Below are 213,660 nucleotides of genomic sequence, written 5' to 3'. Positions count from 1 at the left end.
CTGCTTTAACTCTTCTGCCCTCTGCTCCTTCCACTCATTTGTTCAGATGATTTATCCATTTCTAGCCACTGAAATTCTTCAGCTCTTCCTTCTTTCTTCTCACAAAGGTTATGGCTCTCCTCCAGTCTCATACTTACCATGCAAGCTTCTAATAGCTTTTTTATTTTTGGAAAACAGGAATCAGATCACACTGAAATGTAATGGCAGCAGTGTTCATTGTATTAACATACATGCTGGGGGCTAGAGAAACTAGAAATCAGACTTTCTCCCTTTTCAGCTCAGCTTCAGTGTTGTTTATGTTAGTTCATGCTTCTCATCTTAACCTACTATTCCAATTCTTGGTTTTGGAAGGTGCTTTCAAGGAAGGTAATTCATACATTTTAGAGGCTTCCATTCAATGTAGATGCTTTTATCCCAGCAGATTCATTCTCATGCAACATAATAATTTGGTATTAATCCTCAATTTACTGATTTTAAGGTAGTAGATTGTAATGATTTTAAACCCACCTAGAGATGAAAGACCATGCAGCTGCTCCCTCAACCCGCTTTCTTCACCCCCACCCCAGTGGAATGTGGAGGAGAATCAAAGTAAAACTTGTATGTTGAGATAATAACAGTTTAATAATTGAAAATAAAGTAAAATACAGTAATAATGGTAAATAATAAAAAGGGAAAAACAAGTGATGCACAATGGAATTGCTCACCATTGGCTGAATGATGCCAGACCCCCTGCTTCCCAAATCTAGATAGGCCCTTCTGGGTACCTACCCCAGTTCATAGATTGGGAATGAAATTCTATGGTATGGAACATCCTTTTGGTCAGCTTCAGTCACCTGTCCCAGCTATGCTCCCTCCCAGTTTCCTTTGTGAACCTCCTCACTGGCAGAGCATGAGACAAGGAAAAAAAGAAGTCCTATTTGTGAGCTGTAAGCTTATTAGAACAGTATATGCACTTCAGCCAGCAGAAGCATGCAGTGTAGCCACTCCTGCCAGCCAAATTCCTGAATTCCTTACAGCCCAGGTCTGCAAAGTTTTAGGGCATTCTGCCACCGTCCCGTCACCCCCTTTATTGTCCTTTTTATTCATTGCAATTCAAGGCATCAAAACCAATTTTAGAACCAGCAGCTAGAACTTTTGACATAATTGGAAGGCTCCTTGTGATGTATTTGCAAGCACATAAAGAACATTTACATTTTTTACTGTCTACAGAAACCACAACAGACTTTACTGGAGAAGAGTTCTAATGCACACACACCAGAGACGAGCAACACACCCGTCACCTTTGGCTGGCACCTGTAAACAGATTCAGCAAAATCAGTCTAAATTTGTCTTTTTGACTTGTTTTATTTTTTAAGGCTGAGATCCACAGAATAAACCAAATTAAAAGCTTTCAACTTCGGCTATTTTTTAAAATAGATAACCTTACTTTTCATTATTTAATATTTCTTGATTATAACATTTAAAAAACAAATATTTCAGGCTTATGTAGCTTAAAGGTAGCTCAGTTTGCTCCAGCTCTCTCTTTAACTTTGAAAAAACATACTGAATTTGAAAAATTTAAACTAGAAGGAGTTTAAGAAATTTATGATCAATGAAAGTAGAAGGCTGAATTTAAATTTTAATATCAATCTTCATTTTAGTGACTGTTCTATTTCAGTACATGGCAATTGCATATTTTGCAACTAAAATTATACCTATTATATAAAACATTTTTATCATAACTTAAGAAAAGTCTTAATAATTCCTTTACATAACTATAATTTCTGAATTTCTCTACAGAAGTCAGGCCCAAATATAAAGAATACACTGTGTATAGAGAGGGGTTCAGAAACTTCATCCCTTGATACATGACTGTTGACTGTGGGATGCTATATCCGACTTTCTAATGTTGCCTGGCTCATGGAGCAATGAATTTGTTATGAAGTGACCATATTCAGAAACATACTATGTAAGCATCTACAAGCTGGAAAAATCATACTGTATGTACCCAATACCAACACAGTCTGCACTCTTTCCTGTTCCTTGTGCTGCCTCACCTGTACCTGACTCCAGCTGGGAACCCAGAGACTGGAGGAAGGGTGGGGAGTCTGATACCACTTTTTGTTACCATGGAATTATGTCCTTCGTATCTTCACAGCTTCTAGGTAGTCATGTCCCCCATGAAATACCAAATGAGGTTTTTATAAACTTATCTATTCTTTTTCTTTGAAACTTTTCCAGTAGATTAAAATATACCTCCTTGGCAGAAAAGAGCAGTGTTTCTGAGGGCAGCACAGCTGGCAGAGCTGGAACAAGCTGTAGGCATACAGCAACCTCTTGTGGCAAATCCAGTACACATGTAATAACTCATAACCTTTGAAACTGCATAAGCTTCCCTTTATATAAGTTATAAACCTCTACAAAATTGCTTTAACAAACAAGTGGAGAGTTGGAGAGTGCCTGTTAGCTGAACACTCAACAATACTCAGACTTCAGAGCTGTAGTAGTCCTCTTCAATTCTGGAATGAATTAAACATTGGTAGCCCATTATAAATGAAGTGTGAGACTGAAATTTCTGCTAATAATATAATCTAGAAGTTTTTCATTAAAATTGAGCAAGAGTGGCATAATGGCAATGAGTAGAATCTGTGGCCATGTATGACAAGAACCATAAACATACTATAAAAGTACACATTCCTCCAGCCACCTGACCAGCTGGCTGTCCTGTGCAGGCTGAGGAGGAAAGAGCAGCAAGAAGGTGCAAGGAGGGAAGAGGAGGAATGACAACATGTGAAAACAAGGGTATTCAACAACAGCAAGATTTTCCAAACCAAGAGGTGCCTTCCTGGGAACACAGTGTGGGAATTGCACATAATAGGAACAATACGAGTATGGCAGATGACACTGATTAGACCACTGAATTTGTTTTTGTTTTTTTTTTACATTGTAGAAATAAAGTCTTCTATCCTGGAATTAAAGGTGAATTCAGGAAATTATCTGGCTTACGTATGCACCACTTACCAGGACTTTTGGGGCTGCTATGGCAGGCAGAGGTTACTGTGCTTGAAATGATTTGCAGATTTATGCATACCACTTAGAGAGGAACAGGCTGAACAAGTACATCCTGGAACACACAAAGGCTTTAAACAACAGCTAATATTTGTTTATTAAAATTAAGTCTTGTGCTGTAGTTCTCTTTTATTGCAACTTCCCAGTCTCGCCATGTGTAATTTCTTTGCCATTTCATCTGCTGCAGTTTCACACAAAAGTCAGGAGTCCCTTTGTCTCAATTCAGGCCTTGGTCTGTGCGCTGAACAGCGTATCCTGTAGCTCCTGCTAGACCAGTGACAGGCTGCACAGTTCTGAATTCCCAAGCAGCTCTGTCCAGCATCACCCAACCTAGGAGCACCAAGTGCTTAAGGGTAGAGACTCTTCCTTGCCCCAGAGGAAACTCCTCCCTGCAGAGAAGTCCAACAGATCATGTGTGTCTCAGGCCATCAAAAAGCACATGTGGCATTACCAAGCTGACAAGGACATTGAACCAACCAATATGTACTGAGATCTCTTTTCACAGCTTTCATTGTCTCTTGGCTTCCCATCTCTGTAAGGTGTTTTGAGGGCTACAGCTAACAACAACTGCATATTAACCAACATTGTGTCCTCCAGGATGGTGAAATGAAGATCAGGAGCAGAAATACTTTCCTAAATCACGTCCTTCTCACTGACTGCCTGCATTGTTTGAAATAGTCCATGAAAAGCCTGAAAACAGTCTTCCTGCAGGGGTTTGATTTTTTGATTTTTCTAGCAAACCTACTGTATTTGTTCTTTGTGCTGAATTTGATGGCAATTGATATTTAAATAATGCTAATTATTATGGCTTGAACTAAATAAAACAAACTCCCTGCAACAGAAGGCACAACAGCCTCATCACAGTATCATCAATGATGGTGCAAACACAAACTGGACACAACCTGACCAAGCAGGATATGGAACAGAACACTTGCCAGGATTTCCTGCTCTGCAAGATTCATCTTACAGCAGAAGAGGAGATTGCACCTGCTCTACGTTTAGCAAACCCATGAAACAAAGTTTATCAAAACTAGACCTCCTAGGTTCTTGTCTGGACCTGTTTTTACATGTGAAAGTTTTACCCAGGTAGCAGTGGGAAGATCCTTTCCATTCCAGCCTGCTCTCTGGCAGGCCATTGGGCACTCCCAGAGCACCCTGCAGCAGTGTTCTGCATGCACGGGAGCCTGGGCACAGCTGCAGGGCACACCTGGATTTGTCGGGCTGGGCGGACTGATGCAGCTCAGATACGTGGCCTGAGCCCCTGCTGCAGAACTCCTGTCTGCCCACAGACATGGTCTTGCCAGAAACTCCAGTTACTGAATGTATTTAGTTCATCTCTGTGGGACTGCACTTCCAAGTGTGCACAGCACAGAGTAGTGCCTAGGGCTTTTTAACAGAACTGTTCCATCCTTAGCAATCCCTGTATGACTGCCTGATTTATGCCACAAAAGGGATGTACTACAGCTCCCTTCTACACCAAGCACATCCCTCCTCCCCAAACGTACTGCCTTAAACAGTTAAGTAACATTCAGCTTCATACAAAGTGATGTTCATAAAGGCCTGAAGAATCACATCCTACAACTTTTCCCTAGTTACTGATTTTCTTCAGAAACAAAAAACAAAGATTAGAATTCTAAAGATTTTACACATATTCTTTGTATAGGGAGCATGTATTGGCGATCAATACATTAGAGTGCACTGTGCTAATTTTGGCTTTGAGAGCATGGATAGTCATTTAACACGTGGACAGCTTCGACTCAAGTCCTGTTTGTTCACTGACATTCATAACAATATTCACTGCCATAGAGCCAGCCTGGGGAATAGAAGTGTGCTGTAAACAATACAAAACCAGACTGGTTTCCAAATCCCATACCTACAACTTCAACACCTATAAAGTATATTGCTGCTGTTGTCCAGGATAACACTGATAGCATTTCACAAGTGGCTATCAGTCAGTTATGTAACCAGAGATAAATAACAGTTGTCTTCAAAGGAGAAGCAGTATTTTAATTTTTTTTATTTATTCAAGGTGTAACCAAATTATTTATTGCATGTGCTATTAATCACCACCTCCTGTGATCATAATTTAATCTTTAATCAACACAAGGGTATTTACATTTGATGGATGAAAAGATGCAGACATTAGTGTTAAATGGCAACACTAACTCTGGGTAACCTTTTCAGGATCCCTTGATTTTAGAGGGAGTGTCTCATCTATTTGCAATAGCTTTCCACTGCAGTCATGTGGAAAGCACACTTTAAAAAGAATCCTCATTGACAGTATAACCATTTTTTTAGTATCACCTTGCACATTAAGCATGAATTTAAGTATAAAATTTTAGTGTACAATTTCACTACTCTGGTTATGCATGGAGCTGAAGTATATTTAGGATATATATATATAGGATAGATATAATTGGGTTCCTCTCTTGGAAGGAACAACACAAGAAAAAACTCAGATATGCTGCAAAATGATCAGTGGATCTACACATAGGAAAGCCACTCAGATTTCAGTGTTTTATAGTACAACAGAATCAAGGGCAAAAGACTCAAAATTTTGTGCCACCAAAAGGTGGGATTCTTGGTATAATGTTACCCTGGTTAAACCTGTTTTTGTTATGACCTTGGAACCACCATAATGTGGGACTAACATTTAAACTCAAGGTAGATATTACTGAAACCAAAACAATTACATGTGCCCCAGTCAAAAAGGATGAGAAAATTCAATTGCCATAAATTTTAGAAATTAGACCATGTGATCAAAAATGCAGATCAGCAACAAATGTTGTTTAATCCATCTTGGTTTCTTAAACAAATAGAACTAGTAATGCAGATATTTCTACACTTAAACCAATGTGGTCACCATCCTTAAGTGCTTCCCATGCAAGACAATTAGCTTGGCTACATGGGCAAACCCCCACAAGGAATAAGAATTGTGACTGGAACCACAGGGACTTGGGAGTATTGAATTGTACAGATGCTGAAGTACTTATAAATAACCTGAGCCACAACCACACGTGATTTAAGCAAATTGCAACACCCTCTGTGGTCTTCTCTACCAGCATTAGAAACTAATCAATGGCTCTTATCTGACACATTGCCTCAGTGGGAAAGAATCAATGAGCGAGCTCGTAGTTGGTCCCAGAGGCACCTGGTGCAAACCAAGGTGAAGGTTCTTTTTCTCTTAGCTATGTCTGAGCTCAGTTGTGGATACAATCAACAGCAGCAGCAATTTTAAGAGAAGGTGAAGAAGGCACCTTCACCCACTGAACTTCAAAAAGTAATTTGGAAAAATGACTGAATTTGCAAAGGAATTCCAGCCTTGGTTATAATACCATCAATAGCACAGTCCTGGTACTAATCCATATAGGAGCCTCGGTGTCCACCACTCAGTCACTGCTCTAAGCCTGAATCATAACCAAACCCTACCCTGGAGCATAGGACACGTGCCCATGGGGAATGGCAAACCATCCATGTTACCACATGCCATATATGGGAACAGGGACTCACTTGTCCACTAACACCAAAGCCCTGACATTTGTCTGGATCCAGAATAGTGTTTGTCATTTTGAAATCCACCCTGATGAACCTCATGAACCTGTAGTTTTATACACTGGAAACTGATGTGCTTACATGAGAACAATTTGTAGCTTCATATTTGTAGATAACCTTGTTGTAGATACAGATAATTACTCTAATGTTTGTGTTCTCAATTTCACCAAAATCAATGTGTGGGATTTCAATTATTCAGCTCCTGTCACGTTATATCAGCTATTGCAGTATAATTATATGCTGATTCAAGATCTGCTGGCATCCCTGTTGGGATGAATCTCACTTGAGTAAGGAAATTATTATAGCAGAATGATCTGCAATAACTGCCAAAACAAGCTCAGAAGAATGGATATAATAATTTGATTACTGTCCATCGTGATGTGGAAAGCACACAAGGATTGGAACAAGTAAAGTGAGACAGAGCACAGGGGTGGTAGGACACTTTTTTCAGATGGTCACTGACCATCACTACAGGGAGTTTAAACGAGATGTTTTACCTTGTTGTCTTCCTAACACTCACCCTATTATGTTTTGTCTTACTTGTAGCACTATGTATTTGCATTTGGGAAATCATGAAGCAATTGATTTACCTGTCAGCCACGTGATTCCTTTCAGGAAAATATGTGACAGTTCTAAAGTGAGACTTATGTATAAGAAGTATCATAAGTATGGAAGTGGGAAACTGATGAATAACAGGAAGAAAGTTCCAAATAATAAGACAGAGAACAAAGCAGTTAAGCAATGGGAATAACAGCCACAGGAATGGTGAAAACAGAAAACTGATGTCCTAGGTCCTTGAAGGGGAGGAAATAAAAAGATCACACCCTTCTTATTCAGGACCTTATATGATAGGCCAACAAACCCCTAGGTCTGACTGCTTCTGTGGTGAGAACTTGCCCTTGCCATAAAATTTCCTCATTATATTATAATAGTAAAAGCAACATCCCTAGTTCAGGCCCCTCTGCCCACCAAGAGCCCACTCCTCACTGAGCACATTCCATAACTTCTTGGGCACTATACCTTGAGACTGAAACAGAGAAGCTAAAAGCAGCTTAACCATGGAGTGAAGTAAGGTCTGCTCGGCCTGAGACTGTAACCTGTAAGTGTGCCTGCCTTCGTCTGTCTCCATGCTCACTCTGACAATTCACCACCCAGGACCCCTTTCTGCACACAACTGTAAACAAATCAAAAACCTCCACTCTGTGTGGGGATCAATTTCTTGCACACCAAAAGGGTGAAAGAGTCAGTTTTGGGATAATACTCTTCTGTAATCACTACTTAAAAAAAAAAAAAAGTCTATTAAATTCTGAGTCAGTGGAGCTCCATAACCAACTCCCAGCAGCAGGACAGTATTATCCCCTGGCTCCCTCTATTGTCCCTGCTGTCACTACAAGCAGGTCATGGCTCAAGGACATGGCCTGGATTGGGATTTACACTTGTTCCTCACCATTTTTAAGCGTGACCCTTCATGATGATACTACTGCCAGGCAGTGTTAAGTCTCATACCCCATTCTACCAAGTCCAAACTCCAGTCATAGCATTCTCTGCACCTTGGCTCCTCCCTGCTACCTGCCCTCCTATGCCAAGGGTTCAGCTCCAAGTCAGGTACTTCCTTCATTTATCCACCGCAGCCCCAAATAGGTTCAAACAGACTGTTTCCACTCAGTTCTTCCTGCTTGCTGGATCTCTGCAGAGAAGCTGGGTTTTCTTACAGAAAGAAATGCAAGCAAAAAATACTTTCATTGCACAGAAATCCTTCACAGGATTTTGCGACTTACTTACCGTGCAGTAAGCCTCAGGCCTGCAGTCAGCATGGGAAAGCTCAGGCTCAACTGAAAAAAGCCCCATGTCTTTCAGTCATGCTTTCTTAGAATCAAGTTCACACCAGCTTTGCTACCATTAAACTAAAAAAAACCCAAAACAATTAGGGCTGACAGTTCCCATTCCTTCACTCAAAACTCACACAGTAAGTGCAACTTAGACTTTTTGGCACCGAGTAATTGCTACATACCAGTGACACCAGGTCAGATAGAAGCCATGATATTGTAATAAATCCTGAGTACATTTAGTAACTCTTCTTATATTTTATTGTCAGTAACAGAAACAGAACAAGATACAAGGCACACAGCTTTTGAGCACTTCACCAGTGTGCTAAGTGCTATATAGAATAGAAACTCACTTTTAAGCAAACATAAATATTTTAATGATTATCTTAACATTTCCGTGGCTGTTGAATAATGTAAATTCTTTTAGGCAGTATGAACTTCTCCAAGGTAGGTTGTGGCTTTTGGTGAGCCACTTGTAATGCTGCTGCATGGATTTTGTGGCTCATCTGTAACATTAAAGTGGGGAGAAAAAAGTTGTGATAGAATACAGATTTTCAGCTATTCTCTTTCTAAATTTTATTCTATTAAAGTAGTTTAAAAGGAGCAGTAAAACCTAAACCCACAAAAAGTTCAAGTGATCAATACATAGAACTCATGGTAACTTGGTATATTTAGTTATAATTTCTGTTTTCAAAGTGATATTAGTCTGACTACCTTTAGGGAATTTTTGATTTTTTTTTTCTTCCCTTGTTTAGTAGCTCATAGAATGACCTTCCAAGATAAGGAAAACACAGCAAATAATTAGTATGCCAGAGTAAGTTGAACCAAATTCTTATTTTCTCAAAATCATCATTATTACAGTAGCTAGCTATCATATTCTAAAGTAGCAAAGAAGCTTCATATACAAGATTCTGGAAATGATGGGTCAGAACACAGGAGATGAGGACAGGTGGAAGAGAAAGAGGATGAGTTGTATCTGTTGTCTATTAAAAAGTCTAAACAAAAATGCATGATTTACAGGCTAAATCTATAAACACAAGTGTTGATACAAGGCTTGTGTTGAAATTATGCAGCTGATGTTTCACTGAGCTCTAGGGATGAGGAACTCTAGTATGCTTCAGAGTCTGAAGACTACAAGTGTGTAACAAAGAGATGACCACTGTCAGATCTTCAGATTACCAAGCAAACCAAAGAGCTACTTGTAAAATCAGCTCTTTGAAAGGGCAGGTGTAAGTCTGCACCAACACGCTAATAAGACACAGGACAGGAGCTGTAAGCATGTGATTAACAGAAGGGTCCATTAGCAGCTGTGGGGTACAAGATTTTACAGGAACCCATAGTATTCCTAAGGGAGAAGTCAAAAAGTGCTCGACTGAGTGATGTCAGGCCTCAGATAAAAAAGCAAGATATGGGGCAGCAGTAGGACATGCTGTGCCTGTTGTGTCAGGGATCATTCACAGAGCAGGACACTGGTGTCCCCTGCTCCTGCCAGGCATGCCACCCACCTCCCTCAAGCAGCTCTGTATTTTTGCTGGACCCTTATAGAAGTCAGAGTGATTTCCACGGTGGGATAAAGCACTGAACACAAGGTTTTGCTCTGCACTGTAATCCCAGTTTGGCCAGACACTTAGATGCCACTGGTGATTCTTCCCTATATTTCACTAAAGCCAATGCACCACGGCCCTTTACAAGCAGGACACACCTTGCTGCCTGGCTGGGCTTCTCTGCACAGGTGTGCACAACTACCCAGGGCATGTTGCAGTAACTAGGAGTGGAATCAGAGTGGGGAGAAAAGGCCAGGTACTTTTTAGCCATATAGCAGCTCAGCCACACAACACTACAGAAACAGGTTATTCCAAGAGCATTTAGTAGCAGATGAAACAACTGCAACTGCCAGATACCAGTTTAAGGAAATTTCACTTTTTAACATTTTTTCATGTTTAGATTTATAAAGAAACCCTGACTTTTCTTTCAGACTTACTTTGTTCAGTGCTTCTGCTACCAAGACACCCATGTTCTGAGGTTTTGCAAAACTGACAACAGCACTGTAAAGCAGAAGAAAAAAGTATTTAGCATTTCCATCTCACAGAAACACACGAGCATCTGTCACTTTCATTTTCCAGACTTAATACAAAACATTTTGCAATATAGATTTAGGGTTTGGAGCTAAATCTTTTCATCACGTTAAAAACTATGTAATATCAAAAAAGGCATGCTGTTTCCGAATGGAACAACAGAAAATCTATGACAGGCTGTTTTATTCAGATATACAAGAAACTGTACATGAAATATCCTTGAATATCTCAGAAAAGGAATTTTTTTTGTACACTGTGAAATAACTTCTCAGAAGCTGAGCAGTTATATCCTGATCTACAAAACATTTTCTTGATTCCAATCTAGACCCATGAAAAAAATTCACCCTCTGCTTTTGGAGAGTGTTTCCTTTCACAGCAACTATTGGTCAAGCAAGAACATTTTTCTCACAAGATTATCCTATTAACTTTTCCACATTCCAAAGAATAACACCATGTTACCAATATTACACAAATAAATAAATCTGTGGATATGAAATAATTGGCTTCAGCAACAGGAAGAACTTCAGATGGCACATTCTTCTGAGGATACCATTATATCCACTGACACATCTGTAGCTTAAAATGGAGTAGGGAATAATCATTATGAACCCCAAATACCATAAATGTGACTCTTGAAAAAGCAGATATTGCTTAAGTTAATGATTCTGTGGATTAGGCAAGACATTTCCTACTGACAGTTCAATTTACCAATTGACAGTTTGCTACACTGACAAATACGTTATTTAAGATCTGTTTATACCATTAGGTAACTATGACTGTGGAGAAGACAGCTGCAAAATTACACCCAGACAATTGGCAACAAGTGAAAATAAAAAGCTTCCAACCCCAGAAGAAAACAAAACAAAAAAATCAGGAACATCACAAGTCATTCAAATTTTACTGTCATATCCCTATACTGGTTAACTTAACTATTTGTTAAGTGACATTTAAGAGAAGTGCAGGTATTTAGGAAAAAATGTTCAGTCTTTTAAAAAACTGCAAGAAAATACTTGTTTTAATGACCACATCAACTGGTTGCTGTTACTTTATTCAAAATAGAAGTATGCCTTCATTTTTAGGGCAAAACAGCTTGGTTAACCTTATAAAGTACCACACAGCAAAAGCCAAATTAGATTTTAGACTGAAATAGGGGGTATAGCCTATACAGGAGACAAGACTCTTCCTTGGGGGTAGTTGATGTTGGTTTCATTTCCTTCAGAATATGGGCAGCCTAAAGTTTATTCCCACTTCACTGGAAATGATGTGAGCATTCCTTTATTATTATTCCTTTATACACAGGTATGTAATACATTGTTTTAATTTCTGTTCAGAAAGCATGACAATAGAGATGAGATTCAGCCTTTGCCTTTCATTGCAAGGCACTATCCTTGGGTTTTGAAGTAGTTGGGTTTTGGGGTTTTTTTAATCAATACTTATTTCAATATCAGTATTATTTTATCTACAAATTGCACAAGATAATTTAAGAATTAAAACTCTTGTAGAATAAGAGTTTTGTTTGTTTTCAAAGATCATTACCTATGAACTTGAACTACAGGGCAGGGGTGAACAGGCCCTGCATTGTAATACCTTGACTTTTCTTTTCCTGCAAGTTTAGCATTTTTCTCAACAGGTCCATTTTCTTGCTTTTTAGACACTCTCATACGTCCAGCTTTAACTGCAAGAAGAAAGTGAAATGTAAGTAAAAATACCTATAGAACTACATACCACATTACATACACAAGAAGAGAATACTTTTACCCTGGCTAACCATTAACCAGGAATCTTCTTTCAGTATTTAGCTCCACGCTTTACTTGTACAGACACATACACAGGAGTAGCCAAAGAGATGCAGCAAGGCTTCAAAATTCTGTGTCATGGCAGACTCAAATCAACTTCCCAATACCAGAAATCAAGAAATTAGAGTGGTTTCAGGCACCACTAACTATATTAAACCTTAACACCTTACTATGTTAATATGCATTCTTCCCCAGAAACCATTACATCTCCGATTTGTATTTTAAACACAAAAAAGAAAACCGAACCACCATCTGAACACGTTCCGTTTTTTTAACAATGTGACTAACAGCAATAAGGGTTTCATGATCAGTTCAGGATATCCCAGAATAAATTTAATAATGCAGATAAGAACCAGATGTATACTCATCTTATACTTGTGCCCCAACATGTTTAATTATATTTTATTAACATATCTGCCAATCACAAAACCAATTAGTACTAATTAAGCTACAGGCGACCTAACAACAACAATTTAAGTTCTGAGGCATGTCTGAAAACTGAATTCTGAACAAAGAACACAAAGTTATGTAAAACATTCTCTTGAAAGAAATACTTTCTCCTCTTCAGGAGAGCATTTTAAGTTTTAACACTGTAAGTAAGAAAGAACAACCTTAGTGTTCTTTTCTCATGCTATTGAGCAAGTTGCTTCACCTCTCAGCAAGACCCCTATTCTGATTGTGAACAATCAAGGCTAGAGTTTTAATTTGAGGGAGAGAGAGAATGGGGGAAGGTTTCTAGAATTACTCAACTAGCTAGCATGAAAAATGCATTTGTATCCATCTGTAACTAATGCCCATTTTCTACCAAATGTGACTCCTGACCTTGTATTTCCTGGTTGCAGGTTTAATTTTAGAAACAAAAATTCTCCCTCACTCGTGTCCAAAGCAGCACTATAAGATCAGAGTTATGCTATAGCTAGATTTGGCTTTTCTTTTTTTTTTTAAATAATGTACATACAGTTAATGATATTGATGCATAAGCAGCAAATTCTTTGCCCAGCCATCTTACAGCTGCAAATACACTGGAGACCTAGACTGAACCTAGTCCTTCTGGTAGTCTAACTGCAAAATTAAAAGTCTCTGAAATGAAAGTTTCAACAGTTTTTTTCCAAGTATCTACGAGTAAAGAGAATTAAGACTCTAAATACCCTCAGCTCACAAGGTGTGAAACTCTTGTCTTTGGGGCATCTTCAAACTAGAATAATAAAGCATGTAAAAAAAAACCCAAACAAAACCAAAAATCCACAAACCAAATATCAACAACAAACCAGACCACACAAAAAAGCCCTGGCATCTTTCAAGATCAGAGATCTTCTCGACATCATTTCTCTTTATGTAAGTTCATCCAGAACATCATCACAAGTTATCCCAGGTGTTTCTCCCACAGATTGATAGGCTCTTGTCTTTTTAGGAACCAGTCAAACTACAAACAGGAAAACCACTAAAATTTTGGAAATAGGAGAAAAAAAAAAGGTAACTGAACCTAGACCTGCAACTTTTGGTTTGGGACCTTCCCTCACATGCAGGATTGGCAATTTCTAGATACAAGCATTGGTTTTAGTTTTAATTTAGCAGGGCGAGGAGATCCAGACAGAGGCAGACATTTTAACACTATGAGGCTTTACACAAAGCATAAGGGGAGCTAGGCGAGGAGGAGAGAAATACCCAGCATGGGAAGAGATACTGAAACGTGGACAGTCTGGAATTGTGTCCATCACCAATAGGCCCACAAAACAATGTTATCTACAGTGATTAAAAACAACCCGTCTTCCTTTCCATCTCTGCACTGACTTGAAACTAGCCACGAGGAACAGCTGTTCCACCTGTCCACACGCATCCCTGGTGGGAGAAGAGTTAAACATAGATGCATCTGGGATGCACCACAAAGCTCTTTTGTAATTTGCTTTCCAAAGCAATAGAGAGGTATGTCAAACTTTTAATACAGAGTTCAATTTTTCATTTTTATAAGGGACCTGTTAGTCATGTAATCTAACAGTTAAGTGACAAAATCTTTACTAATTTCCATTTTTAAAACACCATGTGTTTTTAAAATAAAACAAGAAAGTGAGGAGGCACACTCCCCTCTCAAAAAAACCCCAAAGCAACAACAACAATAAAAGAAAAAAGGAAAACAAACAAAAAAAACAAAAGACAAACAAACAACAACAAAAAAAAAACAAACAACAAAAGAACATAAAAAAAAAACCTAAGTGAAAACAAAGATAGCTTGGCTGAATACTGGTCAGAATACTTACTCTGCTACCTCCACCCCTCGGCCAAGCTGGTCCCCACTGCAGTCACTCATAAGCTTCACCAAGACTTACTTGGAGACTTGCAAATCTACAAGTTGCAGTATACTATCATGCAAGTACCTGCTCCAGGTCACTGACTGCAGCTGCTAAAATGCCCTTTCAAGTACAGCTCAACTGTCCCTGCCACACACACACAAAAATCCAGGAATGGACTAGAGACAAGATGAAAAAAATTATTTACATCCCAAATTCATGTAAAAGTATGCTAAATAAAACAAACCTCCAAACAAAAAACATTTCCAAGAAAACAAGACCGCTCTAAGGGGTACAGAGAGACACACAAGTATGCGCTCCTCAGGCACTAACTGCTCCTAATAAACCGAGGGGAAGTCCCAACTGGTTTAAAGCCCTGTAGTGACGGTTCAAGTATCAAAGGCTGCGCCCGCAGTGGCTGTCCTTGCCGTGACTATGCCCCAGCTCCACGGGCTGGGCCTGCAGCATCTCTGCGTGTGCCCACACAGGCGGGACACAGCTCCGCACAGCTCCGGGCTCGGCCCAGGAACTGAGCACACTGTACGCATTTACCGCTCCTCTAACAAACACAGGCGCTACTACACCGCCACTACATGCTTAAAATCCCGGTACTACATCCTGAGAGCCGCCACACAGGCAGAGCGGCGGCTGGAGCAGCCGGCACGAAGGTTTCCTCACAGAGAGATCGATCTCTGTGAGGCCGGGGGGGGGCTTGGTGGAGGGGAAGAAAATTCTTCACCTTTCTACAGGAGGCGAGGGATACGGCTGTAACATTAAACACAGATACTGAACACGGACAGCCATTTCTCTCGCCATCCCTCAATAACGCCCGATCACCGAGCGGCGCCAGACGCACGCCCGCCGACCGAGCGCACCCGTGACGGGGCGGCTGCGGGACCTGTGCGGAGAGCGGGCCACAGAGCCGCCTCCACCATTCCCGGTCCCACACGGCCGCTCCTCTCCGCGGAGGAGCTGCATCTGTGTGGGACGGTGCGGCGGGAGAGCCCCTCACACCGCGCCCGGAGCGGCCCCGGCCCCGGCCCCTACCTGCGGGAGGGCGCCGGCCCGGCGGGACATTCTTCCTCAGCGCCATGGCAGAACCGGGAGCGCCGGGAACCAAACGGGGCAGGCCGGGGCAGGACCACGGAACCGCGCAGGGAACCGCGCACCGACCCGAGCGGCAGCGCCTTCTGCGGTTCGGAGGGGTTGGGGTGGGGCGGTCGTGAGCGCGGGGAGCGCTGTGAGGGGCGGGAAGCGCCGTGAGGGGAGGTGTGAGAGGCGGAGCGGTGCGAGGGGTGGAGAGCAGTGTAGAGCGGCGTGAGGGCAGGTGAGGGGCGGGGAGCGCCGTGAGACGCCGAGAGAGGTGTGAGGGACGGCGTGAGGGGCGGTGAGAGACGCGGAGAGAGGTGTGAGGGGCGGTGTGAGGGGCGGTGAGAGACGCGGAGAGAGGTGTGAGGGGCGGGGAGCGGTGTGAGGGAGGTATGAGGGAGGTGTGAGGGGTAGGGAGGGGTAGGGAGCGGCAGGGAGCGGCGTGAGGGCGGTGAGGGAGGCGGGGAGCGGCATGAGGGGCGGTGTGAGGGGTGGGGAGCGGTGTGAGGGAGGTATGAGGGAGGTGTGAGGGGTAGGGAGGGATAGGGAGCGGCAGGGAGCGGTGCGAGAGACAGTGAGAGAGGCGGGGAGCGGCGTGAGGGCGGTGTGAGGGGCGGTGTGAGGGGTAGGAGCGGCGTGAGGGCGGTGAGGGAGGCGGGGAGCGGTGTGACGGGCGGGGACTTTTAAAAACGTTGCTAAAGCTTCAAAGAACTTGATTTAGTGAGGTAAATCCTTACCCTCTTCAATCAGTAGCATCTGCTTGCGACAAGTAAAACATTGTCATTCATATGCCCTCTTTTAAAAAAATCCATGACCTTAACAAACATTGACGTTTTGCACAACATATTAGAAACACAAAAACCGAAAGTAGATACAGCTAATCTGGAATTATTTACTGCATAAACTCCTCAACATTTTCATTTTCGATATTTAAAATTTAAGAAAAAAAAGAGAGAAGGAATCGTCGTTTAATGTTTAAATTATACGGTGGATGAAGAATTCTTCCTCACAAAAGTTGTCATTTTCTCGAAGCTGTCCGTGGCTGTAACATTCTCCGTCACCATTCTGGTACCCCCAGTCTCCAGAAGGATGCGTGGCCCTGCCCGTACTGCCGTGGGCTGGCTTGGGCTGATCTGCTGGAAGCGCAATGCATAATGTCAAAAAGATTTTCCTGGGTTGCTGTAAACATGTTCTGCTCTGCTGTGCAAAAGCATTTCATCGCAAAAATTTGCTCTTTCAAGGATTCTGAATGCAAAACAAGAAAGAAGAAAGAAAATGTTAGTCTCGTGATTTATTTGGAATTGTCTTATTGGATCTCAATGATTAAAAAAAAAAGGAGAGAGGGAATGTAAAAATAGGATGTGATTAAGTGGAATCTGAAGAAGGGGGAAATGAAGTAAAAAAAAAATGGAAGAGAAAATAGACTAAGAAACCAGTTGGTAGTTATAGCACACCACCTTATGAGTGACTACTGTTGTCTTGGATCTTTAAAGCAGAAAAAATGAAAGGACATGCAGTCTAAACTAGATCTCTCTGATATTTAATTCCGTATGTATGAAGCAGGAAATAGTTTTGAAATGCAGCAATTTCCTCCCTAGAAAAGCAACTTACTTTGCAAATATTAAAGTCGATAGTGCTGCATGTCTCTGCCCATAAGCATTTAGCCTGAAGTGGATGATGGCAATTTTGATTGGGGAAATAAATTCTTTCAGGTAAAATGATCTGCAGGAGAGAGAACAAAAGAACCCTACTCAGCAGTACTTGGCCAATAGTAAGGGGGTTTGATATTCATGTTACTCTACCTCAGCAGAGAAATACTGATTTTTTCAGTTTGTTTACCTGAGGTGTTTGTTACTGCACAGATTGGAGAGGTGAAGTTTCATTACTTACCACATAAAGCAGCCATGGAGTACAGCTTTGGTGTGCTGCCTAAAGCATTAGTAATAAGGTTTACTGCCATTGTACATCTGTTCTAGGAATTCTTGGGACAGGCATGGGAACTTGGTTTACACAAGAAATTGTAAGTTCATATTGACTTCTTACCGTATTAAATATGGTAAATAATACCATTTCTTTTTTTCTTTTTTTCCAACCTCTTTACTTAATTTTCTTTGTTACTTGATATATCTTTAAACCAGAAGCTATTGTGGATTGAAACCATATTTTTATATATAAAAATATTTTTACTTTTGAAGCACCTTATTCTTGACAGGCAGCCCTTGGCACTACCTCAACAATGCCACTGTACTGGCTTAGATTTGTAAACCTGATTTTATGTAATGAATTCATTTATTTAGACCTTTTTTTCTCTTTTCATTTGGACTTTTTACCTTTTGGAAATTATTAGACTGGTTTGTCTGGGTGAGAAGAATCATCAAGAGAATAATCCTTCTGTGGCCATGGGATTGTGCAGTTGAAATCTCTTGCTTTTCCTGCCATTCTCAGTCCCATTGCCCCATCACATAAATGCCAAAACTTCAAAGATGTTCATCTGATGCTGGAGATAGATTTATTTTAATGATAGTAATTTAGGAATGACTAAATTAAAAATTATTTTATATTGTAATGGTTCTGTGTATTTTCAGAATGTGTTTTTTTCCCCATAACAGAGGCAGATGTGGGAAAGCCTGGGGACAGACACAGAATTTTAACTGTGATAAAGAGACAATAGTAATTTAATTTTTCCTGGGTGGTGCTCTCAGCATTCTGCAACTCTTCCAGTTTCCTGGAAATTTCTCTTTTATAATCCATGTTCTACAGGCAAGTTATTAGCTGACTGCAGAGTTTGAAAAGTCACTTGGCAGGAACAGAAATCACTAAGCTCCCAAGCAGACTGTCTGTTCTAATCCAGCTAACAGCTATTAGCATAATTATACACCAGTGTCCTGGGGTGACAACCAGACAGACATCACATCCAAAACAAGCAGTTAGCATGCAGACACATGGAATACCTTCCTCATGTGTCATATTTTAAATCACATCTCTCTGTTGTTAAGATCTGCTGCTCATGTCTCTGCACTATTTTCCCTTCTCTGTCTTATTTCCAGTGTTGCTTGTTTTCACGTCAGAATTACTAAATTGTGGCTACTGATACTGGTTCTATATCTGGCAACTGAATGGTGAAATACTACTGTTGCTTTCTTAAACTCAGTGAAAGGTAGGCAATACCTTTTTCAGGTGAGTCAATATAGCTGGTTTTAGATGCTCTCGGAGCCCAATGGAGACTACAAGCTATATACAGCTGGGGCAAGTATATAGCCTTTTTTTGGTGTGTTTGGGTATTTTTGGGTTTGGGTTGGTTTTTTTTGTTTTGTTTTAGGTTTTTTTTGGGGGGGGGTTGGGGTTTTTTTGGGGTTTTGTTGTTGTTGTTGTTGTTGTTGTTGTGGGGTTTTTTTTGTTTGTTTGTTTATCATGCTTTAATTTCCCCCACCCTTGGTTTTATTTTCTGTTTTATAGTAGTTCAGCACAACGTTAATAATGTTAGGGAGATCATTTGTGTTAAGTGTCTAGAGCAAGGAGAAGTGAAGGCAGACATGTTTTCAGTGGGGTTTGTATTGATATAATTGTTCACTAGTGCATATAGTATGTATTTGATAAAATCTGGATGATAAGTCTGGCTTCTGTAAAACTTGCCTGTTTCTTGTAGGACATCTGACGAGTTCAGGTCTTGGTTCTGATCTGGATGCTGGTTGTTTCTCAGACTACAGGAGAAAAAGAAGTCTCCAGGCTGGAAGGTGCTGGAAGGTAAAGGGCAACATCATCAAGCAGAGGAACCTTACTGGCTAATTTTAATTATAGATTTTTTTTTTCTTTTCCCCACAGAAGGACTAAAAAGAAATACCTTTGTCATCACATGTTTTATCCACCTAAGTGCCCATGTTTAAAAAGTATTACTGGGCAGTGGAATAAGTGAGTGAATTCTAAAGAATTAGGTTGCAACCTTTGGAATTTCATCTTGATGGGGATCAGTTTCTTCTCAGAGTGTGATTGCTTTTTGCCAATGAATAGGCAGGTAGTTAATTTCACAATCTTTCTGACTTTGAGAGCTAGCTGAAAATTAGCACATTACATATCCTGCTTCTTGTCTTATTCTTTTACACACGATTCGTATAACGTTGGACAGAGCAGAAGGTGATGTTTCATACAACAGAACATGTAGGTATGTATAATGGTGTTTACTGATGTCCGGGTGCCCTGAAGCAGGAAGGAGATGCGGTGCCTGCTATCATTGGCCTGCTCTGGGACTAGAGCTGGTCAGTGAACCAGCTGACCCTGACAAGCTGAGCCAGCCCTTTGGAGTCTGCAGAAACGCTACTGCTGCACTCTCCCCAGGGGACGCCTGCTGTGTTTTACACAGCACTGTCAGTTTCTGCTGGTGTGACAATGAGTGTACTATGGCTGCACACTGAATCTTCAGTGGCATGGCTCATACATACAATTAAGACAACAGTTATCCCTTGTTTGTGGAATGTAGTTAAAAAATAAGAGTGAAATTGAAAAATAAAATTGAGGAACTAATCACATTAAGACAAGCTCTGCAGGAGGATTGAGGACAAGTATCAGAACAGGAATACTTACTGGAGTTTTAAAAGGAGAATACCACAGTTTCTTCAGAGATATCATCACACATACCTGCCCAGTCCATTGTTGAACATGTGTTATACTGAGCTTTTGGTTCTCTTTCTATGTTCATAGTATTTCTTTCTGTTCAAACCATATGAAAACTTAATTCAACTCCTACACATTATTTAAAGATTCAGGGTCTGCTGACACAGAATGAGGGCAGCCAAGTTAATGTGGACAACTGGAATGTTGCTTGTATTCCTTTCAAACACAGCCCAGACTCAGCACGGCAGTGTTCCCTGGGCAGGTATGCTAGCAAAAGGCAAAAATGGAAACTTCTTTCTCCTGTATTTTGCCTATAAAGTGGGTATAAAAGAATGCAACTGGTGTGGCAGCAGAACAACCAGCAAGGCCAGGACAGCTGCCTGTCCAGCCACCCACAGGCCACAGGGCACCATCCACCCATGGGAAGAAACAAGCTCAACCTTCCTTTTTGTCTAGTTCTGATGTAATTACCAACTCTGCTCTGAAATAAAATTCCATTAACCAAGCCAAATAAATATTACATATTTTGTTTGATGGCGTAAAAACCTTAATAAGAGCAAAAAAGAAAACACAGTATTTTTTGAAAATGCGTGCAATTCAATACAAAATATTTAGAATCTCTAATAAAGTAGTGATGTCTTTGGATAACAGAACTCACGAATATCACTTGTGAGCAAATGAAGAACCTTTTTGCCGATTTCTGCCTTCCAGGCCGACGGTCACTTCCCCCCGTCCATGGCAGTGGAGAGGTTTCCAAGTGGGGCAGCCAGCTCTGAGTTCTTCCCTGACCTCTGCCTGATGGCCACAAATGAATCCCTGCACTCTGTGATGGGCAATGACCAACCTTCAGCACGCCTCAGTGACAGCTTTCCCCTTGTGCCTTGTAGCTACAAAGTCGTGTTTGCCTTGTTTTTCAAAAAGTTTATTCATGTTTGTGTTACCTTTTGTGAGTGTTAGTCTTTGATACAGTAACTCAAATGCAGAATGTATGCTTGAGTACTGTCCTTGGCTGAGATGTATTCTCTTCAATCTATTTACTGTGATAGGAAAACTCATTAGCCTTTTCCCAGTGTTCTCCCATCCTTCTTCAGGATACTGGAAACCCTGAAAATCCAAGGAAAATGCAGTGATGTGGAGCAATAATGGTGGTTACAGACAGGTTAGAGGTAACAGACTGTACAGCACAGGAGAGTTTGTGATTTAGTTACTTAAAATAATCAAACATATTTATTGGGAAGAAATCCAAGCAGACTGCAGTCAGAATGAAGACCATAATTTCTAGGACAGCAAGGTGACCTCAATTTCCTTGAGAGAGCAAAGGGAGGGGTAGAGGAGTGATGGAAAGAAAACAGGCTGCAGTTCTGAAGTATCTTGGATTACCAATACCAAAAGTAAAATCACAAGTCTGAGGAATCTTGGTAGGAAGGTGCTGGATTTAGCTCTTTGGGCCACCAGCCTGACACATTCAGGACATTTCCACTGGAGAGAGCTGGGAAAATGTCCCAGATGTTTTGATATGTTTAACCTGCTTAAGAACATGCATTTAGAATTAATTTTCATGGTATTTCTTTCTGATTATCACACAGAGAAAATAATAAGAAAAAAATGAACAGGGAACAGCTTTCCATGGATGAGACTTCCATATTTATTGTTATTCCATGTGCATAGAAAATGGCAGTGAAGTTCCTTATGAAATAGGCAGGGAATGGGAGAAATGTAGATATACTGGACTAGACTTGTGCTTCAAAATTACGCCATTCATTTTTTAAAATTTGGGGTCTTTTCCTCTTAGAATTCACAACACTTTCTTGGTTTTGGGTTTGTTTTTTTTGTGCATGATGTTTCAAATTCCTTTTCCAATGACACACTGCATTACAAATGGATGGCACTTGAGACCAATGTGGCATTTCCATATTTACACCAACAAAGAAATTTACATGACGCAGTAGCATACAATCCTGACATTCAGTAATAGCAATAAAACAAGGGCAGCCATTGGATTTTTTCTGTACAAACTATCAGAACAAGACTTTTATTCACATTTAAAAAATCAGCTTTAATTTGCTCTGACCTACACGCTTTCCAAATTCATCATACTCAATTCGCAAACCTTTCATCACATCGCCCACACCCTCACCAGACTACAGGAGCTACAAGTAATGATACCTAACACCTAAGCAGAGCAAAACCATCCCTGCCAGCTTTTTCTCCTGACAATTCCTCACTCAAAAAACCCCCCAAAAAACCAAAAACAAACAAAAAAAACAACCAACCCCAAAAGCAAAACCAAGCCCCCCTGCAAAAAAAAAAAAAAACCAAAAAAACAACAACCCATCCTTTTTCCTTCTTTTCTTTCACTTTCATATTTCTTAACCAAAACAACACGGGGCCATTCCAGTCCTTCTCAAGCCAGACAAGAAGCACGCTGGGTTTTTCTCTCTGGTGCTACACCCAGGAGTCAGGAGAGCCTGGGTACTGTTCTGCTCGGTAAGAAGATCGTCTGGTGGAATAAAAGTCTACATAATTGGTGGTTGATTTCAGTCCGTACTGTGTTGTGTAATCTGAAGTAGCAGGAAAGTGAACTCGATCGTCAAAGTAAGGGTCCTCGTAGCTGTGTGGGGACTGCAGGTACAACCGATAGGCATCGTAGTTTTTCCTGGTGCTATCTTCTTGGCTGTAGTACAATTGCTGATGCTGCTGGTCAAATGATATCAAAATGAACTTTCAAAAATATAATTAGCAGAGAAAATACTTTAGTATTTTCTAATACTAGAAAGTGCAAGTGCAACTCTATCCAAACCTTCATGAAATGCACCCAGGGAAATGGAGGAAATGCCCCTGAGTTTGCTGTCTGTCTCCTCCTACATCACTCAAAGCGAGTAACTCCCAAAGTGCACAATTTTAGAGCTCAAGCACAATAAGTACAGAACCTGGCCATACCTACCAAAACCAGCCCAAAGCCAGCTCAAATCACTGTAAGAAGGTGCTGAAACATGAGACTCGTATGGAAGCAGCCAGGCTGCAGCACCCTGAGGCGCTGCCAGCTCAGGGCACTGTGCCCAGGGCCCCAGGCTTGCCCCTCCTGCTGAGCCTGGGCAGCAGCGCTACCTGAACACGCCTCTGGGCTCACCTGCAGCCGCCGGTTCTGTTCTCTCGCTGGTGAGGAGTAGGAGCTGATGTAAATTGGTGAAGCTTTGCTAGAACCTGGGAGAAAAAACTTTAATGCAACTTCAGTCTTTATTCATTCAGCTGCAAGTCTATTGGTTTTTATCTTGCCTTTTATGTAGCACCCACACTATTAAATCTGCAGATTTCAGTACCTGCTAATGATACAGTGTAATATTAGAATGATGGCAAATGTCCCTCAGCAGCAGTTACAGCAAAGACAGGAGGCTTCTGTTGCTGTTTCTCATTTTACAGACTGAAAATCTTTAAAGCAAGGAGTTTCCTTCTCTTTAGTTACTGTTATCTATTGTTTTGCTACTTGTGTGACATAGTAAGAAGGAAAAGAGAGATCAGAGAAAATATGAAATCTTGATATAATTTAGTAATATAATAACATAAAACTGCATATTAAAACTTATAACATCATCATTATAAGATAATGTACATAATAACACATTTCTCTGTACTAGTATTTTAAATAAAAATAAGAACTCCAACGACCCCTCACCTCCCAGTGAAGGGATCTGTGTTTACTCTGGTACTGGGCAGTTTTACAGAGAACAGCAGACTGGTGACACCCTGCCCTGTGCCACCGCCAGGGAATACAAAGAACAGAAAGGGAAAGCAGCAGCTGGCAGCAACCAGCCCGCTACGCAGTTGTCTGTGTGTGACTGTGAACTCTTCCCACGAGGAAGATGCTCAGCTGGTCTCTTACCAGTGTAGATGTCTTTATGTGCAATGACATCGCCCTGGCTGCTGTAATACTGCATAGAAGGGTGCGTCCTGTCGTACTCGGAGCGAGGCTCTCTGATTCCCAACAAAGCCGGGGACGAGGACGTGCTGCCAACTGATGGGAAAGAGAGGTTCTCAAGATTGACAACAAAAGCCTTTTGCACAGCCAGCCTTCCTCACCACTCCCTGCTCCAAGTGTTCACAGCCAGGGGGTGGGTAAGGACAGAACAGCCGGAGCTATTCCTGGGTGAACACCCTAGAGCTGCCAGCAAGGTACCAGAGACTGCAAGGGGCAGTCACTGAGGTGCTCACAGGCAGACACGGGATTTTGTGACACTCACAGCCCAGGTATGGCACCTTACCATGCCCAGGACATCACCTGTGTGGAGGCAGAAGATGATCCTCTGCTAATGGTGATGGTTTATCTAAGTTAAACACAATACTTAAGGCCACGCTGTCACTTGCCCAACCTACCTGGCCTCAGTGACCCCTGTATACACAGGTGAGTCCTGGGCACGGTGTGCTCTGGGAAGCCAATGGCCATGGGGAGATCCCAGAAAGGGATCACTGTGTTCCTCAATAAGCAGCTAAATCTCAACTGCCATTGTAAGAAGTTTGTTCTGCTAAATCCTCCCTGGATTTAGCACACATCCCTTGGGCTTTGTTGGCTCAGAAAGACTCCAGCAATGGGAGTAAAATAGTTAAAAACAATTTCTATAAAATTTGCTTCAAAATATTAGTGCAATGATAATCTTCTTCCACTGATGTGTCCGTTACATCATAGCTCAGAATTCTGTGTTATTATGGATAATTTAATTACTGGTATTTTTCTGGCACATTCATGGCTAAATATGCCATGTTGTTAAAAGTCTGACATGGGTCAACATAATAATCTTGTTTTAATGGTGAAGTGATTGAAACAAGAACAACTGTTTCAGGCCAAGCGTATCTGCTCCAACAGGCATCTGCTGTGCTCAGCACGATGCTGCACAGCCCCTCTGGGGATGTGGGCCTTTCACCAGCTTCCACTGACTCCCCTGGGCTTGGCTGTGCTCTAGAGCAGAAAAGCAGACACTTCCTATTAGGAATTTTTACTAAACCCTCTTTCAAATACAACATCCTCTGAATATTAAATTAGAGCTGCTCATCTATTTCCTACTTGTCATTCAAAGAACTGGAGTAACACAATTGTTCTGCTGGTGTGTCCTGGGAGAGAAAGCGCCGAGATAGAAATTTGACAGTTGGTGTCAGAATATCCTTTTACACTTGGGTAGAATCCAGTCATTCCCTGAGTGTAAGCTGTACTTGCTTCCTTGGTGGGTGAGAGGAACTCTGGCACAAACACAACAACAGGTTTACTTCTTGTAGGAAAACAAATCCCTGGTGGAGTCCTTGTTTTTCAAGTCAACCATGTCATAAAGGAATGTGTGGGGGTTGCTACTTTTATGTAAAGAAGTAATTAAACAAGAGTGTTGTAGGAACTGGTCACCAATCTTAGCAGTCACAGTAGCTAGGTATTTCTCAGTGTTAACAGAGATCTGCTCTAGATAGTCTCTAGAAGAGTAAATTGGGTAAAATAAAATGCCATACAAAAACAAAATAGAAGGCTTCAGGTAGGTTTTGTATCAGCTGTCTTGAAGATCTAAATCCTAGCACTGAACACATTGAAGGAACAAAGGTGAGAAATAAACAAGGAGGAGTCAGAAAAGTAAGGTTTAGGGTTTGGTTGCTCATTCTTATGGAACATGACACAGCTGGGAATGAAAATGAGCTCCTCACTGTGGGTGTGTTGCTGTTTATGCTGCGAGGTCCCCATGTTCCATGAGGCCACTCCCCTATCCCCACACAGCACAGGAGGAGTGGCTCTGAACCGGGCAATGGTTGGTACCAACGTCCAGCTCTATTCATTGAGGATTTCACTTTGCAGGAACAGTTCAGGGAGCACTCAGAGCATGTGAAGTACTTTGCTCAAACACCAAACAGCAACAGCCTGACCTCTGTGTTTTAAATGGAATTAGTACGAAATAGAGAGGTGTTTGAGTTAAAAACATGGGACAGCAAGTCCCCTTCCTGACTGACCTGACTGCATGACAGGTGACATCTGCTGATTGGCTGTGGATAGAGAAGGATGGGATTTGAATCTCTCTCGTTCCAGTGTTGATACTGGTGTAATAAAGTGACTTTGATTCCATCCATCCTATGGAGTGGCAAAAAGAAAAACACATCAGAATAAATTGCAAGTTATAAGTAAATGAGGAGTTTTTGTGGCACTGTTTTCCAGTGTAAGCTAATTTTACAATTTACCTTTTTGTAAATGCTCCGGAGGTCGCGGTACTGCCACAGCGTGTTGAGTACCTGGGCCGCCGCCTTGACAACCTTCAGCGAGGACCTGAGGAGGTGAAGAATATGGCAGTGTTAGAAAGCCACTGAATTCCGCTTCAAAAGAACAGTGTTCCTGAGCTTTGTAACAGCCTGAACCTGCTGCTGTGGGGCAAACCAGGCTCTGCACCACCAGCGTGAGCACAGCCAAGCAGCAGCCTCACCACGAGATGGGGCTCCTGCTGCCCCATCCACCAGCCACAGGGGTCTCCTGTTGCTGCTGACCCACCACACGCTCACAGGTTTCATTTCCACTAGACAACCACGGTGCCAGCACAGAACTTGTCTCTTGGCCTCCCTGGAGCCCTGATAGAGTGGGAGGACCAGCTCCCCTCAGCCAGCACTTGCTTGGCAACGCTGTTCGAGGGCATTCCCCTGGCCACGTTCTCCTCCCACTGACCAAAGGGCTGCACTAGGTGCATTTCATAGCTGCTGGGATACATCCTGACAAAGGTGCCCACAGAGTCTGACTTGGAAAAGCTCCAAATATTTTCCTAATCTTGTAGGTGTTGAAGAGGTGACTGGCTAACTCATTGAATGTGAACAGGTCCCATGACCATGGTTACTGTGAGCAGCTGTAGAAGCCTCCAGAAGCCTGGGACAGAGAGCACTGCCCAAGACAGCGGTACCGGTGCCTCCTCCCTCCCAGTGAGACTCCAGCTGACAGCTTCTCAGACCCAGACTGCAAAGGCAGATCTTTTTTCACTCAAAAAAGCAGTTCCCACATTCTTAAGCATTTCAAATGGACACAAACAGCTCAGGTATGACCTTTGCTGCCTACTTGCCTGTCACCTCTTCCCTTTGTTATGTTGACCAGCTTCTCTATCCCACCGGTGTCGGCGAGGGCCTTGGCATTCTCCATGTTCTTGCTGGTGACCTCGTGCAGGGCGCAGCAGATGGCAGCCACCGTCTCGTCCGACAGGATGCTCGGCCCGTTGCCTCCCGGCAGCCGATTGACCAGGTCCCGCATCGCATATTTACCTGGAAACACACACCACAGAACCAGGTCAAAACCACACGTCCGTCCTTCATCATTGCAGGACTCAGCATAAAACTGCAGCTGAAGGCAGTGAGAAGCAGCACAGTACCAAAACCTGCAAGAATTCACATTTTACACAGAGCCAAGGGAGACCACATGACAATTTTTGAATTTTTTTTTCCTTTTAGCTTAAAAGTATGACAAGCTAATTTTGCACTAAAAAAGGAACAATTTAAAATGGTAATTATTTGGAGAAAGAAGAATTGTTAAAGAAAAAATATTAGGCCACTTATTATGATTGATAGTGCAATGCACATTGCTGGGCTTCGTCTATGGGAGGATTAAAGGAATCCTTACAGTAACTGGAAATTCTTTGTTCTGGATGTTCTGTTCAGCTTGTTTGCTACCTGTCAGCTCTCAGCTCTGTCAGGCTCCAGCTGCTGACTGATGCCAGAGATAAGCTGCACACAAGGGACAGTAACTAAGATAAGGTCAAGGTTTCTTCCTGTTTGGGCTGTACTGTTAATTGAATGATTAATTGATTTTATAGTAGACATGTATTTGCACATAACAGTGAATAATGAAGGAGCTTTGCACAAAGTCATTCAGTATCTATTTGCATAATATGCCTGAAAGGAAAAAAGGAAACAAAAAGGAATCAAAAAGGAATTCTACAGGCAAAAGGACACTCAGTGGGAAATTATCGCCACAACGGTGTCTGCAGCAATACCCTGCCATTGCAAACCCTTTAGCAAGCTCAGCCACATGCTGCACGTTCCAACATATGTTGTGATTTGCTGGAGTCCTCACCTCTCATTTTCTTCAGTGTGACTCTGAGAGCCCATTGTTCCTTTCCCATACCAGCAGAGAAGCTCTTAAAGATGATTTCTAGCATGGGGTAGTGCAGAACTTGCTTCACATCTGGCAATGTTTTATCCAATGGTCTGTTTCAGAGTGTCTGAGGCCAGAAATTCTCTCAGAGGTACAGCTTTGACAGGGAGAGGGAGCAGGTGGAAGACCATTCCTGAGCTGAAAAGTTTTGCCAGGAATGGAACAAACATCCTAACAAGAGAATATCACCTGAATCTGACCTGCACAGGGCTGGTGCTATGGAATAGGATTCTCTCTTTACACATATCTCATGTGTAACATTTGCACTGCAGGAAAACACACTCTGAATGTCCCAGATCAGAAGCTTCAGAAACAGATAACCAAGTTCTGTCCACCTGTATTTCTCTTTTTGAGAATAATGATCCTCCTATCTCTATGAACAGTTGTTATACACTTGACCCCACAATTCTAGACACAGAAAATGCTTTTGTATCAAAAATGAGACTTTTTATATCACATCATTTGTTAACAGGGTTCACTAAAGCCACAGCAGCCTGAGGCTGAAGCATGTTCAACACTAACAGACTGAGAAAACTCAGGGCAGGAAAGGCAGGAAAGCTGACTGTCATTTTGTTGGGTTTTTAAATGATAGATAAAAAAGGCACAGATGAATGCTTAAGGGGTTAAATATTAGAACTGAAAAGACAGTAAGTTTTTCTAGCGAGCACCTCTGTTGATGACTTAGTTCAGCACAGACACAGATGATGCTCTATATCTGTGTTTTGCTGGGGAAGATTTCTTCCCTCTCTTCCTGTTCAGGATTGTTAAAAAAGCATGGCTGTCATGGCAGCAGAGCCGTTGCATCCCCCAGGAACACAGGGGAGACCTGCACCCCCCAAGCAGGTGAGCACTGAGCTCCAAGGAAGCAGGGCTGTGTTTCCATCCCCCTTGGCACTGATGGTTTTCTGTCTGGTTTGGCTGGCTCCCATCCCAAGCTGACTCCCACCCATGAAAGGTAGCCAGCAGCACACTAATGTGGCAATATTGCTCTGGAAAGCTGCTGCTGTCAGGAGGACTCATTTACGTGACACAACTGATGTGACACAGAAACATCGAGTGTGCTGGTCCCATTAGTGCAATCTGACTGTGGATTTCCCACCCAAGGCCTGACATCCTGGTGCTGTTGATAAATATGGTCCACAGGAAAGAGTGTTTTTAGGAAAATGTTTTACTCAAACTACTCTCTCTGCCACTGTAAACCTGAACGAGGGAGATAATACTCATCAGGCAGTACAACCTAAGCTTTTTAGCAGAGAGGAATGCCACAAAACCAGCATAGTAGTCTACAGACTCCCAGTAAAGCCCTATCACTTGGGTTCTTGCAAAGTTCAGAGTATTTCCACAGTTACAAGGAGTTGGATTCTTACAACTGGATGCTCTTTTCTGGCTCTCTTGGGGCCAGTCTGTACGTACCAATGAGCTCCTTGTTCCGGACGTCTAAGGCCATGTTCCTTAAGGCAGTGGCCACAGATGACACCACTCTGTCGTTGTCCATCCTCAGCAGCTCCACGAGGATGGGCAGCCCCTTCTCCTTCCTCACGGCAGCGCGGATGTAGGCTGCGAACTGACACAGAACCTCGGTTACCCACCAGCCCTCCACAGCCCTGCCACTGAGACAGCCCCGGGCTGGACTGGGACTCTCAAGCATGTTTGGTCATTTCCAACAAAAGAGGACATGTTTGATGTGTGCTTTTCCTGTGATTACAAAGAGCTGGCTCTTTGCCATTTTTCACTCATTCCTCTTACAAAGAGAGAAAGTATCTGAATAGATGATGATTATTGAAAAGGGAGCAAGGGGGTTGGGTTTTGCTTGTATTTTTTTTTTTAATACCAATTACATAATGGTCAAACTGAAAAAGGCTTAGCTGGCTTGCTGCAAGCAAAGGAAGAAATTAATGCTTGCTGTGTTTTTTAATTTCTCCATAACAAATACATGACACAATATAGTGTTCTCATGTGCTGCTTTTGTAGCACATTATGTATGCAATGGACAGAATGTATAGAAATAAATAATGGAATATGGAAATAAGGTAAATTTATTTGTCCTGGTCTTATTTCAACAGCACCTCCCTACCAGAATTCATAGCTAGAAGAAGCCAGAAAATTGTTTTGTTCTGATAAGATCAAAAGATGAAGCTGGAAGAAGCTTTTTCTGTTTATTTAAAATAAAGGCCAGCTTCCATATGGCTCTTGTTGCCCCTGCTCTTGCCAAGGCTTTTCACTGTGGAAACATGACTGCAGCACATGAGCACTAATGCACAGACAAGAGGGGAATGCTCAGATGCACACGAGAAAATGGCATGTCCCCCCAAACACACTCCAGGGTCTTACTAGAAAAAACAGCTGGACTACAAAGAGGAGAAGGAGCGGAATTCCCATACCTTCCAATTGCCTGCAGAAAGGTTCTGGAGTGATCCTGCAGAGCCCTCCAGAGTGGCTGGGTTGGAGCTCTCTGCCAGGAGTGTCAGGTATGGTTTCACCACCGATGGGTGCCAGAGCATCTCCACCCCTTTAGGAGACTTGGAAAATCCTGGGATAGGGCCAACTCCATCCCACTGAGAAAGGAATGCAGATTTGTAACTGGACAAATCCTCTGTATTTTCATCCAATGTAGGGTTGTTTTTGTCAAGCTGTGTCCTCCCCCACCACGAGCCAAACCCATCTGAGGTATTTGCAGTACATTGAAAATACAAACCTGATCCTCCTGGGAAGTTTTTTTTTTCTTCTTCTTTTTCTTCCCCCAGCAGCTTGGCTCTGAGTCTTTGCTGGGTGACTCTTTTCCCAACAAGTCATCCAGTTCATTGATTCCCAGCAGCCGTGCCTGAGGTACCTCCAGTTCCAAACGATAGGAAAGGTTCCTCAAGGTGCACACACAATTCTCCACTGTCTGAACCAAACCAGAGAGACACAACGTCACCAGCTCTTCCTCACACAGACACAAACCAAATCAAACCAGTTCAGTAGAGAAGAAAAGGCACTGGGAGCACAAGTGCTAAACTCTGATGCTGAGCCTTGGGCTGTGTTGTGGCTGCTTCTTTGGGAAAATGCAATCTCTCTCAAATCTGACAGTATTTATAAGAGTGGTCTCTGCTATAGTGGCTTATTCTTTAGTATTCTGAAAATGAAAGGCATAAGAGCTTATTACTGTTTCATTAAGAAACAGATACAGTAGCACTGAAAACAAGAGGTGACCCTGTGCACACAGCTGAGTTTGGCTGTGCCTCAGTAACCTGGGTCTGGGAGTGAGGCCAGTTGAGCTGAGGACATCACCATGTTCTGCTGAGCTGTACAAAGCCCCAAGATCAGACACACAGTTTAGCACTAAAGTATCTGTAGATGAGACATGCACACACCTTGCTATCATAATCTGAGGTGTTCACACAGGTGTGGATCACATAGAGCAGCGAATCCACCAGTCCTTCGCAGGACCTCATCTGCTTTCGCGCCTCTTCCCCAGCGGAGCTCAGGTTCCTGAAAGTTGGAATGACAAAGGAGCACGGTGTATGTAAGGACTTACAGATAATCACTTATTAGACAGTCTGCAGAAGGTTTTTATGCAGCTGATTAGTAATTGGTTAGCAACTCTTAGTGACTAACTTGGTAATTTTAATATTTTTCTATTAGGAAAAAAGGACAATTGGAAAAGCTGTCTACATGATGGAACTCTGTAATTTATAAACTAAAACAATTCCTTTTGTCTTTAAAATTACAATACAAGAAAGACCTGCTGGATAACATGATTACTCTTTAAAAGGGAGTATTCTAGAAGAGCAAATACCTCAGGCATCCTGTTGTATTGCGCAGAACGAGGGAAGTCTGAAATTTAATTTTATGATCGTCATCAAAGGAGGAGCTGTTCCATCCCGAGTGGGGCACTATCACAGTGTTTGTCAGCGTGGACAGAGCATCTCTAATGATTGTCATCTTCACGGCATCACACGAAGACAAGTTCCAGAGAACCCCTTAGAAGACATTTCCAGAGCAGAAAAGTCAGCAGAGCCTTGGCAAACAAACATGAAGCAACACTGACAACTTAAAAGACATTACTTTAAATATGTGATGTGATTCTAGAGCAGGCAGAACGTGGAGAGCCAGCATCCAAAAAGGAGGAAAGCAAGGTGAACAAAGTGACCAGTGGAGAATGGCATGGCTTTGGTTTGGTTTTTTGCCAATGATAAGGTTTGCCCTGACATTCCTGCTACCTCACACCACATACCAGGGATATCAGGTACTAAGGAGCAGAGCTGAACATACAAGAAAGGATATAAAAATCCTACGGAAACTTTCTTCCTGGAAACAACAGCAACTAGTCCAGAGCATGTCCAATCCACCCATTAGCTGCATGGAACTGCTATCCATCTTTTATCCTCGGGCAGAGATCCCTAGTCCCCTGCCAGGGAAAGTCTCCATACATGACATTCAGATACAGAAGTATGAAACCTGACATAAATTACCAGTAGAACTGTATATACAAATAACATGCTCAACATAGCATTGAATCTTCTTTTTCATCATTAAACACTGCTTAAATAATTTTTCTGAAGAAGTCATCCTTGGTCATAATTCAGATTAAATGCCATACACATTTACGTAGTTTGGATCCATCTTATGAATTCTGCAAGATCTTATTTAAAACTGTTGTCAAGAAAAGATAAAAAAAGCCTGTAATAAAACGAATGTTCAGAATCAATAAAGAAATACCTGCTGTGTGTGCAGGAGACTCATATGAGGGAAAATGCATCCTAAGTGGAGCTTTAGTGCAACTACCTCAGCATTCACTTCTCCCAATGACTCTACACTCTGTGCTATTTTAACTGATCAAGATAAGTGTCCAGAAGAGTACCTTGCATTACAGCTCTCTGCTAATTTCCCTTCCAAGCTTACCTGTCACCAGCTCTTTGACCTCGCCATCGACTGACTTCCTCAGCAGCCGCAGAAGGGCAGGTATCCCTCCCACGTTCTTCATGGCTATTTTGTTCTCATCAGTGGACTTTCCGTAAACGAGGTTCCTCAATGCACCACAGGCATTCTTCTGAACCTCCAGGACTCTGTGATCCAGGAGATCCACCAGGTGCTTGATACCTCCTAGCCTACAGACCTGGAAAGTGGAATGTCAGGACCATCAGCACCCACTGATCTCACCCACCTCACTCTACAGATGTAAAAGGCTTTTGTTTTTATGAGAACAGTACTTCCCTTTCTACTTCCAGAAGAAGCAGCTGCTGAACCTTATTGACTTGATTGCTACAGGGGACTGAACCTCTCCCTCCACCCCACTGCAAAGGCTGAGGGTCTTTTTCAGACACTTGCTGTGTTCAGAGATCGTTATTGCATTTTGTTTCCAGTTTTAAAAGTAATTTCCTATGCACCAGAATATGTTTTTAGGGAATATTGGAAATAAGAGCTGATTATCACTGTGATCGTCACCAGATCATCAAAACTACCACCTCTTCATCTCCCAGCAACAGTGAATTATGTGGGCTATCTTCTTACAAAAGTTGCACCAACATTTTATTAACATAAATAAAATTTATACTGAAAATAACATCTAGCACACACACATAGATCATGCAAACAAAAAGGCAAATTCCCTCAAATTAACAGGTCACATCTGCTTTGCAAAAACAGCAGATCTTCGAATGCAAAGTTTCAAGAGATTTCAATAACAATCTGAATGTTCACCCAGATGTATTCTGCTGCCACATCACAGTGGCATAAACAGTTTCCTCCATGTTTCTCTAGGATTGGGCTCCTTTCCTTTGCCTGGCAGCTCACTCATTCCCTAGGATGCCTTAAAACATCTTGATAAAAACCAGTGAAAGCACTCCAGAGCTCCTGGTTGTTCTTGTCTCCAGTCACCAACAGGTTACACATAGCCAGGCTCTGGCAAATCTACTTTAGAGTTCTGCTGGATGACAACTTTAAGGTAAAAGATTTCCATAGAATTTCCATGCAGCTCTTATGACAGGAAGAATCTGAGTGTGCATAATTACAACCCCCAGGCACTTCAGTATTAGCATCCACCTGGTAGGCACAGGAACACAGGAGGGTCACAAATACGGTGTCATGATGAAGAAAAAGGGAAGAGGCAAGAGGCCTAGTTTTCCTGGTACCGCTGCCCTGGAGGAGCAGCCCCAGCAGCACCTACCTCTGTTTTCACTTTGTTATCCCCAAAGCAGAGGTGCTGCAGATAGGCAGCTGCGTTGGCCTGCACCGACGGGAACTGGTGCTGGAGCATGTGGATGACCTCCGGCAGCTCCGGATCTCGCCACGCAAACTCCCTTCAGTGGACAGCACACGGAGAGAAGGCATTACTCACAAAGGATGGGGGTTTACCAAGTACGAATACTGCAGCATCTTAATGGCTTTCCAACAATGTGCTTTTTTCTGGAGCAAGAGGGCTAGAAGGAAACCCAGGTATAATGGGATAGCAGTGGGTCACATCACCTTTTAGTTTTCCAACTGGAAAAGGAACACTATATCCATGTGCTTCAGTTGGCTTATGGACCACACAAATACAAATAATCACTAAAGTAACATCAACTCAAACATTTCAACCTATAAAAAATCTCCCAAAATCTCCCACCATGTCCCCAGGACAGTCCTGGAGGCACAGCTCAGCCCAGCTCCTCCAGGATGAGCTGGTTTCTCAGTGAACCAGCAATCCAAGGAGGGACTGAAATTCCTACTAATTCCAAATCCACACTGAATATGCACATAAGTCCTTCCAAGCTGTGCACGGCCAGGGCTTTGATACTCCCAAGTGAAATACAAGGTTTTAGCGCAGTGTCCAGAGTAAATAACAGTGACGATACTACGCTTGTCAGAGGCTCACAGTGTGCACAGATATCTGCAACATCAAACCAGTAACTATTGCAGAAATACGTGTGTTCACTTTCAAAACGGCACATTTATAAATAGTTTTAACACTTATTTTGTTTTGAAATCTAAGCAAGCTGTTCATAAAAAATTCATTCAAATAAATTAGGTCTGTACTTTTGAATTTTCAAGCCCCAATTCCCATTCATAGAAAAAGAAAACTCACTACAGTGTTAGAGGTTACTAAAAAATATTTTCAATAATCCAGTCAAATCTCATCAAAGTTGCGTTCCCTGTAATAATTTCTCCATAAAAACAAACATGAAAGAAAAATGCAATAACAAAACGTGTAACAGCTGTTTTTTCTCAGTGCAAGAAGCAGCCCGTGTTTGCTGTTTCGGCAATAAAGGCGGAGATGTGTTTACACGAGCCGGGCTGACTGGGAAGGACTTGCCTGGGGTCCTTGTGGATGCTGTCGATGGAGGGCGAGCGCGTGGTGCCGCCGTCGGGGTGCAGGCGGCCGTAGCCGGGCTCGGGCAGCCGGAAGGGCACCGCCCGCAGCGGCTCCGCCAGCGCGGCCGCCGTGGGCAGCCCGTAGGTGTTTCTTTGGTATGTGAGGGTGCTACGCTGGCTGGAGGATCGCTGCAGGTTACCCATGCCTAGGATAAAACAGTGTCAAGAACAACCAGGTAACAATGCCTGCTGAAGAGAAGGGGTGACACCTACTTAACAGTGCAAGCAAAAAAACCATCAGTCTTGAAAATGTGTACTGTGCTCCACGTTGCAAGTTGATGCCAGATTTCATGGAGCAATTTCTCAGTGTCCCATGGAAATGGAGAGGTTAGTTACAGAATGAAAGGTTTGGTGGGATCAGACTCGTGCCTCAGCTTCCCTCAAAAAATATTTAAAGTAGGAAATGCATCCCATGCCAACAAGCAGAAATCTGTGCGTAAAATGTTTTCAAAGTTCATATCAATTCTCCAACTGTACCAAAAAAAAAAAGTAAACAAAAATTCATATTATTTATATGATAGTTTGCTTTTCCTAACTACACGTATACTTCCCCTGACAAAAGGTAACATGTGGATCATTGCAAAGATGAAACTGAGAGGTTCAGGAACAAGAACGTGTGTCTTGCAGTTTGAACAGAGCTGTTGTGGTGGCTCTTGTTCTTCCAAGGAAAGTGGTATTAAGTGGACAAGTAAACAAAGAATTCCAGTTTCTAGTTATATTTTTTCATTGCCACATCCTGACAAACTCCATTTATTCTAGGTTGTGGAAAGCAGGAGAATTGCAAAAGCTGGTTGCTCCTTCAGCACTATTCTCTTAGTATTGCAGTTACATTAGCAAACATTAAAAAGGCATTTTCAAGTGTGTGAAAACATGGCATATGAATCGGACAGTTCTCTATAAATACTTCTGGAGAGTTACTTAACTAAATCACTCTAATATTTTAAGAGTTTTTGGAAACCACTATACAGATTATTAATCAACCTTAAAGAACAAACTGCATTGCAACATGCATTACATTTCTCTCTACAGAAAATAAATCCTAATACTAATCTAATGCCTATGCTCTTCATAATACATGAGTGGCACTTCTGTGAGATACTGGAGGAATATTTTGGTTTCAATAGACAATCCTCAGCTGTAGCATTTACCATTATGCTTTGTTGAGAAGTTGGGTAAAACAGTATTTTTACAGTGAAAGATGCAGTAGGTAATTTTAGAGGCAAGCTCTTGTTTTACTGTATTGATGAATAAAAAAACCCCATGAACCAACTCAGTTCTTAAGAGAGAGATGCACAGAGAATGCAAGAGAGGAAGCAATAAATTCTGTGTGTCATGAACACACTTATCTGGGATGTACCCGTGCATGTGCCATCAAACAGAAAACACTCTGACCCCAGCCTGACAGTGATGTATAGCCCCAAGCATTCCCTGCAAACATCGCAAGAGCCTTTTAATTCCTGCAGGTTTTTAAAGTCCTTCCATCCTAGCTTCTGTCTGCATTAATTGATACCCTGCAGTCCTTCCCCCTGCTCCCCGTGCCCCGGAACAGCGGGCTCGGAGGAGCCGAGGCCGTCACCCACCGGAGCCGGTGCGGAACAGGGCGGCCTGGGAGCCGTGGTGCAGCTCGATGGTGCCGTGGTTGGGGCTGCGGTACACGGGGCTGTAGAACGTCCTGCCCTCGTAGATGGGGGTGATGTGCATGTCCGGGGACACCGCCGAGCGCAGCTCCTGCCCCAGCTGGCTGTGCTGGCTCGCGTACGAACTCCTCAGGCCTGCAACCAAGCACAGGGACATGCCTGCGTGGCCCTTCTTCAGCAAAGCAACAGAGCTCCCAGGACTGAATCTTTCTTCCTTTAGCCAAGAAAAGGTGGTGTTTAAACCTACCAGTACATTAAATGGCCCATACTGAAAGGCTCGCTGACAAAGCAGCATTTCCTTCACCAAAAGTTTTGTCCATGCACTAACAACTTGAAATTTTCTGACTTAATTTTTTGGTATCATTTACAGTCTAAACCACAGAGAATAAAAGCTGAGTCAGCACGCATGGTGCACAGATTCAGCAATAACAGGGTAAGTATGGACCTGACAGAAATCCTGTCATGACAGAGGACACAGCCTAAAGGGGTTGTAATCCTGAGATTGAAACAGTCCGTAGCAGTAAGAGCTTGATAGTGGCAGCAGAAATGTAAGTACATGGAGAAAAATCACTATAAAGGTTTTAATAGTCCATGATGTGAGTATATATGCTGCTATGCTGCAGCTGGATTCATATTTTTCACCTTGCTATATAGTTAGTATTTCATACAAAATGTATAAAACTTTGTCAACTTTGGCATTACCACTGCAGACACTAAAGTTCTGGTAGTTATCAAAGCAGCAGAACATGTGAAATGAGCTAAGCAAGTATGATGAAATGATGGAGATTACAGAACAACTTCAAAAGTACATTGGAGTAGTGATGTGTAACAAAATGTATCCTTCATCTGTGTATTCTCCCCTCCCAAAATGCCAGACCTACTCTGCCACAGCGTCTGCAAGGAAAGCTTTGGGCCATCACTAAGAAAACACACCTACACGTGGTGAGAAGAGAGGACTTGAGCAGGCAAAGAGGGCAGCAGGGCCTTTCCCATCAAACTCATTCCAACCCCTTATCAAATTGGCATATTATTAAGTCTTGCGACAGAGGTGAGGGAGAAGACACATTTTATCTTTTACTGAGGATTAGAGCATTTTGGAGTTTCCTGCACTATAATGGTTCAAAAGAAAAACTAGAAATTGCCATCTGTTTCAAAGGGCACATGGTCTAATTGGAAAATCACCTTGTCTGTGCTCATTCAGATGAAGGTCAGAACAAAATCAGTAACACACAAAACTTCAAATGTAAAGCACGTTAACAAGAACTACCTCTCAGATGAATAGATTCTACCTTTTAGGGCTCTATTTTAAGCTAGTATTAAAATGGTTACCCTATATTTAACTTGCAGTATAAGATAGTCTAGAAATATCAGTGGAAAAAATCCCTAATATTCAGTGGTAATATGCTAGATATTTTAGGAACGAACTAGACATAAAATTAGTTCCAGGCTAGTATGCTTTACTATATGTTTAGCCTGCACACACATTTAAATGTACTTTATCTCTAAAAATGCTGACATGCCTTTGTAAGACTAAGAATTTCATTTAGCAACTTAAATAATAGGATTTAATTCAATGCATGTCTAGCAGTTAATAATCATAAAGCCAGTATTCATGAGGAACTTGCAACTGACACAATGTTTGACATCAGTGTTTTCAACTGACCTGACACCAGCACTGCCATTGTGCCCCAGTGCTACAACACCAGGACTGCATTCTGGGTTTTCTACAGCTGTGGTCTGTGCCCGTTACTCACCTGTGAGGCTATCTGGCCGTGGGGGGACCATCCTCTCATAGATATCGTACTGCTGGCCGTACTGTTCCATGTCATGAATTGTCCTCTGCAGCGTCGTCCCCAAGTGCTGTGGAACTGCCGTCATGCCAGAGCGCTTCGGGGAGGAGGATCCCAGCTGAGTTTGGGATGGAGAACCCACTCGGGTTTGCACATCAGTGAGGGCAAGCGGAGAGCCGACTCTGCCCGCGGTCTGGTAGGTGGCAGAGCCGCTGCTGGGGTTTGCCTGCCGCGAGGTGAGCGAGCCGACGCGGCGCACGGCCGAGGGGGAGGCAGGCCTGTGCGCGGCGTACGGGGAGCCCGCGCGCTGCACGGGCAGCGTGGTGGAGGAGTACGCGTGGGAAGGCAGCGACCTCTGCTCAGCAACGCCGGGCGAGCCGTACCCGCTCCCCAGAGACGTCCGCAGCGACCCCCGCGACGGGGACATGCTCGTGCTGACCACGTAGGAGGGAGACTGCGCTCTGGATGGCACCGAACTGACCCGTCTCATCACACGGTTGGTACTGGTATTTGCTGAAGGCTGCTGAAAATCAAAAACTTTTATGAGTTTTATAATTTAGAGTGGATATTGTTCTCCTGTAAGACAGAGAAGTCAGCAGGAAATGCACACAACTTAACGGTATATACAGGCAGCTGGAGTGTACCTTCTACCCTAAACTTAATTCCTTCAAGTTTCCATGTAACTTTTTTCTAACCAATGCTTCTTAGTATATAAAATGACAAATTAACATTAAAAACCCACCTGTTTCTCATTCTCATTTGGCTTGCTACATTAATCTTCACCTATGCTTTTCTTCCTCACTACTCAATGACTCTGGAAATTCAGGAACAGTAACAATGCAAAGAGTTCTGGTATAATCCAGAAATATTCTAACAATTACTGTCTTACTATCATTCCACTTACTGCAAAAGGAGGGAAAAGCTAGAAACCACAGAATGTACAGGAACACAAGTAGCATCTTCATTTAAGAACTATGCTTGCATACAGGCTAACTTCTAGGAAGGTTTTCCCCCATTTCACAATGAATTTTGAGTGAGTGATACTTTCTTGATATGATAATAGCAGCATACTGCGCAGTCAGGAGTGCTACTTCACTTCAGCTCCAGAGAATGACCCAGATCACAAGTGCTGATCCCAGCAAAGGAGTCTCTGCTGCAAGCCATTCCCGCTTTGTAACCAGTGAAAGCATTTAACAAAAACTAATTTTGTAACATTAACTCCAGCCCATACAAAGGGGGGCCCAGCTGAACAGCTACTGTCTCTAAACCCTGCTGGAGCCCGTGCACAGCCAGAGGTGCACCGTGCACTGGTCAGAGTACCTGGACTGACGTCTGCCCCTCGGCGCGTGAGCTCCTCACCACATCATGGTTGTTGAGGGGTCCACCAAGGGAATGCTGCTGTCTGATCTCTGCCTTGTTCAAGTTTTGGCTGTTATGGAAACTGCTTATTTCCTGGTAACCACTGTCAGAATAAGAATTCATTTGTGTTGAACTTCTTGAGTTACCTACAGACCCTGTAAATATGAAACCAGCATAAGAATAAAATCATCTGACAAGTTCACCAAGTATTATATAATTTTATTATTTGTTGCATTCATAACTGTATTACATTTTTATACTGTCAATACAGAAATATATTCTAATATTTAAAATGCACACAACAGACCCTCACTTTCATGGAGAGATGTCTGCTCTGGTGAGTAGAGAGTCCCTTGCTCTGCTTCTGTCCTAATATCATAGGCATTGGTGTGAACACCCTCTGACACCTGGGGTTTGCTTACACTGGTGGGCGGAGGATCTGAAAGAATAAATTATTTAGATAAATCCAGCGTCTCATATGCAAGTTTCCTGCAAACTCAATAATGATCATTTCCTCTTACATACTAATGGAGGACCAAACAATCAGTTTACTGGCAGACAGGTATCATCTCCCAAACACAATGAACAGAATGCTAATATAAATCTCTGAGAATTTTTTTACCTGAAAGTTTTGATGTAGCTCTACAACTCTAATTTTTCAAACATATGTTCCAACCTATTTTAATGAAAAATTACTTAATTATCTAGTACACTCTGAAGAATAGAAATACTGTGCCACTGTGCTGCAGTATCCAGTGGATAGCTACCCTTGCCTTAAGGGCCTGTAATCAATACAGATTAAAGATGTAAAAGGCTGAGCTGAATTTCATCCCTGTCTGTGTACTATGAACAGTAGTTGCTGCAAATTTCTATATTTTTTCTTAGTAAACTAATATCTAAATATTTGCCTCTTAAGCTAACTTCAGTTCCAAGAATGCCAGATGAACTGTAGAGACAAATGACAGTGTTATAAGGAAAGGCAAAGGAAGCACAGCAATGCTCCTAGAAAAGGAAAGGAAAAAGAGCCTGGAAGAAAAAGGACAAAGATGAGGACACTGAATCAACATTATTTTAACAGAAATATTAAGCATTCAGTTATCATCTTAAGCAAGCAGCAAAGATGCAATACAGAACCACAGATTGGTTTGGGTTGGAAGAGCCCTCTGAGACCACGGAGCCCAGCTGCTCCCCCAGCACAAGGCCAGCACTGCCCCACCATCCCAAAGTGACACATCCACACGGCTTTTAAACCCCTCCAGGGATGGGGACCCCACCCTGTCCTGGGCAGCTGTGCCAGGGCTGGACAGCCCTTCCATGAAGAACTTTCCCTAATATCCCAGCTAAACCTCTCTGAGGAAGCAGAGTGGGCAATGGAGGTTATGTTTAAAGGTAACACCTGAAAGGTAAATTCTTGCCACAGAAATCCATGAAAGAGCCTGGAGCAAATCCAGTGGGAACATGCCAAGGAGCACCAGCTCAGCCCCAAAGACTGGTTGGTGCCAGAAGCTGTGGGCCCTGGGCAGCGATGCCTGATGCACAAAAATACTCTGGCATTCACCAGTGGCTGCACACAAAATTCTGGTGTCTCACTACCTGCATAATGTGCCATAAAATCTTACTCAGCAATTGCTATTATGGAGAACGCTTGAACACTAGTCAGATTTTTTAAAAAATCAATAAATCCTAGAAATCCTAGGCAGTCAGCAGTTATTTACCAGTAGTACATTCTTAGATCAAAACTAGCTTGTAAAATTTGAGGCTAGTTATTTTACTAGGAGTATTATGACCAAATTTAATTAAGATTTAATAAGAAGTGTTACTACACTTCCATTAGTTTAATCATCAGTATGCCGAGAAATGATCCAGAGAACCAACACTGCCAGAACTGACTTCACAGCCTGTTACACCAGCTCAACACCAGATGGTAACAGCCACCAGTGGGTGTTGCTTGTTCTTTGGAATAAAACACTTGGAGGACTTGGACATTCACATTAGGATTACATCCAACTTCAATACTTTAATCTTCAATCTTTTTGTTTATCTAATACAAGGCCCTATTATCTCAGTTACTGGATATTACATGATACTAAATCAATGTCAAACTGACAATCAGTTTGGGGAGAGACACAGGAAGAATAAGGTCCAATTGTGCTGTTCAGTGCAGATGTTCCCAGGACAGAGGTTTGAGCCCAATCTCGCTCCCATCATACACTGCTCACCAGGCCAAAGCCTTCATAGGGCTAAAAAATAAAGATTGTTTAGGCTGTTTAACAAAGGCAAGAATGCACAATAAAATGAATTGTTGTCTTTCTATCTGACTCCGCTACCATAAAACAGGAGGAAAGCCCTGAATAAAAGAATACCCTTCTTATAAATGGCTGATCTAATATTCTATTTATAAGCATCTGCAAAACAACATCACTTTATATTTCTGTGAAAAATTCTGTATAATTCGACTGATGCAGAAAGCAATTATAGCTACAGTCACATCTTATCATCCACTGATGCTTTTGACATAAACCACTACCTACAGTAACAGAAAAGGTGATTTAAGACAGTGGTTTATTCCATCTTTATCTTCAGTATTTTCAGATTACAGTTCATAAAGCAACTAGTGACACTTCTACAAAACAAAGATTCATGGTGAATTGGGGAATAAAAGCTTATAATCAAACCACAATCACAGCATAAATGTAAACAGGAAATGAAATGTAGATCAGGAACTTCTAAGAAAGAAATAGGTTTTTTTTCCAACATGCCCACTTCTGAGCAATTACTTCAGGAATGGCTACTTTGAACATAGAGATGTGTGAAATACACATCTAGGTTTGCATTAACACATAGAGCATCGAACAGAAGTAGAATTTTTGGCCATATGTCAAGTGACTGCTTAGCAGGGAGATGCACATGAGATTTCTAAAGAAAAATACACAAATGTGAAGGGAGAGTTAAAGAAGAAAATAAACATGAGCTGGATGAAAGAAAGAGAGAAAGAGAGAGAGGAAAGAAAGAGAGAAAGAAAGAAAGAAACTAATATAAGGTCAAGGAAGAAAGTGAGTAAGTTATGGGAATATCAGAAGAGGAAATAAAACAGTGGAATGTAACTGGCTGAAATAAATAAGTAAAACAACACCTGAGAGCTCTCAGTAAAATTTGTACCAGTTGTGAAACATCATTGGGACATTATAAGCAAGGGGAAACAATGTGATTTTAAAAATTGTGAACAAACAAAACCCACAATCCCCACAAATCCAACATTCACATTGAAAAAATATGTAAGACTTGTTTCTCAGTTACTTGAAAAAACAAATTTGATTTTTGTTTAAAACCACTGCTGAAAGAATACCTGAAAAGCACCACCATGACTAGCAAAAGTTAAATGGCGGTGCAAGTAGGCTGTTGAGAATATTAGCTTTAAAATAAAGGAAAAAAGCTAATACGTGCCTCAACCCAGGTGCAGCAACAGAAACCATGAAAATACAATTATGCACAAGTTTAAGAGCTTAATTTCCAAATAATACAAAACCCAGGAATGTCGTATAAAGTAATGCCAATGATGGTAATTATGAATATGCTTGATTGAGCAAGCAGCAGCAGACAGGGTCCCTGAGCAGCAGCCGCTCAGCTGCAAGGGCAGACAGCACCCTGCACGAGCAGGACAGGAAGGCTGTGCAGAACAGGGTTCATGCAACTCTCACCCTACAATGCCAGCTGCACTGGGATTGCCCCATTTTGGCCAGCATGACAAGAGCACACGGTCACCCAGCACAAGTGAGCTGCAGGAGCCCCTGTCTGTGCCTGTCCTGCAGTGGCTCCTGCACATGCCCCCATCACTCCAGAGCCCACGGAGTTCAGAGAGCAACTCTGCAATGTCAAACATCAACTGATGCACACAACCTGTCAGAGCTCTGTGCTCTGCCTGTCAGGCCAGAAGGATTATTCCAACAGACCAGGGAATGCCACCTTGAAGATACACTCCTACCCTCTCCCCCAATATAACCAGGAGCTGACGTAGCAGTACAAGAAAAATGCTTATTTTGGAAAGAAAGTTCACACGACGTCAAGGTACAAAAGTAGAAAAAGCACTCTCAGAAAAACCTCCACTTATTAGAGTTTTTCTCAGTTAAGAAAGAACATCTGTAAAAAGAAAAACACACAAACAAACAAACGGTTTTCAAGCTTAAAACATGCAGTATTTTTTCATGCTCCTTACCTGACAAGGGGAAGACTCACAAGTAAATTTTAGTTAATTGCAAGGAAGACCCAGTACATGACAAGCCTTGTGTTAGAGTCACAGCTCACACAGAAATGCAAAGGCACAAAGATACAAGAAAAGTACTTGCAACTACCTATAAGCTCAAGCACCTTTTACAGTAACAGAGAACACATATGTCCCATATGTGACAAAGAAAACATTAATGTCATACTTTAGAAAGGACACTTGGGAAAGATATGTAGCATTGCTGCTTAATGTTCCATTTGTGTCAAAACAAGCAATGAATGCCAAGAAAATAAATCTACTTGGGCTTAAAGCAAATTGTACATAAAAGATAATACCTGAGGATCTCCAAGGAAATGACTTCTCAGTAGAGCTGCAGAAAGAAAAAAATTTATCACACAAATGAACCTTGTGGTTAGTTTGGACTTTTTATTTTGTTTTTAATTAATCATAGAAACCTTTACAAAACCCCCCAGCAGATAAAACTTAAATAGTCCATGTAAATATCACTCTTCAGTGCTTTATACCTGACAACCAAACCACTGTATATTAAGTTCAATTTCCTGTTAGTCTGTGAGAATTACTCACGGTAACTTCCTGTACATCACAGCACCAGGCAGTGCAACCTCTCTGCAGCAGGACAGGTGAGAGCACCACCTATGACTCAAACTGCTGTTTAAGGTGTTATGCTGTCAGTGACAGCCCACAGCAGTGTGTGCCACCAGCAGCACTGCACAACCAGCGTGCACAGCCTGCAGGCACCTGCGTACCACCAGCACCAAACGTTTTGTTCGGACAGCAGCAGACACTGCTCATGGCAGGGTCCAGCAAAGGAGGTTTGGGGATCACCACTCGAGAGCATCTGGCTTCTACATGTAAAGCAGTTCAAAAACCATAGGTCTGTTGCTGTTCATTTTTTCACTGTTTTTTCAGTTTCCAGTTTTCCAGAGAGATTTCTGATCCTTTGTACAGAACAAGTCAAACCACCTGACACACGCAGCTACAACTCAGAGTGAGGAGGTGACAGATGTCACACTGTCCAGGTTAGCAAGATGCCTTCAGAATCAACTACTGCACAGACCAAGCAGGTATCTGATATCAGTGTAAAACCCAACCTTCTCCTGCATTTTTCCAATACTGACTTTTTACCAAACTATCTTCATCCTTTTGTCCTTCCTCTGAGTCATGTGCTTTCCTGTGCTCACAGTAGTACTGATGCAGGCAAATGCAGAATTCATCCATGTGTTATTAACATCAGTCTAAATATTTTTATGGGAAAATGTATTTCCTCACTCTAAATATAAAATACCAAACTTTGAATAATACATCATTTTTCACAGTGATTACAAGCTACTGTTTTCCAAATAAAAAGCTCTTCAAAGGAAAAATAGGCAAGTCCATCAGATTTGACTGTGTCTAAATACCAGCATGAGACACTGATTTTGGGTAAAATGTAGCAATTTCTAAATGACCTTTTATTTTACTTCTTTCTAACACAGCTACCAATTACAAAAAAGTAGCTTGGCCACATGAACAGCATGAGATACTTCTTTTCTACAATGAAAACAAGCACTTAGGAGCCTTTTTGGAAACAAAATATTTGTACAAGAGTGCTAAAGACACATGCTAGCACAAACTGAACTAGAGTTCAATGAGACTTCAAACAAAAGGAGAACAATGAGACTTCAAGTAAAAGAGAATTCCAATGCAGACTTCAGGTGTCTGAAAGTCAACCTCTGGCCCCAGAACTCTCACGCTACCTGAATACCAAATTTTCCACTCTTTACCTTTTGCTCTGCTCTTGAGACTTGTTGGAAACTCAGTTCCTTACACTGAGGCAGCATGGCTCTGTGCTGCTGGCAATGGTAACACATTGAATACACGCATGTACTTTACAGTCACACACACAAGGCTAGAACCCAGAGCACATCCCTGCCCAACATACCTGACTACCTGAACTTCCTTTACAGGTACAGAACACAGGAATGAAAAGGGCTGCTCTGACCGTGGGTCACAGGAAGAAAGCTGTTTCATCAACACTTCAACTGGTTAAGCATTTAACTTGACTCTTATTAAATGATTTTGGAACAAGTCTAGCATACATCACCTACTGATATCATCACCTAGCAGGTGCCATGTTTAGAAAACCGCAAATCTGTCAGCTTGGAGCAGTAACTCCAGTGCATTTCATTTCAGTGTTTAAAGCCTCTGTGGTGACACACTGGAGAGCCCATGCCGAGCTGTTGCTGGAATTAGTCACACTGCTGTCTCTTCCTGACAGCAGCATGTAATATATCCAAAGAGAGCCCACACGTGGCAAGCTGAACTTTGGAAAATGTTAATTTAGCCCACTACTATCCTTGAAAAAGAATTAGGTTAGTAGAGTAGAAATACAGAAATATTCCTCTATCAGAAATATCATAACAGCTTGGTATGACATACATGACATTTCAATCAGAGAAGATATGACAGTAACACAAATATTTGGTAACTGGAGACACAGCATGCATACAAAATGTGCTCAAATCCATTTATGCCTTTTTATTTTTTATCCTTTTGATGGTTTTGCTCACGCGTATTTTTAAGCATTTGGATTGGTTTGTTTGGGTTTTTATTGTTTGAGGTTTTGATTAATTTGATTTTTTGTTGTTTGTTTGTTTTTGGTTTTGCCCCTTTCTTAATTTCACACCTTTTCCTTGCCATTTCACTGCTTTAGTTCAAAGCTATCTTAGATACAAAATTCAACCAGCTGCCAATCTGGAAAAGGGAAAAATCTGATAAACGGAAAAGGTTTTGCATGAAAACATTTAGAAACAAAACACACTAAGGGTCACCAGCACTGCTTTACTTTTTCATGTGGCAGCTCACAAACACTTTGCAGCTTTGAATTTCCAGGTTAGAACAGGGGCCAGCATCCCTCTCAGTGAAATGGCTCTGCCACTCTGCTAAGGCAGAAGGGGCTGGTGGAGGTCCCAGCTAGGTCTCAGCCCACACCTGTGCACAGCACAGCAGGCCTTCAGGAACAACACTGACACTTAGGGAAATTGCAGATTTTTGAATTTGTTAAGCAGTGTGCTATTTTATTAAAAATTATGTAAACACAATTATGACCTCCAGTTCCTAGACTGGACAGGTCAATTCCCAGTGTATCTTTTGCAGGTTTTGCATGACATGAAACAGTTTAAGCCTATTATCTCAGCAAGTACTCCACAAGGTGAAAAGTATTTCTGATTTAAACAGCACCACTTGAGAGAAAAGCAGTGATTTCCGTCGCCTGCTTTCCTGCTTGGCTATACTGCTGCTGTCATCAAGAAAAGGCAACAGATGAAAAAATTAAGTACTATTTATTAAATATTTATAAAATGGTGAAAAGCTGTAAAAAGCTAAAAATATAATTCTGTTAAAAATGTATGTAGTTCACACATATTCCTGTAGTAGTATCGCAGCTCCCTGCTACGCCTCCATGGTTGGAGTACATCTGTGCTGCGAGGCAGCAGCAAGGGGCTGTTCCCGGCCAGCCGGGCGCGCTGCCCGCAGAGCTGCCAGCCACGCTCCAGTACCCCACAGCCTGAATGAGCTGCTCCACTCGTCCTTTAGCTTCCCTTTCAAATATCTGCAGCAACAACACACTTACAACTATATACACTATATAGAAAACTTAGTGTAACCTAAAATTCTTAATATAGGGGGATTTCTTTAATAAAATGTCATGTACTAAACTCCATAAACTTGTATTACCCCTTACAAGCAACCACAAAAATCAGTGTTTTATTTCTCTTGTTGAGACAGGTAAGCAGACATTTACACAAGTATTTTAAGTAAATTAGCTAAGTTTCAGTCTTCAACTTTTCTAACATCTATCTTCTTGAATTCACCAATATAACAGATTCTTCTACCCACTCTGCCAGACCCTGTACCAGGAACCTAAGTACTCCTATGCTCCCCTGCAGAACAAATTAACCAGCACTGCCACCAAAAACAGGTAGTCCTGGGACGTGCTGGCTGTTTCCAGGCGACCCTGGAAATCACTAGTTCTCCAGTTGTGAATTCAGAAAGTGTCTGGAATAATACACGGTTATCATTAGAGAGGCCTCTTGAAACTGTCCCATAACTCTTTACAGCAAATCTGCATTTTTTTTAATCCTTCAGATATTAACAGAGGTGAATAGCTATCAGTGAAAATATATTGTATAGAGGACATAAGCACCACTAAAAAGCCTTTAATTTATGGGACAAATGAAAGTAAAGTCATCAGGACCTGTACCTTGTGCTGGCGATACTTGGTGACTCTGCTCCAAGCCTACATCTCTCTAGCTGATTAGCCACAATTTGCCTTTCCACTTCCAGTTCTCTGGTAAGTCTTTGAAATTGAAGCTCCTGAAATTTCAAAATAAAAAGAAAAGCATTCTTGATGTTAAAAAATGGGTGTGGATTAACTCTGAAACAATCACTGATTCATCACAGTTGTGTGTTGTGTTTTGACTCTTCCTTAGGTGAATAAACTATAAAAGTGGAAATTAAATGTGTCTTTAAATCAGTGATTCATGCAAATACTGATTTATCACCTGTTACAGAAAGAAAAACATTTAAGCATTCTTGGGTTTTATTACTCCTGCAATTAAAATTTTTGTGTCTTCTTACATTACCACAGTCTAACAAAATCAGTGCCTACAAAATCAGTCTTCAATTTAATCTATAAACAAGGAAACTGGAAAATATCCTAACCTTTCCAATTATAAACCTTCAAATCCTAAGCTATCCTACATTCTGACTGTAGTCGGAAACCTTAAGATTTATAACTTCAAACTGGCTGAGTGTAGAGATGTGCTATTTCATCTTTTCTGAGTTCAGCTTTTTTTATATTTCTTGGTCAAGGGTACCAAACTTCTTCAGCCTTTTTAAGAGGCTTTTGTAATGCAACACTGCAAGGGTCATGTGGGAAATACCAGTGCTGCACAGGACGGGTGTAACTGAAATCGGGAACCATTTTCTAAAGCTCTCTGAAATCCAGACTATGTCACATCAAAGGATATTGAGGGCATTTTTCTCCTCAGTTAGCTTTTATTGACCAGAGAAAAAGGTTCTATTGAGCAATTGCATTATTTTTCAAACTGATACTGTAAACCCTCTGAAGTTTAGATAAACCATCTAAAAATAGCTGAACACCAATATTTAGTAACCAGATGAAGCACCAAGCAAGTCTTATATAGAGGTCAAGTGCAACACAGAGCACTCGTTTGATGTGAAAGCTCAAATGACTGATGAGGTTTACTGCCCAGCAGCTGTATGGAGCCAGGGACATCAGCTCCTGCAAACTGCTCCTTCACATCCCACATCCCACGGAATGGGGTGGAACCACTTCCCTTCCACCAACCACTCTCCGCTCCTGCCCTTCCAGAGGATACATGTGATAGTGGATGTGTCCAAACATTTCTGAAAACTCCCTAACCAAACTGAATAAACACCTTAACATCCCCAATTTTGGCCGAAAAAGTGGGTTTGCATCCAGGACATGTTTCCTGTTCCTACTTATTAAACCAATATTTAAACAGCAATATCATGGATGCAAACTGCAAATCTGAAAACCTATTGTTATTTACTGATCTTTTAATTAGATGAATAAAATAAAACATGCTAGCCATTAATTGCTTCAATTCAACTAATCTGTATTAATTTCCCTTTCCATTACAGATAAAGGCATTAATGAACACATTATTCTAGAAAATGTCTTGCTGCATAACATCTCAAGTAATAAATTGTCCATTTAAATAAAAATCCTTGCTTTTTGCCCCACACTACAAAAATTCAAAGGCAATTAAAACAGAAGAACTATATTTCTATTCTTCTTGAGAGTAGAAGAGGTGAATGATGTAAGTGGACAACAGAGCAATACATTTTACTTCATTTATTTAAACTACATTTAAATACAAAACTTGCTTGTATTCTATCAGAAAAAACTGAGCTAAGGAGAAATAGGAGAAAAAGTCAACAAGCCTCATTTGGCCACTTCAGAGACACTTGCACTGCTGAGCTAGGAGCAATACCATCAGCTGTCTATTTACATTGTTCCTCACTTTATCTTGACCTTGACCAGAAAGCCACAAACTGCATAGTGCACTGAACAGCAGAGGGGTAAGAGGCCTGCAACCCATCTGCCAGTTTTAAATCACACTGATGCTTAGGAAGATCCAATGTGCTTTTGCAAGTGCAAGCATAAGTAAGAAAAAAAAATCCAGCTCTGTTTTCTAGTCTGACTACATTCTGGCATGCCCAGCCTGGGAGTCCAATGAAGCAGCAGTTTACAAACTTTGAAACCATGAGCGCTGACTTGTGTATGTGCCTTCTTAAATTTGAGATCTGCAGCAGGTGCTGTGTCTTACATACCTGCATAAATACACAAGATGGATAGTTTCAGAACTACCATCATTTTTACAGCTGGAATACCTCATGCTTTAAAACTTTTTTCTTTTACCTTAAATCATATTATTATTATTATTATAGGAAATGAAGTCCTAACCAGCTCTAAATTGATCACCTTTCTAGTTAATGCTTCCTTATAATGAAATTCTATACCACTCTGAGTGTACACTGGACATACCCCCACAATGGGTATCTATCAGACAGCACACTAGGCTGACAGGAATCTATCAGAATTTGTTTCCAGCTTCTCTGGGAGCAGTGGGAGAGCTCACTTCTTGAACAGGATGCTCCCTGCACAGGGCTCTGCCCTGGGCACAAATCACAACTCACTGACTCCTGCAGCAGTGGCTACTGATAAAATGGCATTGCAGGACTCAAATACAACTCTTAATAGGCTTATTAGCATTTTCAGCAGAACATGTATGTGTCAAGCACATAGTAAAATCAGACATAAAATTACAGAACACACTGCCATACTGCATCCCAAGGAGCAAACAAACCTTCTTAGACAGACACACTACACTGGCTCAACCAGAACTACATTTATTCAAAATTATTCAACATACATTGAGGGAAAAAAAAGCAACCTGTAATTCTATAAACCTCTTTAGAAGAAACTACTTAATCACCTGATCAAACTGCAGGTTTTATGTTCATAACCTAAAATTCCACTGCAAAGCCTCAGGACATCATTCTTAATACGAAACTACAATAAAAGCTTTAAGCACAATTTCAGGTCCGGATCAGGAAGCACACATACACAGGGCAAGAAAGCAGCTCGATTTGGAAAACAGTTGGTACCAGCTGCAGGCAGACAGGCTGCTGTGAGTGAAAACCAGAGCCCAGAACATTATAGAGCTGTCTAATCTCCTTTTGGAGGCTGTAGTTTTTTCGGAGGAGGGCCAAACCCTGTGTTGGTGTTGCAGTGTTCATACCAGGTGACCCACTGCTCTTCCTTGGCAAGCTCTGCCCAGCAGGAATCTCACTTGGGATGACATTTCACTGCATCAAGGTACAGGCAAGGCTAGTAACACCAATCTCAGCAGCTGAATCTTCTCTCTGGGTAAAAGCTCAGTGTCTCTGAGACACTGGTGGCTCCAGAGCAAGGGACAACAACCACTGTGCTGGACTCTTGCCAGCAAATATTTGAAAACAAGTAAGTAATGGGAATGCTGTTTGCACAACTGACCATGAAGACTGCCATTCTCCTGTTGCAGGCACTGGATAATAAAAGAGGGTTTAGGGGCAATTCTGTGCCTTCTATCTGCATCCTATCATGATACCATTGCAGATTCATCTTTTTAACTTATGTTAACGAGGAACATTTATCCCTCAGTAACACAGATGAAAATGAGGAATTTACATTCACCATACTGAAAAATAAAAATTACTTTCTTCCTGCCCTGTTGTGATTTGAGGACCTCTGGAAAAACACAGAGAACTTTAAACAAACAGTGGTCCAGGTGGCTAGTAAAAGGTTTTCTACTGACAGCTCTGCAAGAATCAGTAGCAATTGCACAAGCAATAAAGAGAAGTCACACATTCCTTTCGAATGGCTCATGCCTGGCTAGCCAGACACAGACTGGGCAGCTGGACATCAGGCTAAACAAAGGCATCTCTTCCAGCTTCTTAACTTGACCAGTTCTCAGTGGCTGCTGTGACAGAAGACTGGGCTAGGACGGGCTGGCACTCCCAGTTGCAGTAACAGTGGGATATGTTAAGTTGCTTCAAATGCCAAATGTCACTGTCAACAAAACATTATGAAGGTAATTGTAAGCTGAAATATAAAATGTTTTCCAATTGCAAAAGTGTTGTCTGTTGAACAATTGAGCTGAGCCTCTTTCAATAGCTCAAGTTACTCATCTAAGAAAGTGTAGCCTGCATTTGAAAGGAATATTTTTACCTTGTGTTTACTATTTCTTATTCAACTGTAAACACAGTGCAGAGCCACACAACTTCCATCACCAGTGAAAGTTCACACAGGGATACAGAAAAGGCTATTATATTTTAGATATTTTCATGATGCAAATGTGCAACAAAGAAGAGGACAAACAAAACAGAAGTTTATTTATATCTTCCTTTATGTTAACCTCTTGCACTCATCTGTGCAAAGTTCTCTGTTCCTACCTGCCATAATTCAGAGCTAGATCAAGCAACTAACTACTTAAACCCACACGGAATACTGTATTTTCCAAAATGGATGTCATACCGTAGTGACCCAATATTTAAATTCTCTACCAAAATCCATTGCAGAAAAAGCCTGTACTTCTAACTAACCATATTAGAGCAACTTTAATATTTTCTGTAAAAATTAAGTTTAATCACGCACACAACAGCATTTGCATGCTTTCAGTATCTCAGTATCTTCCAAAACAGAAGACAAAAGATAAAAAATTGGACAGTGTAGAGAGAATCACAGATTACAGGATGTGAGATGACACAGCTACAATTACTGGCTGATCACACTTACTCTGTATTCAACAGCAGCAGACCATTAAAGCCCTTAATACTTTTATGCATGCATTGTTCACTAGTCTGGTACAACAGTTTAGTGCTGCTCTAGCTGATGAGAGATCAAAATTTTAGCATTTTATAAAAAGCTTACTGTTGCCAGTGGCAGGAGGGAAGAATGGCACTGGAGGCATTCCCGGACTGCCTCTGACACATCCTCTCTGGAAGCTTTGTGACAACACTCGGGCAGCTCAAGTCAGTGCTGGAGCCGAGGGTACTGCTCTGCCAGCTGGGCACCAGGCTTCAGTCACTGCTGAGCAGACAGGCTGATAATCTAAACCAAGTGTGCTACACAAAGTGTCAGTACTCCAGCATATGTCAGAGGCCCCCACAGTTCCAGATAGGCTCTTTTTCAAGGGGAGTTTCTCCTCTGAAGCCTAACAGTGCAAAGGAGAAAGGAAAATTAACTTTGAGTCATCATATGGATAAAGGAGTACAGAGAATTTTGATTAAGGAAATGAGCTAGCTATTTCACCTGAGACAGCAATGGCATTAAATTTATTCTACAGTAAGACATTTAGGAAGTTGACATCTCAGACTTGACTCACTGAAACTAAAATGCTGGTAAACAGCAGAAACTCTAAACCTCAGAGTTCTAGGATTAAGTAGGCAAGAGTGACCTATGCAATTGAACGCAACACTAAGAGAGTTGGAAGAAAACCCCAGTTCTTCCAGCCATTCACAAAATGTTGACCAAGATTTTTGTTTCACTCGTGCCAAACTTGGGAGTGCATTCAATGAAAAGTACTGCTTTCAATTCAGAACTGCCACACATTTATCACCTAACTGATCATTAGATGCATGCAAATCAGAATTTCAAAGTTTGTGCCCAGTTACTGAAGTGCATTTAGTAAGTCTCTTTTCAGGTATCTCCATGAAGTGACATGCCTACACAGACTACTGAATGTACAGCACTACATATCTGAACTGTAAAGAAATCTCCAAGACTTAATATCAATAGTTCTCAGTCAAAAAGATGTTTTAACATGCAATAAAAAATTGGCAGAATGCATTCTTCCTTCAGTTTCCATCTGAAAAACATAGAGGTTTGCTCCCTGCTCCCAAACCCTATAAAAAGCATCTCAAAAATAATGTAAAAATTAGTACTTAAACAATAATGAATAAAAAAAGTGAGGTGCACATTCTCTATTTATACAATACAGTTCAATACACTTACACAAAAGGAAAAAATTTTGCTGAAGTCCTGAACAAACAGCACTTATAGAAAAACATGTAGAGAAACTCAAGTACTTTCCATCTGGAAGCATATCCAATCATTCTTACTCTGTCACCTATTTACTAAAGAAATGGTGAAAAGTTGCCCATCTCTAAGTGTCACAAACAGCTAAACCAAAGAACAAACTAAAAAACCAGCCACTGCTGCAAGTGCTTCTGTCTTAGCAAAGACATTAAAATCAGCACATTCCAGTTACTTTTGAAAACTGCATTGATGAGTGGCTTTTCCTGCAAGACCTTTTCTCAGCCCAACCACTGAAAACTAATGTGCCAAGCATGAAATTCACAATTCCAAATGATCCCTTTTAATCTTGTCAATTCAGCAGCAGTTCATTCCAAATCCAGCATTATACAGCTTGAACACAGAAAACAGCAATGATTCCACAAACCTACAAGGAGCAGTTGGCAATTAGCTGCCCTACATTCCAAGTCCCCCAAAATACCATGCTGCCCCTACAATTTCTAATAAATTGTTATTTTAGTATGAAAATACTCAATTTACTTTTAACTTGGATAAGAGATTCCCTACAGAACTCAACTAAATGCCTATGCAGGATTCAGAACACCCCAGGATTCAGAAGTATAGACATGTTTTACTTTTATCTAAAACTTGTTTCAGCAATTCCTAAGATACTTCTACCCATGATAGTATGGAAGCCTTGTAACATTTTAGAAGTGAAATTCATGTTTTAGGGAAAAAAAATTCCCAACCCTCCTCTAAAACAAACCCATAGAAAAGAATCCCCTCCCCAAACAAACAAAACAAAACAAAAAAACCCCAAAACAAACCAAAAAAGAACCACAACAAACCTAAAATACTCAAAATCCATCATCAAATTCACTTAAAGACAAAAATATGAAAATATGTTACAGCTTCATTACAATTAGTCTTGGGATTCTCTGCATCCAAAAAGGAATTCCTCTATGAGAATCACCGAATCCCTGAGGCTGGAAAAGCCCTCCCAGACCACCAAGTCCCAGCTGTGCTCATCCCCACCCTGTCCCCAGCCCAGAGCCCCGAGTGCCGTCTCCAGGAATTCCTGGGACACCTCCAGAGATGGGCACTCCAAACCTCTCTGAGCCCCCTTTCCATGGGGAAATTCCTGCTGTGCCCACCCTGAGCTGCCCTGGGCCAGCCTGAGGCCGTTCCCTCTGCTCCTGTCCCTGTTCCCTGGAGCACAGCCCGACCCCCGGCTGTGCCCTCCTGGCAGGAGCTGTGCAGAGCCTGAGCCTCCTCTCCTCCAAACTGAGCCCCTTCCCCGCTCCCTCAGGAATTCTCCAGGCCCGTTTCCTCCCCTGGACACACTCCAGCCCCTCAATGTCTTTCCTATATTGAGGCACCCAAAACTGCCCCCAGAACTGGAGATGTCTCAGCAGTGCCAGCACAGGGGAGGGCACTGCCCTAGTCCTGATGGGCACACAAGTTTTGACAAGGGCCAGGTGCCTTTGGCTTTCTTGCCCACCTGGGCTCATATTCACTTTAAAACAGATCTTGAGCTTTGTCAGAAAAGCACAAAGCTACAGTGATCTAAATTTCTTCACAGGTTACACCTCTTCTGCTTGTGTTATTTTATAACACTACAAGTGAACCGAAATGTTCCTTTCCTAAAACATGACCAAGGGAGATTGACCCAGCTGTCTGACACCTGACTCAACAAGAGACTGATCAGAGTTTTGAGAACACACTCCAATTTGGTAAAATAGTTGCTTCAAACTGATTTGCAGTCCTAGGGAAAGGAAACAAATGGAAACAAATGGGAACTTTATTTAGAAGCAACTTGTAGGGTTCAAAGGCTAATTAGTGCAACTTTTTGTATAATCAACTATTGTCTCATGGCTATGGCAGAAAGCTTGAAGTAATTGAATACATTTATCTATCTTAGAACTACTGCAGTAATTTTAAAAGTTTTTAGTAAATTAAAATCTTGCCCAATACAAGTAATAATAAAGGCTTTTCTTGATTGTGTTTCTGAAGTACTTGGGTCAGGGTGTGGCAGTTCTATTTTACAAACACTGACCTACTGCCCCTCGCAGCAATTCCTGTACCAAAGGAAACAGCAAACAGTGTAGCAGTTTTTGTTCAAGCTTAATAAAGTGAAGAACTTCACTGGAAAATATTCTGTTCTGGGCTTTCTGCCACACAGGAAGGGTGTTGAACATGTCAGTGTCCTCAATTATTATCAACAGAAAAAATACCAGAAAGCAGTAGTTCAGCTCTTAATTCTTCTATATTATCACTTCCAAGACTGAAGGACAATTTACACCTTCCTCCCCTCACACTCATTTTATGTGTCTGTACATTTCACAGTAAGGCTCCAGTTCTGAAGTTTGTGCAACGCTGATGATAAATTACTATTTAATTTTTTTTAGCTTTCATCACAATTTAGTTATGCAATAGCAACATATTTAATAGTCTTTTTACAAATGGAAAGAGGAAGAGGTTTTAACCTCCTTTTCAAAAGAAAAAAATATTCCATTATAATTTTTTCTCCAGGACTAATAAAAAGATACAAACATTGTTTGGGCAAAGAACACTAACAAAAGCCTTTAGTGCACACTCATGTCTGGAGCTGTTCCCGACAGCACTGCCCTGCCTGCTCACTCGATGGGATCCAGCACAGCTGGAGCACAGAGCTGTCCTGGGCAGGGCGTCCCTGCCTGCAGAGCCCAGCTCTGGCACTGCCACTGCAGCTCCTGGGTATAGGGCATCCCTGCCTGCAGAGCCCAGCTCTGACAGTGCCACTGCAGCTCCTGGGTATAGGGCGTCCCTGCCTGCAGAGCCCAGCTCTGACACTGCCACTGCAGCTCCCTGCCTGCAGAGCCCAGCTCTGACACTGCCACTGCAGCTCCCTGCCTGCAGAGCCCAGCTCTGACACTGCCACTGCAGCTCCCTGCCTGCAGAGCCCAGCTCTGACACTGCCACTGCAGCTCCTGGGTATAGGGCATCCCTGCCTGCAGAGCCCAGCTCTGACACTGCCACTGCAGCTCCTGGGTATAGGGCATCCCCGCCTGCAGAGCCCAGCTCTGACACTGCCACTGCAGCTCCCTGCCTGCAGAGCCCAGCTCTGCCACTGCCACTGCAGCTCCTGGGTATAGGGCATCCCTGCCTGCAGAGCCCAGCTCTGACAGTGCCACTGCAGCTCCTGGGTATAGGGCATCCCTGCCTGCAGAGCCCAGCTCTGACACTGCCACTGCAGATCCAGGGCACAGGACCCCTGCCTGGAGAAGATATAACCGAATTCTCACCTTTTAAAAAAATATTAATATGGGACAACATAAGAACTATTATATCGTTTGCATTCAGAGCTACCATCTTGAATCAAGTTGTGATTCAACTTCAAGGAAGTTCCAAAACAGAGAAAGCAAAGCAGATTTATTCTGAGGTTCAGATGTTACAGTTTATGTATAAAGGCAACAAAGATAATCATTATTTCTCAGTATGATACAATGAAAGCCAAAGTATTCCTTCTCCCTTTGTGTTCCTTAAATTTAAAAAAGAAAAAAAATTAAAACCTTAACTGGGGTGTTTCCTTGTAGAACTGCTATTTTTTCCATTGAATGATCTTTACAAATTAAGGCTGAATTTGATTGCAAATGCAATTTTATTTTTCCTGTAGAATTTATCACTTCAGATACACACCCATAAATGTGCTTCACGTGTATTAGTACCTTGGTATTGATAACTGAAAACAAACTCAAAGTTTAAAGACCATTTTCTAATAAAGCACAATTGATCATACCCAATCTGTATGTGCAGGACTTTTGTAGAACTTGAAAGGACTGATTCTAGTGTTGCATCAATTCTACACCAGTTTTTCTATTTCTTTGCCACTAAACCTGCATTTCCAGTCTGACTTATAACAGCAGTGCAGACATTCCAAGGGATACAGAACACCAGAATGATGCTTCTGTTTAATGCAGGTAACCGAGCCCCTTATGCTCAGATTCTAAAACCGATACCCACAACAGACTATGGTGGCACTGGGTGACATGTCACAGAAACAAACAGCAATGGTTGCTGCAGCAATGCAGTAAGAGACAGCGGTTAACTCCACACACACTCTGAACTGAGGAATTGCTGGAAACAAGGCAGATAGATACCTGTTCCTTTACAGAAGCTAAAATGGTCGTGGCAGTAGTCTCTGGTTCCATGCCTGGGCCTGTGGAAGTCTCCTGTGCTGTCTGCGGCAGCCCCTCCTCCACCATTGGGCTCTGCTCAGGGGCTGGCATTTTGCCTGCAATAACAAGATTTTAATATAGTTTACATTTTCAGCCAGTGATGTTTAATATCCAAGTTTTCAGGATTATAAATTATATTCATTTTTTTCTAGAAGCTTTTCAAGCTTAACTAAATTAGCAGAGAACTTTATTTCATTACTCAGTCTATGTTGTGTGACTGTGTTTCACCTTCACAAATGGAGACCAGAATCACCTACACAACTCAAGAGTTGGGCAGGAGCAAGCAACCTTCATGATGCTTCAAGATTATGTTTAAAAATACTATTTTGTGGTGGTCAATAAAACTAGCACAATTCAAGATGCATGAAAAATACTAGTGTTAACTATTAAGCACACCCAGGATCAGTACAAGTTTACCACATGCAGTTTTCAGCACAGAAGAATGACACATAACAGCAGAATGCTCTGCTGTCAGGAACAAACTATGGAAGAGACTAATTATGGTAATAAAAGCTTAATGGGAGCAATGCTTCTAATGCTCTTTTTGCAAAAGAGGAAATTAAAATGCTAAAGTTAAAGCAATTGCCCTGGGCTATGGATAGTGTGGAAAGGACTCACAGGATTAGCGTCCAATAATCCCAAGCTGTGTTATTGCAGAGGCAGCACACTGACAACTCCAATCCATAGAAAAGAGCAATTAATTTGTTCAATTATCAAAGTCACTATTAACCAATATTACAGAGATAGTTACAAAGTGTGTTTAATGCTTTGAAAACAGCAAGTAAGTGGCATTCACAAAGCTTCTACACAGATACCACGCTTTAATTTCCTTCAGAAAATAAGGCTTGTGAGGTCTAATGTTAGAAGTAATCTGTATTTCATTTTAGATTTTCAGAACACACTCACCCAATATTCCTAGGGCAGACAAAGAGGAACAGATTTGTTCTCCATTCCATTCATTACTCAAAGAGTGAGGAGATGCTTAGGCTGCAAATGGGCTCCAAGGCCAGGAATGGACCCATGAGACCCCTCAGTGTAGAGCTGTATCAGCCAGGAGCACCTGAATGAGCACAGGGCAATGCACAGGATCAGTGCACACCTGTGCTGCAGAGCTGCATGTTTTTGACAGGGTTGAAAGGGGACTTGAGCTGACCCTGGAGGGATCTCTCCTGGGATCACTGGCCTCTTGCGAGGTTTCTTCCTCACACTGTATGCAGAGCCCAGGCAAAGGCAAAGCCCTGTGCTGTCAGCAGAGTGCTGTGCTGCTAACAGAGAGGTGAGGTGATGGTGTAAGAAAAAGTGCTTTTGTTCTACTCTGTGCACAGCAGCATATGGGCTGTAAGAGGAATGGCTCCTCTTCAGGCCCATGAGCTCTTCTGGCACTAGCACGGGGTCTTTATTAACCACCCTGTTCTGGTTTGCTAAAAGAGCTCGTGACACGGTTCATGTGCAGTTTCACGTCAGCCACTGAGGGAAACAAAGAGTTTTTGGGGAAACTCAGGTGAGACAAGTGAGGAGAGGCAGTGGAGCAGTCATGGGGGCAACCTGTGGTGCAGAAGCCTGGTCACCCACCAGCATCCACCACTGCAAATGCAGAAAGAAAGCTGCTTCCCAAACACATCAGAGAAGGGACCCAACCCAGAAAGGCAGGACTCGTCCCGTCAGCACCTTGCAGGTGAAGCACAGGAAGGCTGCCCTGTACATACTCTGAAATGAGCCTGTATGAACAGCCCATTCTTACCATACATGTACACCACTTATTTTCTGGAACAAGGCAAAGGAAACTGCACAAAGGACACCTGAAAATGCTAGCCCAGCCACATCAACAGCCACTCTACTGCCTTCTCCCCTCCCCACAGACATGGCACTCCCCTTGTCTTCCCTCCCCACAGACATGGCGCTCCTCTGGCCTTCCCTTCTCACAGACATGGCACTCCCCTTGCCTTCCATCCACACAGACATGGCACTCCCCTTGCCTTCCATCCACACAGACATGGCGTTCCTCTTGCCTTCCTTCCCCACAGACATGGCACTCCCGTTGTCTTTTCTCCTCACAGACATGGCGCTCCCCTCGCCGTCTCTACCCACAGACATGGCGCTCCCCTTGTCTTCCCTCCCCACAGACATGGCACTCCCCTCACCGTCTCTCCCCACAGACACGGGTCTCCCCTCACGGTTTCTCCCCACAGACGCGGGTCTCCTCTCACCGTCTCTCCCCACAGATGCGCATCTCCCCTCACGGTTTCTCCCCACAGACGCGGGTCTCCTCTCACCGTCTCTCCCCACAGACACGGGTCTCCCCTCACGGTTTCTCCCCACAGACACAGGTCTCCCCTCACGGTTTCTCCCCACAGACACAGGTCTCCCCTCACGGTTTCTCCCCACAGACACAGGTCTCCCCTCACGGTTTCTCCCCACAGACGCGGGTCTCCCCTCACCACAGACATGGCGCTGTGACCACCCCGGCACGCTGTCCTCCTCATGGCCAAGCCCCGCGGCGCACGGCGAGCATTCCCTGTGCCCCGGCTCACCCACGGCCGCTCCCGCAGGGGTTCCCGTGCTCGGCCGAGCTCCAGGCCCGTGGGCTGCGGGGCTGTGGGAGACCTCCGTCAACTGCAACTGGAACAGAACTCACTCTCGACAAATAAAGCGTCATTAAATGCTCCTTGAGTTCCAAGGTGCCACAGATGAATACCCAGACATGTCTGGCTATTTTTGAAATGCTATTTTTATTGGTTTCAGCTTGCAAATACAAAGGTTGCCACACTGAGCCTATGTCAGGTGCAAGCTGCATGTCAGGTGAGCACACAACTAAAGCTTCAAGGACCATTTCTACAGAATCCATTAACAGCAATTAAGCAAGCAGAATAAAAAACTACCTCTAATAATTGTATAATAGGATTTTGAAGAGTCAAACGCACAACTTTAGGGTTTTAGAAAATAGAAATGGTTTCTTCAAAGTTTTATTTCTGAAAACAAACTCTTTAATCAAGCAGTAAGAACCCAAAGCACAGAATACATGCCACAATTCCATGTGTCATAACTGATTTTTTACATCGCTTACCATAGTTCTTTTATGACTACAACTCAGTGTTTCAGGTTTCTAAATGACCTGATAAATTTACAAGCATATCAAGTAATAAAATTACCCAATCAAGCCTTTCCTTCATTTAGAAACACCTGCTAAGCAATGTAAAGGACAAGTCTTCAAAACTCGCATGTTTCACATGCGCTTCTCTCAGAAGGGGGCTGCCTGCTGGTCCATGTATCCCACTGTGTCTCCACCTGCACGTAGTAGGGCAGTGCCTGCTTGGGCAGGGATCCTGTTTGGGATTTCCAGGAGAGAAGTACAAATACAGCACTGAAACAATCTCAATTTGGCTTTTCCATAGTTTTCCCTCTCTTCTTACCCCAACACTGTGAATAACTTCTCAATCCATCTGTAGTAGATTTCTGTAACAAACCAGTCCAGAAAACATCCCTCTGAGCTTGCTGGAAGGTGTGCTAATTCATTGGAACAGAAAATATACCCAGTATTGAGTATGTAATAAAAACATCCAGATAAAAACCAATCAAATTAATTATTAGTGAAGGTGTCAGTGCTAAATGTACATCTATCTCAGTGTTAAGAGATGTAATCACAGACCTACATCCTTTCACATAGGCAGTTGTTTCAACTGATGTTCCTTCAATTAACACATTTCTTGGCAAAGTTACTGATTTTCTAATCTTGATTCCAACATTAAATAACTGTTGGCTCTGATCCTACAAACACTTAGGTACAAACTTGAGCTAATAAACAAGTCTGCTCATCCCCTCCCTGCCCTCCTGCCAGGCCCGTGGGCTCGGGTGACAGCACAGGAGAGTCAGGGAGCAGGAGAAGCTCTCCAGGGCCAGTCCCCACCCCCACAGCTCTGTCTAGGGATGCTGCTTAAGGACAGCAACTCACAAAGTCAAGGCAGATTCTCATCTTCACCTTATAGGAACAGGCAATAGCAAGAGTAGGTTTTGTGAGAGCCTTGAAATCTGGTATGAGTGAGAAGCTGAGAGCAGCTACTACAAAACCCACTTTCTTACCTACACAAGACTAGGATTTATCCACTCAAAATACTCTCTGGACTTGTGCTCCCACTCATTTGGGGAGAGATAACTGATTCATTACTGTAAAACCAGCAGCCAGATTTCATACCATAAAAAATTAGGTTCACAGCTATTTTGCCTGTCCTGGCTGAGCAGTCAGACATCACCCAGCACAGGAGACTGCCCAGGCAGTCCAAACCCTCATTCCCCACAGCCCCATGCTGTAGTTCCCTAGCTCCTGCCCTGGGCTGCTCTCTGCAAGCCCTGGGCACGGAGGGATCAGCCAGTACACACAGGTACCATCAGAAAAGCACCTTAATGCTTTCTTGCATTCCAGTTCTTTTAATTCTCAAACTGCTCCTGCACACTGAAGATCTAGGATCTCTATAGCCACAATGAAAACTCAGAAAATGTATTTTACTGTTTATAGCTCTGTTCAGTGCATTTCAGCACACCTGACCACATCTTAACAACACTGAACATCAACGTTTACACACTAAATTCTCTGCTATTGCAAAGAATACACAAGAACTGGAAGCCTTAAATGTTCTAGAATGATCTGGTGGATGTTGCAGAACAAAGACTTGTGCATGGTGTAAATGGCTCTAATGGAGCTCAACAGTATAATATGAGAAGCTTGGAAACATGGAGGACAGTGAGAATTCGCTATGCATTTCAGTCTCTGGTAGAAAATAATGTCTTTCAGTCACTTAGACAATTTTTCAGGAAAATACTTAAATAGTTCATCGTGTAGCGTAAGTCCAAGGAAATTCTTAACATCTATTCTGGATTTTCAAATTCTCTATTTAGAAGTAAAGGCCAAAAGCAGTGATAACCTAGCTCAAGGCTGGCATGTCCAGATCAAGTGTGCAAGAGACAAATCTGCTCAATTTGAAACCTCCAGTTTGAAATACCCTAAAATAATTTTGAGAACAGTGGTCTTCCCAGCCTCTCTGCTGTAGAGACTCACTGAAATAGCTTTATGAAACCACACAGTAAATCAAAGCAGAGCAAACCAAGCCACCATAAAGAGTCAGCTTTCCATCCAGGGAGGGTTTGTCAGGGACCACCACACTGGACAATTGCAACAGCTCCATACCAGCCCCTTCAGAGGGCAGTGCTGCCTCCACTGTGCACCCCCTGCTCTGCTCATGTGGCTCATGCAGGCACCAGCTCCTAAAGCCTCCCAGCCCTTCTCCTCCCACAGAGCCGCACTGGGCTGGGCAGAGTCACCCGGTGCCTCCAGCAGCAGGCCAGTCCGAGTGTTTTCCTGCTTTCTTGCAGCCAAGTAATCACTGACACAAGGAAGCAAGAACACACTACTGAGAAACAGAAGAAATATGAGAAATCACCAAACCAAGTGTAGTAAACCATACTTTAAGTTTTCATTGTCATTAGTCTCTACTCCCCACTTTTCAGTGCTCCTCCTGTTATTTTCTTAGACATATCCAGACAGCTTTGCCAGTACTGAATAATCCCACTTCTTTTACTGCAGGCCCAAGAAAAAGCCAGAGCTTTTAAGGATTTTTGCCAGACAGAAGTGGTGTTTTTTCACAACGTCCTAATCCCTTCCCTTCGTATTCCTTCTGCCTTCCTTACATTGGTTATTCTTCCAAATTTGCTTCTTGCCTATGTTCCCTGTTTCTGAGCCTCCCACTGAGCCTGCTGACCTGCAGCCAGTAAGAACAGTCACCAGCATAATTTGTGCTGAAGAGGTAATACAATTCTTACAAACTCTGCCAGCTAGGACACAATAATACTGGATCAATAATAATAATAATGTATTTATTTCATGAGGGCAACATGAGAAAAACAATGGGCAACCTCTCATCACTGAAAATCCTCATATTTATCTAGCCGCAAGGGTAACTCAAGCAACAGTAGTAAATTACCAATGATATTAGATAAATACTGATTAGTACAGAGGGGAAAACCTCCTATAAGCTAAGATCAACTTGCTGGGACACTAACATTATTTGCTACATGACAAAGTTATTCTTGTATATCAATACTAAGAGCAACAAGGCAAATCTCAGCTCTTGGTCAAAGAATCTGGTCATCCTTTACAGTGTACATGAAAAGTCGAAAGCTGAACAAGACGTACTACATGTCTAGTTTTTACAGGATGATATGATTAAAATTTATCTGTTTCCAGGTTCCTGGACAGAGCTGTCAGAACGCTTCCAGGTAGGAGCAGTTCCCATTGGCTCCACCCTGCTGCCAGGCCAGAGTGCTGCTCACCTAAGAGCCAGGCAGAGATTCACATGCTCAAGCTTCCTGCACCAAGTGACTGAACCACGCTCTGCGTTCTGTCTGCCAGCCTGCAGAATGTCTTTGGAGGGAGAGGCAGCAGATGACAACTTACCCACTTGCAAAGATGATGCAAGCAACTAAAAATGGGTTCTGTGAAAGATGGCTCCAGTGTTTACATAAAAAACGGTTTGAAATTTCCAGATGCAGCAGGGGAAGATACTCCAAGCATCAAGTGCAGGCTAGCCAACGTGTTCAGAGACATGTTTCCTTTATGGACATTAGTAGTGCGCAAGTTCATGTGGACTTAAGGATGAAACCAAGAAAATAAACACATTACCTGATGAAAATATGGAAGAAAGTAACTTCAGTAATGGCAGAATAAAAACCACCTGCACAGTTGCACAGACTGAGTCCCATAGTCAAAAAAGAAACCTATACACACCTGACCCGTTGCCTGAGAAATGTGGGAGATGTGTTTAACTGATTTACTACTAAATTTAGCCTCTTCCTAATCTCTTTTTCTTTACAAGACATATTTTTTCCTCCTTTTTTTGGTGGTTTTTTTTTTTGGTGGCTTTTTTTGGGGTTTTTTTTGTTGTTTTTTTTAACTTAAATACATGCAGGTTCAAAAACCACTTGGTACTATGCTGCCCTGATTAAAATCTTAAAATGTACATTACCCTAGCTTTTTGATAAACATATTTTTGTTACAGTTCCTAGGAAAAGACAGTTTTTTGCTTTTTTTTGGCTGATGGCTACATGCTATAACTCCACTCCAGTGAGCAGGCAAGATTCTACATCCACAAATATCTAGTTGTAACATGCCCATGAGACTAATATCTTTTATAGCTTTCAAGCTAACCATTCACCAGAAGGTATCAGACATGTAAAGCAAGACAACCATTTTGAATAAAGACATATTTATAAGCATGTCCTTCAAGGCCTGAGGCACTGTCTGTAGCTCACCTGCAAAGAAGCCTCTTTGTCATCTGAAGGATGTCTGGAGAGCATTTACACTTGGCAAATGTATGAAGTACGAGAAGCTAAATGGTCATAGAGATTTCAGTAGTTTAAGTCAGCAAGGCTCCATGACTTATAAGAAAGAGACCCCAAATCTGAGCCTTCCTTTTGGGCCATCCCACATCTGTGTTGCTCTTTTCTGCTGAAGTATCCAAATCCGCTGCCACTGAACACAGCCTCATCAGAGCACAGTGCTCAAAGCCAGCTCTGCAGAATAGCAAACAGACAGCAGGTCTCGAGGGATGAAGTTCAGCCTCTCTTCTATTGCACACTGAGGGGGAGGAGGGACACGCAGCATCACAGAAGGATTTTAGGTTTTCCAAACAGACTGTCAGGTGGCTAGGGCATTCATCAATTACTCATTCAAGCATGCACAGAAGGATAAATTCTCACTTTGGTGTTGGAATAGATGCAATTAATGTAGGTATGAAGTCCTTCAGAATGAATTTCACAGAACAAAACTTGCAGACTGACAGCTGAGAACCTGCAGCACAGGCGTGCTGTGCTGACAGCAGTGCTGCCCTGTGCCCCAGCTCCACACCCATACCCGCTCCATCTCCCACCTGAAAACTACAAACAAGCAAATGGCAATTAAAATGAGAATGGCTGTAAGTACAGATATGACCACTACCAACCACAACAATGGCTGCAGCTGCTGATCAATTTCTACTTGTATTTTCTCCTAGCAAAATTATTACTGAAGTGTGACTATGTTATTGCTAGAGAGAATGGTCACTCCTGCAGGGAGACATGCCTCAGCTGGAAGTATTAGCAACCCAAACATATGTTATATGCCTTTATAAAAGTATGCTTCTCAATTGTGTCATATAGTATATTTGAAAAAAAATCATTATACAAAAAAAATTCTCAACTATAACAATTATCAGCTACAACCCCCATGACAAAAGACAGCTGGAGAGTTACAGACTTCCACAGCTCCCTGTTTGGACAATGGCAGTTTTTGAGCGATGTGGTGTCACATGTATCCCTGAGAAGGTCTGGAGCTGGACACTAGCAGCGCCGGCCATATCCAGCCTTTAGGAGCCAAGCAGCTGCGAGCAGCGCTGCCCCTGGCACAGCTGTGTGCTCACTGGCACCACAGCCTGCACATCTGCAGGGACAGCCGTGCTCAGCAGCGAGCTACGGAGCGGCAGCGGCTCGGCCGCGCTCGGCAGGGACACTAACCCGACTGTGCCCTGCAAAACTGAAAAACTGACCATGCTGAAACCCTGCTTTGACTCAGGATACATTTATGGGTTCTTCAGTACTACCGGTGGATGTTCCCGCCCAAATGGCTACTACAGAAATGTCAAATTCTTGCATACCATAAACATAAATTGAGGTATACCACTGTTTTCCAATAAACATGGCTTGATTAGCAAAAGATTTTACTAAAATGAAGTTTCATTAATTAATAAACTGCAGTTTACTCTTCCTTTTGCCCTGAAATAGAATTGCACAGCAAAACTCTGTTTGCTGCCAAGAACACTCTACCTGCAAACTTTTACATTTAAGCAAATGAAGCTCTTGCCTTTTCTGTTCTCCAAGCTAGAAGCTAAGAAAACCCCTTGAATGTAGAAGCAAAATATAAGAATTAGACAACAAGCATCTGGGTTTTCAGGCCACAATTACCAATACTTCCGTCGGTTCTCCAATATTCCAAAGGTGATATTTTCCGAGGTGTATTTAATTTTGTTCACCCCTCAAAATTGAAAGTACTGTAGTAGAATTACACAAAACTCTACTCTATAGATAATTTGGTATTTCTACTAATACTTTTTGAAGAGATGAAGAGACCAAAATTTACAAATGATACCACAATTCGAGGAGATCAAGGACAACTGACTAATTTGAGGAAAACCACAAAGAATGATGAATGAGCCAGTGTTGATAAACACAAAATCACGCAAACTGTTCCCATCCAAGTGACCCATATGCCTTCCTGTAGCAGGGGTAGGTGACAGAAACACAGCTACAAAGTTAGGCAGGCTCAGGTTAAAGTGTCTGGCTAGGCAGGGAAACCTTTTGCAGAAGTGCCAGAGGGGGGAAAAGCCAGGTCAATGGTACATTAAATAATGTCAATAATTGTAACCACACTCCGAAACAGACATCCACAGTGCAAGATGTAGGCAATCCAGCATACAGCAACAAAAAATTCAGAGAGACAGAAAACTATATATTGAAGGAATGAAGATTAAGTGTGGAAATGGTCAAGAAGCAAAACAAATATTGAACGAAGACATATGGTTCTTTGATGCTCAGTTAAAACAAGAAGAAACTTTAAGAACAGCATTCACAGGCTTCCTGCTGTGTGGCAGAACCGCATCCTTATGCAGCACTACAAAATTCTAAGATGCGATTTTCTTCTCACAGTGAAAAAGATTTCTTCCTGTAAAATCTGCTAAAGGCATGCAATTTTGTCATGAGATGACAACATTTTGCATCAAAGTTTACCAGTTGGAGATGCAATTTAGATAGCTTTCCTGCCTCAGTTCCTGAAAGACTGAAAGTATGACTCAAACGTATTTTAAATGTTAACATCAAAGGAATCTCAAATAGTTGTCACAACAACACCAACCTTATTTCTACCTTTTAATTCCCTGCCCTATATTCTAGTCACATGCTAATTCCTGAGCAGGGCAATTAAGTACACCAAAACCAGTAACAGGCACTAGAATTTCAAATGTTAGGAAAGAGCATGGGCTTGTTTTACCAAATCTACCAAATTTTGTCCAATGACAAGAGAACTAGAGAAACACATTTGGTGTAAAATCGTGACACTGCCATGTGGCTTTGTGAGATGCAACCAAGAAAGCCCGGGAGAGAGCACAGGGGAAAAGAGGGGTGACCAGGGCACCTCCTTAGGAAGCTGAAACCCAAGCAGCAGCTCACTTGCATGGAAAGGCAGCTGGGGAGTGGGCTCTGCACAGCTGTGCCCGGGCTCCCAGGGACAGCAGCAGAAGCTGGCACTCGTAGGCATTCCGTAGGGCATGGCTGGGGCAGGGGCACACAAAGCAGGGAGTGGTGGGCCAGCACACAGAGGTCAGGAACTACAGGAGAATCCAGCTTAAAACAAACAGCAAGCTCAAAACCAGCTGACCCCAACACACCAAACGCTGAAGTCTGCTCATGGACCCCAGCAATACCCAATTTCCTATCAGCTCCCAGAGCCCTGCCTCACCCACACTCCAGGTGATGCAGGTGACACAGAGAACCAAGTCCTGCATCAAAGCAGATACAGCAAAACAACAGCTCTGAGGAAAACACAAAGCTGGGATGCCTGTAATCAAAGTACCTTCCCCGGCAAAGAAAAGAGAGGGAAAAGAAAAAAAAAGGTATCTCACTGATCTCTCCTGCTTCTTTTCCATTTTGCACTGCATTGAAAATGCACCATCTTCCCAGACTGCTTCACTGAAGTTTTCTGCACCCAATTTCAAGCTGGATCAATTGAAAAGTCAGAAGAAAGCAACTGAAGCAAAGCAAATTTTATGAAGAAGTTGCCTGTGTTTGGATGTAAAACAGAGATTTTGGGAAAAGCAGTAACAGCCAAAATACTGAAGTCACTGCAGAAAGACAAAACAATAATCAAGGATAATATTTAAAAGAGCTACAGCTACCTTCTTGCCAGTATCAGACAATATAAATGACATTAATAATTTAAATGTCGCTGTCTTCTCTAAATGGAATACAGGGGTTCTTTTTTGCCCTTCCAAATTCAAATGAACACGATTTTTTAGAACACATCTACACGTAATAGAAAAAATTAAATGTTCACACTTAGGATTTATATATGCCTGACAATTAATACGGATATATTTAAATAAGCAAACCTGCCAACAGTGAAGATACAAACTCAAACAGTTATTTTTACAAATCTCAGAATGAAAGGTTTAGAAGCTTTGCTAAAAAGCAAAGCCTCTCAGTAACAAGGAGGGAGTTGGAAAACAACGCAATTTTAAGTCGTAAAAAAATACAACAATTAATTAGTGTTTTAGGGGATTTCCACTTTCAAACCTGAGAAAGCCTGCTCCTGCTTGCTCTCTGCAAGTCCAGGAGAATGTCAATACAACAACTCAGGAAATACACTCCTGGATGACACCAGCAGAAAAGAATGCACTTCCACCACTTGCGAGATTGCTCTTTATTGCTCTTTTATGTAAGCTTACGGGGTAATTGTAGTTAGAGGCAAATCTTTCCATTTTTAGAATGTCTTACTTCAGCTCCACAGGAATATCTACAGTTTCAGGAGCTGCTGTTGAAGCGTCCTTTCCGGGCGCTGCTGGGCAGGACCAGCACGGAACCCCGGCCCCTGCGGAAGGGAGGGACCCACCAACACCCCAATCACTGCACTGCAGAAGCTCAAAACACCGGGCACACAAACCATTTATGCCACCTAAAATGAACCATTTCAGAAAGGTGCTCCAAGGCAGCTGCTAGTTATCTTCTCAGACAGCAGGATACATTACAGATCGTAACACAATGCATATCTATCCAATAGCATTCTCCTGCCTATTTCTGAGAGCCCACTTCAAACCCAAAACACTTAAAATTGAGCTTTTCAGCAATAGCACAGGAGCCTACAGAGGTTCAAACTATTGGTTTTTATTCTTTAACTTAATATAATATAGGACATTCCCTATTACTTCAGTTCTCATGCGACCTGAGAGGTAAAGCTGCAAATACCAGAGCAAATGTGAACATGCCCAGCAAGGAGGGGCAAAAGTAGGCTCAAAAACCTACCTTACACATACTGTGTTTAAAAGAAATGTGTAACACCGCACTTTTGTCAAACTAAAACCCAATAAAAACCCGATGAAAAATGTCATGTATATAGAGAGAGAGAGAGAGAGAGAGAGTCTACACATTATTACTTCAAATAAGGTTTTCAAATAAATTGCTTCTTTAAAACAGCAAATATGTTTCATAAGTTGTTTATCTACAGTAATGCTGCTGGTTAATTCCAAATAACACTCAGCACACATCTTCTGATGAATACTGTCAAAATCTTTTTTTGTATGTTTTAGAAGTAGCCCTTGGCAAGGTTATTAATGCAGACTTCAGATCAGCACATTCCTGTACAGCAGGATAAACATGCACACACATTACCTTGTCCCATTTTTATCTGTTCTTAATACTGATGCTGCTGCTGCCCATCATCAGCCTCTTGGTGAGCTACAGAAAGGATATGCCCAGGAATAAGCAAGAAGCAAGATAAGGAATAAGCAAAAAGTCCCTTGTCATTTATGGTCACCTTTACAACTGAACTGACTGAGTACCCTGCCCATGTGTCTTGGGGTGACATCCTGGAGAGCTGCTGTCCTTGGGCCCCTGGGGACCTGAGCACAGCTCCCTTGAGGCAGGGCAGCCACCACCCAAACACAGCATGAGGGCTGAGCAGAACCATGCCAGGTTGATAATCCAGCCCAGAACAGCCCAGGCTTCCTCCCAGGAGTACTGTCCTGGCCACACACTGCTGCTGTGGCCCCGGCACCAGGAGCACTGTGGCACAGCTGGCACACCTGTGCCTCTGAGGCCAGAAGCACTGCCAGGGAGCCAGCCCTCTTCTTGGTGAGCCAGTCTGATACTCTTTCAAAACCAAGATCACTACCATCACCACCCCTGCCCTGCATAGGAATGAGAAATGAAAGAATTTAAAGAAAGGAAAAGGTGGTAGAGCTGGCACAGGACCAGCTCTGACACAAGGCTGGTTACTTGTTCCACACCTTACACCAACAAACACCATGCAGGGGTGGGACAAGTCTTTAGACTCCATTATCCTCAAGTAAGCCTTCATGAAAGTGAAACTGTTTACTGGAATGGCAATATGAACTGCAGGTTTCACAATGAATTCTAGAGAACTGATGACCCAACCTCATTAACAACCTCTAGCAAAAGACTGAAAAACCTGTGCTGGTACAAAGTACATCATGCTCAAAGCTACCAACTTCCAACATTAAAAAAGGGCTTCCTTAGTAAGCTATCAATTCACTGTCTTCACAATAGACTGCTGTCATATCTGTAATTTATTAGTTACAATCTTAATCCATCAGTGGATTGTAAGACCCACTGACCAAAGCAAAATTCAAAGAATAGGAACAGTCACGTCACCAAGAGAAGTCATAGAAAGTAATTACCTCTCTGAAGGCTGTTCAGTTTTGTAACTGGAGTTCCTTCCCATGACAAAGGATAGAGGTTACAGTATAGCCATTAATGCTGTTCAGTCAATCTCCAACAGCAGAGAAGAGACAGCTGCTACCAGTGGCCACTCACACTTTGGGGTGTGACCTCCATTAGAAACAGACACCACCAGAATCTTGGTCCTGTGAGACCCAGCTGCTCTAGACATCAATGGAGGCACGAAGAATCAGCACAGTGGTGGGGCATAGCTATTCATTTAATGGATATGGTGACAAAAAAATGCAGTTAAATAAAAAAGATTACTCAAAAAATTCAAGCCTAAAAGACAGAACAGAAAAAAAAAACCAGTTGCCAAAATTGCCATGAAGCACATCATTATGGACTGATTCAATTTCTAAATGGAAAGATAATTCAAGTACGCAGAACTGTAACTTAAGTGGTGGATTTGAGAAGAACCATTCTTACAAAATAGAAAACAATGGGGTGGTATGAACCAGCTGAACCCAGCAGAGCTGATCTCGTGCTCCCAAATAAATCCATAGCTATCCAAAGCAGTGGAAGGGATGACACACCCAGGCATGTAACTAAGCTAATAGAGGAATCCTTATCTGGGAAGCATACCTACTATTAAAAAGAGATACAAATGCAAAAGAAGGTTGAAGTTCCCTTCCTAGCCTAAGGGGAGAGGAGAAATCTACCTGTCTGCTGCTGTTTTCCAAGTAAAATAATAATGGAGTTATGAGAAAGCTAGAGACAAGCAACCTAAAGCAGCACAGCAACTAAGAATGACAGAAGCATCTGTCTGCAGAGAAAACAGAGCCAGGTAACAGCCCAGCAGGCACCTCAGACAAAGGTAAACACAGCCTCTGCTGTCAAATGGCCGTCATTATGTATGCAGCCTGCTGAAGGGAAGGAAGGCAAAGAACTAGAACCAACTTCTCCATCTGGAGACAAGATTCTCCACTGGGAATTCCCTTGTGATTGATCACACTTAACACCGGCAAAACAACGGGCCTTCATAACTTCCAGATTGGGGGGGTTGGCAGGCAAGAAGGACATGGGGCATTAATCTTGCCAATGCTCTTTACCCAAGCCACAGACAGTGACCAAAGAAAGTTTCTGTGACAGACAGCAAGGTCGTCACCAAGAGGAAACTGGAGAGAAGAACACAGCTGCTCCTGTGAGATGGCCGCAGTGATGGCACATGCTGTTGTAGAGTGCATCAAAACCACACTTCCAGCAGAGAATCTGAAGTGTTGCTCCTCTTAGAACAAAATGGAAGTTAACTCAGCACCTGGCACAGGCCTTGATTCTCACATTTGCAATTGTTTCTGCTGGTCTGCCTGAATTTAAAGGCTGTCATGATGATAAAGAAACCAAATCCTCCTTTTTCATCACCAGAATCCTTTCAAAATAGAAAGTGAGAAGATACTGTTTTCTATTAATATTTGGGTGTAAAAGTGAGGATAAGGAAACATTTGAGAAAAGACTAAACAGGTCTTAAATGACCATAAAGAAATTTATCACTGTAGCTACAAATTAGGAAATTTCCCAGTGAAATGAACATTTTGGAAAAGTAAAAAAGTATAGTGAATATACCATTTGAGAACAGAATTACTGGTGGCTATTTTCTCCACTGTTGTAATTGCACTGTTAGGATCCATAGAGAGGATTCCTATCATACCAGTACTTCTGACTTATTTTTTCTTATTTGTACAAATAAAATCACAAACGCCTTCAATCACAGTTAAACCAGCAGAAAGTAGCTGGCTCCTCTGGGATGTGTTTATAGGCAGCACTGTTTTGATTCACATTCTGCTGGCATCTCTGCAGCTGGAAAATGTTAAGGTCAAATCAAGGTGATTTGCTTGCTTTCCTCCTGTGGTAGGCCTGTTTCAGTTAGGACTTTAATAAAACATACACCTGTATCTTCATACAGGAGCTCAACTAACTAACAACCAAAGCTATTACTGCATTTAGCATCCACCCATAGCACTCCAGCAATGCCAGGAACATCTGCATGCCCACAAAATCACACGTTCAAGTTCCACCTCATTTAAAGTACAAGCTGGCATGTGAAAACCTTTAGTTCAAGTCACTTTGTCTCCCTCCTCTAGTACTGTGTTAAGACTTCACATCTTGGTTTAAGTTCACCTGGGATAAAGAGGGATCTGATCCTGTCAGTCCAGTGTAAGAGCAAGTCAAGGCCACAGCTGCTGTAACCCACCCAAATGAGTAACACAATTGTAGCTGTGCCAAGATAAACAATAACTTGGGGGACGTGCTGATTGTCCCCTGCCCAAGTCACTCTGCACACAAAAGTCACAATTCTCTTTGAATCTGCCGCATAAACCCACACAGATCCTACACTGAGGGAGTTTGACAGATGTGTTCTTTCATCTAGAAGAAGAAATGATCAATGTTGGCCAGGTGAGAGGCACAGTCACTTGCATCTCCCAACACACACCTCAGTCAGTTTCACAGGCCCACTGCCAGTATCCTGGACAAGATTAATCATATTGAACACCAGCTTTCGTTTCAAGGAGAACTGAGTGAAAAACTGATGCACACCTAAAACTGAAAGGTTGCCATTAGTGCTCATAAATCTATGGAGTTGTAAGTCTCACAAATTTAACACACCAAACTGATTCACATTCATATTGAAAAAGTCCATTGGCAAGAAGTCTGAACTTTGGAGCACACAAGGCTCCCATCAGTAAGAGCCTTTGAAAGGCAAAGTCCCCAGCACTACAGAACACAGAGCTGCTCACTCCCTGCACTGTGTGAGAGATCAGCCCATGCAGTAACAAGCACTGTATTCCAAAAAGCAGCATATCCTCAGTGACAAGCACTGTCTTGCCACTGAACTGTGCCATTTCAGAGACTGAAAAGGTGCAAATATCACAAGCACATGGTAAACCCAGCTATCCACAAACCCTTCAGAAGAGCTCCAGTGCAGCAGAGCAGAGATCCCTCTGGCTAATCCCCACAGACAGGGACCTGAGCAGTGGGTGTTCTGTACCCTGGGGCTCTCTCCCAGCCTCCACTAGGAAATGAGCTGGCTGCACAAACACCCCATCTTCCAGTCTGGAATTACTAGATTCAGCTAAATTGTGGGGATGTAATTGTAAAGGAGATAAATTCCAACTTACAATACCTTTCTAAAAGTTGTGTAAAATGGATAAATACTTTGAAAGAACACCAAATGTTAGCTGTTTCCGAGAAGTTTTTTCCCATAGTCTGTAAGGAATCTTTTAAAAGCTCCAAGTACAAGTGATTCTTGCAACAAAAGAAATTGCAGAACAGTGGTTATTCATCTGTTGTCTAGAACCAACCAAAACCTGGTTCTGCAATACAGGTCAAGCAAGCTTAACAGTTTTGAATTTCAACAGACTAACTCTTCTATAAGGATTTTCACCTCATACCTTGGTGTAAGAAATAATAAAATACACTGACAAGTGTAAATCCAAAAGACAGCAGTACAATGGAAGGGTTGATAAAATAAATGCTGTAAAAATTTAGAAAGTTAATAAGCCTGTGTAGACATCCCAAGTACACCCCAGGCTGTTGTAAGTTGCCAGAGCAGAGGCTCTGGGGCTGGTTGTTAATTAGTTCCTGGGCATTAGCAGCATGACATAGCAGAGCTTTCACACGTAGTATTTATGTTTGTACTAGGGAAAAGGACACACCACCCTTGAATTTCTGGACTTACAAGGCATTTTTGCTTCCAAGATAAAAATCCAAGATAAAAAATTTTCCAAGATAAAAATCTCTATTCTGGCTCTAACTCTGTGCAAGATGCACACCATTTCAGTCAGCTAGAGGATAGTTTAAAGTCCGGAGATCAAAGCTAAGGCAGCCTCGGTGAGATCCTGTGCAAGGGGGGAAACAGCTGAACGCAATCCATGCAGCAGCACAGCCTGTCTCCCCTTCCTCCAACATGTTTAAGTTTGCCCACTAAAGACTTGGAAGTGAGACAGACATGCCAAATATTTGGAAAGAAAACCCTCACAGGCAGGTGGCTATTTGCCATGCAGACAACAGTAACAAGTTCTTCCAAAGGCCTGCCTGTGTCAGGGAACCTGGGGGAAGGAAGAGCCAATTATCAGCTCCAAGAGAAGCAAGAGCAACTCTAGAAGCGATCTGCTCAGAGTTAGCAGTTCTTCATTTCGTGAGGACATTCCATACAAGCAGAAGGCAGCTGCTGGCCTGTGGAATGAGGCCTTCCTGAGTCCTGCACAGCTGAAGGAAGGGCTGTCTGAACTTTTCACAACAGGGTATTCCTCTAAAGCATGATCAATCAGCTTCCATTTTCCTTTTTCCAAGGAAAAAGGTCACGTGTATGCTTCAAAACACAGAAAGTGTCTGCGCAGCACAGTCCTTTGTTTTCACCATGCTCAATCACAACACCAAGTCGGAGAACAATCAGTTTAGAAAAACAGGATTCAGCAAACTCTGGGAAAACAGCCCCAACACTCAGTGAAGAGCTGAGGATCCCAGGTGTTTGTGCAGCAGCCCCAGCAGGCCAGCCTGGCGCAGGGGTTTGTTATTGGGATCGGTGCCGACTGGGTTTGGTGCAGTCACTGGTGCTCTGAGCTGGAACTTCCACAGCTGCCCTACCTGTGAGAGGAGCACACAGCTTCCAACACAGCCTTCACCACACCGTCACTTCTGACCACTTCTGGGAACACCCGACCAGGTGGTAACATCATCCCACAGTGTGCACTGCTGCACATAAAGCATATTCTTCAACTTTCTAAAAAAAAAAACAAAAAAAACCCACTAACAAAAAAAGCCTGGAACATTGCCATAGTAAAACATTTTTGTTCTGTTGAAATATGACTGCTGTGATGCATTGAGATGCAGAGAAAACAAATGAAAATTCTGGAAAAATTGCAATAACTTGAATTATCTTTGCTATCTAAAAACAGTAACTTCCTTTAATATTTCAAATTTCAGTCTGAAATATATTAATATTTATATTATAGGTTAAATCAATATACTAGGAATACAAAACAATTCAATATTACCATATTAACTAATACAATGAACTATATCACTAAAACAGCATTTGCTAATATTTTAACAAGGCAAGACTTCCTAAATCTAATGCACTTCATACCTCTTAAAAGCAGGAAGTTGTGGTTCAGGATATCTTCTTTTGTATCTATATTTACAACAGTAAATAAGATATTTTAAATCTACCCATTATGAACAGCAATAAATGCATTGTGTTTAATAAAAAATGTTATCCTCCTCCACTGTGTGACTGCATTTCCAGACTGGATCAATGCAGCAGCAGCTCCCAATGGACAGTGGGTGGTTCCTTTCAGAACACTCAAGTTAGCCAAAATAAAACTCAGTAGCTCATCAGACAAATTCAGTTCCTGGATTCAGTGTCCCTTGCTAATTCAACACTTTTTAACTGCATATCCTCAGAATTTTTTTTTTTGGGATTTGGGTCTTTTGTTGTTGCAGTTTTTTGATTTTGTCTCAGTGTCAGTACCTGACCTGGTGATTTTTTTTTCCTGCTTAAAAATAACCTGGGTTCGACAGCTAAATTAAAAAACTCTGAGTGTTGAAAGACTGACTACGTCAGCCTGAACAAAAAGCATCCCACAACAGGCAGTGTTCTCTACCAGAACTTCAGAACTTCCTTAAGAAGTGTCAAGTTATTGAACCACAGGAAGTTTTTCTGACAGTCTGCCTATTCTGTGAAAAACATTAAACTAGGAATTTTTTTAAGTATCTTCTGGAAAAGAACGTATTTAATGACAGTGAAATTTCCCAAATTTCAGTGTACGCTGTTGCTATGATTTATGCTGAGGAACAGTAGCAAAACTAAGAAAACTCAGAATTTTCTTTCTTTATGTGATAGTCCAAATAACACAGAGCAAACGGGCGCATCTCACAAGTCCACAAGCCAGTCTGAGATTTCTGGGTTCAATGTTTTTTTATCTCCCACCCAAAATATAAACATGCTCCCAGGAACAAGTGATGCATTGTATCAGTCATCTCACTGCCAACATTTTAAATTTCAGCTGCACTATGGAACTGGGTATTTTCATTGCATTAGTTTTGAGGACAAAGCTGGATATGAAGGCTATGGAACAGCAACAGGTGGCAAGCTCTGTCAGTGTATCTTTGATTAAGGCTGAATCAAATTACACAGCCCAGGTTTGGTACTGGCTCACAAGCACCCTGCAGAAGGCGTGTGGTACAGAAAGGCATGTTCTTGCTATCTTCTCCAGTTGCTTCATAAGTTTTGCCTTTCTGTCTGTAAGCTCTGTGGAGCACAGACTTCCCTCTACGTCACAGAGGGCCAGGTCTATTTGGAGTTTAGGCACAAGGGTGATACAAATTAAATCTCCTTTCATGATAGGCTATAATTTCAATACTACTGTGTTATTTCTCAACAAGAATATAGGTAAATTTGTTTTTAAACAAAAACATTATGAAAATACTAAGTCTTTCTGAGATCTGTTTCCCTGTGTACCTTTAGATACCACACAAGAGTTGAGCACGAATTATCAGAAGACAATTGTTGAACACCATGACATAGCAGTACACAGAATGTCTCCAATTAACAGTCCACTGCTCCACTTGTCCAGAAGCCACTGAAATCAGTTACATTACATACACTACCTAGGGTTCATTTTGTGAAATATACGAAATGCTTCAGCTTTAAGCCTGTCACATTGACATGGAAGTTAAAGAATTATCATTTGTCTGAAATCACTTCAGAGAGAGCTGAGTTTCTGTGGTTTTAGTTTTCACCAATCAGATTTACCAGTATGATAACAAATGTGCCAATACCTAATTCCCGGGCTACGCAACAGGAAGTTCTGCCAAGGCTAGACAGCGAAGAACATGGGTTTGGAATTGGTTTCCTTTGGGCTTGGAACTGAAGAGGTTTCCTCTTGGAGCACCTAGGATGCACTGCCTGCTGCTGCCTTCCTGGGGAAGAGGATAGAAATCCACCACAAGATGGAAATCTCCCATCCACATCAGATTTCTAGCACAGATACTTACAATAAGTAAGATCATATAGAGAAACCTAAGGGATAGATTAGATGCTTTCTATTTGGACACATGTAATGCAAATGCTTTTGAGTCCCTGTTAAAGCATAGCCCAGATGATAGTCTTTGGCTTGCCACACCACAGATAGAAGACAAGGAGCTTTTGATAAGAAGATAAAGACAGGAAAAGTTTTTGGCACTTACAGAAACAAACAAAAATCCAGAAAATTTTTAATGCTTCCTCCTTGTTCCTTACAGCTGAACCTCAAAGAACAAAAAGCAATATTTGGCATCACACCACAGCTCCTTCTTTTCCTCACTTGCTCCCAGACCTCTGCTACTCCTTGCCCTACCTGCACTAGGAAAACTGCCCCTACCTTCCTGCCTTCAACCCCTCCACCTCCTGCCGGGACATTCTCCCTCTTGCTCCTGCTGCCTCTGGAGGTGGCCCCAGTCAGTCCACGGGCATTTCTTGGACCAAGCTGATGCAGAGCTACCCCTACTGCCAGCCAGCACAGGTGCCCCAAGACCAGCAAACCCCACCAGGGCTCCCCCATGCAATGCTCTGAGGTGCACCTCCCTCATCAGGGAAGGGTGGTGGGTGCCCCAGGCTCCTCTGCACAAACTCCACGAACCCTGAAGGCCAGTTCATCCCACAGCCTGCACAGGGGCTGTGAACCACCTGCCTCACACATCCCATAGATCCCATAGCCACAGGGGGATTTCATTCACTGCCCACAACCACCAACCCATGCACAAACAGTAAATACATTAAAAATCCCCCCACTGAGCTGTGATGCAGAATGCAAGTTTCAACTTGTGCACCTTCAAAGAATTTACAATAGATTCCTTTCTGCTCTTTAATAATGAATTCAGCACAACACCAATCAAAACATTAGATCAACTATGATGTTAATTGTAGGTTCATAAAACCACACTACACTTCAGTTAGAACCCTACATGGGGGGGGTTCATTTTACTTATTTCTTGAAAAATGGTTTAAAGACTCTCAAATAAAGTAACAACTCCTGGTTTCATTTTCTCCACTAAAGGCATATTTTAAATTATTTTTTAAAGCAATTAAACAGGAAGTTGACTGGTGTTCAATTCCTAGTAAGGAAATTTCTTACCTACCTAGGTAAAATCTCTAAAATGCTGTGCAAAGTTAAAAAAAGTGGGGGGAAGATCTGTAAGAGATGGTCATGGAGACATTTTGGAAAAAAATAGCAAATTATTTTTCTTAATATAGTAAAATAACTTAAAATTAATGTAGGAAAACATACAACAAAAGCATGCCTTTTTATAAAAACTCTATTAAAATGGCACCTTATTTAAAGACACCATACTCAAAGAATGGATTTTTCCCAGCTTTCTGAGGTCATCTTTGTTTTCCTGTAAGAGTGGGATGCAAGGAAGAGGACCAGAAAGTTGAAGACAGCCCCAGACATTCTGCACGGATCCCGGCAGCCAAAGGCTCTGCCTTCCCGCTGGCAGGGAGGGAGGGCAAGGAGAGGCAGCAGGGAACTGGCCAGGCCGGTTCCCAGCAGACACCACTCGCTCCTCAGGAAGGAGAGCTGACTCACACAGCCCATCCTGAAAGGAGGACAAGCCTGTGCTGGAGTCACTTCCCTAGGCCTGGACACACGGCTGCTCCACGGCTGCCCTGGGCCTGGACACACGGCTGCTCCATGGCTGCCCTGGGCCTGGACACACGGCTGCTCCACGGCCTCCATGAGCCTGGACACACGGCTGCTCCACGGCCTCCATGAGCCTGGACACACGGCTGCTCCACGGCCTCCATGAGCCTGGACACACGGCTGCCCTGGGCCTGGACACACGGCTGTTCCACGGCCTCCATGAGCCTGGACACACGGCTGCCCTGGGCCTGGACACACGGCTGCCCTGGGCCTGGACACACGGCTGTTCCACGGCCTCCATGAGCCTGGACACACGGCTGTTCCACGGTCGCCCTGGGCCTGGACACACGGCTGTTCCACGGCCTCCATGAGCCTGGACACACGGCTGCCCTGGGCCTGGACACACGGCTGCTCCACGGCCTCCATGAGCCTGGACACACGGCTGCCCTGGACCTGGACACACGGCTGCTCCACGGCTGCCCTGGACCTGGACACACGGCTGTTCCACGGCCTCCATGAGCCTGGACACATGGCTGCTCCACGGCTGCCCTGGGCCTGGACACACGGCTGCTCCACGGCCTCCATGAGCCTGGACACACGGCTGCTCCACGGCCTCCATGAGCCTGGACACACGGCTGCCCTGGGCCTGGACACACGGCTGTTCCACGGCCTCCATGAGCCTGGACACACGGCTGCCCTGGGCCTGGACACACGGCTGCCCTGGGCCTGGACACACGGCTGTTCCACGGCCTCCATGAGCCTGGACACACGGCTGTTCCACGGCCTCCATGAGCCTGGACACACGGCTGTTCCACGGTCGCCCTGGGCCTGGACACACGGCTGTTCCACGGCCTCCATGAGCCTGAACACACGGCTGCCCTGGGCCTGGACACACGGCTGCTCCACGGCCTCCATGAGCCTGGACACACGGCTGCCCTGGACCTGGACACACGGCTGCTCCACGGCTGCCCTGGACCTGGACACACGGCTGTTCCACGGCCTCCATGAGCCTGGACACATGGCTGCTCCACGGCTGCCCTGGGCCTGGACACACGGCTGTTCCACGGCCTCCATGAGCCTGGACACACGGCTGCCCTGGGCCTGGACACACGGCTGTTCCACGGCCTCCATGAGCCTGGACACACGGCTGCCCTGGACCTGGACACACGGCTGCTCCACGGCTGCCCTGGACCTGGACACACGGCTGTTCCACGGCCTCCATGAGCCTGGACACATGGCTGCTCCACGGCTGCCCTGGGCCTGGACACACGGCTGCTCCACGGCCTCCATGAGCCTGGACACACGGCTGCTCCACGGCCTCCATGAGCCTGGACACACGGCTGCCCTGGGCCTGGACACACGGCTGTTCCACGGCCTCCATGAGCCTGGACACACGGCTGCCCTGGGCCTGGACACACGGCTGCCCTGGGCCTGGACACACGGCTGTTCCACGGCCTCCATGAGCCTGGACACACGGCTGTTCCACGGCCTCCATGAGCCTGGACACACGGCTGTTCCACGGTCGCCCTGGGCCTGGACACACGGCTGTTCCACGGCCTCCATGAGCCTGAACACACGGCTGCCCTGGGCCTGGACACACGGCTGCTCCACGGCCTCCATGAGCCTGGACACACGGCTGCCCTGGACCTGGACACACGGCTGCTCCACGGCTGCCCTGGACCTGGACACACGGCTGTTCCACGGCCTCCATGAGCCTGGACACATGGCTGCTCCACGGCTGCCCTGGGCCTGGACACACGGCTGTTCCACGGCCTCCATGAGCCTGGACACACGGCTGCCCTGGGCCTGGACACACGGCTGTTCCACGGCCTCCATGAGCCTGGACACACGGCTGCCCTGGGCCTGGACACACAGCCACCCTGGGCCTGGACACATGGCTGCTCCACAGCCTCCATGAGCCTGGACACACGGCTGCCCTGGGCCTGGACACACAGCCACCCTGGGCCTCAACACACGGCTGCTCCATGGCCTCCATGAGCCTGGACACACGACTGCCCCACGGCCAAGCATCAAGGCCTGCAGCCTCCCATGGCCCAACTGAGCTGCCGTGACACACCACTCCCAGACCCTTCTCCTTCAGTCTTGCCTTTCAATGACAGAGTCGGAGACTCCACTATCAGAAAAGAAAACAATTAATCTTGTATGAAAATGACGAACTGCTTCCTTCCTCCTGAAATCCAGGCCTCTCTTGTCTGCCTCAAAGGAGAGAGGTACTAAGGGCAGCAAGGCAGGGAGGAGCAAAGGTCTGAAAGCTGCTGCCAGCTGCAGAGATTTAACTGACAAGACACTGGATTTTCTTCCATGCAAGCAAAAGCTTTGGGAAGGTCACCAGAGGCAGTTTTTGGCTGTCTTTATGCACCTCTTCCCCTCCCTCCACAAACCTCCCCCTAGCAGAATAAATGAGTATTCTGTTTGGATAACAGAACATGAGAAGTTATCCAATGAACTAGGACATCTCACAGGCCTTAGGAAAAGCAGCTGAGAATCAGCACAGCTCCCAAGCATGCCCAGAGATCGCTCGGTGCCATCATCCCCTCCAGCTCCATTCCCAAGTTCTGCTGCAGGGCCAGCACAGCCTGCTCCTTGGGAAGGGCCATTTCCACAGGCCCGGGCTCTGGGCTTGGCTGTGGTTGTGTGTTTACTCCCCATCTTCACTAGCATTTGAGCTGCCTTGTTGTCAGCAATATTGCAATCAAGGCGGAGGCAAGTAGCAAGTGATAGTGACTGGCCATGCCCAACAGCCCTCTTTCACATCTGGTTTCTGGTCACTTGCACATAAAGCTATGCCAGGCCTTTCTCTTTTCCCACCTCACTGCTAAAGTTCAAACTAGTTTAACTCTGGACTGGCAGTATATACCATATTCATAAGGATTTAACATCTTATTTTTGCTTGAGAAAAAAAACAAACCTAACAAAAAATGCTGAAAATTCCAGAACTCTGACCCGTACCAGCACAGGCTCCCGGGTGATGTCCACATGCTTATACAAGGTAGAAGAACACGTTGTTCCTGTAGCAGCTCCTGCAGCGGGGTCCCACGCAGCCCTGGCACACGGAGCTGCTGTTCCCAGCAGGGCAGGCTCCGGACACGCGGCTGAGCGCTCCTGGAGCGGGGTCCCACCCACGGCAGCCTGCCAGGAATGCTCGGATCCTGGGCACTGCTGTGCCTCATCCTGGGCACTGCTCTGCTTCTGGGCACTGCTGTGCCTCCGGGCACTGCCCTGATCCTGGGCACTGCTGTGCCTCATCCTGGGCACTGCTCTGCTTCTGGGCACTGCTGTGCCTCCAGGCACTGCCCTGATCCCGGGCACTGCTGTGCCTCATCCTGGGCACTGCTCTGCCGCCAGGCACTGCTCTCATCCCAGGCACTGCTGTGCCTCTGGACACTGCCCTGCTCCCGGGCACTGCCCTGCTCCACCATGCCCGACAGGAGCACAGCTGCTCATCTGCAGCACCTCCACGTAACCCACCCAGACTCACTGACTGACTGAAGGTGGCAGAAAGTAACTGAGAGCAATACAGATGGTGGCCAACAACAGGCTCACCACTATGCCTTTCCAGACAAGTGTCACAAGTTCCGCTTGCTTTTTTAGGGGACTTTTCTGTACCACATTACACTAAGTACCAAACCTAGTACTAAAGCAAACTAGTCCACAGTTAAGCTCACTGAACTCCCTGAACTAGCCACTGCTTTCCTGCACCAAACAAATAACCAAATGTTGCAGGACTTGATTATTTTCAGCATCACAATTAAGAAAAAAAAACAAATATAGACATTACTCACACAGTCCCATAGTTCAGAACTGCTTTAGCTCTTCATCTGTACTAAATGTATTGAAATAATCTACATAAAGTGAAGCAGAAGTACAGGAAGTTCTTATTTATGTTTTCTGTTCATTTAAAATGCAGCTTTTCTCCAGTCTTCTCTCAGTGCATGCAGATTTCTACACTAAACAGCAAACACACATTACTAATTAAGATTACTATTATTTGTACATAGCATATGCTATCACTGAATATGAAAGTACCTCAAAATGCACTACAGACGCTGTTCTGCTATTGCAAGAAGCTTCTATAAAAAGGCAGTGTGTATCCTATAACTTTCCTTGTTTACATTGTGTGACTGAATTCAACTGTTCATTATAAAAGGATCCTGCATTACTATTGAAAAACGCAAGCTCCAAAAGGTGTTATCTTGTTGACATTGTAAGAAAAATTAGAACAAATTCTCCCCTCTCATAGAAGGCAATTCTTACAAAACTTTCTCCAACTGTGTTTCAAAGCAGAACTTCTGGTATCAGCACTGCTATTTGCGCTGAACATCTAACAGGATGAAAGGAAAAAAGACACAGTTTTTACTGGAAAGGGCCTATCAGCTTCTCTACCTTAATTAAAAGTATTAATAGCATCTTATTTCAGCAGCAACAGAGCACTTCACAAGCAATTTCAACAGAAGGAGAAAGTTACTGCAACCTACCTTTCCATAGTCAGGTTACATTTACTTGCATATAACATTGTAATGTTTAACAGAAACATTGCAGGATATAAATGCCAACAAAAAGCTTTTGCCCCCAACACACACTCCCCCCACTTTAAACAGGATGAACCTGACCGAATTACTGTCTCTTCATAAGCTACACAAGCACCTTTAGTAAGTTCCCATATCTTTATCACAATGAACAAAGTATTTGATGCTGACCTCAAAAATACAGTTATTAGTTAAGGGGAAAACACTATCATCCTTGTCATCTCCTAATCTCCAAACTCTAATTTATCAAAAATTGACAATGCTGAAAAAGCTGGAAAGCCAGCTCATGCAACACTAGTGCTCTCAGTCCAGCCACACCTTCTCCTTCAAACAGGCGAATCTGGAAGCAATGACTAATGTAAAATTAACAGGGAGCGGGAGGCTATTTCGAAAAAAAAAAAAAAAAAGTACAAAGGTCTACGGGGCAAACAGAGGCACTTCAGAAACACTCAGTTCTCTGCTGGTGAACTGGTGATGTCTCCTGAGCGTCAGCCGGGAGGAGAAATGGACCAGAGGGGGCTTGAGTCATCAACTCTGTTTTCTCTGTGCTGAAACAGCCTGGGTTCAGCATCAGCATTTATTTTATTGCGGCGAGACTTCATTTCCCAGCTCTCCCAGCCCGAGCCGCGGCAGTGGCACTCGGTAACCGGCACCTGCAGAGCACTTTCCGCTCCCGCACACGCTGCAGCGTGCCCGGGGCACGGCCAGCCGGCGGCACGGCCGCCTGTCCCCGCGGGCCGCGCCCGGCACGTGCTGCTCCGGCCGGCCCGGGATGCCAGCGGAACGGGCAGCAAACACCGCCAGAAGTTAGTACAGCCCCGGGAGCCGTGCTCCCGGCGCGCGGGCCGAGGATGCTCCGCGGCTCCCGGTACTGGGCGACGGGAGCGCGGCTCCTTCTGCGGTCACGCGAAGGGTGAAAAACCCATATTTAAATCCGGCGCAGGGAACGCCGCGACGGCAGCGGGGCCAGGCACGCCCGGGAACCCCGGGGCGGCAGCCGAAGCCTGGGACTCCGGGGCACACCGGGCGCGCAGGGCCCGGCGCTGCCGGCTCCCCCCGCCCGCTCCGCCATCCCCCGCAGCCCCCGCCGTGTACCCGCCCGGCCCCGCGGGCACGGCGAGGCCCGGTGCCCGGCCCGCTGCGGCTCCGCGGGCTCGCAGCCTCCGGCGCGGCGCCGCGCGCACCCCACGCACGCGGCGCGCCGCGGACACGGCGGGCCCTGGCTGCGCTCTCCCGCCCGGTGCCGCGCAGCGCCCGGGGCAGGGGCCGGGCGGCGGCGCCTCCGCCCGCGGGGCCGCTCCGGGCGGCTCCACCGGGCTCCGGGCGGCCCCGCGGGCACGGAGAGTGCGCGGCGCTCCGCCCGCGCGTCCGCCCGAGACGACGGCTCTTCGGCCCCGATGCCCCGGCGGGGTGCGGGGTCCGCCGCCTCGCCTCGCGCACCGCCGCGCGCCGCCGCCCCCTCGCCCCTCCCGCGCGGCGGCCCCAGCCCGCGGCGGCCCAGCCCGCGGCTCCCCGTGCCCGCACTCACCGCGCGGAGCGGCCCCGCGGCCCCGCCGGGCGCGCCCGCCCTACCCCGGGGTCTCCATGGTGGCGGCCCCGCCGCCCGCTCCGCCGGCCCCGCCCCGCCCGCGCGCCGCGTCACGCGCCGCCCGGCCCGGCGCCCACCCCCATTGGCCAAGCGCGGCCCGGGGGGGCTCCCCATTGGCTGCTGCTCCGCGTTAAACCCGCCAATGGCGACGCGACTTGAGGTTGCCGTGGTTACCGATGCCGTGTGGGGGAGACGGCGCGGACGGGACGGGACGGGCCCACCTCACCCCAACCCACCCAAACCCACCTCACCCCGAGCCGTGCCTGGGGCGGCTCCGCCGGGACAGCCCCCGGGGACGGCAGGCTGCTCCGGCGCCGCCCGCCGCAGCCGTGGCGGTGAGTGTCCGAGCGCGGCGGGCAGCGGTGTGTGGGTGGGTGGGTGCATGGCTGGAGCCGCCGGCCGCACGATGGCCGGCGCGGGCTGCCCGCGGTGGCCGGGCCTGCCGTGCCGCGGTGCCCGCCGCCGGGAGCACCCCGGAGCTCCGGGGGTTTGGCCGGGCCCCTGCCCGTCTCGCCGTGCCGCGGGCTCCGGATGCCCCCGTGGGCAGGAGCCTGGGGCGGCTGGCTGGCCGCGGTCCGCCCGGCCTGCCGCTCCGGGGAGCCGCGGAGCCGGCAGGGCGCACAGCCCGCGGCGCTGCTCAGACCCGACGGGTCAGTCCGGGTGCTTGGGAAAGATGGAGAAACGCTTTAGTGTTAGTAATGTTAGTGTTTTAACATCCTACCCTTTTAAGCTTCCAGTAGCAGCCGAACTCTCTTGACGGCGCGTGAGGAATCACAGACGTAGAAAAGAAAAGCCAGTATCCCTAAAATCGCCGTAAAACATTTCAATAACAGGCTTTGCGCGTGTTAAATGCTTGATCAACTTTTTGCATCCCATGCCTGTCCTGGACTCGCCATCTCGGTGTGTCTCGGGAATCTTCCCGCACAGACTGTCCCGGTGTGGCCCAGGGGTGACTGGTTTCCATTTACTTACAGTCTGCTCCCGCCCTGCAGGTCTGATAGCGATCGACACTCTGCTCTTCATTGAATGACGCTGTAAATGGCTCAGAGGAGCCAAACCAAATGGCCACTTGAATCAGCAGCTCTTGCTGTCTCGAGAGGTTGTTTCATTCACCCCCTTCCCCTGGTGCACAGATGGGATGGTGTAGAAAGCCTGCTGTAAAGGAACAAGAAAAACGTATCCACATTGTCACTTGTGTCTGTTTCCATCCAGCTCAGTTTTCCGGTTTCGTGTTTGATGGGGGGAACCATTGTTTTATTTTAGGCATAAGGACACATGAACTCGTGATGTGGTTTAATTGGTGCTGATGCTGCAGGTAGAATTATGTCCTTCGTTAGCCTCTGCTTGGGAGGGAGCTGCAGGTAAAAGCAGGAGGTAGCTGAACACAGAGAACTCATACAGTCCCTTCTCTGAATTTCCCACTGGAATGTAATCTGCTACATGGAAACCATCTAGGCTATTGATAAAATATTTAATCTCTGAGGAGTTTGTTGCTATTTGTATCATTATTTGTATGTTGAATAATGGAGTAGGAATACATTATGATGATATCCACATGGAAAATGTTTGGCAGCTGTAAACAGGAGTCTTGGGTCCTCACTGCTCTGAAAAATCTCATGACTTATACCATGTGAACTACATATACAATATTTCCAAACTAAAAGGGTGGTCTCTGTCTAGGAAATGGGAAACAGGAGCTGAGGGGAATAACAGTAGAAACTTAGTAAAATAAAGAATAGCAGGTGTGAAATAAAATAAGTGGTGGAAGGGTCAAATGAGAGTGGAGAGCTGGAGTAAAGGAAAGATAAAATGTGAACTAACTAGATCTAGAATAAAGGGAAGAGAAAGCGCAGGATGTGTGAGAACTGTGACCTTCCTTAGCTGCAAGGCTGCTTCTACCGAAGGTGTACTGAATTAGTTAAATTAGTTTCAAATCAGTCTCAACTGGTTTTCACCTGTGCTTTGGGTATTATTATGCTGGCTTGGCTTTCACAGATAACAGCTTTGGGAAAGGAGGACACTTACTTGCCCCTCAGTAAATGGGGCTGTTCCTGGTGTCGTTGTGGGGGCTGTGGAAGGCACAGCCTGCGGGCAGGATGGGCACAATGCCATCCCAGCCCTTCCCGGTCCGGGCTGGCTCCCGGGGATAGGAACGGGCTGCTCCAGGTGCCCTGCATCCCTGCGGAGCCGCGCATTGCACGGCCTGGCTGTGCCTTGGAGTTCCCGTGGGGTGAGATGGGGAAGGGTAAGAAATGCTGTGGGAAGGAGAAGGGGATCCTGAGCGGGTTTGTTTTGGCACAGAAGAAGTAGAAAGAATTGAGAGGTCCTGTCGGATTTGGAAATATGTTGGACGACTGTCAGTGGGGAAAAGCTGTTTCATTCTGCCTGGTGTTAGTCATACCCTCAGAGCTGGTTTATTTGTTTTGGCACCCTGAGCAGCCAATGCATTATCTAATTGACTGCTGCGTGTCCCAGTGCAGCAGTCCTGTCCAGCAGGGATGACATGGGCTATGGAAAGGAGCCCCATTTTAACTTGCCAATGCAATGTCACGGGGGGTGGCTCTTTGATTTCTTATCCTATTAGCTGAAAGTGCCCTTTGTCAAATATATCTTTAAATTCTTACATAATTTTTAAAATTGGACTTTAAACAAGTCGATTTTATTTTTATTCACCTTCTTCTGGATGCACCTTGCAAGTGGGATGGTCTGTATCATTCTCATTTGGAAAGCCATGATTCCACTGTGTTTGCAATTTGTAACAACCTAGTCTCATGTTTTCCTTTGGGACTGTACTGGTTTCTCTTGAGCCTTAAATCTGACCCCTTAAACTGACTGTGCTCATCTTGCAGTGGTTCAGATGACAATGTTGTTAACAGGTACTTGCGAGTTGTTTTGCTGCTGTTGTGCTTCTTCAGCATTTCCAGTCATTAATATGTTTTTCTGCTTTGTTTAATCTATTCTGAAATTAATCCATAATCGAGTCTTGCTTTATATATACAATATATTCCACAGGTGTTTACAGCCCTTGCAGAACATTGACATGCCTATTTTTAATTTTAGTGATAAATATCAGTCACAAAAACAGTGTTGTTTTGTTTCTTGGTGGATCTTTTGTTTTCCTCTTCTTTTCTGCTTTTTGTTTTGTTTTTGTGAATTTGGTTGGTTTGGTTTTGGGAGTTATTTGGGGGAGGCTGGGGGGCGTGGTTTGGTTTCTGCTGGAAGCTATTTAATGCTACCCACTTTAACTGTAATCTCTTCCAGATACTGAATTATGAAGGTTTGGGGAAAAAAAATACCTGGAGAAGAGAGTGATGCTCATGGCAGGCTAACACAACACATGAGCAGCTGTTTAGTGCTCACATGGGGAGTTATTTAGATATGTGGGTTTCTTTCCTCTCATTAAAACCTACAGTTTGATTTCAAAAGTTACTGCAAGTCATTGTGTTGATGTCACAGCAACTCAGTCAATCACAATACAATTGATTTGGGTAATTTTGAAACTGTAATTTCACTTGCTATAGAAAGCACTAAATGTTCTCCTGCTTTTTATTGTTTAACTGGGGAGGTAAGGCACCTAACAGGTGTATTTCTGAGGAAAGTGGTGGGCTGACATTTTGCTTTTTCAGTGGGGGCTTTTATAGAAATGTTCTGTTTCAGACAGTGCCATTCAAAATTACTGCTCTGCTGTGGATAGATATTACTCTTTCCCAGCGGTAAAACAAAATACTGAGGAAAAACTATTGGATGCTGACAGGTTGTTTGCACTTTTTTTTTCTTGCATGGCTTTGAAGCACCAAGTAGGAGTATTTGATTGCAGATGGTGCACAGTGCTCAGCATGACCACCAGCCTTCCTTGCAGAGCCCCGTGCTGTGGCTCAAGCCCAGCTGCCATGGGAAGGACAATAATGCCCTGTAATGATACTTCCCTCCAGCTTTCCCAGTGCCAGCAGCAGGATCCTGCAACTGTGCAGGGAGCTGCATTGCAGAATGGATCCAGCTTCCCCAGAACCCTCCCTGGCATAGGTGCCCTTATTTTTCCAGTTGGATCAGTTTTCCAGAGCACGCCGTTGCTGCCCGTAATGCCTGCACCAAGGGATGTGCAAGCAGCCCTGCGCAGCGGAGTGAGGGCTCCTCTTTGGCAGGAGTGGAAAGGGCTTGCCTGGATACCTGCTTCAGCAGAATGGAGGAGGTTTGGGGAGCAGCAGCTTGCTGACCTGTAGTGTGGCTCAGTAGCCTTTCCTTGGCAAGGGATCCCAGGGAAATTGGGAATCCTGTGAATTCCCAGTGCATCCTGCCCCAGTATATTGTTTCAGCTGGTCGCGTGGCCCCAGGAGTGAAGTGAGGGTGTTGTGGGTGGGGCAGCACGAGAAGGGATGTCCTCAAGTGAGCTGTGCTGCTGAAGCCAGCTGATGGTGAAATCACGTTTCACAGGTGTGCACCTGTAAGTCAGGGCTCCTCTAGGACATTGCAGCACCTGGAAATAAGCAGGCAGCGTGGCAACAGACAAGAAAATGATTTGGAGAAAAGATGGCAGGAAATGCTGAGTGAGATGTCCAGTAAAACAAGGTCATCAGCAATTGGTCTGTTCTGTGGGTTTTCAGGTCCTATGCTTGTGATTGTTGTGTAAAAAACCTTTAAAATAAAAAAATAAAAAGAAAAAACCCCCAACCACAGCCCACAACAACTCTCCCCAAAGCCCACAAAGAAATAAAAAATCCCTCACCACCCCAGCTCTGGGCAATGCAGGTGCTCCTATCTGCTCAAGGACAGGGGAAGGTCTGCTAAAATCCTTTGCAGTTTCTATCAACTGCTACAGTTGCTGGCTGAACAAAATATTATCTAGCTTCTTACTAGTTTGTATATGAGGCTAGAAAAAAAGCTGAGAAATTAACCAAATTGTAGTCTTTCTTACCAGACCAGGGATACAGAATGTCAGGCTGAAATCTAGGGATACTTCTGAATGAGGAGTCAACAAAGAAAATGTATATGCAGAAAGATTATTTGATTTATGTTTATGGTCTGCACATTTCTGATGGCTGTGACTGAGAGGCCCCAGACAAGGATGAGTTGCTTTTTGTAGTAAGATATCAGACAACATTATGCAATAATTTAAAGTGAAAATGTGCCAAATGCTTCCCTGCACATAACTCTGGGAATGTGGCCTAGCAGAACTGGCAAAAGCTGTACAAAATGATACTGATGCTCCTGACAAAATAAGCTGCAGTGTCTCCTAAATCACATGAATTATCTGTCCCTCTGGCTTGTCTCTCACAGGCTGCAGACAAACGTTCTGCTCTGACTCCCACTACGCTACTCCTAAAAAATCACCTGGGCTGGCTTACAGGACAGTGCCACAGAGGAGCTGGTTCCTGCTCCCGGGGTCCCTCAGGGTCCTCTCTGCCCCGCGGTGCTTGCCCTGGCTGTGTCCCACCTGCAGCTCGGGCAGCAGAGATGCAGAATTGCTCTCAAGTGTAAATGCTGCAGCTCCACACAGCCCCAGCTCCTCGTGGGGTAAACACGGAAAAGCGTCTTGGCTGAAGGAGAAGCTGGACTTATTCAGACAGAGTCATATGTTCTTGAAGCACTGTTAAACCGTTCTGCCAGCAACGTAAACTAAGCCAGCTGACTTCTGCCTGCAGCTCATTAGGAAATGCGTGCAGAAATTGGTCTGTCAGCAGGGCTGTGAGGAACAGGCCTCCAGCAGTGGGGCAGGGAACCCTTCCATACAGATTGAGGTTTGTTGAGTAAAAACCATCAGTAACAAGGCTAGCATGAAAATGGGGTGGGAGGAAATACTTTCATTAAAAATACTACACAGAAGGCAACAGTAAAGACAGAGGCAAGTGCAAAAGGTGAGGACAACTTAAAATTACCTTTTTAATTCCTTAAATAAGGAACCTGACTCCTGTTTTCCTTCTTGCTTTTGCAAAATCTGAGATCTAGCTAGATATAGAGAATAAAGCTATCATGACTCTCAAACTGTGTATTTCCAATTGTGCATTTTGCAACAATGAAAACAAAATCACATTGGCTGGTTTATCTGAAGAGCAATGGGGCTGTGACTGAACAACTGGAATCCAGATATGTTGCACAGATTTTTTTTAAATGCAGACTTCAGTATGTTTTTGTCCTTCTTTTTTTCCTTTTAAATTGACTCAATGACTTCAACCTGCTCTGAGCTTCTTTAAGTGTCTTCCATTGAACTTCTGCTACTACTTGGTATTGACCCTTTCAGTGTCTCGTGGTTTAGTACGTGTGCTGTTTCTTGCAGAACACACTGATCTGCTGCAGCTCCTTTTGAGGTCTAGCTCCTTAACTAACCCTGCCTCTAAAATTGGATCCTTATTCCACTGGCCAGTGGTGTTATACGTGGAATCTGTTTCTGCAATTTCTGTGGTGCAGTGTAAATCCTGCCTCTTGATGAGAAGTGCAAAGCCCAGGTACTTTGTTGTATTGCAGGGCATGTTGATTGTCTGCAGTTTTGTGGAACAGCATCTTTGCTCCTGTTGTGCTAAGTGAATTCTGTAGATTTAAGTGTTTTTTCTGAAGAATGCAGAGCAGCAGAGGGGTGAGTTGCTTGCTGCACCATTCCAAATAAGCCTTTGCACACAGCCTAGCCAATAGAATGTATGTTTATGGGCCAGGCAGTCACAGGTCAATTTAACTACACATTCATTATTTCTTAAGTAAGGGAGAAAATTGTAGGGTCCTATAATGGATAACTTGGCCTCACATCTTCCAATTATTCTTTCATATATTTGTGCATATTGTTTAATTTATAATTGTTTTAATAGCTTTTGTTGTACATGGAGGTAATAAATAGAAATCCAGACAGAACATTGATAAAAACCACATAAGACAAAATTCTGCAAATCTCTTGTGGTACAGAAGTCTATAAATGGTGCCTCAGAATGTTTGCCTTTAGCTCAGCAAAGCTGGACTTTGTCCAGGTCTGTCCAGCCACATGCCAGGAGTTGCCCAGAGCAGCTGTGGCTGCCCTGGATCCCTGGCAGTGCCCAAGGCCAGGCTGGATGGGGCTGGAGCAGCCTGGGGCAGGGGGAGGTGTCCCTGCCATGGCAGGGGGTAAAGCTGGATGAGATTTAAGATCCAGCCCCAAATGTTCCATGATTAACTACTCGAAGCACCAGAGCATTTTCTGATTTCATCCTCTTTCATTTAAACCTTGCCATGGCCAGGTGTGCTCACTGCAGCAGGCCAGCAGCTTTTGGTCCCTGAGAATGGACTGTGCACGTTTTGTTCAAAACAAATCGACATGAAATGCCGTCTGACTCACTTGATCCAAGGTGATGTGATGACTTCATTTCCTACCCTTTTTGTGTCAGCTTACTAACTTCTAAAGCATTTATTTCCTTTTTTTTATCTACTTGTTTCAACGTTTTTTCTAAGTGTTCCTAAAGCTTATTTTGTCTTGGATTTTCTAAGAATATTCCAAGAACAGAAGGGAAATAGAGTTCCCTTGTGATGTGCAGATCCTCAGAAAGCAGATGAGCTATTCCCTACCCCTGCAGTGTGACAGAGCAGTCCATGAAGCTGATTGTTTTAAGTGTTACTCAAATTGATCTTCCTAATTTGGATTAAGTTTTACTTAATGAGGAAGTAATGAGATTATCATAGACAAAAAGGACTGTGTCTCTTTTGGAAGCATACCATTTCTGAGACTTGACTTTATTTCAAAGAGAGCTATAATTCTTTCTTTAGGGGAATGTAAATTTAAATTGCAATCAAACAGTGGGATTTTTCTAGAAACTGTTTTGACACCGAATGATAGAAGTATTATACAGTGTATTTTCTTCCTGTGGAAAGGATTGACTGCTGCAAGATTAACACGTTCTGGATGGGTGCCATTTTCAGATAGTTAGTTCAACTAGAAGAGAAAGGATCTGATTAAGGGATCAAGCTCATTATTTGTTTGTTATTTGTACTCCACACCCTACAATGGGAATGAATCTTTGCCTCTTTTCCTTAACAATAATTAGGATCAGAGGGTTCAACAACTGTATATTAATATGCCTTTTTTAAAAATGAAAACATGAAGTAGCTAAGCAATTAACCTTTCCATTAAACTTTAAAATCTTTTAGAAAGCCTTCCACAAAATGTTCAAGGCATAGCCAGATACTCAAAAGAGAGCACTGAGAATAAGGGCCTTTGAGAGTGGGGATTTTTCCTGAGTTTATTTTCTAGGAACCTCTGCTGTAATGTATAATCCAAGTTCCTGTTGGTGCTGTTCTCAGTGTCTGAGGTTCAGCTCTGGTTTTTTGGTGGTGTAGCCCCAGCAGTACATCAGGTGAGCCACGGAGGGGACTGTGACACCTGTGACACCTGCTGTCACCGGGTTCTGTGTCCTTCCTTCACACCAACCTGTGGAGCCCCAGCCCTGCTGCCACTGGTGAGGCTACTAAACTGTGTTTTGTGAGAACTTGATTCATATTATTGATTTTTGCATTTAATAACGTGAGCGATTTAAAACGTGCACACGAAATTATGTTTCAAAAGGCATGTCTGGCTCATTGAGCACTGTGCCTCCCTGCCAGAAATCCATCTGTCCTTTGCTTGGTGAGCAGCACTTTAGCTGGGAGGGAAAATTGGCCCCAGTGACCCAGATCTGCAAAGGTTTATGTATGCAAACAACTTGTTGAATCCAGGCAGTGGAATTAGGCTCTTAAAATCACTGGTTAAACTCACTGGGAGCACTCACTTGTGGAACTGGGGCCTGGGCTGGACCTGACCCATCCCCAGGGGCAGTATGTGGCAGGCACCAGGCTTTGCTTCTTCCAGGAATGCTGACTGACACTGGGGAGTTTAATTTCTATTCAAATGACGTGAAGGAGAGTCTTGCCTCAATATTGGCTATTTCCATATATGAGAATAAACATAGGTCATATACCTCAGACACCAGCAAGGGCTTGCATTAAGAATGTAAGAAGAGTTTGTAAGAATGTACTGAAGAGTTTGGTTGAATTGGAGATGAAATATTTTAAGAGAACATGTTTTTGTTGCCTAAAAGAGTTCAGTGAATAGTGAAATACTAAATTGTCAAAGGAGCAGAAAAAGATTTGATAAAGCTTGTGTTTTTTACTGCTAAGAGATTTAGCTGTGGTTGGCTGTAGGCAGAGCTGACTTGGCATTCTTGGGGGACAGATCTCTATGTACAGGGACTTCTGCCTGGTGGCTGGTTGATCTTGTGCACTTTTGCTTTCTAAGATGCATCAAGACTCCCAGCCTAGAGCCTGCAATGAAGTTTGAGCAAAGCTTTGAGGCAGGGTATTGGAATTTGGGCTTAGATGGACTTTTATAGTATTGGAGAGGTTTCTAGATATAACTGCATTAAAGCAGAAATAAATATAACTGGCAGTGCTTTTATAATTTTGATTAGTATGTTTGCTAGTTACTGAAGATAAAGTGCAGATTTATATGGATCTTGTCCTTTTCCAGAACCATCTTAGCATTTACTTTCAGTGTTTTAGTGAGGTCATAACGTCAAATTACAGAAAATAATGCCTGTGAAAGGCTGAGATCAAATACAAATGTATGACATTATTGTGGAAGAGAGAAACAGGTTGGCTAGAAGTGAATAAGGACTCGGTTCATCAAATACAGCAGCCCTAAATATACAGAAATGCCCAGTAAATTATTCTGCCTCAGTTCTGTTCTCGAGGTCTATTCTCTTGGTTTCTTGTGAAAGGAGGCGGAGCTAAGGTTAAGTGTGAAGTTTTGGTCAAATGCTGACATTAAATCAGAAAGATGCCAGTAGAAAGAAGACATCAACAATTCGTCAAATGACCAAATAAATAAATAACCCAGAGGGGTAGCTCTGCCGCTGCTAATCTTTCTGGTATCCGTAGTTATTTTTCAAAAAGGACAGCGTGTCTTGTGTTAGAAGCTTGTCATTTAAAGCTGGCCAGATGGGCCCAGATTAGGATGATGGTTCCCCAAATGTGCAATACAGGAGAATGACGCTGATGCGGCAGCTGCGCAGGGAACTGTAATAAAAGGTTTTAATAGAGGGAAGTGCCTGTGATGGATCCAATCTTCTTAGAGCTTTTGAGTACTCCCAATTTTCCATCAGTGTTATTTTTGCCTTCACTATATGGTGCAGATGAGAGTCACTGTAGTACTCCCTTCCCAAGTTTATCAGCAGAAGCTGTGCTCAGATGATCAGAAACCCAAAAAAAGCAGGCAGGACTGACTGTCCATAGCAGAGGGCTGGATGCAGAGTGTCAGACAGCTCACAGCAAAGTACACTGCAAACTGTCTTCTGTTGCAGTCTCACCTTTTTACTTCACTGACATTAATAGCTCTCTGGCAGGGTAGTCCCATTTTCATTTCTTCTGCTGGTCTTCCTTCCCACCTTGTGGGATTGTGCCATCCTTGGAGTTCCTAGGGATAAACTAGTTCATCTCACTAGAGCAGTGAGGAAATAACTCCACAAATGAATAAATTTTGCTGCTCTACTCTTTGCTGTGTCACTGCTTGCTGTGGGACCAGGCAAACTCAAAGGTGTGACAAAGAGATGGAATTTTGTGTGTGTGAAATTTTGGCAGTGTGGCTGGGTTTGAGGGAGGGTTCATGGGGAGCCTCACTGGACATGGCCTTTCCTTTCTGGTGTGACTCAGCTGTTGATTCAGTTCAGCTGGAACACCTCAGGTGGATCTCTTGCTTTTATTTCTGTGCCAGACCTGGGATGACACCAATGCATGCTGAATTGAAAGTACGGGGTTTGACACATACAAGACATTTTTTTACTGTGTTGTGTAGCTCATTGCATCTGAAACAGCCTGTTTGACCCATGGTGATGTGGGTGCTTGATGCATGCTGCTCACCAAGGGCTGAGCCACTGCCGCCCAAACACTGACCTGGTTTCACAGGTGTTACTGCAGAGGGGGTTAAAGGCACCTAGGCAGTCTCCAAAGGAAGGAAACTGTGATCTTTTCAGGATTCATTTCTATAAAGCAAAGAACTCCTCAAAACCCGATGTTATATTTGGATAGAGGGACTCATATTTTGAAAAGCACAAAGCAAAGAATAGGTGAGCTATGTCACAGCATTACAGATTCATCAAGGAAATAGTATTTTGTTTTCTTGGCTGCTAAATGGTATGAGGCACATGAAATCTCTCCTAAAGTGAAAGATAAACTGGAGGAATTTCTGTCTAATTACATTTTTAGTGAGATGTACCTCTTCTCAAAAAACAATAGATTTTTTTGAAAGTATTTTTAGACTGCATCCACAATGTTGGTATTCTTTAAACATATGTTTGTTTCTCAACAGGTCTAAAAAATAAAAATGGGTGAACTGGACCACGGAACACTGTTTTCAGCTCATAGGATTAGTGGTGGAGGTATGTATATTATCATGTTTAATTGTTTTCTCAACTGTTCATGAAACACCGCAATAAATAGCCTCATGTAGGAACTGTTGTAGCACCCTGGTTATGGTTTGGGTTGGAAGGGACCTTAAAGCCCATCCAATTCCACTCTGTCATGGACAGGGACACCTTCCCCTGTCCCAGGCTGCTCCAGCCCCCCTGTCCACCTGTCCTTGGCACTGCCAGGGATCCAGGGGCAGCCCCGGTTGCTCTGGGCACCTGTGCCAGGGCCTGCCCACTCTCCTTTAGTTCCTGTCTGTATCCACCCTCCTTGCAGGCTGCAACTGGTGCCCCTCGTGCTGTCACTTACAGATCCTGGCAAAGAGCCTTTCTGTTCTCATATAAGCCCTCTTTACATATGAAGAGGATGCAATTAATTTTCCCTGGAGTCTCCTCTAGCCAAACATCCCCACCTCTCTCAGCCTGTCTTCACAGGAGAAATGCCCCAGCCCATTTCCACAGCCTCTGGGCCAGGTTTCTGTCCCCCTGTGCCAGGGCCTGGAGCTGGGGGTTGTTCTCTGCAGGTCCAGGTGCAGAGCAGAGGGGCAGAACACCCCCCTGGCACCATTCATAAAATGAACTAATGAACTCAATTCCAAGCTGCCTGTCCTGCAGGCCAGGTGCAGGCTGGCTTGCTGGGCTCCTTGCCAGTTCATACCCAATTTTTTTGCCCCCAGGATCCCCAGGTTGCTCTCCCCAGGGCTGCTCCCATCTATTCAGTGCCCAGTCTTTGCCTGTCCTGGGCACTGCCTGGCAGGAGGACTGGGAAAAACCCTTCCCTGGTGAGGCATCGCCTGGAGATGTGTTGTGAGGCTTTGTGTAGGCATGCAACAAATGAAAATCCTGGGGGAGGCTTGAAGGCGGATCGTGGGATGGCTCTGCAGGATTTATTTTACCTTTTACCCCTCTGTAAAGCCACATGTCAGGCACAGCACCTCCAGCCATGGGGCTTAGTAGGGAATGCAGAAACATAATGGCCAATTTCACTACTAAAGAAAACTGAAGCAGAGGTTGTGAGGAAATGCCCATTCCTTATCCCTGTAAGCCTCCCAGCTTATGTAGAATGACTGTCTGTGCACAAGGGCTTCACAGTGCTAGGGCAAGAGTTCAGGTAGCTCATTTACAATTGTAATTGTGCCTCAATTTTATACCGTCTAGAAAAAATCTACTCCTGTTGCTCAACCCATAGATTGCAAAAACATTGAGGCAGTTTTCCAATCAGTGCAAGAAGGATGCATTTATTGTATTAGAAGTTATTACAATGCCTGTAAATGCAGTTTAAAATGAATTGATTACTAAATTCATATGTAAACTAAAGACTTTTCAAATTAACTTTTCGTAAACAGATCACTGGTTACTGTTTCTTATATGATTTTTGTTAGTATATTGGCATGTTTCTTTCAAATATATTATGTCATTCAGCAACTAACAATATTGGTATGAAAACTTCTAGTGTTGAAAACATTGATTCTGCTTTCTATCTATAGAGCTTTCATTTTATGCCTTGCACTTTAGTTATTTCTCAAGAATTTGAAATGTCCTTATGTGTTTTATGTGATAACTAGACAATTTGGTGGTTCCTGCCAGAAATGCTCTTTGCAGCCAGAAGTACAGACCTGTTGACTACAAACATCTGTATGAACTTGCTGCAGAGGCAAAAATGGCCTCTGCACAAATTCAGTTAAAGGTATGATTTTTGTTTTATTTGTAATGTGACTACTTTTGAAATTCAGTGACCATATTTCTTTCAGCCAGAGGGGGTCAAATGTGAAAGTTCATCACAGCTATACTGTGATTTGGATGTGTTAATGTCAATGTGGGGACTTTCTTCAGATCAAGGATGCAAAGTATGTGTGGATTCTACTTTCCCAAAAGACAGGAAAAATTTGTATTTTACTGCCTTGAGGAAATTCACCCAAACTTATTGCATAATCCTGGGGGCAATGAAGAATTTGTGGGATTAAATGAGAAAGGAAGGCTGATCCAGAAAAAATGCCAAACAAAAAGATATTAAGTGAGGATTTCCAAAAGTCAAGCAGACTTTAAAGAAGATTAAAAATATTTAATAGCCATAAAATGTAAATGTGGAGCAGACAGAAAGGTATAAATTGGTTCAGAACATCTCAAGGGGTAAAGACAAAGGGAGCCTTGTTTAATGCTAGAGAAGGGTGAATGAGAGAAAAAACCTACATAGTTCCTTTATAATATTGCTTCTTTAGTGCATGTAGGTATCATATATCAACAATTCTGGCAGGTATTGCTTCATGGATTGGCAATGCCAAATTGTACTGAATTCATTCAAGCTTTATTTTTTCATCTTTCTTTTTTCACCTTCTCAAGTGTTTTCCCACTGAGTAGGTAGTGAAATATATATGGTGGAAGCTCCAGAGAGACTGGTATGTGTTCCACCTACTACTTTCTGTTGCTGATTCAAGCCATTCAGATTTTGAAAAGCTGGGTTCCTCTTCCTTTGAAGTAGAACCAAAGAAGTAAATGGTAAATCAGCTGCTGACTGCTTAAGAAATAAAAAGACAGCTCAACAGGGAAAAAAGGTAATATTACAGCAGTTATGAATAAATGGCAATGCTGTTGCTATAAAATAATTTCAAGAGCATGTTGACTTTACATACAAAAGTACTTAAACTTTTGTTTCTTAGTTTTTGTAAACTTGGTTTTAGAATTGGTTTGCAGATGTAACTATTTTCAAATTGCTTTCAATACAGTATTCTGTTTGCTTAAGTCTGATTTCATATAAGAGTTTTCATATTGTAACAAGAGAAAGAAGTAACAGTAACATGTTTTATGAAATAGAGGAAACTATAAGTAACTTTTCAAGTGTGAAAGTATGTAAGCAATAAAAGTGAGACATTATCTTTGGTGCAGAAGTGTGGCCACGTTTCTCTTCCCAGACAGAAGCAGGGCACAATTCTTCCCAAGGATTTCTGAATCTCAGAGAAAGGAGAAACACAATTCTTATTTCATTTGCTGTGTCTGTGTTGTGCTGACGTAGAATACAGTATGAGGACTGTTTATCCAAAGTGGTGGTGTTTTGTTCCCTACCAGGACCTACCAGGACCCAAGAGTGTGTGTGTGTTGTGTCAGACTGGGGGCCAAAAGTCACGAGAGAGTCACAAAATGAGTGTAGTTCTGTGCAGTGGTGAGCAGAGTGAGTGCTTGGCTGATTCAGTTTAGATGTAATGAAGTGATTAATTAGCCTTTAATAAAATGGAGTCATATGCATCATTGTCTCCCCTTTGCTGGGAGTTGCCTTTGATTCGGTACAAAACTATTGAACGCAGAGATTGAAAGCATGGAGCACGTGTGTTCCAGCTCCAGCACGGGCCCAGGTGCAGCTCCTGGGAACACCTGGTGGCACAGGCACAGGCACACGGTGTCCCCACAGCCCCTTTTGCAGCCTCTCCCCCAGTGGCAGCCCCGGGCAGGCGTGGTGCCAGCACGAAGGACCAGCCACCAGGAGCCAGGACATGCCCCCAGAGGCACTGGGTGAGACTCGGGCTCGCCTGATGTGTGCTCCCCGTGCCCAAAGCAGGATTCCAGCTCTGTCGTGGGCGGCTGAGGGACCGTGGCTGCAGAGTTCTCCAGCCCTTCCTTGTGTGTGTGAGTGCTGCGAGGAGCAGTCCTCCGCCTGTGCTGCTGGTGTCCCCAGCCCAGCCGGGGCAGCGGGGGGACACGCCGGGGGACGCTGCTGTCTCTGGGCGTGCGTGTGAACACGGAGGGGTCAGGGCGGGTCTGGGCAGCCTTGCCCCGGGCAGGAAAGGTGCACGTTGGTTCCACCCGAGCCAAGTGGAGTCCCAGCAGTTTCCACTCAAAACGTCATTCCTTTGCTGAACTAGATGGAGTGAGATCTTTATTCATTTCTCCCTGTTATGAGCTAACACAAGGGTTTCTCTTGTATTTTTTTGCCTTGCTGCTGTTTTGCCATAGGACATTGTATCTGTGTGAGGGGGAAGCTGAGGAGGGGAAAAAGGGTCAGTGCAGGAGCTGTGGGAGCTGCTGGGTGCAGATCTGGAGGAAAGGGATGGCAAGGGAGCACCGAGGCAGAGTGGAAAGGAGCTTTGCCCTCAGCACACACCGAGCTCAGACAGTCACAGTGGCAGCAGGGTGAGAGGAAACCACTTCTCTCAGGCTTCTGATCCTTTTTCCTTCGCTGCTGGCTGACCAGAGTCATCTGGTTCCCACTCAGCAGCCTTCCCCTGGCAGGCTTTCCTCTGGTTTAAGCAGGAACTCCATCTGTTTCAAAAGCAGGTATTCCTATTTTATCCAAAGTATGAAGCAATGTTTTTGTGAAGTCCTCAGTTTGAGAGCCTCTCTAATTGGATAGATTTTGTAAAAAAACCTCTTTTCTGGTAATATATTTTTGAAAATTTTTTTCTTGACATACTTTCAGTCTTTCATCTTCCCACCTGTAAGAAAGTATGTTTTTTGTTCTTCTGCTTATCCTTCTTCATCTTTGCTTCCAGAGACATAGGGATGGGACAGGAAAGAAGAAAATGGACTGATTTTTTTCCTCCCCCCCCCAACTTTCTCCTCTCATTAATTGTGATTTGAAATGCAACTTATTTAATTAAAATTGGTTACATTTGACCCCATTGTTCTTTGGAAAAACAGTTTTTAAAAAAGCTATTAAATTAATCATTCTGTATTTAAAAGTTTCCATGTGAAGGCGTTTGATAAAGCTGTTGAATATGTTCAAAACAACCTTTAATTTTCCCTGCAGATTAAAAAAGCAGAGCAACTTTCAAAAATTAGCAAAGAGCAAATGCTGCTGAAACAGCATCGCCAGGTGTGGTGGCAAGAGTATAAAAGACTGAGTGAGAGCAGGTAAGGGCTGAGGAATCTGAATGAGTGGTTACCAAAGAGACAAGCAGACAGAGTTTTGGGCTGGCATAATTGATTCAAGGGACACTGAGGAAAAAAGTTTATAATACCTGATCTGAAGGTGTTTTTGTGTGGGGAAGGAAGGTTTGTGATCCACAGGGAGAGGGGTCTGTGACATGAAGAGCTCACCCGGGGGCAGGGAGAGCAGGGAATGTCGCTCTCGCGGCCTCTGAGGCGTTCAGTTATCTGCAGCACCTGAAGACTGTGTCTTTGTAAGAGTATCAGAAGTTTTCAGATGCCTTTTAGTGCCTTTAGAGGCTGTCCCTAGGCTGTGTGGTGAGGTCACACAACGGGGGACATTTGCAGTGCTCTTGTCCATTACCCCGTGTACTCAACAAGAGCATTTGTGGCTTCTTTACCACCTTTGTGTCCAAGTCCTTCACTTCATACCTTCCCATGCAAAGAATCCCTTTTTTAATGTAATTATTGGAGTCTTTGAGGCTCATCAATCTTGCAAATGTAATGAATAAGAAATTAAATCTTCTGCAAAACACGTATTCATTTTCTTCAGGCAAAAAGCAGAAGAAGAAATGAAGACTTTTCTAGATGAAGAAAGCCATAAGAATAGCATTTTTTTTGATTTGAGGGAACTGGGTAAGAATTTTTTATTAATTCCTTAACTATTTTTTTTAATAGCTAACATTATCTTGATTGCTTGTTTGGGTTTTTTAATCCAATCCTTGACAGGTTTAGATTTACAGAGCACGGTGCTGTGTAACATTTTTTGTGTGTTTGAGAAAGCTTTATGTTCATGCAGAGCAGAAATTGTCCAAGGAGTGGGACACATATCAAACCAACGCTTTAGTTCCTGTCTGGCAGCTAAAGGAGGATTTGAAACTCAAGCTGTCTCAAGTGCAGCGTTACCTCTCAAAAGAATCTTGTCAGAAACCCAAGATCAATTCAGCTGAAGTGTTACAGCAGGTTGGTATTTTCACTTTATTTTTGCAATTTACTATCACCATATTTTTAGCATTATCTTTTCTTTTTGTTGTTGAATTTTGAGACTGTAATTTACATGCAGAGTTGTGCCATAAACCCCCTTTTTATCATGGTGTAAATCTGTAAAAGTGTAGCAGTGCAGGGCTGGAAATTGACTCTGTTTCTAAATAAGAGTTTTCATATTGTAGCAAGAGGAAGAGTAACAGTAACATGTTTCATGAAACAGATCAAATTTATGAAGAATCAACAGAAGGCAATTTTGGAAGGTCTCATCCTTGAAAGTCTGGCTTTGGAAAGAGAGCTCGAAGAGCACAAAGAAAATGTAAGGTTTCCTTACAGGCTCAAGTAGAAGTTCATTGAGGGGGTAGATATGATGCAGAGTAGTGTCCTGAGCAGCATTTCTTCATTGCAGGCATTAGTGCACCCTTCTGAAGAGAAAAACGGGCTTTTCCTTGAGGTTCCCCCCGAGCTGCAGTCTCTGGAATGCCCCTACCCCGAGCTGAAGGCCTTGGTGGTGCAGGAGTACCAGGAGCTGGCCAGCGGGCACCGGGTGAAGCTTCAGCAGGTGCAGCAGCAGCTGGAAGCTCTGTGCAGGTACTGCCCGTGTGAGCCGGCCCGTGCGGGGTGAGCCGTGCACCCGAGGGCTGGTTTGGGGCTCTGGGCTTGGCTGTGCCACTGGCCCTGCTCTGCTCTGTGCAGGCTCTGCCCAGCCAGGGGTGAAGGCAGTCCCTGCCAGAGGTATCAGCTGAAACAATAAGCAGTGTGTTTGGTGCATTGAGGAACCAACAGTCTGGGGTGCATCAAATGTCCTTTGCACACGCTCTTGCAGGAATGGAAATTGCTCCTTCCCTACGGTAATTACACTAGCAAGATTATGACAGACAAGTACAGTCTTTTTCCAAGGCACACCTCCTGGGCTTTTATCTATGGAGCAGATAAAAAGGGCCAATGTTTTCACAAATTTTGGATCACTGCAGTAATTGTCATCGTAGAGAAATGTAAAAGATGTATATAGCTCTGATTCAGATAACCAAAAAGAGGACAGATTTTTCTGTAAATGAAAATGTTTATTGAAAGAGCAGTATTCATAATGATCTAGAAATATAATAAAGCTGTGTATTAATAATATAAAGCTTAGCCTTTCTGCTGAGGCTGTCCAGAGCCCAGGAGGTACTGACCTGCAGACATTGCACGGCCTTTGACTTGTTTTTGCCATCTCCTGATATTCCTTTGGATGGCTTCAGGCTGTCAAAAGACTGAGGGGGAGGGCAGTGGAATGGTTTGAAGCCTGGGCAGGAGAAACTGGGGAGAACAGGCAGGTCCCTGAATTTGTTTGGTAAAACCATCACATGTTGCTTCCAAATTGGTTTCCTGTGTACACATACAGTGCAGTGTTTGCTCTGTCCCTGCTGCTGAATGAGTCTGGTGTGCTGAAACAGGCTGAAGATGCTGGCTGCCGTAGAAAGGGACGTTATAATGTGCTAATCTTTTGTACAGACTGTACAAACCTTCTTTGTGTTCAGGCGTGGCACCTGAAACATATATGTTATTACTGGAGCATCCTAGCTGTTAGAACATTTATGAAGCCACAAATGGCAAATTTAAGCAGTTCTTTTACAGTTCTCTGATATTGTTACAGTTTCTCTTACAGAAGTTTTAACAACCTGAATAAGAGAACCTGTGGCAAATGGTAAATCACTAAGTATGTACAAGGTCTTTCTTAGCAGTTTTAATAAAATTTGTGTCAAAGTTTATGATCAACACAATTTTGGTGAAAATTCATAAATTAAAATCCTTGACTTACACAGCATGTGTGCTAGTGAACAATAGGCAGACGTGGATATAGACAACATAATTTCTGAAATGGTTGAAAAATCTGCCATAGAAATGGAAGAGGAGCTTGGGTTTGTTTTCAAGCCTTATACAGGATTATAATATTTTATAATCTAAAAAGGCATGAGTTTAGGTCTGGAGCTAGCTAATTTTGCACCAATAATTAAATAATATTGGGACTTAAAGATAAAATGCCACATTTGCAATGGAAAGAAAATCAGTTGTAGCCTGAACACGAGCAGTGGCTCTTTGAAGGAAGGAGGGTGTGATCTCTAGATGGGAAACACACGGTGGATGGAGCTGGGGGACGTGGGCAGGAGTCTGCTGGGGCTGTAGGAGGCTGCAGGGCCACAGACCCAGTTCGGGACAGTGTGCCAGTCCTGGGAACTGCAAATGGAGGGAATCATAAATGAACCACCAGTAATCATCTCAGGCATTTGATTTAAAACTAGCCCTTGGGGACTTTTGTTTGTCTTCTGGTCTCTGAATCTCTAATGTGTTGCTCATTTATGTTCCAATAGTTTTATCCATAACAGGATTAAAAATGAGTTTTCAATTTTAAAAAAAGAAAGACTTTGTTCTTATAGCATTGCTTGCTTCCAAGGTATGGGTTTGTAAAACTCAACTCCTTACATTTATATTGGCTAATTTGCATGGAGATATCCTGTGAGTTTGCAAAGATGCAGCCTTGTGATTGAAGTATTCTATAATTCATCATGCTCACTGTGATCCAGCTGGCACAGATAATGCTGTCAGAAATGGAGTGACAGGTCCTCGACCTTGCTGTGTGTCCCCTGTGCTCTACTGGTTAATACAGCCTTAGCAAACCTTTGCAGTTACTGCCATTGCTCTGTGCCCAGAGAGACCACACAGCCCCCTGCAACACATTCTTTTCTTATTTTTGTGATTTGAGAAGTTGCTCAGTAGCATGTGATTCCATGATAACACAATGGCTTGGTCACTTCAGCTGGGTCACTTGGCCACTTCACTTCCTCTGTCATCATATGCTGCTTGTACAGTAAAGAAACCTTCAGTAAATACTACTCTGCCATTGCACATCCCATTTTTTTAACAGCTTAGACTGTCTGGAACAGAGAATTTGGAAAATGTACATAAAATGTTCAAAAAAGAAACTTTAGAATAAGATAGTGTTCTGGTCTGGTCTATTCTGTGTGACTTTCATTCACACTAGGATGCACATTGCAGTAGTCATTACTTTTAGAAAAGGAAGAAGAGCTTGTGTTTGTTTTCAAGCCTTATACAGGATTACAATGTTTTATAATCTAATTTTTTTTTTTTTTGATGTTGCTGAAACACAAATGTTTGTGTTTGGGAAATACCCAGGTTGTGAGCTATCCCACAAATGGTGGGCTTGGACTGATGTGTGTTAGAATGATTTTCTAAGCACTATTTTTTTTCCCCACAATTTCCAAGGATGCCTGAATAATTTAAATCACTGAAGGATGAATGGAGTCTCGCAGACTCGGCACTGCATCCTGTGCAGCATCCTTTCAAAGGAACGGCAGAGTAGGACAGAGCCAATTCAGCTCCTCTGCCAGGCCCCTGCTGGGCTGCTCCTGCTGCAATGGGCAGCGCCTTCAGCGGCACCAGGGCTTGGCTTCTCGCTTGGTGGCACCGTGTGTGGTGGCACGGTGGCACTGTGTGTGGTGGCATTGTGTCACTCTTTGTCACGGTGGCACTGTGTGGTGGCATTATGGCACTCTGACTCGGTGGCACTGTGTGTATGGTGTCATGGTGGCACTGTGTGTGTAGTGGCACTGTGTCACTCTGTGGTGGCACTGTGTCACTGTCACGGTGGCAGTCACTGTGTGGTGGCACTGTGTCACTCTGTGGCGGTGGCACTGTGTGTGGTGGCACTGTGTCACTGTCGCGGTGGCACTGTGTGTGTGGTGGCACTGTGTGTGTGTTGGCACTGTGTCACTCTGTGGCGGTGGCACTGTGTGTGTGGTGGCACTGTGTCACTGTCGCGGTGGCACTGTGTGTGTGGTGGCACTGTGTCACTGTGGCGGTGGCAGTCACTGTGTGTGGTGGCACTGTGTGTGTGGTGGCACTGTGTCACTGTGGCAGTGGCAGTCACTGTGTGTGGTGGCACTGTGTCACTGTGTGTGGTGGCACTGTGTGTGTGGTGGCACTGTGTCACTGTGGCAGTGGCAGTCACTGTGTGTGGTGGCACTGTGTCACTGTGTGTGGTGGCACTGTGTGTGTGGTGGCACTGTGTCACTGTGGCAGTGGCAGTCACTGTGTGTGGTGGCACTGTGTCACTGTGTGTGGTGGCACTGTGTGTGTGGTGGCACTGTGTCACTGTGGCAGTGGCAGTCACTGTGTGTGGTGGCACTGTGTCACTGTGTGTGGTGGCACTGTGTGTGTGGTGGCACTGTGTCACTGTGGCAGTGGCAGTCACTGTGTGTGGTGGCTCTGTGTCACTGTGTGTGGTGGCACTGTGTGTGTGGTGGCACTGTGTGTGTGGTGGCACTGTGTCACTGTGGCAGTGGCAGTCACTGTGTGTGGTGGCACTGTGTCACTGTGTGTGGTGGCACTGTGTGTGTGGTGGCACTGTGTCACTGTGGCGGTGGCAGTCACTGTGGCGGTGGCAGTCACTGTGTGTGGTGGCACTGTGTGTGTGGTGGCACTGTGTCACTGTGGCAGTGGCAGTCACTGTGTGTGGTGGCTCTGTGTCACTCTGTGGCGGTGGCAGTCACTCTGTGGTGGCTCTGTGTCACTGTGGCGGTGGCAGTCACTGTGTGGTGGCACTGTGTGTGTGGTGGCTCTGTGTCACTGTGGCGGTGGCAGTCACTCTGTGGTGGCACTGTGTCACTTGTCGCGGTGGCACTGTGTGTGTGGTGGCACTGTGTCACCGTGGCAGTGGCAGTCACTGTGTGTGGTGGCTCTGTGTCACTCTGTGGCGGTGGCAGTCACTCTGTGGTGGCTCTGTGTCACTGTGGCGGTGGCAGTCACTGTGTGTGGTGGCTCTGTGTCACTCTGTGGCGGTGGCAGTCACTCTGTGGTGGCTCTGTGTCACTGTGGCGGTGGCAGTCCCCGTGTGTGCCCGCAGACGGACGCAGCCGCGGTGCCGGTCCCCGCTGCCGCTCCCGCTGCTGCAGCGCGGGATCCGCGGGGTTCCAGCGGGGAGAGGGAGCTTCCCCTGGAGCTGTTTGTATTCCCTGGAGTGTGTGAGGCCGGGGATTAGCGCTGGGGAAATCTGTTTCAAAGGAAGCAGCTGCCTCGGGCTGTGCGTGTGAGACAATTGCTGTGTTTGAGCTCGGAAATGAAATAAAGATTGGGCTGTGCTCTGGTACAATGCTGCATACAAGAAAACCAAGCTCTACGTTTAAAATTTGGGTCAGGCATTCAATGTTTGTCAATATCTTGACAGTGCAGAAACTTGGTAATACCTTAAATATTCATGTCAAATGTGTTGGCACTTTTCAGAGTTGTTTTAGATGAGGTATTCCTTTCTGCAGTTTTACAGAAGTGTCAGTGAGGTGGCATCTCAGATTCACTCAGCAGGATATGTTGAAATTCTCCATGTGTTTGGTGGCTATGAATATGCTGGGCTGGGTCATGCTGTTTTGGTTTTTTTGGTTGGGTTGTTGTTTTTTCCCCCCCACTATTTTTCTATGAGCAGCTGACAAAACCTCAGCACAGCTGACAAATTTTGGCACAGCTGACAAACCAAGGCACTGGCAGTCAGCTTGTCCCTGCTTACAATAAAGTACTTGTAGCTCTCTCTCCAGCGGATTGCTCCCCCAAGGATGTCGCACAAGAATTCCTCCTTGTTCCGGGCAGTGCAGGGAGTCATGGCTCGCTGGCCATTAGAGGAACACGAATCAGTGGAGCTGGCCGGGCTGCAGCCTCTCCATGCTCCCTGCTCTCCAGGTCTGGGGAATGCCTGACCGGGGCAGATCCCACCCTGCCTCACTCCTCTCTGGAGGCAGAACACCTCTGCTTGCTCACCAGCCTGCACGGGCAGAAATAGCCAGGGTAAAAGGTTGCAAGACAGACTCTCAGCTCTTTGAACTCTCACTGCTGTCACTGAAGCGGCATGTTCAGGTGTCACCATACTGAGGTGTGTCAGGACCCACAGAGGAGGGTTACTGATTCTCTAGTGGTGGATCATGGAGTCTAGCCTAATGTTAATTACATGTGAGTTTCTCACTGAAATCCCTTTTTGGGATTTTTTCTTGCCTGCTCTTTCTGCCTGCATAAGGATAAGGCTGTTCCAACACCTCACTGGATGCAGTGCTGTGGAACACAGACAGGGCTGCTGGCTTGGGGAGTCCAGCAACTGCAGCAGCTGGAGGCAGCAGGAATTTGGGGGTGGGTAGAGTCCCATGATTGCCTTCCTTTAATTATCCCTGGGCTCTTAGTCACTTCTGAAACCAGGTCACTGGGCTAGAGAGACCTTTTGGTCTGACTCAGTGTTGCTGCTTGGATGTTAATGCTGACAATGACAGCCTGACATTAATCCCTTCAGGGCCAAGAGTTCAGACTGAGGCTAAAAATCTGCATCCCAGCCTGTGGTATTCTTTCAGATGGATGCTACTTCTTGCTGCTCTCATTTTCTGAGACAGAGGCATGCAAACTGATTACTACAGTTCCTACTCTGCAAAAAGATGACTCTCATGCCTTGCTGATGAGTTTATGGCTGTTAGGAGTTTGGTAAACTAGATCTCCATTTAGATGTGTGCAAGGATTGTCCATTCATTCCCTTCTGATTATTTATTTAGTGCTCAGTGGTGGAGTCTGATCATCTTGTTCTTTTTATACTGTATTTTCCCTGTGGGGTCACTGATTATCCAATCATGTGGCATATTTGAGAAACACAGTGACATTCCCCAGTAAAAAGCCAGATTAGAAAGAAAGAGAACAATTCACTCAAACGATGCCACGGTAAGTGTCACATCAGCAAAGCAATGTATGTTTGCTTTATTTCATTAATCTGATTTTGTCACCTCTAACCCAACATCAGTTTACACCATCAGGACTGTGAGCCCACTCAGGGCTGGGCTGTCCAGAACCAAACTCCTCCTTTGCAGTGGTTGAGTTGTACTGGGATGGATTGTTTTGTGTTCCTTAGGAACAGTGACTGGAAGGAAGAAGATCAGTGGGTCTTCCAGACTGTTATCAATCAGTACCCAAGTGATCTCCAGAGGAGGAGGACTTTGTACCTGGATATGCTGCAGAGGTATCTTCCCCACAAATCCAGGCAGGAGCTGGTCAGTGCTGGTTTACCTATTCATTCAAACATACAAATTCTTAAACTATGTAGTGAACAGTTGTATTAAAGAATGTATGTTTATTGAATTTTTTTAATTTAAGCATTTCTTAATTATAAATTTTATTCTGCACAGTAAAGAAGAAATGTCCCTGTTTTTGCAGGAATTTTAAAATATCATCTCTTCAAAACAACTCCTGGGCAGATTTTTTAGTTCCACATAGTCTTACAGCCACATTTACAAAAATAATTTGTTAGCATTGCTTCTGCTGTATAGTTTTATAGCTGTGTTATGCCACTGTGCTTCTCTTGGTGTTTTCATTTTTCATGAGGATGCACAGCCTTGTTGCACTGTCTTGGAATAGTTATTTTAATTGTTCTGTGGCACATATATAGCATGAAGAGTAGAAAGTTATCTCCCGCTCTAAGGGAGAGGCTATTTTTATATACATAATGCTTTCAAATTGATTGCTGATTCCTCTTGCACTCACAGTGAATAAGCACATAGCAGCTAATTGAGAAACCCATTTTGAGGCCAGAACACTTCAGGATGTCATAAGGAAAGTAGGAGGCTTTTCTTATCTCTGTCTGTATTTTTAGACCATCCACTTTCCTGTGTTTGAGGAGTGTCTAGTGCAAAGGAATGACAGTGAAGTGATACTGCTAATTAGCCAGGGTTTCACTAAATATAAAGTTCTTGTGGATTTCAGAAATTTTGCCCTGGACTGAATAGGGCTGAATAGTCACGTGCTTTGGAGAATGCAGGTATGTTTTAAGCACAACCACTATTGAAGGGTCTCCCTACACCTTGGAAGGTTCATTTAAAATTTAAAAATCCTAATTCTACAGTGAGCTGATGTGTCTTGGTATGTGTATTAGCATGATGACTATGGAAATGTTAAAACTCTGCTAAGAACCTGTCCTTAGAAGGTGTTTGTTTCACACTGGAGCAGCAGCCTAGAGCCTTCCTCACCTCCTTCCCCCCGTGCAGAGTGGTCAGGGGTCAGGCACTTGGAGGCTGATCCCAGAGCAGATCCATGGAGAGCTCTGTGTGTGGAGGAGCAAACCCCAGCCCTGCCTTGCTCAGGAGTGTCTTGGCCCCAGGAGCCTGGCAGTCTGGGGCAGCAGCCCTGGCCGTGGGAGCTGCTGGGGCACAGTGCTGTGGTTAGCCATGGGGAATCCGAGGTGCAGCTTCAGCCAGCCAGGAGCTGATAGGAATATCTGTGAGTCAGCATCCCTGCTCCCTGCCAGAGGCCTGGAATTAGCATCTGGAATGGTCCCCTTGGCACCTGAGAGCAGCCAGCCATCTCTAGAATCTCATTCATCCCTAAGTATTTTGGGGATATAAGACAGGTTCAAGACTCTACTGCCTCATTCTATGCAGCCTTACCTGATACTGCTTCCATCAGGGTCTTGAACCTTGGATATCCTCATGAACCTCACTGAATTAGGCCAAAGCAAGTGGATTTTGGATTAAACACTCCCTGTTTTTGCTAGGTGGTGACACTGGTGGTGGCACTGTGCTGCTTGGCGAGCTAAGATTTTATTTCCAAATTTCCTGCTAGGAAAGAAGTGAACCTGATTTCCCCCTGTACTGCTTTTGTACAAGTGCTGTTATTGGTGTCCTGTTTCTCTGCAGATCAGAATTTGCTAGGAAAAGCCTCATCTTGCTGGAAGTGCTCAGTATCTCTGGAGATATACTGAAGGACCTGCTTATATGTAATGTCCTTCAGGGCAGGGAGGGACCGTGGCATTTCATTTATTCCCATAGCAAAAGCACAGCTGAACAGAGAGCAGTGGGCCAGCAGGATGCTGTGCTGCTGGAGGGTGTCACTGCCCAGGTCACCAGGACATGGTGACATCCCTGGCACCTGGCAGAGTGCCCTGGGCCTGCGCTGCTGATTCCACGGGAATATTGGTGATACAAGAACTAAATCAGTTACAGCCAGGTTTGCAAAAATGTCTAGAATTTTAATTTTATTAATGAATAGTTTTTAAGCCTTTCTGAAATGCCTTCCTCTTGCAGGTTGCTCATGAGAAGGCTTTGGATCACTGCCATTCCATCAGGAACCAGCACAGAGTCCTGCTGTCAGCCTGGGCTCAGCTTAGGAAAGCCTTTGTCCTCAGGGCCCTGGCGACTGCTGCTGAGGCTGCTGCTGCTCATGAGGCAGAAGTGGTGCTGGCTGACTCCAGGCAAAAGCAGCTGGAGATCTGTGCTGACCTGAAAGCAAAGGTACGTTCGGTTATAAATCCATCACCAAATCTGTATAGAACAGATGCATCCAAAATGAAGTTTTTTACATTAGCACTAATCTGTTTTCAGGTAAGTAATGGATATCTGCCTGTCCTTCTGTTGTTTTTTTTTTAAGAATGCTTTTTAAGATGTGAAACAATGGATCCCATAACTTGTTTGGCTTTGTTATAGAAGGCTCACAATGTTCTGATTTACTGTGGTAAGAGGTGAAAAAAGATAAAAATACCTGTGTGGTTTTGGTGAGTGAATAGAGTAAAGTGGGAGGAGGCTGGACACAAGAGGAAGATGTTGTGATGTTCATGCCTAAGGTGTTTGTGGGAGGAATCCCATTTTTGGGCATGAGAGGCATGTTAAGATTTGCTTAAATTGCTCTCTGTGATTTTTGACTTGCACTGAAATGAACATCTGAGAGCATGCATGGTGTGTTATTCTCACTTTACCAATATTCTCTCTGCTGTGCCCTCACTTTTCAGTGAAATACTAAACACTTGATTCAGGTTTCCTACGAGAAGGAAAGCATGGTAAAACCTGTTCTGTGAGGCAGGATTTTGATGTTGATGCTAGCTTTTAGTTAGCAATAACACAAAAGCCCTTCTGTCTTGTTCTGGAGCTGTCTGGCGTAGGAAGGTTTGAATCTAAACACTTTAGGGTTAGAAACTGCCTGGGCATGACTAAGTGGGGAGCACCCTGCTCTGACTCCTGTGTCAGCCTTCCCTTGAGCCAGGGGCAGGAAGGAGTGGCTCTCTGCAGCTGAGGGGATGTTTGGTGGTTTTTACCTAGGCCTTCCTTTCTGGAATGCCTGTGTGTCTCTTACCTGCACAACCAGAGATGGAAGGGCCAATTATTCCAGAACTGTGAATTTGAGCCACTTTTCCTGCTTTGTTTCTTTTACTTTTCTTCTGCACAAGAAGTAACAAGCTGATTTTGGAGTACTTTGTTGTCTCCATATAAGATTTTCACAAATGCACTGAACATTGTCTGACAGATTTTTGGATTCTGACCTCCTGTTTCCAGGAGCTGTTTGAAACTTAAACCTATTAGGCCTACACTTTTCAAGGGTGACTTCAAAGGGATCTTCGTTAAAATGTCGAACGTTTGAACAAAACCAACTCACCTGTTTCCCAGAAAGGAGGAATGAAAAAGGAACATTTCTTTCATTAAAGGAGGATATCATTGTGACCTTGTTTTGATCAGCTCCACACCTGAAAGGGCTGCGGGGCGGAAGCTGAGCTTGGGCACAGAGCTCACTCATTTTAGAGAAATGGTTCTCAATGTATCCACGGGTTCTGTTTTGGTTTGATGGGGATATGCATTTGAAATCTCATCGTTTGCCCAGTTATAGTTCATTTTACAGACTTGTCTTTCTGCACTTCTGAACTTTACAGCTACAGAGGGCTGGAAAGCAGCTGCTGGCAGGTAAAAGGGAGCTCAGTCCAGTAGCAATTCACACAGGTAAAACCCATCCTGAGAGAGATCCACAAGATGGGTAAAAAGTGAGTGAGGGAAAGAGTGTGGAACTGGAAATCAGGGATTAGGGCTGTTCTTCCACCTTTTCTTTTTGGCCATTGATTGACTTAACATTTTGCATTTTGGGAAGTTTTGCATCAGGAAGCCTTCCTTGTCTCCCCTCCCAGAGGGGCAGTGTAGCTGCTGCAGTGATTTACCTGTGAGCAAGCTCTGGCTGTGCTCGTGAGGAGGCTGCAGCTGACTGAGAGGGACAGAGAACTCTCATTACAGCAGCAGGTTTCAGAGAGCCACAGCTTTTGTGTTGGCCCCATCTGTGAAAGGAAATGATGGCATACACACGGAAGGAGATGTAACATCTGACAGGCTGTGCACTGCTTTAGTTACTGCAATAACCACACAACACCACCCAGCTTTTATACAGTTCCCTTCCTCTGGCAACAGCAAACCAAAGGGGCAGCAGGCTGACTAAAGAACACATGATTTAAAGCTGTTTAAATGCACTAGAAGCACCTATGCCATTGGTGAGACTCTAGGTCTTGTGACTGACAGGGAGGGATAATTAAAAAATAAAGCAGCAGAGAAGTTAAATTAATATTTATAGCAGTTTTTACTTGGGGAAAGGACTTTCGAATTTTTATTCCAAGTTCCACCTCACAGAAGATCAGTGTGTGTCCTTAACAGAAATCATAGTCCCTAAGGAGGAAGTTTGGAACAACTGAATAAATCATGAGGGCCCTATGGTAGCCATCTGAAGGAAATGAAATGTGAAATGGGTAATGCTGGGGAGGTTACACTGTACATTCTTAAAGAGTAAATGTGCCTGGTACATACCTTTAACATCCCTGTTTGCCATGGGAAAACAAACAAAGCAAACCCTGAGGGGTCACACTCCGAGTGATCAAGAGTCTCTCTGCTCTGGTGTGCTTTGAGCTGTGGGATCTGATCCCCCCAGGGCTCTGGAGCAGACACTGTGTAAAACAAACTCCATCTCTGTAAAATTCCTTTTCCTGAACGACACAGAGAAGCAAATGTTTCCATGTTGCAAGGCAGGTAGGGCACGAAATGAGGAGTGATCTTTTCAGAGGATTAGGAGGTGCTGCCCCACAGCTGGGATTTGAAGTACTTGCTGTATTACATCACAAATTCAGCTGAGGTGTCTGCATGCATTCCAAACATTATTTTTATATTGAATCTATCTTACAATATTTGTAATCTGGTACTTTCCATCTTCATAGAAAATGGTTTTAAAGGAAGACTAGAGGGAAGACCTACAGCAGCAGATATTAGGGCAGTTGAATCCCCTGTGTGTGCTGCTTAGGGGGGTTTTTTTCTTCCTCAGCACAAAGCTGTGTGCCTGCTTGCCTTTAAATCTCTTCTTTCCCTCGTTTTGTGCTCCAGGATTAATCCCCACTCCAATGCTAAAATCTCTTGCAACACATTGTGAATTTTGGGAGAGCAGCTCTTGCATTTCTTATCCTGGCAGAAACGAAGATAAATTAATTTCAGAAAGAAAAGCATTAGGTGGAATTAACAGGGGTATTGCAAATTGTGTAAAGTGTCTTGCAGACTGCTTTCCTTCTCCTTTTCTGTATTGTAAGAAAGGATGTGGCAGTAAACTTCGGGAAAAAAAATTTCCCTGTTCAGCATGTAGCCAAGTCACTGGTTTAAATGCTGTGACTATCAGAGGAGATCAACATTGAAGTATTACAACTGAATGTTAAAAAAAAATCCACAGAGGTATCAGATCCAGTGCTTTGACTATAATCCAGTCATTTTGAAGGAAACTTTTTAAAATAATAAATATTTGAACAGTAAGGTACTTAAAAGAGTGGTTTTCTTTTCAGAATTATTGTCTATTCACTACTGAGTTGACCCATTAATTTGTTGGACATAAAAAATAGAAGGAAGTTATAATAACCTAAATTTTAAATATAGCTACTCATGTTTGTGGTGAACTGAAGAGCTGTAGGATGCTACAGTGTTTCTCCAAAATGTATGTGGGCAAGTGTCTAAGACTCTAACACTCATCAAAGATGAGCCAGCTCTGACTCAGTTTTCAATCCAGACCTAATAAACCTGGATTTAATGGTCTGAGGTCAGCAGTGCCATATTGTGTCTTTTGGGTCAGACAAAGCTCAGTGCATGTGGAGCACTTGCAGAGGCAGTCTCTGCACCTTTGCCTTGCTTGCCCTTCCAGCAGTCTTTTCCCCCTGTCCTGTACCTGTGTTCCATCACGTGAGGTTGTTGTTTCTGATCCATGTCCTGTTACTCTCCTCCCCCTGTGTTTGATGTTTGCCTGTGCTGCCCTGGGCAGGACGGGGTGCCCACGGAGCCCTGCACTCCCGGGAAGCTGCCGAGGGCAGTTTGCCAAGGCAGAGAGTGTGCTCCTTTGGATTCCTCCAAGGACAGGCTCACTGCTGCGTGCCTGATCCCCTGGGCTTGCACTGCAGGCTTTTGGGAGCAGGGTCCTGCATGGGAGGAGAGCATGGACTGATCTGAGAGCTCCGAGATCCACTGAAACCGCCCACAGCAGCCCAGAGCTCCAGCTGCTCACAGGAGCACGCAGAGCCTCAGCCTGGATGTAACCTGCTCAGCTGTCTCTCTGCAGGGGAGGTCTGCAGCAGGCTTGAGACAAGCACTTCTCTCTCAAATCCAGCTGAAATTGCCCAGTGACACCTGAAGTTGCTTGAGGATGGATAACTAGACAAGCTGACAGCTCTTGCCCACAGTGTTTTCTTAGAATGATCTTCAGTGAGGAAAGTGGCACCTCAGACAAGCAAAGCTGCACCAAAACTTTGCAGTTGTAAAGGATCAAAGGAGCTCTCATCCATATGATAGCAGATGGGTCTAGAAGAGAGAATTCTGCATCTAAAGGAAGTAATTTAGATAGGTGGTTGTAGATAGAAATGCAGCCTACTTAAGGTTATGCATGTGTGAATATTGAAGCCTATATAATATTTACATATGTTTATAAAATGTTGACATTCCCATTGTCAAGAACAGAAAGATGTTCCCAGTAATGCTGGATGAGGAAAGAGAGGACCTGCAAGGACAAGCTGTGAGAAATAAACTGTTCACACACTGCCCTGAGCAAAGCTTGATGTGCTGTCAGCCCCAGGGAACTGACACTGCTCCTCTTCTGGATCCTGACTTTTACCAGTGCTCATCCCAGCCCTCACTGAAACTGGTACGTGGTGTTCCTCCTCAGGTCATCACTGAGGGCTGTGCTCAAGTGCTTTTCTTTCATACCCCTTTTTCAGATTTAAACATTTAAATAACTGAAGACAATATTCTGTTAATGATCAAAATGGTTACTTTTAACTACTTTTCTGGTATTTATTTTTTTAACCTCTTAGAGGTAGCCTGTGGAGCACAAGATGCTCAAGAGTACCTATCAAAAATCTTTTAGGGATGTGAACCTCCATTTTTCTTCTAACCACAGCCAGAACAAGATTATCTTCTGAGATTAGCAAACTTGTAAATGTATTATTTCTTAATTATCCTAGAGCCAAATGCTCTAATGCTGCTCTAATTCTTCTGGTAGGTCTTGTGTAGGTCAGTCAGATGCAGAAATTGTTAGCTTTTACCATTTATTGCTCATCATTCAAGACCCTGTGGAGTCAGGATGTGATTCCAGGTGCCGTTCAGAAGTTTTCAGGGTTGAGGAATCTCCAGTTTAGAGAGAAAGGGGCAGATTTTTATAGCTGAAAGTTACTGGAAACCTCAGACCACCACCTGCTGACACCACAGGAGTTTGTTGTTGACACTGTGGATGTCTGTACCTGCTGGTGCCTGTGCGGTGCCAGGACCCTGTCCAGGAGCACAGGCGAGCTCTGTGCCAGGACAGGAGAGCAGGGCTGTGCTCCCAGGGACAGGGAGCACCCTTCTCTCTGCTGGGCAGGCTGGAGACAGCCCCGTCCTGGGCAGGCTGGGGTTTGCTTGGCTTTGGGATGCTGTGAATATAACGGACCCCAGAGCTGTAGGCAGTGACCCACAGCACAGACAGCAGGACATCTCTGGGCCTCTGCCATCAGCATCTCAACAGAACCTGAACAGCAATGCTTCTTGCTGCCTTGGGGATATATGATATGGAGCCCTGTGCAAACCTGAACTTCTCCCACCTCCCTCTGCAGCCCCTGACATACTGGCTTTTTAAAACTTTGTGGCAGTTCAGGAGGTCACTGACACCTGAGAAAAGAAAAAAATTATACATTCCATGCTTATAAAAAAGCACTCTCTAAATTTAAAAAATGATGGCTTTTTCATACTGTTTGGATGAACTGCCCCTGCACCGTAATATTTCAGACTCCAGGGAACTGTTCTTAATATACACTTTAATTTTTTTCTCTTTTATAAGCTCTAGTATTCACACCCTCAGGCACCCATCTCATTAGCTTTCCATTTAAGAATACACGCATACACTTCCTATTCTTATTGTATTTCCAGAAATAACACTGTTAATGTTTTATATGTCAGTGTGTGGTGGCTTTGAATAGTGCAAGTCTTTTTTATTATTATCAGTTAATACAATTACCCAGCAGTTGCAGTTCTCCCATACACCCCACTTTCCCTGGCAATGTCAGCTTTGCTGGGGCGCAGTTTGCTCGTGCCTTTAGAAGTCACAGGGGCTCCCTGGAGCTGTGGAACCTGTGGGGTGCCCCGTGGCAGCACGGAGCCCTCCCAGCGCTGGGCAGCTGCTGGGGCTGCTGCAGCTGGGCATCTGCTGCCAGCGGGCCAGGGCTGCCCAGATCCCCTGTGTGCCCTGCCATGCTTACCCAAACCCTGCGTGTGCGTGTGTCCCTGCTGGAGCCGGGCAGGGCAGGTCCTGGCAGGGCAGGTCCTGGCAGGGTCACTCTGCCCAGCACCAGCTGCAGCAGCGCTGCCCTGCAGATGGGAATGGCTGCAACATCCACCCCTTACCCTCTTCCTAGTCCTGGCACACAGGGAAGAGTTTGAGCAGCTGAACTAGAGTTTCTATTGAGAAATTGTGGGTGAAGGCAAGTGCGTTTGAAAAAAGCACTTTTCTTGGAAAAGAAGTGCACTACTTTTTAGTAGTTGTTGGATAGATATTTCCATACAGTTAGTGACTTTATAAAAACAGTTTTGTAATACAGACTTCTATATTCATGTTTAGTTTCTAAAATAGTTAAATCCAAGGGATTTATTATTCTATTAACCCAAATGGGATTTATGTGTTTAACTTCTATTACTCTTGAGAGAAATTGACTGAATCCTTACTTTTCTATGGGAGACTGGGTCTTAACTTCTTTTTTCTTCTATGTTTCTCTCCCATTTTCTTAAAAATATTTTCTTTTTTGTGCACTTAAGAATGGCTGAGAGTTGCTCAGTCAGGAGACACAGATCAGCATGTACTGGTTCTGTCTGAAGTGTGAATGGCTGAGCTACTTTGCTGCACTGCTGGCATTGAAAGTCACCTTTTAATGAGTTTTCTGTGTTAATCTTGTAGTGATCTCAGTTTGACCAGTTCTAGACGAAATAGAAAGCAATGTGTGGGGAAATAAAAAGTTTGCCAAATCTAAACAAAATCATCTTCCTTGTTAGATGATATGTCCATTAGGAAGTGGACTGAGAGCAATATCCTTACTGAAGGGCTGATGTTGCAATCCTGCTATTTCTTTGGCATGTAACTTCTTATGACTTAATCACCTTTTACATCTGCTTTGCTTTTTTCTCTCTTTCAGACACACTAGAAAGGCATAGCTCTAAAATGGCCTTTCTCTAGAAACAGAATTCCTTCGGTCACCAACTTATTCTCTGGCTGCAGCCCCTATTTTAAAAATGTGAAGGAAAAATGTCATAGTTGACGTGGTTTAAATCCAAATTTGCAATTGAGAGGCATTTTTCATTTTTGCCTCCCTGTGCCTTGTGGCTTCCATCTGGAAGAACCAAGAGGTATCTCTGGCTTGCCATAAATGGGATAACTCTCAGTTCTATATTCAGCAAGACCCTGAGCAGAGGAGATGGTGATGACGCTGGGAGGGAGAGGACTGGAGCTGGTTTGGGCAGTGGATCACTGTGGTTATCTGAACATGCACATTTCTCAGCGTGCTTTTGGACTGCCTTGGCTCCTAGCTTTCTCCCTCTCCCGCGCTGTGAGCAGCTGAGATGACTGAGCGTGCTGTGGGAAGGCAGCGACCACGCAGTGCTCGTCCTTCCCAGAGCTTATTTCTGCTTCCCAGTGACTGCTTGGGCTGCTGGACTGACCTGTGCTCCGAGGGCACCTTCAGTAGCCTGACATGGAGCTTTGCCAGCCAACCGCAAAGTTCTTGGTCCTTGTGCTGGTTTTGGTGCACGTGCTGTGCTCAGGCAGCCTGTGCTGGCCCACTGGGAAGCGTGGAATGGTGCTTTGTGCTCACTGGGCTCTCCCACCTGCTTTGTACAACAACCTGTGGGAGCTGTGCACACATTGTGTGGGGGTTTTTTATGCGTGAGATTTTTAAAATACTAAATTCCTTTAAATAGTGTTTGAATCTCTAGCTGTCTCATAATCCCACTTTGCTGTTTATGACCATGCAGCCCTGACCTGCAGCTGTGATCCCACCACGAAAAGCTGGCTCTGTTCTGCTGTGGGCTTCCATGGCTGGAACCAAATTTTGTGGTTCTTCTTTTTTGTGGTTTCTTCTACCATGTAGAATCTTCACTTGTGAAGTTGTTTTTCTTGAAGAGACCCCCTAATTTTTTTCCCAGGGATTCTTAAAATCAGTTGTGAACAATTTGAAGAAGAAAACAAAAATTGCAGACCATAGTCTAGATAAGGAAAGATGAGCAGAAGTGATTCAGAGTTTAATAAAACTTTGTCAGATACTAGAAGAGTATTTAGAGTGTGTCATTTTATATGGTTGAAAAAGTGAGCTAGAAAACATCAGGATGGGATCTCAGAGGATTTTCCTTTTTTACCTTCACTTATGACAAACACTGCTGGCTTTATCACACAATTATTGGGAACTTTTGCTTGGAACTTGGATTGTACAAGCTTGTATGTCTGTGTGGCACAGAGTGATCTGAGCTCTGGGTAGTCATTTCTGGCACTGCTCCTCCCAGGATTTTGTCCTTTTGGTTCCTTGTGCACATTCTCCTCCGTTTCCGAAGCTGAGGCTGCCCCTGCTCCACCTTTGCCCCCTCACTGCAGCCAGCTGCCCCGTGCTCCTGGGTGCCAGCTGAGGAGCTTGATGCCACCTCTTTGTTTATAAAAAGTCATTGCTGCTTGAAGAGAAAGCCTCCCATGGTCCTGTGGTGGCATTGTGCATTGTTTTGTCTTTAAAAGAGTTGTATCTGAACATTAGGTGAATGGTAAATACATTATTGCTATTCAGATGTTACAGTGAAAGGACTAATTTATTACTTTAATTAGTTTGTAGTGCACTTTACATTATTGTAATATGCAATATTGAAATAATGAACTGAAAAAAGGTGTGTATGCATTCTGTTCAGCACAGCAATTTAATAATTCTCTTGGCAAAACCTCCTCTAATAATACATGAACTGTGAAATGTACTTGAAATGCCATTTGTAATTAAAAACTTTCAGAACCTAATGTTGGCAGTGCCTGTACTGCTAAAATGAAAACAGTTTTGTGGAACAGGCAATGGGAGAGCCAGGTTTCAGTGTATTTTCAATATTAGTTTAACTACTAGGATTTCTTTTTAATATTTAAATAAAATATTTACTGTTGACACAGTGAAATATACCCTTCTGATTTTGAACTCGTAGGAATGGAAGAGTGCAATCAAGAGCACATTAATTTTTTTGTGTGGTCCCAGATTGCTGCTGTAGCGAAGCAGAATTATTGTTTGGGAGGCTTTTTGCTCTCCAGACCTGCATGATCCTGCCTCTGGAGATAAAACCCCGGTGAATGCAGCAGGCTCTCCTGGCACACTTCAGCTGTGGAACGCTGGCAGTTCAGCACCAGGGGCTCCCTTCTGGCAGCAGGGCACCGAGGGCCAGGAGCTGCTCCCTGCAGAGCTTGCCCAGCCCTGGTGCTGTCCCCTGGGGGGCTGCCCAGGGCAGGCAATGCAGCTCAGGCTCTGCCCTGCCCTGTCTGACCACGAGCCAGAGCCCAGATCCTCATTTCTAACCTGACACCACAGGGACAGGACTGGTTTGGGAACCTCTCCTGACACCTCTTGAGGATGTGGACTCCCCTGCCTGCTGCACAAAGTGATCTGGGGCTGTGAGACTAGAACTGCTCTCTAGCACAGAGGACTTTAAAGTTCAAATTTGGTTTGAAATTGAAATATACCGGTATTTGAATCACCTGGTTAATGTCTAATGTTTGTTACTTCTTGGACTTCACTCTAACTCTGCTCTGTTAAAAACATTTTATCCTGTATAATTTCAACTCTTCTGGGAGAAGCCATGGCATAAGACCAGCCTACAGAATCACGGTTACATATTATACATATTTTTGCATGCATTGCTTTTCTGGCTTTTACCAACGTTTCTTTTTTTGGTTGTTGTTGTTTTGTTTTGTTGGGGTTTTTTTTGGGGGGGGGTGTTTGTTGGAAGTATGTCCTTTTTTGTCATGATTATAAATTTTTTTTAAGGAAATTATTCTTATTTTGCCCTAACAAAAAGGCATGAATTAGGTAAACATGGGAGGGAGCAGGGATAATCTAAACTAATTTCATGTGCTGAATACAGAAAATAATAACTGGGTATTGTGAACAGGTATGGAAGAGTGAAACTCTCCTCTGGTATCCTTGTTACCCATTTTTCTGATTGGCCTTGGGCTCATACATTTAAAATCCTAACGAAAAAAGGAAAAAGTAGATTCAGAATTGAAATTTAAACAACGGAAAGCATGTTCTCCCCCTTGAGTAAATGAATGTGTTAGTAGTGACTTAGGGCAGAGCAGGGAGAGGCACTGAGTCACTGGCCCATCACCTCTGTCTGGGAGCAGTGCTGTGTGATTCATGTTTGTCAGCTCAGTGAAGTTCTGAGCTGGTGCTTGGTTGTGCTCATGTGTTTGTACATACCCTGCCAGAAAGCTAGACTGTGCCCCAGTATTGATTTGTGACTTGATCAAAAGGCTGTGAGGAAAGAGCTGGGTGGAAACAGCCCCAGAAGGTGCCTGTGGCACACCACAAGGTCGGGGTGTCACAAGCACCAGCAGGCTGCTGCCAGTGGAATGGGTAACAGGGGCTTGAGGTGATTTCAGGACAGATGGGTGTCTGTGTCTGCTCTCTGCTCAGCGTGGTGCTGCCTCCAGCCAGCTGCCATCGTCCCTGAGGGTTTCTCTGCTCCCCATGGGCATTTCCAGGCACTGCTTCCCCTCAAGCATCAGGGAAATGCAGCTTTTGTTGAGACCAGTCTATGGCCTCGCCATACTAATGGCTGCAATCAAACAACCAAACAAGTCCCTGGTTAGTAATAAATGAATATCCAGGGAAGACCACTAGAGGATCAGGAGAGCTCTCAGACATGGAGGGAACTGAAGCTGCATCATGAACTGCACCCAGTGGCACTGACCTCAGCATTGGAGAGCATTTGAGAGGAGTGGGAAGCAGGATGTAGGGAAATCCAGGCTTACAAAGAGCAATTTTTTTGTTACATAATCTGTTACCTCATATCAGTTGAGAAAATCTGTGATGTTATTACAGAAGTTTAAAGCTCCTTCAAATGCTCCTGCAGCTTATCCCAGCTCCAATCTGAGTATGCTTTTTGCAGATTTCACTCACTGTTTGCTTGTTGTTAGATTTTAAATCTTTCTATATATGGTGTTGCTTCAGTCTGTTTCAAAAGCAAGGTAGAAAGGATTGCATGTTCTTCTGGCTCATTTTCAAAGCATTTCTTTTTGAGTTCATTAGCGTGGCAAGTGAAGGGTAACTGAAACAATTCAGCATTTTATTTTAGGTTTTTAAACTGCTAAACTGCATGAGCAGGCTGCTGGCAAAATTGGTACATGAAGATTTCAATTTTGACAGCCCTGATGTCACAAATTGCAAATGTGTGGGAAGCTTGACTGTGGCATTGCAGCTGAGGCTGAAGGGACCTCTCCAGACCCCGAGGCCACCCCTGCCCAAGCAGGGTCAGCTACAGCTGGTGACTGTGTGGAATCAGGGTTAAACAGCTCCACAGCCTCCCTGGCCAGCCTCTCAGCAGGGAGGGGATGAATGCTTTGGAATTTCAGGTGTTTCACTCTGTGCCTCTTGTTTTCCCCCCGGGCACCTCTGGAGGAGCCTGGCTCTGTCCTCTTTGCACCCTCTGCATTTTCAGGTTATTTTCATGTTATCACTTTGCCTGCACTCCATGAGAAGTCACAGCATTGTTCAATGTACTGCAAAGAAAAAAGTATAATTATTTTAGCAAGAAGCAGGGCAAGCATAGCATTGTTCAGAGATGCAGCTCTCTGAGAACCCTGGACCATGGGGAGGGCTGGATTTCTAAACAGAACATCTTTTATAAGCACAACCAGAAGAATTAATAATCTGCACACACAGCCAGTGAAATGCAGTAAAGGTGGAAAAATTATAAGCATTTTCATATCTTTGTATTAAAGTGATGTAGTGTAGAAAACCAGCTGAAAAATGGCTGCAATGCTTGTTCCTTAGAGAAAGGCAGAGTTCTGTTAGTGCTTGACAAATCCATTACAAAAGGAGCTGGCAAGCCCACAGAAAGGAGAATCATTGATCCTGTAGAAAGCAGCGTGAAACAGATGAGCTCACAGCGGCTGTGACAGCCCGAGGTGGAGCGGGGCTGGGACGCTGCAGATGAGTCCCTGCCCACGGCCAGCTTTGGGGACAAGCTGTCTCCTTTCACCAGCACAGTCAGGGATGTGTCAGGAATGGATTTTTGGCACGCTGGGCGGGGTGGTCAGTGCCACCCCCAGGAAGTTTCGTTAGGAAGAGCGGCAGGCCCTCACAGGGGTGCAGGAGCGTGGCTCTGTGCTGCTGTGCCGGGCAGCACTGCCTCTGCTCCCACAGAGGAGGGGTGTCAGGCACGCAGACCCCACGGCCTTGAGCAGGGGTGCCAGGCCGGGCTGCACACCTGTCCCTGCAGCGAGCAAGGAGCTGTGCCAGGAGTGCCTGTGCCAAGGGCTGCAGGCGCTCTCTGCTCTGTGACTCTTGGTCTCCACCCCTTCACAGCTTCTAGGTGCTGAAGGGAGATGTGAATTACTGAGATGGTTTTAGCCATTTTCCCTAAAACCTTCTCATATGTGATTTCATTGCCTATTGTGCTATCAGATGGGAACTGCACGTGAACATGCAGAAAGGTGGTGCCTGCTAAAATGGTTGTGTTGTTGATAAGATTATCAAACTTACTTTGTAAGCAGATTACATGAGTTTCCTTCCCAGTCTCAGCTTGGCAGGATCAGTGTTACACAGTCTGCTGCAGGACTGTCTCTTCAACTGTTTCTTCCAGGTTCTACAGTGGAAGGCACAGCAGGAAGAAGCTGCTAAACTAGAAGCTGCTGTAGCTGCCAGAAGAAAAGAAAAGGAAGATGAGAGAGAAAGGCTACAGAGAGAACAGGAAACCATCCGTAGAGCTCAGGATAAAGAGAAAGTATGAGAAACTTTTATACATTTTTGCATATATTAAGTGTACCATTGCTTCTAAAATCTATAGCTGATCACATAGCAGATGTATTCTTGTAAAGCATTAGGTATTGATGTAGAGATGTGCAAATGGCTAGTCAGGTCTCTCCTGTCCATTTCAGCTCCAAAGCTGCCTGATGTGACACAGCGGTTGTGTTAGTCTGTTGCATTTCTTAGGGAAAAAGGCTCTGCAAGTCGCGGTGTCCCTGTCACAGAGGCACGGCGGGTCTGGCTGCACAGGTCTGTGCTTGGAGCAGCATGGCAGCCGCGGGAAGCCGCCAGCGCTGCAGCTGGGTGCTGCAATGCAGCAGGGCAGCCCGGCTGCAGGGGCAGCCCGGCTGCAGGGGCAGCCCTGGACACTGCTCCCAGGGCTCGTCTGCTGGCTCCTTGGACATGGCCTGCACGCCTCTTAGCAGAAACTCAGAAATGCGCTGCAGTGAATGCAGTGCTTTAGAAAATCACGCTGTGTCACAAGTATTTCTGTTGGCCTTTCTACCCAGGTGATATGGCAGAAATCCGTGTTGTTTCACTGCGGTTTTACCTCAGGGACTTTAGTGAGGGCTTGCTGCTTAGGTCACAAGTAGCTCTGCTGCTGCTTCTCTTTTCGTTCCAGCTTGTGTGCCTTTGCCTTTGTACACATGGTGTTTGCAGTGGCAGGTGGCTCTGAAACCACAGGGAAGGAAGAGGTTTAGGGAGCCAGTGCTGACCCAACCACCACCAATATTCGTTTTACCTGTAAATAGTCTGGTTGTGCAAACTTTTCTCTTGCTCTGTGTAATGTCTAGATGGAGCAGCGCTCTGCCTATGCACAGATGGAATAGCAGCTGTTTGGGGTCAGCAGTCATATGTTTCACTGGAGTATTTTACATCCTAGATCCTTAAAAGGGCTGATAACCTCATACTGCAGCTGCTTTTCTGGGCAATGCAAGCAGAATGGAAGTGGTAGTCTTCAAATTGTGGTGGAAAAATATATTCAAATTAGTGTTCACAGTCTGATTTTACTACTTTTGTTATGGGAGCTCCACACCCTCTTGCTCTCCTAGTAAATATTCTGTTAGCTTGTAGTGCTCTAAAATAGAAATTTTATTCTAAAAGGATCAAAATTGGAATCTCTAGCTTAATGCTTTTCTTGCTTGCTTTGTTCTCACTATCTGGGCTTTGTAATGCGTGTTAATTTGTTTGCTGTATTTGGTCAAACTCTAGCTGAAAAAATACTGGGCTGAGAAAGAGCGCAAGTGGCAAGAACAGGAGGAGAGAGATCTACAACAGCTGGAGGAATTGAGAAAATTAATGGCTGAACAAGCAGCCAAAGACAGAGAAAGGTAAAAAAAATTAAATGTGAATACCTTTAGTATCAATAGGATCTTCTTATAATCTAATTTGCTTTGATCTCCTGACTTTCTTTTTTAGAATAAATTGAGGATAACATATTTTTTCCTTCCTGTTTCTAGTAAGGCTGCATCCTAGGTGATTGTATCCTAGATGCAATTTATTTCAGTTTGAATTAATTAATTAACAACCATCAAAATTTCAGACCATTGTAAGCACTAAACTGTCATAAAATGTAGCTGAGTAATAAGACCTTCTATATTTCACTTTGCATAATTATTTATAATCAGTTTTGGTTTGTTTGAGGGGCAAGTGCAAGGAACACATTCAGCACTTAACAGACTCTAAGATATTTATTGTTACCTTAGAGAGTCCTAAATTGCTCATCTAGTTGTAGATGCTCTTCACTGTTGGATGAGATTTAGGACTTGAGCCTGCTCAGGCTTGAATTGCCAAGTCTTTGTTGCACAATATGACCTTCCACAGTCTGTTGGAAATACTGGATTTCATGGAGGAATCCCTCTGTCAGAGGAACATAAATCCCCTGTGTGTAGTCTGGTTATAACTGCTCTCAAAGCACAGGCTGACTCTTTTTACATAGAGGAAGACACCAAGTTGTGTGGACCAAAAGTGCAATTAAAATAGGATTAAAGTGCCATTGGCATTACAATATTAAAGTTGGTCTCAAGTATTCTGTGGAAAACACTACTTGAGTATTACTTTGTTAGGACACCCTTGTGACAACTTAAATGTCTGTGTCCTTATGCTGCAAATGTATTTCTGCCTTTCCTTAGACATGCCTGCAGTGGTTTTGGCTCACAGGAGAAGGAACACATCTATTTGAATTACTGGGAGGAAATAATCACCCCTTCAGGCTATTGTGATTCCGAAGTCAGTAAATGTTGTGCATTCTGTCACTCAGAACTGACCTACTGTACAAAATGGAACATTTCACTGTCCAGGCTCAGGTGCACATGTGGCATTGTCACATCCAGTGCAGCACTGCAAAACTGACAGTGTCCTGGTATGTGCCACCTGCCAGAGCACAGAAACTGGGTTTGAGGCTTTGCAGAACACTCATGAAACATGGCACAGGCTGGTACCGTAGCTGTGATCCAACACATTTTCAGGGTCTTTTGGAAAAGGAAAAAATAAGCTGACTGACCATTCCAAGTACAGGAGATTGCCTGGATAGTGCATAGAGTTTCTAACAGGTACAATAAAATATTTTTTAAAAGCCTCTGCTATTATCCTGAATTGCTTTTAATCAAACTAAATTAATTTAAAATTAACTAATTGGGTTTGTTTATGCAAAAAAAAAAAAGACCTGTTATCACAGAGTCACTAAGGTGTTCTGTTTATTCAGGTCTTAGCTTGTAAATGCAATAGCCAGGGCTCTGACCGGGTCAAAGTAAGGGATTAAAGGCCCTGAAACCGGATGTAGACTTTCTAGTGATTGAGTGATTTGTATTCTACAACTCCTGTCTGAGAAGGGAGACATTTAACTGATTGGGCATTTCATTTTTTGGCTGTGGATGTTCCTAGGTAGTGCAGCTCTTTGCTGTCTCCAGGCTGTGTTAACCCACACATGCCTCAGCCCAGTGTACACTTTGTGTAAGACCCCATAGATGCTGAGCAAATGAAGTGTGGTGAGAATAGTGAAATCAGCAAGAAATCCTATTCAGTGATGTTCTCTGCATTCAGAAAGGGGGGAAGGGTTGTGATTTCTGCTCCAAGCCCAGTATCTATTCTCTATTAATTCTTTTACCCAGGTAATTTAATGCTAAAATTGTAAAACAATGCTAACAAGAATCTGCCCCAGTCCTGTCAAATGTCCCCAGATGTAGGAAAAAGTCATACTTCTTTTGTGCTTTCTTCTATTCATTTGGTGCTGTTTGCTGATAGTGGTCCAATTCTTAAAACAGGGTGGAGGTGCCTTACCTGACTGCTGAATGTTCTTGCTGGTTGTTGTGTTTGCTGATAATGCAGAAATTGCAGATTTAACTCCTTCAGGCTGAGAACAGAGACTAAAACTGTCTGAACAAGAGCTCTGGTTACTGGTGTGTTGTCATAAAAGGTCTGGGCGGGCCACAGTGGAAAAGGAAAGCAGAGAGTTCTGGGTCCCTTTTTTTCCTAATAAAACCAGAAGGTTTAGTGGCTGACAGCCTGAGAGGGACACGTGCTGCAGAACCCAGCAGGTGTGAGGCACACGGTGGGAGCTCTGCTGGCTGGCGCTCGGGGGAACTCAGCCCTGTGCTCCTGGCATGGCTGTGGGACTGCTCAGGGGAAAGGAGCCAGAGTGCCCATGGAAAGTGGAGTGTGGGGCAGGAGGGGCCTCTGCTGCAGCATCACCCTCTGCTGTGCTGAATGTCTTCACTCCACGTGGCTGTGCTTTAGAACACTGAATTATTGGCTCTCTTTTAATGTGGTATCAACAGCTACCAACTGCATTTAAGTTTTACTGGTTTGACATCCAAAGAGGCAAGTGTTTTTTGTTACCAGTCCCCTTCTCCTTCTTCATCTGTGCAGTGAATTTTAGTCAGGTTCTCCATCGGGTCCCTGAGGTAGGCAAAGGTTTGAAAATACATCACATGTTCTAAAAGAATGTTCTCCCCTAACGCAATAGATTTGACATTGCCCTTGCAGGGTGAAAATAAATCTGGCATGGAATTGTGCAAATATTTGCACAGACAACCTTTGGGAAGCGGGTTGGCACAGTGCTGCTCTCCAGGGAGGCAGTGAGTGGGAAACACCTGCCGTGTTCTACCCCAGCACCAGAACTGCTGCCAGCCTGGCCCCAGATTCCCAGGGAAGGCAAGGGTTGCTGTGTGCCAGGATCTGATGGGATTGACCCACGGGAACAGAGCGATGGCCACTGTTTGCCATGGGGTTCTGCTCTCCAGGGCCGGGGTTTGGACCCTGCATCTTCCCCGTGCCCTCAGAGCAGCTCTGTGTGAGCTCACCTCCCTCACCCACCTCAGGGCTCTCACACACTCCCCTGAAAGTCTCCTGGGCTCTCCAGACATAGTAGTTCATCATTTCCTATTGAATATTTATGAAACAGTGTCTGAAAGCAGTTTTAATGAAAATATGCTTATCAAAAATTACACAAATGTGTACCTGCAATGCTACAAAAGGTACCTTTTACTGAAACTAATCAGTTATGCTCATTTATCAGCTGGTGATTTATTAAAATGTTACTTACTATGGTGCTTAAAAGCAAAATTAAGTATTAAGATATTTTGATCTTGAGGTTTTCGACAAAATTAACTTTACGTAGAAGGAATAGTAGCTAAAATGTTGCTGAGTGTAATAGAGTGAAAGAGAATGAACAACTTTATTTTAGATGTGGACAGGGTGAAATCAAATCTTGAGTAAACATTGAAGCCAAGTATAAAAAAGCATTGGAAGTGCATTCCAGCTTAGGAGCATGATGTGCAGTGGAGGATGCATTTCCGAGGTGTCTGCCTCTCCTGGGTGTGGATTTCATGGCTGTGCATTGCCTGCTGACAGTGACACACTGTTCTGGTGGATGCTGCTGTGCTCCCTGCAGCCTGTGGAGGATGGCAGCACAGCCACGGGGGCAGGACCCTCCTGGTGCCCAGCTCTGCCCTGGGCTGCAATCAGTCGGGATCACCTGGACTGGGTCAAACTGGGCACGGAAAGGCCTCGGGATGCTTCAGTGTAGCACTGCTTTGTATTGCCCTGGGCAGGAAAACCGCCAGGGGCACACAAAGTGTTTGAGCTTAGGCCTGGCCAAGTGGCCCCCATCTTCCTTGGCTTTGCACAGAACCTTCCAGAGTACTTAATTTCATGTTCTGGAGTATTTTAAAACATGTGTCACAATAGCTCAGGCTGAGTGAAAGGATTTCAGTATAATTTTTGTCATTTTTCAAAAAAAATGAAGGTTTGCTTTTTATTAAATGCTCTCCATATAAAAAGCAGATTAGGCTTTTTCCCTGGTACCGAATGACCCCTGAGCACTGCTGCTGTAGCATTTCTCTGCCTAAACTACACTGGACACCATGAGAAAGTGGAAACCTCTCTGGGATCCCCTCAGGCAGCCTTGTACCACACTCTTGGGATGAACCTGTTTGTCCTGCTAATTGTGATTGGGTTATTGACACAGAGGTCTTCACTAGCCACCAGCAGAACTGGAGGTTTAGTTCTGATTGTTGCAGTTTATAGGACAAGTTTTATACTTCTTTTAGCTTACTAAAATTTGGAGAGTAAGAAAATAATACATGTTTTATTGTAGTTCAAGCAGCTGTCTCGTCTCAGTTTCTCTAAAGGCAAGTTCAAATTTGAAGGGCAAAAGGAGAGCAATTCTCCAAATTCAAAGTATGGCATTGGCAACTCCTGTAGAAGGACTAGAAATGACACCCCAAAAAATATCTATAGCTCCATAAGGAACACACTCTGCACAATAGTCCAAAAATGCCTGCAGTGGAAGCTGGAGCAGCACAGTAGTGCTGTGGGTGAAGTTCTGGAGTTACTGGTGTGAACCTCCAGCTTTTTCCTTTGAAAGAAGGGCATAAGTCTTAGGTTTGGTTTTTTTTTTTTTTTTTTTTTTCCATGACAAGACTGGGAGTGAGGTGTTTCTTTTAATGGAAAGAGTTATAGGAAAGATTTCTTCTGCCATACACAGATGTGAGAGAACATTTCTTCTTGGCAAAGAAAACGGGGGAGAAAAAAGAGTACCAGGGCTATATAAAGCATGCTAGAGAAAATCTGTGGTCTAGACATGGAATCTGAAAGGTTAGCCAAGTTGTTTAAAAGAACAACTGACCAACCAAAACAAATCAAAAAGCACAGCTGCCCAAACTCCCCTTCCCCAAAAAACCCACACCGAAGCACTCCAAGAAAAGGAGCACATGGGAATGAAAGAGCACCTTTGTGTTTGTGAGGTGTTTTGATGAGCCACCATGGCCTCACAGGTGGGTCTGCAGAAGAGGTGGGTGTGCAGAGCACAGAAGGCAGTGTGTGAGCTGAAATGGCAGCGCAGAGAGCGGCGGTGCCCGTGCCCAGCGTTTCCCTGTGCCCCGCAGGGTGCAGTTCCGACGAGCCGTGCTGGAGAAGCGGCTGCTGCAGAGGAAGGAGCTGGCGCTGCTGCAGGCCCGGCAGCAGCAGCAGCAGGAGAAGCGCCTGGACGCGCTCCGGCAGCAGGTGGGCTGGCGCTGGCAGGCACAGACAGAACAACAGTCTTGCTGTAGGGCTGACCAATAGTAATTCTCTCCTGTTATAAATCCTCTGTCCTTTGTGGCTCTGACAACAGGAACATTATGACTTAAATTGTACTGTAGGAGCTGCTGATATCTGAGAGGAGATAGAGAGGGTTTTTTTCCAGGCTGGATGTGATTTTTCTTATGTGATTTTTTCTGGGTTTTGTTTGTTTTAATAACCTGAAGTCTGCCTTGAGTCTAAGGCAAGATTTATGAGTAATTTATATTATTTTTAAATTCTGAAAACTTGCACACCTTGGATGACTTTTCAGAGATATTTGAGTCTCTGAAACTTTTGCACATTACTTTTAAAAAGACACCCATAAAATGCTTACTAATGCTTTTAATGTCATAGTAAAAGTAGTGTTTGGGTTATTTTTTTATACTGCTGACTTTTGAAAGAATAATTTAATCTTAATTTACATTTTTGTATGTAATCTCCTTGTTGTTTCCTCCAAAGAGGCTGGCTGGTAATGATGATCTGTTGAGCTCTTCCCACTGAGTCAATTCTCTTGCCAGAGTAGAAAATGCTTCTAGAAGGGCCTTTGCCTGGGATGTTGATGCTCCCACTTCATTATACTTCTCTGATCAACATCTATTCTTTGTTTCACACTAACAAAATGCTGCTTCATGAAATATCTGCAATGTTTGTATGGGATGGGTGGGGGGAAGATCTTTAGTAAAGTAATTTGGCCTATAGATTTGGGCAGCCTGTAATTACAAAGGGGATATTTTATTAAAGAGATGGATGAAAAAATTATTGTAGGCAATTTAAAGTATTTTTTTCTGTTGTTCACCATTCTTCATATGAGCTTCTGACTTTAGCTGTTTTGCTCATGCATCTTTCTGTATTTTTCCAAAGTAGTATTAGCCTGTATCTGAATATTTTAACACAAAGAAAGTAAATAATGAAAAAATATTAACTCTGGCACAATACAGTGTCTGGGAGTCTGATATTGATCTAGCCACAGGAAATTACACAGTTAAAGCAGATGCATTTCAGAAAAAAACAGAGTTGTCTTATTTGGGGAATATAACTCAATGCTGTTGCCTGTGATTCTGTAAAATTGTGAATTATCACCCTGAACACCTTTGTTTCCATTGAAAGAAAAATAAGAAAGTCCGGACTTCCAGGAATTGTGGGTATTGCAGAATTTTGAGGCTGGTGGATCCTTGCAGAGACTGGGTGGGACCCTGGAGCTCATGTCAGTGTCTGTTGGAGAGCTCAGGGTGCAGTTGCTTCTCTCTCACATGCCCTGTTGAGCCCAGGCTGTCTCTGCAGCTGGGACCCTGCGCTGCTGTTACAGGGTCGCTGCAAAGACAGTGACCAGTGGTGTTCCAAAGGTGTGCTCCTGAGAGCGACCTGCTCTCGCCTCAGCTCTGCACAGACACTGTAACTGTGCCTTTCACGCTGTGTCTTTAGGTTGCCATTGTGGCAAAATTAGATCCAGCCAGAGCAGTGGCTGACACGGTGGCGTCAAAAGCTCGGATGGGCATTGGAGCCAGGGACGAGTCTGAGCTGCAGCAGCCCCTGTTCAGGCTGCACACCTACAGTGAAGAGCAGGTAAGGGGCTGTAATCACGCTGTGTAAACAAACCAGGCACTGAACTGGCTGTACTCGTTTCAGGGCACTCAGGTTGCTGAGGAGGCTGCTCCCTCAATTTCAAATGCACACAAGGAACATCTTGATATCTTTAAATTCCCTCACTGTTCCCTATCTGCTCAGTCAATGTATTTGCAATTATTCCCACTCAGGAATTTGAAAATTATTTATGAAAAGAGAAGAGTTATGGTACAATTCTGCGGTGTAAAAGCTTTCTTTTGACACCGAATAAGATGAAATTTAACGTCTATAGCTGAAGTTGTCCACCATTGCCCTTTTTAAGACATTTTAAAGCCTCTCAGTTTGGTAATGGAAAGATGTGGGTTTTGTTTGGTTATTAAAATTCCCCAAATCTGACAAATGTCCAAGGTTCTGACAGATCTTAACTTAAAGATGCTTTGAACATGTATGTTTGGGTCCTGTGTCTTAATTCTCAGCATGCTCTTTCTGTTTCAACTCCAGACAGGTTTGGTGCTGCTCAGGCTGCAGTGTGTGATCCCCACCCAGCACATCCCATGCTCCTTCCCAGTGCTGCAGGGGCTGTGGATCATGTTCCCAGTGCTGGTGTCCAGCAGCTCTGGGCACTGGGGAGGTGATGCTGGAACTGGAAGCAACGTGTTGCTCTTCCTTGTGCTTCCAGTGCAGTCCCACTGCAGACCATGGAACAGGGACTGGAAAGAGGCTTACAAATTTGTCAGATAAACTTTTGACAAATTCCAGAAGTAATTTCCCTCAGATTAATTGTCGTTCTGGCAAATGGAAGTGGCACTGCCACGTAAGCACAAGGTGACACTGAGAAAAATCATACAGGCGTTTGAAGCACTTGGATTCTGTAGGAACAGCCAGGAAGAGATTGGAGTCTGTGCTGCACTTGGGGCTGTGTGCATGGAGAACATGGGGGAAGGCAGCAGCTCCTCAGGGAGCTTTTTGGCTCCTATTGATCATTGCTGTGTTTTTTTAACAGGTCATTTCTGACCCCAGGCTCCGTGTCGAGCTCGCTCTCCGAGAAGCTGGACTGCATAAAACACTTTATGCAAGAGAGGTTTTGTCAAAACTTCCACCACCAAAGCTTCCAAGAAGAGACATGGAATCAACAGCTTTTAAAATGTAGAGCACGCCTCATCTGAGGGGCACAGCAGCATCAGGGCTCTGGCTTGGCCCACGATATGCAAACCTTCAATTCCCTTTGGCTGTCCTGGAACTGCTCCGTTCCCTGTGTGTGCGGCCATTCCAAAGCACCCCAAGCCTTCCTGAGCTGGGCTGCACCACGCTACGCCAGCCCTGTGCGGGTCTGCAGAGGCTGGGCTGTGTGCTCCTGGGCTCCTGGAGTGGGATTGCCCTGTCCCTTTCGACTGCGAGCTGGGACACCCTGCTTAAGGACTCCGGCACACAGCCCAGCCCAATCTCACCTGCAGCACCTTGAGTAGGAATTCTTGGGATTTAATTGGCAGCAGAAGCCCAAAACAGCTTTACACAACAGTTACTTTAGATTTTATTATATTACATGAATAAATCCCACAATTTTCTTTCAAGGTTTTTTTAGAATTTGATTCTTTTAGTTATAAAATCTTCATTGCCATGAATGTTTCTAATATCCCTTGATTGTGATGAAACTTAAACCTTTGTCTATATTTAGAAGGCAACTTGCTGCATCATATTTACTGCAAACCATTAATTCAATTTCATATTGCAGATTAGTTTTTCAGTATAAATTATGAATAGAGCTGGGATCTTTATTCCTTTATTTTCTGCTGTGACAGGCTCCTGAGAGCAAGCACAGGGTAGCCCAGGAGCAGCATAATGCGTGTTGCAGCTGATTTAGTGGGGAAATGCTGCAGAGCCTGCCCTCAGCTGGGGGAGTGATGTCTTCTGGACTCAGCCTTGGTGTGCTCGTGCTAAAATTACAATTCTGTGTATATTTGTGCTTTTTATTTTGGCATCTCCTTTGGGGTAACTCGTTATTTTTGAAGCACACTTGGCCACCTCACAGCTGACTATTCCTGTGGGGATATTCCCTGGATATTCTTGTGGAGACCAGCAGTGCTGTGCTGTGGGGAACAGACTGGCTGTGAGACAATTTCCAGAAAGGCATCATCCCAAATCTAGGCAGTTGATTTTTTCCTTGCCTTTAAAAGCAGATCTACAAGTTAAAATGTGCACCACTGAAGTTGAGATTATAGTTGTCATGTTTTATAAATACCAAGATGTTAATTAAAAAGAAAGTTTAAAGGGAACAGGCATTGATTTTGAAATAGTGGGCACAGATTTTTCGGCTGAGACTTGTGATTGTTTTAATGTCTGTAATTTCTCAGGGTAGAGACTGAGTAGAAGTCTATAGGAGTCTGGGCTACCTCAGTGCAACAGTAAGTCAGGGCCTTTAGTGATACAGTGCGGCTAGAATGAGGATTTTGAGGGGGTTTCACAGAACAGTGGAGCTTGGAGGACATGCAGGTCAGTAAAGGGTATTTGGCACAGCACGACCAAGGCTGCTCATGCCAGGAGAGCTCTGCACACCCCTTGGCTGTTCCCCAGCCTGGCTGGACACCTCTTTCCTCCTCCTGTGGGAAGGAGGTGGATGTTTCACCCCACTTCATAGCCTCACCTTAGAATTGGCCACAACTGATCAGAACCCTTCAGGAAATGGAGATGCTTATAATGACATTGGTTTTCATGATAAATCTTTCTACACGTAAACAAAAAAAAAAAAAAAGAAATAAAAAGAAATCTTACACGTTACACACATAAAAATAATAATTTTAAAAATGTTAATGTTAAATGGGCTTCTCAACACACATCTCTTGCAGCCCTGCTTTGTGGGTTTGGCTGGGTAGGAGTGGCAGTTCAGAGCTCAGCTGTCTTTATGCCAGGAATGTAGCATGGGCAGGTCACTCTCAATCAAACTTTTACAAAGCTTGATGAGAGCTTATTGTGAAAATTAAGTTACTTGGTTTCAAGATAGACTACTTATTTGTGAATTTCGGTAGTGAGAAAAGTGTCTTTACTGTCAACCAGTGCCTGAAGGCCAGGTCCTCAGTGGCCACGGCTGGCTGCTGTGGTGTGCTCAAACTCTGCCATGTGCCTCTTTGTGACAGCTTTAAACACTGTAGGAATGACAATCTGAACGGCCTTTGTAACAGCAGTAACAATAATGGTCACAAATATGGATTCGTTTTCATGTTGTTTACTTAGGTTTTGTCTTTATTCCCAAAGCAAAGGGAGCTCCTTCCCGTAAGATCGCTGTGGACAGGAGTGACCCTCAGAGGACAGTCCTTCACGGCGGCTGGAGCCAGGAGTGAGGAAGCTGCAGCCCTGTTCCACAGCCCGAGCTCGCTGTCGGCGCAGACCGTGCCGGCGCGGTTCCAGCCGCGCCGCGGGCCGGCAGCTCCGCGCCGCGGTGCCCGCTGGCCCCGGCAGCCCGGGCGCGGCGCTCTCCCGCTCCCGGAGCAGGGCCTGGGCCGGGCCCGCAGCCGCTCCCGGCGCGGGGCCCTGCGCTGCTGCGGCCACCTCAGTCCCTGCGGGGCAGTCCCAGCCGCTTGCGGATGAAGGCGGCGATCAGGCGCTGCGGCCGCTGCTGGTACTCCCACAGCACCTCGTGCGGCGCCCGGATCTGGTCCCCCTCCAGCCGGTCCAGCAGCGTCACGCACACGACGGCGGCTGCGGAGCACGGAGCGCGGTCACCGGGCGGAGCGGGCCCTCCCTCACGGGCCCTCCCTCACGGGCCTTCCCTCCTGCCCGGCCCTCACGGGCCTTCCCTCCTGCCCTGCCCTGCCCTCCGGGCCCCTCCTGCCCTGCCCTCCGGGCCCCTCCTGCCCTGCCCTCACGGCCCCTCCTGCCCTCACGGCCCCTCCTGCCCTGCCCTCCCGGCCCCTCCTGCCCTGCCCTCACGGGCCTTCCCTCCTGCCCTGCCCTCACGGCCCCTCCTGCCCTGCCCTCACGGCCCCTCCCGCCCTGCCCTCACGGCCGCCGCCGGGAGCCGCGGCTCCGCTTGCCCGCAAACCCTCCGCGGCTGCGGCAGCACGGCCGGGACGTGCTGTAGGGCCAGGAGGGGCGTGAGGGAAGCAAGCTGTTGGTTTGTCCAGCCCGCACTCAGGTCTCCTAATGTGCACTTGGGTTTTATTGAACTATAAAATATGCTTTAGTGCCCTTTTCTAAATAAAATCATTAAGGATGTGTGTTTGGCCCTGTGACACAGAGCAGGACCCTCAGAGGGGGTTTAGCCCGTGTGTGGGGAGGAGGTGGAAGCGACAGGACTCACCTTTGAGGCCACACAGTCCACACAGGGCTGCGAATGCAGTGGACTCCATCTCAATATTCCTCACACCAGCCTCATAAGCCCTCCTTAAGTACTCCAACTTTTTTTCACTGGAAAAAGAGCATAATGCACCATCTAATCTCCCCTGACCTGGAAAGGAAGCAGAGAACTGTCAGTGTTGGCCTTGCATGGTGTCATGAAGCAAATGGGAGGTCCAGCAGTGCCCACATTCTATCTGAGGCCCACAAAGTTTTCCTGTGAGCAGCTGGTTAATTCGTATTCCCCTCAGTGTTAAAGCCAGCGAGATGTGTCTGTGTATCGGGGAAAGAATGACGCAGGTTTCACCACGGGTGAGAGGTCGAGTCAGCCCTCAGGTGCCAGCGGATGCTGTGCTCTGTGGGGACAGGCACTGCTGCACAGCAGCTGTGAAGGTCTGCCGGGTTAAATCCCAAAAATGCCAGCTGACTGCAGAAGAGGTACAACAAGCCGTGCAGAATGGGAACACTGAGGAGAAGAAACTCTTTTAATGTGGTTTTAATTTTTCTGCAGAGGCTGCTGTGGGTGGAAGCTGGAGCTGCTTGCAGAGACATTCCGGGTGTGCTCAGGGAGCTGGTCCCAGGGCACTGGTGCTGCTGCAGGCAGGACTAACGCTGTGTTCAGTGAGGGAGCCATCCCGCCCTCTCCTCTAACCCTCCGGGGGCTCTGGCTGTCCTGCTGTGTGCTCAGAGCAGACCTGTGCCCCGTGCAGCTCCTCCTCTCGCAGTGTCCGAAGGCCCTGGGGCAGGCAAGTGCTTACCTGTGGCTGGCCAGCCTGGACTACCCTTCAGTTTATTGCTGCTTCTACTTTAATCCTCTCAAATGGCTTTTTGTTTAAATAAAATATGGACTTGAGAGATACACAGATGGCTGCATCTGCGAGCAGATCTAAAGGTTTATAAATAGTGCTCAGATTATTAATTCTTCTTTTATTACGTTTCATCTACTCTGCAATCAGCATTTAATTTTGCAAAGGAAATGGTTCCAGAGTAACCAAAGTTTGTTTATGGAAATCTCGCAGGCAACCTAATGTTTTCCTAGTGTTTGGTTGTTCTGAAGTGACGATCTTGCTGTAGGGGAACAGCTTGGTGGCAAACTCAGCGAGGTGCAAGCAGTGGTACTGTGTGTTCTGAGGGTGCCTCCTGCTCTGCCTGGGCCCCCCAGCACCACGTGGGTCTCTGCCTGCAGCCCTTCTGGGGCCTGGGTTCCCTGCATAGCTTTGTCCTTGGCAGAGTGGAAAGACTTGGCATTATGTGTGGTGAGGAAGGACAGACAAGCTGGTTTTACCTTCGTAGAAGTCGTAGGTGCACATGGTATGGCCAATGAGCGTGGGGAAGTCGGGAATGTCCCTGCTGCAGGCGAGAAGTTCCTCTGCAAGGCCCTTGTCCAGCTCGGTGCTCCGCACCACCACATCGTCCAGCACCACCTGCTCAAAGCGTGGCTGGAAGGAGGAGTCCACGGCCGTGTCCGTGATCACAACAGACCCAGCCTCGATCCCTGTGGAAATGGAAGCTGGGGTTGCCAGAGCTCATAACACCTGTGTCCTGCCGCCAAACCTCAGCACAGTAGGAAAATCTCAATAGATCTATGTGTGCTTGCAGGGCTCTTCAGCGAGTAAAGAAGATGTCAGAGAATAATTGAAATTCGTGAAGTAGCATGGATGTACAAGTAAAATGTACAGAATCAGCACAAGATAAATGAGTGACAAGAGTTTAACTGCTCCTGGCTTGCAGGGATTGTGTACCCCCCTAGCTGCAGGGATGGGCAGCACCACTGCCTCAGCCAGGAGACACAGATTCATTTGGGTCACCACTAATCCATGTTTTCTGTTTGGAAAGTGACACATGGCTGTAGTTGTACACTCTGAGGATGTGCACTCTGCCAAGCCAGTCACTACAAGTTTTCTGGGTTTGACCCATAACAAAATACCATGTTTGATATTTAGAGTCCTGAAAAAATGCTGAAGTTCAGAGCTGCATGACCTATTGCTGAGAGTTCTGTTTAATAATAGCTGTTTTGCTCTGAAGAAAGGCCATGAATGGCTTACCTAAGCCCCCAGAAGTACCGATGCGTATAATAGTAACATCCCGGCATTTTGCGTGGTGCAGCAGTTTGATCAGCTCATGAAGCATAATGGAAATGGAAGGGATGCCCATTCCATGCTGTTGGAAGGAGAGAAAAGAGAAACATCAGTCCCCACAAGGCTGTGGCAGGTGACAGGTATGCGACTGCAACAAGCTCAGGGCTATGCTGTGGTTTCTTCTGCTGGTGATGCCAACAGCAATTTTTTTGAGGGCAAAGAGAGATCTGGGGGTCTTTTTAGTCTGTCCAGGTGAGGTGTCTAACCTCTTCTCCTCCACTTGGTGCTTTAAAGGTTCTTCAGGTTAGTAGAGCTGGTGTTCATCCCTGGGGACCCTGTGCAGGCACACAGAGGGTTCCTGTCCTTCAAGGAAGGGCCACAAATACATCCCAACATCTGAATGCTCCCAGACGTTCCCCATGCGTTGCCAATCCTCACACCTTGTGCTGACTTGCACTTTGTTGTGTCCTGCTCGTGCTCTGGGAGTGGTGAATTTCAGTGGGAGCAACCTGAGCCTTCACTTCTCCGTGGGCCTTCCAGCCTGTCCTCACCCCATGCTGGAGCATCCCTGCAACATTGCTGGGCACAGTGGACAGTGGAAGGGTTTGTGTCCCTCGGTGAGGACAGGCTTCAGGGTCAGGTGTTGGCTGCGTGCCTTGCAGGCTGCCCGTCCCTCTTGCTGGCTGACGGTCCCTGCCCTGCTGCCCTTCTGTCCCCAGCCCCTGCCTGGCTACTGGCTCCCCACTGCTGGCACTGGCTTGTTGCCATGCTCCACAGACAGTGCTGCCCCACTCCCATCTCTGCTGCTGCTCCCCAGGCCTGGCAGATGTTCTGCAGGCCTGGAGCTGCTGGGGCTTCTGCTGCATCTACCCAGTGCTCTGTTGCTTGGTCATCTGTCTTCTGCTCCATTGCTAGACCAACATCCTGTTCTTAGCTTAACTTTTAAGTACAAAAAGTGTTTGATGCTGTGGAGTTTATTTTTCCTCTTGAAAATGCCTCAAATTTTTTTTGGTTTTGCTATCATCTTCAAGGAAGGAAGCATGTATGGAAGCTCCATTGATTAAGGTACACAGACAGTTTTTGTGTTGCTTTGTCTCCTTTCTCTTGGCTGTGAGACCAATGTTCTGTTTGCCTTGTATCATGTTTTAAATATGAAACCTTTTTGCATGTTGTTATTCTGGAACATAAGCCTGGCTTATTTGCTGATGCCTAAAAAATTAATTCTCATTGTAAATATTCAGAGCTGGAAACTATGTTCCTGCCCCTGTGTGTTTGAGCTCAGTTGTGTTTCTAAGCAACTTGCAGAAATGTGACGTTGGCAGCAGCTCTGCATGATGCTTCTCAGGGCGGCCGTGTGCTCTGCCCCGTGTCCCCTTCTGCACTGGCCAAAGCTGGTGCATGGCCACAAGCTCAGTGAGGGTTTGCTTCTGGACAGGGTTTGCTGCTGCCAGCTGGGGAGCAGCAAATCTTGTGGCAGTTCTCCCCCTTGGATCCTCTCAGATGGATTCCCTCAGGCTTGATTCCCTTGGTCAGGATTGCTTTGGTTTTGTCAGAGGGACAAAACACGAGCTCTGTTGTGTGAGTGATTCCATCTGCTGTGAATCACACTTCAGACTAATCTTGTGCTGAAGAAATGGCATCAGGACCAAGCTTTTGGGTGTGAGTGCTCCCCAGCACAGCCTGTGTTTGCTTTTTGCTTTGTTCAGTGCCAAAAATCCTGCTCTAAAATAATAATAATAAGGGCAGCTTTTTCTTTCAGAGCTTGTATCAAGGTAATACTCCCAGCAGCGTTTCATAGTTCATGTGTGGTGAGAAGTGGTTTTGCCTCCCAAACTGAGCTAGCAGAACATGTGCACGTCTGTTGTCAATGCGGCCCTTTCCAAACGGAGAGTGCCGGTGCTGGGGAATGCTATTCAAACAGGAGCGGCTTTGCATGGCTGAGGTTGCACTGCTGGGAGCGGCTGAGCAGTGAAAAGGGGAAAAAGCTCTGCTGGTGGGTGCTGGGGGAGGCGAGGGCATGTGCGGGAGAGGTGGTGCCAGCCGGCCCCCGCGCTGCCCGGCTGTGGGACCCTGCCAGCAGCGGCCCCAGCGCGGCGCGGAACTCACGCTGATGGAGAGCACGGGCCCTGCCCGGTACATGGCGTAGCGGTCCGACCCCGCGCAGATGTCAGCCACGTCCTCCGCGGCCAGCCCCAGCTCCCGCTGCATGAACTGGGCAAACGCCCTCATCCTGTTGGGGCTGCCGCCGACGCAGACAAACTGGAATAAAACATCAGCGCGTTGGTACCTAGCTACAACAAGTACCCCCAGTCAGCCTGAATGTGGCAGTGGTGGCTGTGCCAGGCACACCTTCCCAGAGAAAGCAGTGGGATGCCACTTCCTCACCATCAGTCAAGGGACATTGCAACACCTGAGGGTCACAAAACCAGGAGTTAACACAAAACCCAGGCTGTCACTCTGGCAGGGTGGCGACTACCCAGGGTCTGGGCAGCCATACAGCTGCACATACTTGGGTATCAGTCCTAGGCAAGAAAATCTAAACTAATCCTGCAAATTTTAGCTGGTAGTATCACCACTGATAGCAAAGCAAACCCAGATGTTGGAGGAGCTCATTGGTTAGTTTATTCTATGAACAATGCTGACTGCAATTAGTGAGCGCTGGTGACGGCATAGAGGCCATAAAGTCAGGGAGTAAAATGGACAAATTTTACATATTAAAGGAAAATATGCTCACTGAAGGTAGGAAGAGAATGAGTGTGCAGCTGCCAGGACAGTGCTGATCCTGCTGCCAGGGTGCAGGGCAGCAGGAGCCCACGCTGTGCTGTGCAAGGCTGCTGCAGCCCTGGGCACTGAGGCTCTTCCCCCGCACAGCTAGGGAAAGACTCTGGTTTGAAATGAAAGAGGATGCCATCATGACAAGTCAGTTTTGACAGCAGGTCTCAGCCAAAAATGATGTAACATTCTCTTTCCCTTGTCTCCAGTAGATGATGATCAAGATTCTTTGGACAGATGCCTATTCTGTCTGTCCTGCAACATGGGGCCAATATTAAATCAGGTCTTACAGAGCTACAGGTTTTAAAAGGATAATTTTCTGTTGTGATTTCTGCCCAAACCAAACAAGGACAGATAACCTCCTTGCCCAGGCTGCTTTGGCTGTGGAGTCCCTTAGCTGAGCAGCCAGACCCACCCCACAGGAGCTTTGGCAGCAGCAGGGCTCAGCATGGGCCTGTAGCACCGTGGGATGCAGAGCTGGAGAGCCTGTGCAGGGGGGAGCTGCTGCCTCACTTTTGGACCTGCTCTTTACCTTAATGTCCCCAAACATTGCTGGCAGGTTGTGCGTCTTCGTTCCCAGGTCCAAGTGGTACAGGACATCCTCCTCCATCAAATCCAGGTGTGGGTTTTTAACAAGGACAAGCCCACTCCTGCAGGGAGACAACAAGGAGATGGGTTGGGGCACCAGGCTGAAGGGAGTGGCACAGGCGGAAGTGGGCACAGGGCAGCCTGGAAGCTCCACAAGGGTACACACAGCCCTGGTGTTAGACAGGGGCAAGGGACAAGGGACAAGCCAGCTGTGTGTGGTGTTTGGACCAGCTGTCTTTCTGCTCCAGGTAACCTCTTTGACACATCTGTTATTATATCGATGTATTTTGCAAAAAATATGTCTCAGTATTTATCAATTTTGTCAATGGCTACCTTAGCTGTTTTCTGCATATGGTATTGCCAGTAATGTCCAGGGGTGATATACTGTGCTATTTTCTATGTGACAGTTTATTAAGCTCTTAGCAAATCAGGATTTCACACTTGTCCCAAATAACTGCCTGGCAGGGTGAGTGCAGACACTGCAGGCAGCCAGAGGCCAGCTTGCTGTCCCCTTCCACCTGCTGCAAGAGATGGGAAGCAACTGACTAACAGTGCAGGTTACTTTTATAAATGAGGCTTAAATGGAACCTGGAGAACATTTTTCTTCTCGTATTAAAGCAGATTCAGATGTCCCCGTTACTCACCCCGAGTAACCTGTTGTTTCGGTCATAGCGGCTCCGCCAGAGTCAGCTGAAAGCGATGCCCTGCCAAAAAGGTGAGGAGAACACAGCCTGTGTCCTCAGCTGTCGAGGTTTAGAGCTCAGAAGAGGTTTCAAGGGGCTCTGCAGGGGGTTAAATACCTCCTGCGCTTTGTGCAGCTCCCAAGGTCAGCAGTGGCCAGTCCCCCCACCCCACTGCCCGCTCCTGTGTGCCAAGGCTCCTCCTTGGCTGGCACGGTTCCTTCCAGACTGGCTTTTTGGGCAGGTGCGTCACCAATAACCTTGACTGGCAGCCCTCGGGCTGGGGCCAGTGACCTGCTGGCCCTCTGGCCAGTGACGTCGTGTCCTCTGGTCAGTGGGGAGGGCACCGGGCACGTGGCTGCACATGTGCACCCTGGGGAGATGGTTTGTCTGAGCTGGATGTTGCTATGCTCCCGCCTCGGGCTGTGTTTCCTTGGCCCTGGGGACTGAAGGACACTGACAGCCTGGCCACTGCTGCTGGCCTGGACACTTCTGCCAGCTGAGCCTTCTCTGGCCCCAGTAGGTGCAAATCCAAAACGTCCCTGCATTTGTCTGGGGTGCACAAAACCAGAATTTGGGCCGTAGTCAACCTCCAGCCCTGCTCAGAACAGCTCCAGCCTGGCCTGGGGAGGCTGATTTCCCTCTCAGCAATGCCCAGACAGCAGTGCTGGCTCTCATGGTCCACCCAGCCCTGTCTCAGCCCAGGATCCTGTCAGAACAGTGTGCAGTGTGCCAGGGACAGCCTTGCACAGCTCCAGTCCAGGGCAGCCAGAGTGCTTGTGAGGCTGTGGGACAAGTGTGTGATGCTCCTGCAGGGGCAGGAGACTGGAGACACTGGTCCTGCTTCCTGTCCCAACGACAAGAGGCACTGCCCTGGAAGATATTTCAGGCAGCTGCTGGATGGGCAGAATCTGGCATTTGCTGTTGGCCTCTGGGAATTGTCAACGGAAGCTCTGATAATTAGAGAAGTGATAGGTAATTAATTATTGGGTGAAAGCACATTGTGTGGGGCTCACTTGCACCCTGCATTCAGGCAGTGACATGGTCCTGTTTTCCTAATGGGGAGGGACAGAAATTGTTGTAACTGAGGAATCCTTTCCCTGAGCAAATGTCCATTTTGCTACCCATCCAAACCCTTTAAATTGCAAAACCCTGTATAAAAATAAGCAAACACTGCAAGCCAGTGGCCTTGGAACATGTAAATTGGGTACCATGGCCAAGATAGGGTCAGGAGCAGAGCTCTCAGAGATATTTCAGGCTTGCTGGAGTCATACCAAGGCAGGCTGGAAGGATTTCTCTGCTCTGATGAAGTTCTCCCTTCCTGGATGCTGTTCACAAATGCCTGCCAAAAATGACTTATTACTGACGCTCCACAGCACTCCTGAAGAATAAGGATCTGGAGACTCTTCTCCCTTTCAGCACCAGATTTCTGCAAGGGGCACAGAAAAAGTTCCCTTGGGGCTGCACACAGCTGCCTGCCGAAGGTGTGATTGCTGTGGTTTCAGGAGCACACTGGATTGTGCAGTGGGCTCCATGCAGAGCTTCCAGTCGTGTCCAGTGAGAGCTACCTGCTCTGGGGAACAGAAGGAGAAGGTTTGCTGCTGTTAGCAGAGGTGGCTGGGAATGCTCTGGGGGAGGTGGGGTCAGGCTGAGGCTTCCTGTGCATTCTCCTCCTTCTCTGGTCTTGTTTGGTGGAGGAACATGAGGCCCTGCACCCACCTCCAGCCCTGGGCAGGGCTTTCATCAGGGAGTGAGGGTTCAGCAGAATGGTGGATGGATGTGTGGACAGATGGACAGACAGCTGGACACCTATGGCAGGGCATGAGTGTTCCCACATGCTGCCTGGGCTGGCAAAGGCAGTGCTTCCCTTTCTCTGCCTGCCTTCCATGGCAGAATATTCTGGGCATACCTGGAAGGGTCCACACCTGCACGGTTCAAACCATCCCACAATAAAACAATTTTCCCAAGCACATGGACAACTTCTTAAATATTTTCTTATGAAAAATAGTGTTCCAGAACAACCAGCTGGGACATCCCTGCCTGGTGGCCAGCAAAGCCCCTGCCCTGCCCTGCTGCAGCCTCAGCCCCTGGTGTGCTCAGTCTCAGGCAGGACCTCCCCTGTGCTGGCAAAAGGGGCTAGAATTTGGAGGGTGTCCCTGCTGAGTGAGCAGGGACAGAGTCCCTGGAGCCACAGCTCTATCTGGAATGTCAGGCTGAGAACTTGTGGGCAAGCAATGTTCCTGCAGTGTTTGTCCCTGCTGTGCCCAAGGTAAAAGGAGCCAGTCTGTTCTATTTAAGTAAACACGATTGCACCAAGGGAAATGGTTGGATTGTGCTTTTGGCTTCCCAGAAGTGACGTGGAAGAGAAGGGACAGCAGCCACCACCATGGCCATTCAGGTTTCAGGGCCTGTCTGGCTCAGGTCAGCTCCCTGCCTGTCCAGGATGAGCACCTTTGGTTCCTTTGTCCGTGGTTATTTTTCATCCCAAAGGAGAAAAATCCCATTTTTCTCCTTTGGGATGGCTTTCAGTAAATCCCAAACTGAATTGTGGCTGTTCTTTTCCTACCTCTCCTGCTTTCCATGGCAGAGGTTGCAGAATGGAATGGAATGGAATGGAATGGAATGGAATGGAATAGAATAGAATAGAATAGAATAGAATAGAATAGAATAGAATAGAATAGAATAGAATAGAACAGAACAGACTAATGGACTAGGATATGATAAAATACTAAAATAAAATGCTTTCAGTTGAAAGGGACCTGCAGTGCTGATCTAGCCCAGCTGCCTCTCTTCCTCAAGGGAGCGTGGGGAAGTGGGGATGGTGAGAAGCAAAGAGCACTGCCCCAAGTGAGTGTTTGTTTGTGCCTGATTCAGAGCTAAATCCAGCCTCTCCAAGTGCCAGGCAGTGGAGCTGTTACCATATGTGCTAGAGGATGACAAATAAAGCACGATGAAGTATACGGCAGAATAACATATGGCAGTGCAGACAGGCTCTCGGCAAGGGAAGAGATGGGGAGAGCCAGCGCTCCCCGCGCCCATCCGACACCTCTTGTCATGGTAAATGCTATTTTAGAGCAGACAGCGACGGCAGCCTGTGCGCGGCAGGGAGCTCGCACCCGCCGTGCCTGCCGGGGCTCTGCAGCCCTGCTCGCAGCGAGCCCCGGCAGCTCCTGCTCCCCTCGGCTCGGCTCTGCCTTCCCTCCGTGCAGCTGCTGGATGAGATACTCCGGCAGCCCGGAGCACAGCCCTGTCCGTGGCCGCCGGGTCGGGCTGGGCAGGAGGGGCAGGTGGTGCCCATCGCAGCAGTGAGCTCCGCCAGCACCCGGCAGGGCATGGGCTCGGCCTCGTGGTTCTGCTTCAGCAGCAGAGAGCTGAGGAACATTCGCAGTCCGAGGGATGTCTTGTGCATTCCTCTAGCGCTGGTTGCTGGCAGGCGGCATGAGGGAGCAGCAGGGGAGTGTTTTACCTGACAGGAGGCAGGCCGTGTGCCAGCAGCACAGAGATTTCCTGCTCCCCTTACCCAGCCTGTTCTGCGGAGCCAGGAAAGCAAAATGTGGATTTTTATCAGCTGTTTGCTCTGGCTCCATGTTTTGCCTTGTTTATTATTGGTATAAAGCTGCTCCTGGCATTGGGAGCAGACAGTAAAACAACCCCCGAAGGAACCAGGCTCCACAAACCCTCGGGGCACTAGAGTAACTGCAGCTTGTCAGGACATGTTTCCCCTGGGGGGAAGCACTACCGCAAAGCCATTTATTTCAGGCAGAAATCAGCTGCCTGAGCTGTGTCGCCATTCAGGGTTTACTCAGGAGCTGCTGATCTGCCAGGCCCGAGTCACTCCACAGGCGGGGCTGAGAGTGCTGCTGCTCCACTGCAGGAATGTCCCTTACATTGTGGACAAGTCACTCTTCCCACCATTCCCTCTCTTCAGCCTTGCCCATGGCAGCTGGGATGCACCCTGGGAAGAGGCAGGGATTTGCCTGCCCTGCCCCAGGACAGGTGGGAGGCTGTGCCCATGCTCTGGGCATCCTGTCCCACTGGGCTGCCCAGGAGGTGGGGACACTAGGGTGGCAGCCACGCATGTCTGCCCTTGCAGGTTCAAGGAGCACCAGGCTGGCCCCACACACGCCTTGGGAAAAGGGTTCTGCTGAGGTTTAAACCCAGTTTCTGGCTGGGGTTGGTGCTGGCTTGCTGCTGACTTGCTGCAGGAGCAGTGGTCCTGTCCCAGCTCCGCCTGGCTCCACATGGATTGCTGCTGCCCATCCTGGACAGATGCCTTCCCTGGCCCCACATGGAACCACTTCAGCAGGAAATGTTGCTTCTGGCATCTTGCTTCTCCCAAGGCTACTTCCTTTCATGCCTCCAGGCAGGATGAAATTGGTGAGAAGGAAGATGAACAGTGGGGCAGTTTGGCAACAGGGGCCTCTCGTCTGCTCTGGCGTGGGTTCCCCCTTGCCTTCCTCCATTCATTCCTTCCTCCTCATTCCTTCCATCCCTTGCTGCTCTTTGTTCCCTTCACACTGCAAGGGTGGGTGAGCTGCTCCAACCCTTCCCACCCCGCAGGGATGGGCGAGCTATTGCCTGCTGGGAGTACCCGCAGAGGTTTGTGTAAATGCCGTTTTGCTGTGACAGAGCAGGGATGTGGCTCCAGACTGGCTGTGGTGGGAGCAGACACAGAATCGGCAGTGGAACCTGCAAGTGAGCCCTGCTCTGCTTGCTCCCTTCCTGCCCAGGGCTTCTCTGCTCTCAAGGCTTCGAATCCAGATGGTGCCTGGGTTTTTTCTCCCTTTTTCTTTTGTTTTTCTTACATGGGTATTTTTATCCTTTTATCTTTCACTCTTTGGGCTTGTGGGTGCCTGTTGCAACTGCTGGTGCCTGTGGGCGCAGGCAGGAGGGAGGGCTGGGAGGAGATTTCGGCCACAATAAGGCAAATGATGCAAGGCCCGAGTGCAGTTCATAAAGCCATGCTGCTTGTCAAGCCCAATCACGTCTCAGACAGAGGACAAGGAACAATTTCCCATCAGGAAACACGTGGAGGCTTGGGTGGCTGAGCCCCGGCACTGTGCCCCCCAAGCTGCCCTCCTGCCTGTGTGCCCCACACGGATGGAGTGCCCACAGCTGGTGCAGGGCTGGAGCAGGGCAGGACGTGGTCCTTGGCCCTGGCAGCGTGGTGGTCTTGGTGGAGCTGCTGCATCACCTCATGTGCTGGATTTGCCAGGCTCTGAGCTCACTGAGCACGGCTGTCCAGACACTTTCCTGCACTCCATGGGGGATTAGGGGCTTCCATGCAAGGGCAGACTTACACTGGCCCCACTATTTCAAAACAATGCGCCCAGACCCTGCTTTATCCAACTTTATTGCGATGGAAACAGCTAAAGGGAAAAAATGCTGGTTCCAGAGGAGGCACTTAGTTCTGCTGGTGCTGGCTCTGCATTTCAGTGCCCTGTGGAGATACATGGAAGACCCCAACAAAACCATCCCTGCCTTTCCTCCCTGCACTTAGGTAAACCAAGAAGGCTTGAAGTCTGTTTTTTTTTCCTTTTTCAAACAATTCTTTTCCTTTTCCCTATGTCTATCATATTTTCTGTCCCTGTGTCCTTTCTCCTTCTCCTCCAGGAAGACTGGAGAGGGAGAGTTTGTCCTGCACCTCACCCCAGCCTGCTGTCATGCTCTACCAGCATGGGAGACTGAGGCCCCAGGCACTCGGCCAGCACAGGGCAGGCAGAGACCACAGAGCTGGAGACAGGTGGGAGAAGCATGATAGAGGTTAAAAATAATCACATGAAAATCAAAGTGGTCTCTTGCAGCCTTCAAGACAGATCCCTGCCTTTCTCTGCAACTCTGAGGACCAAGGACCTTGATGCAAGTAAGGGATCTGGCACCTCCATGCTTCACCAAGGTTTTTAAGGTTTAAAACCACTGTGCTCAGGTGTGCACACCGTGGGGCAGGGCTGGTGGGATGGCACTGCTGGCTGTGCTGCCAGAGGAGATGCCCAGCAGGAGCATCTCTGTGCTGGGCCCCCTGCCTGGGCTGAGGGCTCCTGTGGGTGCCCAGTGGGCTCTGTGCAGGTGCTGAGGGCACGGGGTGCAGGACAGCCCAGCTCTTCCTTGGCCTGCCAGCGGTGGTACTGCCTCACTGCTTGGTGCCACAGCTGTTCTAGCTACATTTCTGCATTTCTAGTATGCAATAATAGTGTGCATTTTCCTGGTGTGGAAAGGTCAGGATCAGAAGCAAAGCCCTGCAGTGGAAGGCAGGCCTCTCCAGCATCCTGCATGGGAATGCAAAAGCACTTCATGTCAGCAGTGCTTGCACTGGTCTGCAGAGCTCAGGAAAAAACATTCTAAAATACCTTAATTGTGATTTAAATTACAGGCACGGAGCATTAATCTCTGTCAGACCTGGAGCACATAAACCTCTGCCCATCTGCAGTGGGATGTGCAGTGCTGCACATGGGGACTGGGCAGGGATCCCTTCAGCTCCGAGGCCCCTGCTGGTGCTGGGGGGCTCCGGGTGGGTGTCCGTGTGTCCCAGAGCCGGGCACCTGGAGTGGAGGCAGCTGCTGTCACCCCATCCTGCCCGTTCCCTGCTGCCCAGCCCAGCGCTGACCGGCAGCAATTCCTGCGGTGCCCGACTGAGAGCCCAGCGAGAAGCCATGGCTAACGAGGGAATTAATGACGGATTCTGCATCCCGTTTACCAGGAGTTAATTTTCAGAGACTGTTTCCAGGCGCCTTTCAGCGACTGGGGCTGGAGACTGGAAGGAAGGAGACAGGTGCCACCTTGTGTGGAAACGCTTCTCCCTGCAGCGGGCACAGAATTCCTGTCCCCCTTTCCTTGTGGCGGCGTCATTGCAGACTCCTCCCAGCGGCAGCAGGCAGGCAGCCCTGGCCCAGCCCCTGCCAGCTGTTCGAAGGCGCACAGCAGCCCGGAGCCCTCGCAGGGGCTGGCGGAGGGCGCTGCTCGCTCAGTTACAGCGAGCGAGACCCCAGGGAACAGGAGCGGCTGCCGGAGGCTGGACACCACCTGGAAACGTGCGCTGGCAGCCCAGAGACCCCGGTGTCCTGGGCTGATCCCAGGCTGGGCAGCAGGAAAGGGGGGTTCTGCCCCTCTGCCCCCGTGCTCAGGTGAGACCCCACCTGCAGAGCTGCCCCAGCCCCGGGCTCCCACACCAGAGGGACCTGGAGCTGCTGGAGAGATCCAGAGGAGCCACAGAGCTGTTCCAGGGCTGGAACCCTCTGGAGCCGGGCCGGGAGAGCTGGGAATGTTCCCCTGGAGAAGGGAAGGCTCCAGGCAGAGCTCAGAGCCCCTGGCAGGGCCTGAAGGGGCTTAAACAGAGCTGGGGACAAACTTTTTAGCAGAGCCTGTTGTGATAGGACAAGGTGTAAACTAAAAGAGGAGAGAGATAGATTCAGATTAGAGATTAGGAAGAAGTTCTTGGCTGTGAGGGTGGTGAGGCCCTGGCACAGGGTGCCCAGAGAAGCTGTGGCTGCCCCATTCCTGGAAATGTTTACACAGACGTTTGTCCCTGCTTCCCATCCCTCGCCCAGCCCTCCCTGTGCTCTGGAGCTGAGCTGTGGCAGCAGCACCCTGCTATGTGCCACACCACATTCCAGCCGTAGCTTATCCCACAGGAGGGCTGTGCTCCCAGAAAGGACCCTGCAGGTTGGCAGCCAGCTGGATCACACTGGGCTCGCCCAGGGAGGGGGGCACGAGTCAGGCTGTACCCTCAGCTCTGCCACTCTCAGAAGAGCTGGAGAAATCTGGGCCCTCGCAAGGTGTTTATTTAAATACAACAGCTTCTCATGGCACACCCTGGCTGTGCTGGGCTGTCTGCCCTCTGATACACTGCCGGGTTATTTTGGTCACTTCCAGTACTGACAGACGTTCTGCCCCTGTCCCATTCCAGCTGTCCAGAAGCATCACAGTGAGCAGTCTTTAGTTCCCTGTCCTGAGTCAGACGATGAATTACTTGTCTTCCCCTAACCAGCCTCTTAATCAGCTGTCAGAGAGGAAAATTAACTTGGTGCCTGGCTTTAGAAGATCAAAATGATGAGAACTGTCCTCACTATGGCTGCTGCTCCCTCAGCCTGTCCTTCCTGTCAGCTGCTGAGGCCCTGCTGCTTGCTGCCCTGACCCCACTCCTTGATGCTATGGAGGCGTCAGAGTCCTGGTGTCTGCTGGAAGGTATCAGGCTGAGACCACCTGATACATCCAGCACCTCCCTCCTGGCTCTGCAGCCCACTCCTTTCCCCTGTGTCCACTCTCAGGATGCAAAAGCACATGTCAAACCTGCTCCAGATTACTCAGTATGGCTTCCCAGCTCAGAACCTGGCCACTGTCTCCAAGCAGAAGCAGCCTGTCACAGAGAGGTGCAGGTGATGAGACCCTCCTGAGCCCACATGAGATGGGGAGTCTTGAGCCAAGTGGGAGGAGAAGATGCTGGTGGCTGAGATGGCTGCTGGCCCCTGCTTTGCTCCTACAGGGGTGAGGGCTCCCTTGGTTCAACCCCAGGGAGAGAGATCTGAAGACTGGCTCAAAAATCTGCAGGTTAAAAAAATGGGGTTTTTTTTCTGTATTGTCTGACCGAGCCTTTGGTGTCAGCATCTCGAGCTGCTTCTGTGGCCCTAAGGGTCAGAAGCATTCTTATTCTGCACAGCCCCTGAGGTGCCCAGTGTGTCCAGGACTTATGGCTTCGGGATGACCCTAAGCCATAAGGCTGGGAGCCACTGCTGTCCTTCTGCTGCTGTGCCCTGGTGCAGGTGGACCCAACCAGCTCTCTGAGGTTGCCCTAGCAAAGGGCAGATAGAACAGGGGCAGGAGGAAGAGACTCCTTGGTAACAGCTGAAGGTGCTTTAGGCTTCCTCAAAGCCAGGAACATCTTTATTGGATAGCTGTGGGGCTGGGGCTTTCTGCTTCGAGCCCCTCGCCCCACTCCTGGGGGAAGCAGGAGCGCCCCGGGGCAGCCTGGCACCGCGGGATGAGCTGCAGGGGCACAGCGCGCTCGGCTTGCTCGCCGCCTTCCCTTCGGCCGGCTCTGTGCGCTGACACAGCCGGGGCTGTGCAGGGAGCGCAGGAGCACCCACAGCACGCCCTGGCACGGGCGGGACCGAGCCGGGCCTTGGCACCGCGCTCCCGGCTGCTGCCGGTGCTGCGGTCATGGCAGGTGCTGAGCCCTGTCCTCCTCTTTCCTCCTCTGCACCACCTGGCCCAGCTCGACAAACTCTCCGCACTCTGCCGGCACTCCGGGTGCAGCCAGCAGCGGAGCCCTCCGGGAGCCCCAGCGGGCCGTGCCCGTGCCCGTGCCCGTGCCGGTGCCGCTGCCGGTGCCCGTGCCGGTGCCGGTGCCGGTGCCCGTGCCCGTGCCCGTGCCCGTGCCCGTGCCGGTGCCGCTGCCGGTGCCCGTGCCGGTGCCCGTGCCGGTGCCCGTGCCGGTGCCCGTGCCCGTGCCGGTGCCCGTGCCCGTGCCCGTGCCCGTGCCGGTGCCCGTGCCGGTGCCCGTGCCCGTGCCGGTGCCGGTGCCGGTGCCGGTGCCCGTGCCCGTGCCGGTGCCCGTGCCGGTGCCCGTGCCCGTGCCGGTGCCCGTGCCCGTGCCCGTGCCGGTGCCCGTGCCCGTGCCGGTGCCCGTGCCGGTGCCCGTGCCGGTGCCCGTGCCCGTTCCCGTGCCCGTGCCGGTGCCCGTGCCGGTGCCCGTGCCGGTGCCCGTGCCGGTGCCCGTGCCCGTGCCGGTGCCGGTGCCCGTGCCGGTGCCGCTGCCGGTGCCCGTGCCGGTGCCCGTGCCCGTGCCCGTGCCGGTGCCCGTGCCCGTGCCCGTGCCCGTGCCGGTGCCGCTGCCGGTGCCCGTGCCGGTGCCCGTGCCGGTGCCCGTGCCCGTGCCGGTGCCCGTGCCGGTGCCGGTGCCTCTCCCCGGCCACCCCGAGCTCCTGCTCGCCCGCTGCCCCCCAGCCCGGCACGGCCCCGAGCGAGCCAGGGGAGGCTTTGGGAGCCTGCGGCTGGGGCTGGCAAGGGGACACGAACAACATGTGTTACGAGCCCTGGAACTTAAATATTTTGCTGCTATAAATGTTAGCAACGAGAGCTCTCGTTACATTTAAATGCCAGATGACAGAAGCAGAGGCCAAAAAAAGCTCCTTCGCAGCCAAACAGAAGGAGAGGGGGCGACTGCGCCGGCGGGACACGGGGCTGGCACTGGGGACACCCTCTGTGGGCAAGGGCGGGCACGGGGACATGCGGTGTGCGATGGAAAAGGGACTGCTGGTGCACCGGCCAGCGTGATGAGCGTGGCACCGCGCAGGGCGTGGGGGGCACTGAGCTGGGCAGCGAGCGGGGCACCAGCACCCAAGGGCCGCGGGAGCCACCCTGGTGGCCCAAGGGACAGCTGCTCCAGTCCCGCGTTTGGCCTGTGAAATGGAGATGATGGAATCTCCAATGGAGATGGGAATGCTTGCCAGCATTTCCACCCCGATCCCCCGTGCCCGGTCACTCCGTGGTGAGCGTTCCCATGGGCAGAGCCTTGGCCTGCAAAGGCTCCCCCCTCAGCTGGGGAGGAGTTTTCATCGTTTATGTTTCGGCGTAATTTCAATAAATTCCAGTTGGCTGTTCCTGAATAACACCCAGAGCAGAAAGGAACTGTGGAGCCTTGTGAAGTGAATCTTTGCAATTAGAGAACTCGAGCACTTTTTGGTGGGTGTTTTGCCGAAAACAAAGCACTGCATGTGATGGGCTTGGAAAGCACAGGACTAATTACCAGTGCTATTTTAAAAAATGGCATGAAAATGAGTTATGCTGCTAATGCTCAGATGCAAGAACATGGTCTGCTTAATTTAATAATACTGTGTAATTTGTGTAAAACCAAATTGGTAGCAATTATACATTATTGTTAATTACTTGGAGCTGGGTTCTCCTCGCTGTGCTGAATTGCACCTGGCTCCCCAATGCCCCAGAGTCCATGGGGTTTGCGACCTAAAGACACACAGGAGGTAAGGACCTGAAACAGGAGAACTGCTTGGGCTGAGGCCCTCTCCAGAGCTGCTGGGGCAGCAGGCATGTCCCCGTCCTGTGCTCACACTCACGGGGTGTCCTGGGGAGCAGTGGGAGCTCAGTGTGCCGTGGAGCTGTTGGGACAGGCCGCACCGGCTGCTCCAGCAGCCCCAGCGCGGCTCCGTCTGTGACTCACATGCCTGACTCACAGACGCCTGATGAAATACATGTACTCCCAGTCACATTCATCACAGCTAAATACTAGAACAAGCTCTTTAATTTCGAGCCCGAGTGCTTCCTGGGGTTTTCTCAGCAGCTGTGCTCGGGCCAGTTGCTGCGCTGGGAGGGGCGGTGATGCAACTTCACTACGTTGCAACTGCCAGGTTTGCTTGTTTGCATGCATATATACAGATATATATTTAGAAATTTCCTCAAGGCAGAAGAAAATAATTCATGACAAGCAGCAGCTTGGAAGGTCACCTGGATTATTACTCCTGTACCGCAGCTCACCTCGAGCATATAAGCAAAGTCTTTATGTGCTGATGTTAATAATGGTAAAGAGTTAAAAACCTCAGCAGCTCTGAAGGCAATTATCAGACTGGCTTTGTCATGCACAGCCTCATTTTGTGTGCCGCAAATAAATTGTATTTTACTGTGTATTTTAGAAGGAATAACAGTGTTTGTTAGAGGTGTTTTTTTGCTGTTGGGCTCTGTCTGTCCCCAGGGCCCTCCCCGAGTGGTGCTGCTGGCCTGGGCCGGACCCCAGCCCTGCCCCTGTTGGTCTGGGGCAGTGCTCACCACTCAGCAGAGCTGAAAAGGCAGCCCAGAGGGAGATGGCTTTACCAAATGAGGGGCCTGGACTGGGGTCCAGCCACCCCCTCTTTGAAACATTTCCTCCATGGCATCTTTCAGCTGCGTGAGCTGTTTCTACACTCCCAGAGCATTGCAAAGTGGTCTGACTTGAAATCCCAGCTGCTCCAGAGAGAGGCAGAATTTATGAAGAACCAAGGCAGTTCAAGTTGCCATGGAAATTGTTTCAAAACAGAGAAGCCTGATTTTGCTATACTTGCTGTCTTGGGAGGGTTTTCTGTGTGGAAGGATGACAGGGTGAACCTGCCCCATAGCTCAAGGTGTGCTCTGTGTGCGCTGTGTTCTGGGGCCCACAGACTTCTGAAGACCATGATATTTGCATAATATTGATGTGCTTATTCTGATGTCTGTGGGTGGCAATTTGTGCCCACAGAGCTCCTTTCACATGGACATGCCATTATTACACCCGATTAATGCAAACATGGTCCAGGAAGAAGTTCCAGGCTGTTCCCCAGCATGGAAAAAGCCACACGAGGAGAACCTCATTCCTGCTGGGAACTGGAAGACCCCACATTTAATGACACTCTACTCCTTGCAGAGCTGTGCAAAGTCAGCTGTGTATGAATACCCCCATCAGATCCACTCCTTTACCTTTCCTTGGGGGACTGTAAAATACCTGACAAGCCAGGTTTGTACTACCCTCACTGTGCCAGCACGGCATCTGAGGCACAGAGACAGCCCCGGGATCCTCCCCAAATCTCAGAACTGGCACTTCTGACTCTGAGATGGCACTGCCAGACACCAACCCAAACACTTTGTCATGGCATCCCTCTCAGACTGCAGCCCTGGTTTTCTCTCCAAATAACGTTATTACAGATTAAATTCTACTTACAGCTGGAATTTCCTATCAACAATCATGTTACCTACAGAAAAGATAATTGAAAAAACCCTGCACTGTTGGTAAAGCAAATTTATTTGTACGGATGCTTATGATGATAAATAAGAAGTGGCATTCAAAGGAACAGAAAAATAGCCCTGTTTATAGATGATGCTGAGATTACTTCAGTAACTTAATTATTCCCTCTGCTTCACTATTAATTAGAAATCAGTGGCATGTAAACTGTACGTGATCCAGCTACAGGAGGCTGTGGGCAGGAGCTGCCTAATTCCAGTTCCCAGCACTGGTTCCCCCCGTGGCTGAGAATGAGCACTTAGCAACAGCTGTCCCTTGGTGAGCCATGCGTGGGTTACTCAATGACAGGTTCCAAAATTCATATTCTTCTACCAGATGTAAAGTAGGAACTTTTTCATGCAAAGCGCTCCTAACCCATGCGGCTCCTCGTGTCTGCTGGGAGCCCCGCAGGCATTAGTGAGGGGTGGCTCTCAGCCCAGCAGGGCCACCCTTTCCTGGGAGCTCGGATAACCACACGGGCTACCACCGTCACAAGTGCTTTAGGCTGCAAATAAGCAGGTGGGTGTTCAGAAGTGTTGGCTGCCAACACCACCTGTGGGGCCTCAAGGGAAACTTGGCACTTCTGGAAATGTAGCTGTTTGGTCAAATTTTGAAAAGCTGTATTAGATACCCAATCTTTAGTCTTCTCTTTTGGAAAATGGTCCTTGTTAGAGCTGTATTTTCTCCCGAGGAACACCTACACTTGAGCTACTTGAATGTCACATTCAGCTACTTGGCAGTACACTGTGGAAAATCACTGGCCTTGTGCTGTTGAGCCAAATGTAGACCTATTTGTATTTTTAAGGGAATTAGTATTCTTTTCTCTGTTTAAAACATTCCTATTACTCATAGTGAGTCAAATCCTGGCCCCGTTTGGAGGGCTGTGCATAAATGGGCTGTATGCACAAAGGAGCTTCACTGGGAGCACTTTCCAAACCCTCAGTCCACCTGCCTGTCCCCGAGGGAAGGAGCACTCTCCTCCTGCTCCCACCGCTGTGCCTGCCGCCCCTGCTGTCCCAGCCTGCCTGTGCCACACCTCCTGTTCTCTCCTCTGAGCTCCTCACCTCCTGTCCTGCAGATGCTCACGCTGCTGCTCGGGAAGCGCCGCCTGTGCGGAGGAAAAGCACACCCACGTCCCTTGTGACAGGGAGCAGAGCACACTGAGTCAGCTTGGGAAAGACCTGCGAGGTCACCGAGTCCGACCTGTGCCCGATCCCCACCTTGTCACTGTGACCAGAGCACTGAGTGCCACGTGCAGCCCTGCCGCAGCACCCCAGCGACGGGGGCTCCAAACCTCCCTGGGCAGCCCCTGCCAACGGCTCAGAGGCTTTGGGGTGGTCTCTCCTAAGGAGACCCGTGCCTGGGCCTCCACACCTGCAGGTGGAGGCTCGGGCAGCCTTGGGGCTCGCTGCCGTGCCTGGGACAGCAGGGATGTCCTTGCAGGACAGTGTGGCTCTCCCTGCACAGCCCCTGGCACCTAGTGCCTCCCAGTGCCTCCCAGTGCCTCCCAGTGCCTCCCGGGGCTCTGGCATCCCCCACTGCCCTGGGGAGGCACAGAGCAGCGCTGGGGCCCACAGCCTGCACCACGGGGCTGGGCAGAACGTACGTGCACCAGGTCAGTCGTATTTGGGGATTTCTCATGCACGTGGTCTGTTCGGGATGGTTTGGATCCATCACATCATAATGTAGGAGCCCTGCTGACAGTAATTAGATGCAGTTATTCTGGAAAGCCGCTTCCCTTTCCTGCTCAGGAAGAAGGCCGTGCCTTTCCAGGAACCTCGGTGAGGCTGGCTTGGTGCAGCTGGCACAGGGACACGGGCTCACCCAGTGTCAGCCCGTTTGCATCATGGTGACCTTAGTGTCCTGAAGGTGTGCCTGCCCATGGCAGGGGGTGGAACAAGACGGGCTCTAAGATCCCTCCCAGCCCAAACCATTCTGGGATCCTGGGACTTGGAGTGTGATTGAAGTACCATGGTTGGAAGAGTATATGATTTTGGGGAATTAATTCAGGTGGATGAGGGAGGGCTAAAACTTCAAGATGAGGAAGACACCTTCGACCTTAAAAATTATGATGTGACAATAACTAGTTTGTGAATAATTTGGTGTGAAAATTGGAGTCAGATTTTTTTAAAAAATAGAATTTAGCACATCAGTCTTGTACCAGGATATCTGCAGTCTGGCTCAGCCCTGGAGGCACCTCTGGGTGCTGTGTCCGGCTGTGGCTCCTCAGCCCAGCAGGGACAGGAGCTCCTGGAGCTGAGCAAGGGCCTGGAGCATCCCGGTGCCCAGGAGAGGCTGAGGGAGCTGGGGCTGCTCAGCCTGGAGAGGAGCCCCGGGGAGAGGGGCTCAGCCCTGGCTGTCCCTGTGTGTCCGTCTGTCCCCGTGTGTCCGTCTGTCCCTGTCTGTCCCCCTGTGCAGGGAGGTCGGGGCAGGCCCAGGCTCTGCTCGGGCCCAGCCATGGCCCCGGAGCCGCGGGCAGGGCTGAGCCCGGAGCTCCCGGCACAGGGGGCAGAGCCCGGGGAGGGCCGGAGTCTCCTGCCGGGGCCACCCCGGAGCCACCCGGACACAGCAGGGACACTGCTGTGCCCCGAGCTCTGGAGTGGCACCAGTGACCCCATGGGCTCTGCCGGTACTGGAACCGGACCGGGCCCTGCGGCCGCCCACCGCCCCGGGACGCTTCTGCGCCGCTCCGCTGCTCGGGACGGGCTTTGCGTTCCTCCGAACCCGAACCGGAACCCGAACTACCCGAACCAGAACCGGCACCCGAACCCGAGCCCGAGCCCGAGCCCGAACCCGAACCGGAACCGAACCCGAAACCGAGCCCGAGCCCGAACCCGAGCCCGAGCCCGAGCCCGAGCCCCAACCCGAGCCCGAGCCCGAGCCCCAACCCGAGCCCGAGCCCGAGCCCCAACCCGAACCCGAGCCCGAGCCCGAGCCCGAACCCGAGCCCGAGCCCGAGCCCGAGCCCCAACCCGAACCCGAGCCCGAGCCCGAACCCGAACCCGAGCCCGAGCCCGAGCCCGAACCCGAACCCGAGCCCGAGCCCGAGCCCGAGCCCCAACCCGAACCCGAGCCCGAGCCCGAGCCCGAACCCGAGCCCCAACCCGAACCCGAGCCCGAGCCCGAGCCCGAGCCCGAACCCGAACCCGAACCCGAGCCCGAGCCCGAGCCCGAGCCCGAACCCGAACCCGAACCCGAGCCCCAACCCGAACCCGAGCCCGAGCCCGAGCCCGAGCCCGAACCCGAACCCGAACCCGAGCCCGAGCCCGAGCCCGAGCCCGAGCCCGAGCCCGAGCCCGCAGGCGGCGCGGCCCCGCGGCGCCGGCAGGGGGCGCCGGGCGGGCGGAAGTGACGCGCGGCCATTGCCGGTGCGGGCGCTGCCCCGCCCGCGCTCCTTTGTCAGCGGAGCCGCCGCCGCCCGCGGCCGCCCCCGGCCCCGCCGGCCCGAGCGGGGCAGCGCCGCACACGGCCAGCTCGGCCCGCTCGTCCCGCCGCGTGCTGCCGGCCCAGCGGGTGAGTCCGTGCGCCGGGCGGGCGGGTGCCGCCGCCGGGCGGGCTGGCGGGGGCGGCGCGGTCCGGTGCGGGCGGGGGGCGCACAAAGGCCGCGCTCGGGGCGCGCCGCGGGGCCGCGGGGCCGGGCTGCCCCTCTTGCCTGCGCCCCTCGCCTGGCGGTGTTGGGCGGGCGGAGGGCTCCCTGGCCCCGCGGTGTGCTGCCGCTGCCCGGCAGCGCGCTGGAGCGCGGGCCGAGGTGCCTGCTGCCCGGCCAGCTGTGAAGGGGCTGCGGCCGCGGCGGGGCCCGGGGCTCGGGGCTGGCTCGGCCGGGCAGCACGGCCTGCGGCACGCTCGGCTCTCAGCCCGCCCAGCTGTGCCCGCTAACCTGGCGGCTCTCAGCCCGCCCGCCGGTGTGTGAAATGCGGGCCGGGAAGCTGCCCAGGCAGTCTTTCCGACTCTGTCTGTTAAAAGTGCTAAAAGAACTTGTTTCTAGCAGTGCCTTTACATAAATTGAAACTGATGCACTGTGTTTGCCAGTGGTTGAGAGAGCAGCTGCCTTCATCAGGCTCCCAAGGAGCGCTCGTGGAGGTGTGCTGGAGGCACCAGTGCCTCGGGATGAGGTTACTGCTGGGAACTCCCAGGGTCTGCGCTGAGCTGCACAACTGGCGTACCAAACCGCCTTTTAAAACCATGCATTGAGCTCCCGGGAGAGAACACATTCTTTCTCCAGATCTCGTGTGTTTTTATGGTCTGCATTGAAGCCCGGCTTCTCCTTGAAGAAGACTCCTGTGGCTATAGCAGTTAGCTGTGGGCAATGACAAGTCTATTTTTAAACTTTCACTTTTCTTTTGTTTCCTGTAATACGATCTTTGCTGTGATCCTTGCACTCATCTTCAGAGGGACGGTGGCGACCTGGAATGCAGCAGGCACTTTGCAAATACTCTCGGGCCCTGTCCTTGAAGGGCTCGAGCTGTTTGAAGAGTGCTGGGGTGCCTTGCAATTGAAATGGGAAAGATGGAGTCCTGGCTGTGGAGAGCTCTCAAGTGCACGGCTGGGGCCTTTGATGGCCGAAACTTTTTTTTTTTTTTTTTGAGGAGGAGGTGTTAGAGATCTGTTTTAAGGGAACAAAAAGTTCCTGTATGCCCTGTGCTCTCCCCAGGAGGTGTTAAGTGTGTGCAGTGGTTTCAGAGGTTTGCCTTCCCTCGGGATTTGTTTGCTGGGATAAGAGCTGCATTCCTCTGTTTCAGGGGGTGGTGTGTGCTCCTTGCCCAGTGGCACAGGACCTGGGAGCCGTTCCTGACTGTACCCTTTGCCTCTTTGTCCCCTCACACTGAGTGAGGGGTGTGTTTTGTTCTGTCTTGATTTTGGGACAAACTTTAAGGTCTGTTGCTGTGACCGAGTTCACGCCTCAACCTCCTTAGTTTGTGAATAATCAGCTCTTACAGGCCTAAGTCATGGTTAGGACAGAATTATATCAGGTGAAGCTGTTATTTAAACAAAACAACTTGAGGGGAGAAAAAGCCCCTTTATACGTTTTCATATTTAAGTCTAATAATGTGTTTCAAAGTTCCAGGCTGGGAAAGGGAAATCCTACTGACCTGGTGCTGATGTTGTTTCCAGAGGTGTTGCTGATATTCACTGCCTGGGAACCATTGTTAACTATTTTTTTATGATTTACTAGGAAACAAATTTAGAAAATTATTTATTAGAAAAATATTTTAGCTGCAGAGCTGTTGAATTTGTTGCCTCGTGTATATTCTGTAGAGAATAGGATGGCTGTGTTAGTTACTGAAAAACTGGTGAAAACCTGGGTAGCGTGTGCGGAGGCTCAGCCTTGCCCTCCATGGGCACCACTCAGAAAGTGATTTTGGGCATATTGTGTTCCTGGAACTTGCAATTCAACACGCTTTGAGACGTGAGAATTTTATTGTATGCCTCAGTAGCTGAAGATTTGATATTCTGGTGATTGTTCACGCTCTTCTCTTAACACGTATGAAGTTGGTTGCATTTTTTTCTGCTGAGGTGACCTGCTGAAGATCACCTCTAACACTGAGTAGAAAGATCCTTTTGCAGGAGAATGCAAGTGTGTGGAGGAGCTGAGGTGAAAGGGGAGGGCTAAATATAGCCATTTCCTGCAGAACTTATCTGCTTTTGAGGCTGGCTTTCCAAATGGAACTGGTGTCTTCCAAGCCCTCGGTGAGGGTAGGAAGAGAACATGGGCGGGGGAAAGAACACCCGTGGGGTGTTGTGAGTGGGTTGTGTTTGTGGTTTTTGTTTTTTCCAGCCAGCTGGTACTCTGAAGTCATGCTTAAATTTAATGAAAGCCCGATGCTAAAATAGGATCTAGGGACAGCCGTTGTGAAATAATTAGGCACCCGTTCAGCCCTTCTTGTCCCTGCCAAAAAAAAGCTACTTGAATTCATTTACATTCTTGGTATTGGAACTCTCAAATGGACATCTTGATACCTGCTCTAGTGTGTATAAACAGGCTGAAAGCTTGTCCCACTCACCTGTGCAGCTGTCAGGAGCTAGAGCAGATCACAGTGGTGGTGTCGAACACGGGTGATTGCTGAGTGCCTCTGTGTATGAGGATTCAGGGATATCACAGAGGTGGGTGACAGGCTGGCCTCTGCCAGGGTGTGCACGTGGGTTGGGGGATGGATTAGTTACTTTAGGACCTGGGGGCAGTCAAGACTGAGAGTTTAAGAGCATCTTAGTTACAGAGATACCAGGTGCCATCAAGATCTTCACCTTTTGAGCGCTGCTGTGCACAAATTCTGTGGCCACGTGTTGTGGGTGTAAGGCATTTATATCCTGTACGTATCTGTAAAAATCAGGAATGATGGTGTTTTCTAGCAGTGTTGGAGAGCTGAATTCACATGTGTTTGAAAACTGTTCTGGGATCACAAATTTATAAAATGTTGTTGACTACAAAATGTGTAGAATTCCATGGAAATGCTTTCACGAAATTCCTTTTTTCCCCCACTATGTTTGCAGCCAAACCATGGTTTCAGAGTAATGCTTTCAAATATAACAGTAAGTGGTTGTAGGCAATAGTTTTCTGTGTTACAGTGGACCATGAGTTTGCACCTGACCCAGTCTCAGGTGATGGCAACCCCCTCCTTAACATGCGGTCATCTGGAATTGTGTGTGTACAGTGCTCACAGGTTCCTACTCCAGAGTGATTTGCCCCTGTAGATTGAGGCTGCTGAGAACACACTCCCAAATCTGTGCTGTGGTGAGAAGATCCCAGAGAAGGAGCTGCAGTTGTAAAGCAGCATTGGAGCACACCTTTGCCGTGAAGTGCATGGGGTGCTGTTTTTGGAAGGAGCGTGAGGAGCGTGTCCGTGCTCCCAGTGCAGTAAGCACGCAGCTGTTCCTGTGTGTGGGAGAAAGCAGCCCTGCAGGTCAGTGCCGGTGTTCTCTGCTGGCCCTTCACATGCTGCTGCTCCCCTGGAAGGCCAGAGCTGCCCTCACGATCCATCTGCTGCTGAATACTCGGCATCAGGTGCTGGATCAGGCTGGCAGGTAGTGCCGATCCCTCCTTTGCTGTGCTCCTGCCTTCCCTGCAGTGCCTCACCTTGCTGGCTGTGCTGGGCCGGCGCTTCTTGGACACAGGATTCTGCCAGCGCTGGGGAGAACGTGCCTTGCATTCCTCGTGCCTGCAGACTGGTGTGCCACAGCTCTGAAACGCCTCTCAGGCCCCTCAGATCAAGGTCTCTTATCCCAAGGAATGGAGTTCTGTTTGAATACAATGGCATTGATAGTCCCTAAGCAATTGGGATAATCAGTATCCTTCAGCTCCACAGTTTCTTCAAGCTTGGGACCTGGTTTAGCTTTACAGGACGTTGGCTCTGCCTGGTTTTGCAAGGCTGGGTGAGGTGGTGTGTAAATAAACTGGCTTGCTAAGGGGAGAAACGCTTGAAAGGAAATACTGTAGAGATCTTAAAGTCACAATTGATGTGAGTAAATGGGAAGGGATGGTGTTAGGTAATTCCTTATTATGCAATAAATGGGGAATACTGGGTGTAATCGATTGTCAGCAGCTTTAAAATGAAAACCAAGAGTTTTCGTGTAGTGCCTGTTTAAGCTATAGACTCATTGAGGTGGGATATTCAGGAGCCTTATTCTTCTTTTGAGGAACAGTTGGATCTGTTGGTAGGCCTGTGGGGGGCCAGTAAATGCAGTGATTCAGATGCAGTTTTGGGCTTGGGAATTTACCTCCGACTGGGAGGTGTGGGGTTGGAATGAGAAGAGGGTGGAAGAATGACCCTTTTGTGCTGCGTCCTTACGCTTTTTCGCTTTTTCCTGAGCACCTGCTCCTGGCCTCTTCTGGAGTCAGGTTATTGCTGGTTAGGGCTGTGTGGTGCTTGTTCCTCCCTTTGGTGTGCAGAGGCATTCAGTGGCTCTCACCCCAGAAGTCCTGTTGTCGCGCATCCCCCCTTCTGAAACACTCCTGGAGGGTCAGACCAAGTCACTGTTCCCTGCCTGTGATGCTGCTGGAAACATGGGTCTGAAAGTGTCTGGAGCGTGCTGTAGAGTAACTCCAGCCTGCTTTAGAGAAAGGAAGGCTTTGGTTTTGTTAAGAAAAGCTTCTAAAACCAAGACCTCCAGTTTGGTGATTGTCCAGGGCTGCCTTTGGGAGTAATTTCGGTTGTGTGAAATAACCAAGATGGAGATAGAAGATTGTGAGGGGAACACCAAAAGCTGTTATCTGGGCCTTTTTACAGAAGATGTGTTGCTGCAGCACTTAACCTTCCGTCCTGATGCCTGGAATGTTCCTTCTCAGCATGCTGAAGCTGGTCATCCTGTTGAATGGAAGCTGGTGGGAGGAGTTGTTCCTTGCCTTGCAGAGCAGTTTAGTGAGCTGCGCTCGCTGGGGGTCGGGGCTTTCTTGTTCTGACTGCAGAGCTTACCTCTGCTAATGAGCTGCCGAGGAGAGGCCAACAAACACCTCTGTAATTGCAGGTCTGCTGCTTGCCTGGCGAGGCTCCGGTGGCAGCAGGAGCGGCTGGCAGCCCGCGCCAGCCGCCTTTGGCTGCGCGGATAGCTCCGAGCCTACGAGTGCTTCCCTTTGAAGTCCTGGAGCTGCCGAGCCCTGCTTTCAGGAGTGCCCGGCAGGCCCCTGCAGCCTCCCCCCAATGGCTTGGGCTTCCTGCCCCAGTGGTTTGAGGCACTCGGGGCCGTGGTTGTGCAAACCTTTTCGCTGGCTACTGATGGCAGGGGAGCAAGTAGTCCTGCTTCTCCTTCTCCACGTGCTGTTCCTTTTCCTGGTCTGGCATCTCCGGCCATGCGATACACTGGATAAGGCATTCGTTTGGTTGGAACTTAGTCTGCCTCTGCCAGGTTACTTCTAACCCAGGTTAATTCCCAGGCATTGTGCTGGTGCTCAGGGGGGTTCCTGAGTGTGTGAGTGGCTGAGCAGATGCAGAGGACTGTGAGCTGCCTCGGAGTGTCTGTGCAGGCTGGTGCCTTGCTAGAGTGCACCATGGGAGCGTTTAGTGTGCCTTTCCTGCTGGACCTGCCGTGCTCGGCTCCCCGGGGACAGTTCCTGCAGGTCCCCGTGCTGCTGGCTTGCTCTGGCCCTGGCCATGACAGCGGGATGTGCTCGGACACGCATTTTTGGTGGTCCCGCAGGCCTGCCCGGCCTCCCCTCTCTGCAGAGCGGTGACAGCATGGCCAGCCTGTCCCCTGCGCTGCCCACGCTGCTCAGCCCGCCGCGGTGGCTGATGTCCTGTGCTGTCAGGTGCTGTGCAACACGAGGTAGAGAGATGAGAGCGAGATCTCCCTAGGAACAAATGTAAAATTAAACAAAATGCGTGTTTGTATTAGTCAGCCTAAACCAGACTGTGCTATTTAGGGCTCTCCATTGCAATAAACTTGTCTCTTGTATTTGTGTGGGAGGACTGCAACAATTAAAGTCATTTTAAGGCTGAACTTTAAAAGTGAAAACAAAATGAAAAGATAATGGTTTGGTTTAAGAGAATATTAATTGTATCGTATTACCTTATAATACTCTTATGTTAGAGAAGAGATAGGTGATATGCTGCAGGTTGGTTATTGGTAAAAGCCATGTCCATGCTGCATGTCTGTACTACACAGTAAAACTTTTCTTGACTTCATAAGGAGTACTTTTTAAAAAAAAATCCATTTAATTTCAGCCCTTATTGCTGCTGGAGAGTAAACTGCTTGCTGCAGATGTGGGTAGCAGCCTGCTAAAACATCGACTTTGATGGCATTGGGCTGGGCAAATCCCAGGCTAGAGTGATTAACAACACAGAGAATAAAAATTTTCCATCCTCCAGAAGTTGCTGAATAGAACTTAAAAGACTGACAATAAAGATAGAGGTATAAAAGTATGTGCACAGGATGATAAATGTGAGTGGAACCAGTGGGGAAAAAATAGAAAAAAAGGACAATTCCAGCTGATTTCAGGATCAGGAGGGTGATTTGGCAGTGGAGTTTGTGGCAGTCAATCTTGTAGGATTATACTGTGTTCTACTCCTTCCTCATTTTCTGTTCTCAGAACAAAACCATGTACAACTTGTAGTGCAGCAGTCTGAGTGTTAAACTAACAAATTCATATCTCCTTAGAGTAGAATTACAATAAGTTGTGCATTAAAAAAGGCTATTTTTAATTTGACTTCTAAATACTGGCTCAAGTTAAATGATAAGAAAGAGCATTTGAGATGTACCCTTAGCACATGAAAAAAATACTGATCCTTGTGAACTAAAAAATCCACAACAAAATGGAGGGGTGTGTTCTCTTGGGGATTGTGATTACAGTAGAAAAATAAATACTTGAAAAACTTAGGAAATTCTTTTCTGGACATGCATTCTTACATATTGAGCATTGATCTAAGTAACTTGTATTCCACTTGACCTTTATTTTTGGACTGAGTTGCAAAACCTGTCTGGATCCTGAGTCTAAATGAAATGACGATGATGAAAATTGCCATGCAAGCACCTTTTTACTCCACCCGTTTTCCTTCTTAGGGGTGCCTAGGTGTGTGTGTGGTGTGGGACCATCTCTGCTTATCTCTTGACTTGGGAGCTGTCCTCCCTGCCAGAGGTAGCACAGGATCTTTCTTTGATGTCTTGTTCCTCTCGCTGTAGCTCAGTTGGGCAGCTTTGTGCCCAGACCAGCTTGCAAACGCCCGTCTGTGAGAGCAGAGGTGCATCTTTGTGGTTGGGATGAAGGTTAAAGCCTTTGAGTCTTGGCTGTCCTCCAGCTTCTTTGCATAATTTGAGCCCGTCTCTGTCCAGAAAGAAACATTCAAGTTATTTCAAGTCACTGGGGTAGAAGAGAAAGCTCCACCTGAAAGGCTGCTCAGCAAGGTGGGCCGTGTTGCCCCACCTCAAACCCCAGGTCGTGTGCTGTGACAGCCTGGCTGGGAGGTGGCTGCTGGCTTCCCTGGCCTTTCCTCCGTGTTCTCATGGGTCCTGCCCTCGACCCTGTGCACTGCTTGAATTCTTGAACAGCTCCTTGGCATGGCTTTTGCTCTCCCACATTAGTTGGTCGTCAGTTGGGCCCTTACAAATGTGCCAGAAATGCCACGTAGACACTTTTGTGTGTGTTTGTGGACCCGGCGTGTTTGCATCAGCCTCCAGTGGAGAATAATCTGAGTAACGTGTCCCAGCTTGCAGAAACAATAGGGTGTTTTTTCTCTCTTGGTGTAGGTCTTTTACACATTTGTAAGACTCGTGTCATACCTCTAAAGCAAACCTGGGCATGGTTGTTCTGCAAAACCTGTTCTAAAATCTAAACCTGTTTATTCCCTTCCCTCCATACAGCTTCCTTATGACACAAGTAATATTTGAAGAATGAGTGAATCAATATGACTGTTCCTAAATTATGGAACTAAAAATCTGAACGCCATCAGAAGTCTGAAAGAAATACGGTATTTCCATGCCTGATGCAAAAGTGCACGTGTTAATGACTGGAAAAGTCTTTGACTTCATCTTTTTGGTTGGGATTTGATCCTGGACATTGTTTAGACATTCAAAAAAAATATGTATTGGACTTTCATGTGGAACAGTGTCCAGGATTTTGAGGGAACTTTGTCTTGTTTCTCCATTAGGAAAGCCAGAATGCCATGCAGTGAGGAGCCAGAAGAGCAAACTGGGTTTTGAAGCTCAGTTTTCTTACACAGTTCTTCCTGGAATCTCTGGTGAGGAATTGGTGTTCCTGAGGCTGCAGTGCAGTTTTATGCCTTCTGTAACAAAGGATCTGTGAGGAGTAAAACCTACTTTATTTCCAGTCTGGGGATTTGTAAAACTTTGACATGCAGCCCAATTATAATTATGTTGGTTTAGTTCCCAAAGTGGACGCTCTTTATTCTAAAAGAGGCCCTACTGTGTGCAACCAGGAGTATTGAAGGCCCTGAAGTGTTAGTGTTTGAATGGTTTTGGCTTAGCTTTAAAATAAATATCTACTGGATATGGAGCTCTGGGGAGTGGACTAAAGCAAATGGAAAAGGTGAATTAACTGGAAGCTGTTCCGCAAGGCTGGGCCCATAGAGCCACAGCACAGCAACACAGTGGCAGATGGAGGCAGAAGAAAGGCATTTGAGAGCTCGCTTGTGTTTTGAGCCTGGTGTGAAGGAGGTGCAGTTCAGAGGCTGCTGTTCCTCTGCATGGGGTTCTGTCACCATTGTTCCTGCTCTGCAGCATCAGTCCTGGGTGGCCCCAGCAAGCTTCCCGAGACTGCCTGCACTGCTCCTGCAAGGAGTACTGAGAGCCATTCCTGCCAGCTCTGGAAAGTCTGCCGTGTTTGTCTCCTGCTACTCGGTGGTTCTCCTGAGACCCGAGTGAAAACATCAACAGGTTCCCTCCTTGAAGACAGAGATTCAGTTTTGCTGTCTGTGATGGAAATCTGGAAAGAGGAGCATGTGCGCTTCTTCAGGGCTGTGTGTCCCACAGGGTGACTGAGCAAAACAAATTGGCAAATCCTTGTTTTTCTGGGGAGGGAAGGAGCCTTATGCAGAGCTTTTGGCTGCCTCCTGGTAGGAGTTCACATGCCTGTGAGCTGAAAGTGGCCCTGGCTCTAGGGCTGCAAGGTTTATGGGGTGAAGAGTCCTGTGCTGGGAGTGAAGGCGGTCTCTGCTGTAGGGGGTCTCCTTTAGGAGAGTTCTGGAGAACCAAGATGGTGTTTGGCCCCTAGGGGGTCAGTGTGGAAGAGGGGCACTCAGGGACACTTTGTGGGACTCTGTCAGAGAAGGGAATGGCAAAGGGCAGGCTGGTGGCCAGGTGTCTCTGACAGAGTAAGTTACTGCTTGCCAGCTGATAACTGGTGCTGTTCACCTCTGCATGTGCTTCTTGTCGTGGGAGTGTGGCTGAAACAGTGGCTGGAAGCACGTCAGTGAGGTCCTGGGTGGGCTGCCTTGTTCTGGTGACCAAGCTCGCTGTCACCACAGCTGTGGTGCCCGGCGTCGTGGCAAGGTCCTTGCTGGCAAGTCAGGAGGAATATGATGGCAAAGGATTGCTGTGTTTGGCTTGGGACGGCCTTGCCTGAGAGGTTCCCAGGGGCACGTGTGACGTCCAGCAGGGTTGGACTGTGGTTTTTACAGCTGTTCTTGTAGGCAGTGTGAGGGCTCTGCTCCGGGTGTGGAGGCTGGAGAGCACAGCCCTTTGTCCCTGCACCTACTGGGACCCTCCCTGGGGGGCTTTGGGGTTCCCCAGAGGGGCACAGAGCGCCCAGCCTGAGTGGGCGTAGAAAAGGTTTGTTCTGAAATGCTGGCCAGTGTGAACACGAAGGGACGTGAACCCAAACCAAAGCCACAAACAGCAATGACCCAGAGGCTGTAAATGAAGTCTCTGAGGGGTTGGTGTGCCAGCAGTGGGAAAGGATAAAGGATACCAAATGTGGGGTTTTTTCTCCAAGTTCTGAAATAGTCTTCCAAAAATCTTTGGGCTTTTTTGACATGATTGATCTTGTTTCAGTCCCACAGGTGTGTTTGGTTGTATGTGAAAGAGGGATTCTTCTGAACTTGAGTTCATAGAGGCATATTAATTAAAAAATGAATGTTGGACAAGCCGAAAACACTTGCATGCCATAATTGTTTGAAAGACGCCTGTGAGTGTGTTAGCTGACAGCTTGGTGCAGCTTGCAGGTTTTACGCAAATTGTTCTTAGGACCACAGCTGGAGGAGAAAAGTGCTTAATGTGTTACCTTCTTTTTGGAGATAATTACGGGTTTTGAATAGCTACTGTGTCAAGGAGGAAACCAAGGCCAAAGAGGCTTGATGGCCAGTATGAGTTGGAGCTGAGCATGAAGGTGGGTTTTCTGGTGTAATAGTTGGTCCGTTTCCTGAGACACCAAGGAAATACTTGAGTATCTGATCTTAAAGGGAGATTCTGTTGATTCTCTGATCTTGAAAGGCTACTTTCTTACAAAACAAACAAACAAAAAACCCACTAAGAACATGTCTTCTCTGTTAAAGGAATTTAAAATACTTAAATACAGTAAAGGATCATAGTAAATATTTTGCATGTAAAACATGCAAAAAAAGCATCTGATTTAATTCTGAATTATGAACTAGCAAGCTAAAACTTAGACTAAATTAGACTTGGAACAAATCTTTTTGGAAAGATTTGAGGAATTCATGAGATTTTCATTGCTGAGCTGACTCTGCCCTGAAGGTTGTGCAGAAACAGGCAGCACCTTTGGGGTTGTGTGTCTGGAGTATAAAAGTAAAAATTACTTTAAATGGCTGAACTGTTTTGGGTTTACTTTAATTTGTATTTTTGTTTACTTGTTTTTCATAAAAACCCACAGCAAATGCTAAATAAAGTTTGCTAAATGCTCGGCCCAGCTGCATCGTGAGGAGGGTTTAAAGGTGGTTAAACACTCCCTCCCATCTCAGAGGTCAGAGATTTTTAGAGGGTGTTTCAGACCTTGCATGCTGTCACGGCAGTGTGTGGGCGCCATGCACAGGGGCCCCCAAAAGCAGCAGAGCAGATCCAGGAGCTGAGATGCAGGGTGCTCTTGTGTCCCCTGCTCAGGTCACCCCGACAAGCTCACCGTGCTGGCTTAGGTCAGGTCAGCTCAGAGCCGCAGCTCCTTGTCCTTGGGCTAGTAAGGGGGTCTTACTTGCAAAAGGCCTTGATAGTTTTTCTTGTATAATTAGCACAGTCAGGCCACTGTAAGGCTGTTCTCCAATTAAAAATAAACATTAAAGTATTGTATTTACAAGAGTGAAGAATCAAAACAAAAGTTTCCTTTTCCATAAAAATGGGGACCCGAGTTTCTGGGTGTTGGAGTAGAGAGATGGAGAGGGAAATGGTCTTTAAAGACTATTTAGTCTTAACAAGATGTTCATTTGCCTTCAACAACAATTAGAAAAGAACAAAAATAAGTACAAAATCAAATCTAAAATTGGTTATTTAAATTGTTCTCAACTTCCTGACTTAAATCACCTTGATCAGCTTGGAATCATTTAGCAACACACCAAAACCTGATATGAATATTCCACCCATACGAATGTAAAGTGCTGTTTTGAAAATTTCAGGTAACCAGGTAAAATTCCAAGTGTGTGGGTTGTGGGGGAATTTTTTGTTTTGTTTGTTTTAAACTTTGAATTTTGAGTCATTATGCTCACACAATTACTCAGTTGGGTTTAGTTTTCATTTCTGTAGCTGTTTTTTTTCCTGGTAGTAGTCCAAAGAAAGTTCCATCCCGAGTACATCCCTGCTCAGGTGGAGTGAAATACTCCAGGCAGTGCTGCAGTCAGTCAGTGTGGTGCTCCTTGCTGGGAGCAGCTTGTGCAGCCTGGCTGGATTTTCGGGTGGCCAGGGGGTTGCTTTCTCCCAGGCAGCCGTGCAGACCTGCAGAGAGCTCTGGCTTGTCCAGCCCTCCCTAGAATTGCTAGTTTGGCAACTCTGCCCCTGGGAGGTTTACCACAGAATTATTTTGAAGCTGTTTGATTTCCTTGTAGCCCTGCTGTGGGAACTCAGTGTTTTTGGGGTTTTTTGGTGGCTTGTTCTGCCTGCTCCAGGCTGGTGCTGTTGGTACCTCTGTCATGGTGCAGTGACATCTCAGGCCTTTGCAGGGTGACAGCAAGCTATTCAAACATCTCCTGCCCTCTCCTCCTCACCTTGTGGCAGGTGAGCTGAGGCTGTGTTGTTTGGTCAAACACAGACCATGGAGCAGAGCTTCTGCTTGGAATTTGTGTTCCTAGCAGTTTGCAGACAAGACCTGCCTTGTGCTCCAGGCTTACCTGTGGTGCTGCAAGGAGCCTGTCTGCCTCTGGGTGTATGGAGGTGGGACAGTGGCAGGACTCCAGAGCACCGAGTGCTGCAGGGACATGTGGGGTTTATTGCTGCTGGAGGAGGTAATGTGCAGTCGCAGGTCCAAAAATAGGTGTCTGAGCAGCTGTGGGTGAGGAGTCATCTCTTAGCAGAGTTCTTAGCCAAAGCTCAGTTGTTAGTGGTAGGGTTTCTTGCAGCAGTGTGTTTGTATCAGTAGGTCAGTGTTGACTGGTGTCCAGCAACCTTTGTCTTTCCCAAATGATCACTTAGAGGAACTTGGAGGGAGTGGAAATGATCATGGTGAACAGTGTTGAATGGGAACAGAAGAAGAGACGAGATCAAAGTGCTTTTCTTGGTTAAGTAGTTCAGTGCTGTAACTTGTGTAGGTAGCTACAGTTTCCTGCATGGTCATGAAATGGGTATTGGGAGAATGCTGCTGCAGTGCTCTTGGGATTCAGGGAGATGCTGGGCAGAGCAGATTTTGTTTGACTGCGTAAATGTCTCTTCATGGGAAACAAACCCGACCGATAACCAGGGTCACACAACAGCGACTCACTGGTTTTAGCTTCAAACTCTGCTAGCCCAGGTTGTGATTATCTTTGCCCTGGGAAGCCATGAGGAATGGTAGGTGATCTCTCCGAAAATGGCGAGAGGGACACGCGGGAAGCCCTTGCCATCAGACCTCAGTGGGACACATTTGCCCAGAGCTCTGGTACAGAGGAACCCAGTCTCGTCCATGGTTGTGGTGAATGTTCCCAAAGGGCTGTGCACATCAGTAGGTGCGGCTTCTGTTTTTACTAGCTCATACTGTTCAAGTGAGTTCATAGTGTTCAGTCAGTTCTGAGGGTTTTGGAGATGATTTAGTAATTTTTTTTCAGCCTACTGTCAGAAAAATAGTGTATTAAAAGCATTGATAGAGAATTTGTTTATTCAGCTCAGATCTGCTTGTTTGCTGGCACTGCTCAGCTTCCTTTGGAGTGCCTGGCTGCTTCAGGGCAGGCTGGGGACCCACGGGGACAGGGGCTGGGCGGGCCAAGTGCCATTGCTACTGAGTACTATTGCTGTGAGTTAATCCTGCTTTTCAGAGGGGAAATGGCTAATACGTGAGTAGGTGCCTTGTGAACAAGCAACAGCTGGGTGCAAAGCAAAAATCTGCTAAAACATGACTAATTTCTGAGTGTTGCATAGAGTTTCTGTCTGTATTCAGCAGCAAATTACCATTTTGAGTTTATGCTGCTGTTGCTTCACTGGAGTTGGCATGAGCTGTGTGTTTGAACTGATGGTCATTGCTATGAGACTGTCAAAGCATTGGTACAATGTGAGGTTGGCTCTCTGTCCTTCTACTTGCAACACGGCCCATTCTGTTCAACGAGAACTATTTTAATTGGGCTCTACTCTGTGTTATGTTAAAACTCTGATGCTAGGCACAGAAACCTGTGACACTTGTTTTGTTTGTTCCTGAAAACATACACTTCATTCTGCTTTGGCCATTCAAATTGGTTTTACATGATTGTCAGCTGAAAATAATGCTGCGATTGGCAGCAGCATGGCAGCTTCCTGCAGCCCGGGACCAGCAGTGGGGTAACTCGTCCAGGGGGGCTGGGAAATGAGAATTCCTGCTCCGAGAGCGTTCGTTGCTTAGCAGGCAGCAGCGTGGCCTTGAGCAAGGGCTGTCCCGGCATCCCGGCTGGCCTTGGCAGGCAGCTCCCTGTGCTGGGACATGGAGCTGCCTGCCAGTGGGGAGAGTGGGACAGCAGAGCTGGGAAGACATCTGGAGAACATCTGGAGAACCTGTCGGCCACCATGGCCTGGCCCTGCTGTCCCCGAGCGCCGAGCTGGGCTGGGGCAGCTGTGGGTGAGGCTGGGAGTGCCGGCACACGCGGGGAGAGGAGGGCTTGGCTGGTGAGCCTGGCGTGTGTAACTGCAGCGGGATGGCTGGTTAGAAAATAACCAGTAGTCATGACTTCTGTTAATTAACTACTAAGAGTTAAATAAATGTTGTTGGAAAAACTAGTCTGTGTTTATTTGGCACGTCTCGCTCCAGCCGAGGCTGGTGCTAGTTGGTACACGCTCCGCTGCTGAGCCTGTCTGCAGCGTGGTTTTATGTTTTCCATCTGTATTGATTTTCATGATTCATTGACCATGATCTAAGCAAAAAGCACACTTAAATGACACTGGAGACAGCTGTCTGTTAAAGTAGGACCTTTATGTAGTCTGAAATGGCGCCAGGTTTTTCTTTCATTACTTTATCAAGTAACACACACAAGTAATATTCTTTGTTTAATTTCCTTTTCTAGGTCACTGGTATGTCACCTCTCTTTTGTGCAAGGAGCAGATGGTAAATTCTTACTCTAAACTTTCCTATCGGTTTTGCTCCTGTTATTTTTCTGATAATCATTTGAGGTTATTCTGAAATGGAAGGGGCCTTACATTGTATTAGGGAGTCTGTATGAAGGAATCAGTTCTTCTCCCTGTGGAGCTGTATGGAAGGTACATGTGGGAAGTTCAGATAAAAGCAGAAATGTATAAAGCTTGGGAAGCTGATGTGTAGCTTTTTCCAGTTATAATCTGTCTCTCTTTGTATGGCAGGCTGAAGTTCCAGATGTTGTTTTGGCTTGGAGATAGTGGATACGGGAAAAATAAGCATTTTAATGTTAACAGAGTCAGCCTGTCTGGATCTGAGCTGACAGGAAAAGGGAGAGATAAAGCCTTCATTAATGCTGTATGCAGTGCTGGAGAGCCAGGGCGGCTGTCCCTGGAAAGCAGTCCCGGGCTGGGGCCACCACTGTGACTTGCTTCGGGTGTGCACCCCCCTTTGCCTGCTAGAAGTTAATTCTTACCCCTCTTGGCATCCTGCTGCCCTCCTCAGTGGCCTCTGGGCTTTGGGGGATGCAGGGCTGAGGTGAGGGGCTGTTGGTCAAGCACCCTTTTGGGGTCAGGTGGCTCTATGGCTCTTACCCGCGTTGTGCCTCTGTCTTGGAGCACCACTGGGTTTTTGGAGGCTTGTCCCTGCCAGGAGCTCCATGTATTGTGAGTTGCAGAGTGGTTTGGGCATGTGTATGCTGGATTTCTTCTAGAGGAGACTAAGCTGCGGGGTCTGTTCCTGGTGTATGGCAGATGTGCTCTGTCCTGAAACGTGGGCGTCAGGTTCAGCCTCTGCTGGGCAGCTTGGAGCCATATGTGGTAGCACCTTCCAGTGAGGGGACCCAGGTCAATCCACTCTGAAGTAAGAGTGCTGAAATGCATGTTAGGAGTACATGTGGTGGCCAGAAAAGGGATTTGCTGGATTAGTCCATAGGTTATATGTATAATAGTCTGTCCATTTTCTGTGTTATATTAAATGCATAAATATACTGTGTCCTGTGTCTCTTTCATACTTGTTCATCCTGTCAGGCTTATTTCCAAAATGTATGAGCAGATTATTTTTAATTAATCACTAAAGTTCTGGTGACTTCCTCCTTAATCTTTCCTTTTTTCCCTCATTCATTACCGAGTCTCGGCAGTAACAGTTTCTGGTCAATGGCCCATCCCCACGCCTGTCTTTCCCACCATGGCATAGAGTCCTTTGGGGCTTTCTGGCCTCAGAGAGCAGTTCTGGTGAGAAGGCTCACTTCGCTTGCCTTAATGCTGTAAAGCCAAAGGGGAATAGTGCTGACACTGACTCATCTGGGGGACAGAGGAGCTGAGCTGCTGCAGTCCTTCTGGTATACGGAGTCTTGGCTGTTTGCTGCTTAGAGCTGGGATAACCATGTCCTCATCAGTTTGTGTAAGTTATTGCAACGAGGGTCTGGGTGGGAGGGAGGTGGGGGAGCTGCTGTGTGTTGGTGTAGCAGAGTAAGGGATCCTTGAAACGTGTACAGTGTTGGCCAGCTGGACACGTGTGCCAGCATGGGCCAGGATTGGAATGGTTTAACCCTTTTCGGCCTTGTTTGTGTCTCAGAAATGGGAATATGTGCCTGGAGCTGGCTGGCTGACCAGCTGTGATCAGGTATGCATTACCTGACATCCCAGAAATGTCATCCTTAGAAATCCCATTGGACTGGGATGTGCAGGACATGTCAGAATGAAGGGGCTGTTGCATGTTCGGTGGAGGAAGATGCAGAAAGGGAATCTGGGTGTGGGAGACTGCTGCTGCCTACCTTTGTGCTGCTCACATTCCTCACTTGGGCCCGCAGGCAGCAGTGGGGTGTCTTGCTCATGTGCTTCATGACTCAAGCCAAGCCCAGATGTTTTCATGCCTGGTCTGGCCTATTTTCTGAGAATAATTTTGGGTGCCTCAGTCCATTTTATTGTGGTTTTCTTGGTGTCTAGTCCAGCTGAATTCAGATGATTCCTGGCCTAACTGAATGCTCACAGGCAGACATGGCAGCTTCTGCTTTCTCTCTGCAGCTGTGCTCCTGCTAACTTCAGAGCACTCTCAGTTAGAGCTATGCTGGTGAGAACCTGGGGTGCAGTTTTGATGCTGCTTTTTGTTTTTTGAGTGGAAAGCTTTTAGAGCATGAAACCCAGAAGAGTCTGTCTTGTGGCCCGAAGATACGAGTGAAAATGCTGAAGGTTTCTGTGAAGTCAGATCTGGCCTTGTTGACCAACTTGGCTTTCCATTTTGTACTGACTGTTGGTCCTTTCCTTCAGGTTGATGACAGTTACTATCCAGAGTATCCAAAATCTATTTCCTCATGCCTTTGACAGTGCTGTAGTGGTTTTTGACCCTTTGTAGGAACAGTTTGTATAGCAGGTTATTTGCGGGAAGTACATTCACTTCTTCAACTTGAGTTCTCCTCAAGTTGAAGGAAATGGTTGATGGAAAGTTGAGGAAAATGGTTGATGTTGTTTGAAAAAGAGTGGAATGGTTACCTGCTGTGTGTGAGCAAGTGCTGCCTTGTGTCCTACTCAGAATGATCCCTTCCTCCATCGCAGCCTGTGAGTGAGGAGGGCTGTTGGCCCAAAGCATATTTGGGTGCTTACTGTGTTCAGGAGCAGTTGGTGAAGGTGGTCTTTGACTCACTGTCCTCAGTGTGTTACAGTCCCAGTCGTGGCTGAGTGCTCTGTGCAGAGATGCTGGCCCTTGGAAATAGCCACTGGGTGTGTGGGATAAGCTCCCTGGAATCATGAGTGTGGCCTTGTTCCCAGCTGCTGAAAGGTGTGGTGCTCTCGGGCAGGCTGTGCAGAGCTCCAAAGGCAGCTGGTCCCAAAGGACAGCTCTAGCTTTCATTGTGCTTCACATCTGCAGCTGACTGTGTGTGAGGTCAGCCATGGGAATTTAGCTGTTAAACAGGGATGAGACTGGCTGCTTTTGGCTTCTGCAGCAATTAAACCAAAAGTCTGTATGAATCCGTGGAACGGTTTTCAGAAGATCTGCAAGTACATTTGGGTTTGGCAAGGCCATGGGAGATGTATGAGTTTGACAGCATACAGCTAAATAGGTGGAAAGGGAATACTTGAAACAGCTCTGGAAAGAAGTGTCAGAATTGTGTATAACTGGGATACATTTGGTGTCTGGAGAGGTGACCAGGTGCCTGATGATTGTAATGGGGGGTGCACAGTGATGGACATTGGCTGGGACAGTGATGGGAACTCCTGTACCAGAACACAAGGGTTTGCCTGAGTGGTCAAAGTAGACACAGCTGTAACAGCAGCTGAGGAATGCCAGGACAAAGTGATTTGTACAGTTCTTGGGCTGTTTTAGCACACAGGCCTGAATGTTAGATGGATCAGTGTCCCAGGTGAGACTGCCACAGGTAAGGTGTGAGCAGAACAGAGAACTGTGGTGGAGGCTGTGGTACCTTACGAAGCTTCAGGTGAGAAGGGGAACAGCTTGCAGGATGCTTTGAGGGAGAGGATCGTGATGGAGGGAGAGAACAGGGTAAAGCTGAGAACTGCAGCACTGAGGTTAATGTTGCTGATGTGGGAAGAGCAGAAATACCACTGGAAGGTTCAAGGATGGAGAAAAGCCTGAGCTGGTCTTCACCTTACTGTCGTTGCCTTCCCCTTAACAGTGAGTGCCCCTCAGTGTTGTTCCTGGATTTCATGAGCTCTGTACATCCCTGCTGCTGGGTGTCCCATTTGCACAGGGGGGAGATGGGAGGCTGAGGAGCCCAGGGCCGGAACAGGACCTGCTTTGTTTGTATCTTGGATTTAAGAACAGAATAATGTGGCTCTGGCCTGTCCAAACAGGCATGACCAAACTGAAGAACAGTACTGCTGAAATTCTGAGGTGGTCTAGTATAATCTCTGAAGACTTGACTTTTTTTTGCAGCAGGCTGTTTCCTTCTTCTTGGGATTGCTAATTGCATGCAGTTTTCTGGACTCCAGAGTAACAGTTAACGAAATGCTCTGCTGAGAGGAAATGCTGTTTCATGACTTGTGCCATGGAGTGTCAGGAACTGCTCTTCTCAGTCCGATTGCTCTGTAAATGTTGGTTCATTTTCTTTGGCTGGCTGAGGCTAGGAGCAGCTAAGCTGTAAGTGGGGTGCAGAATGAATACCTGACTTTTCCATGTCCCTTAACCTTTCTGACTTTGTAGCAGCCCATCACTCCTGAGGAATGCTGCTCTTATCCCAGTTTAATCCCTCAGCAGTGAGCCGGAGGTGTGAAGCCAGGCTCTCCTGTCTCTCCTCGGTACCCCTGCCATATGCTATGTGCCTCTGCACCTCTCCTGCTCCTGCCCTGCTCAGGTTTATAGATTTATATATGATACACAAATAAAAATACGTATATGTTTGTAGTATTTCCAGCTTTGATGGTTCCATGTTAACTAGTGGATGTGTTTGCTGAGTCATGCTGCCATTGTATTATTCTGACAATGCAATGAAATGGATTTTTTAGGAATAAAGTTTTGACTAATTTTTACTAAAATACCCCAAACTACACTCAGGGTAGGGTGCTTGGGCTAAAGGGCAGAAGTAGAATATTCTCGTGGTGATGTCCCTGTGAAAATAACTCTGGAGGTTCAGGTTTACCCAGGGTAAATCTGCAAAATCTCCTGGGTTTATTGATGTGCAAATGAGGGTCCTCACGGGAGTGAAATATCAACACAGCTGAGGGGTCACCTGGAGACTGCTGTGGCCGAGGGAGTGCCTTCACCTCAGTCAGAGGTTGGCTCTGAATGATCTGGGCTGATAGCATCAGGGACTGAGAATAAAAAGCATTTGCACCTCTCTAGGTTCCTGCATGTGTGAAAACACACTGAGACTGTAGGGAGATGCTGCTTAATTGATGCGTTTGTAGGAACTAGATGATGTTGTTATCTTGCAGCAGGGTGTGCCCCAGTGAGAGATGGTTCTAAAAGCTGTGCACATCATCAGACCCGGGATCTCTGCAACCCAGAATGAAGAATGAGTATTTAAAATTTGTGTAAAGAAAAACAGGGAAAACCAGGGAAAAAAAAAAACAGCCTTTTTTTAAAGGGAAAAAATAGGACTTTTGTTGGTGATAACCGAGCCAAAGATTTGTTTTTGGAAATGTTTGTTTTGGTTGGCTGGAGTGTTCTGCAGAAACTCTGAACAGGCGAGCTATGTAATATTTAACTAGTTACTGAAAAGCATTTGAAGATGATTAGCAGTCGGTGATGTCACTGCGGCCGTGAGTTGAACTGTCTCGTTCTGTGAGATCGCGGGCGGCTCTGGGCAGAGGATGTTTATTTGGAGAGCAGGGGCGATGCGGGTTCCCGGGGCTGGCGCTGGGCTGTCACCGGGGCGGGGGCTCTGGGGACAGGAGCCGTGTCCTGCTGGCACTGGCTGTGCCCTGGCTGTGCCCGTGGGGCTGGGGCTGGTGCCGAGCTCGTGTTCCCCTGCCAGGACAGACCGGCCTGTGAGCAGAGGGTGATGGGCAGTCCTGGAATGCCTGGGGCTGTGTTCCTGCCCCAGCTCCTTCATCACACAGATAACATCTGCAGTGGATAGACACACTGCAGCTGGAAAGCAGGCCAAGGCTCAGACAGGTAGGCTTCAGTAAGTTGAAAGGAAGTCACTGTTACTGGGTGCGTTTTGAGTTTGTGTGGCTATTTTAATCTTTTTTACCTAAACTATTCAGAAACAACTTTTACAGGCAATTCCCAATAATCTCTCAATTGAAAATGTTTGTGTTTTGGGACTTACAGCTGCTGGATAAATCCAGGTGTTCTGTTTGGACAGAGTTTGTGTCTTCATTGGCAGTTTTGAATTGAGATGTGAGAGTATCCTGTCTCTGGAGAGAGAACCATTCCAGGGAAAGTGTGGCAGTCTGGCAGTGGGATGTGCAGGGCTGCACTCTTTGCCTCCTAAGCCCAAGGCCTCAGCACAGATGAAGTCACCAGACCCTGATGGGGATTTTCCTCACTTTGTGGGCATCTAGAACGGCCTTGGCAGAGTGGTATTCAAAGTTGTCTGTAGCTATGACTTCTGTCTAACAGGGAAAGCATCCAAAGAGCTTTGCGGCTGTGTGATGGAGCCTTTTTCCTGGTAGTTACAGAATGTTCCTCTGGTAGGAGCTGTGTGCCATGTAAGAGTACCTGTACAGCAAGGAAACATGTATAGTGTAGTAAAATATCACCTTTGTCTCTATGTGAAATGTATGAGAAGCCACAGTAATTCACGTGTATCTGAGTGTCTTGAGCAGATACCTGTGCAGTGCCTCGTTTGTGTGAGGTGAAACTGAGCCTGAGCGTTCCCCTGAGCACTCACAGGCCTGCACAGCCCCTCGTGTTCATTGTGTGCTGCCTCTGCACGTGTGGAGCTGTGCAGAAACAGTGCAGCAACCTCACTGTGCAGGTGCTGCCAGCGGGGCCATGGGCCGTGAGCCGCAGCCCGGGACTTGGTGAACGAGGGTTTGAGCGATGCTGCTGAACCCGGGCTCTGCAGGGGAGGGCTGCTAATCCTTGGTACTTGCCTCCTGGTGAAGTTATTTACCCCACAATGCAACAACTGATATGGAAAGATACACATGTGTCTTCAAAGGCAGTTCAATTTAAAAGGGTTTGTGCTTGCTTCACTGTTTGAGTAAGCCGTCTGTCAGTGGCTTGCCTAAGACTCCTGTACTGATGCAATACCGACACAGCCCGAGCTTTTACACTGGGGCAAATGCCTGCTGCCTCCTGCAGCCACAGGGGGGTTCTGCTGCCCACGTGGAATCACGGGATGCTTTGTGTTGGAAAAGCCCTCTAAGATCATGAGGTCAGATCATTCTTCGGGCAGTGCCAAGGCCACCACTAACCCAATGTTCCACATCTGCACAACTTCTAAATCCCTCCAGGGATGGGGACTCCACCACTGCCCTGGACAGTGCCAGGCAATCTGTGCCACGGCTGGACGACCATTTCTGTGAAGGAATTTTTCCCAGTATGCAACCTGAACCTCCGCTGGTACAGCTTGATGCCGTTTTCTCCTGTCCCTGTTCCCTGGGAGCAGGCTGTTTTTATTTTTATGTGGCACTCATGCTTTGCTACCTTTTCTTTTTCTTACAAGGACCGAGAGATTGGCTCTTTGTGAATGTGTCAGAGTTACCGACTGGGAGAAACTTCCAGGACACTTTACATTGTGTAGTTCCCTTTCGTGTGGTGTTTTCATTCTTACTCAGCAGTGCTGTGATTTTTTTTGTACACGAGTACAGAAGAACCAGTGTCCCATCCTTCACTCTTCCTGTGTTTGTGGTCACTTGAATCTGAGACATTTGGTCTTTCTGGGTGGCACTTTGACACATTTTTGGAGCTGCAAAGTGTGGATGTGTGCCTTGTGCATTTGCAGGTGGGTACCAAATGGAATTGGTGGCTGGCTTCCATCTTCTGAATTCTGGCAACCAAGTTTAGACCAAAGGAAAGGACTGCCCAAGGTTGTCGCTCTCTGATGCAAGGAATGCCTTTGTGGGGCTGCACCTCCTTTGTGTGAGATTCAGTTAAAGAGCAAGCTGTGAATTATTGCCTTTAAATGCACATTTCTCCTTCTGAAGACACAGCTGTGGATGAATTCAGCTCGTGTGTGGCTGTTGTGGATGGCATAAGTGCGATCCACTGTTATGGATGTTTTCTTTTGATAGGAATCTGGTGAGGTACATGCAAAATATGTACAGCCCTTGGGCTCTTGGCAGGGGGCCACTGGGACTGTCAGCGATATCTGGGCGCTTCTGATCTCATCTGGAAAGTCTGAGCTGCTCTCATGTTCATGTTCCCATGTCTGTGTCATATGGAGATGAAATGCAACCTGAAGTTCCTGCACTGATGGGCTCACTCTGTCTGCTGTGGTGTGCTCAGTGTGGCTCTGGGGACTAAAGGCCACTTCCAGCAGCCGGTGCCCTCAGGGGTCCTTGTGCTGTTTCGGGTTGTCTGAACTTGTTCTTCTCTCCCCTCTGGCTCCTTGCAGCTGCTGTCCTGACAGTCCCAGTACAGAACTTCACCCCACATTGCTGTAAGGCCATACAGCAATGATTTGGAAAACACAGTTTTCTTAGGAAGAAGGGAGAGAGCAATATTAGCTGTGAAAGTGGAACAAGCATTGGAGTTTCAGGGTGGATTTTGCAGGGACATTATGACTACAGAGCATAAGGATTCTATAGACTCTGTTACCTGAACCAGGTATGTGTCTGCGTTATGCTGGGTGTCTTTACCAAGTGTCTGATCTGCCTTGTGCTTGGGCTTCCAAAGCCAATTTAAAGGACTTCTTCAGAATCCAGAGCTGGCCTTGGAGCAGATACTGGCCTGCCCAGGAGCCAGGGTCCCTTCCTTGCCTGCACTGCATGGCAGGTTTGTTTGGAAATCTGGGAGCTGCTACTTTGAAAGAGACTTTTCCATCAATAGCAAGTTCTAGTTTTCCAGTGATAATGTGCTTTTGCAGGAGGAGGTTAAACCCAGATGATCCACATTTTCCTGTATGTGGCTGAAGCTGAGACACAGTGTCCTGCCTCCAGCTCTGCCTTGGGGTGTCCAGTACTGCTGCATCTGGAGTGTGGCATGGGATGCTGGGATCCCTGCATCCCTGTGTGGGTGTGGAGTGTGGCACAGGGCACTGGGATCCCTGCATCCCTGTGTGGGTGTGGAGTGTGGCACAGGGCACTGGGATCCCTGCATCCCTGTGTGGGTGTGGAGTGTGGCACAGGGCACTGGGATCCCTGTGTGGGTGTGGAGTGTGGCACAGGGCACTGGGATCCCTGCATCCCTGTGTGGGTGTGGAGTGTGGCACAGGGCACTGGGATCCCTGCATCCCTGTGTGGGTGTGGAGTGTGGCACAGGGCACTGGGATCCCTGTGTGGGTGTGGAGTGTGGCACAGGGCACTGGGATCCCTGTGTGGGTGTGGAGTGTGGCACAGGGCACTGGGATCCCTGCATCCCTGTGTGGGTGTGGAGTGTGGCACAGGGCACTGGGATCCCTGCATCCCTGTGTTGGTGTGGAGTGTGGCACAGGGCACTGGGATCCCTGTGTGGGTTTGGAGCGTGGCACAGGGCACTGGGATCCCTGTGTGGGTGTGGAGTGTGGCACAGGGCACTGGGATCCCTGCATCCCTCTGTGGGTATGGAGTGTGGCACAGGGCACTGGGATCCCTGCATCCCTGTGTTGGTGTGGAGTGTGGCACAGGGCACTGGGATCCCTGTGTGGGTTTGGAGCGTGGCACCGGGATCCCGGGCTCCCCGTGTGCAGTGTGTCAGGGAGCGCTGGCAGCTCCGTCCGTGTGTGTGGAGCACGCCGTGGGGCGCTGGGATGGCTGGATCCGATCCCTGCATCCCGGGCGCTGGATCCCTGCCCATGTTCCCAATGCCCTCTAGTGGCTCTCGCCGCTGTGCTGCGGTTCCACAGGGCACGGCCTGCAGCTCCAACCAAACGGCTAAAGGAAAATACCTTTTGTGAATTTCTACTTGTTAATTCCTCTTCATTTATCTGGGTTAAATCCCAACTCTTCCCTTGGGAAATAGAGTTCTTGTGAATTCAGGTACCAGACCTTAACTGGATATCTCATGGATCTTTAAATCCATAGCAATTTTCTGTGCAGATTTATTAAAGAATGTTTTGTTCCTTACATTAAAATGTATGTTTTCTTTCTCTCTAAACAAGCAGTAACTGGAAGGGGTGTGCTTGCTGGTTGCTGGTGTCACTAGAACCAGAGTTTGGTGCTTATGTGTGTGCATTAATTGCTTTGAAAAAGTTGTTGTTTTTTTTTAAGCAGTGAGAACAACACCTTTGAACTCATGCTCTCAAATAATTTTTGAGGGAAAATTCATGTTTTGTAAAGGTCAGAGTGTCCCTCCCAGCTGCTTGCCTCCTCCATTCTCCCTCCACAGCTGGCCCAGTGTGGCTGGGCCATGCCGAGGGCTGCGAGCCAAAAGCCCGGCATGTCCTGGGCTGCACAGACGTGGTGTGTGGCAGGCTGCTGCAAATGTGCACAGCTCTCCTCAGCACAGGCAGATGAGATATTCCTTGAGGCTTTTGGAAAATGAACAGCTGGAAGAACAGCTTCATAGAAGCAGGGTTTTAATGGAGGTATTGGGCTTTTTTTCCTTGGGAGGATCATGCATGCTGTGAAATGCATAAAATCTCTTAAAAGTCCAGTATGGTTTGCTTGCCTCTTTGGGGGCATGAGTCTGATTGCCATCCTCATCCTCCCTCTGAGAAATACAGGGCGGGGGTTATGTGTACAAATATACTAGTGTGTATTTGTTTCTTTGTTTTCGGGAACTCAGATAAACTGGTTGAACAGACACCAGGTGAGTCCATGCAGCTGGCAGAGTTTTCCTGATGTTTGGACTGGTGTGTGCTTCCTGTGACTTCAGTCCCACACTGTGGCCAGCTCCTGGCCTGTGTGCTCAGCCTCCTTGCCTGGCAGAGCAGAGCTGCTCTCCCTCAGCCAGGTCTGGCAGCAGAGGGGCTGGCATGGCCAAGGGGGGGTGCCCTGGTGAGGGGGTCAAGGCGTGGGGGCTTGGGCTGCCCCATGCGTGTCAGGGGTGGGTCAGCTCCCACCAGTGCAAAACAACCCCTGCTGGTTTTAACTGGCCCAGGGGCTGCAGCCCTGAGTTACCTGTGGAAGAGCTGGCTGTGCCCGAGAGCTGCTGCTGCTGCTGCTCCTGCTGCTGGCTAACCTCTGAAGCTGCCCAGCACTGTTAAACTGAGATGCTGTCTTTTTAAAGCGCCTTTTCCTTGAGCTGGATGTCCCTGCTGTCTGAAGGGCTCTCTGAGGGGACCTGTCCCTGCCGGGATCCCCTGGAGCGCTGCCCCGCTCCCATCCACGCAGCCCCTGGGCTGGCTTTGGCCCTTTGAAGTGCCCGTGTGTGGGAAGGAGGAGGGCAGGTGCCGGGAGCCACCTCTGTCTGGCCTTGCTGAGCGAGCAGGCTCAGGGCAGGGCTGCTCCAGGCTGGTCTGCCCAAGGCAGAGCAGGCATCCCTGCCTGGGCAGCGGGGCACCGACCCCTTGGAGCTGCTCTGGAGCACTAGGCCACTGATGGTTCCTTGGGACAGCTCTCCTCTGCTTTGGACTGCTCCCTGCCCGCGCTGTTCAGCTCGGTCTGATCGTGTCCCTGCACGATTGTTGAGGGTCAGATGTTGGCACAGGTTACCCTTGGGGGCATCAAGGACAAGCAGGGGAAGCTTCCTTGGGGAATGGGTCTGGAAGGGAGAGTTGTTCTGGGAGGGGAGGTGGTCAGTGCTGCCTGGGCCTTTCTGTGAAGGCAAAAACTGAATAGTGGGGTCAGAAATTTCTGATCATTTTAACTGGTGACTAATATATTACTGGAAATAAATACAGAAGTAATGGCTTGGCTTTCATCACTGAGCACTTAAGAAATGCTGATGATTTGAAAAGGCACAACAGAAGAGATCTGAAAGGAAAATGACAATATCAGATTTATTTTCAATTTTCATCTGCTTCAATTAGAATTAAATCTGAAAAATTAAGACAAATACCTGCACATGAGGAGCATTTTGTTCCATGTGACTACGCCAGAGAGTCTCTGCAGGAACCGACCAGCACAGGGCAGGCAGACCATTCTGAGTCACCAGCCCTGTCTGTTGGGTTAAATCCTGAGAAACTGTGGAAGAGTTTCTTTCCAGAAGCCTTGTGTCACAGCAAAAAGTGGAGTAAAGAGTGTCTGTATTTTCTTGTAAAGAAAGTATCATGGCAAAGACTGGAAATACAAAGGCAAATTCACTCCTTTATTTCCTGTTTTAGAGGGAGCATGTGCTTCTGCTTTATGCTGGAATCAGCCAGGACTGTTGCACAAGGTGTAGTTACCTGTCTTCAGCAGCAGGGAAATGGACTTGGGCCATCAAAAGGAAAATCCTTGGAGAGGCAACTTAAACTGGGAAATTGCTCTTTAGAGAGCAGCATTTTCCTTAAATACATCTCAATCTTTTTCTTGCCATCCAACAATGGTTTTTGGTGGTTAATGGAAGTTATTCTGAGTTTTCTGGTGGAGATATTTTCTGTTTTCCCTCAAAGCCCAGATAATACAGTTTTACAGATCACCATCTCAGTTTAACAATAATTTAACTTCCTAGTAACTGGTTCAAAGAATGTGTCATTGGTATTACATGCCTGCTTGGTACTGGAGGGTTCATATTTCCCTACTACAAGTTTCTGTATCTACATGGTAGTTGCATGTGATGTCTCTGTGAATCTAAAAAATGTTGCAGTAAATGCACGGATTTTATAAGTGAAGGAAATTATTTAGGAAACAAGACAGAGTTGAAAAGGAGTCCAGTCAACGTTGGGTTGTGTTTTGTGTAAGGAATTGATGAAAGGCTAGACACTGCTTTTGGGGTCATTGCATTTTAGACAGCAGTGGAAGCATACAGAACTGTTGTCTCTCCTTTCTGCAGCTCCAGGGTGGTTGATGGAGTTATGATTCTCCCTGTACTGATGGTGATGGCGTTCCCATCTCCGAGCTGGCAAGGTGAGTGTTGTGTGGGTCAGGGTTCCAGGGTGGTGTTTAACTCTCCCATGATTGCTGCAGTGAGGCATTGGCTTTGGAAAGTGACTTGTGTAATGGTTCACACAGCTGTGTGCATGTGAAGCTTTTGTGACCTGCAGTATGTTTAAGGTTTGCCTCAAAAAAATGAAATAGTGTGTCCACTGCCATGGAATGAAGGAATGGTTCATTTGAAGATCTCTTGGATGTTCTGAGAGAGAAGCCCCTGAAAGATGTGTGTACTCACCACTTCACAAACAGCCTTTGGAAAACATTGAAAAAAGGCTTTCTGGGAGTAACTTGGTTTTATATTTTGACTTACTTGAGAGAGATCTTTATGTCTGCTGTGGCATGTCTTTGTCATGCTGAAGTAGCTGAATTAGAATTGTTACCTCCCACTTAGTGGTTCTTCAGTGCTACCTGAAAACAATATCACTTCCCTGAAGCAGATTTGATTGTCTTATGATTTCCTTACCTCTAACTGAAGCTGTTAGGAACAGGATGATGTTTTTTCCTCGACTCTTCCCTTTGCAGATGATGAACGGAAGCTCAAGATGATCCCCTACGAATGTGTGTGTGAAGGCATATCCTGTGGGAACGGGGATCGGTGCCAAGGCCAGCGCTGCTTTGCTTCCCTGAGCATTAATGACGGGGCCAAGGTCTACCAGAAGGGCTGCTTCCAGGTCTATGAGCAACGGAAAATGACCTGCAAAACGCCTCCGTCCCCCAGCCAGGCCGTGGAGTGCTGCCAGGGGCACCTGTGCAACATGAACATCACTGCGCAGCTGCCCTCTTCCAAGGGTGAGAGCTCAGTGCTGCGCTAGTGCATTTCCAGAAAGAGCTTGGCTTGGCTTTGCGCTGTGCTGGGAGACAGGTGGCCCCAGTGCTGGCTGAAGGAAGGGTCTCATGGGCACAGGATCTGTGCCCTGCTCCCCACCCTGGGGCCTGCTGGCACCCCTCTGATGCCCACGGGTGGACTGGTCTCTGTGCTGGGGCAGTGAGGGGCTGCAGGGTGTGGTTGGGGTCAGGATGGAGGCACTGCCTGTGAGAAGTGGCTCGGTGCAGGTGGGGGCTGTGCATCCTCCATGCAGGTGTGCTCACACCTGTGGCACAGCCTCTGTCATGCTGGGTGGGTACCGAGGTCAGGCTTGGTGTCAGTGCTAATGGGTTTAAAGACTTTCTCTGGGAATCTGCAAAATTATTTTTTTCTCTCTTTTCACACTTTTTCCCTTCCCCCCTCTTTTCCAAGGGCAAACCTTTCAAGGAGAAGCTGCAGGTTACAGCATGGAAACACTAATCATCGTTATCCTGGCTCCTGTGGTGCTGTTGATAGTTTTTTCTGCAGTAGCTGTGCTGATCATACGGAGAATACAGAAAAACCACATGGAGAGGCTCAATTCTAGGGATGCAGAGTATGGCACAATCGAGGGCCTGATTGCCTCAAACGTGGGGGACAGCACGCTGGCAGTAAGTGACCTGCCTGTGTGCAGGGTGTGAGTTTTCCTCACTTCCAAACTCCCCTCTCTTCCTTCTGTGTGGCCACATCACTAAGAGCATGTCTTGCTGCCAGGGGATGCCACTTGGCCTCAGGACTTGAGTGGTGCTGTTCCTGTGCTCCCAAATCTGTAGTATTAATGAATTTTAACCAAAAGGTGGGATTGGCAAGCGTAGGTCCTTTGACCTGTACTGTTTGTGTTCCTGGAAACAGTGTCAGCACATCAAAACAGAATGTGCCTGGCTGTTGGGTGGCCTGGAGTGATGGGAGAGTGAAGAACTATGCTGCATGTTTGATATACAACAGCCTGAAGGGTTGGAAAAGGTGTGATGCTGGTGAGAAAGAAAATACGGATAATTTTGACATTTAAAACCTTCAGGCCTGACTGCCATGGTCTTGGTAGCAGGACTCTGGGATATCAGTGACGTTTTGCTGATGGAGGAGCAGTGGGAGTTCTAAGAAATGTGCAGTTGTTACTCAAAGCTCAGTTTTCAAAATACAGTCTTACTCATGTGGTCTCTGGAAAATACAATGAGCTGGGAAGTGTTCCCCTTCTGCAGGGTGACTGTCCCTTCCCCCTTCCCTGAGGCCAGAGCACAAGTGTCCCAGCAGCTGTCCCTCACTTCATCTGAGCAGAGCAAGTAAAGCTTCAGGCAGGTGGAGTGTGTTTCTGAAGCAATGCAGAGTTTTCTTGCATTGCAGAGATAAAATGTCCCCAGCATTAAGAGGCTGGAAAACATTTTCTATTTTGGTGCTGTCCCACCTTAACGTGCTTTCACTGCAAGGCTGAAGAGTGGACTGTGTCTGTTAATATTTTTTTTCCTTTCTTTTTATAATCCCTTTGGCTCTGTTTAATGAGCCCACAAAGGTTGATTCCATGTTACTGGTTTAAAACAGCAAATCGTGATGTATCCACCATGGCCCAGGCATGTGTGCAGCTGCTGATCTGTCCTTAAGCACTGACTTCCAGCTTTTACCAGCTCCTCTGTTTTATCTGTGCAACATCCTTTCAAGCCATTTGCAGACCTCTTGTACTTCTAGTTATTTAATGTTACTTGGAAATGGTGATAACACCTGTGAAGAAAAAAATCAAAATTCTGTTTCAAAGAGCTGGGAGAAGCTGGGAGCTGTCAGACCCTCTGAGCCAGTGCTGAATGGTGCCAGTGCTGCTGCTCTGCCTCCCAGTGTGGCTGATGCACAAAATGTAATTGGTGGCTCCTGTGCCCAAATGTTCATCTAAACAGCAAGTCTTCTAGATTCCAGATTTTTCTTCTCCATTGTGTTTTAAGTCACTGGCTTTGTCACACATTAGATAAGTTTACATTTAGGATTAGTCTCTGCAGTGTAGCAAGTGCTTAAAGCCCTAAGCTGCTTAGTGGAAGGAGCTCTGGCCTCTTCAAATCTTGTTTTTACAGTTGCTGTAGATAAGTTTGGGGATGGATTTTTGTTTTTGTTGTTTTTGTTGTTTTTGTTTTGCCTCTGATGCAAGCAGGAAGGAAAATGAGCCCTCAGTTTGTGTTATAAAATAAGACAGTCTGTCACTGCCAGATTCCTTTTCTTGAGCACTTGTTAAGAGGTTCTTAGAAGAAATGAGATTTCATGGATATCTGGTCCAAGCGCTGCAGTGCAGTTTTCTGGAAATAATAGAAAGTTGGTTACACTTAGGCTTTTTAATCCTATTTTCCTTTGTAAAGAAAGAGTCCAGCAATAGTTGTTAATGCTTTGAACTAATACAAAACTCCTGGCTGTAAAAGCAGCTGGACGTTAGCATTTTACAAGGCTAATGGGATTTTAACATTCAATCAGGATCTCACTCATGTTTATTATAAGCTTACAGCTCAAAGTCTGCTTTCTATGCACTAAAAATACCAGAAACTGATAAAGCTTTTAAGAATGATTTCTTACAGAAGTTTTTCTGGAGTATCAGTGGCAAATCTTGTTTGATTTGCCACTGGTGATGCTGGAAAATTGCCCTACCTCATTTATTTGAAAACTGGTTTTGATTTTAAATACCTGCATCAGGCTTGAATAGGCATCAGAAACAGACATAAGGTAAGTAACAGAAGAGTGAAGTGCTGGAAAAGGGCAGAATCTCTTGACAGAGGATAGCTGCTATGCCAGGAGTGGGCTTCCAGAGCAGACATCTGTTGTCATATATTTATTACATTTATTAAAGAAATAATGACTTACTAAACAAACGCTCTTTGACCCGAAGTGACCAAATGGCATCCCCAGAGCCACAGAGATACCCCCAAGCTTTAACCTAACCTGTCCTTTGTGCATGCAAACAGGGAAAAATGGGGTTTCTCACGTCCTAAACTTCTGCTTTTCCTTCTGAACAGGATTTGTTGGACCATTCCTGCACATCTGGAAGTGGCTCTGGGCTTCCTTTCTTGGTGCAAAGAACGGTGGCTCGCCAGATCACCCTTGTGGAGTGTGTAGGTCAGTGTCCTCTGGGTGTTTAGTTATTTGTAGGGCTTTAGTGTTAATTTTAAGGATTCATTAAATTTTTCTTCAGCATATTTTTATTATTAACTGAGTAGTGTTAATTGAGTTTAGGAGGCATTTGGGTCAAAGATACCTGGAGGCATTGACATTGAGCCAAGATGCTGTGCAGGCACTGAAGAGGTGAGGAAGCTATTGGGCTGAAAAGTTTGGCTTGCAGATAGTACGTCCTGATCTCCACAGGACAGGCCTTGGTTTGGTGGGGCTGGTGGTTTTTAATCCTTTTTTTGTTTGTGGATGGCTTTAGGTTTTTGTTTCCTTTAAATCTTCATTTTGCAAGGGGTGATGCTGGAATAGAAATGTAAGGGCTGTATCCCCAGCATTACATTCCCTTCCTGCCCTCCTTGCTGCAGAATTCACAGCTCTGTGTTGTGCACACTGACCTTGCCATGTGCTGCCTAAGTCACTTCAGCTGCAAAACCACTTTCATAGTATGGTGAACCTGCCAGTTCAAACCCTCTGTGCTGCACTGGTGTGCAGGGAGGAGAGAGCCACGCTCACAGGGCTTGCAGGCAAAGCAGCCAGGAAAGATGAGGGATGCTGGAGCACAGTGTGACTCCAGTGGTAAGGTGTGGATGCAGGGGAGGTCAGATCAGCTGGTGTGATGCCTGGTTCATGACAGCGAGTTCTGCCTGCTGAAGGCTGTTTGTTAGTTGACAGCTTCTCCTGTGTTCTTCTCCCACCAGGAAAGGGCCGTTATGGAGAAGTTTGGAGGGGTCAGTGGCAAGGAGAAAACGTTGCTGTGAAGATCTTCTCTTCTAGGGATGAAAAGTCCTGGTTCAGGGAAACTGAGCTGTACAACACTGTGCTGCTGCGGCATGAGAATATTTTAGGTAAGTAGGACAAGCACATTCTGTATCCTGGTGTGTCTGGTGTAAAGGTGAGTTACCTGGGCAGGTCACCTGTCAAGCACTGCACGCTCACCAGGCAGCTCACAGTCTGCAGGTTCTTGTGTTGTGATAAATAGCTGAAGAGAAATTTTCAGGGAGAGACTTCCAGGAGGGACTGAGTCTCAAATGGGGAATGTGTCATGGCAGCTGCCACTTGCTGCTCTGCAGTATTCCAGCAGGCAGCAGTTAATCAGCCAGATAAATCAGGTGTTGGCAGCTGAGCACACAGAAAGCACTGGAGGTGCCACAGAGCCCTGTGGAAGGGACTGGCTCCTGCAGCTCTCCTTGCAGAGTCCTGCCCAGTGTGTCAGGGGAAGCTCTGCTGGATCTCTGTTGGGTTGTAATCTCAGGTTCCCTGCAGAAATGGAGGGAGAAAAGGTGAGGAGGAGTTTATAATGAGATTTAGGCATTGAATACTTTTCCTTGTGGCTAAGTGCAATATGGATCCAGTATTCTCTTCTGTTTAACTGTTCTGCTCAGGGTGAGAGTAAGCTCTTTTGGTGTTTAAACTTCAGTTATAGCTGCATGATGTATCTTTTTCCCTGTAAATAGGAAAGTGAGAGAACCTTGTGCATCACTCATACCTCATGCGCTTGGTTCTGAGAACTGGGAAAGTGGCTTTGTTGTGTTGAGCCATGTCTGAGGTTTAAGCAGCCCTTTGATTCTTAATAGATCTGCCCTTCTGTCACTGGTGTGCCACCTCTGCAAATAAAAGCAGCAGCACATTTTGAGTGCTGACACTGCCTCAGCCAAAATCTGTCTTCAGTCAGTTTTCCTTTGGCTCCTTTTTCTTGCTTCCTGTCAGAAAGTGTTCCTTGGCTCTCTAGCTCACTCTGCTAGACATTTGTGTGTTTCCTGAAGCAGTTCCTTTGTTACTACAAAAATAATTTGGTGGCCTCCTGAAATGTGAATTATTGAACTTCCCTTCCCAAGAGAGCAAGTGACTTGGCTGAAATTACATTGCATATTTTCCTCGATGCTCTGCCTGTGTTTAGTCTTTCTTGATGACTGTCAAATTTGTTGGCTATTTTAGAGACTTTTTTTAGATGCAATATTAAACAATATCACAGGTTACAGAAATGTCACATTGTGCACAAGTCTGACTTTAGGAGAGAAGGCGGTGGATGTTCTTTCTGACAAATGTGAGCTTTTCATAAGCATGATTTGTTCCTTTGACTTGGGAATAAAACTTGTGTTGTCACTGTGTGGATATATGCAGAGGTGAGAGGAAGGGAGCTTCCCGTGAATTTGGGGTCCAGTTTTAAGACATGACGTTTTTGAAGGCAGTTCTTGAGGTTCATGAGTTTTGAACAGAAAATTTTCTCAGTTTCTTCATAGAAGATCATTGTGGTTGGGTCACACATTTAACCCTGTTCTCAGCAGTCTGCACTGGCTGCCTGTGGACTCTAAAAATGGAAATGGTTGTTCCTGGCTTGATGTCTGAGGTGTTTCTGCTTTCCAGTGTGACCCTCTCAAGTGGGCAGCAGCAAATGTACTACAGACTTGGGGTCTTTCTGCTTGACTGGGAACTTCCCCACCCCCAAGTCCTTCAAAAAGAAGGAAAAATAAAAATATTTTTAAAGTATGTGGCCCTAAGCAGTTTTTTGATATGACTGACAAATATGTGAATGGGTTCTTGTGAATAATGTGAGTTAGAGTTGCAGCATTTGCTTTCCTCACAGCGGTACCTGCAGTTGTCTGCAGTGCAGTTGTAATTAAACAAGTTGTGCATTGCAAGAGGGGCCAGCAGTGCTGATTCACCTTGTCATAGAATATCCAGAGCTGGAAGGGACCCATGGCAAGGATCATGGAGTCCAGCTCCTGGGTGGGTGACACCCACAGCCTTGGCACTATCAGCACCTGCTCTGGCCAGCTGAGCTGCTTCTCTCGGGGAGTCTTGAAGGAGCTCTGTCAGTTTATTTGCGTGTTTTCCTTCGTCCTCTCCCTCCAGGTTTTATTGCGTCTGACATGACTTCCCGGAACTCCAGCACGCAGCTGTGGCTGATCACACACTACCACGAGATGGGCTCTCTGTACGACTACCTGCAGCTGACCACGCTGGACACGGTGAGCTGCCTGCGCATCGTGCTGTCCATCGCCAGCGGCCTGGCGCACCTGCACATCGAGATCTTCGGCACGCAGGGCAAGCCCGCCATCTCCCACCGCGACCTCAAGAGCAAGAACATCCTCGTCAAGAAGAACGGGCAGTGCTGCATCGCCGACCTGGGTGAGCGCCGCCCTGCTGCTGCCCACACTGGGGGTCGGGTGGCTGGGCTGCAGGAGCGAGGGGTGCTGTGGGCCCGGGGTGCTGTGTCTGTGACCCGTCCGTGCCCCCCTGTCCGTGTCCCCTCCGTGTCCCCCCGTGTCCTGGCGCTGTCCCCTCCATGTCCCCCCGTCCGTGTCCCCTCCGTGTCCTGGCGCTGTCCCCTCCATGTCCCCCCGTCCGTGTCCCCCGGTCCGTGTCCCCCCGTGTCCTGGCGCTGTCCCCTCCATGTCCCCCGGTCCGTGTCCCCTCCGTGTCCCCCCGTGTCCTGGCGCTGTCCCCTCGCGGGTGCTCCCCGCAGCGCCCGCCGCGGCCGCCAGGTGGCGCCTGCAGCCCAGCCTCGCTTTTGGGGCCTTTTCCTGGTTTTCCGTGGTGAAATCCCATTTCCGGGTCCCAGAGCAGGCAGCGGCCAGGCTTCACTGCTGAGACAGCGTGTGTCCTCCCACAGGCAGTGCGAGCCGTGTGCTCGCTGGCCCAGCTCTGTCAGCTCGATCGCGCAGAGCGTTCCGTGGGCCCTGAAGCAGTTCCCTGGGACCAGCTGGTTTGGAGTTGAAGCTCCATGCACGGGTGCTGAGGAGCAGTCACAGCAGTGTGGCTCGTTCACACCTTGGAGGGGTGTCTGACAGTAGCGTTTTTTTGATTTTCTCTGCAGACAAGGGAGAAAATAGTAGTAGAACTGTATTTGTGCACTGTTGCCTAGGCAAAAAGTGTATCAGGAAATGGGAATTTTTAAAATAATAATCCTTCTGCATAATTTCTGTCACTTGTGCCCGAGGGACTTGAGATACAGACAGGGAAAACATGAAAGCCACATACCTGGGCCTCTGGAAATTTGCTGTGGGAAGAGTAGCAAATGCAACAGTAAGTTGGAAGTACAGAGTGTTAGAGACTGCCTTTTAAATAAATTTGTAGTTCACTCTGAGGAGGTGCAGCACGTCCGGGCATTGATTGACCTGGTGCTAGTACAGTGAAGTCTATTACACTATTTATCCAGACGTTTCAGATGTCTGAGAGATTTTTCTGAGAGAGCACAGCAATAAACATTTCCCATTAGTTTTTATGGTGGTTAAAATAGCTATTTTTTAAAATGTGAACTCTTCAGACCTATACCTGTCACATTTTTCCTATGTTCCTCCTTTGTAAGGGAAACTGACCAAAGAGTTTATTGCTTCTGGCATGCATTCCTGCCCTTTCTTCTGTGGGGCTCTGTCTTGTTTCCACCCTCTGGTCCCTTCCTGTCAGGGTCCGGAGCCGGGGGCTGCTGCGGCCGTGGCACCCCAGGATCAGGAGCTGCAGAGGCTCAGGTGTGCTGTGTGACAGAGTCCGGGAGTGGGTGTCATTCGCTCCTGCTCCCTCTGTCAGCTGGGAGTTCTGCCTGTGTCCTTCCAAAGCCGTGCCTGGTGCTGGGCCTGGGCGGGCAGCTCTGTGGGACAGGGCTGTGTGCTCAGAGGGCCTTGTCACACCAGTGGGTTCCTGTTCAGGAGCTGGGGACCACAGCAGGAGCCGTGCCTCGGTGCCCCCAGAGCCCCTGGGCGGGCAGGATCCGCTGCCCAGCCCAGACAGCAGGGCTGCTCTGTGCTGGGTTGCAGCCCCCTGCCTGACCCCTGCCTGCTCTGGGCTCTGTGGGTGCTGCCTGGCCTCCCTCAGCTGTAAACCTTGACCTCTCAGCCTCTGCAAGCTGTTTTGCTCAGTTTGGGTGAAGTTTTATGATTTTTATCGAAGTGTTCTCCGAGGTCCTGATTTTTCCAGAGTTGGCCAGAAAATGTGGTTTCTGATCTTTGTTTGCTGTTGCAAGCTTTTTTTTAAGGAAGAATTATAAACCATGTATATTAATATAATCTAATATTAATTTAAAGTCGCACATTAAAGTCTATCTGTCAGTATTAGACAGAAGTACTTGGATCTGGGAGCAGACTTCTTCTCATCAGTCTTGGGTCGTGAGATGAGACATAAAAGTGTCCCTAGCAAGGATGAGGACAAACATTTTAGCACTGTTTGTTGTGATAGGCCAAGGGGAGGTGGTTTGAAATTGAAAGAGGGTTGATTTACATAAATGTAAGAAGTGTTTTACAGTGGGCAGGGCTGGCACAGGGTGCCCAGAGCAGCTGTGGCTGCCCCTGCATCCCTGGCAGTGCCCAAGGCCAGGCTGGACAGGGCTGGAGCAGCCTGGGACAGGGGAACGTGTCCCTGCCATGGCAGGGTGGGACTGGATGAACTTTAAGATCCCTTCCAACCCAAAGTATTCTGTGATCTTTCTAGAGGTGCCATAAGCCTATTCTTATCAGCTTGAAATATCTTGAAGTGCATTTGAATTGCAGAAAAGTGTTTTCCAAATTTTTATTGCGTTAAAGAGCAGACTGTTCTTTGGAAAGAAAGGCAAATGAATGATCTGGTGATAGGTTAGTTTTTGTGGGACTGAGGTAAAAAGCCTTTTAAGGTTCACCTAAAATAAACTCCTGTTAAATGTAAATAGTATATGTCATTCTTAGAAGATTTGTTGAGGAAATTAGGGAGAGTTTGCGTCGCCCTCTCTGTCGCTTGGCTCTGCCATGCACCCACTGCTGCTCAATTTGCAGTGCTCTCTGTTTACCGTGGCCAAATGAGTGCTCTGTGTGTTTCCAAATTTACAGTAATTTGGTCCCTCACATAATGTTCTCTGCTTAAATGTTTAGTAATTAGTAGAAACCAGGTAGAGTGGTTTTGTCTGACTCATTTTAGATCTGCTTGAGGATGTTTATTTTTCAAGCTGCTGCAAATACGGTGTTTTTGTTTTCCAGCTTTATTTTTTTAACTTGCGTGTATCCTTCGTGCAGTGTTTTTCTTCTCCTTTCCCCACAGTTCGGGTGTATCCACCTACCCAAAAGGTCTATAAATAAATTTGAATGCTGTGTAAAATTGTTTTGTTCTGAGCAGCAGCTGTTTGGCCTCTGTGTATCCGTGCCCATAGTGCTGGGGACATCCAGTGGCTGCAAAACACTTCATGACAGTGTTTTGCAAGAGTGCAATAAAATGCTTGATGATAATCCCTTAGGAGATAGTGGGCCTGTCTGTGGCCCCAGGTTTTGCTGGCAGGTTTGGAGCTGACCCCGTTGGTCTTTGGACAGCTGGGCCCTTGGCTCCTCTTCCAGAAACCATCTGACGGGGTCACTGCTCCCGGGGCCCTGAGGCGCGTGCTGCTGCAGCTGGAGGGGGCTTAACGCTTTGTTTTTTCTGTCCTTCAGGCCTTGCAGTGATGCATTCCCAGAGCACGAACCAGCTGGATGTGGGGAACAATCCCCGCGTGGGCACCAAGCGCTACATGGCTCCGGAGGTGCTGGACGAGACGATCCAGGCCGACTGCTTCGACTCCTACAAGCGCGTGGACATCTGGGCCTTCGGGCTGGTCCTCTGGGAGGTGGCCAGGCGCATGGTCAGCAACGGTGAGTGCTGGGGCCGCTTCCCTCGCCCCTGGGAAGGGGTCAGTCACAGCACAGCACCTCCCCCAGAGGCACAGCGGCGTGCTCTGGTCCCCGAAACGTGAGGAGCCTGTTGGCTCTTGGGTACTGTACTGTGGGTCATCCCTGTTGCCACTCCTGTCAAGGCAGAGAACAGGGTCCTTGCTCATTCTAAGTCCTAGTGAGACATAATTCATATCAAATAGCTAAGTTAAAATTTTAGATCAAAAGGTCTCTATCCTTCTTCCTTGTGTCATTAAACCATAGTGATTATTTGTAGGTGTCAGTTTCTCATTTCAAACCCTAAAAGACAGAAAGAAAGGCAGTGCAGAAGGTATCAGAATTCAGCACTGCTTTTGCTTTACCAAGTTGGAAAGTAGCACTGGTGCAGTTCTGGTACTGGACACAAGTATTGCTGCAGCAGCTGCAGCTCACAGAGGCTTTACCTGATCTGCTCTTGAACAAGAAAGGGTGGATGGTGCTGGCAGCTTCCCCACGTTGGTGTGGAACTCATGGGACTGCAGACTTAGCTGCTTCTAGGTGCATGCTCTGGGGATTTGATTCTGACTGAGCTCAGTGCCCCCATGGGAACACTTCAGGTGATGCAGATCTGTCCCTGCACTGGTCACATCAGGACAGTCTGAAGTTTCAGGTGCTGGTGACTCTAATTGCACAGTACCAGTTGCTCTGTACTCCTGGCTGTTGCTGTAAGTCATTCCATGCCCGTGCACTGGTTGGGATGGAGTAAACATCTTCCCTGGCCTCTGTGTGTTGAGCTGTGTGGGAATCACTGCTGGTCACCCTGATAACCCTGTTTGCTTTGCAGTGAGACTTTGGCACTGGGACTGAGCCTGCAGGAGCAAGGGAGGGTGGTGTCTTGTGGGGCCAGAGGCACTCATCAGCTCCCTGTGCTCTCCTGGGCTCAGGGACAGCCTTCCAGTGACACAGTCTGATGTAGTGCTTCAGCTCCCAGAGGCCTTGAAGTTGTTCTAACATGACTACTAAGTCTGGTTCTTAATTTTTATTCATTTATTCTAATTTAATTTTTTTAAAACTTACCCAGTGATCTTCCAGGTGACATAGTGGTTCTTGGTATTTTCTTGTTTAATAAGAGGAGGAAAACATGATAGGAAACTCCTTTGCCACAAACAAGTATTTGTGTGTTGTCTGTGTGCTACAGTAGGAGCCAGCCAGCATTTTCTCTGTACTCAGAATGTGATTTCAGTCCCCAAAGCTGTGTTTGCCTCTCTTCAAATGGAGCAGTGCTGGTTCCCTGGAGAATGTCCCTTGCTCTTGGAATGTGCTCCCTTGGTTCAGCACTTACCTGGTGCCTGGCACTCACAGCTCACATCCTTGGGAGTTGTCATGGTTGTTCCCAGGGCTGTGCTCTTGTTCCACAATGACAGTGACACCAGAAGCTCAGAGGTGGTTCCTGCTCAGAGGAACCCTGGTTGTTGTGGCGAGGCTGGAGCTGCTGCCAGGGAAGTCAGCTCAGGGCCATGTACATGTCCCAGGGCTGGAGCCCCTCTGCTCTGGAGCCAGGCTGGGGAGCTGGGGGTGCACACCTGGAGAAGGCTCCAGGCAGAGCTCAGAGCCCCTTGCAGGGCCTGAAGGGGCTCCAGGAGAGCTGCAGAGGGACTGGGGACAAGGATGGAGGGACAGGAGCCAGGGAATGGCTCCACTGCCAGAGGGCAGGGATGGGTGGAAGATTGGGAATGAGGAATTGTTCCCTGGCAGGGTGGGCAGGCCCTGGCACAGGTGCCCAGAGCAGCTGGGGCTGCCCCTGCATCCCTGACAGTGTCCAAGGCCAGGCTGGATGGGGCTTGGAGCAGCCTGGGTTAGTGGAGGGGGTCCCTGCCATGGCAGGGTGGGAATGGGATGGTCTTTAAGGTCCCTTCCCCTCAAACCATTCTGGGAGTCTATGAAGTAACAGGGAGCAGAGGTGAGAAGCCAGTGTGGCACCTGTGGATTGTAGGTGATTGGAGAGCAGCCCACAGAGCAGGAGGCTGTGCTGGCAGTGCCAGAAGGCACCTCCAGGCAGTGCAGGAAGCCCAGGCTGTGGCTGTGCTGGGGGAGCCGGTGTCCCCGGGCAGTGGGCGAGGGCAGCGTGTCACGGGTCAGTGACATGCTGTGGGACAGAGGTTGAGTGGCTCCTGGCACCACGAGGGCTCCCGCCGGGCTGGACAGAGCTCAGAGCGCTCCGCAGGCACTACTGGAGTAAAGGCCAGCCCTGCTTCCTTTGTGTCAGGACTGTGTGTCTTTGCAGCAGCCAGTTATGTGCCCTGTGCTTGGGAAAGAGCACATGACAGCAGTGAAGCAGAGCCAGCGCTCGCTGCAGAGATAAAGTTCATCTGTCACGTCCTCGTGGCCCTGGAGCGTGTCCAGAGCTGCGGGACAGCCGGATCTGGGTGCTGGTCCCCTGCCAGGGCCTGGCCTTACCTGCAGGACAGGTGTGGCAGCAGGGGCACAGAGGGGGTTGTGTTCCTGAGGTCTCACAGTGAAGTGGGTTGTTAGGATAGGAACTGAGCCCAGCAGGTGATGTTTGCTGGTTGCAGTTGGGAATCGCTCTGAGCAGGAGGGTGGGTGACGCTGCTTTACACAGCACATGTCACTCGTCCTGTGTCCATGTCAGAACAGCAAACTGCAGGCTGCCTGGTGCTCCTGTGGGAACTTGCTTGGGTAGCCAGGTCTCCAGATTACCCTACTGTTCTCCAAGGCACTTGTAATCTCCTGTTTCCCTTTTTGACTAATCATCACAGACAGGGGTTCACAGACTTCTGTGGAGTATGCACAGGAATATCTATGGGACTTTGATCTTCATCTCCAGTAGAACAGGAAAACTGAAATTCAACTGCTGTAGGAAAGATTGAGAACCTCTTTTCAGTTTCAGGGTATCCAAAGCAGCAGAGATTCTCCTGGATTTCGTGTCTGGCTGTGGGACAGCAGATTTCAGTCTGTTGAATTGCTGTCAGCAGCAGCTATTTGATGTTCCTGCTGGACACAGAGGGCCTCATTAGCTCTGGCTTTTTCCACACTGCTGACCCAGATGCCTGTCTTTGAACACCAGTTTGTAAATTGGCTTCCTGAGAAGGCTGGGCTCCCTGCAGATGGTTGGTGAGCCTGATCCAGTGAGGAATCAGAGTTGCATGTGTGTCCTGGGCAGCAGGCACAGGGGCTCCAGCCTGGCAGTTCTGTGAGCGGGTGACGGGCAGGGGGAGCACTCACACACAAACTCTGGTTTCAGTGCCAAACCCTAGGACATGGCCAGGTTGTTGGCTTCAAGACCAGGCTGGATGGGGCTTGGAGCAACCTGGGACAGTGGAGGTGTCCCTGCCCCTGGCAGGGGTGGGATGAGATGGGCTTTAGGGTCCCTCCCCACCCAAACAAACAAATCTGTGGTTTTATGAAGATGCATTGAGCTCCTGAGTGCCACAGGCTCTTGAGTATTTGGTTTTGTGATGGCATGTGGTGCCAGTTACCCTGGGGGTTTCACTGTTTTCATAGCAAGGAATGAAATGCTTTGAAGCACCAGCTTGAGGGTCTGTGGATGCTGAAATGCTTATTGGACTCTTTCAGGAATTACAGAAGCACCAAAGTGTGTGTTGAGCCTGTTAGAAACCCCAGTGCAGACCTTGCATTTTCCCATTTCCTTGTAGAAATCCCAGTTTTAGGTAGGCAGGAAAGCTGTGTGCATTACAAAACACGGCCTTTTGGCAAGGGATTTACTTCTCTCTTTTCAGCTCCAGCATCTGCAAAGTGGGTATAGCTTATACTTTGTGGATTTGCAATATGAGGCAATTAATTAACAATTTGAGTAGAAAAAGCTGTTCCTGGGGCAGTGAGGGCTGTTCTGTTGTTCAGAGGCTACATGACCTGTAGGGTTGGGTTCTAAAGGATTTCTGTGCCTCTTAGGTGGGTTTTGTGTTCCCTGTGTCCCTGCAGAAATGCTGCTCACTGTCACAATCACTGAGTGATGTCTGTCTGTGTCTCACCAGGAATCGTGGAAGACTACAAACCACCCTTTTATGACTTGGTTCCGAACGACCCCAGTTTTGAAGACATGAGGAAAGTGGTCTGTGTGGATCAGCAGAGGCCCAACATTCCCAACAGATGGTTCTCAGACCCGGTCAGTGTGTGCTGTCTCTCTGACTGCCATGGAAGCTTTCTCAGTTGTCACTCGCTGGGGAGGCTCTCAGTGGCCTCGTCAGCAGTGTCACCTGTGCAGGGGTGGGGTGTGCTGGCCTGGCTTGGCAGCACTGAGCAAACTGACAGCTGCCAGGTCTGAGCCACTCACAGACTGGCCTCTTAGGAACATGATTTAGCAAAAACCTTACAGCTGCTTTTCCTGGTGGTTGTTCTCCCTCCGAGGGGAAGCGAAGGGGAGAGGAGCTGGTCCAGGGCTTTCTGTGGCTTACAGGCACAACAGAATGCTGGGCTTTCCTGCCTGCAAGACAGGGGCTGTTGTCTTTTTTCAGACTGATGCTCAAGTTAATTTTTCTTCATCAGTATCAGTCTGCCAGCTGTTTTGCCCTTACCCCTGGAGCTGTGGAAGTCAGTTTGAAATCTGTAGGGCTGGGCAGGCAGAGTGCCCATCTCTGAGGTCTGGGTGTGGAGCTGTGCCCTGTGCTGGGAGCCCAGCCAGTTAAATCCTGCTGGGCATGATGAAATCACAGAACTTCTGTACCTTCTCAGCTGCCTTCGTGGGCCTGCTGGAGTTGGTTTCATTGAAGAGAAATTCTGTGTAGTGTTGCTTAATTAGAAAAATCCCCAACACTGTTGTTTAAAGATGCACTAGCTGGTGACTCCAGTCAGCCCATGGGCCAGTTGTGCTCTTGGTTTAATCAAGTTACCAGACTTTTCAAAACCTGTAAGCTCTGTATTTGATAATCAGTGGGAAGCCCTGAAAATGGGGTGTTCATTAGGCAATAAAACCCTCTGTGTGGGTGCTTGGCCCCAGCCAGTGCTTCCTTGGCTCGTTACCTGTGAGTGACCCCTGTGCTGTGTGGTTTCTGTTCTTCCCCAGACGTTGACGTCCCTTGCCAAGCTGATGAAGGAGTGCTGGTACCAGAACCCCTCGGCCAGACTGACAGCCCTGCGCATCAAAAAGACTTTGACCAAAATTGACAATTCCTTAGACAAACTGAAAGCTGACTGTTGACCTCTCCTCGTGGTGCTCTCCCGGCAGGAAGGCACTGGGCTGGCCCGGAGGCTCTGGCCAGGCAGTTCCTAGCCCTGGTCCCCAAGGCTGCTCGGAGCAGGAGCTCTGGGGAGCAGCTGGGGCCCCCACTGCCCCCACCACACCTGGGCGAGCGCTGGGGACAGCTGGGCGTGCTGTGGCTGAGCTAGTGGCCTGAAGGAAGACAGAGAAATCCTAAGACAAGATCAGGGCATTAAACAATGGCTTTGAACAGCTTCTTTCTTTTTTCTTTTTCTTTTTTTTTTCTCCTTTTATTTCCCCTTTTTTTTTTTTTAAATACTTTATTTTAATTCTCCTAATCACTCCCAAGGTGAACACATGGAAGTGGTAAATTTTAATCAGCAATATTGCCTGTGCTTCTCTTCTTTATTGCACTAGGAATTCTTTGCATTCCTTACTTGCACTGTCACTGTTAATTTTAACGACATGACTTGCCAAAAATATGATTGGCTGTATCCTGCATTGATCTATGCCTGAGTAATAGGAAAAGAATTTGGTAAACTGAAAATATAACAGTCAGACTTTAGCTGCATTTTACATGTGTACTGATGTTTACAATAATGCTGAACATTAGGAATTTCTTGTTTATCCAAAACCTGCAAATTATTTATTACTAGTGCACTTGACAGTTTTTTAAACTGTAAAATAAGTGCATAAAGTTAAAGCTTATTTTTATGTGGCCTCTTTCATGATTTCTTACACAGACGTTTTTGTAACACAATATAACCTGAAACATGAATTGTTTTCTGTATTATCATATTACAACTCGATAGTCACATTTTAAGTGCTTCACATTTGTAGGTGTGTGGTCTGTACCATATTTTCAGTTGGAATATGGAACGTATATATAGCCATTTCCCACAGGACCTTGTGTCTGGCATCTTGCTGATCTGGGAAAGGACAGCAATGGAGGAGTTAACTAGAATATTAGGTCATGAATGCTGTGGGGAAAATGCATTTTATTTCTTCTAAGCTATATAATATGCATTTAAACTCTGCCAGAAAAATAACTATTTTGTTTTAATCTACTTTTTCTATTTAGTAGTTATTTGTATAAATTAAATAGAATGTTTTCAAGTCAAACGTGGGAGTGTTTTAGTTGTGTTACTGCCTGTCAGTGAGCAGGTGTCCCTGCAGGGGGCTGCTCGTGCCCTGCGAGGTGCTGAGGCTGCAGAGGAGCAGCAGGAGCTGCTGGGCTCTGCCTGGACCTGGCCCTGTCCCAGCCCCAGGGACACGGTCGGCTCGGTGGCACCAAGGCTTCCCATCCACTCTCCATCCCACTCCTATCCATCGCCCTCCATCCCACTCTCCATCCCTCCTCTCCTTCCTTACACGCCGTGGGGCAGCCCAGGAGTGGCAGTGCCCTCTCACCTGTGGAAAGAGCTCCTTTATTGATAGGCTTGGGACCCATCCCCCAGGTGATCCAAGGTGATCCAAGGCTCTGGGCAGGGGTCAGCCTCTCCACGCTTCCTCTCTGGGGTAAAACACTTCCCTGAGGCTCCCTTCAGCCCTTCAGGTCTACCAGGATCTGCTCTGCTGCCTCTCTGTCACTTTTCCTGCTCAGCCCCATCCTCCCTGTCCCGTTCCAGCCCAGTGCAGGAGGAGCAGCAGCAGCCAAGTGTGTGGGGTAGGTGCTGCCTGGGGCTGAGAGACAGCGTGGAGCTCTGCAGAGCCTGAGCTGGCACCAGCTGCCAGGTCTCTGTATGTGATGAGAAAAAAAACAGGAAAAGTGGGATTCGATGAGTTTTTCTCTTAGTTTGTAACAGGAGTTCAAACGCCTGGATGTGTTTTGGTTTGCCCTAAGTTGGTATGTGTGTGAGCTGTGCCCTGGCTGGCTGGGACGGGCTGTCAGTGCCAGGGGCTCGGGGCTGGGCTGGAGCTGCTGGTGGCAGGCACGGCTGCGAGCTGAGCAGCCAGTCTGGGCGTGACGGTGGGCACTGCCTGGAGCTCTGCAGTGCCCCGTGCCTGCTGGGACAGCTGCCTTTCTGGAGCCCCTGGTGGAACGGGCAGCAGGACTTGAACCAAGGGGGAGGCAAGGCACCTCTTGTGGAGCTGCTTGGGGTGAGGCCAGCAGGGTGTCTGGGCAGGCCGGGGTGACAGGAGGTGGCACTGCAGAGTGGGGACAGAGCAGAGGTGGCAGTTCAGTGTGCAGGGTCAGGTTTTGGATGGAGTTTTCACCTCTCCTGTGTTTTCCAGTGCAGGGCTTGGAGGAGAGAGGCAACCTGCTGTGCTGAGGGTTAGTGACAGCTCTGGCCGTGCTGGTGGAAGCTGGGCTGCGGCCCTCCAGCCCTGCCACCGTGTCACTGCATCTTCCTGGGCATTAGGAAGATGGTTAAGTACCTGTTAAATACCTGCTCCAGCTCTTCTTTGCACTGCAGCATCCTCTGCAAAGTGCTGTGTCCTAGAGCAGCGCTGGCTGCAGGCTGGGGACAGCTCTGGGTGGGGTTTGGGTTTCCAGCCCCAGTGCTGGGAACTGGCTGTCAGCTGTGCTGGGGCTGCTTGGGATGCTGCAGGATACGGGGCCTGCAGCAAGAGCACCGCGGTTCTCTCTCCACCCCATCAGGGAATTGTGCAGAGACACAGGGTCCCCCCGAGCCTCCTTTTCTCCAGGCTGAGCCCCTTCCCAGCTCCCTCAGCTGCTCCTGGGGCTCCATTCCCTTCTCTGAACACACAGGGGATAACTGACAAAAGGATAAAACCTCAAACCATAGGAACACCCCAGTAATACTCTTTATCCTGTGTTAGGTAAAGGAGATTATCTGGAAAAGCACTGGCAGGGTAACAGAGTCTGTCAGTGCTGGGAGTCCTGGGCACTCCTGGGTGTGCTGGGCAAGGTCACAGTCACTGCTGCTGCTCTGAGTGCCCTCTGCATGGCAAAGCATCCCGGGTTTATTTTAAACATATTTCACTTCCCCCCCCTGCTACTGAATGCTTCTGGTCCAGGCATGGACCAAGCTATCTGAAGTGTTAGCTAGTGTGTGTGTTGGAATTGGGTTGCTGTTTGGCAAATGTGCATCAAGAAAGTGAAGAGGAAAGTAATCACTGGGAGTTGTTTCTTAGCAAGTCCTCATCCCTTGGCTGGGATAAGTCATGCAGCACTGTGCTGTCCTGGTGTGCAGTTACTGCTGAGGACAGTCAGGGTCTGTGCTGCCCTGGAATAGCTGGAATAGCTGGGCTCCCTCTTGGGAACTGGAGTGTGGCAGGCCTGGGAGCAGAGAGGCAAGCTCAGTGACAGCCAGGGAAGTGTTACCTGTGTGATTTAAGCTCGACTCCAGGTGTCTGGACAGTCACAGGAGAACATTTGCTGCTGCTTTTCCTGGAGGTGTCAGGGCTTGGGCAGCGGGGGAGGTTCCACATCAGGGGAACACCCCAGCCTCCCATGCTGCTTTCCAGCGTGTTCATTAATCAGTGTTCCTCTAGTACCTCCACAAAAATCTAATCTTCTAAAGAGATTTGGAATTCTTATACATAATCTGCTGCAGTCAGGGCGTCGCTGCCTTTATTGCTATGGCGATGGCACAGGCAGTTCCCTGCTGCAGCTGAATTATTCATGTGTCTGGCAGGTTTGCACTGCACCAGCCAGGACAGAGCTGCTCCAGCCCTGCCTGGCTGGGGATCTGAGCCTGGAGAAAGGGCTCTGATGAGCAGCACTGCCTGTGGGGTTCAGCTGTCCTGCTGGTGGGGACAATCCCCAGCAGTTACAGGAGGAAGGCTGGATGGAACCAGAGCTGTGTCAGATTTTGAGGGGTGCAGGAAATGTAGGTTTTTGTTTGGATTTCTGTTGCCCAGAGAGGCTATGTCTGCCCCATCCCTGGAGGTGTCCAAGGCCAGGTCAGTGGGGCTTGAGGCAGCCTGGGATGTGGAAGGTGTCCCTGCCATGGCAGGGGATGGAATGGGATGTGCCTTCCAACCCAAACCATCCTGTGATTCCAGGATTCCACATGCAGGAGGCTGGTTTGTTACTGGTCAGGAATATGGGGCACTGCAAGGTGTCCTGGGGATGGACAGCTGCTGGGAGCAGCCTCAGGCCGGGCACTCTGGGTAGTGTTGCTGTAGAGAAGTCACTGAAGGCTTCCTCTCCCTCAGCTGGAACTTCCCTTGTGGGCCTTCTGGGCTGGAATTATCCATCAAAAATCCATATGAAGGCTTCCAGAATTTTATTTACCTGAATTAAACTGTTTTGATAGGAACAGTTCTCTTCCCTGTGAGGCAAAATGTCTCCTGTACAAAATGCTGAGCCTTGGCGCAGTGGTTGGCACTGGAGAAAGGCAGCAAAGACAGTCCAGGTGCTGTTCCATTTACAGAGAGAGAATCACAAGCACAGCATACATTTAAAAGATAAGGTATGTGTGGGAAAAGTGTTTCATGCAATGTCGAGCTACTGAGGTACTGTGGCAGGTGCTCTCACCTGGGAATAGCACCTGGGCTTTACATTCCCAGTTAGAAAGACAAACCCCAGCACCCTGCAGTGCCTGGCCCATGGAGCTGTGCCAGGACAGAGCCAGAGCCTGCCAGGGAGGCAGAGCTCTGCTGGACCCAGCTCATGCCCAGCCAGCCCCTCCTGCAGGAACAGGCTGCAGCTGAGGGCTGGGACCTGCCCATGGCTGCAGCTTCTCACGGGGCATGGCCTTGTCCTGCAGCCCCTGGGTGTGTGAGCTGTGTCCTGCAGCCTCTGTGTGCTGTGAGCTGTGTCCTGCAGCCCCTGGGTGTGTGAGCTGTGTCCTGCAGCCTCTGTGTGCTGTGAGCTGTGTCCTGCAGCCCCTGGGTGTGTGAGCTGTGTCCTGCAGCCCCTGGGTGTGTGAGCTGTGTCCTGCAGCCCCTGGGTGTGTGAGCTGTGTCCTGCAGCCCCTGGGTGTGTGAGCTGTGTCCTGCAGCCTCTGTGTGCTGTGAGCTGTGTCCTGCAGCCCCTGGGTGTGTGAGCTGTGTCCTGCAGCCCCTGGGTGTGTGAGCTGTGTCCTGCAGCCCCTGGGTGTGTGAGCTGTGTCCTGCAGCCCCTGGGTGTGTGAGCTGTGTCCTGCAGCCCCTGGGTGTGTGAGCTGTGTCCTGCAGCCCCTGGGTGTGTGAGCTGTGTCCTGCAGCCCCTGGGTGTGTGAGCTGTGTCCTGCAGCCTCTGTGTGCTGTGAGCTGTGTCCTGCAGCCCCTGGGTGTGTGAGCTGTGTCCTGCAGCCCCTGGGTGTGTGAGCTGTGTCCTGCAGCCCCTGGGTGTGTGAGCTGTGTCCTGCAGCCCCTGGGTGTGTGAGCTGTGTCCTGCAGCCTCTGTGTGCTGTGAGCTGTGTCCTGCAGCCCCTGGGTGTGTGAGCTGTGTCCTGCAGCCCCTGGGTGTGTGAGCTGTGTCCTGCAGCCCCTGGGTGTGTGAGCTGTGTCCTGCAGCTCCTGGGTGTGTGAGCTGTGTCCTGCAGCCCCTGGGTGCTGTGTGCTGTGAGCTGCAGCCTCTGTGTGCTGTGAGCTGTGTCCTGCAGCCCCTGGGTGTGTGAGCTGTGTCCTGTAGTCCCTGGGTGTGTGAGCTGTGTCCTGCAGCCTCTGTGTGCTGTGAGCTGTGTCCTGCAGCCTCTGTGTGCTGTGTGCTGTGTCCTGCAGCCCCTGGGTGTGTGAGCTGTGTCCTGCAGCCCCTGGGTGTGTGAGCTGTGTCCTGTAGTCCCTGGGGGATGTGGGACACTTGACCCTGGCTCCCCCTGCTCTCTACCAGCCCGGCTGTGCGGGGCTCTGGGGTCAGGGGCCGGGCTGGTGCCTGTGGGACAGCACACCAAAGGGTCTGCCAGCTCTCAGACTGGGGGGGTGTCAGTTTTGGGCTGTTGGTTTTTTAAAAAAAACACAGCCCAGTGTTCCCCTTGGCACCACAGTGGCTGCTCTGTGTCACGCTGTGTGACATCCAGCTCTGTGTGAAAACCCAGAGTCAGCCCTGGGGCTCCCAGCCCTTCCTCGGGGCTCTGCTCTCCCAGATCTGAACCTCTAAGGTGGATTTGAAAAAGTGTCTAACATCAGTAATTAATAATTTGTCTCCAACTGCAGCCCCCACCCAAACACTGACCACTTCTCCAGTGCAGTGACTGCCCACTTCTACTGTCACCAAACCACCCTCATTTCCTAAAACCAACAGCATTCGGATACTGGCATCAGTCAGCAAGTCCAGGTCTTGGTCTCTGTTTTTTGGTCTTGGTTTTTCTGTGCTAAAATATTTTCCTCTCAAAAAATGAAAAGCTTATGCTATGTTCATCTTCAACACCTGGATTTTTCTTCTTCCCATGGGTATCATGGAGAGATTTTTGAAAAAGGTTTTTTTGGGTGTTTTTTTGTGGCTTTTGCTGGCATGGAAAAGGCCACGCATACCTTCCTCTCATCCCTGTGTATTGTTCTTCTGTTCAAGCTCAGAAATAAGCCGTGTGTCAACTGTGAAAAACTGTGCCAGAAGGAAATCCTACCTAGCAAGGCCAGGGATTTTTTGGTTAAAGACATTCAAACTTGCAGTCAGCTTGCTCTTTGGATCTTAAACGATGATGACACCCTTAGTGCGCTGCCAGCTGGAGTCAAGGACTTTGCATCGCCCCCATCTCCTCCCCCATGGGTCTCTGCAGCAGTTTTCTCCCATTTTCACCACCCAGAAAATCCTTTTCCCAAGTTTCATGGATATTTCAGACTGACAACATGGCTCTCTTTTCATTCTCGGAATGTTCTGGAGAACCCGGAGCCTTGAATGCGCTCCCGCTGTAGTGCCTGCAGTTCTCCCTGCTGGTTTGGCTGTCCTGGGTGCAGCACTGGCAGCGCAGGGAGCTGAGCACAGCTGGAGCTGCCCAGGAGCTGGGGCAGGGCTGCTCCCCGCCGGGCTCCAGCCCTGGCCGTGCCAGCCGGGTGTGGGTCGGTGCCGTGGCCAGAGCTGCCTCGGCTGCTTCCCCTGTCCCTGGGAGCACTGGGCACAGTCACTGTCAAGGCTCTTGTGACCAGATTCTGTGGGAATCTGAAACGTGCAACAGCCCCTCTTCACTGGGAGAGAGGATGCTGATACCAGTAAATAGTAAAAGGTGTTTTGCTGTTTCGAACTGTTTGCTGAACTGAGAGAACCCACAATTGTGTCTCCTCTGCAAGGACTTTTAAAAAGAATTTGCATGAGAATCTTGACACAACTCCATGTTCTCAGTGTCTTTTGCTCTGTTTTATGAGAATCTTGAATTCAAATTAAACCCTTAGGAGAAGTCTGGGCCTCTCCCTTATTCCAGTTTGGTGCCTTTGGCCATTCCAGCCTTTACAGGTGGATGGTTCCCTTTCCCTGTTGCTGTTTCTGGCAAATCTCCTCTCACTCCCCTGGAGATGGTTCCAAACTGGGCCACTGGGAACTTTCCATTGGAAATATGGTGGGTTGGGCTTAGGTAGAAAGAATGCCCCTGGATCCCTGGCAGTGTCCCAGGCTGGGTTGGACATTGGGCCTGGAGCAGCCTGGGACACGGGGAGGTGTCCCTGCCGTGGCAGGGGTGGAACAGGGTGGGCTTTAAGGTCCTTCCAACCCAAACCATTCCATGATGAAATGACTTTTTAACTACACTACTGCTCACTCTTAGAACACTTATGCCTGATGCTGAAATTCTCCAAGCAGTTCCATTACTGCCCTCCTCATCAGAAAGGCCCCCACCCACTGTGATGTGACCCTTCCAGGAGATTTGTGGGCTACTGTGTATTTGATTTCAGAGCCATAGGAAGCAGCATCAGTATCTTGACTAAAGAATTATAAAATGTTTCTTGGAACAGTCTGGGAATTTTCACCTCTTGTTCTAATTGCCACAGCCAAAAATATTATGCTTTTGCCAGAATGTATCATCCTGATCAAAAATTTTTGATGGTTTTATGGCATTTCTGGATGAGCAGTGGGACTAAGGGAGTGCAAGGCTGCTCTGAAGCCAGGACACTGATGTGGGAGGCAGGGGACCAAGGGAGGGGTAACTGCTGACCTGCTGCCCGTGCTGGGCTGCTTGTGGGTTCCCTTTGGTTTTTCTTGCACAAAAATTCAGTAGATCTTGGTTTGGTCCTGATGTGGAGCAAAACAAATTTCAAAACAAAATTCTCGGCTTTTGGTCAGCCCTAGAAGTGCTTTCGGTCAGCAGAAGTTTCTCTGGTGGTACCTATTTCCAAAGGCTCTTAAATCCCCAGGACAGGCTGTTCCTGGCCCCGTGAGCCATGCCATGCAAGCAGCTGAACTGGGGACACATATTTCTCACAACAGCCTCAAAGCGTGGTGGGGTTTTCCCCCTCCCATCCTTTTGTTGTTCTTGTTGTTCTTTTGGTTTCCACTGGTGTTTGTTGTGTCAGAGGCCTGGTGTTGTGGTGCACTAGTTTATTTAGTTGTTCTTTTGCACTGGGTGATTGGGAATTTGCACAGAGTAGTTTTCATATTGCACTGAATAATATTAGAAGATCAGGCAAAGGATGAAGGCTCAGTGGTGATGGATAACCAGGACCCAAACCTTCAGGTCCCTGAGTATGTATATATTTTATTTAATAAAAGCTTTGATTCTCCTTCTTTACAAGTGCAGGAGTTACTCTTTTCATCGCTTCTGCAAAGTGTGAGTAAACATATTCTGTACATTTTCTTTCTTAAACTGAAGAAAAACTAATTACATAATTCCTACTTTTATGTCTTCCTTTACATGGAAAAGCAGAATAATTCCATGCTGTGAACCAAACATGTTATGTTTTCTAGTAGCACTGAGCAAGTGAAGTGAATTGTTTGTAAGATTTGGGAAGGAGTGGGAGCAAGCAGGGATGTGCCAGGACCAGTGCTGCCGTGGTCTGATCTGACAGCAGGGCGAGCAGTGCCTGGTGCTGCTGAGGATCCCGTGTTCTCTCCTGGTGTTCCCAGAGCCAGCTGGGATCTCCAGGAAAGGAGTATGTGGCTTAGCAGGTACTTGGCAAGTGATGGATGGCTGAGCAGGTGCAGGACACGGAGAGCCGTGCGCAGGGAGCAGGCACCAGCTCCAGGCTTCCAGAAAGGAAAAGTGGCAATTTCCCCTCTATTGCTGAATTGCTCTGAC

General features: G+C 46.8%; 5 protein-coding genes and 2 long non-coding RNA genes across 48 annotated transcripts; 3 read left to right on the top strand and 4 right to left on the bottom strand.

Moving 5' to 3' along the window:
* Nucleotides 1-8,664: 8,664 nt before the first annotated feature.
* On the bottom strand, nucleotides 8,665-15,826 carry DAPL1 (death associated protein like 1). Its single transcript, XM_064435460.1, has 4 exons — nucleotides 15,630-15,826; nucleotides 12,089-12,176; nucleotides 10,408-10,471; nucleotides 8,665-8,932 (listed from the first exon to the last, which is right to left on the bottom strand). The coding sequence occupies exons 1-4, from the start codon at nucleotides 15,673-15,675 to the stop codon at nucleotides 8,813-8,815; spliced, it is 318 nt and encodes a 105-aa protein (XP_064291530.1). The 5' UTR covers nucleotides 15,676-15,826; the 3' UTR covers nucleotides 8,665-8,812.
* An 8-nt stretch (nucleotides 15,827-15,834) lies between these two features.
* LOC135309305 (uncharacterized) lies at nucleotides 15,835-22,880 on the top strand. Of its 13 annotated transcripts, none has more exons than XR_010369608.1 (5): nucleotides 15,835-15,909; nucleotides 16,704-16,948; nucleotides 18,719-18,828; nucleotides 19,318-19,415; nucleotides 20,991-22,880. It is a non-coding gene; the product is annotated as an uncharacterized LOC135309305 (long non-coding RNA). The 13 variants fall into 13 exon arrangements; XR_010369614.1 differs by lacking the exon at nucleotides 16,704-16,948 and adding an exon at nucleotides 17,648-17,691 and having other exon boundaries at nucleotides 15,848-15,909; XR_010369611.1 differs by lacking the exon at nucleotides 15,835-15,909 and adding an exon at nucleotides 15,928-15,969.
* On the bottom strand, nucleotides 22,275-87,456 carry PKP4 (plakophilin 4). 18 transcript variants are annotated; one of them, XM_064435426.1, is made up of 23 exons: nucleotides 87,332-87,456; nucleotides 77,220-77,355; nucleotides 59,031-59,164; nucleotides 49,027-49,139; nucleotides 45,101-45,135; nucleotides 40,851-40,982; nucleotides 40,505-40,698; nucleotides 39,149-39,707; nucleotides 37,338-37,529; nucleotides 35,695-35,903; nucleotides 34,574-34,702; nucleotides 33,310-33,523; nucleotides 32,204-32,387; nucleotides 31,779-31,896; nucleotides 31,121-31,312; nucleotides 30,807-30,980; nucleotides 29,839-29,989; nucleotides 27,341-27,536; nucleotides 26,481-26,565; nucleotides 26,256-26,373; nucleotides 24,160-24,291; nucleotides 23,410-23,483; nucleotides 22,275-22,976 (listed from the first exon to the last, which is right to left on the bottom strand). In XM_064435426.1, the coding sequence occupies exons 3-23, from the start codon at nucleotides 59,157-59,159 to the stop codon at nucleotides 22,725-22,727; spliced, it is 3,582 nt and encodes a 1,193-aa protein (XP_064291496.1). In that variant the 5' UTR covers nucleotides 59,160-59,164; nucleotides 77,220-77,355; nucleotides 87,332-87,456; the 3' UTR covers nucleotides 22,275-22,724. The 18 variants fall into 18 exon arrangements, with proteins under 18 accessions (XP_064291496.1, XP_064291499.1, XP_064291500.1 ...); XM_064435429.1 differs by having other exon boundaries at nucleotides 22,275-22,973; XM_064435430.1 differs by having other exon boundaries at nucleotides 39,149-39,704.
* Nucleotides 87,457-87,613: 157 nt separating this feature from the next.
* On the top strand, nucleotides 87,614-136,647 carry CCDC148 (coiled-coil domain containing 148). 11 transcript variants are annotated; one of them, XM_064435380.1, is made up of 16 exons: nucleotides 87,614-87,726; nucleotides 98,682-98,751; nucleotides 100,344-100,465; nucleotides 103,517-103,620; nucleotides 104,189-104,271; nucleotides 104,435-104,598; nucleotides 104,843-104,938; nucleotides 105,029-105,210; nucleotides 111,548-111,686; nucleotides 113,712-113,918; nucleotides 118,405-118,593; nucleotides 126,789-126,929; nucleotides 128,165-128,283; nucleotides 133,339-133,456; nucleotides 134,936-135,076; nucleotides 136,080-136,647. In XM_064435380.1, exons 2-16 carry the CDS (start codon nucleotides 98,697-98,699, stop codon nucleotides 136,224-136,226), a joined length of 2,007 nt encoding a protein of 668 aa, XP_064291450.1. In that variant the 5' UTR covers nucleotides 87,614-87,726; nucleotides 98,682-98,696; the 3' UTR covers nucleotides 136,227-136,647. The 11 variants fall into 11 exon arrangements, 10 of the variants coding, with proteins under 10 accessions (XP_064291450.1, XP_064291449.1, XP_064291455.1 ...); XM_064435379.1 differs by lacking the exon at nucleotides 136,080-136,647 and adding an exon at nucleotides 135,578-136,072; XR_010369602.1 differs by lacking the exon at nucleotides 133,339-133,456 and having other exon boundaries at nucleotides 136,080-136,216.
* Nucleotides 127,242-130,332, bottom strand: LOC135309297 (uncharacterized). 3 transcript variants are annotated; one of them, XR_010369603.1, is made up of 4 exons: nucleotides 130,232-130,332; nucleotides 128,654-128,812; nucleotides 128,308-128,439; nucleotides 127,242-127,624 (listed from the first exon to the last, which is right to left on the bottom strand). It is a non-coding gene; the product is annotated as an uncharacterized LOC135309297 (long non-coding RNA). The 3 variants fall into 3 exon arrangements; XR_010369604.1 differs by lacking the exon at nucleotides 127,242-127,624 and adding an exon at nucleotides 127,831-127,876; XR_010369605.1 differs by lacking the exon at nucleotides 128,308-128,439 and having other exon boundaries at nucleotides 130,232-130,331.
* Nucleotides 136,648-137,401: 754 nt separating the features above from the next.
* On the bottom strand, nucleotides 137,402-147,998 carry UPP2 (uridine phosphorylase 2). Its single transcript, XM_064435390.1, has 7 exons — nucleotides 145,488-147,998; nucleotides 144,788-144,905; nucleotides 143,590-143,742; nucleotides 141,451-141,565; nucleotides 140,691-140,900; nucleotides 139,371-139,517; nucleotides 137,402-138,769 (listed from the first exon to the last, which is right to left on the bottom strand). The coding sequence occupies exons 1-7, from the start codon at nucleotides 145,511-145,513 to the stop codon at nucleotides 138,621-138,623; spliced, it is 918 nt and encodes a 305-aa protein (XP_064291460.1). The 5' UTR covers nucleotides 145,514-147,998; the 3' UTR covers nucleotides 137,402-138,620.
* Nucleotides 147,999-161,637: 13,639 nt separating this feature from the next.
* Nucleotides 161,638-205,726, top strand: ACVR1 (activin A receptor type 1). Its single transcript, XM_064435378.1, has 10 exons — nucleotides 161,638-161,772; nucleotides 188,771-188,844; nucleotides 189,394-189,660; nucleotides 190,109-190,326; nucleotides 192,697-192,796; nucleotides 193,546-193,692; nucleotides 195,701-195,976; nucleotides 199,234-199,431; nucleotides 203,442-203,572; nucleotides 204,470-205,726. The coding sequence occupies exons 2-10, from the start codon at nucleotides 188,793-188,795 to the stop codon at nucleotides 204,602-204,604; spliced, it is 1,524 nt and encodes a 507-aa protein (XP_064291448.1). The 5' UTR covers nucleotides 161,638-161,772; nucleotides 188,771-188,792; the 3' UTR covers nucleotides 204,605-205,726.
* The last annotated feature ends 7,934 nt before the right edge of the window (nucleotides 205,727-213,660 follow it).

This window comes from Passer domesticus, chromosome 10, assembly GCF_036417665.1.
Source record: "Passer domesticus isolate bPasDom1 chromosome 10, bPasDom1.hap1, whole genome shotgun sequence".
Classification (NCBI taxonomy): Eukaryota; Metazoa; Chordata; class Aves; order Passeriformes; family Passeridae; genus Passer; species Passer domesticus.
This window is presented reverse-complemented; position numbering and strand designations above follow the sequence as displayed.

Bases quoted from the DNA above. Each gene is read 5' to 3' on its own strand.
- DAPL1 (XM_064435460.1), bottom strand. From the start codon at position 15,675: ATGGCGCTGAGGAAGAATGTCCCGCCGGGCCGGCGCCCTCCCGCAG. The intron at 12,177-15,629 runs GTAGGGGCCGGG...TTCTTCTTGCAG, and splicing joins GGGCCGGCGCCCTCCCGCAG to TTAAAGCTGGACGTATGAGA. The intron at 8,933-10,407 runs GTAAGTCTGAAA...TTAATGTTACAG, and splicing joins TAGCAGAAGCACTGAACAAA to ATGAGCCACAAAATCCATGC.
- PKP4 (XM_064435426.1), bottom strand. From the start codon at position 59,159: ATGCCAGCCCCTGAGCAGAGCCCAATGGTGGAGGAGGGGCTGCCGCAG. The intron at 49,140-59,030 runs GTATCTATCTGC...TTGAAATTTCAG, and splicing joins TAGCTTCTGTAAAGGAACAG to GAGCTTCAATTTCAAAGACT. The intron at 35,904-37,337 runs GTGGGTGACGGC...GTTTTATCCTAG, and splicing joins CCTGTTCCGCACCGGCTCCG to GCATGGGTAACCTGCAGCGA.
- CCDC148 (XM_064435379.1), top strand. From the start codon at position 98,697: ATGGGTGAACTGGACCACGGAACACTGTTTTCAGCTCATAGGATTAGT. The intron at 104,939-105,028 runs GTAAGGTTTCCT...TCTTCATTGCAG, and splicing joins TCGAAGAGCACAAAGAAAAT to GCATTAGTGCACCCTTCTGA. The intron at 128,284-133,338 runs GTAAAAAAAATT...TGTGCCCCGCAG, and splicing joins GCAGCCAAAGACAGAGAAAG to GGTGCAGTTCCGACGAGCCG.
- UPP2 (XM_064435390.1), bottom strand. From the start codon at position 145,513: ATGACCGAAACAACAGGTTACTCGGG. The intron at 144,906-145,487 runs GTGAGTAACGGG...GTCTCCCTGCAG, and splicing joins GAAACAACAGGTTACTCGGG to GAGTGGGCTTGTCCTTGTTA. The intron at 139,518-140,690 runs GTAAAACCAGCT...CTTCCTTTCCAG, and splicing joins CACCTACGACTTCTACGAAG to GTCAGGGGAGATTAGATGGT.
- ACVR1 (XM_064435378.1), top strand. From the start codon at position 188,793: ATGATTCTCCCTGTACTGATGGTGATGGCGTTCCCATCTCCGAGCTGG. The intron at 192,797-193,545 runs GTCAGTGTCCTC...TTCTCCCACCAG, and splicing joins CACCCTTGTGGAGTGTGTAG to GAAAGGGCCGTTATGGAGAA. The intron at 193,693-195,700 runs GTAAGTAGGACA...CTCTCCCTCCAG, and splicing joins GCGGCATGAGAATATTTTAG to GTTTTATTGCGTCTGACATG.